Source organism: Narcine bancroftii, chromosome 2, assembly GCF_036971445.1.
Source record: "Narcine bancroftii isolate sNarBan1 chromosome 2, sNarBan1.hap1, whole genome shotgun sequence".
Lineage (NCBI taxonomy): Eukaryota > Metazoa > Chordata > Chondrichthyes > Torpediniformes > Narcinidae > Narcine > Narcine bancroftii.
Window position 1 is genome coordinate 153,571,566 of NC_091470.1, and position 249,064 is coordinate 153,820,629.

The 249,064-nt window shown below is 42.5% G+C and overlaps 2 protein-coding genes and 3 long non-coding RNA genes across 15 annotated transcripts; 4 read left to right on the forward strand and 1 right to left on the reverse strand.

Annotated features, from left to right (window-relative positions):
* Positions 1-22,091: 22,091 nt before the first annotated feature.
* LOC138754401 (paired box protein Pax-7) lies at positions 22,092-236,262 on the reverse strand. Of its 9 annotated transcripts, none has more exons than XM_069918634.1 (12): positions 235,863-236,262; positions 209,137-209,266; positions 205,298-205,470; positions 195,355-195,585; positions 156,565-156,800; positions 155,505-155,634; positions 154,414-154,542; positions 86,763-86,965; positions 64,719-64,884; positions 63,600-63,799; positions 33,641-33,887; positions 22,092-24,953 (listed from the first exon to the last, which is right to left on the reverse strand). In XM_069918634.1, the coding sequence occupies exons 5-12, from the start codon at positions 156,700-156,702 to the stop codon at positions 24,838-24,840; spliced, it is 1,329 nt and encodes a 442-aa protein (XP_069774735.1). In that variant the 5' UTR covers positions 156,703-156,800; positions 195,355-195,585; positions 205,298-205,470; positions 209,137-209,266; positions 235,863-236,262; the 3' UTR covers positions 22,092-24,837. The 9 variants fall into 9 exon arrangements, with proteins under 9 accessions (XP_069774735.1, XP_069774733.1, XP_069774736.1 ...); XM_069918632.1 differs by lacking the exon at positions 235,863-236,262 and adding an exon at positions 220,041-220,673; XM_069918635.1 differs by lacking the exons at positions 205,298-205,470; positions 209,137-209,266.
* On the forward strand, positions 24,669-29,875 carry LOC138754407 (uncharacterized). 2 transcript variants are annotated; one of them, XR_011351747.1, is made up of 3 exons: positions 24,669-25,250; positions 27,564-27,667; positions 29,292-29,875. It is a non-coding gene; the product is annotated as an uncharacterized lncRNA (long non-coding RNA). The 2 variants fall into 2 exon arrangements; XR_011351746.1 differs by having other exon boundaries at positions 27,564-29,875.
* LOC138752488 (uncharacterized) lies at positions 72,018-74,082 on the forward strand. The gene is made up of 2 exons (XR_011350688.1): positions 72,018-72,388; positions 73,656-74,082. It is a non-coding gene; the product is annotated as an uncharacterized lncRNA (long non-coding RNA).
* Positions 90,675-103,123, forward strand: LOC138754408 (uncharacterized). The gene is made up of 3 exons (XR_011351748.1): positions 90,675-90,734; positions 92,109-92,193; positions 103,067-103,123. It is a non-coding gene; the product is annotated as an uncharacterized lncRNA (long non-coding RNA).
* Positions 187,595-207,440, forward strand: LOC138754404 (sphingosine-1-phosphate phosphatase 2-like). Of its 2 annotated transcripts, XM_069918637.1 has the most exons (5): positions 187,595-187,891; positions 192,547-192,705; positions 196,834-197,013; positions 199,674-199,763; positions 201,841-207,440. In XM_069918637.1, the coding sequence occupies exons 1-5, from the start codon at positions 187,676-187,678 to the stop codon at positions 202,381-202,383; spliced, it is 1,188 nt and encodes a 395-aa protein (XP_069774738.1). In that variant the 5' UTR covers positions 187,595-187,675; the 3' UTR covers positions 202,384-207,440. The 2 variants fall into 2 exon arrangements, with proteins under 2 accessions (XP_069774738.1, XP_069774739.1); XM_069918638.1 differs by lacking the exon at positions 192,547-192,705.
* Positions 236,263-249,064: the final 12,802 nt, after the last annotated feature.

The following is a 249,064-nucleotide window of genomic DNA, read 5'->3' on the forward strand; positions in this document are numbered from 1 at the left end:
GACACCCACTGGGGTACAATTCCATGGTCACTGATGTCCACTGGGGTACAGTTCCATGGTTTCTGACACCCACTGGGGTACAGTTCCATGGTCACTGATGCCCACTGAGGTGCAGTTCCATGGTCACTGATGCCCACTGGGGTACAGTTCCATGGGCTCTGACACCCACTGGGGTACAGTTCCATGGTCTCTGACACCCACTGGGGTACAGTTCCATGGTCTCTGACACCCACTGGGCTACAGTTCCATGGACACTGATCCCCACTGGGATACTGTTCCATGGTCACTGACGCCCACTGGGGTACAGTTCCATGGTCTCTGACACCTACTGGGTACAGTTCCATGGTCACTGACACCCACTGGGGTACAGTTCCATGGTCACTGATGCCCACAGGGGTATAGTACCATGGTCACTGATGACCACTGGGGTACAGTTCCATGGTCTCTAACACCCACTGGGGTACAGTTCCATGGTCACTGATGCCCACTGGGATAGAGTTCCACGGTCACTGACACCCACCGGGGTACAATTCCATGGTCACTAATTCCCACTGGGGTACAGTTCCCCAGTCACTGACACCCACTGGGGTACAATTCCATGGTCTCTGACTGAAGTGCCAGTTAATGAAGTAGACATAGATGATGTAGTCAAACAATAATCATGGTTTTAATTGGCAGAAACTAATGGTACAATAATGAAAGACAATGGGTGCATACACAGTTATACCAAAGGGGAGTGGCTTTAATGGTAAAGAAAATACACGGCCAATGTTAGTAAAGCAAAGCTAGCCGAAAGAAAGACTGCAGCTCATTTGAGATTCACCACACAGACTCCCACTGGGGTACAGTTCCATGGTCTCTGAGACCCACTGGGGTACAGTTCCATGGTCACTGATGCCCACAGGGGTATAGTACCATGGTCACTGATGACCACTGGGGTACAGTTCCATGGTTTCTGACACCCACTGGGGTACAGTTCCATGGTCACTGATGCCCACTGGGATACAGTTCCATGGACTCTGACACCCACTGGGGTACAGTTCCATGGTCTCTGACACCCACTGGGGTACAGTTCCATGGTCTGTGACACCCACTGGGGTACAGTTCCATGGTCACTGATGCCCACTGGGGTGCAGTTCCATGGTCACTGATGCCCACTGGGGTACAGTTCCATGGGCTCTGACACCCACTGGGGTACAGTTCCATGGTCTCTGACACCCACTGGGGTACAGTTCCATGGTCTCTGACACCCACTGGGGTACAGTTCCATGGACACTGATGCCCACTGGGGTACAGTTCCATGGTCACTGACGCCCACTGGGGTACAGTTCCATGGTCTCTGACACCCACTGGGTACAGTTCCATGGTCTCTGACACCCACTGGGGTACAGTTCCATGGTCACTGATGCCCACAGGGGTATAGTACCATGGTCACTGATGACCACTGGGGTACAGTTCCATGGTCTCTAACACCCACTGGGGTACAGTTCCATGGTCACTGATGCCCACTGGGATACAGTTCCATGGTCTCTGACACCCATTGGGGTACAGTTCCACAGTCACTGATGCCCACTGGGGTACAAATCCATGCTCTCTGACACCCACTGTGGTACAGTTCCACAGTCACTGACTCCTACTGGGAAAGAGTACCACAGTCACTGACACCCTCTGGGGTACATTTCCACGGTCACTGACTCCCACTGGGGAACCTATGGGGTACAGTTGCCCAGTCACTGACAACCACCGGGGTACAATTCCATGGTCACTAATTCCCACTGATGTACAGTTCCACAATCACTGACTCCCATTGCGGTACAGTTCCACGGTCACTGATGCCCACTGGGGTACAATTCCACGGTCTCTGACACCCACTGTGATACAGTTCCACGGTCACTGACTCCTACTGGGAAAGATTACCACAGTCACTGACACCCATTTGGGTACAGTTCCACAGTCACTGACACCCACTGGGGTACATTTCCACGGTCACTGACTCCCACTGGGGAACTTATGGGGTACAGTTCCCCAGTCACTGACACCCACCGGGGTACAATTCCATGGTCACTAATTCCCACTGAGGTACAGTTCCCCAGTCACTGTCACCCACCGGGGTACAATTCCATGGTCACTAATTCCCACTGGGGTACAGTTCCCCAGTCACTGACACCCACTGGGGTACAATTCCATGGTCTCTGACACCCACTGTGGTACAGTTCCACAGTCACTGACTCCTACTGGGAAAGGGTACCACAGTCACTGACACCCTCTGGGGTACATTTCCACGGTCACTGACTCCCACTGGGGAACCTATTGGGTACAGTTGCCCAGTCACTGACAACCACCGGGGTACAATTCCATGGTCACTAATTCCCACTGACGTACAGTCCCACAATCACTGACTCCCATTGCGGTACAGTTCCACGGTCACTGATGCCCACTGGGGTACATTTCCACGGTCACTGACTCCCACTGGGGAACCTATGGGGTACAGTTCCACAGTCACTGACACCCACCGGGGTACAATTCCATGGTCACTAATTCCCACTGGGGTACAGTTCCCCAGTCACTGACACCCACTGGGGTACAATTCCATGGTCACTGTTGTCCACTGGGGTACAGTTCCATGGTTTCTGACACCCACTGGGGTACAGTTCCATGGTCACTGATGCCCACTGGGGTGCAGTTCCATGGTCACTGATGCCCACTGGGGTACAGTTCCATGGGCTCTGACACCCACTGGGGTACAGTTCCATGGTCTCTGACACCCACTGGGGTACAGTTCCATGGTCTCTGACACCCACTGGGCTACAGTTCCATGGACACTGATGCCCACTGGGATACTGTTCCATGGTCACTGACGCCCACTGGGGTACAGTTCCATGGTCTCTGACACCTACATGGTACAGTTCCATGGTCTCTGACACCCACTGGGGTACAGTTCCATGGTCACTGATGCCCACAGGGGTATAGTACCATGGTCACTGATGACCACTGGGGTACAGTTCCATGGTCTCTAACACCCACTGGGGTACAGTTCCATGGTCACTGATGCCCACTGGGATAGAGTTCCATGGTCTCTGACACCCATTGGGGTACAGTTCCACAGTCACTGATGCCCACTGGGGTACAATTCCATGGTCTCTGACACCCACTGTGGTACAGTTCCACAGTCACTGACTCCTACTGGGAAAGATTACCACAGTTACTGACACCCTCTGGGGTACATTTCCACGGTCACTGACTCCCACTGGGGAACCTATGGGGTACAGTTGCCCAGTCACTGACAACCACCGGGGTACAATTCCATGGTCACTAATTCCCACTGATGTACAGTTCCACAATCACTGACTCCCATTGCGGTACAGTTCCACGGTCACTGATGCCCACTGGGGTACAATTCCACGGTCTCTGACACCCACTGTGATACAGTTCCACGGTCACTGACTCCTACTGGGAAAGATTACCACAGTCACTGACACCCTCTGGGGTACAATTCCACGGTCACTGACACCCATTTGGGTACAGTTCCACAGTCTCTGACACCCACTGGGGTACAGTTCCACGGTCACTGATGCCCACTGGGATACAGTTCCATGGTGTCTGACACCCACTGGGGTACAGTTCCATGGTCTCTGACACCCACTGGGGTACAGTTCCATTGTCACTGATGTCCACTGGGGTACAGTTCCATGGTTTCTGACACCCATTGGGTACAGTTCCATGGTCACTGATGCCCACTGGGGTGCAGTTCCAGGGACACTGATGCCCACTGGGGTGCAGTTCCATGGTCACTGATGCCCACTGGGGTACAGTTCCATGGGCTCTGACACCCACTGGGGTACAGTTCCATGGTCTCTGACACCCACTGGGGTACAGTTCCATGGTCTCTGACACCCACTGGGGTACAGTTCCATGGACACTGATGCCCACTGGGGTACAGTTCCATGGTCTCTGACACCCACTGAATACAGTTCCATGGTCTCTGACACCCACTGGGGTACAGTTCCATGGTCACTGATGCCCACAGGGGTACAGTTCCATGGGCTCTGACACCCACTGGGGTACAGTTCCATGGTCTCTGACACCCACTGGGGTACAGTTCCATGGTCTCTGACACCCACTGGGGTACAGTTCCATGGACACTGATGCCCACTGGGGTACAGTTCCATGGTCTCTGACACCCACTGAATACAGTTCCATGGTCTCTGACACCCACTGGGGTACAGTTCCAGGGTCACTGATGCCCACTGGGTTACAGTTCCATGGGCTCTGACACCCACTGGGGTACAGTTCCATGGTCTCTGACACCCACTGGGGTACAGTTCCATGGTCTCTGACACCCACTGGGGTACAGTTCCATGGACACTGATGCCCACTGGGGTACAGTTCCATGGTCTCTGACACCCACTGAATACAGTTCCATGGTCTCTGACACCCACTGGGGTACAGTTCCAGGGTCACTGATGCCCACTGGGGTGCAGTTCCATGGTCACTGATGCCCACTGGGGTACAGTTCCATGGGCTCTGACACCCACTGGGGTACAGTTCCATGGTCTCTGACACCCACTGGGGTACAGTTCCATGGTCTCTGACACCCACTGGGGTACAGTTCCATGGACACTGATGCCCACTGGGGTACAGTTCCATGGTCACTGACGCCCACTGGGGTACAGTTCCATGGTCTCTGACACCCACTGAATACAGTTCCATGGTCTCTGACACCCACTGGGGTACAGTTCCATGGTCACTGATGCCCACAGGGGTATAGTACCATGGTCACTGATGACCACTGGGGTACAGTTCCATGGTCTCTAACACCCACTGGGGTACAGTTCCATGGTCACTGATGCCCACTGGGATACAGTTCCATGGTCTCTGACACCCATTGGGGTACAGTTCCACAGTCACTGATGCCCACTGGAGTACAATTCCATGGTCTCTGACACCCACTGTGGTACAGTTCCACAGTCACTGACTCCTACTGGGAAAGAGTACCACAGTCACTGACACCCTCTGGGGTACATTTCCACGGTCACTGACTCCCACTGGGGAACCTATGGGGTACAGTTGCCCAGTCACTGACAACCACCGGGGTACAATTCCATGGTCACTAATTCCCACTGATGTACAGTTCCACAATCACTGACTCCCATTGCGGTACAGTTCCACGGTCACTGATGCCCACTGGGGTACAATTCCACGGTCTCTGACACCCACTGTGATACAGTTCCACGGTCACTGACACCTACTGGGAAAGATTACCACAGTCACTGACACCCATTTGAGTACAGTTCCACAGTCACTGACACCCACTGGGGTACATTTCCACGGTCACTGACTCCCACTGGGGAACCTATGGGGTACAGTTCCACAGTCACTGACACCCACCGGGGTACAATTCCATGGTCACTAATTCCCACTGAGGTACTGTTCCCCAGTCACTGTCACCCACCGGGGTACAATTCCATGGTCACTAATTCCCACTGGGGTACAGTTCCCCAGTCACTGACACCCACTGGGGTACAATTCCATGGTCTCTGACACCCACTGTGGTACAGTTCCACAGTCACTGACTCCTACTGGGAAAGAGTACCACAGTCACTGACACCCTCTGGCGTACATTTCCACGGTCACTGACTCCCACTGGGGAACCTATGGGGTACAGTTCCCCAGTCACTGACACCCACCGGGGTACAATTCCATGGTCACTAATTCCCACTGAGGTACAGTTCCCCAGTCACTGACACCCACCGGGGTACAATTCCATGGTCACTAATTCCCACTGGGGTACAGTTCCCCAGTCACTGACACCCACTGGGGTACAATTCCATGGTCTCTGACTGAAGTGCCAGTTAATGAAGTAGACATAGATGATGTAGTCAAACAATAATCATGGTTTTAATTGGCAGAAACTAATGGTACAATAATGAAAGCCAATGGGTGCATACACAGTTATACCAAAGGGGAGTGGCTTTAATGGTAAAGAAAATACACGGCCAATGTTAGTAAAGCAAAGCTCGCCGAAAGAAAGACTGCAGCTCATTTGAGATTCACCACAAAGACTCCCACTGGGGTACAGTTCCATGGTCTCTGAGACCCACTGGGGTACAGTTTCGTGGTCACTGATGCCCACAGGGGTATAGTACCATGGTCACTGATGACCACTGGGGTACAGTTCCATGGTTTCTGACACCCACTGGGGTACAGTTCCATGGTCACTGATGCCCACTGGGGTGCAGTTCCATGGTCACTGATGCCCACTGGGGTACAGTTCCATGGTCTCTGACACCCACTGGGGTACAGTTCCATGGTCTCTGACACCCACTGGGGTACAGTTCCATGGTCTCTGACACCCACTGGGGTACAGTTCCATGGTAACTGATGCCCACTGGGATACAGTTCCATGGAATCTGACACCCACTGGGGTAGAGTTCCATGGTCTCTGACACCCACTGGGGTACAGTTCCATGGTCTCTGACACCCACTGGGGTACAGTTCCATGGTCACTGATGTCCACTGGGGTACAGTTCCATGGTTTCTGACACCCACTGGGGTACAGTTCCATGGTCACTGATGCCCACTGGGGTGCAGTTCCATGGTCACTGATGCCCACTGGGGTACAGTTCCATGGTCTCTGACACCCACTGGGGTACAGTTCCATGGTCTCTGACACCCACTGGGGTACAGTTCCATGGACACTGATGCCCACTGGGGTACTGTTCCATGGTCACTGACGCCCACTGGGGTACAGTTCCATGGTCTCTGACACCCACTGGGTACAGTTCCATGGTCTCTGACACCCACTGGGGTACAGATCCATGGTCACTGATGCCCACAGGGGTACAGTTCCCCAGTCACTGACACCCACCGGGGTACAATTGCATGGTCACTAATTCCCACTGAGGTACAGTTCCCCAGTCACTGTCACCCACCGGGGTACAATTCCATGGTCACTAATTCCCACTGGGGTACAGTTTTCCAGTCACTGACACCCACTGGGGTACAATTCCATGGTCTCTGACACCCACTGTGGTACAGTTCCACAGTCACTGACTCCTACTGGGAAAGAGTACCACAGTCACTGACACCCTCTGGGGTACATTTCCACGGTCACTGACTCCCACTGGGGAACCTATGGGGAACAGTTGCCCAGTCACTGACAACCACCGGGGTACAATTCCATGGTCACTAATTCCCACTGATGTACAGTCCCACAATCACTGACTCCCATTGCGGTACAGTTCCACGGACACTGATGCCCACTGGGGTACAATTCCACGGTCTCTGACACCCACTGTGATACAGTTCCACGGTCACTGACTCCTACTGGGAAAGATTACCACAGTCACTGACACCCATTTGGGTACAGTTCCACAGTCACTGACACCCACTGGGGTACATTTCCACGGTCACTGACTCCCACTGGGGAACCTATGGGGTACAGTTCCCCAGTCACTGACACCCACCGGGGTACAATTCCATGGTCACTAATTCCCACTGAGGTACAGTTCCCCAGTCACTGACACCCACTGGGGTACAATTCCATGGTCACTAATTCCCACTGGGGTACAGTTCCCCAGTCACTGACACCCACTGGGGTACAATTCCATGGTCACTGATGTCCACTGGGGTACAGTTCCATGGTTTCTGACACCCACTGGGGTACAGTTCCATGGTCACTGATGCCCACTGGAGTGCAGTTCCATGGTCACTGATGCCCACTGGGGTACAGTTCCATGGGCTCTGACACCCACTGGGGTACAGTTCCATGGTCTCTGACACCCACTGGGGTACAGTTCCATGGTCTCTGACACACACTGGGCTACAGTTCCATGGACACTGATGCCCACTGGGATACAGTTCCATGGTCACTGACGCCCACTGGGGTACAGTTCCATGGTCTCTGACAACCACTGGGTACAGTTCCATGGTCTCTGACACCCACTGGGGTACAGTTCCATGGTCACTGATGCCCACAGGGGTATAGTACCATGGTCACTGATGACCACTGGGGTACAGTTCCATGGTCTCTAACACCCACTGGGGTACAGTTCCATGGTCACTGATGCCCACTGGGATACAGTTCCATGGTCTCTGACACCCATTGGGGTACAGTTCCACAGTCACTGATGCCCACTGGGGTACAATTCCAAGGTCTCTGACACCCACTGTGGTACAGTTCCACAGTCACTGACTCCTACTGGGAAAGAGTACCACAGTCACTGACACCCTCTGGGGTACAATTCCATGGTCACTAATTCCCCCTGATGTACATTTCCACAATCACTGACTCCCATTGCGGTACAGTTCCACGGTAACTGATGCCCACTGGGGTACAATTCCACGGTCTCTGACATCCACTGTGATACAGTTCCACGGTCACTGACTCCTACTGGGAAAGATTACCACAGTCACTGACACCCATTTGGGTACAGTTCCACAGTCACTGACACCCACCGGGGTACAATTCCATGGTCACTAATTCCCACTGAGGTACAGTTCCCCAGTCACTGTCACCCACCGGGGTACAATTCCATGGTCACTAATTCCCACTGGGGTACAATTCCCCAGTCACTGACACCCACCGGGGTACAGTTCCACAGTCACTGACTCCTACTGGGAAAGAGTACCACAGTCACTGACACCCTCTGGGGTACATTTCCACGGTCATGGACTCCCACTGGGGAACCTATGGGGTACAGTTGCCCAGTCACTGACAACCACCGGGGTACAATTCCATGGTCACTAATTCCCACTGATGTACAGTTCCACAGTCACTGACTCCCATTGCGGTACAGTTCCACGGTCACTGATGCCCACTGGGGTACAATTCCACGGTCTCTGACGCCCACTGTGATACAGTTCCACGGTCACTGACTCCTACTGCGAAAGATTACCACAGTCACTGACACCCATTTGGGTACAGTTCCCCAGTCACTGACTCCCACTGGGGTACATTTCCACGGTCACTGACTCCAACTGGGGAACCTATGGGGTACAGTTCCCCAGTCACTGACACCCACCGGGGTACAATTCCATGGTCACTAATTCCCACTGAGGTACAGTTCCCCAGTCACTGACACCCACCGGGGTACAATTCCATGGTCACTAATTCCCACTGGGGTACAGTTCCCCAGTCACTGACACCCACTGGGGTACAATTCCATGGTCTCTGACTGAAGTGCCAGTTAATGAAGTAGACATAGATGATGTAGTCAAACAATAATCATGGTTTTAATTGGCAGAAACTAATGGTACAATAATGAAAGACAATGGGTGCATACACAGTTATACCAAAGGGGAGTGGCTTTAATGGTAAAGAAAATACACGGCCAATGTTAGTAAAGCAAAGCTAGCCGAAAGAAAGACTGCAGCTCATTTGAGATTCACCACACAGACTCCCACTGGGGTACAGTTCCATGGTCTCTGAGACCCACTGGGGTACAGTTCCATGGTCACTGATGCCCACAGGGGTATAGTACCATGGTCACTGATGACCACTGGGGTACAGTTCCATGGTTTCTGACACCCACTGGGGTACAGGTCCATGGTCACTGACGCCAACTGGGGTGCAGTTCCATGGTCACGGATGCCCACTGGGGTACAGTTCCATGGTCTCTGACACCCACTGGGGTACAGTTCCATGGTCTCTGACACCCACTGGGGTACGGTTCCATGGTCTCTGACACACACTGGGGTACAGTTCCACGGTCACTGATGCCCACTGGGATACAGTTCCATGGTGTCTGACACCCACTGGGGTACAGTTCCATGGTCTCTGACACCCACTGGGGTACAGTTCCATGGTCTCTGACACCCACTGGGGTACAGTTCCATGGTCACTGATGTCCACTGGGGTACAGTTCCATGGTTTCTGACACCCACTGGGGTACAGTTCCATGGTCACTGATGCCCACTGGGGTGCAGTTCCATGGTCACTGATGCCCACTGGGGTACAGTTCCATGGCTCTGACACCCACTGGGGTACAGTTCCATGGTCTCTGACACCCACTGGGGTACAGTTCCATGGTCTCTGACACCCACTGGGGTACAGTTCCATGGTCACTGATGCCCACTGGGGTACAGTTCCATGGTCACTGACGCCCACTGGGGTACAGTTCCATGGTCTCTGACACCCACTGGGTACAGTTCCATGGTCTCTGACACCCACTGGGGTACAGTTCCATGGTCACTGATGCCCACTGGGATACAGTTCCATGGTCTCTGACACCCATTGGGGTACAGTTCCACAGTCACTGATGCCCACTGGGGTACAATTCCATGGTCTGTGACACCCACTGTGGTACAGTTCCACAGTCACTGACTCCTACTGGGAAAGAGTACCACAGTCACTGACACCCTCTTGGGTACATTTCCACGGTCACTGACTCCCACTGGGGAACCTATGGGGTACAGTTGCCCAGTCACTGACAACCACCGGGGTACAATTCCATGGTCACTAATTCCCACTGATGTACAGTTCCACAATCACTGACTCCCATTGCGGTACAGTTCCACAGTCACTGATGACCACTGGGGTACAATTCCATGGTCTCTGACACCCACTGTGGTACAGTTCCACAGTCACTGACTCCTACTGGGAAAGAGTACCACAGTCACTGACACCCTCTGGGGTACAATTCCATGGTCACTAATTCCCCCTGATGTACATTTCCACAATCACTGACTCCCATTGCGGTACAGTTCCACGGTAACTGATGCCCACTGGGGTACAATACCACGGTCTCTGACATCCACTGTGATACAGTTCCACGGTCACTGACTCCTACTGCGAAAGATTACCACAGTCACTGACACCCATTTGGGTACAGTTCCCCAGTCACTGACTCCCACTGGGGTACATTTCCACGGTCACTTACTCCCACTGGGGAACCTATGGGGTACAGTTCCCCAGTCACTGACACCCACCGGGGTACAATTCCATGGTCACTAATTCCCACTGAGGTACAATTCCCCAGTCACTGACACCCACCGGGGTACAATTCCATGGTCACTAATTCCCACTGGGGTACAGTTCCCCAGTCACTGACACCCACTGGGGTACAATTCCATGGTCTCTGACTGAAGTGCCAGTTAATGAAGTAGACATAGATGATGTAGTCAAACAATAATCATGGTTTTAATTGGCAGAAACTAATGGTACAATAATGAAAGACAATGGGTGCATACACAGTTATACCAAAGGGGAGTGGCTTTAATGGTAAAGAAAATACACGGCCAATGTTAGTAAAGCAAAGCTAGCCGAAAGAAAGACTGCAGCTCATTTGAGATTCACCACGCAGACTCCCACTGGGGTACAGTTCCATGGTCTCTGAGACCCACTGGGGTACAGTTCCATGGTCACTGATGCCCACAGGGGTATAGTACCATGGTCACTGATGACCACTGGGGTTCAGTTCCATGGTTTCTGACACCCACTGGGGTACAGTTCCATGGTCACTGACGCCAACTGGGGTGCAGTTCCATGGTCACGGATGCCCACTGGGGTACAGTTCCATGGTCTCTGACACCCACTGGGGTACAGTTCCATGGTCTCTGACACCCACTGGGGTACAGTTCCATGGTCTCTGACACCCACTGGGGTACAGTTCCACGGTCACTGATGCCCACTGGGATACAGTTCCATGGTGTCTGACACCCACTGGGGTACAGTTCCATGGTCTCTGACACCCACTGGGGTACAGTTCCATGATCTCTGACACCCACTGGGGTACAGTTCCATGGTCACTGATGTCCACTGGGGTACAGTTCCATGGTTTCTGACACCCACTGGGGTACAGTTCCATGGTCACTGATGCCCACTGGGGTGCAGTTCCATGGTCACTGATGCCCACTGGGGTACAGTTCCATGGCTCTGACACCCACTGGGGTACAGTTCCATGGTCTCTGACACCCACTGGGGTACAGTTCCATGGTCTCTGACACCCACTGGGGTACAGTTCCATGGACACTGATGCCCACTGGGGTACAGTTCCATGGTCACTGACGCCCACTGGGGGACAGTTCCATGGTCTCTGACACCCACTGGGTACAGTTCCATGGTCTCTGACACCCACTGGGGTACAGTTCCATGGTCACTGATGCCCACTGGGATACAGTTCCATGGTCTCTGACACCCATTGGGGTACAGTTCCACAGTCACTGATGCCCACTGGGGTACAATTCCATGGTCTCTGACACCCACTGGGGTACAGTTCCATGGTCACTGATGTCCACTGGGGTACAGTTCCATGGTTTCTGACACCCACTGGGGTACAGTTCCATGGTCACTGATGCCCACTGGGGTGCAGTTCCATGGTCACTGATGCCCACTGGGGTACAGTTCCATGGCTCTGACACCCACTGGGGTACAGTTCCATGGTCTCTGACACCCACTGGGGTACAGTTCCATGGTCTCTGACACCCACTGGGTACAGTTCCATGGTCTCTGACACCGACTGGGGTACAGTTCCACAGTCACTGATGCCCACTGGGATACAATTCCATTGTCTGTGACACCCACTGTGGTACAGTTCCACAGTCACTGACTCCTACTGCGAAAGAGTACCACAGTCACTGACACCCTCTGGGGTACATTTCCACGGTCACTGACTCCCACTGGGGAACCTATGGGGTACAGTTGCCCAGTCACTGACAACCACCGGGGTACAATTCCATGGTCACTAATTCCCACTGATGTACAGTTCCACAATCACTGACTCCCATTGCGGTACAGTTCCACGGTCACTGATGCCCACTGGGGTACAATTCCATGGTCTCTGACACCCACTGTGATACAGTTCCACGGTCACTGACTCCGACTGGGAAAGATTACCACAGTCACTGACACCCATTTGGGTACAGTTCCACAGTCACTGACACCCACTGGGGTACATTTCCACGGTCACTGACTCCCACTGGGGAACCTATGGGGTACAGTTCCCCAGTCACTGACACCCACCGGGGTACAATTCCATGGTCACTAATTCCCACTGAGGTACAGTTCCCAGTCACTGTCACCCACCGGGGTACAATTCCATGGTCACTAATTCCCACTGGGGTACAGTTCCCCAGTCACTGACACCCACTGGGATACAATTCCATGGTCTCTGACACCCACTGTGGTACAGTTCCACAGTCACTGACTCCTACTGGGAAAGAGTACCACAGTCACTGACACCCTCTGGGGTACATTTCCACGGTCACTGACTCCCACTGGGGAACCTATGGGGTACAGTTGCCCAGTCACTGACAACCACCGGGGTACAATTCCATGGTCACTAATTCCCACTGATGTACAGTTCCACAATCACTGACTCCCATTGCGGTACAGTTCCACGGTCACTGATGCCCACTGGGGTACAATTCCACGGTCTCTGACACCCACTGTGATACAGTTCCACGGTCACTGACTCCTACTGGGAAAGATTACCACAGTCACTGACACCCATTTGGGTAAAGTTCCACAGTCACTGACACCCACTGGGGTACATTTCCACGGTCACTGACTCCCACTGGGGAACCTATGGGGTACAGTTCCCCAGTCACTGACACCCACCGGGGTACAATTCCATGGTCACTAATTCCCACTGAGGTACAGTTCCCAGTCACTGTCACCCACCGGGGTACAATTCCATGGTCACTAATTCCCACTGGGGTACAGTTCCCCAGTCACTGACACCCACTGGGGTACAATTCCATGGTCTCTGACACCCACTGTGGTACAGTTCCACAGTCACTGACTCCTACTGGGAAAGAGTACCACAGTCACTGACACCCTCTGGGGTACATTTCCATGGTCACTGACTCCCACTGGGGAACCTATGGGGTACAGTTGCCCAGTCACTGACAACCACCGGGGTACAATTCCATGGTCACTAATTCCCACTGATGTACAGTTCCACAATCACTGACTCCCATTGCGGTACAGTTCCACGGTCACTGATGCCCACTGGGGTACAATTCCACGGTCTCTGACACCCACTGTGATACAGTTCCACGGTCACTGACTCCTACTGGGAAAGATTACCACAGTCACTGACACCCATTTGGGTAAAGTTCCACAGTCACTGACACCCACTGGGGTACATTTCCACGGTCACTGACTCCCACTGGGGAACCTATGGGGTACAGTTCCCCAGTCACTGACACCCACCGGGGTACAATTCCATGGTGACTAATTCCCACTGAGGTACAGTTCCCCAGTCACTGTCACCCACCGGGGTACAATTCCATGGTCACTAATTCCCACTGGGGTACAGTTCCCCAGTCACTGACACCCACTGGGGTACAATTCCATGGTCTCTGACACCCACTGTGGTACAGTTCCACAGTCACTGACTCCTACTGGGAAAGAGTACCACAGTCACTGACACCCTCTGGGGTACATTTCCACGGTCACTGACTCCCACTGGGGAACCTATGGGGTACAGTTCCCCAGTCACTGACACCCACCGGGGTACAATTTCATGGTCACTAATTCCCACTGGGGTACAGTTCCCCAGTCACTGACACCCACTGGGGTACAATTCCATGGTCTCTGACACCCACTGTGGTACAGTTCCACAGTCACTGACTCCTACTGGGAAAGAGTACCACAGTCACTGACACCCTCTGGGGTACATTTCCAAGGTCACTGACTGCCACTGGGGAACCTATGGGGTACAGTTGCCCAGTCACTGACAACCACCGGGGTACAATTCCATGGTCACTAATTCCCACTGATGTACAGTTCCACAATCACTGACTCCCATTGCGGTACAGTTCCACGGTCACTGATGCCCACTGGGGTACAATTTCACGGTCTCTGACACCCACTGTGATACAGTTCCACGGTCACTGACTCCTACTGGGAAAGATTACCACAGTCACTGACACCCATTTGGGTACATTTCCACGGTCACTGACTCCCACTGGGGAACCTATGGGGTACAGTTCCCCAGTCACTGACACCCACCGGGGTACAATTCCATGGTCACTGACTCCCACTGGAGAAAGGTTCCACAGTCTCAGACACCCACTGGGGTACAGTTCCACTGTCACTGACTGAAGTGCCAGTTAATGAAGTAGACATAGATGATGTAGTCAAACAATAATCATGGTTTTTATTAGCAGAAACTAATGGTAGAATAATGAAAGACAATGGGTGCATACACAGTTATACCAAAGGGGAGTTGCTTTAATGGTAAAGATAATACACGGCCAATGTTAGTAAAGCAAAGCTAGCCAAAAGAAAGACTGACAGCTCAGCAGAGATTCTCCACACTGACTCTCACTGGGGTACAGTTCCATGGTCACTGATGCCCACTGGGGTACAGTTCCATGGTCACTGATGTCCACTGAGGTACAGTTCCATGGTCTCTGACACCCACTGGGGTACAGTTCCATGGTCTCTGACACCCACTGGGGTACATTTCCATGGTCTCTGACACCCACTTGGGAACAGTTCCATGGTCAATGACACCCACTGGGGTACAGTTCCATGGTCTCTGACACCCACTGGGGTGCAATTCCATGGTCTCTGAAACCCAGTGGGGTACAGTTCCATGGTCTCTGACACCCACTGGGGTACAGTTCCATGGTCTCTGACACCCACTGGGGTATAGTTCCATGGTCTCTGACACCCACTGGGTATAGTTCCATGGTCTCTGACACCCACTGGGGTACAGTTCCATGGTCATTGATGTCCACTGGGGTACAGTTCCATTGTCTCTGACACCCACTGGGGTACAGTTCCATGGTCTCTGAAACCCCCCTGGGGTACAGTTCCATGGTCTCTGACACCCACTGGGGTACAGTTCCGTGGTTACTGATGCCCACTGGGGTACAGTTCCATGGTCTTTGCCACCCACTGGGGTACAGTTGCATGGTCACTGATGCCCACTGGTGTACAGCTCCATGGTCTCTGACACCCACTGGGGTACAGTTCCATGGTTACTGATGCCCACTGGGGTACAGTTCCATGGTCACTGATGCCCACTGGGGTACAGTTCCATTGTCTCTTACACCCACTGGTGTACAGTTCCATGGTCACTGATGCCCACTGGGGTACAGTCCCATGGTCATTGATGCCCAGTGGGGTACAGTTCCATGGTCTCTGACACCCACTGGGGTACAGTTCCATGGCCTCTGACACCCACTGGGGTACAGTTCCATGGTCTCTGACACCCACTGGGGTACAGTTCCCTGGTCTCTGACACCCACTGGGGTACAGTTCCATGGTCACTGGGGTACAGTTCCATGGTCACTGATGCCCACTGGGGTACAGTTCCATGGGCACTGACACCCACTGGGGTACAGTTCCATGGTCACTGATGCCCACTGGGGTACAGTTCTATGGTCACTGATGCCCACTGGGGTACAGTTCCATGGTCACTGATGCCCACTGGGGTACAGTTCCATGGTCTCTGACACCCACTGGGGTACAGTTCCATGGTCTCTGACACCCACTGGGGTACAGTTCCATGGTTACTGATGCCCACTGGGGTACAGTTCCATGGTCATTGATGCCCACTGGGGTACAGTTCCATGGTCTCTGCCACCCACTGGGGTACAGTTTTGTGGTCTCTGAAACCCCCTGGGGTACAGTTCCATGGTCTCTGACACCCACTGGGGTACAGTTCCATGGTTACTGATGCCCACTGGGGTACAGTTCCATGGTCTCTGACACTCACTGGGGTACAGTTCCATGGTCACTGATGCCCACTGGGGTACAGTTCCATGGTCTCTGACACCCACTGGGTACAGTTCCATGGTCTCTGACACCCACTGGGGTACAGTTCCATGGTCACTGATGCCCACAGGGGTATAGTACCATGGTCACTGATGACCACTGGGGTACAGTTCCATGGTCTCTAACACCCACTGGGGTACAGTTCCATGGTCACTGATGCCCACTGGGATACAGTTCCATGGTCTCTGACACCCATTGGGGTACAGTTCCACAGTCACTGATGCCCACTGGGGTACAAATCCATGCTCTCTGACACCCACTGTGGTACAGTTCCACAGTCACTGACTCCTACTGGGAAAGAGTACCACAGTCACTGACACCCTCTGGGGTACATTTCCACGGTCACTGACTCCCACTGGGGAACCTATGGGGTACAGTTGCCCAGTCACTGACAACCACCGGGGTACAATTCCATGGTCACTAATTCCCACTGATGTACAGTTCCACAATCACTGACTCCCATTGCGGTACAGTTCCATGGTCACTGATGCCCACTGGGGTACAGTTCCATGGTCACTGATGCCCACTGGTGTACAGTTCTATGGGCACTAACACCCACTGGGGTACAGTTCCATGGTCACTGATGCCCACTGGGGTACAGTTCTACAGTCACTGACTCCAATGGGATACAGTCCCACTGCCAATGTTTCCCACTCAGGTATCGTTCCTCAGATTTTCACTCTCACATGGATATATTGTGATGTGGGTTCCAATGGAACTGTCTAACCTCTGGTGTGTATGACCACCTCTGGGTGGTGTCCACCAGGTGTAAATGCTGTGGGAACTGGACACTCAGCAGATTTTTTCCTGCTGTCCACAGTTCCTTGATTGTCAAGATACCTATAATCTGTTATGCTCCCTTTTTCTTACTCAAATATTCCACGTGTAAAATCTCTCTGACCACCAGTGTGGAAAGAAACTTATTCTAAAGCCAACTCTAGCACTCAATTGAAACTTTAAATGATAATCGAACCTAAGGAAACAGTTTTTTCTTTATCCCTCCAGAGGTTTAAAACCTTCTAATTTGTCTTTTCTTCCTCCTTTCAGTCAATCTTCCAAACAGGCCATGCTTTGGTACAGTTGAAGCGAAGTCACCCAGTACAGTGATTATTGGGAAGAGGAGCCTGGTTCAGCTCCATTTCTCAACTGATGTTCACATCTTAGTCTACAGGTGTGCTGCTCATCCTCATCAAAATGCTGTGCCAGTCTTGCCAAAGTCTTAAGTTATAATACACCATTTCTCTTTGTTTACTAACCCCCACCCCCTTTGATTTAATTGACAGAATGAATCTGATCACTCATACAAACATGTAAAATAGGACCAGGAATAAGGATCTGCCCATTGAGCATGCTGTGCCATTTATTAAGATCATGGACTTTGTTCCACTTACATGCCCATTCCCCATAATTTCCCAACTATTCTCTGTCTTTATCTTAAATATATTTAATGAAGCAGCCTCTATTGCTTCATTGTCATAGAATTCCACAGATTCACTCCTCTCAAGGAGAATCTTCTCCTGCTTTAAATCAAAGGGGTTGGGGGTTAGTAAACAAAGAGAAATGGTGTATTATAACTTCTGAAATATTAAGACTTTGGCAAGGCTGGCACAGCATTTTGATGAGGATGAGCAGCACACCTGTAGACTAAATCTTGCGATTATGTCCTGTAATTCCACTTTCACTTGCCATTTGAAACAACCCCCTCCTTCTATTTTATCTATTTCTTTATAATTTTTTACAGTATATCTCTATAAGATCCCACTCCATCAGTATAGTTCCAGACTTCTCAATTTCTCCTCATTTCCAATCTCCTGCTAACCCCTGTCATTTCCAGAATAACTTGGTGAACCTCTTCTGCATTGGCTCCAACCCAGTATATCCTTTCACAAGAACTGCCCTCAGTACTCCAGGTGTGGCCTCACCAGTACCCTGTACATTTTCAGCTCTTCCTCTCTGCTTTTACATTCAGTCCCTCTGCCAATGAAGGCCAAATTCCCATTTATCTTCTTCTTTACCTGCAGCACCTGCAAACTAACTTTTTGCGAATCATATACAAGCACTCCCAAATTTCAGTGCACAACAACATACTGCAATTTTTAGATTTACCAACACTGTACTCCATCTTCCAGATCCATGCCCATTCAATTAACCTATCTGGATCTCGCTGAAGACCCTGTGTCCTCTATACAATTCGCTTTTCTGCTCAATTTAGTGTCAGCAGCGCAACGTTACAGACACTAGACTTGTTTTATTCTTCCAAATCATTTATGCATATTGTAAACAGCTCCAATCCCTGTGGTGCTCCACTAACCACAGATTGACAACCAGTAAAGCACTCATTTATCCCAACTCTCTGTCTCTGTCAAACCAATCCTCTATTCATGTTAATACATTCTTTCAATTCCATGCAACCTTATCTTATGCAGAAGCTTTTTATGTGGCACCTCATTTAAAGCCTTTTGGAAATCCAAGTACATCACATCTACCTGTTCCCTTCTATCCACTCTGTGTGTCATATCTTCAAAGGACTCCAGTAAATTAGTTAAATGGGCCCTGCCCTTACTGAATTCATACTGTGTCTGCTTGAAGGAACCATTTTTAACCAGATATCATACTATTTCTTCCTTAATTAGAGCTTTGTTTTTTTAAAATCTGATTACACGGATTAAGCTAACTGGCCTATAGTTACCTGCTTCTAGTCTACTTCCTTGATAAACAATGGCATTACATTTGCTACCTTCAATCTGTAACTAAGATTGTGGTGTTGAGGAAGGGCTGCACAGTTAGAAGTGCTGCCTATCCAGCCAGAGACAACTGTTCCATGCAGAATGCAGAATACAATACTCCACCTCTTCTCACCCAGAGCTTAACTCATTAAAAAAAAACTATCCTATTATGAGGTGGCACACCCAGGACAATCTCACATCACAGTTGTCCCTCTAAAACTGACCCTTCTCCAGCCCACCCTGGAGTTATTCCACCAGGAGCCAACTCAATTTATTTTTAACCCTTTTTTTCCATCAAAATCCTTTTGAAATTCTTTGCTGTGGTTTATTGGTTTCCCAATAGACACTGGTGAAATCCAACTTGACCCCTCTCACTCTTATTATCCTCTACTGAGTAGATCACTACTATTTTAAACCTCTCTGCACCACTCCAGAAATCTATCAAAATTCAGATGCCCAGGCCTCAACTTGCATGAGCTTTTATTTGGCCATTGCTTTTGTGCTCACTGTCCAATGTCAGCTCTCAGTCCAGCTTCATTTTAAAATTAAAATTCTCAGCTTTGAACCCTCTCCTGGGGCTCCCTCTCTGCATCTTCCATTTGATCTTCACCACTTTTCAATATTTGTGCTTGTCCCATGTTGGCCACTTGTGGCTTACTTGCACACTATTGACACCATGCCTTTTGCTGTCCCAACCAAAAGCTTGGAAACACTTCTCAAGCTCTACCTTTCATAGAACACTACAGAACAGAAACAGGCCCCTTTGGCCCTTCTAGTTTGTGCCAAACCATTTTTCTCCCTAGTCCTACTAGCCTGCACCTGGTCCATATGCCTCCATACCTCTCCCATCCATGTACCTGTCCAAATTCTTCTTAAATATTAATATTGAGCTGGCAGCTTGTTCCACACTCCCACCACTCTCTGTGTGAAGTTGTTCCCCCTTATTTTTCCCCTAAACTTTTCACCCCTTATCCCATCTCCTCTGATATTTATCTCACCCACCCTCAGTCGAAAATGTCTACCTACATTTACTCTAGACCTTTTTTATTTCCACTCACATACTACTTTAAGTATTCCCTATGCTATGGGTTCTCTGTGATTAGTAAGGAATTGCTTAAGGTTGTGTGTGGGTGGAAAGAAAAAAGTTTGAAAACCATTGTTTTAAAACTTGGAGCCTGTATTTGGAATATATGGTGTTAAATTATTAATCTTCTTCCTACGCATTGATGGTGTTGCTCCGAACCATGGTAAATAACTGATTCAGAGTTTTGTTATGTGATCTCCTCTTCTTTCTTTTTTGGGGTACGTTAGAGGGGGTGGAGAGGGGTCGGTGGGTTAGGTTAGGGGGTGGGGGGGGATTGTAGGGAGTAATATTTACAAAAATGTCATGTATATACTTTGTTTTTCCTTTATTCATATTTTTTATTGTATGACTTACCATGATTAATAAATAAAATTTTCAATAAAAGAGAAAACCACTGTTTTAATCGTACCTAATTGATTCAATATGTGAATGGTTTCATAACTCCAAAGAAAATGGGCCAATGACAATTTTTCTCAAGCAAAATATTTCATTAAAAATTGGGTCTAGAGCAGTGATTCTCAACCTCCCTTCCCACTCACCTACCACGTTAAGTAATCCCTTACTAATCACAGAGCACTGAAGGCATAGGGATTACTTAAAGAGATATGTGAGTGGAAAGAAAAAGGTTGGGAACCACTGGTCTAGACCCCTCATAATTTTAAATACCTATCAAATCTCCCCTCATTCTTCTATGCTTCATGGAATAAGCTCCTAACCTGTTTAACCTTTCCCTGTAACTGAGTTCCTGAACTCAGGATATTCTACATAGGCCAAAATTTGATTCCTGTCGTCAGCAAACTTGGAGGCACTACACTTGATTCATTCTTCCCAATCATTTATGCACACAGTATCTCTCCATCTCAGTTGATTTCATTTTATAGTGATATTCCTCTGCAGGGTTTTGATTATGTAAAACATGATTATTATGTCAGCAGAGAATGGGATGTTTGATTTATTATGGTGGCCAGTGGCTCTCAGCATTTGTGGAGGGAGTTTCTGGGAGTGCCACCTGTAGGAGACTCAATGTGAGTTTCTGGTCAGTCATCATCCATAGAGAATCAAACACTTACTTGTTCATGGCCTTTTCTGTTATCAAATCCTTTATAAAAGGAGTAGGATTTCCTCCAAACACCAACACAAGCAAAATAACTTCTGATTGGTTTCATTTTCCCTTCTGTTCTCTCCAACCTTCAGTGTCCCACCTTGCTTCTTGCTAACTGGCTACAACATTGGTTGTAGTTCCTTGGGTTACATCATACTCCGAAGCTGAAAGCTGAGTAAAACTATCGGTTTCTAATAAGTCAAACGCGTGTCTTGTGAAATTCAGAGAATTAAACTTGCTTCCTTCTCGGACCTTGCACCCTTCTGTCTGTCTTAGTTCTGATTTCTCATGTGGGACACGGGATTGCATCAAACTCCCTATTGTTGAGGAATAATTTTACACGTCCAAGCACAAGCATTCAAGCGCATGCACACATACACATACAAAGGCATCGATGTATACATTCGTACAAAATTGCACGCACACACACGGACGCATGGTGCAGGCTAATTTCAGTTAACTTTTAATGAGATAACAATTATAGCAGGTTACAGAGCCAGACATCTACTGACCGTATGTAAATGCGAGTACAGGTTCCCATCTACTCTATAATTAACAACGTAGCAGAATAAATTATGCAGTGGATTTATATACACACATGCTCAATCAAATTATAACAAGCACAGAAGCTAGGCGACTTATTGGGATGGGGTTAGGAAAGAAGGTAGGAAGAAATGAGTTGAAAAAAATCTGTTAATGTTTCGAGGACGTTAGACTGAAAATTTAATGGAAATATAAGGTGCTTTGAGTGAAACTACAGGGGCAAATGTCTAATAATAAAATTGGACGCGCATAAATTGACTTCCAGATCCAGGGGGTTTAGATCATTGATTCTAATTTACCAACTGCATTTTCGTTGCATAAGAATCTCCTCTTCCATGAATCCTTCACCCAACCCAACTTTAACTCAGTAGGAAACAGGTTCTTATTGACCACAGAACACCGAATCAGCGTGCAGGGCTGACATTTCCATTAAAGTAAACTCGGAGTGGGTTGTTGGTTTCTATCTATTAATTGTAAAATTATTGTAGACAGGGGAAGGTGCTGAGTTGACCGGAGTGTAATCTTCGGCAGTTTGTCTTGTCCCCCTTGTTCTCGACTTAGCACAATGCTCACCAAAAAAATGGAGAAGAGTGTCACAAATCCGCGGCAGTGGGAATTCTGACCAGAGATACTTGGAACTCCAACTCCGGCCCCAGGAGGTGGGTTTGGGTGGGTCTCGCCGCAGAGGGGCCAGTTCGACCTCCCCTTTTTTTCCGTGAGACCACTGGGAGGTGAGGGTTCGGGGAAGACCAGTGTCTCCTGCAGGTGGAATCACATCTTGAAACGAACACTCGATTTTAACTTCTAACAGGCGGACTTGCATGGAGCGGGGGATGGGTGGGGGGAGGAGGAGAAGACTCTATTCTTGGGTCATCGTCATCGAATCGATTTATGAACTTGTCATGGGAAAGTACGGTCCTGAAACTCTGTTACCACAGTGCCAAAGGTAAATAGATTGCAGGTCGCAACAATATTTACCATCTTCCATAATGAAGGGGCCGGGAGCAAGAGAACAAAAGAGTGATTTTTCTCCTACTCCTGTTCGCAAGCCAGCGTCGACTTGCTTGGAAGAGCACATATTGGGTGATTGAGCTTTCACAGTGTAAGCACAGGAAAATCCCCAAGGTGAACTTCCGGGGCTCCGAGAGAAAAGGATTCGACCCTGTCCCACCCACCACAGCTCTGCCTCTTCGTGGCAATTCAACGTTCACCAAGTTACAGGTTGCAGATAGTACCTGAAATTTCCATTAAATCAGTCACACCAAGCAGAGGCAGGAGGGAAAAGGTGGAGAGGTTGGGAGAGAAAAAAGTTATTCAGTACCTCACATGCCAAAAATGTCTATAGAATATTGGTAAAGTTCTGTTGTATGTACTTTTAATTACAGTAAAATGCACGGAACCCACATTCTGCGAAAGAAGTTTCAAATCTTTCCTCAATTCGAAGTGAAAAAAGGGTAAGGATTTTGCCAAGTTACAATGCATCCTGGAAAAAAAAGACGGCCCTGACGCAGCGAGTGTCGATCACCATGGAGGGAAGTGAACGAAGGTGAGGGAGCTCTGTGTGAATGTGGGTCTGTGAGGCGACATAAAGCTTCTTCGTTCCGTTGGTCCATCGTCTTCGCAAAGAGGCCATAGGCCATACAAAATTCAAACTTATTTTTGCCAGGGTACGGAATGTCTCAGTCCATTTATTGAAACCTCGAGCTCTCCCGTGTCACCAGGTCGGAAAAGAGAAACTCCCATGGATACTTCTTCCTGGAATAAAGTTTGTGGAACTGAGACAGGATGAGTTCAGAACCCCATTTTAAACTGGGGGCTCAATCAAGAGTCTTTCCGAAACAAGCTGTGTGGATAATTCAGCACCAAGCCGCCACGCAGTCAACGAATTAACACTTATGGAATGTTTATATATATTTGAATCCCCATTGACACTGCACTAATTAGAATGTAAAAGTTTAAATCACACATGTTACTGCCTTGGCCTCACCCCAGCACCCAAATGCTGGGTTCTCCCCTTTGCCCAGTTGGGTGGAAATGCCGCGTCATCATTTCGGGCTCAGCTACTTGTCAGCATTCTCTCCTCCCAACGCCCCACCCCCACTGCAACACTCCCTCTTCTCTAAGGAGTGTCCTTCCATGGTGGCCGCCGGAGTCTGTGAAGCCGAGGCTCCTCCGCCTTGACCTCGCGTCCTATACTGGCTCACAGCGCGGGCTTCAGTTTCTGACGCCGAGGTGCGGGATGGACCGAGAGTGTTCAGTGTCCCCGCTTTGGAATGTGAGCTTCTTTCCTCTCACCATTGTCAGGCCACCCTGCCGCCGTCGGAGATGGTGCCGAAGTGGGGCAGAGGGTGAATGCACACGCTTCGCAGGATCACTTGGTGGCGGGCTGGGTGGGGAGGATGCGATTTGAACAGCAATACAAAAAAATATACACGCTTACAAACCATCGAAGGTGCTGTACAATTTGAAAGGGGCAATTCTAGACTGTAAGTATCGGGCTTCAACATGGAGCAAGGACCAGATGCACGTTCGGTGGCCAAGATCTCTAGAATTGCCCCCACCGTGTCAGAGATCGCCACACGCACGCCCGCCCGCCCGCGGCAGGTTTCTCCTGTGTTGTTCTGTGTAGTTGCGCGGACCCAGGTCATCCTTAGTACGCTTGCCCCGTCTCGACCTGCAGTAACCCCAGGACAGCAGAATGCTCGCTCAGCTTCATCCGCCTCTGTGTGGACAGGCTCACGTTCTTGGTCAAATAGTCCACCGCACCTTATGGGAGGAGCAGAAACCAGAACATCACAAACACAAACCAGGGAGCCCGCTCTCTGTGCAGCCCCTTCCCCCTCCCCTGTTAATGACGACAGACTGCGTTGATTATGCCATTTATTTTTACATAGTGAGGTGTCCCAAGGTGCTCAGAATATCACCGTTTGCCACCCGGCCGCGATTTGCCGACGTCCCGTGGGGAACTTGCGGCGTTTCTCAGCGGGTGTCGTCTGGGACCCTGAACTCACTCGCCCTGTTACACGAGGCGCAGTTTGACTTCATGTGTAATAGTTCTTGAAGGTGAGTGACGTTCAGAAGCATCGTTGAAACTTGACGACTTCACCAAATACAATTCTGTGAGGCTCTGCTGTTTCTTCAGCTATCTGATCGGCAAGACTTGTTCAGACCCGCCCCACGAATACACAGGCGGTGGTGGGGAGGGGCGGGGGGGGGGGGCGTGTTCTAAGTGTGTCTCAAGCCTGGAATGAAAGACACAGTTTTAAAGGACGGCCCCGAAGGGCTGAAAGTAGGGGAAAGTGTTAAGGAGGACATTTGAGAGCCAGTCTGTAGAAACTGGAGAGGCAAGAGATGTGGGATAAATAAGAGCGCAGACCGAGGATTTGTAGGGATGGATGGGGTTAAGGGAATAAGGGTTCGAATGATTTATCTCACAATGAGCCTAAAGCCTGATCATATATGTCTGCAGGAAGAGGTCTTGGGTATTGAAGAACCATCTCAACAGCTGCAGTCATTTGATGGTGATCAGTTTTGGTCTGAGACATTGTGAAGCCCAGTTAAAATCAAGGGTGGTCGAGAAGATTCAAATCCTAGGTTCCTGCTTCCATTTGCATTTAACTTGAAGCACCTGATATTAACATCAAGGTGGGCCCCTGCCTACATTTGCTCATACCTTGATGAAGGGCTCAAGCCTGAAACGTTGGTTATGTATCTTTATCTTTGCTCAATAAAGTTCATTGTTTGACTTGTGTTTTTACTTCAACCAAGGTGTCTGCAGACTTTTGTGTTTTACAACAGTAAGTTTCTTCCTAGTGCACCCCTCCCTCGTTGTCCTTGCCCACTCCACTGGCCTCTCACACATATTTAATGGTCAAAAGGTTAATTTTTGGAATATGAATTTACAATTGTTTTTAGGTTCAAAAGTAAACGAGGAGCTCAGAGTAAGACCGGGCTTTATGTGCAGTGATGTGGTCCTGTATTTAAATGTGCTGACTTGATTCACGTTGGATAATCTTTGCTTTCTGTTTATTGCCTCTCCATTTACTCTGCCAATAACTGCTCTGTGCAAGCTGGCACACCAGACAATCATGCCTGATAAATAAACAACATTTTCAGCATGAAGCGCTCGTCATCTCTCTGCCCCAAAGGGAGGAGCGGTGTTCGATGGAAAGCCTTATTACCGAACTGTCATTTCCATTTAAATTCACTTCATGGTCTCGCACAAAGTCTTTGATATTCCTTGGCACCAGCCTAGAGATGGGGGATTGGCTAATTAATATATTGAGAATGCTCAGTGGCTCTGTGAGCATACCATGCCAGGGTGACTTCTCATGGCTCCCAGCTTGCTCTTCTTCCCAATAGATGGTACCTATCATCTTTGATCTGTGATTGACGAGCTAATTCATTCAAGAGTCCAGCCGAAAATTTGCTCTGCAATTTTAGATTTACAGCACAGTAGCGGGCTATTTCGGCCCACAAGTCCGTGCCGCCCAATTTACACCCAATCTTCTTCATAGTACTCATGGCCAGAATAGCTATCAGATTTCAGGCCTGGGACTTCAGTAATGTAATCTAGACACAGAATGTTATTGTAGAATGCCTGTGCTCAGATTTTGGTTGCAGCATACAGAGACTGTCATTAGGTGCCGGGGTTCAGAAGGTGCGATGCCTTTTTATTCCATGTTGTGTCTATCACTAACAGGGCTGTCTTTTCATTAATCCAAATAAATGGTAGGTTGTTCAGAAACAAAATAAGGAGGGGTTTTTTTTCACTTAAAGAGTGGCAAACCTTTTGTAGCTCCTTTCCCTGGCAGCTTGTCATTGGTTACATTGAAAAGTGAGATTGATAGATTTCTGGAAGTTAGAGGAGCCATGAAAGATGGGGATGGGGCAGCAGAAGGATGGCCATGATCTTGCTGATGGGCTTGAGGCTGAATGGCCTATTTCTTATGTTCTTGCTCTTCTCTCTGAGAAGATGGTGAGCTGCCTTCTTGGGTCCTTACAATCTGGCTGATGAAAGTATTCCTGGAAAAGAGCTGCAGGCAGAGGCTGAGGGTTGAAGCTGAGTGGCAACAAGGAAGAATGGGTTCTGACATGGATAGGAAACTGGTTGGTGTCCAGTGAGCTCACTCATTGAGGTATTAATGAGTGATACCACTTGGTGGCACTCTTGTGGACACTTTTCACCAACTGCTGCTGCTGACTGGTGCTGTATTTGATCAGTTTTGAATTTATTTATTCATTACCAGAGGTGGTTATTGCTGACAACTGCAGTATTTATTATCCATCCCTTTATTCTACATTTTGTGTGAAAGACATCAACGTGAAAGCTTGTTCTGAAGCTAGTTGTGACTTGCTGCATATTTTGTATTCCAGGTTATTCTCACAGGAAGCTGATGTTACTCGTCTCCTCCCCAATGGTCTCACTCAACCAAGACTGAGTCTTTTGACATCATATGGGATCAGGTGCCTTTAGACTTGTATGTATGGGAGTAAAAGGCACATCTGCACAATTTTACACCTAAGAGAAAGTGTGGCAATATTGTAGGCCCAGTTTGAGTTTAAACCTATCTCAATGGGGCCCATATGGACCCCCTGTGGGGGGAGGGGAGGTGGGGGCACAACACATTTAAGAGAACCATGTACTGAATTTTTGTTTAAATATATTGTCTTTTAAAAATATACCAAATGTAGTCAGTAGGAGAAAAGTATGGAAGAAACCATCTAATCTTGACTACTTCATGAGGAAGGGGGCCCATAAACTTTGAGCAGAGGCCTAAGAGGGTCATAGCCAAAAAAAAGGTTGAGAATGGCTGTTATAGACAATAATTAGAAAGTGGTCAAATATTGTGTGGAGGCAGACTGCAGCTAGATGTAGCATGTTGTTACTGGAGTTTAGACGTAAGACCATGCTATGAAGTGTCTGGATAGTGAATATACTTCCAGACATTCTGTTAGTAGTCTGAGGTGATGGGTGTCTGGACGTTGACTGTAGTTGGGGGATGCAGGTTTGAGTTTGTGGGTATGAGGTGCACCACATCTTGGGAACGATAAATGACCACTCCAAAGTGTAATTCAGTTGGCTGGGTTTCTGTATGTCTCAGATTCTACAAGCACATAGTGGAAGAAGCACTGGATTGTTGACTTTCCCCTGAGCCCAGCAGTGAAGCAGTTGACATGCTGAGGAAAGAGTTTGGATGTTCTCTGCATCTATCCTCAGGTGTACAGCAAGGAGAGTGGATACCCCCAGACAAATAAGTTTGTGGAAGATGATCACTGTATTCACTTTATGATGATCATACTACAAGAATTTTCATGTGTTTCAAATTAATTTTTAAAAATAACAATCTATCAGTTAATATTTAAATACATCCATCACAGACATTTAAAACTGTTCCAAAATCTTTGAGAACCAACAAGCTGTCAAAGGCTATCATTATCTTTTGGGATCATGGTCCCAGGACATAGTCACAAGACCACAAGATTTTGGAGCAGGTGTGTTGGCCCATTAACTTTGCTCCACCATTCTAATCATGAGCTGATCCATCCTCCCACTCAGTCCCTCTCCCTGGCTTTCTCCCCATAACCCCTGATACCCTGACTAATAAAATACTTGTCAATCTCTCCCTTAAATCCACCCAATGACCTCACTTCCACAGCCACCTGTGGTAATAAGTCCCACAGACTCACAACCCTCTAACTAAAGAAATGTTTCCACATTTCTGTTTTAAATTGACACCCATTTATCGTGAAGTTATGCCCTCTTATCCTAGAATCCCCTACCATGGGAAACATCCTTGCCCCATCAATTGCTTCCAGGCCTTTCAACATTTCAAATGACTCGATGAGGTCCCCCCTCATCCCTATGTACTCCAAAGAGTACAGACCAAGAGCCGTCAATTGTTTCTCATATGCTAATCCTTTCATTCCTGGTATCATTCTAGTAAATCTTCTTGGAACCCTCTCCAAGGTCAGCAAATCTTTTCTCAAATAAGGCACCCAAAACTGTACAGTGATTTATAGAATCTCAACATTTCATCTCTGCTTTTGTTTGCTATTTCTCTAGAAATGAATGCCAACATAGCATTTGCCTTCTTCTCACAGGCAGATCCTGCTCCACCTCACCAGTCTCCTGCTGGGTGTGGAAGGTCAGCTGGTTTACCCCTTGCACCCAGGAAGTGTAAATGTTGGTTGATAAGGATGGCATATCTGGATCCAGGATGATCCAGCCCCAGATCCACTTGGAGGAAGTGCACAGAATTTCCATCAGAATGATCCGGGATTTAAAGGAGAAAAAGCTGCAATGGCGAGAGCTGGTCTAGTCTAGTAGTTAAAATGATATCAAGGATCCAGAGGGGTGCACTGGAGAAATCTTTACCTCTGGTGCATTAAATCCAGTACAAGGATGCTCAGGATTGGTGCCAAGGGTTCAGGAGTAAAATGAGAAACACATTTTCATATGACAGGTAATGGAAATTTGAATTCATGACCATAATGCAGGAATATTCTGGGTATCAGCAGACATTTACTGAAGTTCACAGATGTTTGTTGATTGAAGGGTTGGGACCACATGGGAAAATTGGGTTCAATTCTTTTGTACTTGTATGTATATGAGATATGTTTTCCTTAAAATTGTGTATGTGTTTATATGTTAAACTCAATAAAAATATTTTTAAAAGTAAAGAAAATTGGGTCCACTAGCTCTTTGATCCACATGTGCACATATTTATTACAATCAGCCTAAACCTAATGGCACAGATTCAAAGGGCTGAATGGCCTAGTGCCATTCCTATACATTTCCAATCAATGCCCAGTGACTCTCTTCTGTACAAACTGGCTAATGAAGAAATTGCATTACTCTGTGATATTTCACACAGTACAGGTAGCGTGGTGGTTAGCGCAACACCTTTACAGTGCCAGCGATCTGGGCCGGGGTTCGAATCCCATGTAAGGAGCTTGGGTTTTCCCCGGGGGCTCCGGTTTCTTCCCACCATTCGAAATGTACCAGGGTGTAGGTAAATTAGGTGTAAATAGGGCGACACGGACTCATGCCATGCTTTATGACTGCATGTCCTTGTTAATGGACGTGTATGGTTTCTGATAGAAGATATTCAATTCTGTTTTTATTGGAATTTACATAAAATGAGTGGCAAAATCCATCTGGGCCTGTGAAGATGGACCTCCAGGTGAACCCAGGTGCTGGTGGTGATGAGGAATAAACAGATTTGTACAGAGTTCCAGAAGTGTGGCCCTGGGAAGAAATATCACAGTTCAGGGCCATGGATTTGATGGAGATTGAACCTGGGGATTTGTGTAAATGAATATATGAAGGTAGTAAGACATGATGGTGAGAATATTAAAAGTGCCATGCCGAATCTTGTGCTTCAGACATAAGAACAAGAAAATCTGAGCAAGAGTGGGCCCCTCAGCTCCTCAAGCTCTATTGAATTTGATCATGGGTATCTGACCCAGGCTCTCCTATTTTGTCTCAATTCCACATGGCCTCTGATCTTGCAAAAATAACTTACCTATTTCCTCTTTAAATAGCTCCAACGATCCAGCATCCATAATCCTCCTTGGTGGAGAACTCCAGAGATTCACTACCCTCCTTGTGAAAGAGTTCCTATGTACCAGTAATCTTGCAACTATGTCCCCTCATTCAAGATCCTGCCTTTTGACATCTACTCTGTCTTGCTCCCTTAGGAACTGATATTTTTCAATAACGTCAATTTTCATTTCCCAAACTCCAAATTATATCATCAAATTTCTTCAGTGATTTGTGATAGGACAACACCTCTCATCCTGGGAATTACCCTTGTGAATACTTTTCGACTGCCTTCCATGCCATTAACTAATTGACAGAGATAGGCATAGAGGCCAAAAGTGGGGGAATTGTGCTAAACACTTGTTGGGTCCTATCTGGGAAACTGTGGTCAATCTGGTTATTGTAGTTTAGGAAGGACATCACAGCCTTGGAGAAAGTGCAGGGAAATTTTCTAGAATAGCTAAGGAATGAATGAAAATATGTGGAGAGAATGGAGAAGCTGTCGTTTTTTTAAGAGCAGAGAGATGAAAGAAATAAGTAAGGTGTTTGAGTAAATGAAAAATTGTTTCTGGGAAGTAAATGGGTTGGTAAAGAGTGAATACCAATAAACATATCAAAAAATAGAGGGGAGAGAAACAGAATTACCTTCTTCAACCAGAATACATTACCTGAAAAGGTGATGGAAATAGATTTAACAATGATTTTCAACCAGGAATCAGATAAATATTAAAAGGGCTATGTGGAAGGAACATTGAAGAAGTTCTGGGAGGTGAGGTGGGGCTAGGGTTTGGCTGAACTTTTAAAGAGTCAGCAGGATGAGCTGATAGGCCTACTTCCATGCTGTTGAATGCTAAAGATTCCAAATTGCACAGGTATATCTGATGAGTGGTATTTAGCCTGTGCATAGGCTCCATGTAAAGGGTGTGACTGACTGCTTGCCCTCAGGCACTCGGTATTGGCAATAAATGATAGCACTATTTATTTGAGATTTATATCAACTACACATGTCCGTTCACATCCAGAGGCAAGTGTGGGGAGGTCAGAGGGCACTGCATGTGCTCGGTGAAAGGGAAAGCTGCTATTGATCCAGCCAGCTCCTGCAGAAGGTTTCAATTTAACGGCAGGAGCTAAAGACATTAGGAGTGCCTGCAGAGGGAGCGTGGAAAATCCAAGCTGGGGTCGAAAAGGACAATACAAGGGCAGGACAACGAGGACGGTGGGGGTAGGAGGGGGAGTGGGGGATGGAAGGAAGAACCTCTGAACCCATCAAGGACAAGAGCTGTGTCACCAGGAAGCTGCTATTAGTTTAACATCAGGGCTACAGAACTGGTCAGCAAGAGTTTAAGTTACCATTCTTCACCATGAAATGTTTTTTCTATATAACTATATGTTAGTATTCTATAGCTAACTTATATTCCATCAAACATTACATCGCATGCCAAAACTTTGAAACAAATGGGAAGCTTGATTGCTAGTTTCCTTTTATATGCAGAGATCATTCTTTCCCCACTTCCCCCCTCTTCCTTTTTTCTCTCTCTGTCTCTCACACCCACACACACACACACACACACACACACACAAACATGTATATGCAGAATTTAAAGGATGAGGAAGTAGCGATCATCCTGCACAACTGCATGCAAAATACACTACTACCTTGTCAATGTATACATTCTGATCCAGATACCCTGCACTTAACATCTGGGAAACTGTAATCTAACACACTTCTCGCCCTGATTTTGAATACTTCTCACTACATAAGCCTTGAATGAACAACAGACACAGCTATTGGGCATTCCCTCAGGGTTAAATGTGACTTTCTTGCATTCCAATTTTGTGGGTTTTGAGGAGGCTTATATAATCTATGTAGGAGCTGAAAACTCTTCTTCAGATGGGCAGGTGGGTGGTTTACAAAATAGAAAGGTGCTCTTTTCACTGCTTACACAGGGCCTCTCAACACCATCCTGAATACTCCTGCTCCACCCAGTGCACTCATGGGCCAGATTCCCAGAAATCAGTTGTTGCATTCTTCAAGGAAGCTTTGAATCTTTTCCTCTGTCTATCTGGCAATGTCTTCTCATGTCAGAGTTTGAAGTAGAATGTCTATTTCTGGTGTTTCTGACACCTCAATGAAATGTATAATGTAACACACCTCTCACTGTATCACTCCAACATATACCTCAGAATAAGTCTCTCTCAAATATCCCTCACTTAACTATGATATTATACATCATTCATGTTAACACAAATAAAAATGGCTCATTCTTGTAATATTCCATCTAACGCATGGATTTAACTCATTAGTAAATGTCCCCCAATGTACCCTTCACTGCTGGAATACAACTCTTGGCATATCATGATTTAGCTCAATGGCTCTGGGTTCTCCATCAGTTGGAGACACATTTTAGTCCATGGTCTAAATGCTGATCTTGTTTTACAAAATTTTGGATTTTGAGATATTCCTGATGTTCTAAGTAAATTTTGTTAGCAGGAGTTGGTGGCATCAAGTGGGAATACAGGAAAGAATGGGACATTTGGATCTTTCTTAATGTTCAGTTGTTTTCAGGTTCTCACTCAATGTGCCCAGCTCCTTTATCTTGAGGACCCTCCAGTCATAACCCCAACAAGCCCCATGCTGATGGGAGAGAGGTGGGGAAAAGTTGGTGGGGCGGGGGAGAATGTTTAAAAGCTCTGGGCTCATGCATCCTGTCCAGCAGGGCAGTGATCAGGATATCTAGGAATATTCCATCCCACTGAGGCCTGGTCCTTATTGCTCTCTGTTAGCTGAGGTAGACTCTCTCTGCATAGACTTTGTGATACTCTTCGCCATGTGTAGCCCACCCATGTTGCTGCCCTTTCCCCCCTCCCTCACCCCTCCCAGGAGATGGTTTCAACAGGCAATGCTTACTCTGTCCATACTGAGTGTACTGATAGCCAGGCACAGGGTCCATGCTGTATCCAGATGTGCTGTAGGCGGGTGTGCAGTAGGACTGAGAGGTGGGCAGGCTCTCCACTGCCTTGATGGAATCCGAGCGCTGGCTACAGCTGGCGGACAGTGGGTTTGAAGTGTCCAGGCTCCCATGCAGTGGGGAAATAGAGAAGTCGTGCTGTGGTTGAGTGGAGACTGCTCCAGGATTACTCAGGATGCTCATCACCTGCAGAAAGGAAATCAAAAGTAGCAGGGAGAGAGAGAAAACAAGAGAGTGGTTAGTGGAAAAAAAGACGCATGCTTCCAACCTATGCCATTGGTGGGGGTGGTAAAGGGAATAATAATGGGAGAGAAGAGATAGTGAATGGAGGGATGAGAGATAGGAGGGGTTGGGGAAGAGGTTCAGTGAGGTTGAGTAGGGAGTTAAGAAGAAGAAAGAGAAGGGGAAAGAGGGAGGATGATGCAGATTATGGGGTTTGATGTGCTACAGAGAGTTGAGAAAGGGAGAGGGAAAAGCCATGGTTTGAACCCAGTGTTTCACAACATTATTGGCCCCAACCCCAGCAATGGGATGATCTAGGTGTGCTGGTAACATTGCACATTTGGCCATCCTCCATCCAGTGATTTGGTGGCAGAACAAGTGAAAGGAGGATCAGGGTTAATGGTGAATGTACGAAGAATGGGAGGTTCAGTGCATGAGAAAAGGGATAGGGATGTGGATAAGATCCTGTTGATTGAGTAATGGGATGGGATGGGAAAAGGGGAATGTGAGAAAGGTGAAATGGGGGCATAGTGGCATAGGGAAATTGGGTAGGAAATGTAGATTACGAAACTGATTGATGAATGGGGATGAGGATTGAGAGGTTTTGTATGGCAGGATGGGGATATGAGATCATTGGACAGGGTAAGGAGCTCAGAGAGTGGAAATAGGGATAGAAGGAAAGATGTTGGGAAATAGGGATGGAGGAGATAGGATTGAGGACTGGAGATGGTAATGGGATGACTAACAAAACTTAGCATTGAGATCAATCACAAGGAGTAAAATGCAAACCCAAAGAGTAAAACACAAGCTCTCAGCCAGCTTTATACCAAAATACAAGTTAATGATCACACTAAACACAAACAATATTGGACAGAGAGTTAAAAAGAACCTTTTGGCTACAGTTTGTTCCTTTCCCTGTCCAGATGTGAATGTGGAAAGCAAGGATGTTGGTTCCTGAGTAGAAATCAAACAGTGTGCAACATCTGCAAAGTTTTATCTGATCAGTACTGGGTGGGTGGGGGGAGCAGAGGGCACTGGGAACTCCAGGTTGGTTAGCTGTCAATCACACAGACTGACAGGGCTCCTCTAAAATCACAAACAGACTGTAGTGATTACTGCTGGTGGACTGAGACGGTTTTGCTCCCTGATCAAGGCTCTGCTCTGAGTTTTTCCAGGCTATATAACTGGGCTTTTCCGTGGTTTGGAGAGGATGGTGTATGAGATAAATCCAAGAGGTAAGGATAAACACAGCGTCTTACTGAAAGATACGCAAAGTACCCTCAGGGCATCTCACACTTTCCCTGCGAGATAGTCATTCTTTGAGGGGAAAAAAGTAATTAATTTTGGCAACTTCAGAGCCAACAGCCTGAGGGAGTGCTAATCCCACAAGGACCATTACTTAACCCACGCAAACAGCCCTGGCTGTTAAACAACAAGCTATCTGTTCTACTTACATGTGCTCCTGCTAAAGAGGGAGTTGCTCTGTCAGGCGCCCTAATAAAGAGGATCTCACTGTCAGGACTTCTTGGGAGAAAAAAAATTGTACTGCGAGGACCCCATAAAGAGGAGGAAATCCTTGTAAAAAAGAGGTCTCAGTGGGAGGATCCCTGTTAAAGAGGGAATCCTTATCAGGATCCCTCATAACGAGGTAATTGCACAGAAAGACGGCTACAGTTTGAAGACCCCTTAAAAATAAGTGGTCACACTGTGGCAACCCTATGAGAGGGAGTGTCATTGTCGGAGCCCCTGATAAAGAGGGAATCAGTTACAATGAATTGGGGAAGTTTATTGAGTGATAGTGTGAGGGAGCTGCCTTAACAACAATGGACTTACTGTCAGAGGAGGCTTGGAGCTCTCTCTGTCGCTCGGTAACCCCTTTCCCAATGAGCTGAGGATCTGAACCTTCAGAAGAGGAGGGCTGGGGATATCACTTTCACTTTCTAAAATATAAATTTGTGTAAGTATCTGAAATGTTCCCTCAGCCTGAAAACTGATAGCTGCAAAAATGCCAAATGAAAGTATTCCTCTAACTCACCAATAATCCGTTTTTTATTCACTTGTTACTTGTACAGATTTCTCATGGAATATCAGCCTGCTGTTCTATGGATAAAATTCCAAAGGTTTTTTTTTGGTCTGTAATGTTATTAAAACATTGTCTAAAATGCAAGCTGTGAATGGTTGATGCATGGGATCACTTCACCACTCAGCAATGTGACAAGGAGCTGCAGACCAGCTCTTTTCATTCCCACCCAGATACACTTTCACTCCTTGGCAGGGCCTGGATATTCATAAAACTAACCAGCCAAATTCAGGCTACCATCAGCTCTCCAACTAATTACAACATTAGGGGACTATAAAATATCAAGGGCTGTTATTTAAAGGGGTTAATAATGCCAAACACAGAGAGGAATCTCTGTTTATTTGCTTCCACAATCTAATAAGGTAGAGACGTGTTTCCATCTGATTCTTGCATCTATCTGAACATTGTAAACTTCAGTAGCAGGAATGTAAAGGAAGTGCTGAACTGTTGTAGTTTTTTTAATATCACCCACTCTTCTACAGATTGTAAACTACTTTTTACATGAAGAGCAATGGTGCAATGCTTGGAAATGTGTATATCCTTACAAGACTTAAATTTGCTTTGTTAATTGCCATGTTAGTATAATGTATTCTATGTTATTTCATCTAATGCAAGGATCAACAAAGAGATAGACAACAGACTCGCCAAGGCAAATAGCGCCTTTGGAAGACTACACAAAAGAGTCTGGAAAAACAATCACCTGAAGAAACACACAAAGATCAGCGTGTACAGAGCTGTGTTCATACCCACGCTCCTGTTTGGCTCCGAATCATGGGTTCTCTACCGGCATCACCTACGGTTCCTAGAATGCTTCATAGCGCTGTCTCCGCTCCATCCTCAACATTCATTGGAATGACTTCATCACCAACATTGAAATTCTCGAGCTGGCAGAGTCCGCAAGCATCGAATCCACGCTGCTGAAGACCCAACTGCGCTGGGTGGGTCACGTCTCCAGAATGGAGATCGTGTTATATGGCGAGCTTTCCACTGGCCACCAAGACAGAGGTGCACCAAAGAAGAGGTACAAAAACTGCTTAAAGAAATCTCTTGGTGCCTGCCCCATTGACCACCGCCAGTGGGCTGATATCGCCTCTAACCATGCATCTTGGCGCCTCACAGTTCGGCGGGCTGCAACCTCCTTTGAAGAAGACCGCAGAGCCCACCTCACTGGCAAAAGACAAAGGAGGAAAAACCCAACACTCAACCCCAACCCACCAATTTTCCCTTGCAACCACTGCAACCGTGCCTGCCTGTCCCGCATCGGACTTGTCAGTCACCAACAAGCCTGCAGCAGACGTTGACATACCCCTCCATAAATCTTCGTCCGCGAAGCCAAGCCAAAGAAGAAGAAAAGAAGATGTTATGCAAAAAAGTTTAGTGCTCAGAGAACACAGCACGCAATGCAAGGACTTCAGCAAAATGTCAGGCAATGGTCCATTTCTGTGAGTCAATTTGGAGAGAAACATGAACTGTTGGGAAGCAGAACGATGGGAGATCAGGAGGGGCAGCACTGAAAGATCGATGCCTGGGTGAGGGAACAATTGAGTCAGTGCTGCACTATCAATGGGACAGATCGATAGGAGATATCTGACCCATCATATTTCAAAAATACTCCACTGTCAAAGTGAGTACCGAGCGAGTGCTGCACTGTTGGTGGGTCACTGCTGAGTGCCAAAAGGTCAGCAGTAAGAAAATGCTGCATGACTGAAGACCTCTTTATTCAGGGGAGGCAATGAAGTGACTGCCCTCTCTCTGCATGTTGGTCTCACCAAAGCAACCAATCCCACTGCTGCTGGAGGAATCTTGTTGAACTAGCTGTCCTCATTTAATAAAAAAAATCAGTTTTCTTCTCTCTGCTGGGATGGCCAACATGACTATGTGTTGCTGCAAGAATAAGTTATTGTAAATTGTTCACTAACCTGAGTTAATATTTCGAGGTGGCAACAGAAAGAACAAATGATGGAAATGTCGATACAATATGATTGGATTTTCAAAGTGCCTTTATTGAGTATGCTGTACCACACTGTGGAATCAACCAAAGCCAGGGGATAGAAAACACATAAAAACAGGATCAAGAGTAGGCCCCTCAATGTTCATTGATCTGCCCCATACCTCGTCTTCTCTCCTGTGCCAATTCCCCATTGTCCTCTGTTCTCAATTGTTCAAAATGTTTTTACTTCCTTTTTAAACAATAATCTAGTCTTCACAACCCTCCAGAGGAAATAAAAGGTGTGAAATAGATTAAGAAGTCAAATGGTTCTACTAAGTAAGTGAATTCTAAATAATAAACAGTAGCCCCTTTCACACCGGCACTTTAACCCAGTAATTAACTGCTGATTTACCAGTTAACATGCCAGTGTGAATGCTCGTGAACCAGCACACAGGGGTCAAATCGCCCGGGGATGATCATCACTGATTCGTTTTGAATCAGTGTTCTGGTTTGCCCAATGTGAACGGGACAGGGGGCATGCAGGACATCACCACTGGAGTATAAGAGCCCCTTTGCTCTGTGATGCTGGGTGGTGAATGTGAAAGGGTGCAGAGAACAGGTTAACATGAGTCTATTGTGAAGGGCTGTTCAGCTATTTTAAAACGGTTCATTGAACCACCAATTTAATGGTTTGCCAATGTGAAAGGGGCCACTGATTGATGTTTACATGGGTACTCAGATTGGTATTCCATAAGGATTGATGCTAGGATCGTTGTTCAAAATTTACATCAATGATCCATAGATGCTATAAATTGGGAAGTGTAGGTAATACAGGGGGCAGTGATTATATACAGGAAACTGATCAAATGGTTATGGAATGTCAATTAACAAATTACCTTCAATATAATTAAGAAAGTAGTAATACTTTTTGATAGGAAGAACAATTGAAAAAACATGCTCTTTTTAAATGTGGTGGAGGAATGCACAGATACACAATCGTTGAAAGGTCCATAAGGTCTTAAAAAAGTAAACAAAGCACATGGGTGACTCTATTGGAACAGAATGGAGAAATTGATTGTTCTTTTAAACAGATAAATGCCTGGTTGGATCACATGGAGTACAGCTCTGTTCTCCATATTACAACAGGGAATAAGAGACAAAAAACACATCTGATTTCGAGATAAAACACAGGTAAATACTGAATTTAATTTACCTTGTTCAAATTTGATCAAGTATTTAAAAGACTAAAGATTGTAATCTAAATTGATTAAATCCATAAACTCTAACAAAATAAATAAAATACAGCAAAAATGGGAAAGGGTGGAGATAAGTTGTGTGGCTCAGGGAATGTAGATGAAATTTGTCGAAAGAGCTACCACACAAAAGAAGGTGCTGATTGGTAGATTGTAGCTAAGGGTTCTTTTTTTTATCAAGCCCAGGTCTCCACCTTAAACTTGCATCTGTGATGGCATACCACTAGACAGGCAAACCAGCCTCGCTTGTAATCCACGCGGCGGGACATCCGGCCAAAATGGCGCCTTCGGGGGGTTTCCCATTCTTCTCAGCACCGGGATCAGAAGCCCGTGCTGGGGGACCATGTGACGCCCGAGTGACATCGGCGCCCCCCAGCGCGGTTCTCAGCCAGGTCCGGGCTGGGAGTATAAGTCCAGCCCGGCAGCCAGCAATAAACCAGTTTTCTGCTCACTGAGGTCAACCCGCCTGGTTGTGTGTTCTTTCAGTAGCAGTGTACCTACTGCTACAATTGGTGATCCCAAATGGTTCAAACGTCTTTGAACCCAACATGAGCGAACCTGGGATCAGTGCTAGAGCCGTCAAGCTGCCTGACTTCTAGGTTCAAGAGCCAGAGACCTGGTTCGGCAACACGGAGGCCCAATTTCACCTCCACCAGATTTCGTCTGACACAACCAAATTCTACCATGTGGTCACCACCCTGGACCAGGCCACTGCCAAACGTGTGCTGCACCTCGTTCAGCACCCACCTGCCGAAGACAAATATGGGACCAACAAGCAAGTGCTCACCAGAGCACTCACCAGAGACTATCCAGGCGTCAGCGTGCCGCTCGGATGCTGCACCTCGACGCCTTGGGGGACAGGTCCCCAGTGGAGCTGATGGACGAGATGCTTGCACTCGTGTGATCACACTAACTGCCCACTCTTTGAGCGAATTTTCCTTGACCATCTGCCCGACGACATCTGGCTGTTAGTGGCCCAAGAGAGCTCCTGAGGAAGGTTACTCAGAAGGCCCAAGTGCTATGGCTTGAGTGATTCCCAGAGGGCTCAGCAGTCCAGCAGGTTATGAGGTACGGGCATCCACGCCAAGCCTGCCCCTCGTGCTGCGGTAGAACACCCGGCCCCTTCAGGGGCCACCAAGAGCATAACCAGGGGCACGCATCCGCTCCGGGCCTCTGCTTCTACCACCAGTGCTGGGGAGCCAAGGCTCGGAAGTGTCGTCAGCCCTGCTCGTTCCAGGGAAACGACCAAGCTGGACGCTGTTAATGGCTGTGGCGGCTGGCCAAGGACACAGCCTCCTCTACCTGCTGGACTCGGTCAGCAACCGGCGCTTCCTCATCGATACTGGGGCCCAGATCAGCATCATCGAGTCCAGGAACCGACCTCGAGGACCTCCCCTTCGTGTGGCCAATGCAACAGAGATCCGGACATATGGGAACAAGATAGTCCACTTCCAGATCAGCCAGCGAAAGTTCTCATGGAGGTTCACTGTCTTGTCCCTTCCAACCGTCATCCTGGATGCCGTCTTCCTTCTCACCCACAGCCTCCTGGTGGACATTCGAGGTAGGCACCTGGTAGACGCCCGGACTTTTCAGGCCAATTGCCTCGACACCTCCCACACAGGCAGCCGCAGATGGCCATGATCAGCACGCCCAGAGACGAGTTCCAGCGAATCCTGGATGAGTTCCCAGCCCTCCTCAGCCCACAGTTCTCCGCTGCCTCACTGCGCCATGGGGTATTCCACTACATTCCCACCCAGGGTCCACCAGTTCACGCCAAGGCACGCTGACTCCTGCCTGACAAGCTCCAGGTGGCAAAGGAAGAGTTTTCGCATCTGCTGGATCTGAGGATCATTCGGCACTCTGACAGCCTGTGGGCCTCACCACTCCACCTGGTCCCGAAAGCCTCCGTGGCTGGCTCCCCTGCGGAGACTATCGACAGCTCATTGAGGCGACAGTTCCTGACCGTTACCTCATCCCTCACATCTAGGACTTTACGGCCAATCTGCATGGTGCGAGGGTTTTCTCCAAGATTGACCTGGTGCGCGGGTATCACCAAATCCTGGTGCACCCTGAGGACATACCCAAGATGGCCATCATCACCTCTTCAGCTTGTTTGAATTCCTTCATATGCCATTCGGGCTAAGAAATGCCGCCCAGACCTTCCAGCGCCTCATGGACTCAGTGGACAAGGACCTGGATTTCGTCTTCATTTTCTTGGACGACATTCTCGTTGCCAGCAGGAATAGGGTGCAATACAAGGCCCACCTGCGCGCCCTCTTCTCCCGGCTGGCCGACTTCGGCCTCACCATCAACTCAGCCAAGTGCCAGTTCGGGAAGGGGTCCATGCAGTTCCTGGGCCATACCATCACGGCTGAAGGAGCCACGCCTGCCACTACGAAGGTCACCGCTAGCAACAAGTTCCCACGCCCGGACAACCTCAAGGGGCTGCAAGAGTTCATGGGTATGGTCAACTTCTATAACCGATTCATCCCAGGAGCCACACGCATCATGTAACCGCTATTCGCCCTCATCACAACCAAGCACAAATTGCTCACCTGGACCCCAGAGGCCACCAAGTAAGCCCTCACGAAGGCTACCATGCTCGCCCACCTGCACAGTGACCTGCATATGATGCTCTCCATCAATGCCTCTGCCACAGCCATCGGCGCTGTCCTGGAGCAGCAGGTGAATGGACAATGGAAGCCATTGGCATTCTTCAGCCAGCTTCTCCGCCCATTAAGTATAGCGCCTTCGACTGTGAGTTACTGTCCATGTACCTGACGGTGCGGCATTTCCGCTATTTCATGGAGGGGAGGACTTTTACCATCTTCACTGACCATAAACCCCTCACTCAGGCACTCACGATGGCAAAAGATTCCTGGTCAGCTCGCCAGCAGCGTCACCTCTCCTTCATGTTGGAGTTTACCTCCAAGATTCGGCACAAGATGGGGAAGGACAACGTGGTCGCCGATGCACTCTCACAACCGGCCATCTGCGCGCTGACACCCGGCCTCGACTTCGACCAGCTCGCCCAGGACCAGAAGTCCAACAAGGAGACACAAGCCTTCAGGACTGCCATCACGGGCCTGCGGTTCTGAGACCTCTTGACTCCTAGCGGCAAAGGCACTGTCCTGTGTGATGTCTCCATGGGCACCCCACGGCCAGTGGTTCCCCAGCAGTGGCGCAGGTGAGTCTTTCATCACATCCATGACCTTTCGCACCCATCCATCAGGTCCACAGTCCGTATGGTGGTAGAGCGGTTCGTCTGGCATGGGCTGCGGAAGCAGATCGCGGGCTGGGCCAGAAGATGCACCAAATGCCAGATGACCAAAGTGCACAGGCACACCTGGGTGCCTGTGCAAGAGTTTGAACACGTCCGGGAACGGTTCAGCCACATTCACGTGGAGATAGTCGGCCCTTACCAGTTTCCCTGGGCAACCATTACCTGTTCATGGTGGTAGACCACACCACTCGTTGGCCCGAGGTGATCCCGATGCCGGACTCCTCCACGGACTCCTACTCCCGAGCGCTGTTGCAAAGGTGGGTCGCTTGGTTCGGCATTCTAAATCACCTCACCAGCGAATGGGATGCTCAATTCACCTCTGCGCTCTGGGCACAGCTCGCCAACAGGTTGTGGATATGGCTACACCACACTACAGTCTATCACCCGCAAGCCAATGGGCTGGTCAAGCGTCTGCACCGCCACCTTAAGTCGGCACTTATGGCCCAACTCACTGGTCCTGAATGGGTGGACGAATTTCCTTGGGTGCTCCTGGGCATCTGCTCCATGCCCAAGGAGGATCTGCAGATGTCATCAGCTGAGCTGGTCTACAGCGCACCGTTGGCACTGCCCGGTGAGTTCATCAACGCGCCTCACAACCCCCAGTGGTCACCACACAAGCTAATTCCTCACCTCCAGGCCCACTTGGACTCCTTTGCACCCCCACCACCACCCAGACACAGCACACGGCCATGTTACGTCCCCAGCAAGCTGCACTCAGCAGAGTACGTTTTTATTCGGCGGGGCTCGCCCGTGGCACCTCTGGAGAAACCTTACGAGGGGCCTTACAGAGTTGTCCAGCGTTCAGGGTCTACATTCACGCTGGATTTCGGTGCCAGGCGGGAACTGTTTACTGTGGACAGGCTGAAACCAGCTCACCTCGACCCCACCGAACCAGTGATTGTGGCCCAGCCCAAGAAGCAAGGCCGCCCAGCTAAAAAGGACATTGGTGCCGGTTCTGGGGGGGGGGGGGGGGTGAACCAGCCCCCCTTGTAATCCACGTGGTAGGGCAGCTGGCCAAAATGGCGCTCTCTGGGGTTTCCACTTCTTCTCAGCACCGGGCTCAGAACCCGCACTGGGGGACGACGTGATGCCTGAGTGACATCGGTGCCCCCCAGCGCGGTTCTTAGCCAGGTCCAGGCTGGGAGTATAAGTCCAGCCCGGCAGCCGGCAATAAACTAGTTTTCTGCTCATTAAGCTCAACCTGCCTGGTTGTGTGTTCTTTCAGTAGCAGTGTAGCTGCCGCTACACATCCATTAAATATTTAGAGTGGTTTAATGAACAAAGGCTTGGTAGGCAATTTCACCCCATCAAAAGCACATCCTGTGCCATGTCGAAATTCATGTATAGAACATTAAAGCACAGTACAAGCTCTTCAGCTCTTGATGTTGAGCTAACCGATAGAAACCTACTCAATAATCTAAACTTTCCCTACCTCACACCTATAACCCTCCATTTTCCTTGCATTCAGGTGCCTGACAAAGAGATTATTAAATGCCCCTTGAGGTCCCTGTGTTGGCATTTGACCTTCAGCAGGGACCTGTGTAGTGATCTCTCAAGGTTGGTGCTGCTCGTTACCCTCAGTAATCAGGAACTCTGTTTCAAGAGATGGTTACCTCACAGCTTAAGTGTAAAGCTTAAAATCAGAGGGAATACAGACAAGGAGGACCAGATAGGTAGTACAGAAATAAAAACACAATGCTGGAAAAACTCAGTAGGCCAAACAGTGTACTTTATAGCACAAAGATAGATACATATGTGCTTGAACTCTTTAAGGTATGAGCAAAATGATGGCAGGCTCCAAGCAAAATGGTGGGGGAAGGGGCAAGGGGAGGAGCACAGTCCCACAGGCAGGAACTAATAGGTGGATGAGAGAGGGAGGGGAATGGCTCTGTGAATGGAGAGGGAATGGGGTAGAGAAATGGAGGAAGGAAGATAGAAGGACGGGGAAGAGAGGGAGAATGGGGAGTAGGTTAGCAGAAACTGGTGGTCTATATTAATGCCACCTGATTGGAGAGTGTCCATCTGGAAAATTCAGTGTTCCTCCTCCAATTTACAGGTGGTCTTGGTTTGATAGTATGAGGCCATGGACAGACATGTCAGCACGGGATTGGGGAACAGAATTGAAATGGTTGGCCACTAGGAGATCCCTGTCATTGATGTAGACAGGTTAATAACATCTGGTTGGAGAGTACCAAGAAGTGCATCTTAGTGGCTCTGTGGCTTTTGATCACTGATGAGGTCAATGGGCAGCAAAGTCAGAGTCAGTCTTTGATGAAGATGGAGGTCAATTCTGTAAAGGAGACTACAGTGATAGGAATTTCAACCATTTGGACGATAGGTGGGGCAATTCTGCTGCTGCTGATGTGATTCTGGAAATAGATATGGTTGCTTGGTACCAAGGACATTAATGAGTAACTGCAGACAATTAAGATGGTCATTGGCAAGTTAAATGGTAGAAAGTGTTTTCCCCAAAGCAGAGATATCTGCTCAGGTTTAGGACAGGATTATAGACATTTGGAGGGTATGGCAGAAAGATTTTTTTCTCTCTCTCTCATGGGTTAGTTGGAGGTTGGAATATATTGCCTGGGGGGTGATGAGGATAACTACTTTGATATTTTTTTAAAAAAATACCCAGATAAGTGCTTGAATTGCCCATACATAGAAGGCTCCAGACCAAGAACTGGTAAATGGGATGAGAAAAGATGAATAGTGGATGATCAGTATGGCCCTTGAGGAACTCAACAAACCAGGCTGCATCCATGGAAAGCAATAAACAATTGATGTTTAGGGCCAAAAACCCTCCATCATAAATAGCAAGAACTGGTGGAGATCTGAATAAGAGATTGGGGGGAGGGGCCACAGGCTTGCAGGTCATGTGAATACAGGTAGGAGGGAGAAGAGAAGAAAGGAGCTAAGAGGTGTTGGGGGAAGGGGAGAAGAATGAGGAATATGCACTCGATAGGAGGGTAGGGAAGAAGGTGAGGAGCTGGAGGAAAGAAGGTGTCAGTGAGAAGCAGGCAGGTAGGGTGAGAGAGGGGGAAAGAGAAAGAAAAAGGCTTGTTTGTACGTGAGAACAGAAAAAGGAAGAGTGTACAGATTAATGTATGCTGGAGAGATGTGCAAGTGGGAGAGCTACAGATTCCTTCAGTACTGGGGCCTGTTCTAGCATGCTGGGACCTGGACAAGCTGCAGTGGCTGTACTTTAACAGGGAGTTGGAACCAATTCAGCAGCGAGTTTTTGCACGTGCCTTTAAGGAGGATTTAAATTTAGCAGGGATTTGGGAATTTGAGTGCAGATTTAGAAAGAAAATAAGCAAAACTGGAAGTGGATATTAGATTAAAATAAAAACACAATGCTTGATAAACTTTGTGGGTCAAACAATGCTTAAAGCAAAGATAAAGAAGCAGGAACAAAACCAAAGTTTTGGGCTTGAGCCTTTCATCACGGCATCCCCAGCAAGTTTCTCCAGCATAGTGTTATTACTTTAATTATGGTGTCTGCAGACTGCTATGTTTTACTCTAGTGGGCATTAGATGCTGACATGTGAGGAATGATCAAGCAGGTCGGATCTTAAAGAGCAGGAATTCAAATGCTCAAGTTTTCAGGTGAGATAGTGACAGCTGGTTCTAATATTGATTAAAAGAATCATTACGGTTGTGAGGAAATATAATATGCTGGAAGGTTCAGTAAATAATTTCATAGGTTAAATTGATAGACAGAGAGGTAATACTAAAGCAAAAATCTGCCCATGCTGGAAACCCAGAAATCCTCAGCTGAGTATTTCCATATACCTGTGAGAATACTTAAGATCCTCAGTCAGAGGACAGTGGAAGAGCAAATATATAGAGAAACTGCAGAGAAATGCAATTTTGTTTGGCAAACTGTCAGAAATTTTAACTGACCTGATATTAACTGTGATAGAATCAATGTAAGAGATGCAAAGGATGTAAAATTCTTCAAATTCAATGTGCTTTAGTGTACACACCTCTTACATGGAGAGGGTAATTTGGACTCAGATATAGAAAAAAAAATCAGTGAGACAGCATTTTGAGACTAGTGATTATGATTCAGTCAGATAGATACTCAATTAGATACTGTATAAAGCTGGAACGGGAAGCACAAAGATAGACCAGGAGCAAGATTTGGGCACATATTCTTACAAAGCAGTTGGAACATGTAGACACTGTAATTAACAAGAAATGTGGAAAATTGGCTGGGTTAAACCAAGTGAACAGATTATAAGAAATTCAACATCTTTGTTGGTGGACAAAGTCACAGGTCTTGCTGAATCGATTTAAACTGTTAAAAGAAGCAACAGAGAAATAATGAAAGTTCAAACCTTCATTTTTCAATCCTCTCTGATTACTGCCATAGTGCCAGAAAAGGCTGTTTATGCGCTGTAATTGTTCAGAAAGAAATAGAAAGAAACTGGAGATGAGCCAAACTCATTTGTTGCTTCCTCCATTTGGAGAAATACACCCTATATTCTGTCTTGCCAGTCACCAATTTATTCAATTCCATTAACCGCCCCCCTCCTCACTTTTTATCATTCCCTGTCTCCCTTCCTCCAGCTCCCCAGCCCCTTCCTTTCCTTCTATCACAGAGCATTTTTCTCAGCCCCTTGACCCTCCCCCTTCAGCACCTTTCTTGCATCCTCCTCCCCCCGCACGACCTGTATTCACCTATCGCCTGTTTTCCTGGCCCTTCCCCTCACCCACCACCCGACTTTTGGCATTCCTGCAGAAGGGTCAGGCCTGAAATGTCCGCTGCCTTTTGTTTTCCATGGATTGATGCATGACCTGCTGAGTTTCTCCAGCACCTTTCTTGTATTGCACTAGACCCAAGCAGCTCCAGATTTCTGGATAATCTTCTTTTGTAGATTGTCTTTTCCCTTTTCCATTCCTAATCTTAACACCGTGTATTCTCCCACTGCAACTTGAAATGTCCTTGATCTCAGCAACGATCCCGAGATGATAATCATGAAGCAAGCTCTGAAAAAATTTTGAAAGTTCCTCCTCATTTTCTTTTTCCTTGCATCGCCCCACTTAATATTTAGATTTTTTTTTAAATCTCCCAGTATCTCCGTTCTACAGCTTTTGAATACCTCAGTATCTTTGCTGGTTTGTTCCTCTATCTTTCTCTCATTGTTTGGTGGGCTATCCGATATTCACGGTGACATAATCACATCCCTAACCAAATAGATTTCATCCGTGCCCATTCAAGTACATCTATTTTAAAATATGACAATGACTTCCGTAATAAATTCTTCCTTAATCACCCGTCTTCTTTCCCTTCCATGTTGTTTCCGAACTATTTGCACCTGTGAACATTAAACGCCAAGTCTTCACACTGTTAAGCTACATTTTTGTCACCGCATATTCACACAGAGGACACCGAACTATTTCTCACACCTGCCATATTACATGCGTCTGCTCTCGTGTTCCTATAAGATTGCTCCAAACGAAGATGGTACTACTTGGTTAAGGTAGCGGAGGGTGGGCTGGGGAGAGAAAAGTCCATCGCCGTGGGGTGGAGGACACAATGCAACACCAAAACTTTATTGGTCTATAACACAATTTTGATGTTTACGCTGAGTGATATTAACACCCATTTGACTTCATCTCAGCAATAAATGCTTTTATTTTCTGAAGATTCCAGGGAAATTCCTGTGTGCTGTGCAGTGTCAAAGATTGGGAACTATTGGCAAATGATTTCGATTAAGATTTCAAGTTCTGTGTTTACCCTCTCTCTTTCTCTCCCTCCGCGCTCTGTATCAGGAGTGCGCGGCAACCGCCCGTGGGCGCAAGTAATAGACTGCGCCAAGTGACTTATTGGATCCAAACGAGGATTCTCGAGATCTTTCGGGTTTGCTCTGTGGTTTCAATGAAACGTGAAAGAAAGTCAAAGTACAAAGAGCGACAAGGGCAGTCAGCGCTGCCTCGGGCGACGCTGTTTGCAGTACTGATAGGCCGGGCTTCAGATGCGTGCCCTCCACGCCATCAATCAGTCCCCGTAATCTGTATCGAGTGCGGAAAGAGGGTGTGAAGGAAGCAGAAAAAGGGACGCTGGTCACAAAACCACATCCAGCCGTTTAAAAGTCTTTTTCTTTAAGTACGGAATGCTTCAGGCAAAAACGAGATGGGGGTGGGGCTGTATTTTAAGGGAAAGAAACAATTGGAAACTGGGTCAAAATGAGACAACAAATGAATTCAATTCGCAGAGAACTAATTTGCACATCAGATGACAATGGAATCTGTGACCAGCCTGGTGGTAATAAAGGGGAGCCCGTGTCGCAGCTTGAACAGTGACTGACAAATGGAGCTAATTTCACGTAATTTAATCCCTTCACTTTCATATTTCAGTTTGCTGATGGAAGCCGATTTCTTAATACACAATTTAACCCTTTGGAATATCTCACGAGTTGACACACAACTTGACACTGTATTCCCGACTCAAAATCTGAGCACACACCCCATTCCCCTTTTCCATTGGGTGACTGAGTCAGCATCATCGTCATACCCTTTTACTATTCCCCTCCACCACTACCAACTCACCATTTCCTGCTCATCTGCCCTGGCGCCCTCAACCACCAGACTCAACAAACATAGAATCCCCCCCTCATCCTCCCCTACGACCCCACCAACCTCTGCATCCTTCACATTATCCGCTGGAATTTCCGGCACTTACTACAGGATCCCAGCATCAGACACATTTTCCCTTCTCTCCCCTCTCAGCCTTCCATAGGGACCGCTCCCTCTGTAATTCCCTCATGCACTCATCCCTTCCCACCACCACTCCGGCACCTTCCACTGTGGCTGCAGGAGATGCAACACTTGCACCCACACCTCCTCCCTCACCACCATCTGGGTCTCCAAACAGGCCTTTCAAGTAAAGCATCATTTCACTTGTACATCCACAGGACTGATTTATTGCAACTGGTGCTCCCTTTGTGGCCTTCTCTGCATTGGAGAAACTGGTCACAGATTGGGAGATTGCTTCACTCAGCACCTCTTCTCCATCCGCAACAACAGTGAGTCCCAGTAGCCAATCATTTCAATTCTGAGTTACACTCCCAAGGTCACATGTCTATCCGTGGCCTGATGTACTAACCCACTCTGACCACCCACAGATTGGAGTAACACCACCTTATTTTCTGTCTGGGCACCCTCCAGCCAGGTGGCCTTAACATTGATTTTGTTGTTTTCTGCTGATTGCTCATTTTTTTCTTTCCCCTCCCCTTTCCATTCTTTCCAGTTCTCCCCTCCCTTTCCCCTTACCCACCCAACCATCACTCCTCCCCCGCCTTCCCATTGCTGCTGTCCCCTCTCTCCACTTATCATCTGCCTTTGCATCCCCCCCCCTCCTTTTTCTGTTTGGATGCCTGCCAGCATTCTCTCATACCTTGATGAAGAGCTCAAGCCCGAAATATTGGTTTTGTATTTTTACCTTTGTACATAAATCACACTGTTCAAGCTGCATTTTGTGTTTTTACTATTGGATGGCTAAGTCAGCACCATTGTTCATATCCCTTTCCCACTGGATGACTGTCACTGCCCATAGCCATGCACCTTTTCCCTTGGGTGACTGAGTCAGCATCCATGGTGGTCCATTGAATGACTGAGCATTAACTTCTATACCCTCTCCCATTGGGTGACTGGATCAGCATCTCCTGTAACACTTTTCCACCATGAGGTGACTCAGATCACATCTACTGACACTCCATTGCCTCACTGAGTGATTGAGTCAACATCCAAAGTCATACTCCTATTATACAATTATTCAGCATGGAAACAGGCTATTTGGCCCAACTCAGCATGCCATCTATAATTAATCTCATCGCACAGCAGTTGGCCCATAGCACTCTATGCCTAAGTGATTCATGTGTTCATCTTAAATGCTGTCAGCGACTCAGTTCTAACTCTTTCAGATAGTGCATTCCAGGTACTAACCATCTGCACATCCCCTCTGAGTTTCTTCCTCCTTGCCATAAACCAATGTCCTCAGGTCTTATTTACCTCTGAGAAAGTGGAGATATTTCCTACAGTCTATCTATCATAAGCTTCCACTCAATGTCACCAAAACTAAGAAACTGATTGTTGACTTCAGGAAAGGAAAGCCAGAGATAAACAATCCAATGATCATTGGGTGATCAGAGGTGGAGAGGATGATAAAATTTAGGTTCTTGGGAGTCACTATCTCAGAGGATCTTTCCTGGACCCAACACACCAATGGCATTGTGAAGAAAGCAGGTTAGCCTCTACTTCCTCAGGAGTTTGCGGAGGTTTGGTATGACAGAAGTGTGGTAGAAAGTGTGCTGACTGATTGCATGATGGTCTGGTATGGGAACACCAATACCCTTGAGCGTAAAGCCCTCAATAAGGTAGTGGACACAGCCCAGGACATCATAGGCAAAACCCTCCCCACTATTGAGTACATCTACAGGGAACGCTGCCATCAGAGGGCAGCAGCAATTAGCACAAGTTCTGTTCTCACTGCTGCCATCAGGTAAGACGTATAGATGCCACAGAACTCGCACCAGCTACTACCCCTCCACCATCAGACTCCTCAATGACAAACTCAATCAGACTCTTATTTAAGGACTCTTGTGCATTTTATTGATTTCCTTTTGTTCTCTCTGTATTGCAGTCAGTTTGTTACATTTGTTATATGTTTAAAGTTCTTTTATTTGTTACGCTGTGTACAGTTTATTATTTGCACTACCAATTAGTGGTAATTCTGCCGTGCCTGAAGGAAAAAGGAATCTCAGGGTTGTATGTGATGTTATGTATGTATTCTGACAATAAATCTGACATCTAAATCTATACCTCAAGCATGTCCTCCACACCAGGATGAACAGACATAGTTTCTCCAGTCTCTCCTCCTCCTATTGTGACTGAGTTGGGACTATCCCTTCCTTCTGGGATGACCGAATCATAGTCACTCCCTTTCACTCAGTAGTGACTCAGCAACTCCCATTGACTCCTCTCCCATTTGCATTGCTGCTCACTGCCTTCTGGCTCTCCTTCCATTGACTGGCAGTGAACTAGCATCCAATGCTAATGCAAATTCCACAGGACGTGCCAATGGGACCATCCTGTGCTAACTCTACCAAACTTTGTCACTCTGTTAAGGTTCCCCATTGAAGCAAGTGTGAATTTGGTGTCGCAATGAAACCAGTCCCAGGAGAGCTCATCAGACATCATTCTTCAGACTAGTTAGACAAGCTGCAATGTCTAAGTGCAATGTGATCAAGTAATCACATCTAGAAATTTTCTGCAATGAACTACCATAAGTACACCCCTGCATTTCACCCTTACTGAGAACTTCAACGAGAGAGAGCATAATGCACCTGTCATCCTGAGTGAATGCTTGACTTCTTTCCCATTCAAACATTCCATCCTGTCCAAAATTATATTCCTGCCAATACGTAGTAAGGGACCTTCGAAACACAGATTGATGCCAGGGACAACAATCAAAAATCTCAATCAACAAATACAAATCCTGCTTCCTGAATGGACCAGGGGTGATTCCAGGAGAGCTGGGGGAGGAGGTGGTTTAACTCTGTACTTATTCCAAATATGATACTACATCAGAGAGAGAGTACTACAATTTTTGTAATTCAAATTGTACCCCCTCATCTGTTGAACAATAGTGGGGGGTGGGGGTGGGGTAATATCCTATTCTGATGGTACAGAAAATGAACAGAAGAAACTTCACTCAGTTAATATATATTAAAAGTTCAGTGATTCTCAGATGAGGAACTGTGGGAAGTGGGATTATATTGAAGGGACTGGGATGAAGTGTCAGGATATCATTCAGCCAAAATAAAGCAAATTCATGAGCGTCAAAATAAATTGTGATGAGTGCAATTATGGGGATTTTCACGCCTCATTCAATCTGTTCTAATTAATAGACCTGGACTGGACAGTGTTTGTGACTGAGCTTTGCTGGCTCCTGTCTGGCAGAGAACAGATGACAGGGATGATTTCTATCTGGTCTCCATGTCACTTGGCTAATTGGCTGCAGTGAGTTAATGAAAAGTGAAAAGCTCCAGAAGGAAAGCATGGTGAGGGAATTGGGAGGAAGCAGGTGGATTGGGCAGTGGAAAGGGGAGGAGGGGGAGGTGGCAAGTTAGGGCATGAGGAGGAGGTGAGGGCATGAGAGGGATGTAGGGGAGGAGGAAAGAAGGAAGCAGGGAAGGAGGAAAGGATGTGGAAGGGAGGGAGCATAGGATCAGAGGGTGGGAGAAGGGTTGAGGATGGGAGGAGGGAGGGGGTTGGATGGGAGAGAGGAAAAAGGAAGGAGATGAGAGGGAGATGATGGGTTGGAAGATGTAAGGGATGAAGGGGGAAGGTCACTGTTTGAGAAGGAGCAGCATGAGTGTACATGTGTGGGGATGGGTGGTGGATGGAGTGGTCCATGGAGTAAGTGGAGTGAGCTAAATGCAGGGCATAAATTGAGTTAATACTGTCCTAGAAAAAATTGGATTGTACAAACAATAGAAAGTGAATGGGGGGGGGTAAGGATATGATGAAAGAAAATTATCAGAGGAGACAAAGAAAGAATGTTCAGTGTTTGACGGTGATCAGGACTAAACGTGTTACTTAATTTGCCAGAAATCCACTGCCGAACGATTCAATCCCATTTGCACAGAGATCAATGATCCCATAGTGACAAAAAGGGAAGACTACAGTAATACTCTTTCAACTACTTTCTTTACTTTAACTTGGCCCTGCTATTTGTTCCAACTCATTATTTCCTTTTAATGTATGGTGCTTCTTGCTTCACCTCACAGCACCCCCACCCCCCACCACCAATCCAGCTTTTCTTGAGGCTAGTGAAGTGCTGATCCTATTAGTAAAAGATTACATCCATGTTTGGGAAGACAACTCAGAAATGTTTTGAGGAGGAGCATTGAAGATGTCACCCTCTAGATTTATCTCTCCAGAATACTTAAGCAACAAAGAGAGAATAAACTAAATGAGTTGAAATTCAATTCCATTTGATCTGTACTGGAATTCTTCTGCAGAAGAAAACTATGTAAAACTGAGTTTATAAATATGGTGTTGAATTACACATTTCTCATAATACCTCAATAATTTGAATTTATATGGAGCTTTAAACTTGGTAAAAATGTCTCAATAAAAACATATCAAAGATTACAGAACATTCAGATCTTGAGAAGACAGGATGGATGACCAAGGCTTGATCAAAGACATTGGTCTCAAGGAGGTAACAGCTAGAGGACTTTAAGGAGGAAATTTTAATGTCAAGAACATTGGAATCTGAATGCTAGCCTTCTTATAAATCATAAAAATTGAGGCAAAATGGTAGTTCAAAATTGGAGGAATACTGAGTTGAAGATGAGAGGACTGGAGGAAGTCATAGACAGAGGGAAATGTAGAGAAGAGTTATGATGCTGCAGAGAATTGGATCAGAGGTTAATCCACAGAACCATAACAATGGTAGAAAGGATTACTGGGGTCTCTCTTTTCCCTCACCCCACCACCATCGACGTGATCTACAGGGACTATTGACAGGTGAGCAAAATCATTGAAGACCCTTACCACCCGCACACAGCATCTTTCAACCACTAATGTCGGGAAAGAGACACAGGAGTATCAGAGCCAGTACCACTGGGCTAAGCAACAACTTCTTCCCACAGATGCCGAGATTGCTGAATGACTGAGGAACTGCTCACGCTAACCCTCTGAGACTCTACAATTTATTAAACAAAATTTATTTATATATTTGTTCTGCTTATGTATCGCTTCTATTTATCAGACCAGTCATGATCTCATTGAAGGTTGGAGCAGGCTTTAGATAGGTGGTATTTGGAGATGAAGTTCTGTTTGACTATGGAAAGGATATCTTTTTCAATTCAGGATAGGACGTCTTTTTATAGGTTGAAGTGGACTCCGTTTGCTAAATATATGCATTTAAGTTTGATTTAAATATGTTTTTAAGTTTGATATTTTAGTATTGATAAATTTTTTTTCTTTTTTTTGATGTTAGTATCTTTATTTGTTATGTTTTATCTTTTTTTGTGTAAGGTTTTTTTATATATAATTATTGTTCATTTTATTAACTCTTCACTCTTTCACTCTTTATTTTTGGGGGGGTTAGACTAACTTTAAGCTAGGACATTAATGTTGTGTACTAATTTGGGGGGGTTTAGTTTATTTAGTCTGCTGATGTATTGTAATTTTTATTATCTTATGTTTAATCTTTTTACTGTAACTTTCTATTTTATTCATGTTATAAAATCTTAAATAAAGTTTAAAAAAAAAGGTTGGAGCAGGCTTGGTTGGCTGACTCCTGCTCCTGTTTCTTATGTTCTTATGTATGTGTGTTATGCCTGGTTGTGTTTAAATGTTTTACACTGAGGACTGGAAAATGCTTTTTCATTGGATTGTACTTGTGCAATTGGAAGATAAATAAACTTGAATTTGGGATTGAGATTAAAGAGATGGGGAGAGGGTGAAGGTTAAGGAGATGGAGAAAGGGTGAACATTACAGTGAGGGGAGGTTACAGAAGCAAATGAGAAGGGACAGCTGACAACATCACAGGTAGTACTGAAGGCCATCCTCTTTAACCAAGCTGTTGGTCAACTGTCCCAATATCTGTTTTATGTGTCTCAGTGCTGATATGTGTCATATAAATGTTATTACTGTTGATTGTATTTCTCTTTCAAGTCAAGTTTATTATCATCTGATTGCACAAGAACAACTAGATGAGACAGCGTTCTCTGGTCCTCAGTGCAAAGCAGGCAGACACACAACCAAACGTAACACACATACAGACAAACAATACATATGCAGGACAAGTATTTTATCAATTAAAAATAAATAAATAAATATTGTTTTGTACAAATGAGTCTCGGATGGTTCAGTATTCTCACAGCTCTTGCTGGTCTAATGCTACTGATTATTATGGGCATTGGATCAAACAGACCAGCTTTATTTGGAATTCTTCTAGTAAAATCGTCCCTGAATGGTGGAGGATTAGTCTCCCCTGGTCTTGGGGCCTGTGATCAATACCCTGGAGTGAAGCATGATCGGAGATCATTACAAAGCTGGATGCATTCCACAGTGACTTGGGCTGGACATCTGGGAGAGACAAGAGACTGCTCACCAATCACTCTATTTCCATCTATAACAGTGAACACATGCAGCAGAGCCCTTGGGTGTAAATACAGTGTCTGAGAAAATAATAGCTGGTTGTAGAGATGAATGTAGTTCCTCTCATTGGGTTTGTGCAGAGATAACAAATGAGAGAACAGGAGAGAGAGAGAGAGAGAGAGAGGATTGCGATAAACATTATCTTCAACCCTAGGGTGAAATTTTGTACCTCAGAGAATGAAGCACATAGCAGCTGTTTCTCAAACATTTTCTGTTCATGTTTGTGATCCAGTAATGACAAAAGGAATCTGGTGTATTAATTAAGATACTGTGTGTGTTACTGTACTGATAGTGCAGACACCAGGCACCCCCAGGGCTCAAAAAAGAGGAATGTTTCACTTACTGGGGTACTAAGAAAAACTGCAAGCAATATCCCAGGTATGTGGTAGGTTAGTGAATCTCTGCTGGGCTGAGTGTTGGGTTTTATAATTGTTTAAATCAGTGGGAAAATCAGTTGGGATTTTAGCTGCAGAATTCTGTTCAGCAACTGTTGAGGGATCACATGTGACTGTACATTTGGGCAAAACAGGTTGTTGTGTACTGTCTATAAGGTGCTTGACCATTCTAACCTATAGAAGGACTCACAGGATAAATGGACGTTCAGGAATGGCACTGAACCTCAGGGAGAGTCAGCACCATCAGGATGGAGGGGACTGAACTCTAGGTGAGTCAGCCCTGTCTGGGGAGGGACAGAACCCCAGGGAGAGTCAACGCATTTGGGAAATCAATTTCTGTATAAATGGGAGTGTTTTTGTCTCGGATTGTGGAGCAAATTACCAGCCAGTTTTATTCTCCATTTCAGAAAAGAAACCCAAGTAAGCTGTAAAACTGTCTCCCAATTTTCTCTCACCCTATTTGTGCTGACATCTGTAGTGATTTTCTTTCTCCCCAAGTGCACTGTCTGAATCTGAAATTGTCAGCATATTTTGAGGTTTACTGAGATAACAACTACAGTAACAGCTGCTCTCTGTTATAAACTATGACCGATTAATGGGAGGTTAATATTTCACATTAAGATTTCATTTCAAAAAAATCTTTGACACAAATTTATTTTGAAAAACTGTCGGGCCCTGAATTCAGACTCTTAATAAGTATATTAAAAAACATTTTCAGTACACAGCTTGCTGGACATTTGATCAGGGAATGAAACCATTGAGCTTAACAGTGAAGCACAGGTTTGATATGAATCTACTTTACAGTTTGAAGAGAAAAAACAGAGCAGGTTCTGAGTGGCAAGCAGTTTTAGGCGAGAATGGTGGATAAGAGACAAAGTGAGAAATGTCAAAGCAAATTGCTGTTGACAGAGTTAATAACTGCACCTTACAGACATAATTACATGTAAATAAATAGTGAAATAGGCTCAGCTGGAGTCTGAGCGAAGAGGAGCATCCACTTGGAGCAGTCACCAGCTGAGAATTCTGAGTGGGCACAGGTTTAACCCAGTGTATACCATTGCTGAGTGACATTTGGTTTAACTCCAAGAATGCCAAGTCTTAGTAAGCATAAATTTGACTCAATGAGTATATACTCTGAGTGTGCAAGGACTTAACCCAGAGGGTGCCAAATCTGACTGAGCACAGGTCTAATCTTGAGAATGCTGTCACAGTTAGGCACAGGTTTAACTCTTAGAATGCCGCCTTTAGGACCCAAATCTTTAAGTATCGATTATTATGGGCAGGAGTGCAACAAAGCAGTGCTAACTCTACTTGAGCACAGGCTTAACCTAATCAGTATTGACTGACTGGCAGTTTTAACTCGGACATTGCTCACTTTAACAGGACTAGTTTTTAAATCTGTGAGTGCAAAAAGGAACGTTTAATTAAAACGTTTCAAATCTAAGTGACCAGATTTAACCCTGAGTGCTGATACAAAATGTATATTGTATAGGGTTACTGAGTATGTGTACGTACGGACACATACACACAAACAAACCCACATAAATAAACAGAAATTCAAACATATACACTCATGTATATTAGTATAGGGTTACTGAGTATGTGTACGTATGGACAGATACACACAAACAAACCCTCATAAATAAACAGAGATTCAAACATACACACTCATGTATATTAGTATAGGGTTACTAAGTATGTGTACGTAAGGACAGATACACACAAACAAACCCTCATAAATAAACAGTGATTCAAACATACACACTCATGTATATTGTATAGGGTTACTGAGTATATTGTATATTAGTATAGGGTTATTGTATATTAGTATAGGGTTTCTGAATATGTGTACATACGGACAGATACACACAAACAAACCCACATAAATAAGCAGAGATTCAAACATACACAGTCAAATTCACAGAGACACGCCATCATATGCTCACTCATTCAGAGCATTTAAACATTATGTACAAACACTTAAATATACCCCAGCACTGAAGGCATGCCGACAAATGCACGAGTCATGATCGCACACCTTCTCACTCACAAATAGACGAGCACATTCTATAACAATGGCATGCATGCACATACACAGACACACATGCATACACATACAGTGTATGCTTTTCATCTAGTGTATAATAGATACTTTCACAAGTATGACAGGAACTAAAGGTCACTCTAAGACATAATTTGTTCATTTATTCTGCTGATTTTCCAGTAGTCACTGAAAGGGTAAAGAAAGAGACTCAATACTTTGCCATAAGGGATTTGATAAATACCTAAAGTGGAAAGAAACACCAGGCCACATGGGAAGCGGGCAGGAGCGGAAGAATGGATAAGTTTACAAGAGCTGGCACGAGCTTGGTGGGCCAAAGAACATCCATCTGTGGGGCATTTTACAGTGAATCCATGTTCTTGGAATCAGGAAACCTGGCAAGCACAGCAGCATCCATCTGTGATCTTGCCTGATATGTTAAAAAAGCAAATAATCTCATAACCCGTCCAAAAGTGGTGAATAACAATAGAGAATTTTGTCCTCCAAGTCAGCCTCACTGAATCTTCTGCAGTCACAGGGTGAGAAAAGGAAGGAGCCAGAGATCGGAGGAGACCAGGGATTAATTACAGGGCCCGCCCCTGTCAGTCTGGTATTTGTAACTAACGGAAAGCACATGCAGTCAATTGACCTTTCTGTCTTGACTAGGCTTTCAATATCTGTCTGTTTGTCACCACATCTAATGTTCCTTGTACAACAGGCAGTGGATTCAGGATGATGATATGTCAGAGGGATGGATGCTTGGAGAGGCACACTATGTCTCTGAGAGTTTCTGATAACAGAAGTTCATTTGGAGGAGAGGAAGAAGGATGAGGAGAGAGAGAGGGCAGAGGGAATTGGGTCAGAGGGATTGAGAGAAAGGAGGCTTGAGAAAAATAAGAGGGGAAGAGACAGAGAGCATACATAAGAGGCAGTGAGGGAAATGAGAGGAGAGAGGAATGAATAAGGTAGGAAGAATAAGATAGGAAAGGGGAGGGAAAGGAAGTTTGGGAAGAGGCAGGTTGTAACATAGGGGGAGAGAAAGAGAGAGAGAGAGAGAGAGAGGAATAAACAGGAGAGGCTCCATTGACTGTTATTTTCTCGATAAGACCTGAAGTAATTGGAGGTGTTAAATTCAGTGCAGTGCAGGGAATGTTTGTACCATTACAGCAGAGTTTGTAGGGAACAACCGTTATCAATATTTGAACTTTATGGCAGAAGGAGAGGCAAATATTTACAAAGGGAAAACAGGAGAGATTGGGGCAAAAATTTAGAGCCACCTTTCTCCGTCCCCCAGTGCCCCTTTGAACAGGTACTCAGAACATTTTAAATGCCAGTCTTGAAATATTTATACAAGTCTGAAGCACCTACACTGAGTTCTCTGTTCCAGACATGGATTTTACTGTAATTCCACAGATTGGCCAGCTGCTGGTGTGATGGGTGGTATACAATGCTGGGGTTCTGTTCTTATCTCCAACAGACACTTGCCAAGAATAACTGAAAACCACTTGCTCAGACTGGAAGTGGTTGTGAAGTTTGCCTGGGGCAGTAGATCAAAGGGGAGCGAACATCTCTCTCATTCCCTTGCTCCACATTCACCGGGTTGATAGCGCTCACTAAACATCAAATGCAGCCCTTCTCCCTCCAACTAATCATCCAATATTCTAATTACAATGATTCACTTATCTAATAAAGTAAATGCAACATGGCTCCTGATGGTGAATCCCTGGGTCCAATAAGGAACTTCCATTGAAGCATTAAAGTCATCTATTGTTCGTTGATAATTGGAAGTGTGATGGACAATGTAAGAGTGACAAATACCAAAGTCATGGCACCTGTAGACCTTAATGCAAGTCTTGTAGACTTATTTACCCTATGTCCAAAAGCCATTGGCTGCTAACTTCCACCGTCTCAATTCTAGATTTGATTCAATGCCCTTTGCCCTCCCGCCATGAGGGCTGTTCAGAGCCAACCTCAATCTTAAGGATTCATTCCACTGCTCTTGCTCGATGTGAATGGGGAAATTTCAGAAGGAGGCTCCAAAGTAATCTAGCCCTTTAAATGTGGTAATTGATGCTTTACATTCTACCAGTGGGTCACAGCATGTTTCCATGTGGATCTTTCAAAATGTTAAATAAAATACTTTAAATTAGATTAAAGATGTGTTTCTTACAGAGCTGCATTGACCTGAAAATATCGCACAATCATTGCCACTAGTGGACCATGGCATGTTAGGCCAGAAGCCAGGTGGTCCTTAGAATGTGAATTAGAATGTGAAATAGAGAATGAGAGAGCGCCCTTACTGGGATGGATAGCTGAATGTAAAGCATGCTGCACACCATTATAACTCTTTCCAATAACTTCAGCCATGCAGGTAGCAGCATGTGCTGAATTATTTCTGATGGTTCCACAGTTGCAGAATTGATCTTCAGAAATAACCTCAGAAGAGATCTGACCTGCGAACCAAAAATGCCTGTGATATCTCATCCACTCTCAAATTCTATGCTCTTCTCTTCCCTAGACTCAGTTCTCAGCTACCATCTCCACGATGTAACTCTGGATTTTACATGAAGCCCATCTCACCCTGAGAATGTCATATCCTCAGTCCCACATCTGCAAAAGGGATTATTGCCCATGTCAGACTGACAGGACAGAGAAGTTACTGGCCTACATCAATGGCTATGGTTCCAATGATGCCAAGGGCAAAAACCCCTGTGACCTTCCTGTTTTTCTAGATGCATTTAATTTGGTGTTTAGCTTCCCAGTATTTTCTGTTATCCAGAGAGAACAAGGGATCTGCCCTTCTGCTGGTCAAAGCAACCATCTGTGGGTTGAATCTTCTCATGTGGAATTCTTGCCTCTTTATCTACCAGTCAGGAGTTCAGGCATTTGGTGAGCTGGGACACCGAATATGGCCACACACAAATGGAGGAACTGCATCTCTGAGATTTTATGCCACGGGTTGAGTCTTTACCTCTTGCTTGAGACCAAAGGTCATAGAATGTTGATTACAGAGACAAATGGATTGCTCTCAGTAAAGTGGGCAATGCTTAAGAACTCTTTGATGTAGCTCCTAGACCTGCGTGCCTTACAGTGGGTTACTATTGAGATTTGTATTCCTGTTCCTGGAGACTACAGCCATAAGAAACATCGGCATTCAATTAAGTCATGGCTGATCTGCAGTTTAATTCTATCTACTCCATAGCTCATAATATCCTTCCCAATCTTAAGTTTATAGATATTCAACTGAAACCCTGCATCCTATCCCAAAGGAAATCTATATTTCCATTAATCTCTGTGAAGACATGATTCCCAAAAGCACCCATAATTGGCTGATTTTAATTTTGAGGTTTTGCTCCAGTCTCCATACACAAGAAGAATTCCCTTCCCTCCAGCTGCTCGATGATACCCTTTATTCATGTTGAAAACCCTCACTTGCGTTTCAGACTCTTTGGGCTGCCAAAGATTTCACCCAGCTTCAGCTGCACCTCCCAAGACTGCACAGTGCCAATATGCAATGGTCTTGGTTTGTCCCAACGTGTGGGCAAGCTGTTCTCTGAGCAATAACATGGCATGACTAACAGGCAACGGGCAGAGAATGATGGGCTCAGGTGTCTGTCCCTGGCAGAGGTTCCCACAGAGTAATATATACTGGAACTAAAATTCTGAATGTTTTAAAATAAAATCTACTTTGTATTTTGTGACAATATCATTGGGGAGTGATTGCTCTTGATACCTTGCATCTCAGTCTCTCTATCTCTGTCTCTCTGTCTTCCTGCCTGTCTCTCTCTCTCTTTCTTTCTCACTCTGTGGAGTTGTATATTTCTTTGTGTTTCTCCATCTTTGATTCTCCATTCTCTCTCCCTGTCCCTCTGTCACAGAATGTTCTCCTCAATCCCCTGTTTTGGACTTTGTTCAAATAAGTAATACAAAATTTAGCATTACAGTTTAAGAAAAATGTTGCGCTTATCAAGTTTACAAGATGACTGTGTGGCAGCCCACTCAAGGATCTTGGAGCAACAGTAGCATAAATGAAGTGAGAAAATATTACTGGGATTACTAGCTTCTAAAAAAAATGGGATTTGTTCCAAAAGACAGTGGAAGCTGAAGAAAGGAACTTTCAACCAGTGCAAGAGCAGAGTGAGAAATCTGTGAAAACTATTTAACAACCCCCTGAGGATGGCGAGAAGCTTAGTTTTCCATAGTCCTGCCATAAGATCATGATGATATCTCATGCCATGTGGCTGCAGTGTGGCCCTGCCAAGTTAGAGTGCAGACATTGTTCGGGCCGTACCAGGTGCTACTAACATCCGCTTCTCAGACAAACTTTTTGCTCCACAGGGAACGTGAAAATGAAGAACTTTCTGGCAAGTATGTCATACCCACAGCCCCGCCTTCTCACAAGGAGTCAGGTCATGAGAAATTGGAAGCCTTCCAGAACAAGGCTTAATGCTTCCACTTTGGCTCCCACCGACTCACCAGCTTGAAATGGAAACTGATTCACTCTCTGCTAGGCTTACTTTCTCAAGCTTTTTGAAGGTCCTGATTCAGGACCTACAGTTCAGTCCCCTCCTCCCCTGACGGTCCTGTCTCTCCCTGGGGTTCAGTTCCCTCCTCCCCTGATGGTGCTGACACGACCTGGGGTTCAGTCCCCTCCTCCCTTAACAGAGCTGACTTTCCCTGGTGTTCAGTCCCCTTCTCTCTTGACAATGCTGGCACTCACTGGGATTCAATCCCCTCCTCCCTGACTGTATTGACTCTCCTCATGGTTCAGTCCCCTCGACAGTGCTTACTCTCTCTGAGTTAAGTAGCCTCCACCCGAAGGCACTAACTCACTAGGACTCAGTTATCTTCTTGCTCTGTATATAGATCTCTTCTGACATTTGTCTTATTTTTTTATATCAGGACGTCCTTTTTACGCCATCTTACTCCTGCATCTGGGGAGGGCACTGTTCCTCATCTAACTGCTGCATTGGATCCATTTCTCACTCCAGCTTCTCCTCCTCGTCAGTGTGTTGTGTTCCCTGTCAAACTTGGTTCTCCTCCTGCTGAGGTGCCAACAGTTCTGAAACTGCTGTTCCGGAAACTCTTCTCATCGTGATTAGCACAAATTCCTGGAACATTTCCCAACCATTTTGTTTATCTCTACTGTTGATGTCCGCCCCTTCGTTCATTTTTCCTTCTCTAACATCCATTCCTATAAACCAAGAGAGTTGCTGCCAATTATCACCTTCTGGTTTATCTTTACCCTGGGAAAAGGACCACAGGCTTTAATCTGATGGATTCTAATCACACTATTGCATTTTCAAAGTAATCATTTGAACACCTGAATGCTTCTGGATGATGAATGTTGGGAGTGAAAATTGGTTCTACTGCCTATGCCAGTAGGATGGAGGGTCCATTTATGTAGATTTGGGCTGATCCCTTATCACAGGCTGGTGTGAGTGTTGGGGAGTGCGGGGATGTGTGAGAGTGGGGAGAGGAGTTTGAGAATGCAGTTTTGTGAAAGCTAACCTGTGGAGAGAGTCCATTGCTGACCTGGTTCATAGAGTTGTTGGGTCCCGTTGGGTTCATGAAGCTGTCAGGGTAGCTGGAGAAGCCATGCCGATTGGATGCTAAGCCATAGGAGGCACTCTCTGCTGCAGCTGCCAGGCCGCTCTGATGCATGGATGAGGGTGGCAGAGGTTGTGGCCTGTGGACGGTGCTCCCTCCATCTGAGACCAACCACACACCATAACCCATTAGTCACACAATGAGGCTCTGACATCATATATACAATACATTTCTCCCACCCCTCTCTCTCTCTCTTTTCTTCATCTACTGTATTTCCTCTACTCTTCCATCCCTTAACCTCTTGTCCATTCCTTTCAAGTCCTCTCCCTTCACTTTCCACACCCATGGCCTCCTCCCCTCTTTTTCCCTACCTTTCTCCTCTTCCCCTTTTCTACTTTCCTCATTCCCATCCCAAGTCTCCCCCACAAACTTCCAGTTCTCTTCATTCACCCTCAACTGCTTCTGATCTGTGGACTCAGTTCCACAGATATTGGAAACTCTTCAAATGACACCTATTAGCTTTTTGTAGATACAGAGGGACTGTGTCTGACTCCATCACCCACTACCAACAGAGTTCTGGAGACTGGAATCCATGGAAGGACCCTTTCTTCCACCTTGCTGCTCTAAGGCTCACTGAGGGGCCCTCCAAGTGTTTAGTAATGGAGCCTGGATTTCCTGATTCAGATGACTAGGCAGATTTTCTTCATGCTTAGTTTCAAGAGTTTGCCTGGATCCCCCTTTAAAAATGACAAAATTATCTCCATGCTTCATCTTTCCAATAAATTCAATATGGCAAATTAGACCATTTCTGTATCAGTCACTAATTCCACTCCAAGCATTAGCCTCAAATGATCAATGATGTCAACTCCAGCTCCCTTCACCAATTTAATGACTGTTCTACCAAACAGGAAATTTTATCAGAAGCTGAAAAGGCTCAAAGCAAATTTTGGCTTACCCTGAACCACTCTCCTCCATCTGATCTGTCCAAATAATTATGAACAGGCAGCCAATTAGCTCCAAGCTCATCCCAAGCATTTGCTATGATATTGCTTGACTTGCTGGTCTTTACAGGATTCTTACCTTGAGAGAGAGTGGTTGATGGGTATGATGACTCAGGCAACTGGTATGGGGGTAAGGTTGGCATTCCAGTGGGTGCAAAGCCTCCTGGCAACAGATGATTGAAAGCTGCCAGCTGATTGGCTCCAGCCTGCTTACGCCATCGAGCACGGCGATTACTGAACCATACCTGAAAATTAGAGAAAACTATTACTTGAGTGCAGTGTGATGATTCATTGGGGACCAGTGTCTATACCAGGGGTGGCCAACCTTTTAATTTCTAATTTTTAATTTTGACACACAGCACAGTAGCAGGCCATTTCTGCACAGGAGTACGTACTGGGGGCATGGGTCAATTGGGCAGTACGGACCTATGGGCTGAAATGGCCTGTTACTGTGCTGTATGTCTAAATTAAATTTTGAAAATTAAAAGGTTGGCCAGCCCTGTTCTATACCCTTTAGTTTCCTCACTTTAAATCTCTCAAAGGAACTATTTATCAAGTGTGTGGGTCCTTCCTTTCTTTGAATCTACCTTCAAACTATAGCCACAATCACACACAAGGCAACAGCAATTTTCCACTCTTTTCCTTCCTTTCCACTCCACATTTCTGGATTTTCCTCCATTAGCTGAAGGTGCAGAATCAGTTCTGGATCATCCTCTGGCATTCACTGTCCATTTTTTCACCTGTGAGTTAATTAATGGTGGGCTCTTCCATCATAGAAGGAGCAATAGTGAACATCTCAACTGGGGTGAATGTAATGAATGAAGATTTGCTAAACTAAGTTAGTTTGCTGAGGGGCCTGAAATTCTTCCTCAGATGTACACACTACAACCCACACAGAGGTTCCTCACCTTCTGGTCAACTTGATTTCTTTGTCTTCACTGCATGTGACACTAATATATAGACATTTTTTACTCTATGTCTGCAAAAGGACTTGGACACATAAAGGATGAAGTTAAGACTTTCTTTTAAAATGGTGGAAAACTATGAAATATTGATGTTTAAAGGGATTTGTGTGTCTGCACATAAATTCCAGTATCATGCAGGTATTGCAAGAAATTAGGAATATTGGGCTTTTCTGCAAGTAGCTTGTGTACACAGTTTGATGGGACCACACCTGGAGAACTAAATACATCAAGGAAAGGACAAGCCTGTCAGTTGAGGTTCAGCAGATTGACTCGGGTGAGGGTTTTTTTCTGAGGAGAGATTGAGTAGATTAGAGCCCAACGGTCCACAGTGTAAGAATGAGAGGTAATCTGAATTAAACCTGAGATCTGAAAGGTTTTGACAAATATAACAGATGAGAGGCTGTTTGCTATGGCTGGAGAATCAGTCCTAGGTGCTGGGAGATGAATTAGCCTTTAGATGAGAACACACACACACACACACACACCCCCCCCCACACACACACACACACACACACACCCCACACACACACACACACACACACACACACACACACACACACACACACACACACACACATACACACACACACACACACACACACACACACACACACACACACACACCAGAAATAGTACCTACCAAAAAGACATTCAGCTCCTAGTGCCTGCCTCATCATTCAGAGAGACCACAATTTCTGCACCAATGCCATTTTCTGGATATTTAAAAAAACTATCTTTATCTTTAATATATATAGCTGGAGGCTGAGCCTCCATGGTGAGGATTTTGAGGACTAGACTCTTGAAAACTTCTACAGGTGTACTGTGGAGAGCATTCTGCCTAGTTGCATCACTGCCTAGAATGGAGTTGCCAACATTCAGGAGAAGAAAAAAATTTGAGAGGGTTGTTAACTTGGCCTGCAACATCATGGGCACCAGTCTTCACTCCATGGAGGATATCTACAAGTGGAAGTGTCTTAAGAAAGCACCCTCTATCCTCAAGGACCCCCACCACCCAGGCCATGCCCTCTTCACTCTGCTACCATTGGGAAAAAGGTACAGGAGCCTCAAGGCAAACACTCAGCAGCACAAGGACAGCTTCTTCCCCTCTGCCATCACATTCCTGAATGAACAACAAACCATAGACACTGCCTTACTTGGTCTTTTCTTTTTATTGCATTATTTTTATTTATTTTGTAATGTAGTTTATGGAAATGTTTGCACTGTAATGCTGCCGCAAAACAATGAATTTTGTGACATGTTGATGACAATAAATTCTGATTCTGATGGGTAGAATTCCACAGGTTAATCACTCACCAGCTGAAAAAGATTCTATTCATCTTCGTCATGAAAGGAACACTCCTTATTTTAAGATTTTCTTTAAACTCACGCTTTCCTCACACAATTAAATTCAAAGATCACTCAGTTCCTTCTGTACACTAATCTTTCACAACTAAAACACTCCAGCTTTCTATTCTTTTCTATCAAAGTGGATAACCTTATCAATTCCACATTATTTTGCAAATGCCATGTTCATTCATTTTACCCATTGCTGCCCCACTGAAGCCTCTCTGCATTCTCCTCAATGACACCCAGGTCTTCAGCAAATTTAGATAAATTTTACATGAGCCCCTCATCTAAATCATTGATATAGATTGTGAACAGGTGACTTCCCAGCACTAATCCATGTGGTATCTCACTAGTTGTCACCTCGAGAGCATAAACTGACCTGTTTATTCACCTTGCTTTTCTGGTCATTAAATAATCTTACAAGACCATAAGAGCGGAATTTTACAATCTGGCTGTCAAGTCAATCCTGCCATTCTATCATGGCTGATTTACTATCCTTTTCAACTCCATTTTCCCGCCTTCTCCCAGTAACCCTTGATTCTCTTCCTGATCAAGATTATATCCACCTCTGCCTTAAACAGCACCAATGACTTAGCGTTCACAAATGTACGGAGCCATGGATTGCACAAATTCACTACCCTCTGGGTAAAGAAATTCCTCCTCATCTCTATTCTAAAGGGATTTTTTTTGTGTTCTGAGGCTGTGTACTCTGGTCCTTGACTTCCCCTTCATAGGCAATATCCTCTCCTCATCAACTCTATCCAGGCCTTTCAATAGGTTTCAATGAGATTCCCCTCTCATTCTCCTAAACAGTATATTATTCCTAATAATGGGCACTCTAATTTTGTTTAATAATCTCTTGTACAACATCTTACACTAGGTTTGCTGAAAGTGTATCACTCACCCTTATCTGTTCTGATGGATACAACTCAAAAGAGCTAACAGATTTGTCAAGCATAATTTCTCTTGCTATCCTGTTGACACTTCCTTAATTATAGATTGCAGCAAGATTTGTATTAGAGATGAAAGGTTAACTGGCCCCTAATTCCTTGCATTCTCTCTTCCTACTTTCTTAAACAAGGAGATTGCATTTATTACTTTCCAATCTGTGGAACTTATTGATATTTTGAAAATGATAACCAGTGCACAACAGTTACCTTCTTCTAAACTCTCAATAGCAGGTCATAATTTTCTGGAGATTTATTGCTTTACAGGCCTAGTATCTTCTCTGATATTAATTTTGACCAATGTTAATTTCTTGTGCTCTTCACTTACTTAAAGTTCAAATTTATTATCAGAATAAATAGAGGACATCACATACAACCCTGAAATTCTACTTCTGCGGGCCAAGCAGAATTTCTATTTATCGGTAGTGAAAAAAAACTGTACAAGAAAACTCCAGACTTGTTTTCAATATTTCTTTGAATTTCTGAATATGCTTTCAAGAGGGACACAAAATATTTGTTTAATTTGCCTGTCATTTTTAAAAATTTTCCCTAATAAAAGTTCTTCAGTTTCAGTCTTCAGCGGAGCTACAGTAACTTAAACAAATCTTCTCCCTTTAAAATATCCACTGAAGGTTCTACAGTCTGTCTGAGTTATTTTGCTGGCCTACTCTTGTATTCTTCTTTCTCTTTCCTTTGCTGAATTCTGAAATTTTCTCAATCTTCAAGCTTTCTGCTACGTTCTGGCAACAATATAAGCCATTTCCTTTGATCTGACACAATATTTAACTTCTCTTGATAGCCATGGCTGGGCCACTTTTTTTTGCTTTAAAAGGAAAAATATTACTTGCAAACCATGTATTATTTTTATAAATATTAGTTATCATTTGTTCACTTCGAGGCTTATGGATTTTCGTAATTCTTTGAGACAGAGATGCTTGGACGTTATGGATATTTAAGGCTTAGAGAGGACTTTCGGATTTTAAAGGTTTGGTTGAGAAAATGGAAGGAAAGGATCAGCCATGAATGGTGGAGATGGCTCCAGAAACCACAACCCCATTCTGATTTTTATTTGTCATCTTATGTATCACAATGGATTCCAGCTCTTTCTGATCACTAAATAGTCAAACTGTAAATTTGGAATTACAAGGATACTGATCAGGAATAGGAATCCTGGATGATTCTTCCCACCCCTTGACCACATACACTGCAGCCCATTCTACCCCAGCACATTGAAAGAACAGGTTGCTGGGAGGAGAATTCAGATAGGGCATTGGTAAATGCAGAGTTGAAATTATCCATATACCAAAATGAATTTGTAAAGATTGCGTTGGTAGTAACAAGAAAATGTATAGCAGTGACGTGGAAATCAGACATCCTATCTAGGTTTGGAGTGATGGAATGCAGAAATGGATAGCAGCATTTCTCTTGAGAAGATTACTTATAATCTAAGAAATAAATACAAGTTATTTTTGAAAATTTAGAGTGCATATTTACAAAATGAGTGAATTAATTTGTAGATGTTTTCCCTAAACTTCAAGAACCTTGTTAACCTCCTTGGAAGAATTAAAAGACGTAAATAGTCAGAGACATGTAGTGAGGGGTGTCTTCTGGCATTCAGATTTCTTTACTTTTCTCTTATTTCTTTTCTTTCATGCTTTTTCTTATTTCTTTCTTTTTCTTGGGGATTTGTTAAGAGGGGGACGGGTTGGGGGGGGGTTTACATAATCATGTGTAATGGACTTGACACTAATATTTGATTATTGTATTTTATATTTGGCTATGATTACATGTATGGAAAAAAATTTAAAATAAACTGTTCAAAAAAAAATGCAGAGTCGAGGATATCTGTGGAACTCAGGCCCAAGCAGGCTTGACAGTGGGTGATTCCCCACACAGATACCTGCTCACAAGCACACACAAGTGAATCCTTCACACCATTAGTAAGAGGCGAAGTAATCCACAGGCTGCAAATTCAAATTTCACCAAATTAGGTTGAGAAAATGAATTTGGTTAATCTCGTATCTTATTCAATAGTTGTTAGAAAGTTGTTGGATTGTCACTAAGGACATAAAATAGTTAAGTAAAACACAATGCTAAAGAAACTCAGCAGATCAAACAGTGCACTTTATAGAGCAAAGATAAAGTTACATAACCAACTTTTCGGGCTTGAGCCCTTCATCAATGTAACATTGGTTATGTATCTTTTTCTTTGCTCTATTAAGTTCACTGTTTGACCCGCTGATTTTTTACAGCATTGCATTTTCACTTCAATCACAGTGTCTGCAAACTTTTGTGCTTTATTCAAAATACTGGGCTAGCAGCCAGGGTTCTGGGCCATTGATCCTGTGGGCATAAATGTGAATTCCTTTGCAGTAATTGAGAATTTAAATTCATATAATTAAATAAATGTGGAATTAAATTTCTCAATCACAGTATTTAAGAAACCACCAGATTTTCTCAAAACAAAACCTCTGTTCATTGATGTTCTTCAAGGAAGGAAATCTGTCATTCTTCCCCAGTTTGTACTGTATGGCTCTCTGGACTCATGATGGATCTCAGTTGCTTCAATACAGGGACAAAAGTTCCAGTGATGCCCATATCCTACTGATGAATTATATGGGTGATGAATTATCTCATGTCCTTTGGGATGGAAAATTTGCTGCCTCTAAATGGTTTGGCTCCACCCATGAATCTGCTTCCGTGGCAAACTTGGTGCAAATGGAGATGGACAATAATGCTGATTTTCCAGGGTGACTTCTATCCCCAGGACAAATACATCTATAAAAAAACCTCGACCTTTGAGGGTCAAAGGTAAAATAATGTCAAGTGCAGCACAAACAGATCTGTGTGCAGTCTGACTGAGTGTGTGAAAATATTGACAGTTAGGCTTCAGTATGGAATCGCCTTAGTTACTTACCGAGGGATGAATCACAGCATTTGGCTGCTATGGGAACTGAGTGGGAAATGGGCAAGGCTGCCTCCAAATGAAAATTGACAGGAACAGTTGTGAGTGTGAGTGGGAGTTGTGTGCCTTTCGCCTCCAGCTACACAGAGATCTTTTGTTTTACAAAAACAGGCTGAATCACAACTCCTTGGATGCCTGGTTGGGATTACAGTCGGAATCAAAGCCTGGCTTTGCAGCAAAGACTGACGCCTTTTCAAATTAATTTATGACATCCTTAGAAAGTTCAGAGCATAGGCCGCATTCATAACATGATTGGTCTCCAAAATATCCAGTTTGAAGTTAGCACAATTCGTCCAAACTGCTAACCAGAACACCTGGTGAATTTGTCTCTAATACCATCTGACCCAGATCAGTTGAAAAACATACCTACTAATTCCAGGATATAAGAAAACAGATCATAGTAAAGGGTGTTTGACTGGGTCAGGCACACAACTTCTCTGCAGCCATGGTGGCACAGTTAAGTCTGATCCCTGTATAGTGTTCCCTATCACCAATCTCTCTACATCCTCTAAATCAAGGGCTTGACCAATTCTCAATTTCCAGCACAGTTCTGGATGCTCTCCTGTACCACGGACTCACCCACAATCATTTTTGTAGCTCTTGTATACTTCGCACTAACATGGACTCACCCACAACCCCCTCCACCGCTCCCATGTGCTCCACCTGAATATGAAAATGACATCTCTCAGCTAATCTCTTTTTAACACAATTCCATCTCCAGCCACTTTGTATTCTGCTGAGAGAACTCGGACAAACTTTCTTGCACCTTCTACAGGTAAATGAAGTGAACTTCAGAAGCACTCAATTTATTTCCCATAACTTAAATTCGTTGTTTCTCCAAACAAAGATGAACAAGTACATAACTGGCAGTGACACTGGTAATTATTTGCTGTGGGTCAGAGAAACATTTCTGCAGATGGTGAATTACACATGATAAAACCTCTCTAAGACTGAGTTTGAGGCACTCCATCACCCATGCACCAATTCAATGGACAATGCCACTGGGCCTTCAGTAGGATCTGAACGAAAAAAATGATCCATGTGTTGAGAGTCATGTCCTCAGAAATGTGTCCTCAACTATTGTGATGAACTGCCTTTGTCCACCAGCGCTTATTTCTGTGTCATATTGCTGAGTCAAAAACTGGTTCAGACACTGTTGCTAGGATACAATTTGGCCCTTGAGCAGCAGTTTCAAAAACAGTGATAGGGACAGTTGCAGTGGTTCCTCAGAACACATTTGAATCATGGGTGTTGTTCAGAGGTTTAGTCTTTCAGTCCTGTAACTTTAATTTCAGATGTTTGTGGGGGTTGGGTGGGACTTTGGTCTCTACATCAAGTTTCACCAGAATTTCTTCCTCAGTTTGACTTTATGAGGGCAGTTAGTGTGGGGGTGTAACTTGGAGTAGGTGAGACTGTAACTTCGGTTAAGAGGGTTTGAATATGAAACAACAACGGTGAGCGACGCAGAGGGAAGGCCAGAGTCGTGTATGGAAGCTAACTGTGAGAAAACAAACAGGAGTCTGAAGTGAGTTATTTACTGCAGGTCAACATCAGACACTCCCATCTGCCCCCACGAGATAGATTTCACTACAACTCTCAACTAGACTGCTGAACCCTGACCCTTCCTGTCCACAAAAGCCAACCTCCCTTTTATGTTCTCTTTAACTTCTTCCCTCAGAAGGGAAAGTGCTTAGCAGGGAACTCAGGCTCAGAGTGAAATCCTGGGTGAACGCAGACAGTGCGTAACCCTGAAGTTACACTAGAGACAGCCAGGCCTACATGACAAGGCTTATCACTGTTTCTGTAACCAAAGTCTATATCAGATCATGACAGTTCACAGTCAGGAGGGGGATAGATCACAAAGTACCAAAAGAACAAACTCTGTGTGTGTGTGTGCGTGTGCGTGTGCGTGTGCGTGTGTGTGTGTGTGTATGTCTGTGTGTGTGTGTGTGTTGTGTTTGTGTGTGTTTGTATTGTGTGTGTGTGGTTGTGTGTGTGTTTGTGTGTGTTTGTATTATGTGTGTGTTGTGTGTGTTTGTATTGTGTGTGTGTGTTGTGTGTGTGGTTGTGTGTGTGTGTTTGTGTGTGTTTGTATGTGTGTGTGTGTGTGTGTGTGTGTGTGTGTGTGTGTGTGTGTGTGTGTGTGTGTGTGTGTGTGTGTGTGTGCATGTGCTGCAATTGGAGAGTAAAGTGTCATGGTTCCTGAGCATCTTGAGGTTTACAAATGCAAGACAGTTGAACATGAACTGAATTCAGGAACTAAGAGTCATGAATTAGTTCCTGAATCAGTGGGCTTTGTCCCTATCCAGATGTTGTTCCTCCTCTGAACCTTTCCCATTTGAGCTTCCCCAAAGACCCTGATCATTGCAGGTCTCGTGTTTCAACGAGATGACATCTCACATCAACCTCAGCACTATGTGATTCTTGAGATGTCACAGTCAGAATGCACTGTTGCAAGAGGAGACCCATAGTGTTGGGGGCTGGATGGTGGACCATGCTTCCAACACCAACCAATGTACTTACAAACCTAAGACGTCATCAGTGCATTGTTGAAGCTGATATCTGACATTTAATCAAGACCAGGCCTGCACTCAAGTGGACATAAAACAGCTTGTGTGACTATTCAAAATAAAATCAAGCTTATACTCAACCTTTAGTCAACGTTTTAAAAAAATTGCATTGCTTCTTGTGGGAGCTTGATGTACACAATCTGATTGGATGCTTCCTCCAACAATGAACTTCTCAGAGACCAAGGAAGTGATACTGAATTGAAAACCTTTTGTTTCCTTTAGGTTTGCAGAGCCTGCAGTCAAGTTTCCCTTCTCAGAGATTTGTCTCTCTGCATTGATTGGCAAAAGTTAATGCTAGATCTCCCAGGAGGGACTGTACAGTGATCTCTGACAATTATGCAAGGAGAAATGACCTCATATCTCTCGGTACATAAAAGTTTATTAATTGGCACAGCAGACTCAACGGGCAGAATGGCTAATTCTGCTCCTATGTGTTATGGTCCTATAGTCTTACATCAAAGTGAAATTGCTGAAACTACCTGAGATATCTGGGGTCAGATATGTTCCTGTCACTTGCCTCACTCTCCCAAACCTGACTCATGTTCAAGGATCAAATCCTCTATGACATTGAGCCAAGTCTTAGCCATTTGGTGGAAGAATCATCATGTGGATATGTGGTATGTTATTAAATTCCATCATTAACCAGCAACAGAGCCCAGTCTCCAGGCCAGGCCTGACCTCAGATTGTTGGCCTCAGTTGAGGAGGGCAGTGCTCCCAGAGGCTCAGAGTAGGGAACAGCCTGCACTCCTGCTGATGAACATTATCTGATAGGTGCAGACATCTCTGAAGGATTTCAAAGATGTCAAATCACTCAGCAGAGGACTCAGGTGAGGGGGGATTGAAGATTGGGGCCTTTTAAATTGTGGAGTGGGGTCAAGGTTTCTGGAGAGATGACTGAAGGAGGGGATCTGAGGAGGGGTAGTTTGCATGCAAAGTTTGGACACCCACCCTCCAGGGTTGTCTGAGTGGATGATCAGTGGTGAGAGGGGTTCAGCGCAAGATGAAACCTTCTAGAACATACCTAACCAGAGTTGGCAGCCAAGGAGAAGGGGAGGGATATGCAAGGAAAGAAAAATATTAGAGGAGAAAAAGGGAAGGGGAATAAAAGTAAGAAATTAAAGCAGAGGAAAGTCTGGATGAGTGTTGAACAGAATTGTGTCAGTCTGTGGAGTCTGGGATTGATTACACCAGGAGCTGAAGATAAGCATCAGCTCCTACAATTTGTCAGACAAGCTGGTAAGTGATCTCTTACACAAGGGAGAAGCCCCAGCTTAGCTACTTGCATTGGAGCCTGGCCATTTTATGAAGATGAATTATCCTCCAGGTGCTGAAGTGTAACAGAGTGCAGCAAAAAGCACAGGATCCCACACAGAGGGGAGCAGGATCTGTGCCCCAGCTCAAGCACCCCGCCCTTCACTGCCTCCTCCAACTCCAGAGGGCAATGACACAAAAATAACATGGAACAATACAGATTTGGAACAGGTCCTTTGGCCCACAATGCCAAATTAAATTAAATCTCTTCTGCCAACACATGATATTCATATATCTATCCAAAAGTCCTTTTAAAAACCTATCATATCCTTTTCCACCACTATCCTTGGCTGCCTGTTCCAGGTACCCCTCCCCCCCACCACCCTCTGTAAGAAAACGCCCCCATCTCCTTTCAACTTTTCCTCTATCACCTTCAAAACATTTTAAAGACTGTGTTACAGAGCTGCTAATGCTCTAGGGGGGAGGAAGAGGGGACTGTGGGGTGCCAGGAAGAAGGCTCCAGGCTAGTGGGATGGGGAATATGGACATGGAAAAAGATGGTGAGAAAGAAGGTTGACGATTGGTGGGGATTTGGGATGGAATGGAGAATGGGGAAGGGAGATGAGAACAGGCAATAGAAGAGGTGGATTTGAGGAGATTTGTGTGAGGATAAATGATAGGGTAAGAGGGCAGTGTGTTGGGGAGACAAAAGATGGATTGAGGGCAAGAGTTAGAAGAGGAGGAAAAGGAAAACTGGGTTAGAGGGAAGGTGTGGAGAGGAGAGGAGGAGAAGTTTACCAATAGGGATGGCAGCACTCCACCTTGGTTGTATTATTGGGACTGTAAAAAGAAATCTTTTGGGTGGATTCTTCCACTGGAAAACATAATGGGGGAGGAGTCACGTGATGGAGTAGTGGCCGGACGGTGAACTCCAGCCCTCTCCAGAAAAGTCGGGAAAAACAAAGGAAAACACAAAGGCACAGAAATAAAAGTTACAGAAAAGTGAGTATAAAGGTGGAAAGAAGATGGCGACAAAAAAAGAAAAATCGAAAGCAACGGTAAGAAGAGAGGAAGAGAAGACAAAGGAGGAAAAAGGTGAAGGTCTTACCTGTCCGAAGAGGCCCGCTGCGGAGAGAGAAACCCGCTCCCTCAGGTCGGTAAATAATGGACTACAAAAATGGCTCACAGAGCCGAGTAAAAGTGCGCAACCGCGCATGCGCGATGCGAATGAAAAAAAACACAACGATGGGAGGGGGGACCAGCTGGGGAGTCGATCTCCACAGCCGGCAACGACAGCTGCAGAACACCTGCAGCAAGAAGAGACCACAGAAGACAATAGAAACAAGAAAGAAGAGGAGGAAAGGGCAACAAAGAAACCACAGATGGTCAACCCAGAGGAAGAAGAAGAGGAAGAGGAAGAGTACGGTGAAATAGAAGAAGAAAAGAAAGGCAAGGTAAAGGATATACTTGCTCTTATTAAAGGATACATGGAGTCATTTAAAGAATGGCAAACACAGGAATTTAAGGATTTAAGAAAAAGAATAAACAACACAGAAGAGAAAATAAATAAAATGGAGATGACCTTAACAGAAATGGGAAAGAAAATGGACAAGATGGAAGAGCGGGCAGTAGCAGCAGAAATGGAGGTAGAAGACTTAAAAAAGAAATTGGAGAAATCTAATAAAAAAACTAAAGAGACACAAGAACTACTAGCTCAAAAAATAGATACAATGGAAAACCATAACAGAAGAAATAACATAAAGATAGTGGGCCTTAAGGAAGATGAAGAAGGCAAGAATATGAGGGAGTTTATAAAAGAGTGGATCCCTAAGACCCTAGGATGTCCAGAACTACAGCAAGAAATGGAAATAGAAAGGGCACATAGAGTATTGGCCTCTAAACCACAACCACAACAAAAACCAAGATCTATTGTAGTAAAATTCCTAAGATATACTACAAGAGAAAAGGTACTGGAGAAGACAATGGAAAAAGTAAGAGAGGGCAACAAACCACTGGAGTATAAAGGGCAAAAAATCTTCATTTATCCAGATATAAGTTTTGAACTCCTAAAGAAGAGAAAAGAGTTCAATACAGCAAAGGCGATTTTATGGAAGAAAGGGTATAAATTTATACTAAAGCATCCAGCGGTATTGAAAATATTTATTCCAGGACAACAAAACAGACTATTCTCGGATCCAGAAGAAGCACGAAAATTTGCAGAACAATTACCAAAATAGTCTGAGGGAGGAAGACGGGTAATGAGAGTTAAAATGATCACGATTGATATGTATGTGGGTAAAGACAAAAATAGACTGAGGGATGAAGACGGGTAATGAGAGTAAAAATGATCACGATTGATATGTATGCGGGTAAAGAGGTATAAGAGTGAAAAGAGACAATGAGCATACATGAATGTATCTGTACTTAGAGGAAAATATAGATAGTATAGACAAGAATTAATAAGGGAAGGTAATGGAATAGAGAGAATAAGGAGGGAATTAAAAGAGTGATCTTTGTGACATATGAAAAGTGAAATCTTTTCTGGGGGAGGCGGGGTGGGGGGAAATAGCGGTCACTGCAAAATCAGTTGACGCTTGCGAGTGGATTCGCAAATCCAAATGGAGAGGGGAGATGTGGTTGTCCGACAAGGGATAAAGGACAACTCAGGAGGTGAAGGGGAGATTGGGGATAAATAAGATAGAAATAGGAGAATAAGGAAAATGTTGGATGTTGTAGGAATGTTGTCTTATAAAGAGTTGAAAATAAGAAAACAGAAATGGAAAAGGAGGAAAGGTAATGATGGAAAAACGGAAAGAGAAGATAAACAAAATATAAAAGGGCTACGCTGAACTATATGTCTTTAAATATTAATGGAATACATAACCAAATTAAAAGGAAGAAACTACCAAATTTAAATGAATAAATGTATTCCATTAGAAAAAATAACATATAGGTTAAGAAATAATATTGAAATATTCGAACAAGTATAGGAGCATTACATTAAATACAATAGCGAAAACCTACCGGGGACAAACATTACCTAAGTTGATGGAAGGAGAAGGAAAGAAAAGAATGGACTCAGTAGAATTTCTGGTGTAATTTTGTTGAATGACAACATTGTCTGACTGGCTTAATGCAACCTAGATTGTATACCTAAAATGGATGAGAGGGGGGGGGTGGGGGGTGGTTTGGGAGGAAAGGGGGGGGAGAAAAAGTCACTGTATATGTGTGAATAAGAAATAGTGTATATCATGGCTAATGTGATTTATGGTGTGAAAAATAAAAAATTTAAAAAAAAAACATAATGGGCAGATCCTATGGATCTCTCACCGTTTGTGCACTCTCTGTAGGGCAGGCTCAGCCTCTTCACTGGGCATATCAGAGACCTAGCTTGGCGAAATTTTGATATAAGATGAATGACAGGGAGCACATTTACCAGCTCTCTTGCTTGAACCCAAAGGAAATATCAGTGGACAGATATGGAAGTTGTACTACAGATTTAATACTTCCCAGTTTATAAATCTCAGTATTGTATTGGGGAATATGGTGACAAGCAAGCTGATTGGCATCTTAAGATTTTCTAATGCATCTTGTTCGCTTGCCAAATTAATTGAAAATTGCTCTAGCTCTGAGACTTTTTATTTCTCTCCCATTCTATATGGAGAATATTAGAGAGAGAGCGAGAGAGAGAGAGAGAGAGAGAGAGAGAGAGAGAGATAAGTTGTTCTCACAAACTCTTGACTGTATTTGTCCCATGACTTGGGGAAATGTTTGTGTCACATGGATTCTGCTGTTTAAATAAATTTGTTTACTCATAAATGAAATTAAGGAGTATTGTGATATTCATCTGAACAACGATTTGGTGATGACAATTCCAGTTTTGCTAATAAATTTTCAACATCTCAGGAGCCAAAACTCACCCAGCTAATTGAGGCTGGAAGGTTGAACCAAGCAGGAAATATTTCCAGTAACAGTAATGTACACTGGCCAAAAAAAACCTGCTGTAGGTTGAAGAGTACATCTTGGGCAGAGTATCATGGAAAATCCTCTGGTCATCGCTGAAATGATGTTGAAAACTCGTTTGTAAATGAATGGAAAGGGCTAAAAGGAAGCTGCTGTGACAGTAGTTGCCTCGGGGGGGGGGGGTGAGGGGGTGGTGAGGGGGGTATCAGGTCTCTCGAACCCTGGACTTTTCAACACAGGTGACATTCCAAACAACTAAACTATGAAGAGAATTGTGAGTGATTCTGCTGTTCCTGACTGGCAGGAAAGGAGCAATGGAATGGTTAAACTGGCAGGAAAGAAGCAATGGAATGGTTAAACTGGGGTGGTGCCTTTTCCTGTCTTGTTCTCCATTTGAAATTGGCCTCATTAATAAATTCCAACCACAGATTTGTGAGGCAAATGGAAACTAACAGTATTTCTACCTGTTTCACACCATTGATCCATGACGACATATGATGTAAAAGGTTGAGTCAGTATTCGCTAAATAAGAGTGCATGATTCCATGCTCAACAGATCAGATCAAAAAATCTATCATCCATCAGATCTTCTCGCATGTAAATAATTAAAAGGACAGTAGGAAAGCCATCTCCATCCTCAAAGTTCTTGGGCCCAGAAAATGTACAAATAGTAAAGCTGAAGAGCTTACAACCATCTATTGCCATTAGGGATGGTGGATAATTCATCTCAACCTTTTCTTTGAGCGGCTCAGTTAGAATAGTGGTTAGTGCAATGCTGTTACAGCTTCAGCATTCGGGACTGGGGTTTAAAGCCCATGCTGTCTGTAAGGAGTTTGCATGTTATGCATGGGGGTTTTAACCGGGACCTCCCGGTTTCCTCCCACCGTTCAAAATGTACCGATGCTTGTAGGCCATTTGGGTGTAATTGAGTGCCACTTGCTCGTGAGCCGAAAGGCCCTTACCATGTTGTATGTCTGTATGCATGTTCTCATTGGATGTTCATCTTCACGGAAGATAGTCTTCAACCCATTAAAAAATATGGATTACTCAACCTTTGGTGTGGGAGGGGGGTGGGGAGAAGGATCTAAGAAAATCCCACTACATTGTTGAAGATTCATGCTCCAGACATAGATTGCTGCAACACTGCCATTTACCCATCAGTGTGGAAAATTCCCCAGGAGTGTCCAATCCACAAAGAGCAAGACAAATCCATTCCAGGGTAATTCCTATTTATCAGTCTGTTTTCCACCAGCAGCAATTGAAAGAGTCATCAATAGTGGCAATAATGCAAATGGCATGATCTCAGCATCTCTTGTCTGAACAGAACCACCAAATGGACAGATGTTTCAAAGAGCCAGCATGGGCATGATAGGCTGAATGGACTCTTTATTAGTAAATAGGATTCTATTCTTCTAAAAGGCTTCAAAATCGCTGAAGGAGAGTGTTATACTTATTTTGTTTCCAAATGAGCGAGGGCCGGAAAATCTAAAGCTTGCTTGTAGGAAAAAGAAATAAAGGTGACAGCTGTTGTCAGCACACATTCCAGAAAGATTTCTCACTGCCAGACTCTGCCTCTTCCCACCACTTTCAAGCACACCGATCCCTCAAACATTTTCTACATTTCAGTGTGGATCTCTCAGCCTCTCTGGGGCCTTCTGAAAAACTTCAAACATTAATCATTGAAATGCCTGCACGATGCCAAACTCTGTCCATGCCCTGCCCCCACAACTTAGGAGTCATGAGCTGAGAGGGTCTAATGGCAACTTGAGGAATTAAGACACAGTAGAAGTCCATCCAATGGAAACTCATCAAGTGCCAGCTGTGGCTGATGATTTTCTTCAGAAGCCAGAGATTGTGAAGAACTCATGATGGGTAAATCCAAGGGATAGCTTCGGGAATGGAACTGGGCTAAAGGATGCATGAAGGGAAGATATATTGGTGTGATACACTCTGCATTTTGAGTTTGGTTCTTTTGGACCCAAAGTCTTAGGAATGTATGCCATAGATGCTCAGTGCATAACTCTTCTTCCTCTGAGGCAGATTTTGTTGTTAAACCCCATCCAACATGTGCACAGTGCTCAGGGAGCACCACACTGTAGGAGGTGGTACCTCTCAGACAAGGTAAAAGATTGATGCCCTGTCTGCCCTGTCAGCTGGATATGAGAGATGGCACAATATTATCTTGAAGGAAGCATGACTTATTTTCATGTCCTGACCATGTCCAGGTTTTAAATGAAATCATTATCTGGTCATTTATCACATTGCAGTTTGTGGGGTTTTACACAGTCTCACCAACGCTACTCTTGTTCTCAACCTTCATCAGCATGCGCAGACTTATTGTCTCCAGAACCTGCAACTTGCTCTGAGGCTTTGATTTCTGGTGTTGATGTTGTTTCATAAAGCTTGAATCTGGCACCTTCACTGTGAGAGGTGCTGAGCTCAACAACAATGTCCCACTGATACAACTTTTGCCAGGTAATTTTGCTTACCACTGAACACTTTCATCTATTCTTGTTTTATCCCCATTTCCTTTTCCACTCTTTCCATTCCATCTGTGGTTAATAAGAGATTACTTAGAGTGAGTGGTATGTAAGTGGAAAATAAAAGGTTGAGAACCACTGATCTGTGTGTTCTAGCTTATACTTGCACTTTGCTGATAGCAACATCTCATCCCTGCCCTTTAACAGCAGGATTTTGTCAAACCAATGGTCAATAGACTCCAACATTGAAACAGAGAGTGCAGTAACTCACCAAGCCCAATAAAAACAATGGTGCTTTTCAGCTTCGATAAGCAACAGGATATTGGCTCAAATAATTCCAAGAAGAGATTCCATCAACAAAAGCATAATTCTATAACAGTGGTTCTATATCTTGTCCAAAAAGCATGGGATGAAGCAGCACAAAAAGAAACCATCCAGCTGACTGTACCACAGCTGGCCTCCCAGCACAGACACCCAATTAGTCTCACCTTCTCTGTAACCCTGTGCTTTGTCTTCCATTAAAATATTTAATCAGTGCATTTACAAATGTTTCTATTGATTCTATTGCCACAACACCCTCTTTCACACCGCACTTTCCAAATCATAATAACTTGTGTTGCTGATTCATTTTTCTTTTCTTTGTGTTGTCTGATTTCAAACTGAAAAAAAATCCTTCTCACTCTGCCAAAATCATTGAGAGTTTTGCCCTTTTTTTTACTTAATTTCTCCTGCTTTCTTCCACAGGACTGAAGTCCTGTCATGGAACCATGACTAATGTGTCAAGTACAGAAATTAGTTCATTGATCACAATCTTTGATCAGCCAATCCCATTCTATGAGCACCTGGAATGGAAGAGGCAACAGAGAAATCAATGTAATAATATTTATTTTATCCTGTTTTCCAGTCAGATTCACACACATCCTTAGAGTTTACTCTCTTAGCTGTTCTCTATCATACTATGAGCTTTAATGTTGGGCTGAAGATGAAGATGTGGAGTACCATGCAGTGAGATGCAGTAAACCTTCACTGAGAGAACCATTCACTATTTCACAGAGGTTTGCCAATCAGGGACTGAGCCCTCTGGACCAAACCAGCCCATGGTTTGAGTGAGACATGAAAGTAGAAAGTAGAAACACAGAATGCTGGACGAACTCAGCAGGTCTCGCAGCGACCTGGGTATATTACCGACTTTTCAGGTCTGAACCCATCTTCAAGATATGAGTAAAAAGCAGGCAAGCATCTGAATTAAAATGCTGGGGAGAAGAAAAGAGGTGTTTGTATCAGATTGTCATGTACCCTGGAGCTGCGACATTCTTCTAATCCTTGAAGAAAGGCTCAGGTCCAAAGCGTCAGTACCCTGTAATATATCTTTACCTCCTACGAATGCTGCAAAACCAGTTGAGTTCCTCCAGCATTTGTGTGTTTTCCTTCTTCTGAGCAATCCTTCTATGTGTGGCCTTCAAGATTGGTCGGCATAAACTCCCTGTGGTGTTCTAAATGGCCAATTTTCTGTTGTCTCACCTAGGAATGGAGGATGCTTGGCTATTGGCAAACATGTTTTGCAAGGGAGTCAAATTGCTCTCAGGCTGAATCATTTCTAATGGATCCATGGTTTGTTTTCCTTTTGTAATTAAGTCACATTCACTGTGAGCCCACCTCCCGCTGAAGGTAGACATTGCAATGTCTACAAGAAAAATGGGGGAGGGGTGAAAGAGGAAGCTTTGTCAAATGTTTAGCCATACAATGATCCAAAGAAAGGGGAAGTTCAATGCTCCATCACCTTAGATAAATTACTGGCTTGGGTTGACAGTTGTCAGAGCAAAAGCTGCTGATTGCTGAGGTTTCTTTCTGAAACCATTCCCTTGAGCCTTGTGTAATGATGAAACTAAACAAACATCTTGTACAACCTCTGCTCTCACACTTTGATCGTGCTGTTTCATTAAATGTAGTCATCACTGGTTAACATAAAGCTGCCCAAAGATTAAAATCCCAATTGACCAAGACCCTTTTCATTCCTTCTTCTGGTACAAAATTGGAATAAATCTAAACCCTGCCCATTCACTTCCATTGTAGAATTCCCAATTATGTAAAATACTATACAATTCACTCTCATGTATAGGATCCCAATGTTTTTAAACCTGTTTCTGTTCATTCTGTTACAAAGAATCCTGAATAATTCATGTCTCCACTATTCATTATTACATGGAATCCAAGACCATTTTCATTTATTTCCTTTATGCAGAATCCCAAAGGATTGAAATATGTTGCTCCATCATTCACAATCCCATTATATATTAACCCTTTTCCACATTTACATTGCACAGAATCCAAATTCACCATCATCTAAAAGATTTATGCTTACTTGAATGCATGTCTGTTGTGAAGAAACTCAGCAACTTTCATTTATTTGGTACATTTAACAAAGCCAAAGTGTTTCACAGGCATGTTGACAAAACAAAAATCACATAGCTGATAATAGGGCAGATGATAAATAATGGTCAAAGTGCTGGGTTTTAAGATCCATCTTATAATAAAGGTTACATCCTATAGTAAAAGTCCTTGAGGACTCTTGGAAGGCAAGGCACAGTTAATAGTTGAACAATTACATGTGAAGACGATTGAGAGGCTCAAAATGAAGATGTGAACATTTATGGAGTGGGAGATTATTAAATTAGCAAGGATTTGAAAGCAAGAATGAAATTTTAAAAAACAACACATTACTAACTGGGAAGTCATGAAATATGAATGAGAAGAACATTGGTAGCAGAATTTGAAAGGGTTTGTTTACAGAGGGAAGAACAAATTGATATTAGATTGATGGCCAAGTCCAGAGTTAGCAGAAGCATGATGAAAATTTCAGCTGGTGATCTGAGGCAGAGACAGAAATAGACTTTACTGTGAAGTTGTAAATAGGTGGCCTTAATAATGGTCAATCCTAATGGATCCTCATCAGTCCCACTATGCAGAATCCGAAAGGTTCAAGTTCTTTCTCATTGACTCCAACCACATACGTTACCAGTACATCCATCTCCTTCTCATTTATTTCCAATTATTCCAGTCTAAGCTTTTCTCATTTTGCCATTTTATTGGGAACTCCAAGGGAGCTGAGCTTTTCGCATTTATTCCTAATGGTACAAAGTCCACTTCTTCCCCTCTGCCATCATATTTCTGAATGGACAATGAACCATAGTACCTCACTTTCTCTTATTTTGGCACTAATTTATTTGTTTTTAAATGTAATTTATAGAATATTTGCACTTTACACCTGTACAAAACACAAATTTTGTGCCATATTCATGACAATAAATTCTGATTCTGATAACTTTCACTCTGTGGTCCTGGTCCATAGAACAGAAAAAGGATTTGAAAAATGTGTGAGGATTTAAAATGTTCAAGTGTTTCAGAAATTCAGGATTAAACAATGGAAGTTCATTTCTTTCCATTACAAAGGAATGTAAGCAGTTTATATGAATGCAATAACCCACCTTTGCTCCATGTTGGCAACAACCCTATTTGTTCCATATCAGGAAAAATCAGATGGCACAACATTTCAAAACATACTGAAATGCATGTAATGTACTAAAATAGATTTCAAGAGGATATAGACAGGTTGGTGAAATGGTTGACACATTGCAGAGGAAATACAGTGCAGAAAATATGAAGTAATTTAGTTTGATAGGAACAGCAAAGTAAACTGCAGAGTTCTAAAAGAGGTACTAGAACAAAATGGTCAAGGGTTAAATGAAGAATGATTGTTGAAAATGACAGAGCAGATTGAGAAAATGGCTGAAAAAAGTAAACCAGCCTTAATTCAAAGAGGGAAATAGGAAGGAAGTGAACTCCCTGTATAACATCGGTTTGGCCTTGACTGTGCCAGAGGATTGCCTACTTCTAGTAACCAGGAAAGATGTGAAAACCTGAGAGAGAGATTTACTAGAATATTTTCAAGGATGAAGGATGTTAACTTTGTAGTTGGTCTGGAAAGTTGGGGTGTCCTCTTTGGAGAAGAGGAGATGAGAATTTGATACAGGTGTTCAAAATTGTGAAGTTCAGAATATGATAAAGAGAATCTGTTAACGTTGGCAGAAGAATCAAAAGCTAAGACATGGTGTGACAGGGAGAGTGGTTAGAATCTGGAATTCCCGATTGGGAGGGGGATGGCTCCTGAAAGCTGATTAAATACTGCTTTGCATAGGAAGAGAATTGCAGTCAATAGAAAGAGGAATAGAAGCATGAAGGACAATAAGGAGCAGGGGAACATAGAGATAAAGGTAACAATGAAAGAGCAAAGGTGAAAGATGAAATGGTCATGGCAATATTGAAAATACCCAGTTCAGAGCACCTTGTTTATGTTATAAACTAATGGGTGTAAAGTCCTCTCTCTCCTTCGATCTGATACTTTCCTCCTATTCTAAAGGTTTGGGGGATGCTGGAGTTTCTTGAACAGAATTGAAAGGGAAAAGGAGGATGTGACAGGAGCTAAACAAGATAGGAGCCCATGGTATTACTAGCATGGATGGAAGGTTAGCTGACTGGCAGAAGGCAGAGAGTAGGAATAAAGGCCTTCTCTGGCTCACTGCCAGTTACTAGTGCTCTTCTGCAGGGTCCACCACTTGTATGTAAATGATTTAGATAAGTGAATTGATGATTTTGTGGCTGCTTGCAGATTATATGAAGGGGGAGGGAGGAGGGTAGTTTTGATGAAGTAGGGACTCTACAGAGAGACTTGGATAGGTGAGAGAATGAGCAAAGAAGTGGCAAATGGAATACAGTGCAGGGAAGTTTACGGTCATTAACTTTAGTCAAAGAAATAAAGAACAATTTTCTAAATTAGGAGAGAATTTAGAACATGAAAGGTCCAAAGGGACATGAGAGTCCTGTGGAGGATTCTCCAAAGGTTAACTTGCTGGTTGAATTGGTAGCAAGGAAGGCAAATGTAATGTTAGGAAGTGGACTGAAATAAAAAAACAAAGATGTAATGCTGAGGATTCACAAGGCATTGGTCAGACCACATTTGGAATACTTTGAGCAGCTTTAGGCCCCATGTCTAAGGAAGGACGTGCTGGTTCTGGAGATGGTCCAGAGAAGATTGACAGGCTTCAGGGGTTAATATATGAAGAGTGTTTGATAACTCTAGGCTTTACTCACTGGAGGTTAGAAGTATGAGTGTGGGATCTCATTAAAACGATGAATATTGAAAAGGTTAGATAGAATTGATGTAGAGAAAGTGTTTCCAGAAGTGGGAGACTCTTGGTCCAGAGGCCACAGAATAAAAGGACATCTCTCTAGAACAGAAATAAGAAGTCATTTCTTCAGCTAGGTGGTGGTGAATCTTGTGAAATTCATTGCAATGGATTGTTCTGCAAACTAAGTCATTTGGGAGATGTAAAACAGGGATTGATGGATTCTTGATTTGTAAGGGGCATCAAAGATTACATGACAAAATCAGGAGAATGGGGTTGAAAGGAAAAATATATCAGCCATGATTTGAATGATGGAGCAGACTCAATATTCTGCTCATTAAGTCTTATGGTCTTATGACAAGGCATGATGGTGAGAGGTTTGACCCAATGGACCAAATTAACTTGTTTCACCCCATGGAGTCTGAGATATGAGATAACACAATGTGACTCACCTGGACCCGTGCCTCTGTGAGTTTAGTCCTCTGGGCCAGCTCCTCTCGGGTGTAGATGTCTGGGTAGTGGGTCCTTTCAAAAGCCTTTTCCAACTCCTCCAGCTGTTCTGCAGTAAATGTGGTTCGACTGCGACGCTGTTTTCGTTTCAGGGGCAGGTCTGGCTCAGACTCTACATCAGAGTTTCCATCATCCAAACGGTTACCTATGAGTTGGGGGGGTGGGTGGGGTGGTGGACAACATTCACAAGAGTTAACAATAAAGAATTACGTGAACAGCTTTCACAAGAAAACAACTCCACAATGTCCAAATAAATATAGACTAGGCCACAGTTACCATGGACCAGCTCAAACCTCAATGAGCTTCCAGTCAGAAATAGAAACTGCTCACAATACAGGTCGATCATGGTTATTTTGCCATGCTGTCTTTCAAACAGCCTTTGGAAATGAGTCAGGATCCACAAACCATGAAGGTCCAGACCCTTGGATAGAGATTGAAATAAATCTTGGGCAGATTTCATCAAATCTCTGCTCACTTCAATTCACAATACAGGAAAGATGTTGTCAAGCTGACGAGGATGCAGAAAAGATTAACAAGCTCACAGGTGTGAGCTATAGGGAGATGTTGAGCAGGCTAGGGCCTTGGAGTGTAAGAGGATCAAGGGTGCACAAAATCAAGAGAGGAACAGATCAGGTAAGTGCAGTCTTTTGCCCGGAGTAGGGGAATCGAGAACCAGCAGATATAGGTTTAAGGTCGGGTGGGGGGGGGGGGGGGGTGGGAGAGAGATTTAATAGGAACATAAGGGATAACTTGTTTACACAGAGGGTGGTGGTGTATAGAATAAGTTGCTGGAAGAGGTAGTTGAGGCAGGTACTATTGCAATGTTTAAGAAACATTTGGACGGATATATAATATATAGGTTTAGAGGATTTGGATCAAACATAGGCAAGTGTGGATGGGATAAATTGATGGGATGGGAAAGTTGCTTGATGACAGACACCTCTGACACATGCTAATGGATTATCATCATCTTGGCAATATTTCAAATCCAAAATAAAAACCCCTCTGATCAACATCTCAGAGCTTCTGATCTCATGGACAACTACGACCTAAGCCCTGAACTCAAGGTTCCTCCTGCAGCCAGGTGTGAGACCCACTGTAACCTTCCAGGCACATGGACCCAGTATGTAAAACTCGACCGCTAGAAGGATCGTGTGTTCCTGGGCCAGCATGATCAGTTCTGTGAAGGATTGAGTATGATGAATCGATTAAGATGGACCCAGTGCAGAGGATCCACCTCAAAAGGTCCACTGCAAAAAATTCAATAACAAAGCTTCAGTATGAAAATATAGAGTAGCAGATGTATTGTGAAGGCAACTACTCCTCCTTGTTCCACAGCCAGTAACTCTGAGGTATTTTGCTTAGGTTCTTCTTGTGATTGTAGGTAGTTATTTTTTTTTCTCCCAAAAATAAACTTCATTCACAATAAATTATTTACTCAAAAGAAAACTATTCAAAGTTTTATTACACCCAGAGTATCAATCATAGCTATACATTCCTATAAATGTATATTGCTACATTTGATTTCCAAATACCCCATTACCACCTCTGTGACACCTTGTTGCTTCCCCCCCCCCACCCCCTCTGTTGATTGAGGGACTTCCCCTTGGTCTCAGCCCCTCAATGCCTGGTAATAGGGGGACTCTAGACTGTGGTCCTTTCCCACAGCACTTTCAGTGCATCCCTCAGCACATATTCTTGCAGCCTGGAATGTGCCAGTCGGCAGCTTTCTCTCACCAACTTCTCCATGTGCTGAAAGACTAACAGGTTTTGGGCAGACCAAAGTGTGTCTTTCATCGAGTTTATGGTCTTCCATCAGTTCTGGATGTCTGACTCTGGGTGTGTCCCCAGAACAACCTGTAGATCTGAGAGTCCTCTGTCCCTCTGCTGCTGGGGAGGAACCATAACAAGGGCCCTTGCCTCCTCCAACACTCAGCAAATCTGCATTCAGCAAAGATTCACTGCTCCACTCCACTGCATTCATCTCGAAGACGACATAGTTGGTGGGTACTCTTCAGGTTGTACAGGAAGGATCTGACTGGGACGGCTCCTCTCACCAGCAGCCAAGTCAAGTCCTGATGTTTGTGAGTATTGGCAGTGAGGTTAAGCATGTAATATGATTACAGAAGCTCCACAATTGACCGTGATCCTGTACTTGTGTGCAAACAGACCCTACCCCAATTTAGTGACTGCAAGAAGGCAATACCCCTTATTCTGTGATCTCAAGAGCATTTTAATTTTAGCTGAGATCATCTATGCTCAGTAGAGGCAGGAGGTGTTCACGCTTGCTCATTATCATTGGACCTAAGGGAATGCAAGAAAGGTGGAAGTATTTACCTTTCATCATTCTACATTTGATCCGAGAGGGTTAATGTTAGATTGGTATTTTCTTGAAGGGTGAAGGATATTTAATCCAGTCACAGACTGGTTGAAGGGAGACAACTGCTGAGCTCCTGAGAAGACCAGTTCTGACCTGTGAACATTGTTGTGCCTCACCACCAGGATGTTGCAGGAGTTGGTGAGTTGCTGGAGGGTTTAGCACGTCAGGTCTGTGAGCTCAGTCTTTGGAGGGTACTGTTTCACATGAGTTGTAACAACAACTTGCATGTCGGTTATGGTTCGGCTTCAATGGATATCCAACAAATATCTTGGTAGTTCAAGAAGAAGACTCACCACCAGGCTCCCAAAATCAGTTGCCATGAGCAATAAAGGGCCTGAGATCCTCACATACCATGAATGACAAAACCTCTTTGACCACAGAGATCGCCAAAGACTCTGGTCCCATAGAGAAGCAAGAGTATCAAATTGTTCCATCTCGCTAGCCCTTCATTGAATAAAGTGACATTAAGTAACGTTAAATAACTATGTATAATGTACTACATTAGAAGCAAGAAATTCAATTGAAGCAACAACCCTTTCCAGAAGTGCTTTCATGTAATCACGTTCTGACTAGTATTGTTGAGTAATCAAGCATGGTTTTCACTTGCAAACATTTTGCAGTTAAAACAGAATGCCTTAACTGTGCTTGGAGAATAGCACAGCCAGGAAATGAAAAGAATGGACTCAGTGGAATTTCTGGTGTATTTTTATTGAATGACAACATTGTCTGACTGGTTTAATGTATCCTAGATTTTATACCTTAAATGGATGGGAGGGGTGAGGTAGGGAGGGTGGGATGGGAGGAGGGAGGGGGGGGGGGAAGAAAATGGCACTGTATATGTGTGAAAAGGAAAAAGTGTGTATCATGGTTAATGTGATTTATGGTGTGAAAAATAAAAAATTGAAAAAAAAAAGAGAATAGCACAGCCAACCTCTCCTGATTTTCTCGCCATTTGTAAGGGACCGTTAAAAAATGGAATTAATAAACTAATATTTCTATTGACCATCATATTTTATAGATTTCACAATACTAGCATTCATGTTCCAAACAGGCTTCACTCTCTGTCTTTAACCAGTATACACACGTTAATGCCAATTCGTGACGTAATAACGTCATGGTAAACACAATCTCACGGCTGAAGTACAGAGTCCTAAAGCATTACTTCGAAATGTTTATATGTTTGGAGCCTCATTTAGGAAACAAAATAGTATTTGCAATATTTGTAATATTCCAGATATGAAAAAAAATGTAAAAATACTAAAATATCATCCAAAATACTCACAAAAACACACAATTAAACCATTTTTTTTTTGCTCTTGAGCCCCCCTCCCTTCCTGGCCCCTAGGCTTAAGCCTACTCAGCCTAATGGTTAATCCACCACTGATGTCACAAAATTCGTTGTTTTGTGGCAGCACCATCACAGTGCAAAATTTTTATAAAACATCTTACAAAATAAATAAAAATAGTGCAAGAAAAAGTCATAGTCAGGCAGTGTCTTTGGTTCATTGTTCATTCAGGAATCTGATGACAAAGGGTAAGAAGCAGTCCTTGTGCCACTGAGTGCTCATCTCAGGCTCCTGTACCTTTAGTGGTAGCAGAGTGAAGAGGGCATAGCCTGGGTGGTGGGGTTCTTGAGGATAAAGGCTGCTTTCTTAAGACACCGCCTCATGTAGATGTCCTCTATGGAGTGAAGTCCAGTTAACAACCTCTGTAGTTTTTTCTTGTCCTGAGTGCTTGCACCCCTGTACCAACACCCCCCACCCCCCACCCAACATGTAGGACCCTGCTGGTTACTGGGTGTCCCCTGGTTGACCATCTGCCTTCGCTCAATGTGAGAGCCTTGGCTCAGTGTCGGTGGGATACTTGAGTGAGTGAAGCATACAGCTGCACCCGATCCTATCCACATCCGATCCTCACACACATTCCCTAGAGGAGTCCCAGGTTAATGAGCAACAGCGGGAACCTGCGCTCGATTTCCCCTCCCTAACTCAGGGGCTTCTTAACTGTTCAACTGACAGGGATAATCTAATTAACAACTGACTGCATGTCAAGCATTCTCTTCATTGTAACTCTTCCTGATTTAATGCATCCCACTCTGCAATACCCTGATATACCCAGCACTGAAGCAATTCAATGCAATTGAAATTAAAAACAGCACCAGATGCTGGAAATCTGAAACAAGAACAGAAAATGCTGAAAAAACTTAGCAAGTCAGGCAGCATATGTGGAAAAAGAAATAGTCACTGTTTCTGGTCACAACACTGTGCAGTAACACTTTGCTGTATCTCAATGATGCTATTATAGAGCCATAGAACATTACAGCTCAAAAACAGGCTCCTTCAGCCCCTTTAGTCTGTGTCAAACAATTTTTCTCTCCCACTGATTTGCACCAATCTATAGCCCTCCATACCTCTCCTATCCATGTACTTCTTAAATGTTAAAATTGAGCCTGCATTCACCACTTCAGCTGGCAGCTCATTCCACATCCCACCACTCTCTGTGTGAATAATTTCCCCTAAAATTATCTTCATATAGTTCTGCTTCAGCTCACCCTTCACTTTATCACCTGCATCTAATCCTCCTTCCTCTCAACTCACCTCATCCCGCAACTATGTTGGGTCTGAGATTGTTTATTGCTCGCCCTTGTTAGTGTGGGAGTTGTGGGATTGGAATATACAGTATCTAGGTTAAACCAGGTAAGACTTACTGTAGCATGCCAGTTAAAAGGCTGGAAATAAAAAAAGCTGGGATTTCATTCCACACTGGCCAGGCTGTGAGGGAGAATCATTGTTCTCTGTCTCCACTGACCACACTGCCCGTTGACCATAACCAATGGGGGACATTTTATTAGAAGTGACAAAAATATAATAGATTGCTATTAAAAACAAAACCTGCTTCCCTAATTAAGGTCCATATCTGACTCCAGTCCCAAGGCAAGAGATGATTCTGAAGTGACGCAGGATTCTGAAGTGACGCAAATGTACAGATAAAGGGTCAGTAATGGCGCATCCATATCCAGATATCAGGAAGTTGTGCAGTCCTGATGCAGACCATGTCAGTATGCAACAGTTGGAGCGGTGCTCTCCACTTTTTGAATAGCAGGCAGAATGCCCACATTGACCATGTCCAGACACCAACAATTGGGGCTGCATAGGGAGGTCGCAGTCACAACTGCTCCCTCTTATGCCAACCTCAAAATGTCTTCAGTATCCCTACCGCCACCCCCAGTACACACTCACATACACATATACACACATACTCACTCTCACACAATCACACACTCAAACACCACATACTCACACACAGAAAACACACATTCACTCTCATTTTCTTACTCACACATACACACTTACACTGACAAGCAAACACAGAGAAAACACACACACACTTTCTTACTCTCTCATATACACACTCACACCAATACACACATATACTCACAAACACAAAAAACAGTCACTCACTCACACACTGACACACACATTCCAACAATCATCCACTGCAATAGAGTGCAATACAGAAAAATTGTGGAGAAACTCAGAAGGTCACATAGTATCTATAGGAAGTAAAGTGTATCCAACGTTTCGGGTATGAGCCCTTCATCAAAGTATGATAAAGAAGTCGAGATGCGTTTCAGTCGCCCAGGTGCCATGTATCCCGGTCCTATCCCACTCTGGCTCGCTACCAGATGAAATTGTCCGGCTCGTCTCCTGCTGGGGCTGAGCTCTTGCATTCTTTCGCAAACATTTTGGGACTACTGATAATCAGATCTCCCAACTGTTCGCCAGAGGAAGCCAAATGAGGGGAAAATAAAACCCGACGCGGTGATTTGTAGAGTCGGAGACCAATTGATCTTGGGTCCAATTTGTCAGGGAAAAATTAGACAGAGGGGTTGGAACCTGAAGGATTACGCCAGGATATACAAGCAGGGGCTTAAAATGTAACCGTTCTTCAAATTCAATGCGATAGTGGCGGGAGACGGTAAACAATGTTTGCAGGTGTGATGTGTCATTGGCGCTGGCTGCGAGAGTGGAAAGAATGCAGCTTTGTGATGTAGTCTACCGTGAACTAATGTGTAAATTAGTGGGGAGAAGTCAAGCAGCCAGGGCACATTCTCCAATGATAAATCCAAACAAGCCCTGGAGTCATTAGAGGAGCGTCCTCGCACAAGGAGTTTTGTGCAGTTCGGATTACGGAGAAACACATCCCTCGGTAAATTGAGTTGAGAGGGGGAGGTGTGGGGTGGCGAGGCTTGGGAGATGGGACCAAGGTACGGAGCGAATCAGCAGCCTGCTGCGGTTTAATTAAACAAGGTGTTAAGGGATTAGGTGGAACTTGTCATTAAAATCCACTCAGGAGCTCCTCAGGACTAGGAGATGGTGTTTTACTTTGGAGAGGGAGATGCGAATGGTTAGAAACATGAGGCTGCATTAATGAAATCAAATTGCACGTCAGGTCCTCGGAGCAGCATCGCTGTGCTGGGTTTTGTTTTCTCGAGACGATGAGATCAGCGCTGCCCTTAATTTGGCCTGGCGCATCTCGAGGACCCAAGCCCCCGAGAGGCTCACGTTTCACGAAGTCAATGCAGCGGGTGATCGCGGGGGACTCCCTGCCACCGTGTCTTGTCTGAGAGAGAGAGGCGCCGGGCCAAAGGCAGAGGACCAGAAGGCCTGAGGTTCCCTAACCCACGAGTTGGGCCCAAGAGACTATTTCCATGATGAATAGCTCTCCGACTCTACAAATCATCGCGTCGGGTTATATTTCCCCCACCCCCTCCCATTTGGCTTCCTCTACCGAACAGTCGGGAGATTTGCTTATCAGTGGTCTCAAGATGTTTGCGAAGAATGCCAAAGAGTTCAGGCCCAGCAGGAGAGGTTGATTTTTGGAATGTGGGAAGGACAGAGATAGAGGGAGGTAGGGTGTTGGTGGGAGAGACTAAAACTGGGGGACATAGCCTCAAGGGGTAGTAGATTTAGGGCCAGATGAGGAGGGTAGTAAATCTATGGAATTCGTCACCCATTGAAGCAGAAAACATATTTAAGACAATGTTGAATAGATTTTTACAAACTAGGTGAATTAAGGGATATAGGGAAAGGGTAGGTAGGAGGAGATGTATGGCAGAGTAGGATGGCCTCCTCTTGATCCTATTTCTTGTGGATCCAATGAAATTGGCTTTGGCTAGTAGGCATGGAAAATCAGAGCAAAAAAGGAGGCAACCATTCAAACCCCAGCATTCCATGTGCTTGACTGTCAATCCAATCGATCTCAACCATATTTGTCATGAAAGGTGAAGCAGAATGGGAGGTTGTATTTGGTGGCTGGGAGAAAGGTGAAAACTGTTTTGAGATTATGAAAGGGTTGAGACAAATAACCCAAGACATTAGGACCAGCAAGAAAGCCAGCAAGAGAGATAAAGCAGAGACCATGTAGGAGTTGAATGAAGCAGATATCCCATTGCTCCATCGTCTGTCTCACCTCTGTGTATTCTGGACAGTTGAACCTAGTACCAAGCAGAGGCAGGAAGCGCAGTCCTTGACAAATTCAAGAAAATCTGAAGATTACTTTGTTCCACATAGAGGGTGGTGAATATCTGGAATAAGCTGCCAAAGGAGGTTGTGGAGGCAGACAAAATGCAGGCCAATGTGATTAGCATGGACAGGCATCATGATGGGAATGGGTGTGGTGAATGTCTGCCAAGCTGCCTGTCTCCCCTCTGGCATTGGCTGTGCATTATCTCTACTACTAAGGACACTCCCCTTGGATATAACTGTATATGCATCTATTGTCTTTCATTATTACCATGAGTTTCTGCTAATAAAAGCCATGATTATTGTTTGACCACATCATCTTTGTCTACTTCATCAACTGGCATTTCAATGGGTGAGATGGGCTGAAAAGCCTGGTTGTGTGGTGTGACTAAATTTCTACACTGCTGACCTCTGTCCCTTAACAGTTCCTCTTATTAAGAGTGGAGTGAAACATGAAAGTCTGGATATGCGGTGATTGTAGTCAAAATACAGAAATGCTGGCGGAACTCAGCCAATCTTGCATTGTCCATAGGAGGCATAGATAGAGTACTGATGTTTCAGGCCATTAAGACACATGCTACCCAAGTGGTTTTAAATAGAAGAACAGAAGTTCACCTGATAGAAAATTTAATGTGCAAAGAAACCATCCCCAATTGAATGCCCCAGGCTGAAGATGAGTTGCTTTCATTGGTTGGGATGTTTTCACTTGGCATTGTGACTCTATGTAGAATGCAGAGAAACATCGGGCAGTTCCGAGAGCAAATAGCCTTAGGGTGAAAGGGGAAAGGTTGAGGAGGGACATGAGGGGGAACTTCTTCACTTAGAGAGTGGTGGGAGTGTGGAACAAGCTGCCATCTGACATGGTAAATGCGGGCTTGATCTTAAATTATAATCTGTGGCTACATGAATGGGAGAGGTCTGGAGGGTTATGGTCAGTGGGACGTGGAATGATGTTTTGGCTCAGTCTAGAAGGGTTGAATGGCCTGTTTTATGTGCTGTAGTGTTTCATGTTCTATGGTTGCCTGCTCTGTGTCACTCTGCTTAACTCTCCCACATATGGAGATAAAGTTATGATGGGTTGAAACCCAGTTATGTGCCCCTCATGGTTGATTATCTAGTCTGTGCTAAATGGTAGGGCTCACCTATATAGAATAACTCTTTACTCAAGGAACTGGAGGGTAACAAACATTGTACTGAGGGAATGGACAAAATTAGAGAATAAAAATCATAAAACTAAACTGAAAGAGAAAACGAGATAAGGAAGTATAGAGGGCACCTTATCCTGTTCCCCTCACTCCACAATGTGTGCAGTAACAGATGCAATGACCATCAAAATCAGCAACTCTTTCCTTTCACATGTTCAAATCCTGTCTCTTTGCTTATGTCTGACCTTGCAGTGGACCCTGAGCTAATAGGGCCTTAGCCAGGCTCTCTCCACATCTGTGAAGTCTATTATAGGCTTTCATTCGTCATTCACAAACAACCAAGTATCTGTCCAGAAGCCCCTGTGAGTGGACTGAAAGAGATAGGTGCTGTGGGGCAGAAGAGTGTGTGTGTGTGTGTGTGTGTGTGTGTGTGTGTGTGTGTGTGTGTGTGTGTGTGTGTGTGTGTGTGTGTGTGTGTGTGTGTGTGTGTGTGTGAGCGAGCGAAAGAGAGGAAAACAGAGGAAAGAGTAAGAGAGTGACAGTGACAGCTGGCAAAGAGAGTATAGCAAGCACAGAAATCTAGAGATGTAGATAAAGAGGAAGGGAAATAGATTATTTTGACCAGAGGAGAGACATTGACAGACACAATGAGAGGCAGGCTGAAACGAACAGAGACAAAGAAGCAAAGAAAACAGGAGATAGAGGGAGCAAGGATGTTAGAGAAGTTCAGAAAGAGGGAGACACAGGGAAAGGGAGAAAGAGAAAAGGAGAATGAAAGTCAAAACCATGTGAGGACAACAGAAGTCTCAGAATGAGACCGTGTCAGAGAGGGATGCATGGAGTGAAGATCCTCCAGCTCACTACTTTATTGTTTCCATGATTAAGCTAAATAATAGAGATAAAAGTGTTTCTTTTTTACAAATGTTAGTGCATTAAACCCACACACAAACACTCAGAAACAACAATAATTCAAGGGCCTCGTTTTGAATGGTTAAAAATTGCTTCACAAATGAACATACTTTTCAGAAACAGTATAAATTATTTATTTTTGGGGCCCAAGTGAATGAAACCGCTCTCCTCTTTTATTTTTTCTTTGATAATGGTTCCTTTTGAAGGAGGGGGAAATCACGGCCTTCAACTGAGCAGTTGGGCCTCCTCCCTTTTAGCACACAAAAACCTGGCACCATTTGGCTTTTAATAGCTCTTGTCATGTGTGCTGTGTGCACTCCAATTTTTTTGTCTCACCTAGGACAAAACAGAGGCCCATGGACCCTTTCAGCGCTCTGCGGCCTGCACCTTAGGGGTCCATTAGTGAGTGAATACAGCACTGCCAAACCCCGTGCAGCCCAATGTGATATCTATAAACGCTGACATATTTACTCGATGTGCTGCACTGTGAAGGAAGGTGCTGCCTGAATATTAAAACATTAAGCAGCAGGGGGTGGGATCACAGGGTCTCAGGCTGTTTCAGGCATAACAAAGGTACCTGCTCTTCAGGCCTAGTGGCTAAGACAGGCTGTCATTATGACTGGCCCTTTTCACACTTCCAACCATCCCATTGATTTTATTTGGTAGGGAGGGAGGTGGCGGTGAGAGAGTAGGAGAAAGTTTAAATTGATGCTGTGAACTTTTTTCTGCACTGATAGTCAGGCAAGGTTTTTAACCATTTCTTGCCTGGGGTGGGTGCTGGAACCTGTACTAAACAGTTTAAGAAATTGGCTTAGACATGATGTTGGTGTAACAGATTAGAACTAATTTCTCCAGATCTACCACATCCCCACTCACCCCTGGGTTTCCTCACATTCAGCCCCTCCCTCACTATCAAGATCATGTGGTCCCAAATGTCGTCAAAGGGTTTAAAGGTTTAATCATTTGCACCTACTGCAAGACAGTTAGAAGAATGTACTTTACATTAATATTCTAGCCCCAAAACCATACACATCCCATGGCTGTTGCACCTGTGGATTGTGACTTGTTTCAAGGCCTTCTCTTATCCTCAGCACCATCCCATCTAAGATTTGTGACAGAATCTGTGGCAACTTATTTACACTGAGCATGTCACAGGATTAAAGTCTCAGCTCCATTGTCTCATTTTCTGTGGAGCTGGGTATCATAAATAAAATTGGAAGTACATAATCAGGTCACTCAGAGTCATATATAGTCATACAGTTGTACAGCATGGGAACAGGCCTTTCAGCCCAAATGTGCATCCTAACCAAAATGCCTATCTACTACCCCTTTTCTTTGGCTTGGCTTCGCAGACGAAGGTTTATGGAGGGGTAATGTCCACGTCAGCTGCAGGCTCATTTGTGGCTGACAAGTCCGATGCAGGACAGGCAGACACGGTTGCAGCGGTTGCAAGGGAAAATTGGTTGGTTGGGGTTGGGTGTTGGGTTTTTCCTCCTTTGTCTTTTGACAGTGACGTGGGCTCTGCGGTCTTCTTCAAAGGAGGTTGCTGCCCGCCGAACTGTGAGGCGCCAAGATGCACGGTTTGAGGCGATATCAGCCCACTGGCGGTGGTCAATGTGGCAGGCACCAAGAGATTTCTTTAGGCAGTCCTTGTACCTCTTCTTTGGTGCACCTCTGTCTCGGTGGCCAGTGGAGAGCTCGCCATATAACACGATCTTGGGAAGGCGATGGTCCTCCATTCTAGAGACGTGACCTACCCAGAGCAGTTTGATCTTCAGCAGCGTGGATTCGATGCTGTCGGCCTCTGCCATCTCGAGTACTTCGATGTTGGAGATGAAGTTGCTCCAATGAATGTTGAGGATGGAGCGGAGACAACGCTGGTGGAAGCGTTCTAGGAGCCGTAGGTGATGCCGGTAAAGGACCCATGATTCGGAGCTGAACAGGAGTGTGGGTATGACAACGGCTCTGTATACGCTAATCTTTGTGAGGTTTTTCAGTTGGTTGTTTTTCCAGACTCTTTTGTGTAGTCTTCCAAAGGCGCTATTTGCCTTGGCAAGTCTGTTGTCTATCTCGTTGTCGATCCTTGCATCCGATGAAATGGTGCAGCCGAGATAGGTAAACTGGTTGACCGTTTTGAGTTTTGTGTGCCCGATGGAGATGTGGGGGGGCTGGTAGTCATGGTGGGGAGCTGGCTGATGGAGGACCTCAGTTTTCTTCAGGCTGAATTCCAGGCCAAACATTTTGGCCTTTTACACAGCCATTAAAAGACTGGAATTAACTGTTTTCAACTGCTTCACTTACCTGTGTGAACACAATGAACAAGGGATGGGTGGGGGGGGGGTATAATTTTCATCCCATGTATTACATGCTTAGGTAGGTCGTATAGAGCCTTTGCGTTTCGGCCCGGCTTTTCTTGGTTCAGTGTGAACGACCAGCCTGGCTTTAAATACGGATTGTTGACACGCTAATTAAATGGGATCTCTGTGTAAATTGGGTACCACAGTTAGCGCAGCGCTATTAAAGTCCCAGTGATCGAGATGGGTTCAGATCCTGTCTGAAAGGAGTTTGTACTTTCTCCCCGTGTCTGCGTGGGTTTCCTCTGGGTGCTTCTGCTTCCTGCCACCCTTTAAAAGCATACTGGGAGTTGTAGGTCATTTGGGTGTAATTGGGTGGCATGAACTCATTGGTTAAAAGGGCCTGTTAAGGAGCTGTATGTCTAAATTAATCCCATTTCCCCCTTTTTGGCCCATATCCCTTTATTCCTTTCCCATCTGTGTACCATTGGGTCTGTGGCAGCGTTAGTGCTCCACATGATTTCTCCTCTGGCTAATTTTATTTCATCCACTTTCAGCATGCTTTTCTGATCCTTTCTCCCCAATGGATTTATCTTGATTCCTCTTCAATGCATCTCGACTATTCACCTCAACCATTCCCAGTGGTTTTAAACTTTACATTCTTACCACTGTCTGGAATTCCTTTTGGATTTATTCCCAACCTTCTTATTTATACTACCCACAATGGGAAACATGTTCTCCATATCTACCCAATGCAACCCTCCTCTAGCTTTAAAGATCTCCATCAATCCATCTCTTTGTGGTTAATTTTCTTCTGAAGAAAAGATCCCAGATCATTCAATATTCATTTTTTTTAAATGTCATTTTATTAATTGCCTATTCTTGATGTCGCCAATCTTTTGTATGTATGGATGCCAGGACTGTTTAAAGCAGTGGTTCTCAACCTTTTTCTTTCCACTCACATACCATTTTAAGTATTCCCTATGCCATCGATGCTCTGTGAAAGGGATTAATATGGTATTTGGGTGGAAAGGTGGAAAACCACTCTTTTAATTGTACCTAATTGACTCATTATGTGTCCAGCTTCATAACTCCAAATGGGCCAATGACAATTTTTCTCAAGCAAAATATTTCAGTAACAATTGGGTCGAGTGCAGTGATTCTCAATTTCCCTTCCCATTCACCTACCACTTTAAGCAATCCCTTACTAATCACAGAGCACTGATGGCATAGGGATTACTTAAAGTGGGATGTGTGTGGAAAGAAAAAAGGTTGAGAACCACTGGGTTAAAGTTTGTTCTAATGTACACCTGTTGCAAATTTGACAGAATGTCTTGGCATTTTAACAGTTTCTCTAGTGTTTGAATTGCTCTTTCTTTTTAGGTTGTGTTGCTAAAGAATACAGTATTTGTACCCCTACAGTGAAGCAAAGCCTTTCTCGGTGTAAAATTCTTCCAATCCCAAAAGCAGACATAACTTTCTAATCATTTTTTACATGTTTATAAAGAATTACATTTCAGCTGTGCTAAAACTTTTGTTGATTAGATATTTGACTGTCTGCACCCACAGCCTCTGTGGTGATTTACAGATATATTGGATTACTTTACCCACTGGTGCCAGTACTGAGGCGATGGCATTCCCATTTATCTCAGGTCACTCAATGTTTTCCTTCCAAGTATCACTATCTCCTAAGGAGACATTAACCACAGTCCTGCTATCCACACTAAATTCCACTCACAGTCTAGACACATCTAACACTGAGAATGTTGTCAATGATCCTGAAAGATTTAGCATGGAGATCAAAAGTACAAGCATACTGATCTCATCTGGGGGCAATGAAGGGGGTTTTGACATCTATGTGTGCAAATCGCTGACAAAGTAAAAGTGAACTGCATTCTCAGTGATTCTCAATCCCATCATCTTTCTGTGTGTGTGTGTGTGTGTGTGTGTGTGTGTGTGTGTGTGTGTGTGTGTGTGTAGTCAAATTTATTGTCATTTGATTGTACAAGTACAACATGACAAAACAGCATTCTCTAGCCCTCAGTGCAAAACAAGCAGACCCACAACCAGACATAACACACATACGCATAAACAATACGTATGCAGGACATTTTTGAGTTGAATGAGTCTGAGTAAGGATAAATATTTGTTCATGTGTGAGCATGTGCATGAGTACATATCAATCAAAAGCACTGCAGATGCTGTAAAACAGAAATAAAAACAAAACATTATGGAAAAACTCAGCAACTCCTAAGGGTTTCAGACCTTCAAAGATGACTGTTTCTCTTTCCACAGTTGCTGCCTGACCAGCTAATTTTTTAATTTGAGGGTTATTATGAGTGAGTAAACGTGTGTGTTTCTGTGAATGCATGAGTCAATGTAGTTGAATATGAGAACTTGTGAGTGAATTTAAGTAAGAGTCTATGTGTGCTTGCAAGTTCTGTTGGACAGTTCTACAGTTTTGACTACACCATGGCCCTTTTGAAACTTTAATTCCAGATGGAGATAAAGTACGAAAGCCAGGCTCAGACATTGTTTGTATTTACAGTTCAGTTAAGAATAGATTTATTTCAGACTCTGAACAATTCAGGATCAGCAATGGGCAGAGCATGAAGTTTGAAGCAGGTCCTACAACACATTCTCACAAATGTTTAGGACTTTAATCAACTTAAAATATTAAAGGAATTTGCCACTAAGTAAAAGTGCATTACCTGACAGGAACCAGGTAGTAACATCTTCCCCATCTGGCTGGTGACTGCGGTGCAATTCATAGCATTGGATTAGGGGCAAGATGTCTAGCAGGAGACTAAGGTTTTGGTTAATCATCAATCAGAAAAAAAGTTGTGACAGGCAATTCTGATCTTAAAATGCAAATTTAATCAGCTGGAGGCAAGTGTAATGATTCTTTGTGCCACAAAGAATCCAATGAGACAAAGCCTCTGAGTGGACCATATGGTTGGAGTGGGAAAGCTTCTTGCAGTTTCTACTCACCCCTTCAACCTCATTCAGTAGAAACTAGAAACATGTAGCTTTTATTTGAACAATTTAACCCTCTCAAGCTCAATCTGTCCCTCTTATTCTGTTACCTTCTTTTGTTGAAATTCATTTTCATAATTTGGCTGTAGCTGGGAAGACTGGTTATTGGCCCAGGAAAATGGTTGGTGGGCTTGAGCCACTTGCAGTTTTGAAGCCACCAAATGTCTCACTGGATTAGTTCAGAGGATTGCTAACTATCAAATACACTGGTGTAGAACTGGAGTCAAATGTGGGTACTGAATAGCAGAGTTCCTGCACTGACAGACATTAGTGAAGCATTTACAGACACTTTTACTGAATCTACATTTGCAGAATACAATTCAAATTCTGAAATGCCCAACTCATGAACCACTGCTGCCTAGAAAAGAGCCACTGTACCTCTTGTCTATATGTCAGTTCCTCTTGTCTATGTCAGTTCCTCTTGTCTATATGTCAGTTCCTCTTGTCTATATGTCAGTACCTCTTGTCTATATGCCATAAAATGGGAAATATGGTTTTCTCCTAATTTCCCTTTGCATTAGAAATTATTCCCTCCCAAATGACTATCCAATTTTTTTGTAGACGCGGACTGATTCCATTTCCATCACAAATGCAGATCATAACTGACCTCAAAGTGAAAACAAAATTTTTCCTCAAGCACCTTTTTTATCTATTCACAAAATTTCAATCCATGATCCCTCCCAGGTTCTTTTTTTTTGTAATTCTTTATTTATCGCACTATGAACCATATCAACCAATATATTTACAGATGCATCTCTTTAAATATTCACAGTGACATTTTCTCTTTTTTCCCCATCCCTCCCTTCCCCCTTCCCACCCCCCTCCAAAAACAGTAAATATTGAACATGTAAAATACAATAAAACAATATCTTTATACAAAAGGAATACAAACAAAAAAGACATATCATCTACTTATACACATTAAATCTGATCGTGTTTATCTTCTTATCATTTTAGGTGGCGGTGGTCCAAGGCCTGCTCTTTCTGTTATGTTCCATATATGGTTCCCAGGTTTTTTTCAAACATTGTAACTTTGTGTTTTAAATTATATGTGATTTTTTTTTCCCAATGGGATACACTTAAACTTGGTTATATATTCTGTTAATGTTTATAGTCATATAGTCTTACATCTTTATTTTCACTTCTTTTCTGCCTCTTCACCACCTCCATCCCTTTTTTCCATTACTGTTTTTTGTTTTCCTTTTTAATCTCAATGTATGACAACACACTTAAGACATGAAATACCCCAACAATCTGCACAAGCAATAACCTTTTAACCCCAATTGAACCTCCCCTCCTTGGATTGCCCCTTGTCCCTTGATGGCAACCATAACTCCCCTTTCCATTCAGTTTGCGAACTTACTCGCAAGCGTCAACTGATTTCGCAGTGACCATTATTCTTCCCCCCCAGCCCCCCCCAGAGAACACTATTTTTCTATACTTATAGCAAAGCTCTCTCTTTTTTCCCTTCTTCTCTTTCTCTTATCCATCTTTAAATCTTTATATATACATTATATTTATTTTATATTTTTACATATTTTTGTATATTTTCTTGCCAGTCATCCTTCTTGTCACTCCTCCTCCTCTATTCTCCTGTCCTGCAAATGTTCAGCAAATTCTTGGGCTTTCTTTGGGTCTGAGAACAGTCTATTCCGTTCCCCAGGTATAAATACTTTGAGTACTGCTGGATGCCTTAATATAAAGTTATAATCTTTCTTCCATAAGATTGTTTTCACCATGTTGAATTCCTTTCTCTTCTTTAAAAGTTCGAAGCTTATGCCTGGGTAAAAAAAAATTTTTGTCCCTTATATTCCAACGGCGTATTGTCTTCTTTAACCTTCTGTCTTGCCTGCTTCAGTATGTTTTCTCTTGTATACCTTAGAAATTTTACCAATATGGATCTCGGTTTTTGATGTGGTGGCGGTTTCAGTACTAACGCTCTATGTGCCCTTTCGATTTCTATTTCTTCATGTGAATCTGTCATTCCCAGCACCTTCCCAGGTTCTTGAACTCCATGACAATGTAAACAACTTCCCTATATTTTCTTTACCTAAACAAATCTGATCTTGTACATAGCTATTATATCTTCTCTCTGTTCTAAATCATCCCCTGACTTATAACCTGGAGCTCAGGTTTAGTCATTCAGAAACATAAGCACTGCTTTACTTTATCCAATGTGTCACGAATACACTTTAAGTCAGTGAAATGTAAGACTCCCATTTCAAAACAACAACCAGCAAATCAATTATGAAACGAAACTTGGTTATATGAAGTAAACTAAAAAAAAGGCATTAATTAGGGCCTCCAACTTGTGAAATTAACTAGAGGTGGTATCCAAATTTACCAGTTGCCAATACTATCTTGTAACAGATCCCCAGATATCACCTATAGCTGAGTTACCAGGTAATTTATCCAGAGACAGTTGCTATGAGCATTGATAAATCTGTCTCTTTTTCAAGGCCTTGATCTGACCAAATGCGATCTTACCTGTTTAGTATTTTCAGAGACATTAAATAAGAGTTGAATCACTCTTAGCTATGATGCCTCCATTGGTTGAATAGCTTTTGATGGTGTTTGGGCTCTTAGACACAAAAATTTCTTTCTTTGGCTTGGCTTCGCGGACGAAGATTTATGGAGGGGTAATGTCCATGTCAGCTGCAGACTCGTTTGTGGCTGACAAGTCCGATGCAGGACAGGCAGACACGGTTGCATTGGAGGGGGAAGGACATGGACATGTCCTCAGGCCTGCGCAAAGGAGCTTTTAGGTGGAGTGCAGTGTGCGAGTACTGGCCCCACCCTTTACACCAATGGTTCGTGTGCCGTGGCCAAGCAAGCTGGGACGTGGCAGCGAGGTCCTTGGGTCGTAGGTTTTATACCATTTATTTAAATAGCCTTTTAATGTTTTGATCATCCAAGTTGGCTTACAGTACATTATCAGCCAAAATAAGTAGGTTTTAAGGAAGGGCTTAAGGGTGGAGAGTCAGATAAAAAAAGGCAGAGAGGTTTAGGGGGGCTTATTTCAAAAGTTTAGGCCTTGGAAGCTGTATGCACCGCTGCTAATAAGAGAAATTAAGGTCAGGGGTGAGCAAGAAGCCAAAATTAGAGGAGTGCAGATATCTTGGAATGCTTTGGGTTAGAAGAGTTGGGAGTGAATGATCAGGGCAGGGCAGGGAAGAGTGAAGATATGGGCAGTGCTGATGCATGTGTGACGTATTCAAGTGAAATGAATGGGAGGAAATTAAATCTACCTTTTGTTTATAAATAATACTGACTCAGCCTCTCCTAAACAAATAAATTTATATCACAAAATATATTGTTTGGAAAGTGGAATTTACAAAGAAATATTCCAAATGTTTTGATGCACGCAGTTACTTTTTGAAAAAGAATTGTTCAAGTTCTGCTTCAGTCAACCTGAGAATAAATGAAGACTGAAGATCAAGCAAACCCAGCCAGCCATCAATGAACCTTCCCCCCTCCCCCCTCTACCGCCTCCTGTCTCCTTTCCCCCACAGAAGAGGAATGGGAACAGTGAGTGAGCCCACAGCTGGTCAGTCCCTACTGCTGGGCCCACAGTTCACCTCATTGATACATTAAGTTGGTGTAAAAGTCTGAACAAATTACTGATTTGCAACACTCAGGGAAGGAGTGTTTACCGCCTTTGTTTGTGTGAAAATCTCACGTGGAAATGAATCTGCTGACAGTCTCTGGCAAACTCACTGAAAAGCATAAAATGGGAAATTTTCTGCCCGTAAGTGGCATGTGCTAATGTCCATGTTTGAGCCACTGGACCATGCTGCTCGTTAGTGCAACGGGCTCTGTGATCTCACCGGGTATCTGACTTCTTAATTAGTACAGAATTGTGACACAAAGCAGTTGTGATTTACTCCTCCTTTAAGGCTCAGTGGGTACATGCACTCTCCTCCTCACAGTAGAGTGAGTGAAGATCCTAGCCATACCCGATGCCAAGCAAGCCTATTATCACAAAAAAAGGCAAAGGAATGGGGTGTGGATAGGGAGAATCAATTTCCAGATTTTCTAGGCTCAATGTCAGCATCATTAGGGTTGGTTCCCACTCCAGATTATTACCTAATGAATGCCTTCTACCAAATCATCTTGTAGACAATGCATAGGGTCTTGGCTGTGAATACAACTGGAGTTGGATTGCCTTTTGCCTATAGGTCATGAAGATTAGCTATTAGGAAAGGTAGCAGTGAGCAGAGGGCCTCGAAAACAAAACAAGAAATAGAATCTCAATGAAAGTCATTACCTTCAGGGGAGGGGTCTGAACCCCAAGCAGAGTCAGAACCGTCAAGGATGAGGGGACTGACCCCCAGAGAGAGTCAGCATTGTCAGGGGAGGAGGGGACTGAACCTCAGGGAGTGTCAGCACCATCTGGGGAGAGGACTGAACTCGGAGAGTCAGGGGAGGAGGGAATGAATCCAAGGTAAATGAGCACCGTCAGGGGAGGATGGGACTCGACCCCAGGGAGAGTCAGTCAGCAGCGGTGGCACTCCGCTTAGCACGGCAGCCACTTGAACACAGTGAACTGCAGGAAGCACGACTTCCCGGGACAGTTAATCTCACCGATAAGTAAAATGATCTCTCCGGGAAGGGTCTGTCCGGCTGTGGTTTGTTGACATAAACTTTTCATTTGCAAAATAATCTGGCCACGGTTTTCACGATTAGGCTCGTTCAATCATACTCTTAAAATTCTCCAACCTCCGTCAGTGCTGCAAGATCGTCCAACCTGGGGTCGTGCCAAATCTAGGCGTGAAGCTGGCTCCCGTCCCTGCCTCTACTAGCACAGGTCCGTTGCATCTCCCGCACACCGTGCGGAGAGACAGAGCGACGGAGGAACGAGAGATAAAGCTGAAGTAAGACAGAAAGACGAGCACTGACATGCCCATACATGAGCTCAGATGACCAAAAGGCCCTTACCGTCTGTAAAGTGTCTTTTTAACCCTCTAGCAAAATTTCTAATGCGGATAAACCACGGTCCATGGAAGATCTGTAATGCGTCTGTTCCATGGTTTGTATTCACCTCAGAGAATAGCTGGGGCTTCGGTTTAACACCTGGCACTTCAACAATCCCGCAGAACTGCTTGAAGCCGAATCTTGAACGATGCAACAACGTTCCTACACGGGGTGTCAGTGATATCGCCCATTGGGGTTCTCACTGGCAGCAAGCATTCAGAGATGTGTGTGAAGGCAATCTGGAGAGATTATGCACTAAACCATTGGTTTTATCTCAAAAAATAAACGGCTTGGAGTAAATTATGCTTGATGATGTGGTTGAAGGCTGTTTCCATTGTGTGCGATTCCCACCTTTACAGCATTTTACTGGAAGATGTTCACACATCACCTTGGCATGTTTCTGAGCAGGGTCTGGGGCTTGAATTTCCATGCTGAGGAACAGAGATGGATACAGACCTGGGGTTCAGACATCTCATCTTATCAGATGAGATGGGTGAACTGATCATGGGAAATAAGGAGAGGTAGAAATATGGAACTAATATTTTATGTCTTTTTATTGGAAGACATAATTATAATTTTTGTTTCAAGGTCACCTTTTTACTCACAGTTTTTACTTTTTATAATTATGTCTTCTTATTAGTAAAAACTGTGAGTAAAAAGGTGACCTTGAAACAAAAATTATAACTTTATTAAGTATGAGGAAAACCAAATGGATAAATAGCTTCAAGTTTCCTGAACAGATGACGAACATTCCAATGTCCTGAAACAAGTGGTTGCAGAAAAATTACATGCACGAGATGTGATCTTTCAAAATTCTCTCGATTCTGAAAAGGTCCCCGAGAATTGGAAAATTGCAAATGTAAAGTCTCTTTCAAGAAAGGTAAGAGATTGAAAGCAAACAGATATCCTGACATCCAATACTGGGAAATTATCAAATTACCCATTATCAAGGAAGAAGTAGAAGGATGCTTAGAAAAATTATAACATTGCAACATGGCTTTAAAGGTCTTTGAAGATATAATGAACAGGGCAGATAAGGGGGAGAGTAGATGTGGCATGTGAAAATAACCCTAGGGGGATAATGTATTATTGAGGAGAGAAATAACTGTGGCCTCTTTCCTTCTGGCTATTCATCCCATAGGATGATGATGGTTTCTTTCCATCAGTTTGTGGGGTTTGATATGAGGATACCCCACTCCTCAGAAAGGAACAGCATGTGTGTGAATGGATTTTAGGTGAGTAAGGGGTTGCACAGGTTCAGGCCCACCCTCTCAATATCCTCTCCCAGCATGGTGAGGTCCAAGACAGCCAGGGGAAAGTTCTGTTGCAGTGAATGGCCAGACCAAGCTTCAATGCAAGCGATGCCCTTTCTGCACTTCACGGCATGTGTTTGCTAGATGGCTGCTGACCCTATGAGAGTGTTCATCCGTTCTTTGACAGGTCTTGTTTTTCATCCTTCAGGATGTCTGGCCACCATCCACACCAGGCAAGCCTGGTGGGGGAGCCGGTTTAGTCGCTGACCACCCGACTATGGTACCAGTAGCACTCCGACGAGTGACCTGACATACTGTGGCCAATATTGCTGACAATACAGTGGTAGATGGGAAAGCAAGTTCTGAGAAGAGCACAAAGAAACAGCAAAAGGTTATTGGTTAAATGAATGGGCAAAAATTTGGCAGATGAAATATAATGTGGGAGATTAGTTTATCTGCTTTTGAAGGAAAAATGGAAAAGAAGAATATTGTTTAGAGGGTAGTTATAGGAAGGGGCTGCACAGATTTGGGAGACCTGGTCATGAGACACAGAAGATTAATATGTGCATACTGCAAGTTATTCAGGAAGGAAATGAACTGTTGGCCTTTATTTCAAAGAGGTTGCATTGTTAAACATCTAAAGAGTGTTAGTTTATTAATGGAGAACTGTACACAGTTTTAGTCACTGTATTTAACAAAGAATTTAGTTTCAGTGCAGAGAAAAGTTACAAAATTGACTTCTGAAATGACATGAGGAAAGTTTGAGCAGATTGAACCAATGAGCATTGAAATTTCCAAGAACGAAGGCTGAACTTATTTAAATGTTTATAATTTGGAGGAATTTAACCTGATAGATGCTGGTAAGGATCAGAAAATAAGCTAGAGTTTGGAGTCAAAGTTCAGAATAAATGCTTGCCTCTGGAAGATGGCAATGGTGGGGGGGTGGGGGGGGGGCTTCTTCTCCATCTTTGGAATTGTCTCCCTGAAGAGCTGTGAAGGTGGAATTATTGAACAAGGCTGAGACGGACAGGCTTTTAGAAACATATAAAATAGGAGCAGGAGTTGGCCATTCAGCCTTTTAGCTTGCTCTCCCATTTGACACGACCATATCTGACCAGTATTCTGTTCCTACCTTCTCCCCATATCTTTTGACCCCTGTGCCATGAAGAATTTTCTAACTTTCTAAATGCATGTAATAAATTATGAAATGAGCTGGGAAGTAGATCTGAGGGCAAGATGTCTTTGAATAGCAGAACACGATTTGGGACCAGTTGGCCTAGTCTATCTTCACCCAAGGCACACATCTGGAAATTAATTTAGACTGATGGATTAGAATAGAGAATGCTGATGTTCATCAGTGTTGCTGGGGTATCTGGGTGTTGGTGGAATCTAAGTAACTGCTTTGCATGGAGTTAATACGCTTCAAACTCTACGTTAGGGTCAAATTTATGCAGTTCTCTCTCAAGGTGTCAGTTAACCACCAAATTAGAAATCCATGTGACCTGATACACAATATTAGTCTGGACCCAAAAACATGATGGATAAAGCAAAGAAAATGATTCCCTCATCAATAACAGTTTTTTTTAAATTTTACACAAATAGAGAGGGAGAAGAAATCTTGTTCTGCATAAAACAACATCCCTTCCTAAAAACATTTATCAGCCTTGGAAGGAAAATAGATGGATTCATTCAGGTAATATATCCCAAATACCCAAACATGACTCATGGCCCGACAACTCACAATTCCCGTCTCTGATTTTTCACCCAGACTGCTAGGGTGTGCTCTCAGGGTCCCAGAGGTGGAGGGTTAGGGAACATGTACTTTCCCTTTTTTTCAGTGCCTTGCGGCACCTTCCACTGCAATCATTCCCCACTCTCACCCCACATCCCAATCCTGCCCCACAATCAGGTGTCAGTGCACCATAAACAAGGCTTTGAAGTGCTGCCTGTTTCCAGGCAACAGGAGGTGTCACCCAAAGCACTGGCTCCTTGCTGGAAAACAGCAAGGCAGTCACTGCCTAGCCTTTCAAAGCATCTCATGTAGAATGGGAGCATTCCCACGGGGGCTTTCTGATCATTTGTAAAATCAGGGAGACCTGTTACGAACTCTTCAAATCAACTAGTTGCAAGAGGTATTGAGTCACCTGAGCTGAAGGTCAGAGTTTAATGAATTAAAGGTGAATGTTCAATATCTCTCTGTGTGAAAACATTTATACACCTCTCTTCCGTCCCTCCTGAAGATGCCTTCCTTCCCGCCTTCTCTCTCTATTCCCATTGCCTTTCCATTCAACCTGCTCTTCCTTTCCCTCTATTATCTCAGATCGGATGCATCGAATCTCAAGGAGAAAAAAGTAAAATTAAATGATTGTCAATGAGCCAAAGGTACAGCAGACAACTGATTAAAGCTGAGAAGGGTGGGGGTGGATTGAACTGTGACACTGATATATGCAGCAAACAGCTCTGTTTATTGCAGGGCTGGTCTCCTGGGGAAGTTAATGCCTAAATTCATTGTCTTGCAAGTTAATTAATTGAGTTAATATGTACTTAACTATTGTGTGCTGTCCAAGTGACCCAGCTGGAGCCTGGGCTGTTGTTTAAAATATCTGAACAGTGGTCGCCTCTTAAGGAGTGAGGAGCAAAAAGTCCAGAAGACATTGTAACAATTGCAGTGGAGGAGGGGAAGCCACACACTTTACATCAAGAAACTCGAGCAGGGGGTCTGGGAAATGCAGGAGTAAATCAAAGGCGTTCGAGCCGGCTGCTGGTTTACAATTATGGCTGAACTGCTTATGATGAAACCAGATGCTGCACCTGATCATTGGTCAGAACCAACTATTCAAGTGAAGCAACCAGAAACAAGAGTGGTTGCATGATGTATACACATGAACTGAATATTTTACTGAATCTTACTGAACTCAATCCAGTAGTTTTTCCTTATATTTCTTCTTGATATTTAATGGATGTATCTTAACGCTGACTTTCCATGGGTTCAGTCCCCTCCTCCCCTGATGGTGCTGACTGTCCTTGGGGTTCAGTCCCCTCCTCCCCTGATGTTGCTGACTGTCCCTGGAGTTTAGTCCCCTCCTCCCCTGATGGTGCTGACTGAACCTGGAGTTCAGTCCCCTCCTCCTCTGATGGTGCTGACTGTCATTGGGGTTCAGTTCCCTCCTCCCCTGATGGTGCTGACTGTCCCTGGAGTTCAGTCCCCTCCTCCCCTGATGGTGCTGACTGTCCCTGGAGTTCAGTCCCCTCCACCCCTGATGGTGCTGACTGTCCTTGGGGTTCAGTCATCCCCTCCCTTGACGGTGCTGACTCTCCCTGTGGTTTGGTCCCCTCCTCCCCTGACAGTGCTGACTCTCCCTGGGGTTCATTCACCCCCCTCCCCTGATGGTACTAACTCCCCTGTGGTTCAGTCCTGTCCTCCGCCGAAGGATCTGACTCTCCCTAAGTTTCAGTCACCCCCCCCCCCCTTCTGACAGTGCTGACTCTCCCTGGGGTTCAGTCCCCTCACCTGATGATGCTGACTCTCTCTGGGGTTCAGTCACCCCCTCCCTCCCCTGACTGGGCTGACTCTCCATGGGGTTTAGTCTCTTCCTCCCCTGAAGGTGTATGCTCTCACTAGAGTTCAGTAGCTTCTGACCAGGTGACAATTTTTAATGCAGAAACCTATAAAATGTACATTAGCTAATTGTAAAGGTTATTAAAATGCAAAATGTTGCTACATTTCACTAACCAGACTTACACTGGACAGTGATTTGAAGCAGGAATTTCCATGGTTTGTATTCCTTCCTTGAGGGAGTAAAATTGGCACTGAGGCCAATTGGTGCTCCCTCACTGTTGCCTCCAGTGGAGTGCATTCTGGCCATGGAAGTTGTAGTCAATGGACTGAAGGCCCTGCATCTATAAATCGAAGCTGGCAGAGACCAGGGGTTCCGAGGCTGTGGTTCTGCTTTGTCCTGAGAAAGGAGGTGAAGGGTTAATTCAGTTGTGGCCTCCATCCTTTTGCTACTTGGCCCTGTGCTTGGCCTGAGAGCAGCGTTATGTCTGTGCCTCCCGCTGACCCTGTGATCCCATTCTCGTCCAGGTCAAATCGCACTGACACTTGTTCCCCTTTCAATGTGCTAAGTATAGGTTAGTGAGGTCATAAGTCAGAGGGCAGTCTGTGCTCAGTCAGCTATGAACAAGCGCCCAGTTCTTTGAGAGAAACACACACACACACACACACACACACACACACACACACTCACTCACTCACTCACTCACTCACTCACTCACTCACTCACTCACTCACTCTCTGTCTCTCATAAACTTACAAAAGAATGCTCCTTTCCAAAGGTTTAATCTAACTTTTGATTCTCTGGCTGATATCAGAAAATCTGTTTGATTTAGACTTTTTGAATGATTTACAATTGTATTTCTCTGTTATGCTGTTAGTTATTCTATAGTGTAGCTTCCAAAAAAATATTAGAAATTATGAATACTCTCCCACAAGATGCTGTGGATGATGAGTTCAACTGTGGTTTTCAGTTCTGACATTGGTAGAATATTTGACAGAGGGGTACAAAGTGTAGGGAGCAAAGGCAAGCTCTTGGACTTAGGGTAGAGACCAATAAGATCCAATGGAATGGCAAATGAGATTGCAGTCCTTTTTATTCATTTATGGGATGTGATTGTCACTGGTGAGGTCAATGTTTATTGCCCATCACTAATAATAAGTCTGATCACCCTCCTGGAATCATAAAATGATGTAGCACAGAGATAATCCATTTCTTTTCCTGTGCTGTTACCACTTTCCAGGATCCTAACAAATGTTTCTCCTTCATTTATATTTCCTATCCCCCTTTTAAAGTCATTGTTGAATTTACTTCCATCATTCTTTCAGGCACTTCAATCCAGATAATAAGAGGAAACTCCCCAATACTCTTTCACTGATATAGCAAATGATCTTCTTGTCAATCACGTTAAACCTATAGTTGCTAACGTTTTACTGGTGAAAACCGTTTTTACTTGCTAACTCTCCCAAACTTCATAAGACATCAACTCTCCCCTTTGCTCTAAGGAGAATGACTTGAGTTTATCTCGTCAGGCAACATAACTGAACACTTTCCTGCTATGACTGCAGTACATTGGTTTTGAATCTTGTCTGAAGCCTGGTCATTCTTCATCAGTGCAACTGAACCAGTGTTTTATCAAAGCTTCCTTGATTCTCTATTTTTTTATCCCAAGAATGGGGTTCCAAAAAGATTTAAACATAAAGATAAAAAATGAAACATGGGAAAAGCTATGCTCTGGAACTATGAGAAATACAATAAACACGAGGTTACACATGATACAATATAATTGGTTACACAGGCTATATATCATGCCCCAAAAGTTAAATAAATGGGTCCCAACAGTATCAGATAAATGTTTTCGGTGTAAGAAGGAAATGGGAACAACAGTACATGCAATTTGTGCATCTGAGAAAGTTGAAAAATTTTTGGGAAGATCTATTAAATAAAATCACAAAAAGCAACATACCAAAAAATCCAGAGATCTTTCTTCTAAGTAATATAAGAAGTAAAGAATTCGGCCTCAAACTGGATGAAGCGCAAAAAAGATTTATTATGATAGCCTTAGCTGTAGCAAAAAAATGTATAATGTCAACTTGGAAAATGGAAGAGAGCCTGAGAGTACAGCAATGGTACATGGAAATGAATAAATGTATTCCATTGGAAAAAATAACATATAATTTAAGAAATAACATCACAGTATTCAAACAAATTTGGGAACCGTACATGGAACACAACAGAGAGGGCCTACCGTGGACCTCCACCCCCTAAAATGATAACATGAGAAGAAGACAAAATGACCTGATCCAGTGTGTAAAAGTAGATGACACAATTTTCTTGTTTATTTTCATTGTGTGATGACATTGTTTAATGGGTTTATTGTATTGTATATATTGAACGTTTAATAGGTTTGGAGGGGGGTGGGAAGGAGAGAGGGAAGGTAGAGGGGAAAAAAGGGGAGAAAATGCCACTATGTATATTCAAGAGGGAAATGTCTGTGCGTATTTTGATTGATATGGTTCATAGTGTGAAAAATTTTAAAAATTTTAAAAAAGAATGGGGTTCCCAACACTGGACCTGTTGACACCACTGCAAATTTTCTTTCTTTCATATAAACAGCCTCTACCATTATTGTCTGCATCCTGTCCAGTGGCTAATTGTATATCCATGCCCTCACCACCTCCTGATCCCATGTGTTTCTGCTACATTATGCTCTAATGTTCACACTCTTGCCTCTAAGTCAGTCGTTTTGAACTTTTCCAATTCTAAGGATCTGAACACAAAGGTTTGGGAAAAATTTAGGCAGAACTCGCAGCGCTGAACCATTAAATGTCTGCTGTAAATTAGACTTTCATCTCTGCCTCTCCCACCTTTTCAAGTAGATGTTGCAGGTTCCAAGGAGTTATTTCAAAGGCAAGCTGTTCTGGGTGTCTTGTTCAATATTTGTCCCTCAATCATTTTTGCTTAAATATGATTTATCAGACAGTACCTCACTCCTCTATCTGAAGCTTGTAGTGTATAAACTGTTGGCTGCTTTTCCTACTTTGAATCAGTTACCACACTTCAAAAACACTTCGTTATGTGAAGATGGCTATAGGATAGAGGTTGAAAAACTATACAAATGCAAATTATTATTTTGTTCAAAATTCTCAACACATGGCACTTTATCAAGTTCCTGTTAAAACTCCGTATACTCAACTGCATGACACTACCTCATCAGTAAGCCCCTTACTTGATCAAAGGCATTTGTATGTTTGGTTGAAAAAATCATGTAATGTTCTTCCTCAAATGATTAGCAGGGCCAATTGTAATGATGACTGAACTAGCAGCCTTGATTTCAGCACCAGCCTTTCCATTTCCTGCTCCAATCCTCCTCACCTCACTTTGATTGAATTCCTCCATGTCCTTGATCCACAGCCTCTCACTACGTTCTCCATCTCTGGTCCCATACTCTTCCCAGCTCTGTCTTGTCCACTCCCTAAACCTGCCCTGCACACCTTTCCTATCCCTACCATACACATCCTCCCTAACCTTGCTCTTCACAGCCTTCCCAGCCCATGTTCCACAAGCACCCCTTGCTCTCATTCCACGGACATCCCTGCACCTCCATCCAAGCTTACCTATCCCCTACTCCCTTACAGAACTTCCATACTCCTGGATTCCTGGTTTCATGCTCCAGATTGTCAGTATTCACAGTTTTTCATTTCATCTGTCAGGTATCTCAGAAGCAAGAGCTGTAATCCCCTTACACTACCCTGAACCGGCGCTCGCAGTTCACAGAATTTGAGTGGCTGATGTTTATCACAATAGGTCAAAGTAACACATGGCTGCTAATCAGTGAAGGGTTTACATTCTTAGGAGACGTGGTTTTGCCAAAGGGAAATTCGTGGTCCAGAGTATTTGAAAATTTCCTCAACCAATTAAGAAAAAAGCCACTGGAACAATAACCTTCTCTGTAGTTAGGCTTGCTCTTTACTGACTGTTCACTCTGACAGTGCAATGGAAACATTCCTACACTTTTGGACGTCTGTCATGAATTAATATATTCAGAAAGTGCTTCATTGGAAAGCTTGTTTTGACTTCAGTGCCTGGGGTATAAACCAGGTTCTTGCTCCTGATGGCAATCAATGATTCTTGGTAGACTTAGCCCAGACATCAGACTCCAGTGCTATATACTTCACATTTAACAGACAGTTTTTACTCATGTCATTGCGCACAGGGTGAACTCCATAGCCAGGGAACTGGTGTTGGTTTAACACACATTTGATCTGCAAGTCTGGATGCGGAAGAAACTCATTCCAGAGCAGTTAAACCTCATCCTTTCCTCAGTAACTTCCACCCAGAGGAGAACTTCCCAGCAGTGGTATCTGCCTAGTGATCAGGAAGTGGGGAGGTTTTCCCAGCCATTTATCATTCATTTCTTCTCATGGGTTCTCTGAATGCCAGTTAAGTCTGTTGCCACTTTGGGGTTGGCTCAGTGTAAATTCTTTGAAAATAGGTTGCAGAGTATTGACGTGACCAAAGGACTGGCTTGTTCCTTCCTCTCTGAACTATGGACATTGGACAGGCTCCCCTAGCTCCAGCCACTCCTCAAATGTGATCCAGGGTAGCAAATGCTAGCAGGAATTAAAACCAGGTAAAGGTATAAAGAACTCTAATCCTCCCTGTCTGGTAAGGAGTTTCTTACTGACACTATTGGAACTCTGCCAGTAACAGTGTTAAAGCCAATGGGGTAATAACTTTCAGGCAGTTTACTGACTGGATGAATAATCTCAAGAATGTCAGATCCCACTGCTTGAGAATTAGAATTCAGGCTAAAAAACAGCATGGAAGCAAAAGGCTGATGTCAACATATGTCACATCAAAATCAAAGAATTCTCTAAAGCCCCAAAAGATTTGCAAATGACCAATATGGAAGAAAATCTACCGTTCTTATGCAGTTGATCTATATATGACTCCAGTAAAGCAGACAGATATTTTCTGTGCTTGAGAGTATAACAGCCATTGGATGAAAACTGTTCTTGAACCTGGAGATGCTAAACTTCAGGATCTGTCCCTTGTGCCTGAAGGGAGCAGCAAGGAGTGATCATGATCTGGGTGATGGGGGTCCTTGATATTGGCAGCTCTCTTGACATAGTATCTCACATAGATACTTTCAATGATGGGTCGGTATCCATGATGGACCTGGATAGCCACTTAGAAAATGGCTCCCAGTATGCCCTTGGTTTTAAAATCCTCCTCTTTGCTTGTGGCCCTCATGCCCTCCCCATCCTGGGAACTTCCTCCCATCTTTCATTCTCTGAGATTTCTGTATTCCTCCATTGTGATCTCTTAAGCATCTGTAATCTCTTTCGTTGGCAGCTATGCCTTCCACTGTCTGGGCCCTGCACTCTGGAAATCCGTCCCTATTCTTCCTTCTTTAAGATTCGCCTGAAATTTTTAGTCACCTGCCTCTATATCTATTGTTTGGTTCAGAGCCATTACACCACTTGATAATATACCCAATCACAAAATTTAAAGGTGCTATTTCAGTAGTAGTTATTAGAATCTAAACTTGGGCTACAATGTGCTGACGTATTGTGGGTTGATTACTGTATACAACCATTGAGCAGACCTTGAAATGACTGAGCCCCAAGCAATCAGTCAGATTAAGCCTCTGAACCAGAACTGTCCATGTACTGGAAGGGAGGGTATCCATGGAGACTGAGATGGAATGAGCTGTCTGCAGACAGTGGGCTCGGAGCAAAACATATCATTCTCTTTGCACCATGGCTCGAGCATAGAGAATGGTCATCTGATATCAAGAGACCTCAGCCTCCGACTGTGTTGTGGTGACAGAGTGAATGACATTGTAGTGGCATTAACTATTTTTATACAAACAACCTTGGAATTACATTCTTGGGGTAACAGTGCAGGAACTACTTGCTCTGAAAGTTTAGCAATATCCTCGTGATCAGCAATTCCTGCTTTATGGCTGGGTGCTCTAACCAGCACTCATCTCATTTCAGTTACACTACTGGGATTTCAGTGGAGAAATTGAGGCTGGAAAGGAGGCTGAAACCAGATGACGTTTTCAGTCAAAAGGAAAATCGTGTTGTTTGTAAACTGAACTCCTGCTCTGCTTTGTATTATCCTCAAACCTTAATTTTACTTCAAATATTTGTAGAATAGAAAGAGGTCATTCACCCCACAACCCCTTCTGAAACTCCTTAAGGCCACTTCCCATTTTGTCTCTGGATCTCTCTTATCCTTCTGCTACAACTCTTCCCTTAAATGCTTTATGAACTCCACATGGTAGTGGAACTCATAATCTCACCAATTGCTCTCATCTTCTAACATTTTTTGATCTCCTTATGACTACCTTGTATCTGACTCAGCCATCAGTCAAATAAGTTTTTCTATTTTCAACCCTGAACACACTAATTGATTTACAGACCTTCATCACATCTTTCTTTGCCAAAGTAATTAGTTCAGTCTAGTTGATGTTATACCCATTCTGGTCACATCACTTCTGATTTCTCCAAAACCATAGGATAATTTTTTTACATCTTCTCACAGCTAGCACAGTTCACTTCTTCACAAAGTAGCAAATGATGAAGTGGGATTTAGTGTAACTGAAACATTCTGTGGATGACTCTGACAGGTTTCTCCCTGTATTGTACCATATATTCTCACTCTCTGTTACCATGTGTTCTGATTACACTGGACAATGAAGATTTTGCTTCCTGAACCCTTTTGGGGGTATTTTATGGCTGCTGATCACAAAAATCTCCTTAAAATTGTCCTGTTGCATTCTGGGTTTTTTTTAGATATAACCTACTTTTGTGATTCCTGTCATATTTTAAGTCTACTTCCAGCATAAAAAACCATGAAGTGCAATATGTCAGTGAAAATTCATTTTCTGCATTTGCACTTGGGCTTCTTCCCTGCTGATCTTGAATAAGGATTCACCAGAACATTGCGACCATGGAAAAACAGCATCAGGGCCACAACTGGAACCCATCAATGCTGGTTGACTATTGTTAGACACTGACATGAGGGGAATCAGATGCTGAGTACAAATGAAAATCAATGGCAAAACATTTTTAGGTCAGTTGAACTAACGCAAAGTGTCAACATTGTAATGCGATTAAACCTGGTAAATTCAATAAAAGTGAATTTAATGTTTCTCCAACTTCCTATATGATAGAGCAAATCTGAAATTAACTGTGTGTTCAGCTTGATGTTGTCTCATAATCAGAAAGCAAACCTTCAGAAAAAAATTGTTGTCCAGTATTATCCCATACTGTGCTCTGGCTGTCTCTTAAAATGTGTTCTGATTCACACTCCTTTATTTGTGTTCTTATTATTGCATACTAGGTGTTCTGACTGTCCCATTCCATGCACTCTAATGGTTTCATATTGTGTTCCCACTGTTCTTTGTTGCCTTCCTATGTTGTGTGTTCCTGCTGTCCTTTACTGCTGTCTGACCCATAGACATAAAAGACTGCAGATGCTGGGGTCTGAGGTAAAAAACAATCTGCTGGAGCTACTCAGTACATCGAACATCATCAGTAAGGGTGGGTGAGGGGGTGGTAAAAATTTATCAAGACTAGTATCACCTGCATTATGTGTTCTCTTTGCTCTTCACCATTTGTCCTGTAATTTGGTTGCCTCCTGTCATTTTCCACCTATGTTTTAGAGTGTTCTCAGTGTCCTCTGTACCTTTCCTGTATCCAATGCTCTTATTGTCCTTTACCACATGTTTCAGTCACATCCACTGTGTGTTCAGTGTCCCATATGATATCCTGTCCATGTTTTACTATGCTTTGCAAATTAATTGCTTTCCTGTCACCTTTATCAAAATCTTCTGTTCCCACAAAGAATAGTGGAACAGATAGAATATTATAATTTATTAACCTGCAACTTGTTGGTTCCACTTGCCCATTTAATGGTCGTCAGTAAGAAAAAACTTAATTCAATTTAGGAGAAGCAGGAAAATACGTAGGATGTGAGGTTTGAAATACTGCCTGAGACTCAACCTAACATTTTAAAAGATGTAACTTTTTGCTGGAACAACAACAGAAGCTGAAGGGTCCACCTGGCAGGCCAGGGTCAGACAGCTTGTTCAGAGACAGGTAGATTGAACAGTTCAGATCCTGCACCATCCACCAGAAGCCAAACTTTTTGTTTCCTCCTTTGTCTCCGTGATGGCAGACAATCAGCAGCAAAGTGGCCAGGCTGACACTGAGAGGGCCTGGGGGGGGTGGGGGGGGGGGGACCTTCGCACTCTGCCGAGTGCAGATGTACATTAATGCAGAAAGCAGCCCAGAACCATAGATTTAAAAAAAAGGAGACTGAAATAAGTCCCCTTCCCTTTTAACATACTGTTGTCTGGTTTGATGGTGTCACTTTTGTGAGAGGTCCTATTGGGAAGTATTCAGGCAGCAGCCTTTGTGAAGGAGGCCTGATTGGGAGTTGATGAACTCACTTGCCTACTTGCTTCTACCCTTTAGTCCCCATTGTTTTCTGGCCTCTTAATAAACTTTTTGGAAGAGTTAATTAATCCGCTTGAATTGGTTGATGGAGTGATTCTCAGAAGTTGAAATAACAGAAGGTTCTCTTTTTGAAGAGGGTGAGAAGGAGAGTGTGTGACAGACATCAGCTTGTCACATAATCAAAGCCAGGAAAGAAACAAAAAAACAGCCTCCAACTTGGAAAAAAGAATTGGAGCTGGAAGCGAGTACTCTTTTCACTGTCCAAATGGGCTGCATTAACAAACCATCAGTTTAACCTGCCAAAGCTGACGAATATATCAAGATCTGCTACTTTATAGAATTTAAAATGTAATTAATTTGAAGAGGTCATGTCAAGGAGAATAAATTTAAACTCTTTATTTGGTCCATTTCTTTTTAAATTGCACGGATTATAACATTTTTCATTCTTAATACTATTCAATTAAATTTTCTTCCGTCTGCTGAAGTCCTGTGATGGAGAGATCTCACCACCCTGTGGATTATTAGAATTAAAAGCAGTTTAAATTTTTATATGATTTAAGGGGCTGGATAAATGCAACTGTGTAACCTATTATCAAATAGAGCTGTTACATGTACTCTGACTGGTGGATTTATGCAATGTTTGGATGGAATCTGTCAGGATCCTAAGCCAGATAAATGGGAGAATGGAGTAGGATCCCAGATGAGCCAGCCAGGAGAATGGACCAGGATCCAGGAACCAAGGGATATCAGACTGCAGGAGTTTATCAGTCAAGAAGAGTGTTCAAAGACCCAAGGGTGGTCAATCAAACAGTGTAAATCAGGATCCAAAGCCCTAGGTCAGGTGGTCTGACTAGGATTCTAGGCCAGTGGACCTCCTTTACACAGTGATCCTGATGTACTCTTTCAGACTGACTGGCCTGGGAAACAGGTCACCTCTTCCGATGGTTTGGACGGAGCTCTGTGTGGCCACAGGGCCTGCTGCAGCACTGGAGGTGAATCCACAGACAGTCAATGATTCTGGTGGTGGGGGGGAGGGGGGGGGACTATCTTTTGCTTCTCTTTTTCTGACTGTAAGAGGCACTTCAGACAATTTCTGCCAATGGTGGATCTGTCTGATTTATAACAGACAAAGACAAATTCCATGTAATATTGCACTGTTTTTATTACATGACAATAAAGGAATCTTGAGGTTCAGGATCAGAATCAGGATCAGGATTCCAGGCCAATTCCTGAATGTTTTTCAGGTAATGAGATTCACTCTGGACACTAATGAGACATGCTGAACATATCTAGCAACAAAGGTGAAGCCTACTGCAGATGGATTTGATAATATATTTTTACTTTTATCTGCTTTACTGTTGTTTGGGCACTCTTTATTTTTGATTGAATCTCAATTCTTCACTCCCATCGATTTGAGGGTCAACTTATTCGGAACATCTTCCATAAAGCACATCAAAACAAATTGAAAAGACTGTATCAAATGAAAGTCAAGATGATCAAGAATATCACATTGCAGGTTACAAAGATATATTCGTAACATCACTTGGGAAGGAAAATGAGCAGACTTTAATGTATGGGATTGGGGAATGGTGCTGACAAGTAAAGAATGAGAAGTGAATGAAAAAGGAAGCAAAGAAAGGAAAAGGACATGCATTGATGATCTTTAAATATGTTTTAAAACAACATATCTCCATTACTTACATTTTCAGTGGACATCCATCTAGTTTTAATTCTAATATATATCATTAATATTTCAATGTATGTAAATAATATTGACTTTGATGAAATGATACTCGGATAAAACTGTGTGGAATCAGGCAGTTACTGACTGATCTCCACTTTCCATAATTCCTTGCTTCTTTCTTTTACAAACCAAATATTTTCTAATCTTAATCCCTTGGATTACTAGTGATCAACGAAAGAAATATCACGTCTGTAGTGTTTCATATTAGCCCTTTGTGGGGAAGTAAAACCAGTTCACAGGCTGCTTTTGTGGAATTCCCAAGGCAATCCACAGGTAAAACCTTCTGAACTGCTCAGTTGGCTTCCTCCTATGAGGAGATAAATCTGGTGTTTTTCAAATTATAGTTTGCTCCAGTTTCTGTAAACCGCAAAATGAATGTCCCATCTACATGCTCACATTGTACATTCATTGGTATTCTATTAATTCCACATTGTGATATTTTGATTGTATTCTGTGGTTTATGTGGTGCTTCTGATTGCATGTGTTCCTGACCTTATTATTACAAAATAAGGATTTATGCTTTATAGCCATGTTAATCTGTCTATAATCCCAGCTGCGTCTGAATCTGTTCTAGCCACATTTTAAGGACCAGTGTTTCTTGCAGGCTTACTTTAAACATGACTCCTAGCATTCCTTGTTTTCCATAAGCAACCCTCACACACAATACATTCATTCTTCAGATCTCATCTAAGGAATTCTTTACCACATCACTTCACACAGATCTCTACTTAAGATAATTAATGAAACAAAAAAAATCAATATTGGATACTACTTATGACTTTACACTTTGACATTTCTCAATGTTTATTTCTCTGGTTGATGATTAGAATGATTTGGTTTCATCTGATTCATTGGCCACTGTTTTCAGCCTACCTGAGACTCTTCTTTGGCTTGGCTTCGCGGACGAAGATTTATGGAGGGGGTAAAAGTCCACGTCAGCGGCAGGCTCGTTTGTGGCTGACAAGTCCGATGCGGGACAGGCAGACACGGTTGCAGCGGCTGCAGGGGAAAATTGGTTGGTTGGGGTTGGGTGTTGGGTTTTTCCTCCTTTTCCTTTTGTCAGTGAGGTGGGCTCTGCGGTCTTCTTCAAAGGAGGTTGCTGCCCGCCAAACTGTGAGGCACCAAGATGCACGGTTTGAGGTGATATCAGCCCACTGGCGGTGGTCAATGTGGCAGGCACCAAGAGATTTCTTTAGGCAGTCCTTGTACCTTTTCTTTGGTGCACCTCTGTCACGGTGGCCAGTGGAGAGCTCGCCATATAACACGATCTTGGGAAGGCGATGGTCCTCCATTCTGGAGACGTGACCCACCCAGCGCAGCTGGATCTTCAGCAGCGTGGACTCGATGCTGTCGAACTCTGCCATCTCGAGTACTTCGACGTTAGGGATGAAAGCGCTCCAATGGATGTTGAGGATGGAGCGGAGACAACGCTGGTGGAAGCGTTCTAGGAGCCGTAGGTGATGCCGGTAGAGGACCCATGATTCGGAGCCGAACAGGAGTGTGGGTATGACAACGGCTCTGTATACGCTTATCTTTGTGAGGTTTTTCAGTTGGTTGTTTTTCCAGACTCTTTTGTGTAGTCTTCCAAAGGCGCTATTTGCCTTGGCGAGTCTGTTGTCTATCTCATTGAGACTAATTCATAACTAACTGTCCATACTAAACACCCAACTCTTCCAGAATAAATAAGGGATTGAGCAAAGGATAAGCACCATCAGGAAAGACTCACACCACCAGGTTCACTACCATTTTAAAGAAACCAGAATTATCTCCTTCTTGGAGGAAGCCAACTGGGCAGTTCAGGAGGTTTTACCTGTAGATTAATTGTCTTGGGAATCCCACAAATGCAGCCTGTGAACTAGTTTTTCTTCCTCACAAGGAGCTAAAATGAAATACTACAGGCATGATATTTCTTTAGTTGATCATTAATAATCTAAGGGATTAAGTAAACTACTACCCTTCCACTAGCAGATGCCTCAACAACAAACTCAATCATTTAAGAGCTCTTACTTTTCCACTTTATTGATTTTTAAAAATTCCCTCTGTATTAGTCAGTCTGTTTACATTTCTTTATCTGCTTAAATTTCTTTATTTGTTTGAATGTGTATGTAGTATAGTTATTTTTTCGCATTACCATTAAGTGGTAATTCTGCCTTACCCTCAGGAAAAAGAATCTCAGGGTTATATGTGACGACATGTATGTACTCTGGCAATAAATATGAAATCACTTTTTTTGTAGTTGATGGAGCCTTTGTTTTCCCCAAGATAATTAGCAATACCCATGAAGTTGATGCAATTCGACCAATTCCACCAAATGACACGGTGACAAATACCAATTCCTTTCAGAGAGCCGGCCGGAGCTCGATGGCACGACACCGGTGGCCTGTTTTCTATGACTCCGCTACCTGGCCTCACTTTTCGGAGATACTAGAAATTAAAGACGATTTCATTTTATCTATTCGTCAGATTTCATAAAGGAAAGACAGTTCTTCAAAGGAGGCAGCCAAATTCCCTTTAAATTTCAACACGACAAAGAGCACCCACTTGTCGTTTCATGGGTCTATTATGTAAAACAAGGCTGGGTGTAGGACCAATGGTCACCTCTCGCCACGCTTCTTAAAGCGACCCTGCCTCAGTATCGCTCGCCCTCCCCCACAGACACGGTTTAATTAAAGGGTGATTATAGACTGGCCCACTGCCGGGACCTGGAGCTTCTTATCCAGGTGCGAGTCCCCAAAGGCAGAGAAATTACAGAGCAAGTGCAAATAAGTGGAGTTTACATTCAACCGGGTTCAAAACCCTTGGAGCCGCCGCCAAATCCCCGCACAGCCAGTTGGTAATGAAGCAGCGAGGTCAAGCTGTGCAAAAGAAGGCCGTTAACCAGGAAATAGCAGAGAACACCACAGAACTATTAACATTCCTCCATCAAACCGACAACTAATTTTCACCGCAGTTAGAAATTTTGCAAATCCGACATTCCCGAACACAGGGCCTAAAAATAGTCAGCCGGCAGTCAAACACGCCACCACCCTTCCCTCTTAAAGTGCGCCCACCAACTTCTTGAATTACAGCCAGAACTAAGGCTCAAACAAAAGGCCAACCCCCTCCTGGCAAATGAAATCCAAAATCCGGCGCGTGGGAGGGTTACGGAGGGGCTGTGCGTGTGTAGACGGGTGTAGAACAGAGGTTGAGTGGGGGGAGGGGTGGGAATGAGAGCCGGAGGACAGTAGGGATGGGGCACTGGACGATTATGGTCTGTGGTGAAGATGTGTGGAATCGAACTGAGATCTGATTGTACTTTCCGCAATAACCAGTCTTGGAAAATTATCAAAGGAATCTTATATAAGATTCTTATATAAGGCTGTTCCAAGAATGGGTAAAGTGGCCTGTTCCCAATCCATCTTGCTACAGCATTGAAGCAACCTAGACTGCGTGGTCGAACCCTCTTCCACTTCATATCAGAGTAAATACAGTTAATCAACAGTGTGTTGATTAAAACCCAATCGCAATGGCCCCAGTTGGAATTTGCACAAATTCACAGCTCAACCCCGGTTCCGCACGAGTCCCCCTCCTCATATACGCCAAAATGTCTTTTCTTCCTCATTCCCTGATCCAGAATCAGCTCTCTTGAAATATATGCTTTGTTTACCCTACCCTCTCACTGCGTGGTTAAATTAGTTAGGTATGGATGAATTCTTGACGATCCTGTATTCATGTTTTATCTCCTCACCGACCCAGGTGTCAGTAACATCCTTTCCCATAGAATCTCTTCCTAATACTGGAGTTTACGTTTTCTCAAGAATCGCGGCCTGTTGGTTAATAATGGTTGAAGGAGAATCGCAATTCATTTTCAAAGTTGGGGAGTTCGTAATGTTCCATTGTTATGAAACTGATCACCTCAGCAGGAGTAATTTCCAACCCATTTCACTGGAGAAAGCTAACCTGGAAGTCGTTCGTGGCTGCTGTTCCTTTTAATGAAATAGGGTTTCAAAAAAGGTTCCAACTCTCAGAGAGAGTTGTTAATAATGTTGAATACAGCCTCTCCCTCAGAGAGAGAAGGAGAATTAAGCATTGGGTCGATCACAATCTGTTAAATGTTTTGACATTTCTTGCATTTTCTGTTCCACTTTCACATTTCAAGAACATTCATCTGATTTGATTTGGAATGAATTCGTGAGTCTCCTGATGCGCTCACTAATCTCCACCCTATGCTCAAACTTCATTCGGTTTTAACTAGTTATAACTAACAAGTGATTGAGTGGTATCAAGGAGCGGCGAGGAGGTGCAGCGGCTTCACTTCACCAGATTATCGATATTGGTAACCAGTTATATATAAACATGAGATCTAGTCTACGATTGAGAATGGCAGAGTGAATGATGCCTTTACTCGGGCCAGCCCTCGCTTTCTCTTTTGTACAATCACCATCTTTTGTTAGATAATCAGTCGCCTGATGGGATGAGGAATAGATAAAGATTCTTGGCATCTGGCGGCTAAAATGAAAGGGGGATTAGGTACCGGCCGCTGCACACTCCATGGCACATGGGGCTGCTATTCCCCTCATTCAGGATACCATTGATTATACCCAACCCTTCGTGTTTCGTTACATCTCCCCGAGATGTTTGTATTTCTAAATTCGCTGGACAAAAAAAAACGCTGCATGTGAAAGAAAACATCTTCAACTACTGGGAACCTTAAAGGGGCAGTCCTACTGCTTCTCCGCCCCATATAATTCATTGACGCTGTGAAAGAGCTTGCCTCAGTATACATTGCACCTCTACAGTGGTTAAATAAACATAGCATTTCCCATGGAAAGTTTTTAAGGACGATTATTATTATAGGACTGGTAGCTCCGTATGATTGCAGAACTGTTCCAGTCCCAATAATATTTTAAGAGTTGGGTGAATAGGATTGGCCCTCGTTGTGCAAATGTTTCCTAACCTTCTGAATGCTTTCAGCATTTTCTCATTTTATTTCAGACGGCGGTGCTCTTTAAATCACGATGTTGTGGGTCGAATCCTGCCTGAGGACTCGAACTCAAAATCGGGCGTAGTATGGAGAGCTGAGGTGCCTTTTGTCCATTAGACATAAAACCGAGGCTTTCCGTCTGCAAAGGTCAATTCAAAGACCTCTTTTGGAGAAAGGCGAGCCGGATACCTCACGCCCTGGATAATATTTATCTCAAATCACCAAATTTCAGATCATTACTGTTTATGGGAGCTTGCTATGCAGAAATTAGTTACTGGGTTTCCCGCAGAACAAGAGTTTAAAAAAAAACATGCTGATATGAGGTGAAGAATAAGTTGGGTGTTTTCTTAGCTTAACACCGTATTGAACGAGGGGAAGGAACTAACAAAAAAACCCCAGCTTGAATCGAACTGAGGGTTCATAGAGTGCAATAAACTAGCAGAGTTAATTTTGTACTTAGAAATGGGACATGAGTGTAATTAACAGGAAAAATTCCTGCAGTAAATGAACTGCACGAGTCCTTAAAATATATACACAGTTTGAATAGTTCTGATGGTATATAGTGCTAAGATTATTTGGAGGCTGGAGAGGTGGCCAGAGGTCCTATCTCTGGCAACAAGCTGGTCCATTTAACCCAACACAGCAAAACACTTTTAAAATAGTGTTTGTCAACCTTTTTATTCCCACTCTAATACCACCTTAAATAACCCCTATGGTTTAGGTGCTCTGTGGTTAGTAATGGGTGACTTAAAGTGATACGTGAGTGGGAAAGAAAGGATGAGAACGAGGGGTTTAAAACCAATAATCAGGAAAAATTAACTGGCACTTGGAGACATCTGAGTTAATAAAGGAGAGCCCACAATGCTTGGCAAACCTGATTTAAGATTTTGACAAGGTAACAGAAAAAGGGCAATTAAAGAGATATAGTAGTTATAAATGAGGGGAATTTTCAGATATTGTTTGAGAAAGTCCCATATAAAGTCCTGTAGAATATAAGGGTCAATGGCTGCATGATACAAAATTGGCACTGTCAAAAATTAGGAGTCATGACACATGGTTGATTTTCAAACTGGAAGAAGATGGATAGTGATGGTCCCCAGAGATCAGCACTTCGACCAATGCTTCTGTTTTAATGTATATTAAAGACAGATGTAGCAATTTAACAATAATAAAGAGGATAGTAATAGGCCACAAAAGATCATGGATAAATTGGCATTAGGTGAAGTGATACATTTGATCAGAAAGAGCAGAAACCAATGGAGAATGACACAATGGCACAGTAGGTAGTGCTGCTACCTTACTGGTAGCACAAGTATGCTCCCTTTACTGTACGGATTAGGCATACTCCAGGGACTCAGGTTCAGTTTTGACCTTGAGTGGTGTTCTCTCTGTCTATGGCTGCCTGGGATTTTTCCAAATACTCTGTTTCATTCCACACCCCAAAAATGTGCTGATGGCTAAATTGGGCATGTCAATTCCTCTCAGTGTGTAGGCAAGTGAGAAAAGAAATAAAAAGGGGAAGTTGATGGGCATGTCAGAGGGAATAAATAACATGGCTGCAAGGAAGTAAGACAAGAGAGAATTGGACTACAAAGTTCTCCGATAGGATCCGTCATGAACTTGATGGGCTGAATGTCTTCCTCCTGGATTGTATTGAGTGTGTGACATCAACCAAGTAGCACAACTTCTAAAGTAGATGATGTTGGCATATATAAGCATTCAAGAAGAAAGACCTGCTAAGCTGGTTAAAGCATGCAGGATCTTGCAGGGAAAAAAAGAATCTCAGGGTTGTATGTAATGTAATGTAATGTATGTACTCTGACAATAAATCTGAAAGCTGAGTTGATGCTTAAATATTTTTATAAAACCTTCAAAAAGTTACAACTCAAGTGTTACTAAATTCTCATCAACACATTTTAGATATGGAGGCTGTTCCTAGAGCAGATGTTAAAAAAGATTGACCTCAATATTTCCCAGAGGAATTTCAACTTTATATGGACCTAAAACAATTCAAACATTTGAATTTGAAGTTTAATGGGGTCTACAGTGTATGGAACTAAATAGTTCATAGTGTACAAGACTGGGATGGTTCCCAGATGTGCAAAACTGAGAATGTACCAAGATGTAGAGAACTGCAATAATTCCTACTGCGTGTAGAATTGGGATTATTGTTATGTCCAAACAGTCCATGGAACAGGTGATCTCTACTCTTTCTATTTATGTAATTTCATTCAGTGCATAAAGCCTAATATATCGTATATAAAATTGGGATAGTTCATAGTGCATATTGAAGTTAGTTCATAGGTTGAACTGGAAAATGGAGTCCCAAATGTATGTAGAACTGGACTTTTCTCTGTAATATACTGAGTTGGGATGACTTGTTCAATATTTTGAACTGTTTAGATCACAAGAACCCCTAAAGTATAAGTAACTTTGCATCTCACAGTATGTAGTGCTGGTAGAATTTGAAGAGTTCCCATACTTCAATAAAAAGATGCCACAGGTTACAAAACAGAGAAAGTTAAGCTGCATGTACACATTTGGTGTATGAGATGGACATTGTACTTCTGGTGTTCTGAAGTGGGATCATTTCAATGAACCCTATCCTCTGAAAGAAACCAAACTAAGATGATCCTTTTGTTGTGTAGAACAGGAAATGTTCCTACTGTTACAGAACTGGGGGATAATATCCCACAGAATTGACTGGAATAAATTCTGGATTACACAAAAGATAGTCCAAATAGTATGTAGAAAATAGATTAACCCTGCTGTTCAAACAGTGCATACACCTGACTCAAACTTTGCAAAGTCCAAAATTAACTAAGAACTCAATTGGACCTTGAGTGTTTAGAAGCTGGTATATGGAGTGGGTGTAGTTCATCCTTTATTTGGGATAGGCCCTTAATTGCAGAGAACACTGTACACACTCTTGCTTATTAAATAACGGTAGTCCATCCACTGTATGGAACAGGAGCTGCTGCTCCTCCTTTGGAATGGACATGTCTATTACCAATGCTTCAGTACAGGGAACAGTTACATGGAACAGGTCTGGTCCATCCATTCTCTCTCTTCTCAATGAAAAGAGTGCATTTTCTCCATTATTGTTACTTCCTACCTGGAAGACTAACCACTATATAGATCAGGTATAGTACCTCCACCACACAGAACAAGTATGTTCCCTTCAGATATTCACCTCAGCTACATAGAAATATATGGTTCCTATCTTTTATGGAAATGAGATTCTATTTTACATTTTATAGAATTATTTGGTCTCTACTATATGTAAAATTGAATTTGTACCTTCAGTAAAACGTTGAGACGAATCTGCGTTATTTAGAGCAGATATAGAGCCTGCAGTTAATAATAAATAGAACTGAGATTGTCTTCGATGTACAGTATCCGGAACTGGAATATTTCATACCTTATATACAACCTGAAAAGTTTTAATAGTTTTTGGAAGTGACATGGTTCCTTCAGTGCGTAGACTGGAGATGGCGGCTACAGCGGATGACTTAGGCCGGCAGACATGCTCAGGGGATGCAATCGCTTTGTTTTAAGATGCATTGTTTTAGTTGGGCTCTGAGCAATCAGTTTGCTGACTGAAACAGAGCCACTTTCTGTGCGTTCGGCTGTGCACTCGGTAGTGAGGATTCACCCAATGAGACAGAATTCAGCTCGTCCGTTCATTCGGAAGCTGTTGTTTGGAGATCGGGTCTCGTGAGCTCTGCAGAACCTACGAGACATGGGCTTGATCTGGTGATTAAACCCACTGGGATACCCAGCCATTCCAGCTAATGCCAGCACCTGATGCGGGTTAGGAAGGAGAGAAAGGTGACACTCCCTTGCAGTTGAGCATCATCAAACTGCTCCCGGGACCTGCCCTGCCGTGAGCTTTACAGCTTACAGGAAGACGCTCTTTCCCTGCATGTCCTTCCCAACGCTGCAAACCGCCGGAGAGGCAAATGCTTTTGGGGAAAAGGAATCAGAGTTTTGGACGGCGAGGAAGTAAATACACAATACTGGAGAAACTCAGCAGGTCAAACAATGTGCTTTATATAGGGATGGAGGTACCATGATGAATGGCTCAAGCCCGAAACGTTGTTTATGTGCTTTACCTTTGCTGTATAAAGTACACTGTTTCTCCAGCAATGTTTTTACTTTAACCACGGTGTCTGGTGACTTTCGTGTTTTACTTCTGTTCGTGTCGGATTCGTGGCCCAAAAAGTATAGCACTCCCCATTTCTTGCTTACTAAATTACATTTTAATTTGTTGCAATACTTAAAAACAAGCACCCTGCAACATCTCCACTGGTACGCTGCAGCAAATTCGGCTTATTTTACACCCAGAGTTCAGAGAGCTCATTGCTGTATCTGACCCGACCTTGTTGGTTTTCGTGCAGTTGGATAATCATGTTGAGGAACTTTGGGGGACATCCGATGCGCTCTAGTATTTGCCAAAGCCCTTTCCTGCTCACGGTGTCGAAGGCTTTGGTGAGGTCAACAAAGGTGATGTAGAGTCCTTTGTTTTGTTCTCTACACTTTTCTTGGAGCTGTCTGAGGGCAAAGACCATGTCAGTGGTTCCTCTGTTAGCGCGAAAGCCGCACTGTGATTCTGGGAGAATATTCTCAGCGACACTAGGTATTATTCTATTTAGTAGAATCCTAGCGAAGATTTTGCCTGCAATGGAGAGCAACGTGATTCCCCTGTAGTTTGAGCAGTCTGATTTCTCGCCTTTGTTTTTGTACAGGGTGATGATGGTGGCATCACGAAGATCCTGAGGCAGTTTACCTTGGTCCCAACAAAGCTTGAAAAACTCATGCAGTTTGGCATGCAGAGTTTTGCCGCCAGCCTTCCAGACTTCTGGGGGGATTCCATCCATACCTGCTGCTTTGCCACTTTTCAGTTGTTCGATTGCCTTATATGTCTCATCCAGGGTGGGAACCTCATCCAGCTCTAGCCTTAGGGGCTGTTGAGGGAGCTGGAGCAGGGCGGAATCTTGGACTGAGCGGTTGGTACTGAAAAGAGATTGGAAGTGTTCTGACCATCGGTTGAGGATGGAGATCTTGTCGCTGAGGAGGACTTTGCCTTCTCCATTAACAATGGCGTGAAGCAAGGCTGTGTTCTCGCACCAACCCTCTTTTCAATCTTCTTCAGCATGATGCTGAACCAAGCCATGAAAGACCCCAACAATGAAGACGCTGTTTACATCCGGTACCGCACGGATGGCAGTCTCTTCAATCTGAGGCGCCTGCAAGCTCACACCAAGACACAAGAGAAACTTGTCCGTGAACTACTCTTTGCAGATGATGCCGCTTTAGTTGCCCATTCAGAGCCAGCTCTTCAGCGCTTGACGTCCTGCTTTGCGGAAACTGCCAAAATGTTTGGCCTGGAAGTCAGCCTGAAGAAAACTGAGGTCCTCCATCAGCCAGCTCCCCACCATGACTACCAGCCCCCCCACATCTCCATCGGGCACACAAAACTCAAAACGGTCAACCAGTTTACCTATCTCGGCTGCACCATTTCATCAGATGCAAGGATCGACAATGAGATAGACAACAGACTCGCCAAGGCAAATAGCGCCTTTGGAAGACTACACAAAAGAGTCTGGAAAAACAACCAACTGAAAAACCTCACAAAGATAAGCGTATACAGAGCCGTTGTCATACCCACACTCCTGTTCGGCTCCGAATCATGGGTCCTCTACCGGCACCACCTACGGCTCCTAGAACGCTTCCACCAGCGTTGTCTCCGCTCCATCCTCAACATCCATTGGAGCGCTCACACCCCTAACGTCGAGGTACTCGAGATGGCAGAGGTCGACAGCATCGAGTCCACGCTGCTGAAGATCCAGCTGCGCTGGATGGGTCACGTCTCCAGAATGGAGGACCATCGCCTTCCCAAGATCGTATTATATGGCGAGCTCTCCACTGGCCACCGTGACAGAGGTGCACCAAAGAAAAGGTACAAGGACTGCCTAAAGAAATCTCTTGGTGCCTGCCACATTGACCACCGCCAGTGGGCTGATAACGCCTCAAACCGTGCATCTTGGCGCCTCACAGTTTGGCGGGCAGCAGCCTCCTTTGAAGAAGACCGCAGAGCCCACCTCACTGACAAAAGGCAAAGGAGGAAAAACCCAACACCCAACCCCAACCAACCAATTTTCCCTTGCAACCGCTGCAATCGTGTCTGCCTGTCCCGCATCGGACTGGTCAGCCACAAACGAGCCTGCAGCTGACGTGGACTTTTTACCCCCTCCATAAATCTTCGTCCGCGAAGCCAAGCCAAAGAAGAAGACACCCAGAGTTATCAGAAGAGCCTGCCCGAGCGCTCCTTGCAATTGATTAAACGAACTTCATTCTTCTTGCCCGCAGCCCACAGAGTAACACCACAGTGTGTCATGTGTTGATTATTAATTAACGAGCTTGATGGTATGAGGAAAGTAATAAACAATCCTCACTCCCGACCCAGGACATTCACGGTTGTTACCCACAGATAAATGTATCACGATCATTTGTTTCTAAATACTTTTTAAAAATTTTCTCAATTAAATCGCTCCAACTGTAGCTGTTCCCCGGTACCGGACGGATCTGAATTCATATGATACAGTGAGGACACTTAGGATCAGGTTTCTTGAGATAACACGATTCCTGTACAGTTCAGGACATGTTTTGTCGAAATACCTTCTCCCCAGAAGGGAAGGACTACGCTTGTATTTGCATGGTCTTGCATCAGGAATCTTTTAGCGGTGTTTTCAGTCGACCTCCTGTGCACATTTCATTAATCGGTCTCCGGAGCTGAAATGGTTAAATGTAATTGTTCACCTAAGGCAGGGACGCATCTGCGATATACTGTAGGTCTCGCAACAAAGAGCTTGGAGCAGGCTTCAGGGGCCAGAAACTCAGGAAAACGTGGCAGGTGTCTGTGGGAAAGTTGCCTTGCACTTCCTATTCATAAGTGGAGAGGGCACGGACACCGATGGGGTGTGAGATTTCAGGCCATCGTGAAAGAAGAGATCCGGAGATTACTAAATGTAGTGTTAGGTAGTTGAGCGAATTCTACTGCAGGAGCCCCACCTAGAACAATACTGCCAGAGGAGACAATGGAGCAGAACTGAGCTAGAAGAGGGCATCTTTGTGGGAGTATCTCTTATGTGTTCATTAATCAGATTGTGTTGCATTTATTGTCTATCCCTAATTGCCCTTGAGAAAGTGGTAGCAAAAACTCCCTGCTTAAACCATTATAGTCCTTTGAGTGAATGCTCTTAGCGTTAACAAGATGAGCCTAGGTCTGTGTTTTTTTTTAGGAAAAGGAGCTGTATTCATTGCAAGAATGAAGAGGATATTGAGATATTCTATTAACATTGTAAGACCGGTGAGATATAGAGTTGTTTTTGCCATGGAAGAGACTGAAATGAGGAGATTTAGTTACAAGTTAAGAGATGGGCATTGCAAACTGAAATGTGATAGAAAACACTTCTTACTGAGCGTTATGAATCTCTGGCATTCTCTACCTGGATGGTTGTGACGATCCTACATTTCTGTCGGATCAAAGACTTACTCAAAAATCTGCAGATTTTCTTGTTTAACTCAAAGAATTGAGAGCTATGAGAAACACACAGAAAAGGAGATGAAGCCTAAGGCAGATCATCCAGGATCCTACAGAATGGATAGGCAGTTTGAGTGGCCAGGAGGCTGACTCCTGTTCTTATTTACTTTTGTCACATTCTTGAGAGTGTCCTACCTGAAGGGAAAGTATTATTGCAAAAACACAATACTAGAGAAATTCAGCATGTCAAACTGTATCCTTTATATAGCAAAAGTGCTATAGTTGTCACATACACAACATTCAGCTGATGAATGCAGACACAAAGACTCGATTTGCCTTAATGGTGGCATTAAGAAAATCAACCCTGCTCTGTTCTAGTTTCCAATACCAGAATGACCTGCAGACACTCAAAGATGCTGGAAAATTCACAGAGAAGTGGCCCTCTCCAAATTAACATCCCCAGTACTAAGGCCTTGGTTACACATGGGGCTGACCACATGCTTGTATGAACATCACCAAACTCCTGAAAAAGGAAGTCTGCTCCAAGCCCTGTCACAGGAAGAGAAGACTGGATGGACAGAGGAAAAGATTCAAGGAATTTGCTCAAAGCCTGCATGAATAAAACCCTCCCCAATTCATCCTGGGATTCTCTGGCCCCAGGCCACTCAAAGTGGAAAAGAAGCATTCAAGGTAGCATGGAGAACTTCAAGTCCATGCATCCAGAGCATACTGAAACTCTGAGTAAGTGGACCACCTCACAAATAATCACCCACCCATTCTGCCAGATCATCTTCTGCCCCTCTGTTCAGCATTGCCTCATCAGCCACGTCAGAATTCATAGAATGGAGTAGAAGCAAATTAACCTCAATCCTAAAGCACCAGCAAAGAAGGAATGTTGAAGGAGTGCAGCAGTGAGTCTACAATGAAAAGGAAGGATCACATTTTGAAAATTTAGTTAGCAGTGAGTGCAGCTCACCCAGGGTGGTTGATGACAAAAATCGTGCTTAATTTGATGAGTAATACTGTGTAATAGAGAGGGGCTTCTCATAGTTTTGTTGCCACATATTATGGTGGTTTTTGTTTTAGCTGCAGCTGTGTTTTATGTTTGTAATGTTGTAGTTTGAATAAAGTTTGTATGTATATAAAAAATATACTGAGGGAACAACAAGTGCAGCTTTACTAAAGTAGTAGTGACCAAACCTGCCTGAAAACTGCTGGTGAATTGGGGTAGCTGCAGTGTCGGCGCCTGAACGAATGTTAGAGGAGGCCATTAGGCTAACCGGATGGAGCACAGTCCGACATTTGTAAACTCGCTCAGCGGGGTGGTGGAGGGGTGTGTAGGTGGTGGCTTCCATCCCTCTGACGTAGCAACAAAAGCACTACTTTTGTTATACGGCGAATCAAGAGTCAACAGTGTGCATCAAGCTGGACGCTAGTGATGCTTGATGCACACTACTGAAGCAGCAGGGGCGGGTCTGAAGGCGAGTGATGGTCAAGAGTGTATGGGGGCACAGCTGGGCCATGCCCACAAATGCCCCCCTTGGCAATGAATGTGGGTAGCAGTAAATACAAATGACACTGAGAAAGTACCAAATACAGCTCTTTTGAGGGAGTAGTAAGGACAACAATATTGAATGAGTAGTGGGTGCAGCAGAGTAATACAGCAGAGATAAGGAAACAGTAAGTGCAGCAATACTGAAACAGAACAGCATCCTGAGATTTAGGTCTTAGGAAATACTGCAGTATAAAGCGAGCAAATATGGAAGTGTTGAAGAAGCAACAGCATTGAGGGAGTCATGAGGTTAACAACACTGAGAGAGTAGCAGAGTTGAGGGATGAGTGAGTAACATATTGAGTGCACTGTAAGTTCAGTGGCCATGAGGAGTGCAGAATTACAGTGCATTGCGTATAACATAACAGTAACCCCTCAATATTACTGCACTCACAACTCCTGCAATACTGCTGTGCTTGTTGTTCCCTTAATAATCCTGCAATTTATTGCTCTCCCAGTACGGCTACACTTCACTCTGCTTCCCACTGCAAGCAGTAAATCATTTGAAGTATTACGCTTTCTTCTCACTACTGCTGCGGTGGTGAGGGAACAGGAGGAGTGCATTGTACATGGTGTAGGAATGAAACAGCAATTAAAATATTTGCACTTTCTCATTGGCACCTGCAAATTGCTTCTCCCAGCCAGTTTTGCATTAGATAATTCACTGGAGCTCTCTTGTTCTCAGCTTATCAGTTCTAAGCTATAAACTGTGATCATATCTTGGCCATAATGTTCCAATTACCTATAGATTCAGGGACGATCAATAGAAAATTGCCACCATTATACCCTCACTATGAAGTCAGTTTAACCTTAGTGACGGCCAAAATTCTACAAACAACAATCAGGGACAGAATTTGCAATCTTTAAAGTTAGAGTGAATTGATGGAAAGACCCATATGATGTGTTCAAGGGAAATCATGTTGAATTAACTAAATAGCATTATTTGATAAAGCTTCAGAGGGAGTCCATGAGGAAATACTGTTGGTATAGTGTATCTGGAGTTCCAAATGGATGTTAATGGGATGCCACACAATAAGCTTGTCATCAACATTCAAGCTCTTGCAATAAAAAAAGATTCTAGCAGCAGGGAGAGAAAATTGGCCCAGTAACAAGAAACAAAGCAGTAATGAAAGGTTTCTTTGGATTGAACAACATGCACAAAAATTGAAGTTCTCCTGAGTTCAACAACAGGATATTGGCTTTTCTGAATGTGCCTTAAAGACTTGTGGGTTACAATTTACAAATTTGTACAGAACACAAAACGTGAGCTAAGGAAATTGGAAGGTGAGCAATAGACTTCAAAATACAAGTCAGTACAATAAAAGGATAAGTGGCAGATGCTATTTAATGCACATTTTGATAGGAAGAATAAGAGGCGATAAAATATCGAGGCTACAATTCTTAAAAGGATGCAGAACCTAGGGATCTGGGGATACATGTCCACAATTTGTGGGAAGAGTCATGGCATGTTGAAAAGTCATGATAAATCAGCTGAAAATCTTGTTCAGCCACTGCAAAACAATTATGTCCACTTCTAGGTGCTACACTAGAAATGTGTGAAGGCATTAGAGGTACGGTCCAACAGAACAGAAACTGTCTGATTAACACACTGAATCCATGCTGATTATCAAACCCAATTACACTAATTCTATACATGTCCCACTTTATTCTGTTCACATCCCCATGAATATTCCCCTGAGATTCTGCCATTTACCTGCACACAAGGGTAATTTGCAGTGTCCAATTTGCCTAACATTTGGGCGAACACATGCTGAATGTGCATATTCCATGTATACTACACTGGACGTCAGGATTGAACCTCACTGAATTTGTGGAGCTTGACTAAATGTGTCAATTTGCTGCCCAAAAAGATGAGGATGTCTAAAAGGAGTTCACTGAAATTATTCCAGGGATGAGGGATGTGGATTGACAGAGTAATTTTCATTGGAACAGAAAAGTTGAAAGAAGATTGGTTAGTGAATAAAATCATAAAGACTATGGACATAGTAGATAGAAACTGTTGGCACTGGTGGAAGGGTCAAAAACTAAGGGCCACAAAATAAAGATAATTGGCACCGGGACCAAAAGTGACATGAGGAAAAACTTATTCATGCCACAAGTAGTTAGGCTCTCAATTGCACTGCTATAGGTAGCAGTGGTATTCACAAGCAAGATATACAAGTATCTGCAAAGGAACAATTCGCAAAACCATAGGGACAATAGTGGAACTATTGGATATTTAAGAGCTATTTTGCTCTTAAACAGCCAATATAATGAGTGAACAAGCCTCCATTTGAAACTGTTGAGTAAAATACAATTGGGAAAATAGTGAATTTAACTATTCTGTGAGATATTGAGACCCATACTATTGATAACCAGGAGGTGAGACAATATTGAGACATGTCTAAAATGAGCAGTATTGAGAGTACAGAGGTTTCACATTTGGGATATTTATTCACCATCATCACTTGACCTAAACTTAAGAGCTAATCAGATGTTTAGGCAAAAATAGGAAAGGATGGAAGATTTCTACCCCGAAGGACATCTGTGACTCAGAATGGGTCATTTGATAGGCCTGCACTGAAAGTAAATTTTGGTTTACATTCTAGATTTATTTAATGCTAGATGTTACAATCCCAGCTGCTAACGAAGGATGTGCAGGAGCATAAAAATGATGCCACCATATGACTCTCCATGGTTTCAGTAGTGAGTGCAGCAATACCATGGGAATACCGCAAACAGTAGTTTTAACATCACATAAATTAACTGGACATAATTGAAGAGTATGAACCTCATGGCTGTGGACCTGGTGCAGAAATCAAGATGAGTCAAGGTGAGTCAACAAAAACAGATATGATGGGCCTGAATTGGAAAGTATACGTGATTATGTGGAAACGTATGGAGGGAGCAGTTAACAATGTCTGTAGAACAATGAGTAAAGCAGAGTTGAAGGAGCAAGAAGTGCAGCAATAGTGAGAGAACAGTGGTTGCCTCGGTACTGTGGGTGGCGACCTCTGATTGGGCAATGCCAAGGGGTCAGGGAGGGAAACAACTTTCACCATGTAATAGATTCTCGTTTACCTAATCAGAGGGTGTAGATGTCCTGGCATTTATTGACCATTTCTAATCGTCTTGAACTGAGGACCAGGTAAATGACAACTTCTTTGGTAGATCTGGAGTCACATACAGACCAGACAGAACAATACAGTAGTTCTCAGCCTTTTTTTTTCTCCACTCACATACCACTTTAATTATTCTCTTACTAACCTCAGAGCACTATGGCATCCTATGATAAGTAAGGCATTACTTAAGGTGGAATGTGAATGGAAAAAAAAAGATTGAGGATCAATGGGGCAATGACAATCAATTTCCGTCCCGAAATGACATGAGACAACCAGATGTTTCATGTCGACAAATGACAATTTGCAAAATACAAGTGTCCAATTAGATTTTACTTTTGGATTTACGTTGCCCCGTTACCAGGTGGAAATTGAAGTCCGGCTGCTCCTCCAGTAAATATGCCATTCCTCTATATGAGTACTGCCAATTGTGAGAGTTGCATGTGTAACAATATTATGAGGTGAATTTTGGGTGTATCATCTGTTCCGATGCATACATGGGAGAGGTCATCGATCCATATTCCAATGTAGTATAAACCTAAGTAGCCCTTCTTGACCGGCATCAACTCAATAGGCTGAATGGTTCGTTTCTCACTGATTCCAAGGAGGAAGGAAGGTGTGGTGGAGCTATACTTGGATTAAAAGGCAGGAAACAACGGTACTATAACACGCACGGTGACATAGCAGAGAGTGCTGAAAGTGTAGTTAGCATTGCAGTGTTGAAGAAACAGTGAATAGAACAATTCTGAGGGAGGAGTTGGTGGTGAATGCACTGGAGAGAAGAGTGCAGTATGAGTACTGCAGTATTGAGAGTTTAGGAGGGAATCAACATTGAGAGATGTTATTTTACTCCTAACCTCTCCTAATTTCTCAATTTTAACAGGTTTATAAAGTGTTAATGAAAGAATACAAGAGAGAAAGAAAAGCAAATGAGTAGTGTAGTGTGTTATTTTGCTATAGAAGCTAGTTGCTTTATTAAACTTACCGGAGGAAATTCCACTTTTGACTTGTAACATTTTATGTCACACATCATTTAAAGAATCCCCCTCCCCCCATCTTATCTTTACTAATTTTCTGCCTCACCTCAGAGTGTATCACAACAATCTTGCACTCAAAGACAGCAAAATGAAGTAAATGATTGTGAACTTCAAGAAGGTGAAATCAGAACACAAACCAATCTTCATCAAGGGGTCAGCAGTGGAGAGGGTAAATAACTTCAAATTCCAAGTGTCAACATCTATGAAGATCGATCCTGAGGCCTTCATGTTGATTCAATCATGAAGAAGGCATGCCAGTGAATATACTTTGAGAGGAGTTTTAGAAGACTCCCAAGACGCCAAAAACTCTTGCAAATTCCTACAGCATTCTGATTGGTTGCATCACTGTCTAGTATGGAGGTGCCAATGCACAGGATAGGAAAAGGCTACAGACAGTTGTGAACTTGACCAGTGCCATCATGGCCATCAGTCTTCACTCCACTGAGGACATCACCACCCAGGCCATGCCCTCTTCTCACTCCTACCATCCAGAAGGTAGTACAGGAGCCTGAAGACGAACATCCAACGGTACAACAACAGCTTCTTACCCTCTGCCATCAGAATGCTGAATGGACAATGCACACAGACACTACTTTAGCACTAATTTTTAAAAAAGAATTAGAGTATTATTGAAATGTAATTTATAGCAATTTTGCACCTGTAATGCACAATAATGCTGCTGCAAAACAACAAATTTTGTAATATTTATGACAATAAATTTTGATTCTCATTCCCTTGTTCCCCCCCCAACAACAACCATTCAAAGCAGTCCCTCCACATTAAGTGGATATACAACATATATGGCGGTTAGTGGGATTGAAAGGTCTGATGGAACTGTGGTATTCACGCAGTTCCTACACTCATACTGTGTCCACAACTACTGAACTAACAATGCATTCATTTTAAAACTTGCCTAATCACTTAAGCTCTTGGGTGGACTGTCAGCAGCGCTGCATCAAGAAACTTGGGGAATAGAAAACTTAAAACCTTGCTCAAGGTATAAGGAACCAATATTTGCTGGCATTATATTTAAGTTTCATAGAGGAAAATTTGCAGTGGAAACCTGGACATGCTGCAATGGTGGACTGGTCTTTTTGCAATGTCTTCTGAGTTTTCAGCATATCGAAACTGACCAACCACAGATAAGATGACAAGAGCCATTTGGCCCCTCATGGATTTTTCAGACTGTAAAAAACCTATCCAGTTACTACCAGTCCTCTGCCCCACAACCCAGTAATGTTTTCCTTTGTTTTAACATTATTAAATTTTTATTCTTAAGTCAAGAATCTTTTTCTGAGGCTGGGCTACCTGAACCGTACATCAGGAGATGATTATAAATGTTATTTTCTTCCAGTTCTCTCAGCTGGAGAATCACTGGAGATGAATATGGACTGTTTGAGATAAATGGTTTCAGCTACAAGGGTGCAATATCGATGGCTATTTGACATAATATCATTTATGATTCAGCCCGGTGGCGGTTTCCTTTGAATTTATTTACTCTGTATTGAGCACCAGACGGCAAAAACTATTACACTGGACAGCGAAGATTTTGCTTCCTGAACGCTTTTGGGTGTATTTTATGGATTTTGGGCTGCTGATCATGAAAGTCACCTTAAATCTATTTTTGTGATTTCCTGTCCTATTTTAAGTCTTATTCAAGCTACAAAACCATGAAGTGCAGCACATCTTTGAAAATTAATTTTGTACATTAGCAATTGGACTTCACCAGTACATTGCGAACATGGAAAAGCTGTATCAGGACAAATGGAATCCATCAATGCTGGCTGACTATAGTATCACTAGCTGACTATAGACTATAGCTATTGTTGGACACTGACATGAGAGGCATCAGATCGGAGTACAAATGAAATTCAGCAGCAAAACATTTTTAGGTCAGTTCAACTAATGCAATGTGTCAGTATCATTATGCAATTAAAGATACTCGATTCAATAAAAGTTAATTTAATGTTTCTCCGAAATTATCTTTGTGTTCAACTTGAATTTGTCTGTCGTAATCCCCAAATTTTTTTCAGGAAGCAAACCTTTTGAAAAATACTGTTGTCCAGTGTTATTGGTGGCAGATAACTCCATTATCGGGTCACAAAGCTTGGCAAATAACTTGGAGTCCACTGTTCTGGATATGACATTCCAGAGCTACATTTCTCAATATAAAAATATCTAATTTAAGAGGAAGATCTGTGTTGGAAAATATCAAATAGTTAATCAGAGATATCTCTGAAAGAGACTCCTGAATGCCCATTTTGAGTGTGTGGGCACTTTGAAAGTCATTAAGGAGGACCAACTACATATATTCATCTACCCCATCAACTCCCAAAATTACATGCATGCATACAGATTACACACTTTATCTCACCAGCATATATAGACATATCCATCCATTGACATAAACGTACCCTGTATCTTCCAACTGATATGCAGCCCCGCAGCATTTGAGGTTGGTTTTCCCACATGTTCTTCGTGAGCCACCGGTAGATTTTGCCACATAATGTGCTCAGTGAAGTTTGCTGGGGCAGCAGATGGGAGATTTTGTCTTCCTTCTGCCCTACACACTGGGCTTCTGTGTGATCCTGATGTATGGATTTGAGGTTGGTAAATACCATCCCAGGGACTTCATCTCATTGATGATTGATTATTTTGTGTTCTCCTGGTCCAAGGATTCCCATGAGTTAGTGAAGGTGTCACATTTTATCAAGGAGGCTTCGAACTATATTTGAATCATTTCCTTGATCTATTCAGCAATCTATTGCCTTGGTCAAATTTGGAACAAAAAGCTGTGCTAGAAGTAAGATGTCAGACATGTAGCCAATCTGGCCAGCTCTTTGTTAATTTAGTGTAGTTAATCCTCAGTATTGGGAGAGGATGTGAATGATGGTTCTACTGACCTGGTAATATTTTGGGAGAGTTTTGCAAAAACAAAATAGCAATGGATATTCGAGGTGCTTGCAGTTTGCAGTCTGTGCCTCAGATGTATACTGGAGGGCAAGGATCACTCACATTCTGCAAACTATGCTGTTTGCTGTATTATTCTTCGAAGACACCTCAGACAACCAAAGGTAAAGGTTATGCTCAAGCACCATGAGTAAAGGTGACATTCATCACCAATGTCTGTCTTCATTGAGGAATATCTTCCAAGAAATGGGAAGAAGGCCACATTTCCAAGATTTCCTCATGTGTCTCTATGGTTGGAAGAAGTGAATTATGAAAGTCTTTTGTACAGATGCTCTTGTTTGCTTCATTGAATAAGTTGACAATGACTTGGAACTCAGCCTCTGACCAGGTGGATATTCAAATATTATGTGTGTACTGCAGCTCAATGACTGAGGCTGGGTGACCTTGATTCTAGAGGAAACATCAATGGGTTGAACAGTTTCCCATACAGCTATTCTCAACCTTGTATTGGCTAAGGCCCCTGGTCAAAGCTTATTGACCCCCTTCTGTGAAGTAGTCATTTAGTTGGCTTCTTCTGTACTTCACTCCTACTGATGACATAAAAAATAGTTTATGATTTCAATCTATGTCCCCCTTAAATGTGCCATGGCCCCAGGGGTGTGTCACAACAGCAACCTTGCATTCAACATTAGCAAAACTAAAGAACTGATTATGGATGTCGGGGAGGAGAAACCAGGAGAACACAAACCAGTCCTCATTGAGGAGTCAGCCGTGGAGAGGGTAAAGAATTTCAAATTTCTGAGTGTCAATATTTCTGAAGATCTATCCTGGTTTCTTCATGTTGATGCAATCATGAAGAAGGCTCGCCTTTTTGCTAGGAGTTTGAGAAGAATTGGTTCGTCACCGAAGATTCTTGCAAATTTTTACAGGTGTACCGTGAGAGCATTACTATCTGATATGGAGAGACAAAGGCTATAGAGAATTGTGCACTCGGCCAGTGCCATCATGGGCATTAGTCTTCACTCCATTGAGGACATCTACAAGAAGCGGTCTCAAAAAACCCCAGCGTCTCTCATCAAGGGCCCTCACCACTCAGGCCAATGGTACAAATACAGCTTCTTCACCTCTGCCATCAAGTTTCTGAATTAACCACACACACTACCTCACTTTTCTCTTCTTTTGCACTAATTTATTAAAAAATAATTTTATAGCAATTTTGCACCTGTAAAGCTGCCGCAAAAGAATTAATTACATGACATATGTTCATGACAATAAATTCTGATTCTGAAAATATTTGGGAGATTTAGACATAGAGCACAATAACAGACAGACTCTTTTGGTTCATGAGCTCATAAATTACACCCAATTGACCTACAAACCCTGTATGTTTTTTTTAATGATGGGAGGAAAGCAGAGCTTGCAAGAGAAGCCCACTCGCCCAAGGGGAAGACATACAAACTCCTTACAGACAGCGCAGAATTTGAATCCTGGTCCTGGCCGCTGGCACTGTAACAGCATTGCACGAACCCAGGTTTGCTTGAAATTCAGGATGCATTGAAGTTGAGCCTATTGTGAACTTGTAGGATAAAATCTTTTTGAAATGGATGTAAGGTGATGATGAATTTCTGTTGGAATTCAAAGTTGAGACTGGTACTCCATACCCTCTTTCAGTTGATGGGGCCAAAGGTACTTGTAAGGTTAAAAGAGTTCATGCGACTTGAATCACTTATCTTGGAACTGATGTGTGGTGAAATCACATCCCATATTTTCACACTGTGAGTCAGGGAGCAACTCTGTGACCAGTGAGAGAAGCTGAGCTGGATTCTGGTGATGACCTTCTCTGTGGTGAGCAGCAGATGATGACTCTCCAGCAACTGCAATTGGATTGCTTTCCTCTCTTGAAGATCAACATTCCTATCTTTTCAGCAACAGAAACATTGTCACAAGAAAAGCAATGGTGGAAGTGCCAAGAACCTCATAAAGCTCCTCCACAGATAATGTGACAAACTTCAACCAACTGTAACTGCAGAACATCAGAAATGGCCAGATATCCACCCTCATTAGCATCTGTGAAGATACTATTGGTCTCTCTCCCAGAAAACATCAGAACTTCTTTATGAGAACACCTGGATTTCAATCTCCATCCAACCTCGAAGGAAAAGAAACAGCACTAAAGGTAAATGGGTGTCAAGATAAAACTGAAAACCCACATCCTGAAGAATAGATTATGAGTGCAAAAAATTCAGCAATCTATTGGCACTATGACATACTAGCATTTTTAAGGTCAACAATGGCACAAACATCTCTTGCCATTTCTCACAAAGCCAAGCACTCATTGGAAGGAACACTTCAGACAACTCCTCATTTGTGATTGTTCTTGACATGAGAATTCTTGACTCCATCCCTTAGCGACCAGACTGTCTTGCCGCAGGTCCAACTGACAAGAAATCAAGAGGGCTGCACACCAATTGATAAATAGGCTGCAGGACAGGATGGTTTCTTCTTACATTATAACTTTGGCTGAGAGGAACTTTAGACAGTGATATACACATCAGCACTGCCATATAAAACATATATCCTATTCTGAAATGTTGGCCACAAACAGACCCTGTAATTGATAAGAGCAGATTAAGCTGATCTTTTCCTTAAACTAATCCTTTGGGCTTCATACAGAATTTACCAAGAGACCAAACTAATGAAACCCCCCCACCGTTTGCTAGATATTTACTAAACCTTTGCAAGATTTAATATTGAGCAATTTCCATCCCTTTCATCATTCTGTTGTCTGAAACATGGCACATCTTCCCTTTATTCACATCATTTGTTTGAACTTAGAAGTCTGCATTGACTAATACATGCCTCATTTTAAGCAAAAGTATGGTTTCTCCGAGAATGTCATAAAGAATGGAGAAATGGAACTACGGTGGGAGAGTCTATAGACAGATTACTCTGCCTCTCATCTGCCCTTTCCCCCTCCTCTTGTCCTTAAAGGGTTTGGCTGGATAGTGCAGAAAAGGCTTTACTCTCTATTTTAACTGGGCCTTCCCAGTCAAAACAGGGAGGAGTTGTTCTGTGTGTCTAACCTGTCCTTTCCCTGCCCTGCAACTGTTTGATTGAACAAGTGCAGAAAGAAATTATGGCTATCTGAACTCATCATGGTGTAAGTAAGTGAATGTTTGATAATACAGGCTGAATGATTATGCCTAACAGCGCTAGTTAGGTACAGAGTTAACTTAGATTCAGTCTGCACCTCACGGATGATAAGCTTCCTTGCAGATGGGGTACTTGGCAAAGAGTGAATTCCAGTGAAACACCTCAACATGTTAACCAAACCGATTAAGTGATGTAATGGGCCGAATACGGTTCTGATGTGTAATAAAATTGGATGAAATAGAGAATGTGTTTGGAGCTTCGGTGACTTTGATAGAGGAAGTGGGTGTTGGGAAGTATGATGGGAGAAGGTTGTTCTATATTTTGCCAACGCTGTATGAATTGTGCCCAGCCGCAATCTAACACTTGGGTTTTTTTTGACGAATTGCGGATGTTGTGATGTTACAATCTTTGTAACTTTCTATTCATATTGGTCCGAACGCTTCAAAAGACAGCACAGATACGCCCAAAATCCTCAGAATGATCTGCGATGTGGATGGAACCTCCTCTGGCCAGTGTTTTCTAAACCAAGGGCTGATCAGAACTAATCCTTGCCCCACTTTAACTCGGGCTGCATTCACACCTGCTGCGAAAGGAGCTTTATCCCAGGCGAGAAATTCGCTTGGACCATCATCATACATTCTTTAAAACCTGTAAACTAGGCAGCCGACACAGATACCGTCTGAAACCACGAACCGTTTTGTACATTGTATTCTTAGATTAACTTTACATTTGTGCAGGCGAATCTTGAGAACGAAAAACAGGACTTATTTCGCTCATTTTAGAACGTGAGCATTGACTTTTTAATATCCGCACTCTGATCTCCAGTCCACAAAATGGGCAGAGGTCCCTATTCAATCGAGGAAGTAATATGTGCGCTGAGATCTAGCCTGTCCCCAATGCAGTCTCTCCTTAATTAGTTGAAATCGGGATCTCCGCACGAAAGCATGGTGAGACTGTAATATGATGAACTCCTTTTGTTAAAGTGTCACCATAAATGTTCCCGATAAGCAAAGGCGAAAAGGATCAAAGGAAATAAGCTTCTCAATTTCCTGACTGGGTCTGGTACTTTCCCTCACCTAGCTTTCCTCTTTTCAACAACAGACCCGACAATCCGTCCCGTTTCTTGCCAACAGGAGTTCAGAGGTCAACCAAGCACTTGGAAATTATTGTGCATTAATAACCCCCTCAAAAGCCTTATTCTGTGCGATCCCCTCAGATGGCAAATGACTTTATACATTCGCACTGAGATGACATCATTTTTTTTTGTCACGATTCTGTAAGAGGAGTCTGAAATCTAATCTGCTCTGGGGTTGTGACCTGAGGTATTCCTTTACAAAGTGTTCACAATCGGGACGGGCATATCTCCTCTTATTAAATATTTCTCAAAACACAACATAATCAGCCTTCCCCGATACTCAACAATAGAGGCTGGCAAGCGGCTTTCTAAGGTAGGTTAAGATGTTTTCTCTCATTCCTTGTTTGTTATGACTGGAGCGGGTCTAAAATAGATTGGGCGCATGTCAATCCCGGGATGCTCGTTGGACTACATTTTCTTTGGTACGTAGAAGAACAGAAGGCTGCCCAGCTACAGCTCTTGGGGGGAAAAAAGATTGCAATTCCAAGTTTAAATATGAGTCAAATCTTGTAATGTATCACGCGGTACATTTCACATCAAAACAACCTGTTGCTATATGTGGCTTTAAAGTGACTGCTTTCATATGATTATATCAATCATTTGAAACCAACTCAATGCGACACGGGATATCCGCAGTCTCCAGTCCCAAGTGCTCAGTTTTCATCCAAAAGGACCCACTCCCTCAGTTTTGTCCCATATACACGTGCAATGGGAAATTGATATGTCCACTGCAAAGATCCCACAATGAGGACGAATCTCATCTTTTATTCCAATCGTTAAGGGACACCAACTTTGGACGGTTCTTCGATACCGAGTTATTACTTGTCCCTGCATCTTACATCTGGATGTCTTATCATTCTCGCCAACTAACATCAGAGTCCAACCACTAAATTGCACTGTCTGAAACGTCAATTTGAATACGGCAGGCCGTATTTTAGGATAAAGTTTGGGATGCAATCGATACATTGAGTAGAAATTCACTAACTACACGATATTGTACAGTACATACAAGGCTAACTTTGCTCCAATTAATCTTTAAATAAACAGACATCACCTTTAACACCAAAGGATTTTGGGTAAGGGACTTTTTAAAAAAAATGTCCAACTTAAATTCCTAAGAGTACCCACGGTCAGTAATGAATGAAATTTCACCAACGGATTGAAATGCTGGGTCAATTTTTGTTATTATTTCATAAATTTGGAGAGAGAATTTTCCTCCGTCCCAAAGACCTTTCAGCTTTAGGTGCTGTTTCCTATATGTTCTTTAAAATCCCTTCCATGTAAATTGCAATGAAATGTAGAAGGGGTAAGAGGGAAAGCCTTGATGGGAAAGGGGAGGTTAATCCTGGTTTAATGCAGTGATGCAGCTATAGGACCGAGCTGTGCTGATTGTGTTATCTCTGCCTAACATTTGTATCTCGTTCAATTCCTGCAGCCAAATAGCTGGGAGAAAGTGGAGATGTATGGACTGCTGATGCCTCGGGAAAATGTGTTATTAATATCTAAATAACGTGGCCATATTTGAGCTAAATCTCTCTCTCACTCTTTCCTGGTGTGGGATGAATTCGTTTGAAGTGCAGCCCTATCGCATTCTCTCATCCTCTTTCTTCGTTATGCCTTCTCACTTCTGACACATGAATCGTAGATAGTTAAACTCATGCAAAATATTAAAACATACTCAATTTCCCAACTCGGTCTGGCAAATTATTCTCTTTCCGTTTCTATATTCCTTTCTCTACACTTTTCTTCTCTTTTACATCCTTGCTTCCAATTATTCTGATTTAAATCATGTTAGTGGTTTCGCGATCCTTTGCTTTAATGTCCCTCGCTGTCCGCCCCCACCACCTAGAAAGGGCATAATTTTCTCTTTCGTTTCTCGAGACCTTGGATCCCCACCTCTTCAGTTTTCCGTTACTTCATGTTCTTCAAATCTTGCCACTTTCCCAAATTGTTCCCCCTTCTCTTTTTTTCCAGTTCGTTGAACTTGAATCACTTCGATTTACTGTCTTAAACTTGTTTTCTCTCGCCCACTCGCGTTTATTTACGTAAACCCCGACGAGTAAAGTATTTTGTGCTAGTATTTACTTTAGTAATTGCCATCTCAATGACGCGCCTTTATTTGTCTTCGCTTTCTCTGACAAGTGGCATTCGTGTGGCTAGTATATTCCTTTCTTTAATTGAATATGCACATTACAATGAGTTGCAGCCCCAGATAATTTGACATTCTTCCATCTATTCCTGGCCTCTATTATTTCAGCTGAATCCCCCTTGCAGATACAGAAATCCTCCCTGCTTTCTGTTTGATTAGATTCGTAACTTCCAGGTGACCCCCGGTGTTCAAGTATCGTCTGGAACCTCTATCTTTTCTTTCTCATGTATAGAGTGCTGAACAGACATTCCTCGCCCAGCGAGCCCGAAAAGTGCCCACAAATATACTTTAGCGCCAGCCTCCTGCACTTTAATCATATCATTATTAGTCCAAATTAAATGACACCTTATAAGGTCCACAGTTTGTCTCGACACCCGGTATCACCCTGCGCAGCCAAATGTAACTGGTCTGTCCAAATGTTTACAAGATATCAAAAGACACTACTTCCCCTCTCCAGGTCATACGACCGTAAAGAGAACACATGAACAAATCTCACCAAAAGCAATCATTCAGCCAGTTGATTCGAAACTTGATTCTCAAAGGGAATCCCCAAACATCCATCTCTGCAGTTACTACACATTAATTATCCTATCAGATTGATCCATTGTTCATTCGTGTTATGCACATTTTTCAAATCAATTTGTTCGAGCTGCTTTTAGACAATTTAGTTTAAATATATATTTGCTCGTCATTTTTATTTAACTTTGACTTACCAACCAATGTAATTCTCCCGAGTTTATCAATCTATCTCCCATTTATAATTAAGTTCATATATTCATTGTGTTGGAATTCGCAATTGTCATCAACATTCCCATTTGTCTCATATCATACAGATTGCAAACATATTAAGGCTATTTCATTGTAAAAGAACCTATCTGGTTTCCTGACTATGTAAAAATCTTCTCTCTATTCAAGTGTTGGGGCAAACATGTTATCCCACCGCCAATCACACACACACACACACACACACACACACACACACACACACACACACACACACAGGGTGAAACCCGTCTGAAGCCCAGTGACAGTGGATGAACCTTATCTCTAATTTCCATTCATTGTATCACAATTATTTTCACTGTAACTATTTCCTTTTCAGAATTAGAGTTTCATTTCAATATGTTCTCTAAACTACATAGTTACAATTTTCAAAATTGATTTCCAGCTCTGGATGATGGTTGTCAGCACGAGGTTGAAGGAGCATGTGACAAAATGTTAAATATGTCCTAAAATAATATATACATTTATAAAAATTCTCGAACTATAAAAGGGAACTGAAATCTGGCGAATTGGTGCCTGGAGCTACAGAGAGAGAAGCGTTTAAAGATGAAAGTGCGAGAAATAAAAGGGCTCAATTTAATCTGCCTTAAAACCCTTCAACATAACGTTGTGCTTAAAAGTCCCCACAGTAGCTGATTGGGGCTAAATACACTTCTAACCATGGCTAGGAGCTATTACACTCATCGGAAACACAGCCCCTTATTCACACAGCGCCGTTTTCATTACTTTCTTTAATAAGCCTTAACATTATTAAATGTCAGAGAGATGAGAGAGAAAGAACAATCCAGCAGAAATCTATGGTTTAAAAAAGGAGAGAGGGCATTAGAGTCTCGGTCCAGAGTTACCGCAGTAAAGACACAAATTAACTTCAGATATGTTTGGGTTTCCTGTGGTTCTGGAAAATATAAATAATTATACAAAACAAATCGCTTTAATGAGACAAGGCGATCCGTTGTGTTGAGTTGAAAACTGAGCATTAAAAAAGTCCTCTTTTTAAAAGTTGTATGCAGCAATACTCACAGATTGGAACCAAAGGTTATCGATGATTGGGGGAGGGAGGGATGGGGGTTGGGCGGCGGTCGGAATGTTTTGCGGTATTAATGTCTCCGGCCATTGATCAACATAGGTCATCGGACGCCTGCGTTTTGATAACTTGAGCATTTCAAAAACAAAATTCTGCTTAAATCGGCAAATACGAGCGAAAATATCTCAGGAGACAATGCGTTCAAAACAAGTACACTCTTTTAAAGATGTCCCATTAGACAATATGGAAGTTAAAAAGTTTTGCAGATGTTTTTAATACTTCGACTGAAAACTTATTTACAAATATAAACACGATCACGTCACCAAGGCCTCTTAGAGAAACAATCAGTCTTTTCGCTGTTACTCAGCGGGAGCTCGGGCTCCTGTTTAAAGGCTGATTGTAAAACGGCAGCACGCGGCGCTCTCTTTTTCAAATGTTTCAACATTTAAAAACATATATTTAAATATGAAGAGTCGGTGGTTTCGCCGAGTACTTCTGATAGTTATATAGAAGCTAAATAAAATCCAGCAGAAATGGATACTTATGGATATGTTTAAAAGAATGAAAAGTTTTTAAGAAGTTGAATTTGTTTAATCGGTAGCTGACATTTTTTAAACGATAAATGAATTGCAAATTAAGTTAAATTAATCTGGACCTGTAAGTAAAATATAAATACATCATCAGAAAACGATTCATAGTTTACCTTTGCTGGAAATAGATTTTTAGAGCATTGGTTTTTTCCGCGTTTTCTAATTATTTAATAACTCGGTAAAATCACATGCAAAATTATAACATTTGAAATTTTTTCCAGACTTTGTGCAATTGAGATTTAATTTATATTTGTACATTGTTCAGAGGTTGAAGGCCAGAATCGATGGTTGTGGAGTGCATTAAAAAAAACTCAACTAAAAAAAGACAAAATCGATACATTTTTAAAAGAAATATCGCAGAAAAGATTAAATAAAACTTGGTAAAACAATTAATCACCTCACTCGAATGGAACACTTTTTTAAAAAACGAATTTTTTTTTTCATTTTTAACTGACTGCGATGGAATACAGGTTTTATTTTAAATTTTGATTTAAATGTTTAAGCATAGCATTGAATTGTTGGATTCAAAAGCAGACGGGGGCAAACTGCACGGAATCTGCTCCCCAAATGAATATTGACTGTTTCTAAATGTTTTTTTTAAATCGTTTTGTACCTTCAGCCAGTTATTCTTTCCCAATATTATTACCAAACTCCTAACAGCGGGGAGGGTTTGCATTATTCATGTGATTCCCTTTCTCCATTATTTCCTCTCTCGCTCTTTTGTCCTGATATTTTTTTTCCTCTCTCGCAGATTTTTTGAATGAGAATGTCGAACTCTGTCCGCCTCAGAACAGGCTGCTGTCTTTCTCTTTCTCTCTCCCTCTCTCCTTTCGGCTCTGTTCGCTTTTGTATTTCAGCTTTTAAAACATTTTCAATGGACTCACTGGTCTTTGTGCTCAAGTTCATCTCCAAGTCTGGAAATGAGTCCGTCTTCGAGCAACCCTTTTGTCAAACCCAGTAGAAATGTTTGAACATCTCGTTTGACAGTTTTTTGTCCCTTTTTTAAAAGAAAGTGCAAATGTTGATTTAAATATTTCAGAGCGCCCCGAGAAATTAAAGGAACAAGCAAACTTTTTTTTCCCAAAGTTACACCACGAATAATTTCGATTTGGTACACAAGTCAGCGGACCGGTTTCACCGTGTCAAGACTTAAAGAATAAACCGATTGATTTAACTTATTGCAACTTTGTATGGTACACCTCAAATAATATAAAACTAGAACGATGTCAGAACCTTGAGAGGCGCCATTTACTCCAACAGAGATTATACATAACTAAACAAAAACATTCGCATGCATGAAACCAAAGGCGAATATGCAAACATAATTTATATAAAAATCGTGACAATCCATTTATATCTGACTTCACCAAGAAACAATAGCATTGCTGAATAAGTGCAAGTTCGTAACTTTTCTGATCTATTTTTCCACATTGATTCGCTGAGCGTTCCAGTCTATTTCCTAACAAAGTGGTGGAGTCGGTTTTATTCTCTCTCCCACCACCCCACACCCCGCCCCCACCCCCGGCTTCTCCCCCGCGTTCTGTCCCTTGCTCACTAGAGCAGAGTAAATGTCCCATCTCCTCGCCTTTCATCAGCCGGTCATTCCGATTTCCCCTCCTAATTGTTACTGATTGGCAAAGCGGGCAACTGTCTGCTGTGGTTTCAAGGGACCGTTTAAGAAACCTGGAGAACGATCTGTCCACGACACAAATTAATTTGAGCACCAACAATACTTTCCATCAGAATCGAGGTGAATAATTGCTCATCCTGCCGCAGAGGACGACAGTATTTTTTGACTTCCTTCACCAATGGGTTCTACACTCAAGGACATCTCGAGAGTTTCCCATTTCGGACACATTATTCATTCGCATCTACAGAAAGATGGTCGAAACCCAGCAACGTCAAAATAGCTCACAATTTCAATGAAAGAAGGAATCGATGAGATCAACACGGATCTAGCGCTTTAGCACACCTTATATGTCAATATATTCTAAAAAATATAAGATGTTGGGCTGAACAAGAATTTAATTTCAGATTGACCATGTACATCTAAGAGTCAATTATGAAAAGGCAGGGAGAGGAAACCAATTCCAAGCTAAACCTTCAGAGGATTGAGGATGCTGACGAAGGCCAGGAACTAGCTACTGGTTTGCATGAAATGAATAATTCTTTATATTTAAAACCAAATGGATACAAACTGCAATTTTTAAAATCTTTTTTATGAAAAAGCCCATAAATTTCGGCCAGGAAACTCCCTCAATAATACCCCCACTCCCGCATCTTCCCAGCTTCCACAAGACGAACCCAACTGCACACCAGCGGAGTAAGCAAACGCCAATGTTACCTTTCTCCCCGAGGATTCCATCAATACTATGTTTAGTCTTTCTGCCCCCTTCTTCCTCTTTCTTCTCCATTTCTTCGTCATCATCTCTCTTTCCAAACTTGGCTCTTAACACCCGACTGATGGAACTCACTTTCAAAAATAAAAGAAAATAAATAAGGAGAAGGAAACTTGGAAAATCGGCAGTATCTTTCAGGAGTGTGGAATCCCTGATCAATAAACCTTAACTAACTCATTCAATCTCAGCGGGTTCTTTACTTGTCTTGTGGCCACTTAAAGCAACAATTCCATAATTTCCGATAATAACCTTAATCCTAACCCTAATATGCGATTTAAAAGTCTTTATGTAATTTAATAACATTTAAAATGCTTTATTTAAATTAGTTGTTGGTGTATTCAATATTTCTCACTAATAATGTCTTTTCCAGTTGCTTGTTATTAAAAAAAAAGTAATTTTGAAACGTTGGTGCTTATTAAGGGTAAAACTCCGGGTGTGAGAGGGTGAAATTGCCCATGATTATAATAACTCCTCCCCATTCCAAATCCCCTAAACCTGTTAATTTCTAATCATGTCATTGACTGGAATAGCAATTCAGGTTGACCCGGAGTGGTGGGTGTTCGGTGAAACCAACAGCTCTGGCCCAGCCACAAGGAAGAAAAATGATCACGAAGAAATGCTGCAACATGAAATTTGTCATCAACAAAACAATAAAAAAGAACAATTCTCCTCCCATCCTCTGTACAGAACTCTAACATAGGGTAATTGGGGTCGACATTGAACTGACATGCAACTTCAGTTTATCTAAAACAAACTGTTCAATTCACTGCGACAGAGGTACAGTTGAATATCTTCAGACTCAAATTGTGCATAAGAATTTTTGGGGACGTGGTCTTTGTGAAATTTAAATAAGAATTATATCAAGCCCAACCAAACACGGGGTTTAACACCTGCACCTTGTATCATCGTGTTCTGCTATCTCTTTCTGCAAATCCACCTCTTTTACGTGGATAATCGATATCAGCATGGATGGTTTTGCCTGACAGGTGCTTCAGATACTGTGCTCAGGTAGCTGCAGCCACAAGTTGTTCCTCACCTGAAGGTACAGTGCTCCTGTCGCAAATGCCGTCTTTGAGCAGTTTGTCCCTGATCTCCCAGCTAAACATCCCTGGGTTTTCTCTCTTATATTCTTCAATCTTTTTCTCCACATCAGGCGTTGCTACCTGCTTTAAGGGGGGAAAAGGATACAAAGACAGACACCAAAAAACACAAATACAGACACAGAAACAAAAATATACTTTTAATTTATTTGACGTGAATCACGAAGTAACTAAATGATTCCCTATTTACAAATTCTCGAAGTAAGTGTGTATCACCTTTGTTTCAAATTATATCTCTTTATTGATAATCGCTGTGTGGTTTATCAAATTGTGGGAGAGAATAGTTGGAGGGGGTGATTTACAACTATGTATTTTACTTGCTCAGAACTGCAAATTTCAAAATTTATTGTTATTTATGTGTTATTGTGACTAAGTTTGAACTAAAACTCAATGTCGAATTCAGTTCAATTCACTCTGATCTTTCCGCCGTGCCTGTCCGGTTTTTAAAAAAAATTCTGAATGACCCTGTAATTCTTCCCGTCCTCACGAGGAATGGTAATGCGATTTTTGCACTGTTTTAAGTTAATTATGACTTAATGCAACATCCGCTGATCAGGGGAAATAATAAAACCTCAACGATAGTTTTGAGAAAAGTTTATTTCTTTCGATGTTTTAAAACCAAGATTGCTGCGGGTTAAAGGAAACAATTACAGCGAGCGGTAATACAAACAGCGATTGGAAAACGTGCAAAGAAAAGTTTTCACAAGGGTAATTGGTTTTCGATTAAAAAAAACAACTTTTATTTTTGTTCTACTTGTACCCTACAGCAGAACCAACCCCCACCACACCTCGGTTCTGGGTCTCGGTGGAGTGAGAGTGCACAAGAAAGTGTGCGGATCATGTGAAACTTCGGAGCAAAATGATACTTGTGCAGATTGGGAATGGCATGAAGATTTCTCGGCGCCTGTCACCGAACTGCATTCATGTCTTGGTTTTCTGGCTCAGCATGTCAACCCGTCAGAGAGCCTCCTCACCCCCGCCACTTCTTCCACTTACCCTGGGCTTGCTGCCTCCAATAGCCCCAGGCCGAATTGAGCCTGTCTCTTGATAGCGGCACAAGATTTTGGAAACGCAGCCGTGAGAGACTCGCAACTGTCTGGAAATAACGCAGGGCCGGATACCGTGATGGGCCATTTCCACAATTTTATGTCGAATATGGTTCGGTAAGGGTCTGCCGTTTATAAACACTCCGCCTAGCTGGTTTACTCTCCCCTGACCCAGAGGCGTCGACACTATTTGTAAAGAGAAAGAGAGAAAAAAGGAGAAATCAAGAGTTAAACATGTTACCAGTGGCGCGGGCCTAAACAGCAGTTAGTGTGACTAAAAGATATTTGGAGCCGCGCTGACAAACCGCTGAGGTTTTAAACTTCCCATTGGTGATGAGCGGCAGAACCCACGCCTGCAATGCCTTTATTTCACAGTAGTAGTTTAATTAGGAGATCTTATTTCCCCTGAAGTCCCCTGGAATCTCCATCTGCCCCCAAGATTGTGATAATTGCAGAACGGATGAGTGCAGCTTTTCAAACAGGTGTGTAGATGTTACTGGCTCGGCTCCAGACTCGGCTGCAAGAAGTTAAAGAAAGGCCCATATCTTACTTCTATTTAACAAATACATGCAAGAATAAATTGTACTATAGGCCTTTCTCGTATTAATGGAAAAGTACGGAGTTAAGTTTTAGTTGAAATCCCCACAAACTCCAGTGGATCTTATTACAGTGTAGATACGCAACCTGGAAATGTAATCAGACTAATGCAATTAAATCTCCTACTTTTTAAACACGACTAAGGATATCCTGCCTGGAAGGATTTAGAAACCTTGCCATACAACTGAGAATAATTATAATTTAATACATTCGCTCATTACAAATAAGGGCGCCCTCTCTTCATAGAAATGTGTTATTTTCCAGTTAAAGGTTGAACTGGGCTAACGAAATCGGCTTCAATAAATTCGTTTTCCATGAAAGGTTTGCTTATTAAATGAAGTGTGTTAGTTGTATTTAATGGATAAAAGGCGAGACCGAGTGAAAATACACTGAAGCTGATCAGGAGCTCGCGTTGCCGCGCCAGCCTACAGATTGGAGCTCTTTATTTCTTAATCTGAATCAGGCATTGCTAATTTAAAGTAATGATGTCCAACACATGCGGTTAGCTTGGGCACGACTCATTCCTCCCAAACATCTCCAAGTGGCTGATTTCTGCACTCGATAGACACTAGAAATTGAAACACTTTCTTCACTCATTATTCCCAGTCATGTTGTGCAAATATTGGTGTAATCCCCCTTATCGCTCTCCTGACTATTCTTCACTTCAGTGTGCTGAATGATGCACTTCACTAAATCCACCAAGCTTGTGTGTTTTACAGCATGCGTGGCTTGCAGGGTTTCACGAATTTCTCCTTAATCACGAAATATACGAAACCAGAGAAGTATCTAAATACATTCCACCCAAGCCCGACTACGACTCTATATAAGGCCGCACGTGCTTAGAAACCTTATAACAAAAAACCCCAGAATTAGCAATAAATGCCCATTGCCAATTAATTCAAGGTATATTCAAGGTTAACACAGGAGCGACGTAACTGAGCATTGCGCCAGAGAAAATAAACTGATTTTCCCCCAATTCAGCTCAGCAAATGTTACATTTGTCTGAAATTATTTACCTCAATCAAGGCATTAAAAAAAAACAGAAATCCACGTTTACAACCCTTCTGTCTGTAAAGAGCCAGTGTTAACTTCTATATTTTAATTAATATTACTATATTGACAGTCGTTTGATCAAATGAAACCTACCTTCTAAAGGGAATCCGGCCCTGCTGTAGTTCTGACCTGGACTCGGGCGCATCATCCTCGGTACTGTCCCAGTTAGAGACGTCATTTTAGAATTGGTATGGAAGCTAATGGTATCGAAGCTAATGGTATCGAGGTGGGGGAGGGAGTTTGTGGGCAAAAGAGAATTTTGCAAAAAAAAAGTAATGAGCGAATCACAAAGTCCTACAGATAGGGCGATCGAGAACAGTTCCTTCCCAGTGCACTGCAGTTGATAGTCACTCTGTATCCGCCGCTGCAGCCTCCGCCGAGCTCGGCTCGCCTCGCTCTGATCTTCCGGGGGGAAAAAAAGTTTCTCAGGAAAGTGAGATGAAAGGTAGAAAAATTGATAAGAGTTGAGAGGAGCAGAAGTTCTGATGTGCGAATCCCTTCCCAGCAGGGGATTCTTGTAGATTGCTAATTCCAAACCCACACCCCCCCTTTTTAATGCCCTTTTGTAGAGAGTTTTGAAACTGTTGAAAGTCTCCAGGAAGCTCTGAGATGTTAAGGCGCCCAAGTTCGGCGCAGTGTGAAGAAGGAGAAGAGTTTAGTCTCTGATAGGCTCGGGCGGATTCTTTTATTCGCGAGGAGGGAGCGAACACACTGACAAGTGAATGCGCCAATGACGGGGGGCGGGGGGGGGGGGGGGAGAGAGAGTCCGGGCCGATCGCACTCTGTCGCTGCCTCGTTATCAATCAAACAGATGTTTTAGTAAAACAAAATTATATAAAAATAATAAATTAACCACCCGTCAGAAGAAATCTGCTAAAATATATTTTAACAGACAAAAATACCTTTCCTTCTGTCCTCACTAAGAACCACCGGCAGAATAGTATCATGAACCAAACTTTAACCTGTTTGGTGGGATGGTTGACATTCGCTCTCATATTTAACTCTCCAGAAATCAACTGGACAAATACCGATTCTAAAGTAAAATGCCCAGCCTTCACGGCCGTGTGCCCTGACTTTGCAGTCTGTTCCAAACACTGATTGATTTACCCCCCTTTGAACGCCTTTAGTTCTGTGGATGGAATTGAGTGAATGTCAATACCCCCTCAGATTTTAACAGATTGGGTAATGCACAACTACCACAGATAGAACTAGTAAAGCAAAGATTGTCGTGTTGCCGGTAACGCGCAGCGGCCGTGCTTTAGGCCAGAATCCTTCCTTCCATCTCCCCAATAATACTCTTATCTTAAATAATTTTACTTTTACATCAACATTATATCTCGAAATTAATTTGATCATACTGCCAGAGTATTTCCCCTGAACTGTCCCGTGATTTTAATTATTGTTGGTAACGATTTGTTAATTTTTCTTTACCCACTCCGGGGAAACGGGAAGTGGGAAATGAGATTTTATTCTATTCGAATTAGCTGTTAACCTGAGGACGAGTGGTCGGGGCTTTGCCCTACCTTCTCCCCATTGTATAGAGTGTAGATTCGTTTGCAAAATGTCCATTTATTCAAGGCTTCAACCTCTTTGATGGATTTGAAAAAGAACCCCCTTTCTGAAAAATTTGTGTCATCATCCCCGTCCCAAACACCCATGATTAAAGCGGCTTCTCAGAGATACACATAACATCCACACCAAACACACTCACAGTACTCAATCAATACCTCGAATCATCCACCACATAGACCCACAAAGACATCCAAGCTTCCACACATACATTCTCTGAAACATATCCAAACCTTTATCTCCTATGCACACAAACCGATTCAATTGACACGGACAACCCGCTTCCCCCACCCCACCCTCACATACGTTTTACATGTGCATACATCCACTGCAAAACACATATTAACAATACATCTATCTATCTCACTCCCAAACACACAACTACATCCATATTCACACCCAGATTGATATATACATAGCTGAAATACATCTACATTAAACGTGCACATATACTTTTACACGCACACAAACACACACTTCACATCCCTAATCACGCATACACCTGCATACACCCCCCCCCCGAAAACTGACAAACACATTCATATTTACACAACTTGTACAGACGCCAATTCTTTCCACGCAAACACCACACATACACACAAAACAGTACCTTGTTGTGAGAATCACCGAAATGACTCACAAAAGTTTCTGATTTAATTTCCCCCGATGGCTGATCTCCCGAGCATGTTAATTGTTCTAATGTAATACAACACTGATCGCTGGTGCCAGGAACCAATCGATGATCCCTTTATTAAATGTGTTCTGTTATGGCTATTTTACAAAATGTCACTGATGTTAATTATAATAATAAGATTTTTTAAAAGTTGTGGTTTCTTTCACACCCCTTCCCTTAATCTTTATTTAATTCATATTTATCTCGGCTAATACATCACCTGCCAAATACTAACAACGCGTGTATTCCATAAATGACTTCCGAAATGAAAATGGGGAACAGAAAAGTGTCTCGCTATATGCCAGGTACTCAATCCGGAGGTGAAACCCCTTCGTTCCACACCGCATTTAATTCCCAACCACCTTGAAAAATTGCAAATATTTACGACCTTGCAGATCACTACAAATTGCATTGAAATAAAACTTCGAACGCATTAAAAAATCTCCGCAGCTTCGTTCTACCTAATCGGTGAGATATTGATTCCAAGACAACTACTATTTGACTGATGGTCTACTGCTTCGTGCAATAGACCACACGGGGATTGTTTTATCTTTTCAGTTATCCCTAACCCATAGCTTCACCATGAAGACTTTTCATGCTAACTTTAAATACCGCCTCCAACTCTTATACCATTTAACTCCAAATTAGCCTCAAATCCACACCGAAAACTACACTATTTCCCCCCAAAATTAATCCTAGTTTCCTTTGTAAATCCATTATAAATCCAAACTTTATTTCTGCGATCCGAACTCGTATGATATACTCCTGCCTCCGTCCTGATCAAAAGTACTCACCCAGAATCCCATGTACCGTATTTGAACGAATTAATGATACATGGCGCGAAATTAGGACCAAGAAAGCGGAGTGCAAATGGGCACTGCTTGTATCGAACAAGGCGATATTCTTCTTTCAGTTGTATCATGAGTTCCAAATTATTATGCTTCTGAATCGTGGTCCGATATTTATTTTATCCTAATCTTAATGGTTATACACAGAAAGAAGCGAAGGATTGGGGAAAAAACGGATGAAAAGAGAATCTCAATCCAGTTATCGATATGATTCTCTCGTGTGTAAATCTCTTTCTAAAAAGACCATTACTTCTTATCTCATTACAAAGTTATATCTGTCCTTAATAATTGTTATTTCAGTGTCAAGAACCAATTCAGACTCTCCCTAATTGTATGTGAGTCTACATTTTCTGCTAGGTCTTCGGTTATATTCCACTAATATCTAAGTATACTGTCCCTCATAATAATTTATATTTCCAATGTTAGTCAGTTATTTGGAAAACAAATTGCAATGATCACAGTTTCCAATATAAAGTTGCCAATCAAAAATATTCAGCTACATCTGGCCCAAAACCCAAGTTAACCAGTCCCAAATATCCAGTTAACATGTCTCTATTCATGTACTCCTCAAAAATTGTCACACCAATTCCAGATGTTTGATTATTTAAGTAATTTCATCTATTGATTAACCAAATCCAAGATTGAGTATTTCTGTTCTCTGTTTCTAATGTCCAATATTAGTTTACAATATTCAATCATTTCAGCTCTTTATTCAATTAACCTCCAATTTTGTCATATACTTCTACAGCATGTAAATAGCCCTTTGGGTCAACTTATCCATAATGACCAACCTTGCTCTATTTCCCTACATTTCAGTCCATATCCCTCAAAATATTTGCTATTCATGTACCTGTCTTAATAGTTTTTAAATATTGCAATTGTTCCCATATCTACCATTTCCTCTGCAAGCTGGTTCCATATATGATGAAAGTTCCCCTCAGGTCATTTTCAAACCTTTTTCCTTTAATTTTAAATCTTATGTCCACTAGTTTTAAATCCCTTACCCTGCGAAAAAGTCTATGACTATTTTCCTAATCTATGTCCCTCTGTACAGTCTGGCCTCAGCCACCAGAGGGAAAAATGCCAGCCTATTCAGCCACTCTTATAATTCAAATTTACCAGTCACAGTTACATTCTCGTAATCTTTTCTGCACTCTTTCCAGCTTAATATAACTGGATGATTAAAAACTGCAAACAATATTCCAAGTGTGGTCTTACCAATGTCTTTCATAGTTGTAACATAATGATCTTGCTCCTGAACTCAATGCACTGACTGATAAAGGCAAAAGTGCTAAAAACCTTCTTCTCTTGCTTGCCTATCTGCATTGCCACTTCTGTGAAACTATAATAGCAACATCCCCAAATCTCTTTGCTCCACAGCTCTCCCCAGAGCTCTACCATTGTTATGTAAGGCTGGCTTGATTTAACTTAGCAAAATGTAGTACTTTGCACTTGCCTGAGCCAAATTCCACCAGCAATTCCTTGGCCCATTTTCATTTAAATCCTTTTGTAATCTTAGCATTCTTTATTGCCCACAGCATTACAATTTTGGTGTCACCTACAAACTGATGAACCTTGCTAACTCCATTGTTAACCAAGTCCTTCATATATATGATCAACAAATGTGGACCCTGCAACTAACTCTTTGGTACACCACTGGTAACAGGCCTCCAATCTAACAGTGTGTCACTACCAGCCTCTGTCTCTTATTACCAAGCCAATTCTCTATCCAATTGGTCAGCTCACCCTGGATCAGTTGCAATCTGGTCTTTCATACTAGTCTACCATGCAGGATGCCTTGCTAAAGTCCTTGTGGACAACATAAACCTCTTTGCACTCAACTATCTTCTTAGTCACCTCTTCATAAAGGATAATCAAGTTCATGACACATGAGTTCCCATGCACAAATCCATGCTGATTGTCACTCATCGATGCTTGCCTTTCCAAATGCAAGTAGATTCTGTCTCTCAGACTTCCCTCCATTTTTACCCTGACTGATGTTAAGTTCACCAATCTGTAGTTCCTTGGCTTAACTTTACAGGATATTTAAAATAAAGGCATATTAGCCATGCTTCAATCTTCCACCTCCTTACCCACACTTATCAATGATGCAAATATCTCTGTCAGTTCCTGCTATTTCTTTCCTAGCTTCTCATAACATCTTTAGATACAGATGATTGGGCCCTGGAAATTTATATAACTTACGTGTTTTAAAACCTCCAGTACTTGCTCTTCAGTAATTTTTTAAAAATTTTTTTATTTTTCACACATTAAACCACATTGACCAAGATACATACATTTTCCTTTTCAAATATATACAGTGTCATTTTCTCCCCCCCTCCTCCCATCCCACCCTCCCTACCTCCCCCCCCATTCATTTAAAGTACAGAATCTAAGATACATTAAACCAATCAAACAATGTTGTCATTCAATAAAAATAAACAAGAAATTCCACTGAGTCAATTCTTTTCATTTCCTTCTCCTTTCGTTAATTTAGGTGGTAAATGTCCCCGGTAGAGTTTCATGTATGGCTCCCATATTTGTTCAAATATTTCAATATTATTTCTTAAATTATATGTTATTTTTTCTAATGGAATACATTTATTCATTTCTATATACCATTGTTGTATTCTCAAGTTATCTTCTAATTTCCAAGTTGACATAATACATTTTTTTGCTACGGCTAGAGCTATCATAACAAATCTTTTTTGTGCACCATCCAAATCAGTCCAAATTCTTTGTTTTTTATGTTACTTAGGAGGAAGATCTCTGGGTTTTTTGGTATATTGTTTTCTGTAATTTTATTTAATATCTGGTTTAGATCTTCCCAAAATTTTTCTACTTTCTCACATGTCCAGATTGCATGAATTGTTCCCATTTCTTTTTTACAACGAAAACATCTGTCAGATACTGTTGGGTCCCATTTATTTAACTTTTGAGGTGTAATGTATAGCCTGTGTATCCAGTTATATTGTATCATACGTAACCTCGTGTTTATTGTATTTCTCATAGTTCCTGAGCATAACTTCTCCCATGTTTCCTTCTTTATCTTTATGTTCAAATCTTGTTCCCATTTTTGTTTAGTTTTACCATTTGTTTCCTCATTCTCCTTTTCTTGCAGTTTAATATACATATTTGTTATAAATTTTTTGATTATCATTGTATCTGTAATCACATATTCAAAATTAATTCCCTCTGGTAACCTCAGACTGCTTCCCAATTTGTCCTTCAAGTAGGATCTCAGTTGGTAGTATGCCAACACTGTATCTTGAGTTATACTATATTTATCCTTCATTTGTTCAAAGGATAGTAATTTATTTCCTGAAAAACAATTTTCTATTCTTTTGATCCCTTTTTTCTCCCATTCTCTAAAGGAAAGGTTATCTATTATAAAACTGATTAACTGATTTTGTGACAATATTAGTTTTGGTAATTGATAATTTGTTTTATTCCTTTCTACATGAATCTTCTTCCAAATATTGAGCAGATGATGTAATACTGGAGAATTCCTACGTTTTACCAATTTTTCATCCCATTTATACAATATATGTTCAGGTATCATCTCCCCTATTTTATCTAGTTCTAATCTAGTCCAATCTGGCTTTTCCCTTGTTTGATAAAAATCTGATAGGTATCTTAATTGTGCGGCTCTATAATAATTTTTAAAGTTTGGCAGTTGTAAACCTCCTTGTTTATACCATTCTGTTAATTTATCTAGTGCTATCCTCGGTTTTCCCCCCTTTCCATAAAAATTTCCTTATTATTTTCTTTAACTCCTTGAAGAATTTCTCTGTCAAGAGTATTGGCAATGCCTGAAATAGGTATTGTATCCTTGGGAAAATGTTCATTTTAATACAGTTTATCCTTCCTATTAGTGTTAGTGGTAAGTCTTTCCAATGCTCTAAGTGTTAGGTCTGCTTTGTTCATGAATGAGTGAGACAAACACCAGACTGAGTCGAAATCAGGGTTCTTTGTTCTTTATTACCGGATTGTAACACTTGCAACTAACCATGTTAGTCGGAGAATGCATTCTGCCGTTATCAGCAAAATGGTGATTTTTTATACCCTTGGATACGTGCTTAGAACATCATCATATCATTACTTGTCCAATGACTAAAACTGTTGCTATCCTTTCCCTGCTAGCTTCCTGCCTCTCAATCCATCAATGTCTCTCTTATCTTGTAAGTACAAGGATGCATTCACATCTTGTTACAGCCCTGTACAGGGTAACTCCTTACACATTCCGCATTATTCATAGGCATTGCTTCACTTTTATTTACGTTAATCTTGTAACCCGACACTTCTCCATATTCCTTCAATTTCTTATATAATTCTTTTATTGATAGTTCTAGTTCTGTTAAGTATACTATAACATCAACCGCAAATAAACTGATTTTATATTCCTTGTCTTTTATTTTTATCCCTTTTCTTTTATTTTCTGTTCTTATCAATTCTGCTAGTGGTTCTATAGCTAACGCGAACAATAAGGGTGATAGTGGGCATCCCTGCCTTGTTGATCTGCTTAAGTTAAATTGCTTTGATATATATCCATTTACTGTCACTTTCGCCAATGGCCCCTTATATAATGCTTTAATCCAATTAATATACTTCTCTGGTAAACTGAATTTTTGCAATACTTTGAATAAATAATTCCATTCTACTCTGTCGAAGGCCTTCTCTGCGTCTAAAGCAACTGCTACTGTTGGCGCTTTTCTCCCTTCTACTGCATGAATTAAGTTAATAAATTTACAAATATTGTCTGTTGTTGTCTTTTTTTAATAAATCCAGTTTGGTCAAGATTTACCATTTTAGGTACATAATCGGCTAATCTGTTTGCTAATAGTTTAGCTATTATCTTATAATCTGTGTTAAGTAATGATATTGGTCTAAATGACACTGGTGCGAGTGGATCTTTCCCTGTCTTTGGTATTACTGTAATTATTGCTGTTTTGCATGAATCTGGTAAGCTTTGTGTTTTGTCAATCTGGTTGATTACTTCCAGGAGGGGAGGAATTAATAAATCTTTAAAAGTTTTATAGAATTCTATTGGGAATCCATCCTCTCCTGGTGTTTTATTATTTGGTAGTTTTTTTATTAACGCTTGTATTTCTACTATTTCAAATGGTTCTGTTAATTTATTTTGCTCCTCTATTTGTAATTTTGGTAGTTCAATTTTAGTTAAAAATTCATCTATTTTGTCTTCTTTCCCTTCGTTTTCAGTTTGATATAATTGTTCATAGAATTCTCTGAAGTTTTTATTAATCTCCGTTGGATTATATGTGATTTGTTTGTCTTTTTTCCTTGATGCCAATACCATTCTCTTAGTTTGTTCTGTCTTAAGCTGCCATGCTAGAATTTTGTGCGTTTTTTTCCCCTAGTTCATAATATTTCTGTTTTGTCTTCATTATGTTCTTCTCCACCTTATATGTTTGTAGTGTTTCATATTTTATTTTTTTATCTGCCAATTCTCTTCTTTTAGTTGTGTCTTCCTTCATTGCTAATTCTTTTTCTATATTTACTATTTCCTTTTCCAACTGCTCTGTTTCCTGATTGTAGTCCTTCTTCATCTTGGTTACATAACTTATTCTTTGCCCTCTGATGAACGCTTTCATTGCGTCCCATAGTATAAACTTATCTTTCACTGATTCCGTATTTATTTCAAAGTACATTTTAATTTGTCTTTCAATGAATTCTCTAAAATCCTGCCTTTTAAGTAGCATGGAGTTTAATCTCCATCTATACATTCTTGGAGGGATGTCCTCTAACTCTATTGTCAATATCAAGGGTGAATGGTCTGATAATATTCTAGGTTTATATTCTGTTTTTCTTACTCTGTCTTGCATACGAGCTGATAACAGGAATAGGTCTATTCTTGAGTATGTTTTATGTCTACCCGAATAATATGAATATTCCTTTTCCTTTGGGTGTTGTTTCCTCCATATATCCAAAAGTTGCATTTCTTGCATTGATTTAATTATAAATTTGGTTACTTTGTTCTTTCTGTTAATTTTTTTCCCAGTTTTATCCATATTTGAATCCAAATTAAGGTTGAAATCCCCTCCTATTAATATGTTCCCTTGCGTGTCTGCTATCTTCAAAAAAATATCTTGCATAAATTTTTGATCTTCTTCGTTAGGTGAATATACATTGAGTAAATTCCAAAACTCCAAATATATCTGACATTTTATCATTACATATCTCCCTGCTGGATCTATTATTTCCTCTTCCATTTTAATTGGTACATTTTTACTGATTAATATAGCTACTCCTCTAGCTTTTAAATTATATGACGCTGCTGTTACATGTCCTACCCAATCTCTCTTTAATTTCTTATGCTCTATTTCAGTTAAATGTGTTTCTTGCATGAATGCTATATCAATTTTTTCATTTTTCAGTAAATTTAGCAGTTTTTTCCTTTTGATTTGGTTCTGTATTCCGTTAATATTTAAACTCATATAGTTCAACATAGCCATTTCATACTTTGTTTATCTTCCCTTTCCGTTTCCTCATCATCACCTTTCCTTCTTATCCATTTCTGCTTTCTTGTTTTGAACACTTTATAAGACAACATTTCTAAAACATCAAACATTTCCCTTATTCTCCTACCTAACATTTCTTTAACCCCATTCTCCCCTCCCCCTCCTGAGTTGCCCTTTATCCCTTGTCGGGCAACCACATCTCCCCTCTCCATTTGGATTTGCGAATTCACTCGCAAGCGTCAACTGATTTTGCAGTGACCGTAACTCCTCCCCACCCAGCATACCCCGGAAAAGATTTCAATTTTCATATATAACAAAGGTCACTCTTTTAATTCCCTCCTTATTTCTTCTGTTCCCTTTCATTCCCTTATTAATTCTTATCTATACTCTATATATTTTCCTCTAAATACAGATACATTCATGTACACACATATACACACATACATATAGTTCGTGGTCATTTTTACTCTCATTACATGTCTTCATCTCTCTGCTTGTTTTGTAGTAGTTCTGCAAATTTTCGTGCTTCCTCCGGATCCGAGAATAGTCTGTTTTGTTGCCCTGGAATAACTATTTTAAGTACCGCTGGGTACTTTAACATAAATTTATATCCTTTTTTCCATAGGATCGTTTTTACTGTATTGAACTCCTTCCTCTTCTTCAGGAGTTCAAAACTTATGTCTGGATAGAAAAAATTTTTTTGACCTTTGTATTCCAGTGGCTTTTTGTCTTCTCTTATTTTCTCCATTGCTTTCTCCAATATATTTTCTCTTGTTGTATATCTTAAGAATTTTACTAAAATGGATCTTGGTTTTTGCTGCGGCTGTGGTTTCGGTGCTAGTGTTCTATGTGCCCTCTCTATTTCCATTTCTTCCTGTAATTCTGGTCACCTAGGACCCTGGGGATCCAATCTTTTATAAATTCTCTCATATTCTTGCCTTCTTCATCTTCCTTAAGGCCTACTATCTTTATATTATTTCTTCTATTATAGTTTTCCATTATATCTATCTTCTGAGCTAACAGCTCTTGTGCCTCTTTAACTTTTTTATTAGATTCTTCTAATTTCTCTTTTAAGTCCTCTACTTCCATTTCTACGATTATTTTTCGTTCTTCCACATTGTCCACTCTTTTTCCTATCTCTGATATGACCATCTCTATTTTATTCATTTTTTCTTCTGCACTCTTAATTCTTCTTTTTATTTCATTAAATTCTTGTAATTGCCATTCTTTTTTTTTCTGATTCCATATATTCTTTAAAAAAAAATATCCATTGTCCTGCCTTTCCCTTCTTCTTCCATTTCTCTATGTTCTTCTTCTTCTTCCTCCTCTGGGTTGGCCATCTGTTGTTTCCTTGTTTTCTTTTTGCTCTCTTTCTTGTTCTCGTTGTTTTCTGTGTTCTCTTCCTGTTGCTGTGTTGCAGCTGTCACTTTCAGCTGTGGAGATCGACTCCTCAGCTGTTCCCCTCTCTCGTCAGTGTGTTTTTTTTAAGCGCTGTTGCGCACTTTTACTCGGCTCTGCGAGCCATTTTTGTAGTCCCGAGCTCGGGACTTCCACCGACCTTAGGGAGCGGGCTTCTTTCTCCGCGGCGGGCCTCCTCGGACAGGTAAGGCCTTCACCTTCTTCTTCCGATGTTCTTTCCTCTTCTCTTCTTCCCGTTGCTTTCGACTTTTCTCTCTTCGCTGCCATTTTCTTCTCACCTTTACTTTTACTTTATTTTAATTTTTATTCTTGTACTTTTGTGTTTTGTGTGTTTTTTTTCAACTTTTCCGGAGAGGGCTGGAATTCCCTGACTGGCCACTACTCCATCACGTGACTCCTTTCTCTCTTCAGTAATATTGATTCTTTTTAAGACCTCGCTACTTACCCTTGCTAGTTACTCCTCTGGGTGCCTGAGCCTTCATGTATTTTTTCATGGTAACAAATAGTGCATAATAGCCAAACAACATAGATACTTAAAATACACCAACCACAACTTCATTCATGCTACCATCGTTGGTGTATCTTACATACCTGTATTGCAGCAAAATAAGAATTTTGGTGCATCTGCACACTATAGATGTGTGTGTGTGTGTGTGTGTGTGTGTGTGTGTGTGTGTGTGTGTGTGTGTGTGTGTGTGTGTGTGTGGGGGGGGGGTATGATATATATACACATACCTATGTATATGTGTGTATACTGCATTGATATGTGCATGTATATGTGCATTGATATCTATATTGTGACAGAGTATATTGATATGTTTTTGGGAGATAAATTGGGAAAGGTTTGTTAGAGTAGGTAACATACAAACACTTTAAAACAGATCTTATTTAAAATACTGGAGCTCTGCCCCAATGTAGACATATTGGCTCCAGAACTTTTACAAGAGCTTTGAAGAGTGCTCAAGATACTTCACTAATGGATTGTTGTTTACAAAAGGCAACAGATGAAATAGCATGTCGGAGCCACTATGTCTGGAAGAGGACTTGCTGTTCTGAGAGGGTCATGTGGTTTTCAAACAGAGAGAGTCAAATAGGCTTTCTCTCAGAGAGTCAGAAGGAGAGAGAGGGACACAGAGATCACTTGTACAGTGTTACAGCCAGCAGACAGCAGCTGGGACTGGAACAGGACAAGCTGGCAAGCTTATGGAAAGCCCACTATTTTGGAAGATGGCCTGGTCAAAGCCCTTGTAGTTCATGCAAGAGGAGAGGACTGGCTTTCTAATGTTTCACTTGGAATAAGTAAAACAAAAAGGAACTCTGTGGTGACCTGAAAGAAAGAGGTTATCATCTGGAGAACCCTGAAGGGGCAAATTTCTTCAACAAGACAATGGAGTGGCTGATGGAAGTACATCAGTCGTGGATATCTTGGAACAACAAATCTTTCACTAAAAACTGACAAGAACCTTCTTGAGCTGTAATCATTTACCTTTCAAGCACCAAAACCTGGTGAACTTTACAAATGTTAAATTCTGTGCACAGTATAAGAATTGCCTGCAACCAATGAACTTGGAGGAATGAGAAGTAAGATTGGACTGTGAACCAAAGAACGTTTCTGAACTTACACATACATTACATACACATGCGCTTAGAATTAGAAGGGGGTTAAGTTAGGTTAGTTAAGTCAATAGAGATAAGTTAAAGTTTGATTCTATTTTCATGTTTAAGGATAATTAAAAGCAACGTTTGTTTAAGTAACCATTTGTCTTGAGGAATATCTATTGCTGCTGGGTTTATGGGTCCTCTGGGCCCGTAACCACACACACACATGCACAGACACACACACAGACACACACACACACACACACACACACACACACACACACACACACACACACACACACAGGCATACATACATATAAAACAATAAATTCAGATCAGATACTCTTTAATGTCATGTAATAAAACAAAAATATAATATTTAACAGAATTGTCTTTCATCTTCTATAAGGCAGACAAAGGTTTGCTATTAGCATTGCCCGATACCCTTTTTAGTGAGAGAAAGAGAAGCAAAAGAGAGTACCCTCAGTCACTAAGTGTCTGAAGATTTGACTCCAGTGTTCCCGCAGCCTCTACAGCCACAGATGATCGCAGTTCAGTTCAAACCATTGGGATCCCAAGCTCAGATCCAAACTTCTGAGACGATGAGGAAGCCTTCAGTGCCCAGGGCTCTTTGGGAACCCTTCTTGCCCTCAGCACCTCTTGAATCCTGGTTCCGATACCTGGTTCTCATGAGTCAGAGCCCAGCAGTCCATAGCCTGGTGTGAGTCCTTTGATCTTATGTCGCCAGCAGCCCCACAGTCTGTGTGGGTTCCTCACCTGCAAGTCACCAACAGCTCACCACCTGTATGGGTTCTTCAGCCGCAGAGGCCCCTGCAGTCACAGTCTTTTGGGTTTTCTCTGTTACTGGTGTCCTGCTCCAGTCTGCTGTTCTCCCAGAGTCTGTAATCCCTCGTGGCAGGTGTCGAATACAACCACTGCCATCTAATTGTAATGTCATATCATATAGCTGGCAATCAATTGCCCATAATAGGTTCAATTTATTCTAAAGATGTAGTTATTACCCACAAATGTTACTTGCATAATTCTTGCATTGAGCTAAATTGTTTCAAATATACAATTGCATCATCTCAATATTAGTTATGAAATTCCCAACCAACATTTGATTTCTATCTGAAATGTCCAAGTTTCACTTCTCAAATGATTACTTAAATTAGTGACCAAAAGTCCAGTAATATTAATTCCCAAAGATTAGATACATTAAGCTCCAATAAATGTTCAGCCCTCATGATCCAGTTGTTTCAGTCTTCATTCTTTAATTACATCAGATGCAAAATATAATCACATTAATATTTAACATCTACTGTTTTGTTTCCTGACATTCTGTTCTGTTAGCCTGAAATATACAATTAAGTGCTATCAATTTAATTATTTTAATTTTTTGAGTTTATTTGTTATGAGAAGGTTTTTCTGAGAAAAGACCAATAGAATCCCATTACATGCACATAACATCCACACCAAGCATTACATAAAGCCATGTATAGAGCACAATTTACAAAGTATAAGATTACAATGAAGAGGAAGATCAATTAGCACCAAGCAAGAGATGACTTAAAAGAAAAACATTAGTAACATAAAAAGTATTCAGGAAGAGCAGAATAGAATAGTTATATGATACAAGAAGAGTGGATATGCCAAGAGCTCGTAGGATTTTGTCATGCTTCTCCAGTGCTATCTTGGATGTGTTATGTTAATAGCAATAATTCATCATCTTCCCAGTCCATCGTAACATCAGTTTTTAGTATTCAGGCATATTCTGATGAAGGGCTCTGAGCTGATATGACAGTTCTATTTCTATTTCCATAGATGCTGCCTGACTTGTCAAATTTCTTGTGAATATGCATTTACATTGATAGTCCAAAATCCATGTATATTAGCACAATATTTAGTTTCTCAGGCTTGTAAATATAGTTTTGTGGGTGGCTACTATACAGTGTAAATGACCATCAATGAGAGGCAGAATGGAATATGGGGGAGAGAATCTAGGAATGTAAGAGGAGGAGAATATAAAAAAGTAAGATCAGGAGACCACTCAGCCCCTCAACCTTGCCCTGCCATTCAAAACAATCGTGACTCATCTTTTCTTCAGAGTCAATTCTATATTGCCCTCAATCCCCTGATATTTTTCAAAAATGTATTTACTTTCTCTTTAACTACTTTCAATTACCTAGCTTCCACAACTCTCCAGGGTAGAGAATTCCACAGATGCGATATTCTTGTGTATACGAACATTTCCAATGCGTATTGGGCGGAGTCATGCCCATATCTCAGATACTCAGACCACATCTCTATAGTGCTAATACCAGCATATAGACCTCTCTTCAGATGCTCCAGACCAGTTATGAAGCAGGTTAAAACCTAGCCAAAGAAGACCATTTGTGCACTTCAAAACTGCTTTGAGTGCACTGACTGGCAGATCTTCAAGAAAGCAGCAACCGGAGGCGACTGCATTAATTTGGAGGAGTATACAGCATCAGTGACCAACTACATTAGTCTGTGTACTGATGGCATCACTGTGCCCAAGACCATTATTACTTGCTCTAATCAGAAGCCATGGATGACTACTTAGCTGCATGGGATGCTCAGGAACCGAGACACTGCCTTCAGAGCAGACGACAAGGTAGCCCTAGCTATTGAAAGAGCCAAGCTGTCTAAGGCCATCAGGGAGGCAAAGCGTGCACATGTCCAATGCATTCATAGTCACTTCCTGGACAGCAAGGACATGTGAACCATATGGAAGGGAATCCAAGTTATCACCAACCACAAGACTACACCATCTGCATGTGCTGGTGATGCCTCTGTCCCAGATGTACTGAACAACTTCTACGCATCTTTTGAGGTGAAACAAAGACGTGGTAGTGAAGAAGACCACCTCTTCACCAAATTATCAGGTGCTGTGTCTTGCAGAGGTCAATGTGAAGAGGGAGTTAGGCAAGGTCAACCCTCGGAAAGCTGCTGGTCCGGATAACATTCTTGGTAGAATGCTCAGGGGATGTGCAGCTCAGCTAGCAGATGTTCTTACTGACATCTTTAACATCTCCCTGAGAAGCATTGTGCTCCCTACGTGCTTCAAAGCCATCACCATTGTCCCTGTGCTGAAGAAGTCATCTATGTTCTGCCTCAATGACTACCATCATGGTGCACTCATGTCCATTGTCATGAAGTGCTTCAAGAGGCTTGTCACGGGGCACATCAAGCTCCTGCTGCCCCCATAACTGGACCCCCTGCAGTTCACATACAGATACAACCACTCTACGGATGATGCCATCACCACCCCCCTCCATCTATCCTTCACCCAGCTGGAAAATAAAGATCGTATGTTCGAATGCTGTTTATTGACTTCAGTTCAGCATTCAACATAATCATACCTCGGTACCCGATAAAGTTGAGCCTGCTGGGTCTAAACACCTCCCTCTGCAATTGGATTCTTGACCTCTTGTCGAGAAGACCTCAAGCAGTCCAGACCGGTAATAGCACTTCCCAGACCATCGCACTGAGCATAGGGGTCCCGCCAGGGCTGCATGGTTAGTCCACTGCTGTTCACTCTGCTGACCCACGACTGTACAGTTAAACAGAGCTTAAACCGCATCATCAAATTTGGTGATGACACAGGCGTGGTGGGCCTTATTAGTAAGAATGAGGAGTCAGCATACAGAGATGAGTTACAGTCACTAACAGACTGGTGCAGAGTAAAACAACCTGTATCTGAATGTTAGTAAAACAAAAGAGATGGTTATCGACTTCAGGAGGGCCCAGGCGGCCACTGACCATTGACGGCTTGACTGTTGAGGTCATCAAGAGTATCAAGATCCGGGATTGTGACAGGAACTTTTCTACATGCCACATGGTTGTACGTGAAAGTGAGGCCATTTTGCCAAGAAATCGCAGAAAAATTAACCAGGATTTCAGGAGTGGCCTTCATGGGCAACCTGGAGCTATATCTATTAGGTAATTTCATGGAAATAAGTGACAAATTGACCAAATATCATATCTCATTTATAAATATAGCACTGGCAGTAGCGAAAAAATGTATCACAATCACTTGAAAGTTTGATTTCCCTCTACTTATAGCACAATGGACTGTGGAAATGAACAGCTATATACCTATGGAAAATAAAATCACATATAACTTAAAGAATAAATGTGATACTTTTGTAAAAGTCAGACAGCCATTCCTGGACCACATAGGGGCTCAGATACAGTAATAAAAAGGAATATAAAAGGATATAAAGTAACTATTACAAAATGTAGTTTCCCCATCTGTACTCTATATACTTAAAACTATATGTAAGCTCTAACAGTGAATGGATCTGTATGTGGGGGGAATAGGGAGGGACTGTTTTGTGTTTGTGAGAAAAATTTTAATATATTGTATATTTAAATTGTTTCTATATATATATTTAAAAAAAAAGAATAAAATATTTAATAAAAAGTTCTTTGGAGTGTACTTGGTGGAGAATCTCACCTGCTCCATAGCCAAGAAGCACCTTACTTCCTGTGAACGCTGAAGAAAGTTAATCTTCCACCCTCCATCCTAACTACATTCTACAGAACATGTATTGTGAGCATCCTGTGCAACTGCATCACTGCCCGGTTTGGAAGCTGTACCACTTCGGAGTGCAAGACTCTTCAGAGGATAGTGAAGTCAGCAGAAAAGATCATTGGGGGCTCTCTTCCAACTACGAAGGACGTTTGCAACAATCAATACAGGCAAAAGGCAATAAACATTGTGAAGGACTCCACACCCCCTTCAAATAAACTGTTCTCCCTTCTCCCTTCTGGTAGGAGGTACCATAGCACTTGAGCCCTTATGTCCAGATTGGGCAATAGTTTTTTCCCCCAAGCCATCAAGCTTCTGAATTCCCAGAACATATGTGGGTAATGTACTATGGTCCTATACTGTATACTTCTTAATATTTTTATATTTCAATGTGTTTAACTTCTCTTCTAACTTTTATTGATGTAAATAAGCTTTGTGGTCCTGGAGAAACGTTACCTTGTCTTTAGCGTGTGAGCATGGTATGAACGATAAATAAAGGTGACTTGACTTTGTTTAAATAATTTCCTGTACACCTAATTTTTAAACAACTGTCTGATAACCAACTATGTTGCTCATTTGAGAGTGTCCTACTTGTGGTATTACAAGCCCAGAGGACCCCAAAACCCAGCAGCAAAAGACATTCACCAAGACAAATGGTTGCTTAAGCAAAAGTTGCTTTTAATTATCCTTAAACATGAAAACAGAATCACTATTGACTTAACTAACCTACCTTAACCCCCTTATAATTCTAAGTGCACATGTATGTAATGTGTGTGTAAGTTCAGAAAAGTGCTTTGGTTCACAGTCCAATCTCATTCCTCCAAGTTCACTGGTTGCAGGCAATTCTTATACTGTGCACAGAATTTAACATTTATAAAGTTCACCAGGCTTTGGTGCTTGAAAGGTAAATAGTTACTGCTCAAGAAGGTTCTTGTCAGTTTTCAGAAAGAGATTTATTGTTCCAGGGCCACAAGTCAATCACCCACAACTGATTTACTTCCATCAGCCACTTCAGTGTCTTGGTGAAGAGACTTGCCCCTTCAAGGTTCTCCAGATGATAACCTCTTTATTTCAGGTCACCACAGAGTTCCTTTTTGTTTTACTTATTCCAAGTGAAACATTAGTCAGTCCTCTCCTCTTGTATGAACCACAAGGGCTTTGACCAGGCTGAACTAAGCAGTCACAACCCGTCTACCAAATGGGGGATTTCCACAAGCTTTCCAGCATGTCCCGTTCCAGTTCCAGTTGATCCTGCTGACTGTAAAACTGTAGAACTGATCTCTGTGTGCGTCTCTCTCACACATGGAGAAAGCTGGTTTTACTCTCTCTGCTTGCGAAACCACATGGTCCTCCATGACAGAATGCGGCTCCGACAAGCTCTTTCATCTGTTGCCTTTTTGTAAATAACAATCCATTAGTGAAGCCTCTTGGGCACTCTCCAAAGCTTTTGCAAAGCCTCTGAGGCCCCGACATGTTTAGCATTAGCAGAGTTCCAGTATTTTAAATAAGATCTGTTTTACAGTGTTTGTATGTGACCTACACTAACAAACCCTGCCCTAATTTATCTCCCCAAAACATATCTATTCTCTGTCACGGTGGAAACACTCAATATTTACCCTGTCATACTTCCTCAGGATCTTTTATGTTTCAGTAAGATCATCTCTTACTTTCCAAACTTCAGCGAATATAGCTCTAATTTCTTTCACTGCTGATGATGACAGGACAACCCTCTAGTGGTGAGGTCAGGAAGAAAACTGCCATAGGTGAGTCCAATTATTTTTCCTTCAGTAAGGGATGTAGCATATTATCTCACATGGGAAAGGGAAGGGAGAAAATGAGAAAGAGGAAGAAAGAAGAGGAAAGCAGATTATAAAATGGGAAAGGTGTGGAGAAAAAGTCTGAAGATGGGATAGAGAGAATATGTAAATAGAAGAAATAATTTAAGAAAGAGGATGCTTTCTGATACAGTGTAAAATCATATTGCATCTTTCTTGTTTGGTGGGAAAATAAAGATTTTAATGCTGTAGCTCATAAAGAAAGCAAAGAAACTGAGGTGAATGTGGCAAAGCTCTGTGATGGAGCAAGTTATCAGGAAAGTCAAAGAGAATTCTTTAACCTGCCTTCTTGATAAAGTGAATTGCATTGGAGATAACTGAGAGTCCCTCTGGCAGCAGAAGAATGGGTACTGAGCTTCTCAAAGAAATGCAGCTTATCTTAGGTTGGGTGATGTACTGTAATGGTTAAGTTACTGGACGAGCTGCTAGAGTTTTGGATTATAAATTCAGAAATACAAATTTAAATGCTCTTGTGGCAGCTGGAGAATTTAAATATTAAATTAGGATTAATTAAATTTGGTTAAAAAAAAGTCATTTCCAGCATCTGTAATCTTGAAACATCTGGATTGTTGAAAACAAAAGTCAATTTGTTTCCTTTAGGGAAGGAAATCTTCCATCATTACCCAGTCTGTCCAAGACTCTTGACTGCCTCCTCAGTTCCAGATAAGGGTGAATAAAATAATAAAAGTCATAATTGTCAATGATATTGGATTCAGTGAATGTATAAAAAAAAGCTTCCCTAAAGTGAAAGAGTTTCTTTCAAAATTTTTGTGTCTATTTCATGATCAATGAGCCATGAATATCAAAGAGATAACATTATGAAAAAAGCCTAAGTAATCTTTTTCCTTTTTCAAATATACATCTCAATGCATCAAGACTCTTCCAATGCAATAGGTTGGTTGCTGAGTGCTACATAGATAATTGCTGATATTTGTTGATTCACTATCCTAATTGTTAGGCCTTTACCTGCTGAAACATCAGCAAATCAAGGAATTTCATGTAGACAAACAGAATGGATGGATCAAGAAATGGAGGGTACTGGATACATCATGACACTTTACTGCGAGACTCTCCATTAAGTAGTGTGGCAGAGTTCAGTTTCAACACTGTTGGCAATGGTTAAACTGATCCAGTGGGAATTGAGGAGTTGAGGTGGAGGAAGTAAAGGGGAAAATATTCCATTTACAATTTTTCAGTATTAGGTTTTTTATTTAAAAGATATTTTTAGAAAATTTGACAGCTAGAAAAGCGGAAACACAGGTTTGGTGCCAGTTCAAACTTGCAGAGAAGTTTTGGAAGCTGAGCTTCTTCAGTGCAGTGTTTGATAGTCCTACCATTACTTTGGAGATGCTGCTTGACTCTGGATGTTGCAGGTCAGCAGGAGAGGTCTTCTGCATCTGGAGAAGAGAACGTTGGGAACTGAAGATCTAGTCCAGTGGTTTTCAAACTTTTTCATTCCACTCACATAACCATCTTAAGTAATCCCTTTGCATAGGTACTCTGATTAGTAAGAGATTACTTAAGGTGGTATGTGAGTGGTTAAAAAAGGTTGAGAACCACTGCTCTAGACCCAATTGTTACTAAAATATTTTGCTTGAGAAAAATTGTCATTGGCCCATTTCCTTTTGAGTTATGAAACTGTGCACATAACAAGTCAATTAGGTATGATTAAAACAGTGGTGTTCAAACTTTTTCTTTCTTCTCACATACCACCTTAAGTGATCCTTTATTAATCATAGAGCACCTATGGCAGAGGGATTACATAAAGTGGTATGTGAGTGGAAAGTTGAAAACCACTGATCTAGTCCATTATAAACTGTTCACCAGATGCATATAATTACCCATGTTTTGATTGTTTAAAAGAAGTGGCAACAAGTTAAATGATTACTATTTCTTCTATCATGGCTCTTCATACTGAGTCCCACTCATTGTGAGGAAGGAGCTGAGAAGAGGTGAGGGATATTAGTGTGGAGACAAAATTTTCATTCATCTAAAAATTTATAGTGAAACATAAAATTTAGCAAGATCCTTCAGGTAAGATGAACCTTGAAGTAGAGCCAAACTTGAGGAATATTACGGCAATGTTTTATAATAATCCAGCATCTGGAATGCTATAAGTGCTCTGTGATTAGTGAGTGGAAAAAGTTTGAGAACCACTGATCTACCAATGTTCCTGATATATTTTTTGATTTAAAATTTTCCCATGGTGAACTGGTAGCAATTATTTATAGCAATTTGATGGACCTAAGAATATGTTCAGGGACAGGAATCAAGAATGAATGGGAAGGAGATTTGAATACATCAATTTCAGATGAAAATTGGGATAACACGCTTGACCTGATTAATAATACTTCATTCTGTGCTTCATACTTCATTGTTTAATACAATTTAAAGCTGTACATAGAATACACATGTCCAAAGTTAGGTTATCTTGTTTTTATTCTGATGTTGATCCACTATGTGACAAATGTAAAATTCTTCAGGCCTCTCTGATTCATATGCTTTGGGAGTGTTCTGAACTACAAGAATATTGGGAACAATTCTTTAAAACTTTATCACAGATTCTTAGGATTAAATTAGAACCGTGTCCTTTTATTGCTTTGTTTGGTTATTCTCTAGAAGAGAGGATTTCCCTGAATTCAACTCAAAAAAGAATAGTAGCTTTTACTTCATTGATGGCCAGATGAGCAATTTTAATAAGATGGAAAGACAGCAGAGCACCAACTCATAGGCAATGGTTACAGGATGTTATGTCTAGCTTGAGTTTGAAGAAAAATAGATATAATATTAAAGAGATCAAGGTTGAATCTGACAAGATATGGGGCCCATTTATGGACTATGATCATAATTTGACTACTGAGGCAGGGGTGCTCTGGGAGTTTTGCTGGTGACCGTGTTTAGTGGGAGAGGTTAGATTTGTATGGGAGGGGGTTCTTCCTTTTTTATCTTTTATCTTTTGTTCTTATTTTTGTTTTTTTTTCTACAACTAGAAGAGATTGGTCTCTTTAGATAATCTCAATGTATGCCTCAGTATTAGAATATGCAGTAAAATTTTCATAAGAAACTTTCACTTTTTTCAAGAATTATATGACATATAATTTATATATGCATTGGATTAAATAAAAGATATAAAATTAATTAATATCTAAACAATGTATACATGTAATATTTCTCTCTATCAAATTAATAAAAATATTTTAAAAGAGAACCACTGATCTAGCTGGTGTCAACCCTGAGGATTACTAGTACTAAATGTAACACCTTGGAGAAACAAATGCAAGATTACTAAAATACTGTTCATTTCTTTTTGCTTTAGTTATGTAGAATATGTCAGAGAACCTTGGTTTGGACAGTGTGCATTGGGACCCCTGTGATGAGGTTCCAAGAATGCATCTAACCAGAGTTAGTAAGTTGAATAAAGTTTGGAAATGTACCTTTCTATGTCAGTGTGGATCAACCCAGAGTCAGGCAAACACTTACTTCCATATCAGCATGAGGAAAGGATGTACATTTATGGGGATGGAATATAATGACCCCACCCAGTCTCCAGTTGCCAGCAGAAATATCCCTGGTTGCAATAATTTGCAGGGCCTGAAGGGAATTTTTTCAGTTTATTTGCTTTTGTCTTGCTCTGTGGCAGGGAACATGTTTAGTTCAGTTTGTTTGGAACTCTTGATGTGGGACTGCATCAATGGGCAACTTTCTAAATCTATTCCATTCTCTTTACCATGTTTGACTTCAGGAAGATTCTAGCGCTTGTCTCAGCCTTTGACTTGGAGCAGTTTAGCCACAACTGAGAAATCTAAGTGGTCATCAGGTGATGACAGATTGGACTTGGCTGTGATACCTCAAACTCTCACTTGAAGGTTGGCCATGGGCAAAATGATTCACAACACGAGAGGACATCAGCCCAGAAATGGATGGTCTCAGGCTATTGAACTCTAAAGGGAATCACTGTCTGATCTGATGCTAATCTCTTACTACATTTTCGCATGAACCTTCTAGTGGATTGTACTGAACAATATTTCTTTAGCTGAGGAACAGTGAAGAGAATTATATAATTTTCATTTGCATCAACTGTGATCAGCTGATTCAGCAGAGGGTAATTATACATGTGACATGATTCCAAACCCTTTTTATTCACATAGATACAAATTATTCCACTGTCAGTGAGACTTATGAGATTTCTGAGTATTATGTATTTGTTGGGGAGGTGGGGGAAGGGGGAGGGGAGAGGGAATGTGACACTTTCTGAGGAACACTGCAAAGTAGAATTAGAAGAACACATTTGGACAATGAGGTAATTAAATAGGTATTAATCTTTGATTCTTCTTTCCATTGAACTTCAGTCTGAGATATAATTTATGTAGATTTTTAATAAGTGGCCAGGATTACATTAGTTACATTTATGAAACTGTGAGGATACCAGAACTGAGGTTTTACATATCAGGACAGAATAAATATGCTGGAGTCATTTACTGCAGAAGAGAATGACAAGGGTTGGCCTGCTGTTGCCTTCCACATTCTGCTAGGCTTTCTACTAGGGTAGATCTACAAAATAACAAGTTTGGAATATGACAGTCACTGCTAAATCTGTTTTGAAGAAATCAGGAGGTACTTCTATCCCCATTTTCTTCAGGATAGATGTGGATATGAAACTCACTGATGCAACGAATGACTGAGGTGAATTTCATTGATGTATTTGAGGAGAGGATAGATATGTGGGGAAAATAATAGATGTTATACTATTAGGGTTAAAAGAAATAGGGTGAAATGAGGCCAGAACTATCTTGCAATGATGGGGCCAAATGCCTATTTTTTATGGCGTGAAATTTATGTACATACAACTCTGGAAACACTTGTCGCCTCCTGCCACCCGCAACCCACAGGCTAAATAAAAGAAAGGAAGCAATTTGATACATACCCATCTAGGGCAGGACATACAAACATATACATTGAATGAATGAAAAGCTCATAAGGAATGGTGGAACTGAAACACTTGGATGTACAATAGTTCCTTGAAAGTGGTGACATGGTGGAAGGCATGTGGTATGCTGTCCTCATCAGACAGAGCTCTGACCACAGGATGTCATGTGACAGGTGTAATAAATATTGGAGAAACTATACATCAAATATGAAGTGTATTTCTGCCTGCCAAACTATAGGAAGGATGCGATTAAGCTAGAGTGGGTGCAGACTGGAAAGGCTGACTTTTAAGGAAAGACCCATTTCAGCTGGAATGAAGGCGGCACAGGACTGTCCTAAAAATGCTTAAAACTCGAGAGGGGCAGATGGATTATCAGTCATTTTTTTCCGCAGAGCAGTGGGTATCTAAAACTAGAGATGAAGGACAAAGGTTTAAGGGGATCTGAGAGACAACCTTTTTTACACAGAGGGTGGTGGGTATATGGAACAAGCTGCCAAAGCCAAGCTTTTATAGATATGTCAAGAGGAAAAGATTGGTGAAATCCAGAGTAGGTCCCTTGCAGTCAGAATCAGGGGAATATATAATGGGGAATAAAGAAATGGCAGACCAATCAAATTCTTACTTTAGTTCTGTTTTCACAAGAGAGTATACAAATAACCTCCCAAGGATGTTGGGAAACATAGAGTCTAATGCGAGGGAGGAGCTGAAAGAAATCAGTATCTCTAAGGACGTGGTCTTGGGGAAATTGAAAGAATTGAAGGCCAATAAATCCCAAGGGCCTGATAATCTACATCTTAGGGAACTTAAGGAAGTGGACATTCAGATAGCAGATGCTTTAAGAATTATTTTCCAGAACTCGATAGGATCAGTACCCATGGATTGGAGGGTAGCTAATGTTACCCCACTTTTTAAAAATGGGGGTAGAGAAAAAGTGGGGAATTATAGGCCAGTGAGCCTTACATCAGTAGTGGGCAAAATGATGGAATCCATTATTAAGGATGTAATAGCGGAGCATATGACTAGCAGAGAAGGGATCGGACAGAGTCAACGTGGATTTACAAAAGGTAAATCGTGCTTTACAAATCCATTGGAATTCTTTGAGATGGGGACATGTAAAATAGATGGGGGAGAGCCAGTGGGTGTGGTGTACCTGGACTTCCAAAAGGCCTTCGATAAGGTCTCACATAAATGACTGGCATGCAAAATCAAGGCTCATGGGATTGGGGGCAAGGTATTGATGTGGATTGAGAACTGGCTGGCAGATAGAAGACAGAGAGTTGGGATAAACGGCTCATTTTCTGAGTGGCAGGCAGTGACCAGTGGGGTACCACAGGGATCTGTACTGGGACCCCAGCTGTCAATTTATTAATGATCTAGATGAAGGGATTGGATGTAATATCTCCAAATTTGCAGACGACACTAAGCTAGGAGGGGTTGTGTGCACTGAAGAGGGGGTCAGGAAGCTCCAGTGTGATTTGGATAAATTGGGGGACTGGGCAGATACATGGCAAATGCACTACAATGTGAGGTTATCCACTTTGGTAATACAAACTGGAGGACAGATTACTATTTGAATGGCAATAGTTTGGGAGATGGGGAAGTGCAGAGAGACCTAGAGGTTCTTGTGCACCAGTCACTGAAGGCGAGCATGCAGGTACAGCAGGCGGTTAAAAAGGCAAATGGTATGTTGGCCTTCATATCAAGAGGGTTTGAGTATAGGAATAAGGATACCTTACTGCAGCTGTACAGAGCCTTGGTGAGACCACACCTGGAGTATTGTGTGCAGTTTTGGTTGCTTTATCTGAGGAAGGATGTACTTGCAATGGAGGGAGTGCAAAGGCGATTCACCAGGCTGATACCTGGAATGGCAGGAATAACTTATGAGGAAAGATTGCACAATTTGGGATTGTACTCCCTGGAGTTTAGAAGATTGAGAGGGGATCTCATAGAGACATATAAAATTCTGGCAGGACTGGACAGAATGGATGCGGAAGGAATGTTTCCAATGGTGGGGGAGTCCAGAACCCGGGGCCGTGGTTTGAGGATAATAGGCAAACCATTTAGGACCGAGATGAGGAGGAATTTCTTTACCCAGAGGGTGGTGAATCTGTGGAATTCATTGCCAAAGAGGGCAGTAGAGGCAGGTTAATTGAATATATTTAAGAGGGAATTAGACATATTTCTTCAGTATAAGGGAATTAGGGGTTACGGAGAGAAGGCGGGGACGGGGTACTGAACTTTAAGATAAGCCATGATCTCATTGAATGGCGGAGCAGGCTCGAAGGGCCGAATGACCTACTCCTGCTCCTATCTTCTATGTTTCTATGTTAAGCAAGTGGTAGAGATGGGACCAGCTGAGCTGGTTCGGCAGAAGTGCTGTATAACCCGATAACTCTAATTGGTATGCTAGCTTTTCTGTCAAAGCTAAAACTCATCAGTGTTTCTAGATCTTCTTCAAATGTCAATTTATTAATACAGGAACTCCTTTAAATGGCTACTTCTCCAACAATCCTATTTGGGAAATTTGTTTCCTCCTTTGAAAAGGAATCTTTCAGTCAATTTAATTTATTCAAAGAATGATGTTTTCCTGGAAATGCAAGCATTTATTTCGGATCCCTAATTGCTCTGGATGGTGATGAACCACCACAATTCATGTGCTGAAGATGATTCCACATTATAGCTGCACAAGGTTTTGCAAGATTTTGATAAATGCGATGTTTCATATTTAAATGAATCACAGCAGAATTTAGCAACATTTTAATACAAAATCATGAAATTAAGATAGAATGGATTTGAATGTGAACAACAAATGCTTGAAAACTAGTTCATAATTATGCGATGGAGCAGGGAACGTGTGGGTGGACACTTGAATTGGTTGGGATTGAACAGTACTATCTGTAAATTGTAGGTGTGATTGGCAGATGGCGCTATGTACCCAGAGTGACCCAGTAAACACCAAACCTACAGGGGAGATGGGTCCTGGTCCAATGTTTCTGGGGAATTTGAGAAACATTACCTGGTTCTATTTTTACTAATTTGTGCTCTGTACTCTTTAAAATATTTTATTTTTTTCTGATTTCTTTTGCATTTTACCACTATCACAAATCAAAGCCCAACTGCCACTCACCTCTTCTCCAAATATCAACCCGATTATTCTAATTGGTATGCTGCATTCCTCTGCTGCACACCTCCTGCATGTTATGAAAAGTAAATTCTGAGGTAAGGGAGAATTCAAAGATTTGAAAAAAACCATAAGAATGGAAAATAGGATGTTATTAAGTAAATGTGAAAAATTGTGATTTAAATATGTAAGATCACATAGCCCATAAACACAGAAATAGCATCTCATTACAGATGCAATCTATGAAATTGCTTCCAAGAGAGAAACATTTCTTTGTTAGTATGAGAGAGCTGTTATTTGTCTATGCAATATGTACAGTAATTATCAAAGTTTGTGGAATATGCTAAGTTATTTAGTTCATTGTTTTTGGGTGACACTTTGCATTCTAGTGCTAATCCAAATACTCCTCCAGACTTTTTACATAAATATATGCCTATTTAAAAATATTAACCTAATTTTCAGTTATTAATTGTAATTATTGATTCATCCATCCCAAAAGCAACAAGACCCTATCTAAAGCAACTTCTCTTCTGGAAACAAATTACAGACAATTTAATCTCTTTAAATAAAATTATTTATCCAGAATCAACCCTGGCTTTTGCCTATCCTTTAGAATCTATGTCTACTAGTCTTGAATAAGAAGCCAATGGAAAGTTTCTCTCTATTTATCCTATCCAAACTTTATTTAGATAAAATCTTGTATCCTGGCTTTACTTGTCTAACCCTTTAGCTGAAATCTTTTATCCCAGCAGTCAACCAAGTGAATCTTTTTAGTTACCAGAATTGGATCATTAGTTACTGTGACCTCAACAGTGTTCAATAGAAGCAAAATTCAACATAATCCTCTTGTTTCTGCCCTCCATGCTTTATGGTCTGGAATCTTTACACTTTGCTACCCATTCTCTTAATGTGGCCTGCTGCTACCAAAGATTAGTACACATTTATTATGCATCCTCTGTTACAACACAACACTTGAAACTCTGCTGTTTATATATTGTTACTCCTTCCTGCCAGAATATATCTGCTCATTAACTGAATAGTTCTCAACCCAGTTTACCCACCACTTCACCGAATCCTTTTAATTTTAATCAATCAGTTATTTATTTAATTTCCTTTTGAATTATACCATTAAAACTGTATCCATCAAATATATTAAACAGAACAGCTTGAAGAACATTGTAAGCGATGTAACAATCATTGTGTCACATTCTTTGGCTTGGCTTCGCGGACGAAGATTTATGGAGGGGGTAAATGTCCACGTCAGCTGCAGGCTCGTTTGTGGCTGACAAGTCCGATGCGGGACAGGCAGACACGGTTGCAGCGATTGCAAGGGAAAATTGGTTGGTTGGGGTTGGGTGTTGGGTTTTTCCTCCTTTGTCTTTTGTCAGTGAGGTGGGCTCTGCGGTCTTCTTCGAAGGAGGTTGCTGCCCGCCAAACTGTGAGGCGCCAAGATGCGCGGTTTGAGGCGATATCAGCCCACTGGCGGTGGTCAATGTGGCAGGCACCAAGAGCTTTCTTTAGGCAATCCTTGTACCTTTTCTTTGGTGCACCTCTGTCACGGTGGCCAGTGGAGAGCTCGCCATATAACACGATCTTGGGAAGGCGATGGTCCTCCATTCTGGAGACGTGACCCACCCAACGCAGCTGGATCTTCAGCAGTGTGGACTCGATGCTGTCGACCTCTGCCATCTCGAGTAAGGATATCACATTCTTTGGAATTGCATAGTAAAGATTCATAAAGATTTTACTAGGACTGGAGACTTGAATTTTAAGGAGAGACAGAATATGAAGGTGAGGGGTGACTATTTGGGGTATAGAAAATTGTGAGGGATATGGATAAGGTGAATGGCCGTAGTCTTTTCTCCAGGGTAGTTGACTCCATCATTAGAAGGGATAGATTTGGGTAAGATGGAAAAATTTAATCTGCAGGAGCTGTGATTATAGTAAAAAGACACAGAAATGCTGGAAAAACCCAGCCGGTCTCGCAGCGTCCAGAACCAACTGGCAGAGGCGAGTATAATTATAACTTTCAAAATAAATTAAGACACGTACATGAAAAGTAAAGGCTTAGAGTAAAAGTAAAAAGGCTTAAAGTAAAGGCTTAGGCTCTTTTTCCAGAGCGTAACCTCACAATAATCTGAAATGTGCCTTTAGATTTTTTTTTCCCAGGGTTGGATCTGAAAGTGACCTCCAAGTGTGGACTTTTCAATTCGCAATCGCTGCTACACCCTTGCTGTCATTCACGAGTTGCTGTCGCCACCCTTCCACCGATGGAGTACCAATAGCAAGTGTCAGATAGCTAAACACGTGACTTGTAGGTGAACGGCAGGTTTTGCAGGTGAGCAGCCCTCGGACCCTTGCTGCGTCCTCAGCAGCTGTGGACATGACAGGGCTGCTGAGCAGATTGCGGGGTCCGGAACTGGTGGCTCACTTTCAGAGGTGGTGTGGACTCTATCCGCTTTCAGGAGACAACTCGGCTCAGCGACGCTTCCCTGAAGCTGATAGTAAGTCACCACACTGTCTTTCCGGAGCCCGATCACAGGCACAGTGGAAGGAGCAGGTCAAAACTGAAACCAACGGCGCGCTGATCGGGATTGCGGTGAGTGTAATGTCTCAACGTATTCGACCTAGAATGGACTAAGCGTGAATCAAAGAATCCATAGTTTGCTAAACCTAATTCTAAACCAGTCGTGCCAAACTGTACAGGAGGAGTGGCCTGGCTCAGCCACCCGTTGACAGCTGATCTCATTTATATGTGTGTCAATTGACCTCAGAACCCGGGTTTAAGGCAGGTTCTCGACCAGTGCTGTGGACGGAAGTTGCAATGGCTGCTGTAGCTGAATAGCAGTACGTGCCACAGCTCTTTGAACGCTGGTTCCGCCTTATCATGCACAGGAAATACTTTTCAATGTTGTCTTCCTGGTATTTCTTCTTGTGGTGGGAACCTCCTCGAACACTTCACCAAGGAGACCTGGTTCATATGAGTATCTCACTTGCTGAATATCAGGGAATCCTATGTACTTTCAATAGTTTATTATTTACTGAACAATACACAAGTCAGTTAGCCAGGCCTATTTTCACTCGTGTCAAGGAATAAGAGAAAATTCAGAGGAATTAATAAAATTCCAACACGTTTTGACAGACTAGATACAGGGAGGATAATCTGATTGGTAAAGAGGATCCCATTCAGAGATGAGATGTCCTCATTCAAAAAGTAGTGAACCTGTGGAATTTTCTGCAGAAGGCAGTGAATATATTCAAGAAGAAAGTAGAATTTTTCTTAATGCAAATGGCATTAAGAGAAGAAAGCAGGGAAAGGGTACTGAAGTGAACGATCAGACAGAATGTGTTGAATTGTGGAGTAGGACTGAATGGCCTTTTCTATATCTCTGTAATGTCATTAAATATTGATCAAACACTTAGGAAGCTGTTATTTGGTTCCTTGGGTTTTCATAGGTTGAGTAGCACAATTCTCCTATGTTGATCCATGTCAATTCCTATCTCTTGTTCTTGAAACTCTAAAACCCTTTGGGTGATAATGACAAGGCAAACAATAACAGTAATTCATAAGTGTGTACCCCTCCATAAATCTTTGTCTGCGAAGCCAAGCCAAAGAAAAAGAAACCACAAGTTATGAGGTATGGCTGACAGAGGATTGCACTCATGTTTGGTCATGGATTTTTTCAAAGACTTGGAATCAATGTTGATAATATTAGGGAAAGGCTGTAGTGCCTGGGGTGCAATACTTTGCATTTGACAGAACATTGAGACTCCACCTTACCTTCCCTTGCAGGTCAATGGATAAGACCTAACTGAAGGATACAGAGTTACATAAGAAATGTGAACTGGTGTTTTGACCCCCTCAAGAATATTTTGGCTTTAAATAAGACATTGGTTGAGCTGATCTTTGAATTTAATTTCAATTTCCTGCCTGATTCTAATTTCCATTGCAACCCAAAGCATATCTGTTTTAGTCCAGAACATATTTAATGATTCAGCGTCCATTGTTTGTTATAGAGAATTCTGAAAATTTATAGGTGAGAGCAGTTCCTCCTTATCAGCTGATAATCTGAGATGATGCACCCCTAAATTTAAATCACTGTTACAGAGAAAATATCCTCACATGGTGTACCTTATTAACTTCCTTTCAGAAGGTTGTGTTTCAGAAATCACCTTTCATTCTTTTAAACTCGGAAAATATGAGCCCATTCTGCATAATATTTAAAAAGAAGACAGTTGTCATTCCAGGAATAAAATTTGTGAATCTTCAAGTAGTGCTTCAAGGGCAAATATTTCCTTCCTTAACTGATGCATGTAGTATGCCAGGTATGGTCTCATCAAAGCCCCATGTAATTACAGCAAGACTTCCTTTCCCCAACATTTTGTTTCCCTTCTTTGTTACTTGCTGTTCCTCCATGCAATTCTAGATCTAACTGAACATCAGCATTCAAGTCTTGCATAATTAAAATAACTCTCTCATTTTCTGTGGATCACATCACATTTCTCTGTATTTTTTTTGTCCACTCACTTAAGCTGTTTGAATACTTTTAAAACAACACCTGTGTTCCCACAACTTACTTTGCTACTTTGTCAATGATAAATCCTGTTCCTCCTCCATTTTTCAAACTTCTTCCCCTGCCCCACCTCCCCATAGGCAGAACAAGGACAGACTTCCTTTCATCTTTGCTTTCCAACCCATCAGCCTCCACATCCGACCCATTATCCTTGACACTCCAGCCAAAGTGGAATCCCACCACAAGCCGTGTCTTTTCCCCAACCCCCCCACCTAAACACCTATCTTTGTCTCACTGGGATGAGTCTCTCATCACCACCCACTCTTCCAGTCACTTCACACTTTAATCAAAGTAAGTGTAAAACTGTAAAACTTGTCCCTACATCTTTTTCCCCTCAGTCTATCTGGGGCCACAATCCAATTTTACATGCATATCATCCAACTTAATCTACTGTAATTGGTGTTCTCATTGTGGCCTCCTCTACATCGGTGACACTAAAAGCAATTGCTTAACTCACACATGTCAAACTTTGGCCCACGGGCCAAATTTGGCCCGCGATATAATTATATTTGGCCCGCAAGATCATTTCAAAAATGTATGAGGTAGCCCGCTGGCCGCCGCGCCAGTATAGCGCATTCACAGCTAATACTATAAATCCCAGAATGCATTGGCGTCAGCCCGCTAATCGCCCCCACCTCCTCTGTTTACGTTGCAGGGTCTCACCATGGACTCTGGTTTTGGGGCCTGGCCGGTGTCAGGGGAAGCCAAGGCCGCTTCCCAGCGCCCGGAACCGGAGGCCTCGGGCCTGACCTCGCCAGGACCGTTGCCCACTCCCCCTCCCTGCCGCAGGCTGACCCGCGACTCACGGTGACGGGGCCGCTGATCCGCCGAGATGCAGCCCTGCAGCGAGAGCTGATGCCCCCGCACTGTCGTTGTCCAACCCGATCGCCCGCAAACCCCGCCCTCCCGCACACAGGCCTGAGTAAGTATTATGAACTTTAATCTCAGGATAAAACAATCTTCCAATAGTTTCATGTCACAGTGATAAAACGATCTTCCAATAGTTTCATGTCACAGTGATAAATATATTCCTGGTTAAAAATGGACCTGCACCTGGATACAAGCTCATTAGGCATAAAACTTGAAAAGTGTGTCAATCAAAGGATATCTGTACCAATGGAAAAAGGGCATGGCAAATAACCCTGCTCGAGTTCATGCCCACAATCAGTCACCCATTTGATTGTTTCAGGAATCATGTTATTCTCCCACATTCTCAATAGCCCTCAGATTTTACTATTCGACAGCACACTAGCAACATTTGACAAATCCTCTATAGAGAAATATTATTTATTGAATATTTTATTTCTCATTTGTTAATGCTTCTGGAAAGAGTTTATCCAAAACTATTATTAAACATTTATTTTAATAAGAAAAAGTTTAACATTACATATGTTGAAAGAAGAGAAAACATGCAGGTGTTGTTGAAAATTTTCAATAAATATTTAGTTCGGCCCTCGACTTAGTCCAAGTTTTTAATTTTGGCCCTCTGTGAATTTGAGTTTGACACCCCTGGCTTAACCGAACAGTTGTGCTGTTTGTGGATCTAAGCTCAAGCTTCCAGTAACCAGCCTTTCAATTCCCTTCATCATTCTCACACATATGTGACATTCCTCAGCCTTTTTCGTTGCCAAGGTGAGTCCAAATGTAAACTCAAGGAACAATGTGTATTCCTCCTGGACAGCCAACATCTCTATCTGAATCCACTATTCACATCTCTTTAACTACTCCCATTCTTAATTTTCTCTCGAACTTTGCCTCCTCCCAGTGGACTCCCATTTTCTGTCCAATACCTTATCATCTCCTAGCCCCTCCCCAGCTTCTTCCTCCTTTAGGTTCCCCCTTCCCACTTTAGCCTTAAATAGAGGGTCCTGACCCAAAATGGTGATCAACCATTTCTATCCATGAGTGTTGCCTGACTTGCTGAGAATCCTGTTTGCTCAAGTTTCCACCATCAAGTTTATGTTTCTTTACTTTGCGAGCTATCTTGTTAGCAAGAGATACAGAGCAAAATGGTTGGTTGCTCATTGGCCACAATCACATTGAATGTTGGGAATGATTTGCCTGGCTAAATGGCCTCTGTATATTCCTATGGTCATGGGATAAATATCACATAGGAGAAAGGTTTCAGTAGGTTGGAAATGAGCCAACATGACTCTTCTATTCAAAAGAAAGGGAAAAACTGGAACAACTGGCTCTTTAGCCCAACATTAAGGAATGATTGGCCATTGTTCGACCCTGCAACTTGGCTACTACAATAGCAGCGAGTATTCATGAAATTGCAATTAATTGTGTATCAGGGTCAAGGCAATATTATTTGGGAGGTAAACTAAAATATTGGGACAGCATTTTTCTATATAATATAAAGTTATAGTAGTACCATATTACTATATTGCTGAACTGATTCTGTTCATGGTAATTCCTTCAAGACCATTATCCAGTTACACTGAGTGAGTCTGTTAAGAGACTACAGATATCTTAGCTTAATTCTTGGTGTACTTGAGAGTTCCCTTCTACTTATGACACTAAGTTTGATGGTTAAAAATACATAGCAAGATACCATCCTTCTCATATTATTGATGTACATTGTGTTTTAAAAAGTTCAGCAATCTGTCTCCATCTCAGTTCCTGATGGACTGTTCCTCAAAGCCCGATGACCATATTATGTGTGTGATTCCTCTAGATTCCTCAGAAGAAATACAAGATTGAGAATTATTTCCTCTACTACCTCTTCCTGTTTGCTGCTACATTGGGCCAGGAGGTTTTTTACATCACCTTCCTTCCTTTCTGCTACTGGAATATTGACCCACATGTTGCTCGGAGAGTGATCAATGTTTGGGCAGTGAGTTACTTCTTTCGTATTTTTTTTGTGGGAGGGTAAAAACTTAAAATGACAACAAACAATCGATTCTTCATGGCAATGTGGCCTTCATTTATCTTTCTTCTCCCATTCCATCCGATTCTTTAACAGTTTTATTTTATAATGCAGTGAAGCTCCTTAGGATATTTTGTTATGTGAAAGGTGCAAATAAACATTGACAATTGTATACTGTATCCAGATGGAACTTCATTCCTAATGCGTGCATGTTGTTGACAGTTGCCAATAAAAGGGTTGACCTAAGCTTCACTTACTGGCTGATGTGAGCTCTTCAAACTGGAGAACAAATGTGAAAATGTCCCTAATCTGAATGAATTTCTATTACACAAAATGGAACATTTAACAATTTGGCCCCAAAGGCATCTTTGATTCTCATTAATAATCTCTCAAAACTGGCTGATTTGGTCTTGAAAATTGAATATAATGACAGACCCTGCACAAATGTTTGCATTGAAGAGTTTGTGTTGTGTGAACTGGTTTACCCACACCCAAGGACTCTAATTCAGAGGATGGCCTGTCAATGAGAGCATTAACATGAGAAAGAATGATCTCATCTCAATAATAATTTCATTTCTTAAAAATCGCAGATTTGATTGGTAACAGAAAATTAGTAATTACAAGAGATTGGAATTCTTGAGTTCTTTGTTTGAGGCCTCCACCCATTCCTGATCAAATGGTGCTTTCTGGTTAATTAAGTTCACACTTGCCTTGTCTAATTACAACAAAACAGCCATTTCACCACATAATAAATGATCTGGATCAGAACTAGTTTTCCAAGATATTTTGTGAATGGGTCATGATCACTATCAGTAAATGGAAAAAAATTCCACCCCCAAAGCACATAGAATTTAGATTAAATCAAAGATTCAGATTATAGCCCTTTCACACTTAAAAATGGTTCCAGGAATTAACAGCCAATCAGCCTTTAAAGTGTGAAAGCAAAATTCGATCAATGCCTGTGTTAGATGATGTCATCTCATGTCAGGAATTGATGGCCTTGACCCCTAGCTCAATCCCCAGCATCTGCAGACACTGGTGTTGCAAGGCACTTTTAAGCTGCAGCACCTGGGTAACCCTCCTGGGACCCAGGTGCGATTACTGGGGCAAAGGTTCTTCCGGCATCTTTTAAGCTGCAGGGGTATCAACCCATTAAATCACCAACCCTGTGATTTAAGGGGGATCCCACCCCCGAGATTACGTGGCAAATGTGTCATGCACTCAGGGGAACTACTGGTAAGTCTCTCTCCCCCCCACACCGGCCATCAGTTGCCCTTCCCCAGTCCCCACCCACCATCAATCACCACCCCCCCAGTCAGTCACCCTCCTCCTGTCAGTCGCGACCCCCACCGTCAATCAACACCCACCCCATCAATCACAAGCACTAATGACACAGGTGTAACCAGGTTGGCCATTTTGCTGTTCAAGCCACTGAAGGACTCATCCTGGTTAAGTTTAACTGGGTTTCCTGACAACCTCTGAGGTAGGTCATGGATCCGGTTGGATTTGGCCCGTGCTGACTGTGTCAGACCCTTTCAAGCTGCCACGTGCCTGGTTAACCCCATTATACACAGCAGCTTGAAATGGCCTGCAATCAGGCAAGTGTAGAATGGGTAATTGCATTGTGGAATTGAAATGATCCAAGTTTTTGCAGGAATGTGAAGGAATAAAAGATTAAAATGAAGGTACAAACTTTGCCATGGGAAAGTTGCAGCAGGGAGGAGAGAGAGAGAGGAAATAAATAGCAATGGAGGACAATTTTTAAACAGCGTGGGAAAGTTGGTAACATGAAAGTGCACCATTTATACATTGTGGGAAAGTTAGTAGCTTTTTCCCACGGTCTTTATAAATTGTGCGCAAAAGCGCTACCATCTTTCCCCCGCTGTTTAAAAACTGTCTGCTATTGCTATTTATTGCTAACACTTTCCCATGGTCCCTTATAAAGGTTTATATAGGTTGGCACAACAACAAGGGCCGAAGGACTCATTGTGCTGTACATAAAGCTTAATTATGTTATAATTAGGCATGATTAATTTTGTTTAAATATAAGATCATAATACATTGATCAGGATTTAGGGCAGGTCCATCATCGGTTGATGCGTCATGACATCACTGGAAGAAGGTAGAACAGTCCTAACCCTGGGGATAGCTCCCTGCAAGTGTGAAAGTATTCAGTGTCCCAGTTAGGAGTGGTCAAGTGTGAAAACCAACTCCCCATTCCTATCCCTGGACACTGAACAGCCAATTTAGTAGGATGCAAGTGTAAAAGGGGCTTATTTTTCAAAGCAAAATACAGGTCTTTATTTGATCACTGCATTGATTTCTTGTACTTTATGATTTTTAATAAAGGCCACTAACTTATGAAAGGCCATTGACTAGAGACATCAACTGTTTCTCTTTCTTGAGATGCTAATTTGTTGAAAATTTTCAACTATTCTTATTATAAAAATTGTTTTGCATGGCATAAGTCATTATTTGTTGAATATCTAAAAGTCAGACGATTAAAAGAAATAAAGGATGTACTAATAGTCTGCTCAAATCATCAAATCACAAGCCCTAAGAACAGTGCAAGACTAATCCTGAGTCTTCACCATTAATTTCTTGATTGACCTTTACCTTAACTTTGAGCGTAGCAGTTAGCACAACACTGTTACAGCACCGATGGCCTGGGTTCGAATCTGTAGCTGCCTTTAAAGAGTTTGTATGTTCTCCCCATAACTGCATGGCTTTCCTCCAGATGCTCAGATTTTCTTCCATGATCCAAAGACGTATGGGCTTAGTAGGTTAATTGGTTATATCTGTGTATTTGGGTGGCGTTGAATCAGGGCCTGTAGCTGTGGTGTATTTCTAAAAATAAAATACAGAAATAAAATTTACCTTGATGTTTATGAATGTTTGCACTATGATGTTCTGCAAAACACTGAATTTCATGACTTGTTCGTGACAATAAATTTTGATTCTGATTTGATTTTGTATCCCTTAACATTTTGTTAAAACAATGTACCAATCTCAAATGACTGCAAATGAAAAATAATAGAAATACTCAGATAAGTCAGCATTTATTAATCATGGTATTGAAATTTTCCACCAATGTTTATTCTCAATAATTAATTTAGAGCAGACAGTAGCGATAGGTAAACTGGAGAGAAATGGAAGCATTGCAAAGGGAGGTACCAGGAGGCTGATCAAAAGATGTCAAAATTAGAGAAAGACTGGAGCTATTCAGGTGCCTGTTCAGGGGAACTCAAAAATTAATTACAGCGCATTAAGTTGCCTGATTTCATGATCTTTTATAAGTTGAAATTTATAAACTCGTGCATAAAACTTTAAAGTAGAGTAAATGAAGCCCAAACAAAATGAGCAATTAGAGTTAACCCAGAAAAATAACTCTGTTTCAATGCAGGAATTTGTTAGATTCAGAACCCTCAAACCCCAGAGTGTAATGTAGCTACTGTATTTTACTGGTTAACTAGAAAATAGAGTTGTGACTACCCATGCCTTTAATAGAATATATTAATGAAATAATACCAGGTCATGAGATAATTACGGAAGGGAAACCTCAATCTACGAATCTCAACACCTATATTACATCCAGATCTCTAAGCACTACTATGGTATCTGGTTGTTTCCTGGGCTTTGACTACAAACTCTGGTGAAATAAATTCCTGAACATTTTCTTCCCAGGATTACTAGTTCCATCAATATTAAGAGGGATTTTTTTTTTCTTTCGGACACATTGCAGTGGAGCCACAGGAAGAATTGGATTGGGGTGTTGGTCAGTTCAGAAGGGAGAGGAAAAGGAAAAGGTGATCCAGAGCATCACCATCATTAGTTAAAATGAACTCAAAAGGCAGATGAGCAAGTGCAAAATAAACAAAAGCATGGAGTGATAGCAAGACTTTGACAGTAATTTTCATTAGGAGAGACATGGGGTCCAGAAAGGTTAAGCCTTTCTTCAGGAGGGGTAGGTTCAAGACACAGTTTATGCTGGGCCTTGATATCTGGGGAGTGCATATGGTCAAGATTGAATGCTGCTGACTTAAGGTTAGGTGGAGCTTACATTGGATTAATGTCTCTCTGTTTGCCTTTCTCCAGGTTGTGATGTACATTGGACAGGCTTCCAAAGATGTCTTAAGATGGCCAAGACCACCGTCACCTCCAGTAGTCAAGCTTGAAGTGCGGGTGGATGCAGAATATGGTATGCCTTCCACTCATGCCATGGCGGCCTCGGCTATCCCCTTCACCTTCCTCCTGGCCACCATGAACAGATACAAGGTGAGACATAATTACTTTTCACCCTGCTCTTTGAGTGTTGGGATGATTTTCATGTTCATCTTTGTTCTATTTAAATTTCCAGTTCTCACAACATGAATTAGTTATTCTATTAAAGAATTGCAAAATGGTAAACAGCAAATCTGTGGCTCCTTATACCTGCCTGATTTTCTTAATTCTGATTTGCCACACCAGTGTCCAAGATGGATTTCATTCCGTTTACTTGTTGACTCTTCAGTCCTGATTAGTTCAACAAACACTGTCCTGCCTGGCAAACCATCTTGTATCTCCATTAACATCATAACTTGCAGCTGAAAAAGCACTGAGAAAGTGCAGAAGAAATAAATTTAGAATGATTCTTGGAGTAAGGGACTTTTAATATGGGGAGAAACTTGGATTATCCTTGCAACGCAGGAGTGTATGTGAGGGGATCAGCCAGAGGGATTTAAAATCATTTGGGATCTAGGCAGTCTCAAGAGAAATAAATAATTTTCATTTGCAGAAGGGTCAGGAACCAGAGAATATGGAAAGAAAGTGACTGACAAAGAAGCAAAGGGGGAATGTGAAGACCTCTTTCATACTCTGAGTGGTTTCAATTTGTAATGAAGCAATAGAAAGTGGAAATTGACAATAATATTTGAAGGGTCTGGGCATGTACTTGTGGAGCTGTGGGGAGGGGTCAGTAGTTGTGAATAAGTTGGTTTGCTTCAGCAGAGAGCTGTTTTGGACTTGATAGACTGAATGGCCTCATGCCTTATGTAAATTATGTGATTTATGTAAAGTGATGGTGTGTGGGCACGTTCTACATGGTGGCATGAGTCAGGCTAATTTGGAAGCTTCAGGATTTAATGAGCATTTCCAAGGCAAGGCAGTCTCAGCTTCAGAAGCAGGTTTTCATCAGGGCTGACCTACATGTTCCTGGATAAGAGAAAGGGAAACTGAGGAGTAGCAAATGATTGAGACCTGTGTTTTAAGGTCCAAGACTCCTTGGAAACTGGTTCAAGCCACAGTGTAGAAACCAGATCTCTCTCAGAGGGAATTCGCGAAAAATGAACTGTCTTCCTCTCACACACACTCCTCACACATCAAGCACCCTCCCTCCCAAATTCTCCTTGTTCACAAACATTCACAAGGAGCATGGTATGGAGAATCAGAGGCTCTATCAGCTTGCACTGACTCAAGCACCAGAATAGAAAAATCTAAACAAGGAAGAACATATTTTAAAAACATGATAACTGGAACCAGGTGTTTCCTGATCAGAGCTGCCAAGAAGCCATTAAAATAACTGTCAAGGTAATCTCCAAGCTCAATAAAATCCAATTATTGTGAAAGCGACTATCTGGTTAATCAGTTACTACTGAGGGTCAGAAAAGGAGTCTCAGCCTTCATATTTACTAAACTTAGAAGCCAGAGTTACTCTTTGGGTTTTCTCCATGAGAAACCAGGTCAGGCAGAAAAAGGGCTAACAAAACAATCAACCTGTGTATCCACAGTACAAATTAATTCTGTTCTCCATGTGATATTGGTTTCATTGGAAACCTCTTTCCTGCCTGGGATGCATACATTGTTATAATTCACTGCTGAACAAGTCGGGCCAACTTGTGCATAAACAATAATGTGATAAATAACCAGATCCTCTTTTTTAATGATGTTCAGGGATAAACAGTGACAGGAACAACTCCCTACTTTTATGTTCCATTCGTCTGAAAGTCAGTAGCTCCATCAGAATAGCCCTTTTACAGCAGCTCTGGAAAAGTTAAGCTAGATTTTATAGATATATTTTTAAAAACAAATATTGCGACTTGTGAATGAATGTTATCCATGAGCATCATGTTTATACCAAATTAAAGATTTGGTAGAAACTTGCATGTTTTCATTGCATTTGTGACTGCCAAGACTGATACACTCAATAATTGTAAAGTGATGCGATTCTTGTGTGGCCCTTGGAGATAAGGAAATTCCAAGCACCAAGTCAGCAGCTTGAACCACAAATCATCAGAGTAGTTTGGGTTTTATTTCAAACTCCACTTCAGCTATGGTTTCCTGGGTTAAAGTTCATTGGACCCTAGTCTCAGTCTGCCTGTTCCATGAGATTGCCTGGGGTTTTATTGGAAATGTTTAAGTCAGTCTCACTGCAGTACACTCTCTTGTTCAAAGGTCACGGGCACAGATCGTTGCAAAGAACTGTGTGGTTAGCTTATTAAATGTATTTGATAGCCTTGGGGCATTGCAAAGCAGAAAGTTGTGAGATGTTTATTTCACACAAGAAGATGCAAGGAGTAGGATTAAGCTGTGACATTGACTGGGGACCGTGGGAGTCATACTGCACAGCAGAACCAGAACACATACAGCTGAATATATTTTTAAGATCAATCCCAGGGTGTGTAATGAAATGTTGGTTCATGGTTTTGGATGTCAAAGATTATATTTATAGTTATCCCAAGCAACACGGTCTCATCATATTTACTTAAATCCAGATTGTATACTGAACTCACCTACATTAGCATTCACCTGAGAGGAAAATAAAATTCAATAGACATTAACTACGCTCTGAATCAAATAAGTGTGGTGCCTGCCCTTGGATTCTTTGATTGGGCAGTGCAAAGAGAACTTCACACTGTATCTAAACCATTAAGTAACTCTTGTGTCTCTCTCTTTTTCAGTACCCCTTTGAGCTGGGATTGCTGTTTGCTGTAACCATTTGTACTTTGGTTTCTCTCAGCCGTATTTACACAGGAATGCATACAGTTTTGGTAAGATGACCACACAGATTTGGCATAAAAGATTCTGTAGACGAGGGTTTGGTTTATGATGTACTTTCTTCAACATATTTAAAAAGGAAAGCAATTTTCCAAAATGTTAACAAAAAAATTGCATATATGAGGGCTTACATGAAGTAATGTTCTGGGTCACAGAACTTTCAGCACTGGCCCAAGGAATAATCACAACAAATTATTGACAAACTTAACAAATCCCTTGTTCTGAAATTGTTATTATTTTTTGCATTAACTCCCATCTCCTAGATCAATTCAATTCAAGTTTATTGTCTAGTGTACTGAGGTACAGTGAAAAGATTTGTTTAGTGCGTTATCCAGCAAGTCAACATATGCACAAATACAACAAGTAAAACAGTGTACAGTTACAAGGAGAGATCAATTAAAACACAGCAAGGGCAACATTATTTTACAAATGTGAGACTCATCACGAGTCTGTCAGCAGCAGATAAGAAATTGTCCTTGAATCTGGTAGTGTGAGATTGCACACTTGTGAACCCGACAGAAAGGGGAAGAAGAAAATGCAGCCCAGCTTTAATATGTTTGCTGCTCTTCTATAGCAGCAGCAAATGTCGATGGAGGGGAGGTAGATTTGTGTGATGGTCTGAGCTGTGTTAACCTCTCCTCTCCTAGTCTCACCTATTCACCTTCCCACTTTATTCCTGTCCCACTCATACACCTCCCTTTATATCTCACAATCCCCATTTACTCACATAGAAACCATATCTCTCACTCAGACCTTTCCACTATAGTGTCAATCCCACCTTTTTACCTACTTATTCTATCCCTCAACCCTCTCCCCACCCCGCTTAACCCATCAGTCTAAAATTTCTCCATGATAACCCTGTAACCACAGGAATCAAACCAAAAACATTGGCCACAAGGACAAATCACACTGCAATAAAATTATTTTTAATAATTGGTTAATTTGTGATGGCACTTTCTTATAAAATCTGTCAAATGGGAACCTGCCACCTTTGCTCAGTCTGGCCAGCCCATGACACAAGAGGCACAATTTAAGTTTAATTTTGAATGTCCTCAGGGCATCAGAATTGAGAACAAATGTCACATTACCAGCATTACATTAATTCCCAAAGGGTTTAGTTAGAACCATCTATCCACAGAAGATTACAGCACAGAAACAGGCCCTTCACCCCTTCTAGTCTGTGCTGAACTATTAGTATGCTTAGTCCCATTGTGTTTTAAATTCTCAATTCTGGGAAAAAAAAACTTTTTTGGGTTTCTAACATTGTATCTTCTCGCCAGCCTGAGGGGCTGCAGTGCACTGAGAACACCAGACTGTTCACCCTAGCCAGTATTTCAGTCACCCTCAGGTTTGTTGACTTACTTCAGTAAATAATGACAAACAATGCCTATCCCTAAGAATTTATTACTGCTGGGTGTTTAACAACTAAAAGCAGCAATGCTATAAAAGCTCTTTTCACTATAAACTTCTGTTGTCATCTCAATCCAAGAACACTTGCTTCTTTAGCTGGAGGATGAAATATAAAATAGAAGACTGTATCTTTGTTGCAAGTCTGGTTTGTTAGTGAATGGTTTGGCATTGTAGGCTTTACACTAGAACGACTTCCATCCTAGAGAATGTATGCCTGTTGTAACATGCTGTGTGTGATTCCTGTTGCAGTCTAATAGTGTTACTTGGAAACCATTCATTAAATACTTTCAGGAGCTTAAAGGATTTTTAAAAAAGAAATATTGAAGAATGAGAACCAGGAGAAACTCAGTGGCTCAGCATTGATGGAGAGAACAGTTTCGGGTCTGTCCCTTTTATCGAGATTAAAGTAGGAAGTGGTGATATCAAGTTGTTGAAAAAGCTGGGGACGAGTTAAAGATTATAGGGTATTGAAATAGGGAAGAACATCCATTCAGCATTGCTCTCAAATAACTTCTGCATAGAATCTTAACACTTCAGTATTTCTTTGTTTTGTTTAATTTTCATCATATGATGTTTGAGTTCCTCACACTGAAAGTGACTGGGTCTGGAATGTCATCTTGCTGAGAAATTTATATCAATATGAACCTTTCTTTTCCTCAGGATGTACTCTGTGGAATTGCAATCACTGCTCTGCTGGTAACCGTCTCCTACCCTTTCTGGGATGCCATTGAGAATTTTCAGATGAAGAATCGCTTTGCTCCTCTATTAGCATTGACACTGTCCTTCCTTTTATCTATAAATTACCCTGAGCTGGACCACTGGAGCACAGCGAGGGGTGACACCACTAATATAGTCAGTGCAGGTGGCGGAGCTGCTATAGCCACTTGGATTAATTATCAGTGGGATCTCCTCCCAGAACCTTTGTCAGCTCCACCCTATGAGATACCTTTGCTGTCACCTGAACTCATTGGCAGGATGGGTGCCCGATTTACCATTGGTATCGTTATTGTATTTTTCGCACGACAGGCTATAAAATCCATGGCCTTGGCTTTCGTCTGCAAATTGGCTGGAGTCTCCCCTGGTGACCAGCAGGCTCGGAAGCTCCTGTGGGTGGAAGTCCCCTACAAGTATATAACATATAGTTGCCTTGGAGTTGTTGGACTTGCACTGTGCCCAGCAGTGCATAGATATTTATCCCTTTGATCATGCCACTTATAAACACTGCTGGATGCTAGGAAGCTGTTAAAGCTACTGGTAAATGTTGTACTGAAGGCTGTGCCAATCAGTTATTTGGATTATGGATTCAGCCTGGATTTAGTCAGAGATATGGGAGATGGCAGGTCAATGTTCTGCAGTGAAGTCCCTCAATCGACTGAGCTACAAAATCTCTGGCAGGGAATGAACATTCCTCTCTTGTTATTACCCAACTGTTTGCAAGTGTGCTTGTATTTTGGATCTTTGTTTTGTACTGTCTATCAGCAAAGAGTCAGGATGAAGTATAGGAACAATTTGCTTAACTCCATGTCTCTCAGCTCTTTTAAAATAATTTGTTTTTACTCAAGTCAAGTTTGGATCAGTTATTTGCTTCACATCTGGATTTCTTGCAGCATTTGCTTTAAACATTATCAGTGGAGGTTCCATCACACACCTCATCTTTGCTGATATTCCTCTGGCATCTGCTCTCCTTTTTATTTAATGGCCTCTGTGTTGATTGGGGCTGACGAGCTGGTGACTTTTATGCAGTAACTCGTCTCCAGTGCACATCTAGCCTGAGGTTGGGTCACGACTACTCTTCAACGAGTTGGGAGGTTGCCCTGGCCTTCCTCACTACAGCTTCTTATGGCCTAGTTCAAGGCAATTATCAAAATGCAACATTGTAAAAAAGCATTATCATTTTCATAATTCCAATCCATCTGCTGACGAACCCATCCAATAGGGTCTGAATTTGGCGTACCAGTCCCATAAACCTCCACTAACGCAGCAAACAAATCTTCAGAGATTTCTGGGGTGCTCATACTGTGAACAGGTCCTTCATGGCTGTGTATGTAGGATACCACAGATTTTGTAGGTTGTTGATTATATTCACTTGTTTCTGTTGAGTGGAACTCAACTGAGCTGGGAACTTCTGGCATAGAAAGTCCTTGCACCTAAAAACTCATAGCCCTGTTCCCCAATCCCTGCACCAACTCCAAACTCACTTCCCACTTTGATGTCTTTGATATTAACTGGGTTGGAGGATGTTCCAGATTTTCCAAGAGCAACAAAAACACCTGAATTTGGTCTGTTGCCATTGAATCTGTTCTGTACTGAGGGGAAGTTTGGCAGGGGTGCGGTGCCTTCGAGTCCACACAGAATTTCAATAAAGAGGCCAACATGAACCTTCTCAGGTCAAATAAAAAAGAAATGTTAGAAATACACAGCTGGTTAGGATCTTTCAACTGACAGAAACCATGATGAAAGGTGCTTGCTTGGAGGAGTTTGAGGTCATAAGGCAGGCTTAGTGATGAAACCTTGCAACCAAACACCAAGAAAACACTAAAGTGTTCAACTGTTTTGCAGTTACTTTGCACAATTGAGTAAAGAAGGATGAAGATTACCAGCCATATCCACTCTATCTATGCACGTACCATGATGTTACCACTTCCTTTAACAATCACTACTTTCGCCTAGTATGGATATGATTACAGGAACACGCCATGAAACAAATTCCTGTTCTGCTTTGCAGATTCAGTAACGGAAATGCCGCTATTCATTCCACAGCCAGTTTAATACTGAGGTCCCTATATTGTATTACAATAGTTTGATGATGTTCTTCATGCAGTAAATTTTAAATAAAAGGTCATTCCAATATAGAATTTGAACCACCTATTAACCTCTATTGCTCGTCCAATTTCCTTCAAACTTAACTCTGTTCAGTCCCACTTGTATGGAATCCTAATGGATGAAAAATATACCTTCTCCATCACATTTATTGAATGGATTTCCAATTAATTAACCTCTTCCTATTTCAAGCCTTTTGTTTAAAATTCCATTGAATTCACTTCTCCCCATTCACATCAGAATCAGAATTTACTGTAATGAACAAGTCATGAAATTCGGTGTTTTGCGGCAGCATCAGAGTGCAAACAAAAACGTTATAACCATCTTACGACACTACAATATAAAAACACAATTATAGTGCACAAAAAGTAAGGCAGTGTCTTTGGTTCATTGATTATTGAGGAATCTGATGGCTGCGGGGAAGAAGCTATCCTTGTGCCGCTGAGTGCTCATCTTTAGACTCCTGTACCTTTACCCCTTGGTAGTAGTGTGAAGATGGCATGGCCTGGGTGATGGGGTATTTGAGGATAGAATCTGCTTTTTTAAGACATTGCCTCATGTAGATGTCCTCGTTGGAGGTTAGCCTGTGATATCTCAGGCCAAGTTAACAACCCTTTGGAATTTATTCTGGTCCTGAGAATTGGTGCCTCCGTACCAGGCAATGATGCAAGTAGACAGAATGCTCTCCACGGTGCACCTGTAGAAGTTTTCAAGAATCTTCTGTGACATACTGAATCTCCTCAGACACTTCACAAAGTATAGCCACTGGGGAGCCTTCTTGTGATTGGGTCAATGTTGGGGCTCCAGGACAGATCTGTCCTTCAGGATGTTAACACCCAGGTATTTGAAGATATTTTGTTTGACATACCAATAGGCTAAATGCATTAATTTTAGACTAATTGTATGAAATTTCTTCCCTTATTACTTCCCAAATGATTGGAAGTTTTTAAATATTGAACCCGAAGACTGGATTTATTGGGGTTTTCTTTGATTGGTTAAATTACAGTTCACATGAATGTAGTTGATTTTGGCGATTTTTACTGTATGTTATTTTGTTGCTGCTGAATCAGCAAATCTATACAAAATGTAAAAGATGTATAATTTGTGTGCATTTAACTTTTAGAGGTTGCATAAATGAACCATGTCATTATCCTATTGTACCTTTGGTCTGAGTGCATTTGGCGTTCCCTGTGGGTTCCTTAATGGAGAATGATTACATCTGATATGTTGGGCAAAATGAGGGGGGGGGGGGAGGAGGAAATAATGGTTTCCTGAAATTCTGAACTAGGACACTCACCCATCTCCCAGAATGCATATGAAGTGGATCCTCTCATGAGCCACAGTGCAGTATCACATCTAATCCAGGAGAATGCGACTGAGCCTGCAAACCTCTCCACTGTGGTTCCAGGCCATTAATGGCAGTGAGTTGGGGAATCCTTGTTGAAAGCAGGTTGTCAGTGGGATGGTTCCCTTAATACACGGGTACATCAGTGTTGGCATTCTCGAATCAAACATTTGCACTAATTAGAACAGTAATCCTGCCTCCGCATTGTTCTTTTGAACTTTTAGGGAAAGGCATGTTTATATTAAGCCACCCACTAGATGGAGATGTTTGAATCACACTCAGTGGAATAGTGGACAGATGACTGTAATGGAATCCAGTAGGGATCAATGGGATTATGTTAGCATGGTTTAGTGAGACGGGAGCAACATTCCCCCTGAGCAAGCCCTTCTTCACCAGAGATTGGTTCTAAGTGAACCAGTCATCAGGTAAATACAACAGTGCAGAGATTCCAAGCAATTATTCACACAAATACAAAATCATATTGAAGGAAGTATTGGTCAGAAGCTAGTTTTGCAGCCAGATACAATTATGGGTGCGGAATACTTAAATGAAAGCAGGTACAAGCCAATGATGGGATATCATTGTTATCTTATCTCTTGAAGACTGAGCTATTAACCACACTCCTTAATACCATAGGGAATTGAGCACTGACACATACACTGGAGATATGCCACCGAGTCGAACAATAGCAGGTTAAGACAGGAGACAAAGACATGTTCAGTTTCGAAAAATAATTTTACAATATGGTTCCTACTTTCTTTCAACCATTGTGCTCTTTCAGTTGAGATGAGCTATAGATGTGGTGCCAATGGAATTTACTCCATTCTTGGCACTTACTCAAACACTTGAGAACCAGAGGTTGGTCATAGAAGATAGTTCTTCTATTATATCATAAGCATATTTCTTATGCAAATTATTTTAACAGACTTGCGAACTTCAAAACATCCTGAAGCTTGATGGGAGAATATCAACATTTTATGCATGAACTGTACAAATTTTAAAGTTGTCCGTGTGATTATTTAGCATTGTGTGTGCAGGATGTTTAACATGTGTAGACGATGACAATTATTGTGCAACACTCATTTCTTAGGTTGCTTCTGGAAGGGAGGGGGTCACACTTATTTGATTAATAAATATTGAGGGTCAATTTGCAGAGGGAAAATTTTTCACAATACTGATTCATGGTACCTGCACTGGGGATCTGCATCAGTATGCACTGATTTTAAGCAAGGCAGCAATGTTCTGCAGAGTTTAGAAGGATGTCCAAGCTATAAATGCTACTTTGAGCAAGTTGCACGAACATGTTTTCAGCTATTATCTCCTTGATGCGGGTGCTTCATGATCCACTGAGCATGTTGAAAAAGTGTAGGGAAGAGCCGCTGGTAAGATAGGTATAAGAGTATACTGAAGAATGGCTCATACCTGCAGACCCTATTTATCAAGGATATTAAAGGATCTGCAGTCCTACCTCCAAATCCTGAAGAGGGGCATAATATCCAATGACTAGGTTTTACAAAGTCAATGGTGATAGAGATCTGAATCTAGAGCCAATTCCAGACTAAGCCACTATAGTAGGTGAGGGTTAAAATTATCTACAGTTAGTGTGATTTGTTCTCTTCTAATCTCTGCACTGCTTGTATCTGAAGGCTTTCACTAAAGCTACTGATTATTATCAAGTAACTGCAATAAAGATGAGATGCCACACTTTCCTTCAGTGACCTTGTGAGAACATAGCCAAATAAGGATTGCTAACTGTGAAATGGGATGTTGCCTGCTCCTCACTGAGCTGCAGGAATTACCAAGATTGACATTGCTGATGGGCAGAGGGGGAAAATGCAGAGCTATCAATTTTTTTTCTGTCCCAGCTTCTTGGCTGAAGTGTGAGATCCCATGCCATATTGAATCAGGGATGTTCCCCCAATATCTTGGCCAAGACTTATCTCACAACCCACATCACAAAAAAAATAAACTTGACATTAAACCTGACATTGCTCCCTCGAGTGTGTTTTTGAAAAGTTCTTTGTGTGTTCTGAAGAGCTTTGGGATGCCCTAAGATTGCAAAAGATGTCAAAATAAATAAATGATTTTTATTCTACCTCCAATCAGAATTCTTTACAAAAAAAATTACTGCATATACTTGTGTAATTGTTGAATATTTTTTGGACCACTTTTTCAGCCAAAAAAAGGGGAGGGAGTGTTGACTTTACACATGTCAAATGTTTGACCCATGCAGTTCAATGTGCAGGACCTCGGTTGGCTGGGACCAAATGTTAAATCTGAGGTTGGGGCATTGGTAGTTCAGATGGACCAGGGGTCAGGGGGAGGATCCATGACCGGGAGCTCAGATGGGGCATCGGGAGCTTGGATGGGCAGGCAGTTGGGGTATTGGGAACTCCGGTGGGCGAGCAGCCAGGGTGTAGGAAGGTTTGTTCATTTTGGAGAGTTTGAAACTGGTCAGACATTTATTTTAAGTAACATGGCTCCCAACTGAAGACAGACAGCAGTATCCCAGAAGCAGAAATGGAAGTAGTCAAATGAAGAATGTTACATAGTCAGAATTATACACCAGGCAAACAGGCCCTTTTGCACAACTCATTCACTCTGGTTAAGGAACTCATCCCATTGCCTGCATTTGGTAAGTTGACAATATCTCATATTTATCTATTATCCTGTCTAAATTTTAAACATTGTAATTGTACCTGGTTCAATAGCTACATCTGGCAACTCACTCCACAGACCATCCTCTGTGAAAAAAACTACCACCTCAGGACTCCTTTAATATTTTTCCCTATCATGTTAAATCTACGCAGTCCCCTTCCCTGGGAAGAAGACTGTGCCAGCCACCTTATCTATGCCCTTTATGATTTTAAATACCTCAGAAGGTCACCTTCAGCTTCCTATGCTTCCAGAGAAAACAAGCCCCACTCTATCTCATCCTTCCTTATTATTCAAGCTGCCCACAATGCTTCAAATGTGGTTTCACCAATGTCTTGTACCATTGTAGTATGATGCCCCGATGCGTACACTCCATCTCTGGCTGATGAAGACAACTGTACTAAATGCTGTCTCCTGTCTGGCTGTGTTGCCAGTATCAGGGAACTATGCACTTGTATCATTAGGTCTCACTGTTGCACAAAACTCTCCAGGGCCCTGCCTTTTCTTTGTGTAAGTTCTGCCCTGGTTTTAACATCCCAAAATGAAGCATCTCTCACTTATCCAAATTAAATTCCATCTGCTATTCCTTGGCCCACTTTTCCATTTGATCCTATTGTAATCTTAGATATCTTCCTTCCTTTACTGTCCACTATACTGGTCATTCTCAACCTTTTTAGCTATGGGTCTCTGGATTCTACGCAAAGTTTATGAGCACCCTCCCCTGTGAAGCAGTCAAGTTTAGTTGGTCTCTTCTTTACTTCTCTCCTACCTACATAAAAAATATTTAATGATTTCAATCCATGGCTTCCCTTAAATGTGCTGTGGTCCTCAGGGGAAGGGGATATATTGCCCCCATTGAGAATGGCTACACTATATCATCAATTATGTTGTCATCCACAAACTTAGCAACTATTCCAACTACGCTCTTATTCAATTTGTTAAAGTAAATGACAAACAGTGGAGCCAACGTCGCTCCCTACGGTACAGGTCTCCAATCTGAAAAACAACCTTCAGCTACCAACCTATGAGTCCTACCACTAAACCAATTTTGTATCCAATTGGTTAGCTTGCCCTGGATCACAAGTGATCTAACTTTCTGGACCAGCCTACTGTGCAGCATCTCGTCAAAGACCTACCTGTCTTGCCCTCATGAATCCTCTTTGACAATGACATTTGGAGAACTTCCTGTGCTGGCTTTTTGTCAGAAGTTTCAATGTGTCAACATCCTATCAGCACTGGAGTAAGATCTGATTTGACACTCATATCCTACATTAAAGGAGAAAGATGTATCACACATTTAACAGCCTTAGTACAGTATATCACAAGAAGTTTCGAGCCAAATCAAACATCAAAATAGGAAATGATCCCACAAACTGAGATACTGACCAGTTAACCTATTGTGGTTATTGTGAGGTATAGATATTGTCCAGGGTACTGTGAACAATTCACCAGCTCTGACAAATGGGATATTTTCTATTCTAAAGGGACAGATGGGACCTAATGACATCTGAAAAGCTGCACCCCCAGGATTTATAGGGTTTAGTCCTTGGAGTGGAAGCCAGAGCTACAGTCTTCTGATTCAAAGCTATACATGTCCCTACAGAAATTAACTTCTCATCTGAAATTAAAATGAAAAATCTGAATTGACAATAACATAATTCATAAGGACTACAAACCAACTTAGTAAAAGAATCCAAGCCTCTTTTCATGAAAATAAAGAACAAAATTTGACATCGATATACATAATAAGTTATGAGATCAAAGGTTCATCACGGATAAGAATGGTTCTGATCTATTCAAAATTGGATTGTAAATTATTTACAGTATGAAACAGGTTAATGGCCCAATAGATTCATGTTACTGTTTACACCAAACACAAGCCTTTCCACCCCTCTGCATTTCACCCTATCAATATGTCCTCCTACACCTTTCTCCCTTCCAATCTCCCATAAATTCATCCTGACTGTGTTTTATAATGTGTGATAGAAAACTCCGCATTTAAATTTCTCTCAGTATCAAATTTATTATATTTATTGCTGATAACCAGTTGGAGAAAAGGTCCCGACCCATTATGTTAACTGTCCATTCTCTCCATGGAGCTGCCTAACCTTTTGAGTGCCTCCAGCTTCTCATTGTTTGCTGCAGGGATCCTATTCAAACAGTTTATTCCATACTGGGCACTACATCTACTTGTCCAAGGACGTTCAAAAGGTCAAAAAGTGTTTAAAATTCTATTGGTTTACAACACACGAATATATACATATTTTAAAAATTGGAGTGAAAAATGGCACTTGAAAAGATTGGGGTATAAATGAATTGCCTCAAATTTCCCAACAGGCCTCCTCACTTTGTAAGATCAGGACTGGAAATTAGAAATGATAAAACTCAATTCATTTATAAATGAAAGATTTCCTGCAATAATTAGAGTCAGAAGATTCATATTACAAGAATTCATAATTGCTACATTAGAATTGCAGCAATGGCCATCTATATAAACAATTGGGTCTCAATCAGATTATTTTTTGAGTCTGTGGGAGGCTTGGCAAAGATGACCAGGAAATGCTACCTAAAGTTGATGAATTCTTGAAGCGGGTTAGTGTCGCAGTATGGGAGATTTGGAAGTGATTAGCCACATTGTAAGATTTGCTGCTTCACGTTCACTGGTCTTTTTCCCCAGAGTTAAGCTGTTACTGAATGATTTCATTATTATTCTGTTGTAGGACTGTGGAATCAGAACATTTACAACAAAGACCATTCAGGTCATCATGTCTGTGTCACTCCAAGGAGAGCTACCCAATCTAATCTACCTTCCAGCAGTGGACCCATGACCCTGCACACTCTTTAAATTCTTATCCACATTCTCATGCTCCAATGAGATTTGTGCCTCTCCCAACCAAACAGGCAATGAATTGCAGATCTCTAACACCATCTGGGTGAAAACATTTCCCCTCATCTACCCTACAATCCTTCCACCAATTAGTTTAAATCCATCTTACATCTTTCGTTTTTTACTATGTTTCCAAGGGGAATGATTTTATCTGTTCCCCTCATTTTATATCTGAATTAAATTACTCCTCAGCTTCCTTGTTCTAAAGAAAATAGACTGAGCCGAACCAATATTTGTTCATTGTTAAAAATTTTCATCCTTAAAGATCGCCAATGTAGTGTCTTCTGTGTAGTCACATTCTTCCTGCAAGTATGCAGCACTTTTGTATAGAGTTCTGGCACAAGTGCCTTGCTCTTTGTACTTGAAAAAAACACACAAATGCTGGAGAAACTCAGCAGTTCAAACTCCAGCATTTGTGTGTTTATTCACTTAACCACGGTGTCAACAGGATCCTGTGTTTTACCTCTGTTCTTTGTACTTAAAGCCTTCAGGGATCAAATCAAGAGAACAGAACAACAGGAAATAGAAGTAGGCCATCTTGCCCATCGAACCTGCTCAATAAGACCCCCATGTCTGATCTGATGATAGGCTCATTTTCACCCACCTGCCTTTTCTTTATATCCCTTACTTCCCCTACTATGTAAAAATCTATTCAACCTTATCTTAAATATATTTACTGAGGTAGCTTCCACTGCCAGCTGGCAGCAAATTCCATAGATTCACCACTCTCTGGGAAAAGCAGTTCCTCATCTCCATCCTAAATCTATTACCCTGAATCTTGAGGTTATGTCGCCTAGTTCTAGTCTCCCCCACAAATGAAAACAACAACTTACCAACCTCTATTTTACCAATGCCTTTCATAATTTTATACATTTCTTTAATATCCCCTCTTATTCTTCTAAATTCCACCGAGTATAGTCCCAGACGACTCAATGTCTCCTCATCAGATAATCCCCTCATCTCTGGAATCAATTTGGTGAATCTTCTCTGCACCACCTCCAAATGAGACTAGAACTGCATACAGTACTCCAGAAGCGGCCTCACTGGTTACTTGTACAGTTGAGGCATATCCACCCTTCTCTTAAATTCAAACCCTCAAGCAATGAAAGCCAACAATTCATTTGCCTTCTTGACAGCTTGCTGCACCTGCAAACTAACCTTTTGTGATTCATGCACAAGCACTCCCAAATTCTTCTGCATGGAAGCATCCTGCAATTGCTTGCTATTTAAATAATAATCTGATCTTCCCAAAGCTAACCTCACATTCACTTAACCTACTGTATCTATATATCTCTGCAGACTCTCCATATCTCTGCACAATTTGCTTTTCCATTCAATTTAGTGTCATCAGCAAACTTAGATACACTACATTCCGTCCCCACTTCTAGATCATTACTGTTTTTTTTTTCATCATGAGCAATTATGGGCCCAGCACTGACCCCTGTGGTATTCTGCTCACTACTGATTACCAGTCAGAAAAACACCCCTGAATCCCAACTTTCTGCTTCAGAGAGATCAAGTGAAAGCTATAGAGACTGTATCATATGTTTCATCTTTCCAACTAAATGATTAATCAGTATAATATGGAGAGATTGATCAGGCTGGGTTTATTTTCTCTAATGTGGATGCTGAGGGGGTGACCTAATAGAAGTACACACATATAATGAGAGAGATAGGTTAGATGATAAGAATATTTCCCTTGAATGTGGGTATCTAAAACAAAAGGGCAAAGATATAGGGTGAGAGGAAGGAGGTTTAGAAAGAACTGATGGGAACTTTTTTCCAAATTTCAATTTACAAACAGACAGAACCGTGATATAGCCTTATCCTCTCCATCCTGTCCTATTAGAGAATGACACCTCAATTCACCAGCCTGTTATTCACTGACTTCAGCTTGGCATTTAATACAATCATACCCCAGAGGCTCATGGCGAAGCTGTCCTCATTGGGACACAACACCCCTCTCTGTAACTGAATTCTGCAGTCTATCTGGGTTAGAAGCAGAACGTCAAGCACTGTCACGCTGAGCACCTCAGGGCAGTGTGCTCAGCCCACTCTTGTTTACTCTACTGACCCGAGTGCAACATCAGATCTAGCTTAAACAGAGTCATCACGTTTCCAGGTGGCACGACAGAGAAGAGGTGGAAAATGTCGTGAAATGGTGTAAAAATAACAACCTGAGTCTCAACATGAATAAGACGATGGAGATGAGTGTGTACCAGGAGGACCAGGGATGACCATCCTCCACTACACATTAATAGATTGATAGTGGAGAGGGCAGAGAGCACCAAGTTCCTTATAGTCCACTTAAGAAGTATCCTATCCTGGACACACATCTCCTTACTTCTCAGGGAGGTGCAACAGTGACTACTTCCTGAGAAGACTGAGGCGAGCAACACTACTGGCCACCATCCTATCAACTTTCTAAAGGAACTCTATTGAGAGTGTCGTGGCTGGCTGCATCCAGTAATGTGACAGTTACTAGAGAGCATTTGGATTGGAGGTCAATCCACAGAACCATAAGAGTGGCAGAGAGGATCCCTGGGGTCTCCCTCCCCCTCATCGATGGGATTTATCAGATTGATGTCTAAAGAGGGCTTTCAAAATCAGTGAGGATCCCTACCACCCGCACACAGCTTCTTTTAGCTCCCATCAGAAAAGAGATACAGGAGTATCAGAGCCAGAACCACGAGGCTGAGAAACAACTTCTTCCCAAAGGCAGTGAGACTGATGAACTGCTCATATAAACCCTCCATGATTGAACTATTTATTTAGCAATAATATTTATTTATTTTAATATTTGTATATCTACTGCACATACACATCATTGTCTGTATGTGTGTAACGTCTGCATGTGTGTTTGAATGTATTGCACCAAAGAAAGGAGAACACTGTTTCATTGGCTTATACTTGTACATTCGTATGATTGTCAATCCCCCATTTAACAAAGAAATAGAAAAGTTGCAGAACCATTCCACCCATTGTCATCAGAGATTGCACGGAATTATGTTTGGCACCTGTAATCATAGGTCAGGTGAGATGACGAGTGATAACACTGTCATTTTAATAATTCTTTTGCAGAATTGCAGCCTCAACATATTCGTAACTAGTTGGTGTGTTAACTGAAGCTTATCAAGTCCAAGTTACTAAATATCCTACTGACATTTGGATGAGGATTGATGGGTGGCTCAGTTAGCATAGCAATTAGCACAACGCTGTTACAGTGCAGTGCCATCAATTGGGATAGGGGTTAGAATCAGTAATAAGTTGTATGTTCTCTTTGTGTCTGCATGGGTTTCCTCCCACTGTTTGAAATGTACTGGAGGGTTTGTAGGTTAATTGGTTCTAACTGTATATGTAAAAGTAATTTTTTAAAAAATTGATGAATCTGTATGAATGGTCTAAAAGGATCTGAAGAAGTCATGTCTGGCACAGAACAATAACAATCATGGTATGGAGACCAATGGCATGGGAATGGTAGGTCCAACAATGAATAAAAACTGCATTAGTCAGGGAATTGATTAAATAATTGGACAGTGTTAATCAGTGATCTGGGGTGGCCAATAAGAAATGATGTTTTGTTCTTATTACATTAACTTTCCACTTGTGGAATCAACTGCATCTGAATGAGCAGGTACCACAATGAGTTGTTAATGAGCTTATGATCAGGTGGTGAGTACCAGGATGTTTCTGATTCAATGTGTCACTTGGGGGAATGTTTATTTCTGAGTGCCACTCGGAAAAAGTGCATGCTTTGCTTATTATTTACTTTCATACGCTTTCAATAGTCCTCATCCTCATATAAATATATCAGAGAATGACCATGAGCTGATGCCTTCAGTGCCTCAAATTAACTACCTGAAACCCCTCACCCAGTGAGTCAATTCTTTAGGGGAGGAGGTTAGTGCCTTCAGGCACCATAGAGAGATGGGGAAGGGTTTGAAATTTGTGAAGTTGCTGCAAAATGAAACGGAAATAATTTGTCAAGTTTAGAGGAGTGTTTACACAATGGCTCAAACCGAGCCTATAACTGGGCATAATTACAGTATTCTGAGGGTCCCAGGTGTTAGTATTGGCTGGGCCCCAAGGGAGGTGCAAAATGACTCACTGAATGACAAGTCCTGACAGTTGTGATGTTGTGATGGGCAACAAATAAACTGGTTAGAAGGAGGATTCTGTCTCTTGAACTCTGGGGAACGTTGGAGAGTGCATGGCAGATTAATTTTCTGTTCTCAAATTCAGAGAAGATGCTTCAGTAAAGTAAATGAAACAGATACTAACTTTTATTTAAGAGTACCACATATCTACCTCATTCGTTAATAATTAATTTTGTGCAGCACATTTCAAAAGGCAGTTGGTCCTTCTTTAAGGAATTGCTGGAGGGAGGAGATGGATTCTAAAGCCTGTTTCAAACATCTGTTTGAGACCAAAAATCACAAAGATTGAGCATGGGCAATGCTGCTGTTAATAATATATTGTACTCCTAATTTTTGGCATGAGATGTATTGGGAAAGGATAACACAAGGCAATTTGTACCACAGTATCCCTTAGTATGTCCTTAATCTAGAAAGCTCTCCACTGGCCACCGAGACAGAGGTGCACCAAAGAAGAGGTACAAGGACTGCTTAAAGAAATCTCTTGGTGCCTGCCACATTGACCTCCGCCAGTGGGCTGATATCACCTCCAACCGTGCATCTTGACGCTTCACAGTTCGGCGGTAAGCAACCTCCTTTGAAGAAGACCGCAGAGCCCACCTCACTGACAAAAGACAAAGGAGGAAAACTCAACACCCAGCCCCAACCAAGCAATTTTCCCTTGCAACCGCTGCAACCGTGCCTCCCTGTCCTGCATCGGACTTGTCAGTCACCAACGAGCCTGCAGCAGACGTGGACATATCCCTCCATAAATCTTCGTCCACGAAGCCAAGCCAAAGAAAGAATCTAGAAAGGTCCATAAACAAGGAAAGCAAGAATTCTAACCAAGCAGGCAGCTTTTCAACAACCAGTGGAGGTATAGCAGAATATAAAAAAAGGAATTTTAGAGAGTGTGACCTTCATTTCGGAATATAAAACTTGACACACAAGCTTTCCAGGTCTCTGGGGAACAATTCAAAGTGTGAGAAAGTCTAAAACCTGTCCTGCTATGAGTTGTGGGCCAAACAAATTCCAAAAATCCCACAAGGACTATCGGCTAGGCAATGACATCATTACCTGGACTCACCAACTTACAAATCATATTCCAAACATGGATCCGCTGTCTGATTAATTCTTTGTTAAATTATATTTCCAGGATCACAAGCACAAAAACTTAATTCTGTTCAGGATTTTAATGAGGTCTGTACCAGTTCTTATATGTACAGCACTTTGAAGTTGAGTCTCCGGATTAATGTACCATCCTTTTAACAGCCTCTCTGAAAGAATGAAGCAAATCTTTCCTTTTAAGACCTTGCAAAAAGATCAAAAATCTGCAGCTTCTCTACTAAACCAATACCAGCCAATCTGGTTACTGTTAATGCAAAATCACCAGTCAGATAGAGATGAAAGGCTAAATCAGCTAGGACAGTATGGTTCAATCACTGTCCTGTCCATATTGGGTCAGTTGAACACAGCTGAACAAATGACTGTAGTTCTACCAAATCTTCCACATTCCTAACATTGGCAACAAGGTGTGTAGTTAATTTGTCACTCCATACTCTGCTATCAATTATCAAATAAAATAGTGTTATTCTACGAAATTAATAAATCAATAACTGGACACTAGGTGAGGTGTATACACCCTAGCTGCGCTACATCCTGTCCACATAGCCTTCAAATATTTGATTCCCCGGGTTAAGCAATAAGAATGGCTTCTTGTGTGTGATACGTACCCACTGTGTTGGAAATGTACCCCAGTGTCAGCCACTTCTAGAGGGAAGGCTATCTGAAATTTTTCAGAGAGGACCTGAATCCCAGTGAGAACCAGTAACTTCAGGAGAAGGGAGTAAACCCACATATTGCTAGAACGTGGAAAGATACAAATATGATTGATATTAATAGATGGTATAATGAGATGAAATATTGTTTAATAATGGAAAAAATTACTTATGGTTCGCATGATAATTAATTTTTAAATTAATAAGTGGTTGTTATACTCAGAATATTTACATTTCAATTTATATTGATTAGATTTTAATATGTATATTTAACTTTTTCTTTAATATTCTTTCTTTATGGCTCTCCTTAGGAGAGTTGGCTGAAGGGTGGGTGGGGGGCATCTTTTCTTTTTTTTCTATATATAAGAGACAGCAACTTCCCAGTAAGGGTCAGCTCTTTCATAAGAAGAGACATAAAGTATATAAGTGTTGACTTCTTCAAGAGAGGATTGATCCAGAATTCAGTGAGTGTATGCATCACCAAGTACAATATTGCTTAGCATTTGCAAGTACTTACAGGAATAAAGAAAAACATTATTTCTATTGTAATAACCCGAAGCAGCAAATTCTTGATACTGCTCTGAATGCACCATAAAACTGACGCTGAAATCCTTGCTGTTATTACTTCTACTACTAACAAATCTCTCAAAAGTTCTATACCTCTGGCCACCTGCGGTTGACCAATCAACCTAAAATATAGCCTCAGGAACTATCTTAGATCACGGGACATCAATTTGAAATCTTTCATAATTCAGAAATAATTCTCATAATGACAGCAAGGAATAGATTAATAAGAAAGACTGAAAACAAGAAAGAATTAAATAAATAATCAACCAAAAATTAAAGGGTTTCCTCTTTTTTTTGGTGGACCTGGCGAAATTTCATTAAAGCAGTGAAATTTAGGAGGGCAGATTGAAACTGGGCAGACTGCATAAGATACTTGCCAGAGAAGAGGTGGTTTCACAGGAGGAAACCAGAAAAGACCATAGCATGTTCTGCCCATCAACAATCACTAGGGACAACTGACAAAGATTGTTTTCAGAAGAGCATCATGGTTTTTTAAATCTTTATGTTTTGTCCACTGATTTTCTTCTCCCCCCCCCCCCCCCCCCACCCCACCTCATGTCTTAATGGTACTGATATCTCATTTGGGTTATGGTCACCTTCTGATCTCCTTCCTGCCCAAAGCATTGGTCTTGTATCTTTATATTTTGCTACGGCTCCTAGAACGCTTCCACCAGCGTTGTCTCCGCTCCATCCTCAACATCCATTGGAGCGCTCACACCCCTAATGTCGAGGTACTCGAGATGGCAGAGGTCGACAGCATCGAGTCCACGCTGCTGAAGATCCAGCTGCGCTGGATGGGTCACGTCTCCAGAATGGAGGACCATCGCCTTCCCAAGATCGTATTATATGGCGAGCTCTCCACTGGCCACCGTGACAGAGGTGCACCAAAGAAAAGGTACAAGGACTGCCTAAAGAAATCTCTTGGTGCCTGCCACATTGACCACCGCCAGTGGGCTGATAACGCCTCAAACCGTGCATCTTGGCGCCTCACAGTTTGGCGGGCAGCAGCCTCCTTTGAAGAAGACCGCAGAGCCCACCTCACTGACAAAAGGCAAAGGAGGAAAAACCCAACACCCAACCCCAACCAACCAATTTTCCCTTGCAACCGCTGCAATCGTGTCTGCCTGTCCCGCATCGGACTGGTCAGCCACAAACGAGCCTGCAGCTGACGTGGACTTTTTACCCCCTCCATAAATCTTCGTCCGCGAAGCCAAGCCAAAGAAAGATAAAGTACACAGTTTGATCTGTTGAGTTTCTCCAGCATTGTGTTTTTATTTCTAACATGGTAAAGGTGGTTTTGGTATTGATAAGAACTCTTTATTTCTCTATTATCAAATTCGATCTTTGGTAAAATGCATGTTTGGTAGAGATATGATTTTACCTAAAATGACTACATTTGAGACCATATATTTCATCTATGTATCAAATATTACAGGATGATATGGATAAAAAGAGTTGGGATAGATCTAAAATTAAATGGTAAGTGGATATTGGCTTTATTTTTTCTGAAGATGATTGGTTAGATATCTGTTATGATAGTGTAACTAGATTGATAAATGTATGTTATGCAATGATTAATTACAATTTTTTACATCAATTATATTTGACACCTGAAAAATTTAAAAAGTATGGTTTTCATGAATCAGATTTGTGTTTTTGATGTGGTGATACGGTTGGAACTTTTTTTCATGCTGTTTGGTCATGTATACATATACAATCTTTTTGGAAGAAAATTCAATCTTATTTAGAATACCTGTATAAGATTAAAATAGTTTTAGATCCAACAGTATTTTTATTGGATAGTTTGCAACTTCTGAAAGGTTTGGGATTAGATAAGTTTCAGCTTGCTTTATCCGTAGCGAAAAAAATGTATTGCTAGTACGTGGAAAGATACAAATATGATTGATATTAATAGATGGTATAATGAGATGAAATATTGTTTAATAATGGAAAAAATTACTTATGGTTCACATGATAATTAATTTTTAAATTAATAAGTGGTTGTTATACTCAGAATATTTACATTTCAATTTATATTGATTAGATTTTAATATGTATATTTAACTTTTTCTTTAATATTCTTTCTTTATGGCTCTCCTTAGGAGAGTTGGCTGAAGGGTGGGGGGGGGGTCTTTTCTTTTTTTTTCTATATATAAAAAAAGTTAATGTTTAATTGCTGCATATGTCATATATTATTTTGTTTTTTGAACGAATAAATAAAGTTTTTAAAAAAATAACATGGTAAAGGTAAAAGTTCCATTATTGTTCTGTAATACTACATTTGGAATGTAACATACATGAAATTCTTTATCTTTTGTCAAATGTAAGGCAGACAGAGAGTTGCCACTTTGTCCAGCACCCCTCACAGAAACCTACAGCACCTGGTGTTCCTAGACAGTCTACCCTCCAAGTACTGACCAGGCCCGTGTCTGTAGACTTTTGTGTGTTACTCCTCTTCTCTGGATCAAACTCCCCATTCTTGCTGGTAATGAGCCTCCATGTGAATCCAGTCCTAAACCACGTGGTTAGCCCTTTATTGCCTTCTGAACCGGCCGTGTAGGTCAATCAGTTAAAAAGTGAAAGGAATTACATACGAGCAGGTGGCCAAATAAAATGACAAAAAGCAATACATTTTATATTTTCAGGATTGAATAGAAAACAAGCCAGATACTCACCATCAGACTCCTCAGTTATAAACTCAATCAGGGACAATTTAAAGACCTTGTAGTGCTGGACACAGCCACGAAAGACTCAGGCACCACATTGAAAGCCGTTAATGACTGTTTTTATTCAAATTCAGCGCGCGCCCTTTTAAGAGCAGCATGAGCTCAGTCACCTCGTGCATTGTGACATCATAATCACTGCCTCAGGCGCGTGCTGGGCAGGAGACTTGAGGCAGGGAGAAAACCCCGACAGCACCATCTTCCCATGGCTGCCCCGCCAAGTGGCGTTACACGCCATGAGAAAGTGCGCTGCCACACAACCATCCCGCTTGGGCGGGCAGCCCCGACGATTGGGCATGGCCGTCTGCACCGGCTGTGATAGGTCTAAGTGCGCCGCCTTCAAATGGTCCACGGTGAAAAATTTGTGCTTACTCCCTATGTCCAAAGTGAAAGTCCTGCTGGACCACTGGAGGTCCTTGTATGGACCTTCATATGGGCATTGTAAAGGTGCCATATGTGGGCTGCACCGAACAAATACGAATTCTGCCAAATCCAGCTCTTTGGGACGATGTGTCAGCTGGATGCCATGATGCAAGGGAGGCGGGGGGGATAGCGAGGATAGTTTCTTATGGAGATCTGCCAAAAGGTTCACATGCTCGGACAAAGAACTCACCGGGCAACGAGAGCGGCACGCCATAGACCAGTTCCGCAGAAGACGTCTGTAGGTCCTCCTTGGGTGCTGTTCTGATGCTGAGGAGGACCCAGGGCAGGTCGTCTGTCCAGCCTGGGGCAGTGAGGCAAGCCATGAAGGCGGATTTCATATGATGATGAAACTTCTCCACCAAACCATTTGCTTGCGGGTGGTAGGCTGTGGTTTGGTGGAGTTTAACCCCCAAGAAGTTTGCCAGCTGAGCCCAGAGCGCGGAGGTGAACTGGGCACCCCTGTCACTGGTGATGTGCGCTAAGACTCTGAACCCAGCGATCCAATGACTGACTAGGTTCCTGGCGCACGTCTCTGCGAAAGCTTCTTTGTTAGAAATGGCCTCTGGCCATCTCGTGGTCCATACTATTGTGAGAAGGTAGCGCGCTTCTCTGGACACCAGCAGGGGGCTTATGATGTCAACGTGGATGTGCTGAAATCTCCGTACCACTGGGTCGAATTGCTGGATTTGGGCCTGTGTACCTTGGAGGCCTGGCATCTGGTGCAGTTCCTTGCCATCTTGGCCACCTCCTTTTTGAGCCTGTACAACACAAACCGCTCTGCCACCATTCGCACCAAAGTGGGATAGGCCATGGACTAAGCTGAAAACCCTTGACCTCCACTGCGGTGGGACTACCAGGCGCGGTGAGCCAGTGGAGACATCACAGAGCAGCGTGTCCGGGCTGTTGGGCAACTGAATGTCCTGGAGCTTGAGGCCAGAGATGGCGGTCCAGACAGTCTGCGTCTCTGTGTCCAGCTTCTGGGCCTATGCCAACTGTGTGTAGTCAAGGTCGGGGGGAAGAGCGTTGATTGCCAGATGAGAGAGCGCATCCGCCATGACGTTGTCTTTGCCTGCCCTGTGCCAGATGTCGGTGGTGAACTCTGATACGTAGGAGAGGTGGCGTTGCTGGTGAGCTGACCAAGGACCTTTGGCCATCGCGCGTGCCTGTGTGAGGGGTTTGTGGTCTGTGAACACCATGAAGGGCCTGCCCTCCAGAAAATATCGAAAGTACCAGATGGCCAGGTACAGTGCCAGGAGCTCCCAGTCGAAAGCGCTGTACTTGAGCTCCGGCAAGCGCAGTGGGCACTACTGTCCATTTAGCCACTGCTCGAGTACACCCCCTACTGCCTTGGGTGAGGCGTCCTCCGAGAGCACCGTGTGTGCCTCTGGGCGTGGGCGAGGGCATCCTTTATTGCGGCAAAAGCTGTCTCTGCCTCCTCTGATCAATTCAGGACTTTCTCCTTAGTGATGATCAACGCGAACAGCAGTTGCATGGTGGAGGCGGTGCCGGGGATGAACCGATTATAAAAATTCACCATCCCCACCGACTCCTGCAGGCCCTTGAGGGTGGTTGGCTTGGGGAACCGCTGGACGGCCGTGACCTTCTCTGGCGCCGGGGCAGCACCTGCTGCCGAGATGGTATGCCCCAGGAACTGCAGCATCTCCTTGCTGAACTGGAACTTGGCCACGTTGACCGTGAGGCCAAACTCCACCAGTCGGGCAAACAGGGTACGGAAGTGGGCCTTGTGCTCTTCATGGTTGCGGCTGGCGATAAGGATATCATCCAAGTAGATAAACACAAAGTCCGAGTACCTATCCACTGCGTTAATGAGGCACTGAAAAGTCTGGGACCCGTTCTTGAGGCTGAAAGGCATACGCAGGAATTCAAAGAGGCCAAAAGGGGTGATGATCACAGTCTTGCCGATGTATTTGGGGTGGAGCGGGATCTGATGATACCCCCGCACCAGATCGACCTTGGAGAAGACTTGCGCGCTGTGGAGATTAGCCAAGAAGTCTTGAATTTGTGGAATCGAGTACCTGTCCGGTGTGGTCACGTTGTTCAAATGCCGATAATCGCCGCAGGGTCTCCAGCCCCTGGAGGATTTGGGTACCGTATGGAGTGGGGATGCCCAGGCACTGTCCAAGTGACGGATGATCCCCAACTCCTGCAACCAGGAAAACTCCTCCTTTACCAGCTGCAGCTTCTAGGGTGGAAGTCGTCTGGGCTTTGCATGCAGCAGGGGGCCCTGCGTGGAGATATGGTGGTAAGGTGGTGCTGAATCATGGTTGAAGGATGGCGGGGAACTCATGGAGTATGTTTGAATACTCATCCCTGGAAGTGGTGATGGCAGTGATCTCAGGACTGCAGGCGTTTGTGGCATCCAGGGACACTGAATGGAAGGTGCGAGCGCTGACCAGCCTCTTGCCCTTCATGTAAACCAATAGTCCGTGTGCCCTCAGGAGGTCGGCCCCTAACAACACAGTACCCACTGAAGCTAACACTAACCCAGTGGAATTTTTCTTTCCCGATCTGGATCTGCGCCCTGTGGGTACTGAAGGTCTTGATGGCAGAACCGTTGGCTGCCCGCAGGGTGGGACCACGAGATTGGGTGTGTGTCTCAAGGGCGGTGAGGAGCAGGACGCTCAGCTCCGCTCCTGTGTCCACCATGAAATGTCGGCCAGTGGACTTGTAGGTAACGTGAAGGAGGCTGTCCATGTGGCCAGCCGTCGTAGCCATCAACAGTGGCTGGCCAGATTTTTTCCCCTGGTAGTCACACGGTTGTCAGCTCTTGCGCTCCCCAGCGCTGATGGTAAAAGCACCAGCTTGTGCTTGGGACAGTGTTGCGGACGGCTGGCTCTTGGCCGCGCAACCTGAGGTCTGCTTCATTCTCCCTCATGGTGCGCCAGAGGGTGTCTGCTCGGACTGTGACTTGGCATGGATCTATGAAGTCCTCATCCACCAGGAGGTTGGATATCCCTGGGTATCTGCTTGAGGAAGATCTGATGGAATAGGAGACAAGGTTTGTGATCCTCCGCCAGCGCCAGCATCTCGTCCATTAGGGCCGATGGTGTGCAGTCCCCAAGCCCGTCGAGGTGCAGGAGCCTGGAGGCATGCTGGTGAGGGGAGAGCCCGAAAGTCCCAAGGAGCATGTTCTTGAGGACAGGATATTTACCCTCGGCTGGTGGGTTGTGTAATAGAACATCCACCCTGGCTGCCGTTTCTTCGTCCAGCACGCTCACGACATGGTAGAACATCGTGGCGTCTGCTGAAATGTTCCTCAGTTGAAACTGTGTCTCTGCCTGCCCGAACCACATACATGGGCGATGGGTCCAGAAGGGGGGCAGTTTGATGGCAATGGCGTTGATCTCTGCCGGATCCATGTTCTTGAGACCAGAGAGGTGTCTGGGTTCAGCGGGGTCACCAATGTAGTGCTGGACACAGCCAAGAAAGTCTCAGCCACCACATTGAAAGTTGTTAATGACTGTTTTTATTCAAATTCAGTGCGCGCCCTTTTAAGGGCAGCATGAGCTCAGTCACCTCGTGCATTGTGACATCATAATCACTGCCCCAGGCAGCGCTGGGCAGGAGAATTGAGGCAGGGAGAAAACCCTGACAGCGCCATCTTCCCATGGCTGCCCCGCCACGTGGGGTTACACGTGGGGCCGGTTCGCCATGAGAGAGTGTGCCGCCACAGACTTTTACTTTGCACTTCAATGTTTTTCTCTCTCTGTACCGCATAGTCATTTATTTATAGTTCTTTATTTGTTACATGGGTACATGGTGTAGTTTTTTTGCACTGCCAATAGGTGGTAATTCTACCTTGACTTCAGGAAAAAGAATCTCAGGGTTGTATGCAATGTCATGTATGCACTCTGACAATAAATCTGAAATCTTTATTGGGCTCCTGTCACTTTCTAGCTTGGGATGGGTGTTCTCATTCTAAATCATACAACTCTATCCTTCAGAAATATAATTTATTGCATAATCAGACAAAATAAATGGAATGTACTCGAAATATTAGAAACATACTGAAAACATTCCAGAAAAAAATCTGGCCATAAAGGAAGAATACCATAGAAAGAAAGATTCTTGGAGATATGAGTTCATAGGTTATGGGTATTTTATAGTTATTATTTGAAGTGCTAGTTGAGAATATGAGAAAAGTAGATACTTTCCATTTCTGCTCAGATGAATGAAACCCAAACATAAAATTTGGATCACTTCTGGATTTCGCAGCTCGGGTGCTAATGAATGTGATTAGAGGTGTAAAATTGAAGATGGTGGTAACTGGGACTTGGTCCCATCCATCACATTCACTCAAAGTAAAGGGTTTTGCATGATGTACAAATAGATCTGACAGTGATATCTTCCTGATAACTATTACAAATAGCTTAATAATTGAAAGAAGCTCCTTTCTTGTTCTCCCCCAGAGATCATTGTACTGCTGTCATCTCACAGTATACTGTCAGGAAAATTATCCAGCAGCCAGTGAAAATTAAAATGGGGATACATTTTTTTGGCAAGCCATTTCTTTCTGTGGAGATGGAAGAATTACGTCTTAACAGCTTGAGCATAGGTACAGCATGATTTAAAATTAACTCCCTGAAGAAAAAGCCAGATAAACATGAAAGGAAAACAAGTGGAAGGAGGAGCAGATTAAGGAGGAGCAGATTAAGTGAGCTAAAGGTGGGTGGGAGGAGACCCGTGTGTAGCAAAAGTCAGAGGGTTGAATGAATGGCCTGTTTTGTACCATAGACTGGATGTGTCGTTTTATTCATTCTCAGGAGATGATCAAGGCAAACACTTAATGTCTAGACATAAGTGCCCTGTGAAGGATGCATTGTAGCCAACTGACAAAAGTTACTGCACCTCCTAGCCCTGGATTTGAGGATGCACTTGGGCCCAGTCAGTTGGTTTTATGATAATCAGACAGCTTCACAGTCAATTGACAGATGCTACTTTCACCTGAATAATATGTAATTGTCCAGTAGCTGTTGCTTGGTTCATCTCAGTCCAAGTCTGTCTGTTTGCTTTGTGTGCTAATCAAACACAACCATTAACTAGCTCAAAATAAACAGGTTAATTACTTTGTTCAATGTACACTAAAACTCAAAGAAGTTCAGAGCAGATTAATTTTTAACTCATCTTTGGTTTCCTATCTTTCCAAGACCTCCCTACCTTTGATTTGCAGACCAAGTACCATCTGAAATTTCGGTGCTCCTCCCATCTGGGCTGTTCTACTGAAGTTAATCATTTAATCAATAGTGGACACACCAAGCTATTGGGATGCAAGATCTTGAATTTTCTCTCTAAACCCCAAAATGCCTAGTGTCATATTTTGCCTGAATGTGGTGTACAATTGCAAAAAGTATCAACTGTCTTTTTCAATCTTGGAATCATTACCAGCATTAGTTATTTCTAAAAGAATTTCATTTTGCTGGTTCATGGCACACAAATTAATTGTCTTTAAATTTAAATTTTTTTTAGACATACAGCACTGTAACAGACCGTTTCAGCCCATGAGTCCATGCTGCCCAATTTACACCCAATTAACCTGCACTCCCAGTACTTTTCGAATAGTGGGAGGAAATCGGAGCCCCTGTTGAAAACCCATGCAGTCATGGGGAGAATGTACCTACTCCTTACAATACAGCGTGGGATTCGAACCACAGTCCTGCTTACTGGCACTGTAAAGGCACTGCACTAACCACACCAACCATGCCACACTCCCCCCCCCCACCCCAGTCTTTGTCAAGATTCTTGAACACACTATCTATTTTTATACATACAACCTCACTCATGACTTCTGTCTGATTCCATTCAAGAATGCTTAATTCGCAGTCACCAATACTCAGTTGGTGCCTCACACTCATGAGCCTGGGTGTTGTGACATGGGAAAATCCAGAAAGCACTCATGAGGCTTGGATGTTTCAAAATGCCTAACATAGTTTGAATAACTGATTATGAAAAAAACATTCACTCACCAGATCAACAAAAAATGGTGTTCCAGAGAGCCAGTCATTTGCTAGATCTGTAGCTTAAATCGCTCTCTGCTGTTTGGAAGAGAGTGAAATAAGCTTCCCACAGTTCCCATCTATTAATGGGAACACAAACCTACATTAAACTGATGTCAGAGAGGTTACATTATTTTTCAGGTAATTGGAATAGTATCACATAGGGTCTATGGAGTATTGTTTGACATGACAAGTGCCCCCTCACCTGATTATTATCCCTTCAACCGCTAAGATGACTTTTATGTTGAGTGTCATTTCTTGTGAAGAATATTATTCTGTTCCGTGAGTTTCCTTTCACGTTGAGTATCTTTTCAAGTGCCGAGTGTCCTAGCATGCCCTCATTTTCCCATCACGTATTGAGTATCCCTTTGCCTGGTTTCCATTCATTCATTGGTGAGTTTCCCTTCATCTAGTTGCACAATACAATACTGGTTAAATATCAAGTGTACTTCAACTAGTGAGTCTTTTTTTGTGTATTTAGTATCCCTTGTTGAATATCCTTTCATTTTGAGTATCCCTTTGTATGCCACCATTGCATACATTGAGTAACCCTTCATATGGTCAGTATTCCTTCAAAGTATTTATTCATGTTTTTAGTAGCTCTTCAACCTATGGCTGTGCTTCCGCATATGAAGTCTCATTTGACATGTGGCATAACCTTTCAGTTAATAGGAATACCTTAAAAGAATGATAATTTCTTAAATTGGCTGAGTTGAGTCATGAGTATCCTTCTCAATGTAGGATACCATTCTATCAACATTATTGTGCAAATCTCTTTTCTAGGTGAAAATTCCTTCAAGTCTTGAGTACACTTTCCCTAGTGAATTACATATATCTTCACTTATTTACATATATTCTCAAGTGCTGTGATGTCACCTAGTATTCCATCACATAGTATCATTTTGGCTGGTCAGTATCATTTCATATGTTGAATATCCAAGTATTCACTATCCTATGAATCCGGTGCGCCAGTCATGGCCTCCTCGACATGGGAGAGTCTGGTTGCAGACTGGGAGTTTACTTTGTTGAGCACCTTCAGTCTGTCTGCTGAAATAACAGGGACAATAACAGGCAACAACCATTTTGATTCCACATCCCATTTGCACACTGACACATCTATCAGATATTCAGTGCCTCATGCCTTGTTGAATATCTTTTCATTTTGAGTATCCCTTTGTATTCCACCATTACATACATTGAGTAACCCTTCATATGGTCAGTATCCCTTCAAACTATTTATTCATGTTTTAGTAGCTCTTCAACCCATGGCTGTGCTTCCGCATATGAAGTCTCATTTGACATGTGGCATAATCTTTCAGTTAATGGGAATACCTTAAAAGAATGATAATTTCTTAAATTGGCTGAGTTGAGTCATGACTAACCACAAATTGGAGGAACAACATCTAATATTTCATCTGGGGACTCTCCAAAAAGAGAGTATTGACACTGACTTCTCCAGTTTCTGTTAAACCCCTCCCCTGATTCTCTTGCTTTCCCTATCCCTCAATGTCCTTTCTTCCAGCTCCCCATGCCCTTCCCGTCTCTCTCCATTCAGTTTCCTCCTCCCCATCACTTCTCAGCTTTTTTTCTCTTCTACCCTCCCACCTATTTCCTGTTAGCTTTTACTCCTCCCTTGCCCCGTCCTCCCTCTTTATTCGACAAGGTATGAGCAAAAAGTAGACAGGCGCCTGAATAAAAGGAGACTGTCTACTTTTTTGCTCATACCTTGTCGAAGGGCTCAGGCTGAGAACATTGATTACCCTTCATTCTCTAAAGATGTTTAGCACTTTTGTGTATTGGACAACAATCACAGCATCTGCAGACTTTCCTGTTTTAACTATCCTTTCGGTTTGTGAATGTTCCTTTATGCAGTGGTTTTCAAACTGTTTCTTTCCACCTTAAGCAATCCCTATGCCATAGGTGCTCTATGAATAGTAAGAGATTACTTAAGGTGGTATGTAAGTGGGGAAAAAAAGGTTGAGACCCACTGCTCTAGACCCAATTGTCACAGAAATATTTTGCTTGAGAAATAGTGTCGATGCACATTTCCTTTGGAGTTCTGAAACCATGCACCAACTTTTTCTTTCCATTCACAACCACTTTACGAATCACGGAGCACCTACGGCCTAGGGGTTACTTAAAAGTGGTATGTGAGTGGAAAGAAAGAGCTGCCCTTCACCTTGTCAGTAACTTTCACAAAATAAGTGTTATATATAGAGAATTTAGGTTAAAATGGCTTAAGTTAAAATGTGATGATTAATCATAAAAAGGGAAGCCAGAACGGACAGGGAGCTTACTAGCAGCCAAGGACAAAAGGTTCAGCTGGATATGTTTTTTTTAAACATATCTTTCCATGGTCATAGTGAGAGACATGCAGGAGACAAAAGATTGATAAGAAGGGTGAGAAACAGAATTTAGTGTATGTAGAGTTCGCAGCGTACGTAACGAACGTGATAATTAAAAATGCAGTTGTACTTAGAATGCTTTTGCAATACTAACCAATTAAAACAGTATTAATAAGTAGGGGAAGGGCAAACAACAAGGGTATAAAAATCAATGCACTGTATGTATCGGGGCTTAACTGGTGAGAAGCCAGTTGAGTCCAACTCTGCAGACTTGTAAATAAAGCTTGTCGTGTCATCAGTTTTAAAGAGACTCATGTGTGAGAAGTTTTATTTCTGACAAATGGGGGCTCGTCCGGGATCTACACTCCGGCCGTGAGGGGAGGCGAGAAGAGGGACATCGGAGGTGGTGCAACCCGCTGAGTTCAGCGGCTCCTAGTCCCTTGCTCGTCGCTTCGGGTGGCTTGAGCGAGTGGTATCCGGACAAGGTGACACGACAAGACGGAGAGGAGAAGGGTGACGGTTCAATCCCCGAGAAGACACCGGTAAGTGACGACTTACGATTGTGGTGTGGGGATTGGGTAACAGGTTTAACGGGATACACCTGTTAGGATAAAAAAACCTAACGTAATAGATCAGGTATAGAGCTTTTGTCGTGGCGTGAGGACCCTGTCGTGGGACTCTAGGATAGACCCCAGGGAAACCTCGGCGGTAACCAAAGGAGGGACAGCACCTCCGACGAAGTGCCGAGAAGAGAGGGGTCGACCCCAGGGAAACCTCAGCGGTAACCGAAGGAGGGACAGTACCTCCGAAGAGGCGTCTGAGAAGAAGGGAGTAGGGTCCAGAATGAGAGGGTCCTCAGCAACGATAAATGGATCTAGGTGGGAAAATGGGAGGATCAAAATCTAAGGGCTCGTCTGAAAATTCAGGACAATTCCTGGGAGTTCCCCTTGACAGCCCTTTGGGGAGAATGTTTGAAAATTGGGATAGTAAAAGATATCGAGACAAAAACAAGAAAAAGATGGTTCAATATTGTCTCCTTTGGTCGAAACAACCTATTAAAGGTTCCTCGGTCTGGTGGCCGAAATTTGGATCTGATGAGGATTGGGTTAGACAAGCATTAAACATATATGTAAATTCGAGACCAAAGGTGAATCAAGAAGAGTCAGCATATGCATTTTGTTGGGTTCCCTGGCCAGGATCCTTAACAAAATGTTTTAAATTGAGGGTAGCGGGAGAAAAGAAGTGGGAACCTCTGGACAACCTTCCCCCTCCTTATATTCCCCCGGTGCCTACTGCGCCCGAGGAAAGCTCATTACCGGAGGGGAAAGGTGATGAATCTGATTGCCCCGAAAGGGGCCGGGAAAAAAAGAATGAATTAAGGGAGTCGGACCCTAAACTTCCACCGGTAAACCGACCCTGGACAAGATCCCAGACTGGTCCAGGACCATCAAAGTTTTCAATAAGCCTAAATCCCCTGAGGGAAGTTCCTATGGGAGGACCGGGAGGGGGAACGGGATATGTGAATGTTCCCCTAACTAGTACAGAGGTGCGGGGATTTAAGAAAGAAATGAAAAAGTTATTGGAAGATCCTATAGGACTGGCCGAACAGCTCGACCAATTCCTGGGACCAAACACATATACGTGGGAAGAGATGCAGGCAATAATGGGAACATTATTCTCACCCCAGGAGAGGCAGATGATTCGACGGGCTGCCCTCCTCATGTGGGAATATGAACAACCTGGGGACCCCAGACCCCATGAACAAAAATATCCCTTAAATGAACCCAGGTGGGACAAACGAACACCCGAGGGATTGGCAAGTATGAGACAATATAGAGAGTGGACAATTAAAGGGATACGGGAGGCTGTGCCAAAGGGTCACAATTTCACCAAGGCATTTGGGAACCACCAGGGGAAAGACGAGTCCCCTACTGATTTTTTGGAGAGGGTGAGAAAGAATGTCCAACAGTATGCGGGCGTGGACCCTAGTACACCAATGGGTGAACAGCTTATTCGAATTGAATTTGTTTCCAAATCATGGCAGGACATTAGAAAGAAACTAGAAAAGGAGGAGGACTGGAGCGAAAAACCCCTAAGCGACCTATTAAAAAAGGCGCAAAAAGTATATGTGCAGAGAGAAGAAGAAGATCAAAAGAGGGCGACAAAGGTTATGGTACAGACTATCCGACAGATGAATGCCGAATCCAGAGGGGAAAGAAAACAAAACCTTCCTCTAAACAATCCAAGATATCCAAGAGAGGGAAGACCCCGGAGGTTCGTTAAGTGCGATTACTGCAATGAGGAAGGACACTTTAAGAGGGAATGCCCCCGATACAAGAGGGAATTGCGTGCCCTCGAACTTATGGAAGAAGATTAGGGGGGTCAGGGGTTCCAAATGTTAGGGACCAAGTATAAGAGGGAACCCCTGGTAAAACTAAAAATTGGTCCCAAGGGAGAAGAGGTGGTGTTTATGGTGGACACAGGAGCGGAACGAAGTAGTGTAATAACTGTGCCAATCGGGACTGAACCTGTAAAAAGTAATTTGAAAATTTCTGGGATAGAAGGGGCTCCCAGAATGGTATCAATAATTCCCCAAGTAACAGTGAAACTGGAAGAAAGAGAAGGGGTACAAGACCTCTTGTTGTTACCGTCGGCTGGATTTAACCTCCTAGGAAGGGACTTACAGGCTCTCCTAGGTTTGGGTGCTCTCCCTGTGGACGGAGAAGTGCGAGTCCACCTCTGTGCTCTAAAGGAAGAGGATGAACGGCAGATTGACGAGAGAGTCTGGTATAAGGAGGGAAATCGAGGAGGTCTGGACATCCCACCTTTACATGTCACATTAATACCAGGTCATTAGCCGGTAAGGAAACGTCAGTATCCTATTTCTTTGGAAGGGAGAAAAGGGCTACAGCCGGTAATTGAGACTCTAATACGAGACGGACTATTAGAAGAATGCATGTCACCTTATAACACCCCTATACTCCCAGTGAAAAAGTCAGATGGATCCTATCGCCTAGTTCAGGATCTAAGAAGTTTGAATGCTATTGTTCAGACCCGTCACCCAGTGGTGCCTAATCCCTATACTATTATGAGTCGGATTCCCCCAGACCATGAGTGGTTTAGTGTTATCGACTTGAAGGATGCCTTCTGGATGTGTCCATTAGAAGAGGAAAGTAGAGATATGTTCGCGTTTGAATGGGAAAATCCATGGACAGGTAGACGGAGACAGCTTCGGTGGACTGTATTGCCCCAAGGGTTCACTGATCTCCGAACCTGTTTGGACAAATGCTAGAACAAATCCTGGCGGACTATCCACAATCTGATGATTCCCAACTAATGCAGTATGTGGATGATTTACTATTATCAGGACCCAAGGAACAAGAAATGAGGGGAGATACAATTAGACTCTTGAATTATCTGGGGAAAAAGGGTCTACGGGTGTCCAGGAACAAGTTACAGTTCGTTGAGAGAACTGTGGTATATCTGGGACACCAGATAAGTAAAGGACAGAAACTGATTACCCCTGAACGTATTGCGGGAATCACTAGAATGCCGTTACCCCGTAATAAGAAGGAAATAAGACAATTCCTGGGACTCTTAGGTTACTGTAGGTTATGGATAGAGGACTACTCAGCGTTGGTGAAGTTTATGTATGAAAAGCTGACAAATGAAAATGAATATCCATTGAAATGGACCCAGGAGGAGGAGGGATGGTTTGAGGACTTGAAGCATCGCCTGACACGTGCCCCGGTACTCACTCTGCCCTCTTTAAAACAGCCCTTCCAGCTATTTGTCACTCATAACCAAGGAACAGCAGTGGGGGTTTTAACACAGGAAAAAGGCAGTCAGCGACACCCAGTGTCTTTCCTTTCCAAAATGATGGACCCAGTGTCTCGCGGATGGCCGACGTGTATCCAGGGAGTAGCGGCTGCTGCTCTGTTGGTAGAGGAAGCACGTAAACTTACTTTTGGAGGAAAGATGACTGTGTACACCTCCCATTCTGTGAGTGTTTTATTAACACAAACTGCCCATCGATGGCTGACTGATTCTCGCATATTAAAGTATGAAACCATTTTAATGGTTGGAGAAGATCTACAGTTTGCAAAGATTAATAGCTGCAACCCAGCTCAGTTTTTATACGGCAGTGAAACAGAGAGAGAGGTGGAGCACGACTGTGTCGAGTTGACGGATCTTCAGACCAAGACCCGAGAAGACCTTTGCGATACTCCGCTGGGAGAAGGTTATGAATTCTACATTGACGGCTCCGCCAGATGTGTTGACGGAATGAGAAGAAGTGGGTATGCTATAATAGAAGGAAATACTTGGAAAGTAGTAGAATCCACAAGACTACCCGGAAGCTGGTCAGCACAGTCCTGTGAACTATATGCCTTACAGAGAGCCCTCAGAATACTGGCAAAGAAAATTGGAACGATTTACACTGATTCCAAATACGCATACGGGGTAGTGCATACCTTTGGTAAGATCTGGAAGGAGCGTGGTCTAATTACATCAAGAGGAAAGGAATTGGCACACGAACAGATGATTACTCTGACTTTAGAAGCCTTGACATTACCCCAGGAAATAGCAGTGGTCTACATACCAGGCCATCAGAGGGGAGATACCCCGACAGCAATTGGAAACAGACTGGCTGATGAAGAAGCCAAAAGGGCAACCATGCAACAAGAAGTCCATTTGCTGACCTTAATCCCAATAAGACAAGGCATAAAAAAGGCTCCCATTTTCACTGCTAAGGAAGAAAAGGACATGGCTCAGCTGGGCGCAAGCCAGCTGCCTGATGGAACATGGAAGACACCAGATGGAAGAATGGTTCTAAATAAAGAAATAACTCGCAATATTTTAAAACACCTGCATCATCAGAGCCACTGGGGCACCCAAGCCTTATGTGACACAGTGCTTCGAGAATATGTGTGTAAGGGAATCTACACCTTGGCCCAACAGGAGGTGCAGAACTGTCACCTATGCACAAAAATTAATAAAAAGGTGATGAGGACAGGGACCATGGGAGGTCAACCATTAGCCATACGCCCTTTTCAAAGTATCCAGATCGACTTCACAGAGTTACCTCAAGTCCAAAGATGGAAGTATCTGTTGGTGGTAATAGATCACTTTACCCGATGGGTGGAAGCCTTCCCAACAGTAAATGCTACAGCCTCTACAGTAGCTCGCCTCCTCCTAGAGCAGATAATCCCCAGATATGATATAATGGATTCTATAGACTCAGACAGGGGTCCACATTTTTGTTCAAAAATCCAGCAATTGATTTGTAATGCATTACAGGTCTCTTGGAAATTGCATACCCCTTGGCATCCACAAAGCTCAGGGAGGGTTGAACGTATGAATGGAACCCTAAAAATGCAATTGACAAAATTAATGGTGGAAACTAAAATACCTTGGATAAAGTGTCTGCCCCTGGCTTTATTAAGAATTCGTACTGCCCCACGAAAAGATGTAGGGTTGTCCCCTTATGAAATGATGTTTGGGCTTCCCTTCTGGAGTACAGTTGAGGGGTGTCCCACCTTGGGGGAAGGGGATATATTTGTTAGGAACTATTTACAGGCACTGTCACGCTCTCTTACAGATTTACGAAAGAGAGGACTATTGGCACAAACACCGCCTCTAGACTTTTCTTTACACAAAGTGGAACCACGAGACTGGATTCTCATCAAGACCTGGAAAACTGAAAAACTCCAGCCCCAGTGGGAAGGTCCATACCAAGTTCTCTTAACTACAGAGGCTGCAGCACGAACAAGAGAGAAGGGGTGGACGCACGCATCCAGATTTAAGGGACCTGTAGAGGCGCCTCAGGACCCTGATACGAACTCAGATTGGACTTGTGTTCCTGGAGAAAAACCTCTTACCTTGCGATTTCGCAGAAAGACTTGATTCACAATGTTATTGTTATGTTCTTTGATTTTTCTTAGTTTGCCTATGTCTTTATCAGGTGTGAAATGTAAGAAATGCAGAGACACAGTGGTCCTGTTTCAGGACCACATTTGGGGAAGAAAGGAGGGTAATTTTATTTCCCATACCTCAGTTCCTGAGAAATGCTGGGCAGAAAATACCACCCAACATCCATATACCCCTTGTGTGGAAAAAGAAGGAAATAATATGGGTCATTATATACAGATTCCTAATACCACTCCTTTCCCTCTTAACGGTTGGAAGGGTGACTCAGGCCCACCATGCCCTGATGGACTCTGTTTTGCATACACACATTTTAAAGAGAGAAAGGGGTGGATTGTTATATATAGAGAATTTAGGTTAAAATGGCTTAAGTTAAAATGTGATGATTAATCATAAAAAGGGAAGCCAGAACGGACAGGGAGCTTACTAGCAGCCAAGGACAAAAGGTTCAGCTGGATATGTTTTTTTAAACATATCTTTCCATGGTCATAGTGAGAGACATGCAGGAGACAAAAGATTGATAAGAAGGGTGAGAAACAGAATTTAGTGTATGTAGAGTTCGCAGCGTACGTAACGAACGTGATAATTAAAAATGCAGTTGTACTTAGAATGCTTTTGCAATACTAACCAATTAAAACAGTATTAATAAGTAGGGGAAGGGCAAACAACAAGGGTATAAAAATCAATGCACTGTATGTATCGGGGCTTAACTGGTGAGAAGCCAGTTGAGTCCAACTCTGCAGACTTGTAAATAAAGCTTGTCATGTCATCAGTTTTAAAGAGACTCATGTGTGAGAAGTTTTATTTCTGACAATAAGGATGCGTACTTTCATCTATGTGAGAATTCCTGTTTGAATATCTCTTCCCAACATTGGTTACCCATTCATGTGTTGAATATCCCTTGCTCTTAGTTGATGATTCATCTTATTCCGTTCTCCAGAATACCTTCAATGGTATTCACCTGCTGGGTAACTTCACAATTTAAGCAAGGCTTTCTGTTCACTTCATATTTTGAGCATCATTCACACAAGAATTCCTGGACTTCACCTGAGACATAATAAACTCACCTGCAAAGTAATTCTAACTGAGCTCGAAACCTACATCAATGCATTTTTTCTGTCAGAAACGGCACAGGATTACCAAACTGCCAGTTCCCCCCTTCCCTCAGCCTGGGGGCCATTTCGCAGCAGGGGTGGAAAAAAAACACAATCAGCTGACGGCGGCAGCTTTAAATCTCTCCCCGGCTCCACGGACGATGGGCGGAACGCCACCCGCAACTGAAGATTGGCCGGACTGGGGGCGGGATGCGAGCGGTCGCGAGGCCTCGGCGCAGGAAAGACCGAGCGCGCGGCTCCCACCTTCCCTCGCGCCCCACGTTCCCCTCCGCGCGGTGAACACGGAGGGCAGAAGGAGGCCCGGCCGGGGGAGGGGCGCCACCCCGGCCCCCTGTTGTGCGCTTCATCTCTCGCCAGTTTCCCCTTTGTGCTACTAAATAAAATTCCCAGGCGATGACGGCACTTTCTTGTTTTATTCAATACAAAGTTTATTCAAACGGCAACATTACAAACACACAGCACTGCCAACTGCAACCAAAACCCACCAGAACAGGTGGCAACAAAACACATCGAATTAAAACACGATTTTCGTCATCAATCAAACGGGCGATCCCCAGAGCAGCGAGGCAACAGCTGAACCCCCCCGTCCTCCTGACCCGCCGAGCCCCTCTTCCCAGGCTCGGCCGTGGAATCATCGCAGCAGGAGGAGAAGAAGCAGTCTTCACCCGTTGCAGGCAATCTTCTTCACCCTTTTGTTGTAGCAGGACTCCGAGACCGTGGTGTTCAGGCTCTGTTGTGCTGAATAGAGCAGCAACTGCGGGTTCTGGTGTTGCCAAGTCTCCGTGATCTTCTCGTGGGAAATCCTGCAAGACCAGTGGAAGAAGTCCCGAGCTGGTTCTCTGTCAGGCATTCCAGAATGGAAACATCCCTTTGTGAGAGTTGATAATTTAAGAGAGATCCATCTGATGTCTCCTTAATGTGACTTTATTGTCATGGACAAAAGTCCATGATTTCAGATTTATTGTCATGACATCACATACAACCCTGGTATTCTTCTGAGGGCACAGCAGAATTACCACTTATTGGTGGTGCAAAAGAAAGATGTGCACAACGAAAACATAAACAAACTGACTATGCAATAGAGAGAAAAAAAAAACAATAAAATGCAAAGTCCTTGATTGAGTTTATTGTTGAGGTGTCTGATAGTGGAGGGGAAGTAGCTGTTCCTGAACCTGGTGGTACAAGCCTTGTGGTACTTATACCTCTCTTCTGATGGTAGCAGCAAGAACAGAGTGTATGCTGGGTGATGTGGATCCTTGATGATTGCTGCTGCTCTCTGAACTGTGCCTACTATCTTTTGCAAAACTTCCCACTCAGGCATATTGGTTCCCCCATACCAGACCGTGATGCAGCCGGTCAGCACACTTTCCACCACACATATGTAGAAATTTGCCAAGGTTTCCAATGTTGACTTCTGAGGAAGTCGAGGAGCTGACGTGCTTTCTTCATGAAGCTATTAGTGTGTTGGCTCCAGGAAAGATCCTCTGGGTTTGTGACTCTCACAAATTTAAATTTGCTCACTCAGTCCACCTCTGATCCCCCAATGATCATTGAATAAGACACCCTCTTTTTTTCAACAAACAGCTCCTTGGTTTTGGTGACATTGAGTAAGAGGTAATTGTAAGCAAAGGTATGGCTTCATCATGTCTTGCTTGCTGCTGCCAAATAGATACAGTACATAAGATACACCTATTACAATAGTAAAAATAACCACAACATGCTAAGACAAAAGAGAAATAATAAACATCAAGGGATAGATAAATATTCACTATTGTATTTAGCATAAGAAAACAAAGTAAAATTTTAGAAGTACAGACAGATCTTTTGGTGGTCCCAGAATAGTTTGTAATTAAGGTAGTACAGGGAGGTTCAAGAGCCTGATAGTTGTTGAATTAAAAACTGTACTTGAACCTAGAGGTGCTGGAATTCAGGCCTCTGTATCTTCTAGCTTGAAGGGTGCAGCAAGAAGAGATTCTGACCAAGGTAATGAGGGTCCTTTATGATGTTGGCTGCCCCCTTGAGGCAGCATCTCACATAGATGTCATCAGTGGATGAAAAGACAGTGCCCATGATACACATAAATACTTACTCCAGCCTCTGTGTTCTTGCCCTCCAAAGACAGTTTTCACTACCCATCCTACACAACTGCACACTCACACCTCCAATGACAGTGGCTGGGTATTAATACTGTTTTGAGGAGCCACAGAACAGGTGGCTCCAAATCCCAATCCCAAGTAGTAGTGCTAATCAAATATTACATTCAGTGGAATGTGACATGAACAACACTCTTTCTATTTCATGCTCCCAGCAAAATGGAAACTTACTTTCTCTTTGGGAAATTTAAACAGAACAAAACCATTTGCCTCATCATTGCTGCACTGTGGTGGAGGAAAAATGAGTGAAATATTTAACAAACTAACAGTTGGTGAAGACAGACATGAGATAAGAAGAATATGAGAGACCCCCATTTAAATAGTATAATTAATATGGTATTTAAAAAGAGATATCTGGAAGATGAAAGAGCATTTTATTAAATATTCAGTGGAAACAGATTGATGTTGGCCTGACCTTTGAAATTTGGGAACTCAGGGACTTTACAGGACATCATGTGCAGTGTCTGCAGATTTAGGATGACTAAAACCATGTGATGGACAATTATATCCCCTCCCAACCCCCTATTTCTGTCTCCCCTGAGGATTTTGTACTGAAACCAACCAACTCAGCTGCCTGTTTCTCTGAAGGACATTTTTGTTTCTTCTGTGTTTAACACTCTTCAATCCCATTTTAAACAGTCTAACTTTTGTTTAACATTTAATAAGCAATGCCGATCAAATGATTGGCATTACATGTAGCCCTGCAGTCATGTGTGCAGTTATTTTATCAATGGACATATTTAGTTTTTAGTGATAAACAAGTGGTTAGAAGGCTTTGTTGATTGTGAGAGTCTGACAAGGTGCTGCAGGGTATGAGCTTTGAAGAAATTCAATGCGGAAAGTATCTTAACCACAGTATCCTCTCCTCTTGGAGTGACTTCAATAGCTGCAAGGCCTTTCTTCTGACACATAAGTTACATCTTTATGAGCTCCTATCATCGTTCTGCAATCATTTTCTCAAAATTTAGCTTAATCAAAATATGAATTTAGATTCTCACTATATTGATTTAAAATTTTATCCTTTTGCTTAAACAGTTTGTAATTCTGTCCTGGTTACATTTTATTCCATCACATTTCTTTTTTGCATTTAAAACTATTTAAAAAAATACTGTCCAGTGACTAAGACTACTATGTCATCTCCTCTGATAATGTCAGCCTCAACTACTTCTATTCTTTCCCATAGAGATATATACAAGAGCTAGTAAGGAACAGAAAGGTAATTGAAAATTAGGTGAGCAACGTCTTCATTTTGATTCTGAAATGAATGCACAACCATTTTCAGCAGAACTTACAATGACCAGGGTCAGGAATCCTGGCTCATTTCCCCTCTCTCTAACCCAGAGTCACACTACAGTGATTAGGACTGGGTTTACTCTGTAGAAACATGGAGATCTGGACGGTAATGAAGAGCTGGAACCCAGACTGGTTCCTCCCCAATTCAAAGGTCACTGGACAAGATTATGTACTTCTGCAAATTTCCTCTTTCTACAACCCAGGAATTATAGTCAGAAATCTGAACTAAATTATATAACTTCTCAAGTCGGTTTACTGGACAATAGTTACAAACATATTCTCTGGCTGATTGCTCTTTTCTCAGTGCTTGGAAACACAGGACGAGGATCATGAACAGAAATGTTTTCCCCTTTCTCTTGGATGGGAAGTGGTGGTTATCAGTGGACAAGGATCAGCATGAACTGTGCCAACTTCCCCTTTATTTAACCCTGGAGTCATTGGTCGGGGATCATGAACTGGAGCCCTTAACTTTTCTTTCATGAGGAATCAAGAGCAGAAGCACTGGCTGATTTCCACTTGTTCTAACACATGAATTGCACATTGTTTATTAGGAGATGGTATCGTGGCTGATTTCCCCTTTTTTTGTCATCAAAGGATCACTGACAATCATTGGGAGCATATCCACTGCCTGATACCCCCTTTCTGTGTGTCATGGCCATTGTACTTTATATCCTTCCATAGCTGAGATCAGCTGAATCAGCAGAGGCTTGGGATTGCTGTAGGCCTGCTTCTGAATTGATTCCATGATTTCTTTTATCCAAAACGTAGTTGTAAAGAGATGGGAGTACTGGTTTTAGTGAACTTAGACATAAATATTATTAAAAATGGCAACCAGATCATTCATTGACTACAGTCAATTAAATTTATGATCATCATTGATAAGTGTATCATTAAGTTAAATATATACTTTATTTTAGAAAGGAAAACTGCTTGCTTAAATATAATTAATTCAGTATCTCCATACTCAATAAACCATAAAAATACATGAATCACCATTTCAGAATTTTATTTTCTGAAAAATTGTATTCATTAAAATTAAGCATTAGTTCCTCTTTGTTAAGTAGAATAATCAGCTTTAAGATTTGGTCAGGGTTCCTGCATTTTGTCCAGCATCATAGCACACTAGCTTGATCAAGCAAAAACAAATATACTTAAATCTGGGAAGGAGGCCATGACTGTCCAAGCTGATATGGATTTGAATCATAAAGCTGGTCTTTTCTCTCTGACTGTCTGGTTTATAAAGAAGAAATGTTGAAAATGCTCAACGGGTCATACAGCAACTCTTGAAAACTAGATTTAACGTTTCAGTTCTGTCGTCTTTCGTTCTGACCAATTCTAATGGATTGATTACCAACATTAATCCTGTTTCTTTCCCCATGGATACTGGCCACACAGTTGAGTATTTCCAGTACTTTCTGCTCGTATTTCTGATTTATGATACCTGAAATATCTTGCATATGATATATTGCCTGATTTAGGATAGTGGCTATAGCCCAGATGTATCAAGTTTGATAGCAGTGCTTAGAAAATAACAAGGGAGGGTTGAGTAAACTTACTTTGTTTTCTCTTGTTCAGAAGATTGAGGAGTAATCTGTGTGAAGTATATAAAATGTTGAATGGACAGTATCATAGGACTGCTACACAAATAGGGCTTGTCTGTAAGTGCTGGATGCAGGACCGATTGGATAAGGAACAGTAAAAGTCCAAAAATCCAGATGTCAGAAATCCAGACCACCCGAGAATCCAGACTCTTTTTATATTTAGCGGACTTTTGTGTGGGTGCGTGTATGTGTAAGCGCCTCAGATGCACAGTGGCAACAAGCAAACACGCTTAATTCAGGTAACCATATCACAAAGAAATTCATTTGTTTACTGTATTTTCTTTTACAATGTTCATTTTTAAACATAATTTCAAGCATTATAAGCTCTTTTTTGTAGTGAAATTTTTTTATCAAGTGTTGACTATTTTTATTTAAAATTGCTCATTTTGATAAATGAAGCATGTTGTATTGCGAAAATTCAACCTGTTCATCTCTTTTCTTTTCCTCCTTAAATTTGAATTCTAAAAGTACTGACCAAGAATCCCGAAAATCTGGACCGACCCAATCACCAAACAGTCCAGATTTTAGGACTTTTACTGTATATCATATTGTGTCATTAAATAGTAGATAGATTTGGTTAGACTAGGATTTAATGGACAAAATTACCTGTCAGAATTTATCATATATGGTTACCTCATAAAGCATCAAGAGTGCAGTGAGATGAGCAATTATCTAAGAGATATTTACATTGATGGTTAACTTGAGTTGGTTGTGTAGAGCTCGTCAAAAGAACCAAAGACTTGTTGATCCAAACCAAGGCTTTTATTAGCAAAAGACAGGAGCTCTTCACAGGTGGCTGACCAGTCCGGAATGATCCGACCTGGCTAGGGACACATCCCTTTAAGGCCCAGACAATAGGTGTGGCTTAGCTCTCAGCCAATCGCTGCAAGCACAGTCTAGATACAGTAACTATATACACTATGTACATTGGTGATAGATCTGTACTATCACAGGTTGGCAGTGAACCTGTTTTAAATCCAGAGGCTTGGATTGGGATAGACTTTCGAGGTTAGATTGAGTTTTAATTTTGTATTTGAATGGATCACCAGGATAGAAACAAATTTTTTTTCTACTGGAGAGAGTCTATGCTCTACTCATTATACCCACGACCGTGTGACCAGGCACAATTCCTTTGCCATCTACAAATTTGCCGATGACACCAACAGCAATGAGAAAGTGAACAGGAAGGAGATAGATCAGTTCATTGAGTGGAGTTATGCCAACAATCTTGCACTCAATATTAGCAAATCCAAGGAGATGATTGCAGACTTCAGGAGGGAGTCAAGGGAACACAACCCAGTCCTCATCGAGGGCTCATTAGTGGAAAAGGTCAAGAATTTCAGATTCCTGACTGTCAACAACTTCAAGGATCTGTCCTGGAGCCTCCATATCGATGTAATCACGAAGAAGGCTTGATAGGAGCTATACATAGTGAGGTTCTTGAGAAGACTCGGTATGTCATCAAAGACTCTTGTAAAGTTCTACAGGTGTACCATGGAGAGTATTCTGGCTGGTTGCCTCACTGCCTGGTATGGAGGTGCCAACCCTCAGGACGAGAATAAACTCCAGAGGGTTGTTAATTCAGCCTACGACATCACAGGCACCAGACTTCATTCCATCGAAGACGTCTACAAGAGGTGGTGTCTTGATCTATCCTCAAAGATCCCCACTACCCAGGCCACGCCCTCTTCACTCTGTTACCATCAGGGAAAAGTTACAGGAGCCTAAAGACAGCTTCTTCCCTGCTGCCATCAGATTCCTGAATAACCGATGAACCAAAGTCACTGGCTTACTTTTCATGCACTATTTTGTATTGTTGTTTGGTGGTTTATGTGAATGTTTGCGCTTTGATGCTGCTGCAAACCCCAAATTTTGTGACCATAAATTCTGATTCTGAATCAAAGTGAGGTGAGGGAAGCAAAATCTCAATATTAGAGCTCAGTAATTTAGACTATGGTGAAAACCTGGAAATGTCTCCTGCAAAATATTGTGTTGTTTCTGGTTATTTGGAGCTTTAATCTTTTGTTAGCTCAGGGTATTGAAAGATAAACAGTCTCAATGGGTAAATAGAAGTAAGTAAGTATTCTGCTTATACACTCCCTTGAGGATGTAGATGTCTTGCATTCACTCCAGTCTTAATGAGTGGAAGTTGATTGTGCATGAATTCTGTTTATCTGTTCTGGCCATTGAATCACCAGCCATTGTAATCCGGACAGAGAAAATTCATGATCCATTGGAACTAATTAAATGGGAAGCAGATTTGAGGAGGCAGCATGTTCCTCCCCCCACTTCAACCAGCAGGACTAGTAAATCCAGATTTAATCCACAGAATATACTGTACATTGGGAGCTGTTCAAAATTCCTGTTCAAGAAGAGGAAAGGAACAAGTTCTCATCTTAATGCAGTCACCACATTAAGGAGCTGTAACTGAAAAAAAAATTTATTTGCAGGTCCTGGATGGGAAGAGATGGAGAAAAAAATTCAAGAAATATCTGTCGCCACAGCAAGAAATTCTGGCTGTGGTGTGCAAGAACCATCACTCGAGGCTCTTTCATTTCTTCACCTGGGGCTTCACCCTCTACTATGCTTTGGTTCTGACCACAAACAAGAAAGGATGCACATGATCACATGAGGAATAGAAACATTAATACATGCAAACAATTCCTCATGGAGACTTTCGATCTAGGACACAGACATACTGTGCTGCTCACACGACATGTAGGGCCTCAGATCATTTGCACTTTGCCTCAGGGACATGCTCATTGCGAACATATGACCAGTGTCAAGGCAGAAATTGTATTCTGATAGCAAGTACCACCAATCCAACAATGCATAAGGGACCATAATCAACTACTTTGTGGGTTAAAGCAATACATCCTGTGCTGTTTAAACAGGAAAGTTAGGAACTTCCCACGTTTCTGAGGAATTGTCACATCAGGAATCATTAGAATTAATTTTGGATTTACTGTCAGAGTACATACATGACGGGCATGACAGAATTACTACTTATTGGTAGTGCAAAAAAAAACAGATGTACACATGTAAACAAATAAAGAAATGTAAGCACAGACTGCAATACAGAGAGGAAAAAATCAATGAAGTGCAAAAGTAAGAGTCCAGCTACACTGCTGACTGAAGGATCGCACAACCAGACGGGTTGAGTTCAGTGAGCAAAACTGATTTATTGCAGGCCGTCTTATACTCCCAGCCCGGACCTGGCTGAGAACCACGCTGGGGGGCCCTAACATCACAGGGGTGTCACGTGGGTCACCAAGCGTGGGCTTCTGAGCCCAGTGGCGAGGTTGGGAGGAAACCCCAACAGCGCCATTTTGGTCAGCTGCCCCGCTATGTGCGTGACAAGTGGGGCTGGTTCGCCTGCCTAATGGCGTACCGCCACAAGTCCTTAAATGAGGCCCTGATCGAGTTTATTGTTGGCGAGTCTGATGGAAGGGAGGCAGCTTTACCTGAAGCTGGTGGTGTGAGTCTTGAGGTGCCTATACCTCTTTTCTGATGACAGTAGCAAGAACAGAGCGTGTGCGTGGATCCTTGATGTTTGCTGCTGCTCTCTGATGGCAGCATTCCCTGAAGATCTTTTCTATGGTGGGGAGGGTTTTATCCGTGATGTCCTGGGCTGTGTCCACTTTTGCAGGGCTTTACACTCGGCGGTATTGGTGTCCTCATATCAGACCGGGATGCAGCCGGTCAGCACATTTTCCACCACACATCTGTAGAAATTTGACTGGTTTCCGATGTCATACCAAACCTCTGCAAGCTCGTGAGGTGCTTTTTTCACGATGCCATAAATGTGTGGGAAAGATCCTTTGAGAAAGTGACTCTCAAGAACTTAAATTTGCTCACCCTCTCCACGTCTGATTACCCATGATCACTACTGACTTCAAAGGTGTAGGATCCAATCAGCTCCTTGGTTTTGGTGACATTGAGTGCAAAGTTATTGTTGGGGTATCTTTAGGATAGAAAAAGGATTTCCACCATACTCAATTGTGACCCACCAACTCTTTTGAAAATGGGCAGCTGTGCAAGTAAGAAGCAGCATGTACTCAATGCTCAAGCCATCCCAGTCCAGGAGTCACACTAATCATTGTCTTATTTCATATAAAATGGATAAATAGGGTTGATTACACAGAAAATACTTACAGTACAGTGAGCATATAGGACATAATAGATACAGTTGTGATTATTTTCTATGTATTCATTAATTTTCATTTAATGAAAATAGACCATAGGATAACTAAGAGTGATAAGGGAGAGAACGGTACATAATTCAGAGTGACCGGCCAGATTACCAGGAATGATCACCCATGTAAATTGTTCTCCCTTCTGCCATCTGGCAGAAGTCTAGAATGGGAAACAGCTTTTTCCCCCCAAGTCATCAGGCTCCTGAACTCCCAGTACAGATGTGGATAGTGTGCCATGGACTTTCAATATCTTAATACTTTAATATGTTAATGTGTTAACTGATTTCCTAATGTATATCTATAAATATGGTCTGTGATCCCAGAGAAACGCTATCTCATCCTACTTGACTTGATTATGTTGTGAACTTGGGTAAATAGGAATATTTACACAGAATAAAGATAAATAAGACCACCGGCATTCATTTTAGTGAGTAAATGAATGTTTACATGGAGAAATGGTTATATGGTTAATAATAGATATACTTAATTGTTAATTGTTAGATGGTAGTGAATATAAATTAAAATTATGGAGAAGGAAGAGCTTAACGAAGACAATATTAACAAGAATGATTACACAGAGAAAATTGATAAGCAGAAATGCTTGCACAGAATAACAGATAAATAAGAGCAATTACACAGTGAACAATGGACAAATAGGTGTGATTACCAAGAGAATAAAGGATATTCTGAAGGGATTACTAACTCCCCAGGAATTATAGATGCTGTTCTGTGATGGGGAAAGTTGTAGATTTGGTCTATCCCTCCTGGAGTTCAGGAGAGCTGATCACAGTGAAACGTGCAAGATTTGGAGATTAGAGTTAGATTCAGAGGCAAAATATTGAGAGGTTTTCCCCTCTGGTAGGAAAGTCCAAAATATTAGACATTGCTTTACAATAAGGATCAGTATTTAGGACTAAAATGAAATTAAATTTCTTCATTGAATGGGTTGTAATTCTTTTGCAGTTTCTCCTCCATGGGACTAAGGATGCTCCACCATTGAGAATATTCTAATACATCGAGAGATCTGGATAGTCAGGAAATTGAGGTACATGGAAAAAAGCAGGAAAATGGATGAGAAACAAGATAAGTCACAACCTTATTAAATACCACAGCAGACTCTGAAGAGTCTGAAGTAGTTATGATCTACTTCTACCTCTGCTTCTTATGCAAATATTTTATTGTACTGAGAATAAATGTAAATTAGACTAATTATACCAAAAATAACTGACACATTGGAGTTATGATAAAGGACAGTGGATATCTAGGATTAACTGCACACTAAATAATTGATCAATTGGAGTGAATAATGGAAAATAACAACGATGAAATAAATAAAACTGAATGCATTAGAGTGTTTATATATAAGTGGATATCCTTCAGCCAATGAGAAGGATGAATGGGAGTGAACACTTGAAAAATAATATTCAAAGCAGAGAGCACGCTGAATGTAATAGTTCATATGAAGAGAGTACACAAAACATTATGGTCACAATCGTGCAGGCTAAGGAGTTTGGACATATGCAGTAGCATCTATGTGTCAAGTAATCCTGAATGATATGTCTGTAATTTTCAAACCATAGCTTACATCATCCACAGGCCAGTCATGCAGAACAAGATTCCATAGTGCCTATCAAACCTGTTTCTGTGTGATTTGATTGGCCCTGGATTAGCATGCACTAAGGTGACACTGAGAAGTTAAACATTGTTAGGTCCCTTTTATGGTTTAGTATTTAACTTTCTTTTGGACATTAACCAGCCTCAAATATAAGACTGATCCACCTACCACTCCTTGGATCTGACCTCATCTCTGGCCTGAGATTACCTGGCTTACTTTCCATGCACAACAGAAAGTTTTATGAATGCACCTTGTGCATTAGAATTTCCCATCCCTGAACCCTCAAACCTTTGTTGGCTACCTATAAAACTAATGAAAATTGTGCCCTACAAGGCACAGACCATATTTATAGATATACGTTAGGAAAGCAGTTAACACATTAACAGATTAAGGTATTAAGATATTGAAAGTCCACACTATCCACATCAGTATTGGGAGTTCAGGAGCCTGATGACTTGGGGGGGGGGGGGGGAAAGCTGTTCCCCATTCTAGACTTAAGAGCCTGAATGCTTCAGTACCTTCTGCCAGATGGGAGAACAATTTACATGAGGGATCAATCCTGGTAATCTGGCCGGTCACTCTGAATTATGTACCGTTCTCCCTGATCACTCCTAGTTATCCTATGGTCTATTTTCATTCAATGAAAATTAATGGATACACAATTGATGACACTATATATTTTCTATGTGATGATAGAAATACAGAAGGTGTATTGATGTACTGCTGCATACTTGTTAAGAGATAATAGAGATACAGAGTCTGCATACCAACCAGATATTAATCCCATTTTTAAAATTCTTCCTGCATTCTTGTCAACTCTCCCTAGATTCTATCACTCACCCACATGGAGTAATTTACAGTGGCCATTTACTCTGTCTACCCACAGGCTTTGTTCTGTGCGGGGGAAAAAAGATAAAGCACCCGGAGGAAAACCACGTGGTTGTAGGGAGAATGTAGAGACAGACACCAATGCCAGTTTTGAACTCAGAACCCAGCATTGTGAAGCAGCAGTTCTACCAAACACTCCATTGTGCTTCCCTTTCAAATTTAGTTTTCTCATTAAAATTCATCTGCTGCAGGGTATTACAGCTTTTTTTGAGCAGTTTTCAACCGATCTGATACTTCACTCAAATAAATTTTATCAAGCAATCCTTGAAGGGCTCAAGCCTGAAATGTTGGTTATGTATCTTTACCTTTGTTGTATGAAGTACACTGTTTGTCCAGCTGAATTTCTCCAGCATCTTGTGTTTTCATAGATTTTCGTGTTTTACTTTTGTTAAGCAATCATTGTTCATACTTGGTATGTACAGTCTTCAGTTCAACTAATAACAAAGCAGTTGGAATGATTTGACTGGATCTGGGTATATTAGTATAATAGTTCAATGATTGGACTACCACCCAGAGCTCTGGACCATTCATCAAGAGGTGAGAGTTTGAATCCACAGGTAAGAAATTGAAATTAAACTAATTAAGTAAAACTGGAATTTAAATTAAAGATAGTTTCTGTAACAGTAGCTACAAAATGAATACCATAAAATCTCACTTGTTACATTGGTGTCCTTCAGGGGAGGAAATTTCAGATTTATTGTTAGAGTATATACATGAGATCACATACAAGCCTGAGATTCCTTTTCCTGTGGGCTCAGCAGAATCACCATTTATTGATAGTTGTACGGCCCCTCACCCCAAGTCAAAAGCCCTCTGCGCAACTCAGACAGCAAAGTCCTCCACAGCGACAAGATCTCCATCCTCAATCGATGGTCAGGACACTTCCAATCCCTTTTCAGTGCCAACCGCTCAGTCCAAGAATCCGCCCTGCTCCAGCTCCCTCAATAACCCTTGAGTCTAGAGCTGGATGAGGTCCTTACCCGGGAAGAGACAGATAAGGCAATTGAACAATTGAAAAGTGGCAAAGCAGCAGGTATGGAGGGAATCCCCCCAGAGGTCTGGAAGGCTGGCAGCAAAGCTCTGCATACCAAACTGCATGAGTTTTTCATGCTCTGCTGGGACCAAGGAAAGCTGCCTCAGGACCTTCATGATGCCATCATCATCACCCGGTACAAAAACAAAGGGGAGAAATCAGACTGCTCAAACTACAGGGGAATCACGTTGCTCTCCATTGCAGGCAAAATCTTCGCTAGGATTCTACTAAATAGAATAATACCTAGTGTCGCCGAGAATATTCTCCCAGAATCACAGTGTGGCTTTCGCGCAAACAGAGGAACTACTGACATGGTCTTTGCCCTCAGACAGCTCCAAGAAAAGTGCACAGAACAAAACAAAGGATTCTACATCA

What these genes read in the sequence shown, in the direction of transcription:
- LOC138754401 (XM_069918628.1), bottom strand. Translation starts at nt 158,442, where the DNA reads ATGACGTCTCTAACTGGGACAGTACCGAGGATGATGCGCCCGAGTCCA. An exon ending in TCACAGAGGCACGGGTCCAG is followed by an intron (nt 64,885 to 86,762) that starts GTGAGTCACATT and finishes TCTAATTTTCAG; the next exon opens with GTATGGTTCAGTAATCGCCG. An exon ending in GCAATGGACTCTCTCCACAG is followed by an intron (nt 33,888 to 63,599) that starts GTTAGCTTTCAC and finishes TCCTTTCTGCAG; the next exon opens with GTGATGAGCATCCTGAGTAA.
- LOC138754404 (XM_069918637.1), top strand. Translation starts at nt 187,676, where the DNA reads ATGACAGGGCTGCTGAGCAGATTGCGGGGTCCGGAACTGGTGGCTCAC. An exon ending in GCGCGCTGATCGGGATTGCG is followed by an intron (nt 187,892 to 192,546) that starts GTGAGTGTAATG and finishes TGATTCCTCTAG; the next exon opens with ATTCCTCAGAAGAAATACAA. An exon ending in GAGTGATCAATGTTTGGGCA is followed by an intron (nt 192,706 to 196,833) that starts GTGAGTTACTTC and finishes GCCTTTCTCCAG; the next exon opens with GTTGTGATGTACATTGGACA.